The sequence below is a fragment of the Castor canadensis genome, chromosome 17, assembly GCF_047511655.1.
Source record: "Castor canadensis chromosome 17, mCasCan1.hap1v2, whole genome shotgun sequence".
In the NCBI taxonomy this organism is placed as follows: domain Eukaryota; kingdom Metazoa; phylum Chordata; class Mammalia; order Rodentia; family Castoridae; genus Castor; species Castor canadensis.
Window position 1 is genome coordinate 29,593,574 of NC_133402.1, and position 288,358 is coordinate 29,881,931.

Sequence of the window (288,358 nt, forward strand, 5' to 3'; positions counted from 1 at the left end):
GCCCTTTCAGCAGAGTTAAAGGAACTCATGTATCTCAAAAGAAACCACTTGAGTCAGAATCAGGAGCATATAGCACATTCTTTCCCTCAGAGAATTGAGTTTCATTTTAAAAGGAATACTTTGGGCAACTTACGTTTTTCAAAGGGAGATAGGCTCTCTATCTTCCACGTAGGCCTGTGAGCTAAGTTGTAAAAACATCAGTGTCTCTGCAAAGAAAACTATCTATGTTACAATCTTCAACATCTAGCACATTGCTTCCCTGTTAAAAATGAGTATTTTAAAAGAATTTCTTCCCACCATTCAGAATTTGCAAGGGGAACAAAGGGTTGTTTGTTCCAAATAGGCCTCCCCGGCTAATTTGAACAAACACATGTGTCTTTTGACAGAAAACATCTGTGTGAGAAGCAGGAGAATCCACCACATTGTATCCCAGTAAGAATTGAGAAGGCTTTGCATAGGAATACTTCCTACAGCTTAGGGTTTTCAAGGTTGGGATAGGCTCACTTTTTTCCAGATAGGCACAGGCAGGTGAGTTGAAGAAACACACGTACCTCTAAAAGGAAACCATCTATGTTAGAAGCTGTACCATGCAGCTCATTGTTTCCCTGTGACAGCTGAGTTAATATTTGAAAGGAGTACTTCAGGCAATTTAGCTTTTTCAATGTAGACATAGGCTCTCTTTGTTCCTAATAGGCCTGTTCAGCAGATTTGAAGAAACACATATATTTCTCCAAAAAAACCATCTCTGCTGGAAGCATGAGTAATAGCACATTGTCTCCCTGGGAGATTGTGTTTGTTTGTAAATGGAATACTTCCTGCAACAGGGTGCTTCATGGTGGAGAGAGGCTCCCTTATTTCCACATTGGCATTTTTCAGCTGCATTGAAGAAACACATGTATCTCTCCAAAGAAATCTTATATGTTACAGTCAGTAAGCAAATAGGCCTGTCCAGCTAACTTGAAGAAACACGTGTGTCTCTCAAAGAAAACATCTCTGTGGAAGAAGGAGCATCCCCCATATTGTTTCCAACTTCGAATTGAATAGGTTTTGCAAGGGAATACTTCCTGCAATTTACGTTTTCCAAGGTTGGGTTGACTCACTTTGTTCCCAATACACACCTTCATGTGAATTGAAGAAACACATGTATTTCTAAAAGGAAACCATCGGGATTAGAAGCTGCAGCATGTAGCACATGGTTTCTCTGTGAGATCTGAGTTAGTACTTGAAAGGAGTACTTCGGGCAACTGAGGATTTTCAATGTAGAGATAGGCACACTTTGTTCCAAGTAGGCCTATTCAGCACATTTGAAGAAACACATATATCTCTCCAAAGAAAGCCATCTCTGTTGGAAGCAGGAATATTCGGGCATTGTTTCCCTGTGAGAATTTAGTAAGTTTGTCAAAGAAAGACTTCCTGCAACTTACGTTTTCCAAGGGTGGGTTGGCTCACTTTGTTCCCAATACACACAATCAGGTGAATTGAAGAAACACATGTATCTCTAAAAGGAAACCATCTAGATTAGACGCTGCAGCATGTAGCACATTGATTCTGTGAGAGAGCTGAGTTACTATTTGAAAGGAGTACTTCAGGCAGTTTAGGTCTTTCAATGTAGACATAGGCTCACTTTGTTTCCAATAGGCCTATTCCGCAGATTTCAAGAAACACACATACCTCTCGAAAGAACACCATCTCTGTTGGAAGCAGGAATGGTAGCACATTGTTTCCCTGTGAGATAAGTTTGTTTTTGATTGGAATACTTCCTGCAGCATGGTTTCTCACGGTGGAGATAGGCTCCCTTTTTTCTACGTTGGCCTGTTCAGCTGAGTTGAAGACAAAGGGATCTCTCCCAAGAAACATTATATGTTACAAGCAGCAACATCTAGCACATTGCTTCCCTGTGAGAACCGAGATAGATTTGGAAAGGAATTCCTCCTGCAACATAGGTCATTCAATGTGGATATGGGCTCTTTGTTACAAAATAGGCCTTTCTATATGACTTAAAGGAACACATGTATCTCCTGAAAGAAAACCATCTCTGTTTGACCCTGGAGAATAAGAACATTGTCACCCTGGGAGACTTTTGCCAGTTTTTTCAAAGAAATACTTCCTGCAAGTTAGGATTTTCAAGGTGGAGGTAGACTCTCTTGGTTCCAAACAGGTCAATTCAGCTGAGGTGAAGAAACACATGTGTCTCTCCAAAGAAAACCGTCTAACTACAAGCTGCAGCATCTAGCATATTGTTCCCATGTGAGTAGTCAGTAGATTTAAAAGGAATACTTCTTGCAACTTCGGTTTTTCAGGATGGAGATAGGCTCCCTTTGTATCATGGAGGCCTTTTCAGCTGATTTGAACAAACACGTGTTTCTCTCCGAAGAAAACCATCTATGTTACCAGAAGGAATATCTAACACATTGTTTCCTTGTCAGATTGAGTGTAGTTTGTCAATGAAATACCTAGAGCAACTTCAGTTTCTCAATATGGAGATAAAATCTCTTTGTTCAAAATAGGCCTAGCCAGCTAATTTAAAGAAACACATGCATAACTTGAAAGAAAACCGTCTGTTTCAGAAATAGGAGCATCTAGCCCATTGTCTCCTGAGAAAATTGAGTACGGTTTTGCAAGGACTACTTCCCGCGACGGACGTTTTCCAAGGTTCACATGAGATCACATTGTTCCAAAGAGGCAAATTCAGCTGAGTTGAAGCAACACATTTATCTCTCCAAGAGAACCATGTATTGTAGAAGCTCAGCATCTCGTACATTGTTTTCTGATGAAAATGGATTTCGTTTTTCAAAGGAATACATATGGGAACGTAGGTTTTTCAATGTGGAGATTGGCTTTCTGTGTTCCAACTAGGCCTACGAACCTGAGTTGAAAGAGCAAAGAAATCTCTCCAAAGAAAAGAAAACTGTCTGTGTGACAAGCTTCAGTATCTTGCTGTTGTTTCTCTGATGGAGAGTAGTTAATTTTCCTAAGAAATACTCTCTGCCAGTGAGAATTTTGAAGGTGGAGAAATCTCGCTTTTTTCAATTAGGTCTTTTCAGCTAATTGGAAGAAACACATGTATCTCTAGAAAGGAAATCATCTGTAGTAGAAGCAGGAGCTTCTAGCACATTATTTCCCTGTGACAGTGGAGTATGTTCCTGAACGTCCTACTTTCCAGCAACGTATGTTTCAAGGTTGAGATAAGTTTACCTTTTTTCAAATAAGACCATTCAGCTGATGTGAAGAAACAGATTTATATCTCCAGAAAACCATCAAAGCTAGAAGCTGCAACATGTAGCACATTGTTTCCCTCTGAGTATTCAGTACATAGAAAATGAACACTTTGGCAACTTAGGTTTTTCAAGGTGGAGAGAGGCTCTCTTTGTAACAAATAGGTCTATTCAGCTGAGGTGAACAAAGACATGTATCTGTCCAAAGAAAACCATCTATGTTCAAAACTGCAGCATCTAGGAGCTTGTTTCACTGCGAGAATTGAGCTGGTTTTTGAAGGAATACTTCCTGTGACTTAGGTTTTTCAAAGGGAAAATCAGCTCTTTTTTTTGAAATAGGCCTATTCAGGCAAGTTGAAGAAACACATTTATCTCTTGACAGTAAACTATCTGTGATACAAGCTATAGAATCTAGGACCTAGTATACCTCTGAGAAGAGAGTTAATTATTGATAGGAGTACTTCCTATAAATTACATTTTTCAAAGTGAACGTAGGCTCTCTTTGTTCCAAATGGGCCTATTCAGATGAGTTCAAGAAACACATGGAGCACTAAACGAAAACCAACTAGATTACAAACTTCGCCATGTACTTCATTGTTTACCCGTGTAAAAACCAGTAAGTTTTTGAAAGCAGTACTTCCTGCATCTTTGAAATTCAAGGTGGAGATAGGCTGTTTGTTCCAAATAGGCCCTTTCAGCAGAGTTAAAGGAACTCATGTATCTCAAAAGAAACCACTTGAGTCAGAATCAGGAGCATATAGCACATTCTTTCCCTCAGAGAATTGAGTTTCATTTTAAAAGGAATACTTTGGGCAACTTACGTTTTTCAAAGGGAGATAGGCTCTCTATCTTCCACGTAGGCCTGTGAGCTAAGTTGTAAAAACATCAGTGTCTCTGCAAAGAAAACTATCTATGTTACAATCTTCAACATCTAGCACATTGCTTCCCTGTTAAAAATGAGTATTTTAAAAGAATTTCTTCCCACCATTCAGAATTTGCAAGGGGAACAAAGGGTTGTTTGTTCCAAATAGGCCTCCCCGGCTAATTTGAACAAACACATGTGTCTTTTGACAGAAAACATCTGTGTGAGAAGCAGGAGAATCCACCACATTGTATCCCAGTAAGAATTGAGAAGGCTTTGCATAGGAATACTTCCTACAGCTTAGGGTTTTCAAGGTTGGGATAGGCTCACTTTTTTCCAGATAGACACAGGCAGGTGAGTTGAAGAAACACACGTACCTCTAAAAGGAAACCATCTATGTTAGAAGCTGTACCGTGCAGCTCATTGTTTCCCTGTGACAGCTGAGTTAATATTTGAAAGGAGTACTTCAGGCAATTTAGCTTTTTCAATGTAGACATAGGCTCTCTTTGTTCCTAATAGGCCTGTTCAGCAGATTTGAAGAAACACATATATTTCTCCAAAAAAACCATCACTGCTGGAAGCATGAGTAATAGCACATTGTCTCCCTGGGAGATTGTGTTTGTTTGTAAATGGAATACTTCCTGCAACAGGGTGCTTCATGGTGGAGAGAGGCTCCCTTATTTCCACATTGGCATTTTTCAGCTGCATTGAAGAAACACATGTATCTCTCCAAAGAAATCTTATATGTTACAGTCAGTAAGCAAATAGACCTGTCCAGCTAACTTGAAGAAACACGTGTGTCTCTCAAAGAAAACATCTCTGTGGAAGAAGGAGCATCCCCCATATTGTTTCCAACTTCGAATTGAATAGGTTTTGCAAGGGAATACTTCCTGCAATTTACGTTTTCCAAGGTTGGGTTGACTCACTTTGTTCCCAATACACACCTTCATGTGAATTGAAGAAACACATGTATTTCTAAAAGGAAACCATCGGGATTAGAAGCTGCAGCATGTAGCACATGGTTTCTCTGTGAGATCTGAGTTAGTACTTGAAAGGAGTACTTCGGGCAACTGAGGATTTTCAATGTAGAGATAGGCACACTTTGTTCCAAGTAGGCCTATTCAGCACATTTGAAGAAACACATATATCTCTCCAAAGAAAGCCATCTCTGTTGGAAGCAGGAATATTCGGGCATTGTTTCCCTGTGAGAATTTAGTAAGTTTGTCAAAGAAAGACTTCCTGCAACTTACGTTTTCCAAGGGTGGGTTGGCTCACTTTGTTCCCAATACACACAATCAGGTGAATTGAAGAAACACATGTATCTCTAAAAGGAAACCATCTAGATTAGACGCTGCAGCATGTAGCACATTGATTCTGTGAGAGAGCTGAGTTACTATTTGAAAGGAGTACTTCAGGCAGTTTAGGTCTTTCAATGTAGACATAGGCTCACTTTGTTTCCAATAGGCCTATTCCGCAGATTTCAAGAAACACACATACCTCTCGAAAGAACACCATCTCTGTTGGAAGCAGGAATGGTAGCACATTGTTTCCCTGTGAGATAAGTTTGTTTTTGATTGGAATACTTCCTGCAGCATGGTTTCTCACGGTGGAGATAGGCTCCCTTTTTTCTACGTTGGCCTGTTCAGCTGAGTTGAAGACACAGGGATCTCTCCCAAGAAACATTATATGTTACAAGCAGCAACATCTAGCACATTGCTTCCCTGTGAGAACCGAGATAGATTTGGAAAGGAATTCCTCCTGCAACATAGGTCATTCAATGTGGATATGGGCTCTTTGTTACAAAATAGGCCTTTCTATATGACTTAAAGGAACACATGTATCTCCTGAAAGAAAACCATCTCTGTTTGACCCTGGAGAATAAGAACATTGTCACCCTGGGAGACTTTTGCCAGTTTTTTCAAAGAAATACTTCCTGCAAGTTAGGATTTTCAAGGTGGAGGTAGACTCTCTTGGTTCCAAACAGGTCAATTCAGCTGAGGTGAAGAAACACATGTGTCTCTCCAAAGAAAACCGTCTAACTACAAGCTGCAGCATCTAGCATATTGTTTCCATGTGAGTAGTCAGTAGATTTAAAAGGAATACTTCTTGCAACTTAGGTTTTTCAGGATGGAGATAGGCTCCCTTTGTATCATGGAGGCCTTTTCAGCTGATTTGAACAAACACGTGTTTCTCTCCGAAGAAAACCATCTATGTTACCAGAAGGAATATCTAACACATTGTTTCCTTGTCAGATTGAGTGTAGTTTGTCAATGAAATACCTAGAGCAACTTCAGTTTCTCAATATGGAGATAAAATCTCTTTGTTCAAAATAGGCCTAGCCAGCTAATTTAAAGAAACACATGCATAACTTGAAAGAAAACCGTCTGTTTCAGAAATAGGAGCATCTAGCCCATTGTCTCCTGAGAAAATTGAGTACGGTTTTGCAAGGACTACTTCCCGCGACGGACGTTTTCCAAGGTTCACATGAGATCACATTGTTCCAAAGAGGCAAATTCAGCTGAGTTGAAGCAACACATTTATCTCTCCAAGAGAACCATGTATTGTAGAAGCTCAGCATCTCGTACATTGTTTTCTGATGAAAATGGTTTTCGTTTTTCAAAGGAATACATATGGGAACGTAGGTTTTTCAATGTGGAGATTGGCTTTCTGTGTTCCAACTAGGCCTACAAACCTGAGTTGAAAGAGCAAAGAAATCTCTCCAAAGAAAAGAAAACTGTCTGTGTGACAAGCTTCAGTATCTTGCTGTTGTTTCTCTGATGGAGAGTAGTTAATTTTCCTAAGAAATACTCTCTGCCAGTGAGAATTTTGAAGGTGGAGAAATCTCGCTTTTTTCAATTAGGTCTTTTCAGCTAATTGGAAGAAACACATGTATCTCTAGAAAGGAAATCATCTGTAGTAGAAGCAGGAGCTTCTAGCACATTATTTCCCTGTGACAGTGGAGTATGTTCCTGAACGTCCTACTTTCCAGCAACGTATGTTTCAAGGTTGAGATAAGTTTACCTTTTTTCAAATAAGACCATTCAGCTGATGTGAAGGAACAGATTTATATCTCCAGAAAACCATCAATGCTAGAAGCTGCAACATGTAGCACATTGTTTCCCTCTGAGTATTCAGTACATAGAAAATGAACACTTTGGCAACTTAGGTTTTTCAAGGTGGAGAGAGGCTCTCTTTGTAACAAATAGGTCTATTCAGCTGAGGTGAACAAAGACATGTATCTGTCCAAAGAAAACCATCTATGTTCAAAACTGCAGCATCTAGGAGCTTGTTTCACTGCGAGAATTGAGCTGGTTTTTGAAGGAATACATCCTGTGACTTAGGTTTTTCAAAGGGAAAATCAGCTCTTTTTTTTGAAATAGGCCTATTCAGGCAAGTTGAAGAAACACATTTATCTCTTGACAGTAAACTATCTGTGATACAAGCTATAGAATCTAGGACCTAGTATACCTCTGAGAAGAGAGTTAATTATTGATAGGAGTACTTCCTATAAATTACATTTTTCAAAGTGAACGTAGGCTCTCTTTGTTCCAAATGGGCCTATTCAGATGAGTTCAAGAAACACATGGAGCACTAAACGAAAACCAACTAGATTACAAACTTCGCCATGTACTTCATTGTTTACCCGTGTAAAAACCAGTAAGTTTTTGAAAGCAGTACTTCCTGCATCTTTGAAATTCAAGGTGGAGATAGGCTGTTTGTTCCAAATAGGCCCTTTCAGCAGAGTTAAAGGAACTCATGTATCTCAAAAGAAACCACTTGAGTCAGAATCAGGAGCATATAGCACATTCTTTCCCTCAGAGAATTGAGTTTCATTTTAAAAGGAATACTTTGGGCAACTTACGTTTTTCAAAGGGAGATAGGCTCTCTATCTTCCACGTAGGCCTGTGAGCTAAGTTGTAAAAACATCAGTGTCTCTGCAAAGAAAACTATCTATGTTACAATCTTCAACATCTAGCACATTGCTTCCCTGTTAAAAATGAGTATTTTAAAAGAATTTCTTCCCACCATTCAGAATTTGCAAGGGGAACAAAGGGTTGTTTGTTCCAAATAGGCCTCCCCGGCTAATTTGAACAAACACATGTGTCTTTTGACAGAAAACATCTGTGTGAGAAGCAGGAGAATCCACCACATTGTATCCCAGTAAGAATTGAGAAGGCTTTGCATAGGAATACTTCCTACAGCTTAGGGTTTTCAAGGTTGGGATAGGCTCACTTTTTTCCAGATAGACACAGGCAGGTGAGTTGAAGAAACACACGTACCTCTAAAAGGAAACCATCTATGTTAGAAGCTGTACCGTGCAGCTCATTGTTTCCCTGTGACAGCTGAGTTAATATTTGAAAGGAGTACTTCAGGCAATTTAGCTTTTTCAATGTAGACATAGGCTCTCTTTGTTCCTAATAGGCCTGTTCAGCAGATTTGAAGAAACACATATATTTCTCCAAAAAAACCATCTCTGCTGGAAGCATGAGTAATAGCACATTGTCTCCCTGGGAGATTGTGTTTGTTTGTAAATGGAATACTTCCTGCAACAGGGTGCTTCATGGTGGAGAGAGGCTCCCTTATTTCCACATTGGCATTTTTCAGCTGCATTGAAGAAACACATGTATCTCTCCAAAGAAATCTTATATGTTACAGTCAGTAAGCAAATAGGCCTGTCCAGCTAACTTGAAGAAACACGTGTGTCTCTCAAAGAAAACATCTCTGTGGAAGAAGGAGCATCCCCCATATTGTTTCCAACTTCGAATTGAATAGGTTTTGCAAGGGAATACTTCCTGCAATTTACGTTTTCCAAGGTTGGGTTGACTCACTTTGTTCCCAATACACACCTTCATGTGAATTGAAGAAACACATGTATTTCTAAAAGGAAACCATCGGGATTAGAAGCTGCAGCATGTAGCACATGGTTTCTCTGTGAGATCTGAGTTAGTACTTGAAAGGAGTACTTCGGGCAACTGAGGATTTTCAATGTAGAGATAGGCACACTTTGTTCCAAGTAGGCCTATTCAGCACATTTGAAGAAACACATATATCTCTCCAAAGAAAGCCATCTCTGTTGGAAGCAGGAATATTCGGGCATTGTTTCCCTGTGAGAATTTAGTAAGTTTGTCAAAGAAAGACTTCCTGCAACTTACGTTTTCCAAGGGTGGGTTGGCTCACTTTGTTCCCAATACACACAATCAGGTGAATTGAAGAAACACATGTATCTCTAAAAGGAAACCATCTAGATTAGACGCTGCAGCATGTAGCACATTGATTCTGTGAGAGAGCTGAGTTACTATTTGAAAGGAGTACTTCAGGCAGTTTAGGTCTTTCAATGTAGACATAGGCTCACTTTGTTTCCAATAGGCCTATTCCGCAGATTTCAAGAAACACACATACCTCTCGAAAGAACACCATCTCTGTTGGAAGCAGGAATGGTAGCACATTGTTTCCCTGTGAGATAAGTTTGTTTTTGATTGGAATACTTCCTGCAGCATGGTTTCTCACGGTGGAGATAGGCTCCCTTTTTTCTACGTTGGCCTGTTCAGCTGAGTTGAAGACACAGGGATCTCTCCCAAGAAACATTATATGTTACAAGCAGCAACATCTAGCACATTGCTTCCCTGTGAGAACCGAGATAGATTTGGAAAGGAATTCCTCCTGCAACATAGGTCATTCAATGTGGATATGGGCTCTTTGTTACAAAATAGGCCTTTCTATATGACTTAAAGGAACACATGTATCTCCTGAAAGAAAACCATCTCTGTTTGACCCTGGAGAATAAGAACATTGTCACCCTGGGAGACTTTTGCCAGTTTTTTCAAAGAAATACTTCCTGCAAGTTAGGATTTTCAAGGTGGAGGTAGACTCTCTTGGTTCCAAACAGGTCAATTCAGCTGAGGTGAAGAAACACATGTGTCTCTCCAAAGAAAACCGTCTAACTACAAGCTGCAGCATCTAGCATATTGTTTCCATGTGAGTAGTCAGTAGATTTAAAAGGAATACTTCTTGCAACTTAGGTTTTTCAGGATGGAGATAGGCTCCCTTTGTATCATGGAGGCCTTTTCAGCTGATTTGAACAAACACGTGTTTCTCTCCGAAGAAAACCATCTATGTTACCAGAAGGAATATCTAACACATTGTTTCCTTGTCAGATTGAGTGTAGTTTGTCAATGAAATACCTAGAGCAACTTCAGTTTCTCAATATGGAGATAAAATCTCTTTGTTCAAAATAGGCCTAGCCAGCTAATTTAAAGAAACACATGCATAACTTGAAAGAAAACCGTCTGTTTCAGAAATAGGAGCATCTAGCCCATTGTCTCCTGAGAAAATTGAGTACGGTTTTGCAAGGACTACTTCCCGCGACGGACGTTTTCCAAGGTTCACATGAGATCACATTGTTCCAAAGAGGCAAATTCAGCTGAGTTGAAGCAACACATTTATCTCTCCAAGAGAACCATGTATTGTAGAAGCTCAGCATCTCGTACATTGTTTTCTGATGAAAATGGATTTCGTTTTTCAAAGGAATACATATGGGAACGTAGGTTTTTCAATGTGGAGATTGGCTTTCTGTGTTCCAACTAGGCCTACGAACCTGAGTTGAAAGAGCAAAGAAATCTCTCCAAAGAAAAGAAAACTGTCTGTGTGACAAGCTTCAGTATCTTGCTGTTGTTTCTCTGATGGAGAGTAGTTAATTTTCCTAAGAAATACTCTCTGCCAGTGAGAATTTTGAAGGTGGAGAAATCTCGCTTTTTTCAATTAGGTCTTTTCAGCTAATTGGAAGAAACACATGTATCTCTAGAAAGGAAATCATCTGTAGTAGAAGCAGGAGCTTCTAGCACATTATTTCCCTGTGACAGTGGAGTATGTTCCTGAACGTCCTACTTTCCAGCAACGTATGTTTCAAGGTTGAGATAAGTTTACCTTTTTTCAAATAAGACCATTCAGCTGATGTGAAGAAACAGATTTATATCTCCAGAAAACCATCAATGCTAGAAGCTGCAACATGTAGCACATTGTTTCCCTCTGAGTATTCAGTACATAGAAAATGAACACTTTGGCAACTTAGGTTTTTCAAGGTGGAGAGAGGCTCTCTTTGTAACAAATAGGTCTATTCAGCTGAGGTGAACAAAGACATGTATCTGTCCAAAGAAAACCATCTATGTTCAAAACTGCAGCATCTAGGAGCTTGTTTCACTGCGAGAATTGAGCTGGTTTTTGAAGGAATACATCCTGTGACTTAGGTTTTTCAAAGGGAAAATCAGCTCTTTTTTTTGAAATAGGCCTATTCAGGCAAGTTGAAGAAACACATTTATCTCTTGACAGTAAACTATCTGTGATACAAGCTATAGAATCTAGGACCTAGTATACCTCTGAGAAGAGAGTTAATTATTGATAGGAGTACTTCCTATAAATTACATTTTTCAAAGTGAACGTAGGCTCTCTTTGTTCCAAATGGGCCTATTCAGATGAGTTCAAGAAACACATGGAGCACTAAACGAAAACCAACTAGATTACAAACTTCGCCATGTACTTCATTGTTTACCCGTGTAAAAACCAGTAAGTTTTTGAAAGCAGTACTTCCTGCATCTTTGAAATTCAAGGTGGAGATAGGCTGTTTGTTCCAAATAGGCCCTTTCAGCAGAGTTAAAGGAACTCATGTATCTCAAAAGAAACCACTTGAGTCAGAATCAGGAGCATATAGCACATTCTTTCCCTCAGAGAATTGAGTTTCATTTTAAAAGGAATACTTTGGGCAACTTACGTTTTTCAAAGGGAGATAGGCTCTCTATCTTCCACGTAGGCCTGTGAGCTAAGTTGTAAAAACATCAGTGTCTCTGCAAAGAAAACTATCTATGTTACAATCTTCAACATCTAGCACATTGCTTCCCTGTTAAAAATGAGTATTTTAAAAGAATTTCTTCCCACCATTCAGAATTTGCAAGGGGAACAAAGGGTTGTTTGTTCCAAATAGGCCTCCCCGGCTAATTTGAACAAACACATGTGTCTTTTGACAGAAAACATCTGTGTGAGAAGCAGGAGAATCCACCACATTGTATCCCAGTAAGAATTGAGAAGGCTTTGCATAGGAATACTTCCTACAGCTTAGGGTTTTCAAGGTTGGGATAGGCTCACTTTTTTCCAGATAGACACAGGCAGGTGAGTTGAAGAAACACACGTACCTCTAAAAGGAAACCATCTATGTTAGAAGCTGTACCGTGCAGCTCATTGTTTCCCTGTGACAGCTGAGTTAATATTTGAAAGGAGTACTTCAGGCAATTTAGCTTTTTCAATGTAGACATAGGCTCTCTTTGTTCCTAATAGGCCTGTTCAGCAGATTTGAAGAAACACATATATTTCTCCAAAAAACCATCTCTGCTGGAAGCATGAGTAATAGCACATTGTCTCCCTGGGAGATTGTGTTTGTTTGTAAATGGAATACTTCCTGCAACAGGGTGCTTCATGGTGGAGAGAGGCTCCCTTATTTCCACATTGGCATTTTTCAGCTGCATTGAAGAAACACATGTATCTCTCCAAAGAAATCTTATATGTTACAGTCAGTAAGCAAATAGGCCTGTCCAGCTAACTTGAAGAAACACATGTGTCTCTCAAAGAAAACATCTCTGTGGAAGAAGGAGCATCCCCCATATTGTTTCCAACTTCGAATTGAATAGGTTTTGCAAGGGAATACTTCCTGCAATTTACGTTTTCCAAGGTTGGGTTGACTCACTTTGTTCCCAATACACACCTTCATGTGAATTGAAGAAACACACGTATTTCTAAAAGGAAACCATCGGGATTAGAAGCTGCAGCATGTAGCACATGGTTTCTCTGTGAGATCTGAGTTAGTACTTGAAAGGAGTACTTCGGGCAACTGAGGATTTTCAATGTAGAGATAGGCACACTTTGTTCCAAGTAGGCCTATTCAGCACATTTGAAGAAACACATATATCTCTCCAAAGAAAGCCATCTCTGTTGGAAGCAGGAATATTCGGGCAGTGTTTCCCTGTGAGAATTTAGTAAGTTTGTCAAAGAAAGACTTCCTGCAACTTACGTTTTCCAAGGGTGGGTTGGCTCACTTTGTTCCCAATACACACAATCAGGTGAATTGAAGAAACACATGTATCTCTAAAAGGAAACCATCTAGATTAGACGCTGCAGCATGTAGCACATTGATTCTGTGAGAGAGCTGAGTTACTATTTGAAAGGAGTACTTCAGGCAGTTTAGGTCTTTCAATGTAGACATAGGCTCACTTTGTTTCCAATAGGCCTATTCCGCAGATTTCAAGAAACACACATACCTCTCGAAAGAACACCATCCCTGTTGGAAGCAGGAATGGTAGCACATTGTTTCCCCGTGAGATAAGTTTGTTTTTGATTGGAATACTTCCTGCAGCATGGTTTCTCACGGTGGAGATAGGCTCCCTTTTTTCTACGTTGGCCTGTTCAGCTGAGTTGAAGACACAGGGATCTCTCCCAAGAAACATTATATGTTACAAGCAGCAACATCTAGCACATTGCTTCCCTGTGAGAACCGAGATAGATTTGGAAAGGAATTCCTCCTGCAACATAGGTCATTCAATGTGGATATGGGCTCTTTGTTACAAAATAGGCCTTTCTATATGACTTAAAGGAACACATGTATCTCCTGAAAGAAAACCATCTCTGTTTGACCCTGGAGAATAAGAACATTGTCACCCTGGGAGACTTTTGCCAGTTTTTTCAAAGAAATACTTCCTGCAAGTTAGGATTTTCAAGGTGGAGGTAGACTCTCTTGGTTCCAAACAGGTCAATTCAGCTGAGGTGAAGAAACACATGTGTCTCTCCAAAGAAAACCGTCTAACTACAAGCTGCAGCATCTAGCATATTGTTTCCATGTGAGTAGTCAGTAGATTTAAAAGGAATACTTCTTGCAACTTCGGTTTTTCAGGATGGAGATAGGCTCCCTTTGTATCATGGAGGCCTTTTCAGCTGATTTGAACAAACACGTGTTTCTCTCCGAAGAAAACCATCTATGTTACCAGAAGGAATATCTAACACATTGTTTCCTTGTCAGATTGAGTGTAGTTTGTCAATGAAATACCTAGAGCAACTTCAGTTTCTCAATATGGAGATAAGATCTCTTTGTTCAAAATAGGCCTAGCCAGCTAATTTAAAGAAACACATGCATAACTTGAAAGAAAACCGTCTGTTTCAGAAATAGGAGCATCTAGCCCATTGTCTCCTGAGAAAATTGAGTACGGTTTTGCAAGGACTACTTCCCGCGACGGACGTTTTCCAAGGTTCACATGAGATCACATTGTTCCAAAGAGGCAAATTCAGCTGAGTTGAAGCAACACATTTATCTCTCCAAGAGAACCATGTATTGTAGAAGCTCAGCATCTCGTACATTGTTTTCTGATGAAAATGGATTTCGTTTTTCAAAGGAATACATATGGGAACGTCGGTTTTTCAATGTGGAGATTGGCTTTCTGTGTTCCAACTAGGCCTACGAACCTGAGTTGAAAGAGCAAAGAAATCTCTCCAAAGAAAAGAAAACTGTCTGTGTGACAAGCTTCAGTATCTTGCTGTTGTTTCTCTGATGGAGAGTAGTTAATTTTCCTAAGAAATACTCTCTGCCAGTGAGAATTTTGAAGGTGGAGAAATCTCGCTTTTTTCAATTAGGTCTTTTCAGCTAATTGGAAGAAACACATGTATCTCTAGAAAGGAAATCATCTGTAGTAGAAGCAGGAGCTTCTAGCACATTATTTCCCTGTGACAGTGGAGTATGTTCCTGAACGTCCTACTTTCCAGCAACGTATGTTTCAAGGTTGAGATAAGTTTACCTTTTTTCAAATAAGACCATTCAGCTGATGTGAAGAAACAGATTTATATCTCCAGAAAACCATCAATGCTAGAAGCTGCAACATGTAGCACATTGTTTCCCTCTGAGTATTCAGTACATAGAAAATGAACACTTTGGCAACTTAGGTTTTTCAAGGTGGAGAGAGGCTCTCTTTGTAACAAATAGGTCTATTCAGCTGAGGTGAACAAAGACATGTATCTGTCCAAAGAAAACCATCTATGTTCAAAACTGCAGCATCTAGGAGCTTGTTTCACTGCGAGAATTGAGCTGGTTTTTGAAGGAATACTTCCTGTGACTTAGGTTTTTCAAAGGGAAAATCAGCTCTTTTTTTTGAAATAGGCCTATTCAGGCAAGTTGAAGAAACACATTTATCTCTTGACAGTAAACTATCTGTGATACAAGCTATAGAATCTAGGACCTAGTATACCTCTGAGAAGAGAGTTAATTATTGATAGGAGTACTTCCTATAAATTACATTTTTCAAAGTGAACGTAGGCTCTCTTTGTTCCAAATGGGCCTATTCAGATGAGTTCAAGAAACACATGGAGCACTAAACGAAAACCAACTAGATTACAAACTTCGCCATGTACTTCATTGTTTACCCGTGTAAAAACCAGTAAGTTTTTGAAAGCAGTACTTCCTGCATCTTTGAAATTCAAGGTGGAGATAGGCTGTTTGTTCCAAATAGGCCCTTTCAGCAGAGTTAAAGGAACTCATGTATCTCAAAAGAAACCACTTGAGTCAGAATCAGGAGCATATAGCACATTCTTTCCCTCAGAGAATTGAGTTTCATTTTAAAAGGAATACTTTGGGCAACTTACGTTTTTCAAAGGGAGATAGGCTCTCTATCTTCCACGTAGGCCTGTGAGCTAAGTTGTAAAAACATCAGTGTCTCTGCAAAGAAAACTATCTATGTTACAATCTTCAACATCTAGCACATTGCTTCCCTGTTAAAAATGAGTATTTTAAAAGAATTTCTTCCCACCATTCAGAATTTGCAAGGGGAACAAAGGGTTGTTTGTTCCAAATAGGCCTCCCCGGCTAATTTGAACAAACACATGTGTCTTTTGACAGAAAACATCTGTGTGAGAAGCAGGAGAATCCACCACATTGTATCCCAGTAAGAATTGAGAAGGCTTTGCATAGGAATACTTCCTACAGCTTAGGGTTTTCAAGGTTGGGATAGGCTCACTTTTTTCCAGATAGACACAGGCAGGTGAGTTGAAGAAACACACGTACCTCTAAAAGGAAACCATCTATGTTAGAAGCTGTACCGTGCAGCTCATTGTTTCCCTGTGACAGCTGAGTTAATATTTGAAAGGAGTACTTCAGGCAATTTAGCTTTTTCAATGTAGACATAGGCTCTCTTTGTTCCTAATAGGCCTGTTCAGCAGATTTGAAGAAACACATATATTTCTCCAAAAAAACCATCTCTGCTGGAAGCATGAGTAATAGCACATTGTCTCCCTGGGAGATTGTGTTTGTTTGTAAATGGAATACTTCCTGCAACAGGGTGCTTCATGGTGGAGAGAGGCTCCCTTATTTCCACATTGGCATTTTTCAGCTGCATTGAAGAAACACATGTATCTCTCCAAAGAAATCTTATATGTTACAGTCAGTAAGCAAATAGGCCTGTCCAGCTAACTTGAAGAAACACATGTGTCTCTCAAAGAAAACATCTCTGTGGAAGAAGGAGCATCCCCCATATTGTTTCCAACTTCGAATTGAATAGGTTTTGCAAGGGAATACTTCCTGCAATTTACGTTTTCCAAGGTTGGGTTGACTCACTTTGTTCCCAATACACACCTTCATGTGAATTGAAGAAACACACGTATTTCTAAAAGGAAACCATCGGGATTAGAAGCTGCAGCATGTAGCACATGGTTTCTCTGTGAGATCTGAGTTAGTACTTGAAAGGAGTACTTCGGGCAACTGAGGATTTTCAATGTAGAGATAGGCACACTTTGTTCCAAGTAGGCCTATTCAGCACATTTGAAGAAACACATATATCTCTCCAAAGAAAGCCATCTCTGTTGGAAGCAGGAATATTCGGGCAGTGTTTCCCTGTGAGAATTTAGTAAGTTTGTCAAAGAAAGACTTCCTGCAACTTACGTTTTCCAAGGGTGGGTTGGCTCACTTTGTTCCCAATACACACAATCAGGTGAATTGAAGAAACACATGTATCTCTAAAAGGAAACCATCTAGATTAGACGCTGCAGCATGTAGCACATTGATTCTGTGAGAGAGCTGAGTTACTATTTGAAAGGAGTACTTCAGGCAGTTTAGGTCTTTCAATGTAGACATAGGCTCACTTTGTTTCCAATAGGCCTATTCCGCAGATTTCAAGAAACACACATACCTCTCGAAAGAACACCATCCCTGTTGGAAGCAGGAATGGTAGCACATTGTTTCCCCGTGAGATAAGTTTGTTTTTGATTGGAATACTTCCTGCAGCATGGTTTCTCACGGTGGAGATAGGCTCCCTTTTTTCTACGTTGGCCTGTTCAGCTGAGTTGAAGACACAGGGATCTCTCCCAAGAAACATTATATGTTACAAGCAGCAACATCTAGCACATTGCTTCCCTGTGAGAACCGAGATAGATTTGGAAAGGAATTCCTCCTGCAACATAGGTCATTCAATGTGGATATGGGCTCTTTGTTACAAAATAGGCCTTTCTATATGACTTAAAGGAACACATGTATCTCCTGAAAGAAAACCATCTCTGTTTGACCCTGGAGAATAAGAACATTGTCACCCTGGGAGACTTTTGCCAGTTTTTTCAAAGAAATACTTCCTGCAAGTTAGGATTTTCAAGGTGGAGGTAGACTCTCTTGGTTCCAAACAGGTCAATTCAGCTGAGGTGAAGAAACACATGTGTCTCTCCAAAGAAAACCGTCTAACTACAAGCTGCAGCATCTAGCATATTGTTTCCATGTGAGTAGTCAGTAGATTTAAAAGGAATACTTCTTGCAACTTCGGTTTTTCAGGATGGAGATAGGCTCCCTTTGTATCATGGAGGCCTTTTCAGCTGATTTGAACAAACACGTGTTTCTCTCCGAAGAAAACCATCTATGTTACCAGAAGGAATATCTAACACATTGTTTCCTTGTCAGATTGAGTGTAGTTTGTCAATGAAATACCTAGAGCAACTTCAGTTTCTCAATATGGAGATAAGATCTCTTTGTTCAAAATAGGCCTAGCCAGCTAATTTAAAGAAACACATGCATAACTTGAAAGAAAACCGTCTGTTTCAGAAATAGGAGCATCTAGCCCATTGTCTCCTGAGAAAATTGAGTACGGTTTTGCAAGGACTACTTCCCGCGACGGACGTTTTCCAAGGTTCACATGAGATCACATTGTTCCAAAGAGGCAAATTCAGCTGAGTTGAAGCAACACATTTATCTCTCCAAGAGAACCATGTATTGTAGAAGCTCAGCATCTCGTACATTGTTTTCTGATGAAAATGGATTTCGTTTTTCAAAGGAATACATATGGGAACGTCGGTTTTTCAATGTGGAGATTGGCTTTCTGTGTTCCAACTAGGCCTACGAACCTGAGTTGAAAGAGCAAAGAAATCTCTCCAAAGAAAAGAAAACTGTCTGTGTGACAAGCTTCAGTATCTTGCTGTTGTTTCTCTGATGGAGAGTAGTTAATTTTCCTAAGAAATACTCTCTGCCAGTGAGAATTTTGAAGGTGGAGAAATCTCGCTTTTTTCAATTAGGTCTTTTCAGCTAATTGGAAGAAACACATGTATCTCTAGAAAGGAAATCATCTGTAGTAGAAGCAGGAGCTTCTAGCACATTATTTCCCTGTGACAGTGGAGTATGTTCCTGAACGTCCTACTTTCCAGCAACGTATGTTTCAAGGTTGAGATAAGTTTACCTTTTTTCAAATAAGACCATTCAGCTGATGTGAAGAAACAGATTTATATCTCCAGAAAACCATCAATGCTAGAAGCTGCAACATGTAGCACATTGTTTCCCTCTGAGTATTCAGTACATAGAAAATGAACACTTTGGCAACTTAGGTTTTTCAAGGTGGAGAGAGGCTCTCTTTGTAACAAATAGGTCTATTCAGCTGAGGTGAACAAAGACATGTATCTGTCCAAAGAAAACCATCTATGTTCAAAACTGCAGCATCTAGGAGCTTGTTTCACTGCGAGAATTGAGCTGGTTTTTGAAGGAATACTTCCTGTGACTTAGGTTTTTCAAAGGGAAAATCAGCTCTTTTTTTTGAAATAGGCCTATTCAGGCAAGTTGAAGAAACACATTTATCTCTTGACAGTAAACTATCTGTGATACAAGCTATAGAATCTAGGACCTAGTATACCTCTGAGAAGAGAGTTAATTATTGATAGGAGTACTTCCTATAAATTACATTTTTCAAAGTGAACGTAGGCTCTCTTTGTTCCAAATGGGCCTATTCAGATGAGTTCAAGAAACACATGGAGCACTAAACGAAAACCAACTAGATTACAAACTTCGCCATGTACTTCATTGTTTACGCGTGTAAAAACCAGTAAGTTTTTGAAAGCAGTACTTCCTGCATCTTTGAAATTCAAGGTGGAGATAGGCTGTTTGTTCCAAATAGGCCCTTTCAGCAGAGTTAAAGGAACTCATGTATCTCAAAAGAAACCACTTGAGTCAGAATCAGGAGCATATAGCACATTCTTTCCCTCAGAGAATTGAGTTTCATTTTAAAAGGAATACTTTGGGCAACTTACGTTTTTCAAAGGGAGATAGGCTCTCTATCTTCCACGTAGGCCTGTGAGCTAAGTTGTAAAAACATCAGTGTCTCTGCAAAGAAAACTATCTATGTTACAATCTTCAACATCTAGCACATTGCTTCCCTGTTAAAAATGAGTATTTTAAAAGAATTTCTTCCCACCATTCAGAATTTGCAAGGGGAACAAAGGGTTGTTTGTTCCAAATAGGCCTCCCCGGCTAATTTGAACAAACACATGTGTCTTTTGACAGAAAACATCTGTGTGAGAAGCAGGAGAATCCACCACATTGTATCCCAGTAAGAATTGAGAAGGCTTTGCATAGGAATACTTCCTACAGCTTAGGGTTTTCAAGGTTGGGATAGGCTCACTTTTTTCCAGATAGACACAGGCAGGTGAGTTGAAGAAACACACGTACCTCTAAAAGGAAACCATCTATGTTAGAAGCTGTACCGTGCAGCTCATTGTTTCCCTGTGACAGCTGAGTTAATATTTGAAAGGAGTACTTCAGGCAATTTAGCTTTTTCAATGTAGACATAGGCTCTCTTTGTTCCTAATAGGCCTGTTCAGCAGATTTGAAGAAACACATATATTTCTCCAAAAAAACCATCTCTGCTGGAAGCATGAGTAATAGCACATTGTCTCCCTGGGAGATTGTGTTTGTTTGTAAATGGAATACTTCCTGCAACAGGGTGCTTCATGGTGGAGAGAGGCTCCCTTATTTCCACATTGGCATTTTTCAGCTGCATTGAAGAAACACATGTATCTCTCCAAAGAAATCTTATATGTTACAGTCAGTAAGCAAATAGGCCTGTCCAGCTAACTTGAAGAAACACATGTGTCTCTCAAAGAAAACATCTCTGTGGAAGAAGGAGCATCCCCCATATTGTTTCCAACTTCGAATTGAATAGGTTTTGCAAGGGAATACTTCCTGCAATTTACGTTTTCCAAGGTTGGGTTGACTCACTTTGTTCCCAATACACACCTTCATGTGAATTGAAGAAACACACGTATTTCTAAAAGGAAACCATCGGGATTAGAAGCTGCAGCATGTAGCACATGGTTTCTCTGTGAGATCTGAGTTAGTACTTGAAAGGAGTACTTCGGGCAACTGAGGATTTTCAATGTAGAGATAGGCACACTTTGTTCCAAGTAGGCCTATTCAGCACATTTGAAGAAACACATATATCTCTCCAAAGAAAGCCATCTCTGTTGGAAGCAGGAATATTCGGGCAGTGTTTCCCTGTGAGAATTTAGTAAGTTTGTCAAAGAAAGACTTCCTGCAACTTACGTTTTCCAAGGGTGGGTTGGCTCACTTTGTTCCCAATACACACAATCAGGTGAATTGAAGAAACACATGTATCTCTAAAAGGAAACCATCTAGATTAGACGCTGCAGCATGTAGCACATTGATTCTGTGAGAGAGCTGAGTTACTATTTGAAAGGAGTACTTCAGGCAGTTTAGGTCTTTCAATGTAGACATAGGCTCACTTTGTTTCCAATAGGCCTATTCCGCAGATTTCAAGAAACACACATACCTCTCGAAAGAACACCATCCCTGTTGGAAGCAGGAATGGTAGCACATTGTTTCCCCGTGAGATAAGTTTGTTTTTGATTGGAATACTTCCTGCAGCATGGTTTCTCACGGTGGAGATAGGCTCCCTTTTTTCTACGTTGGCCTGTTCAGCTGAGTTGAAGACACAGGGATCTCTCCCAAGAAACATTATATGTTACAAGCAGCAACATCTAGCACATTGCTTCCCTGTGAGAACCGAGATAGATTTGGAAAGGAATTCCTCCTGCAACATAGGTCATTCAATGTGGATATGGGCTCTTTGTTACAAAATAGGCCTTTCTATATGACTTAAAGGAACACATGTATCTCCTGAAAGAAAACCATCTCTGTTTGACCCTGGAGAATAAGAACATTGTCACCCTGGGAGACTTTTGCCAGTTTTTTCAAAGAAATACTTCCTGCAAGTTAGGATTTTCAAGGTGGAGGTAGACTCTCTTGGTTCCAAACAGGTCAATTCAGCTGAGGTGAAGAAACACATGTGTCTCTCCAAAGAAAACCGTCTAACTACAAGCTGCAGCATCTAGCATATTGTTTCCATGTGAGTAGTCAGTAGATTTAAAAGGAATACTTCTTGCAACTTCGGTTTTTCAGGATGGAGATAGGCTCCCTTTGTATCATGGAGGCCTTTTCAGCTGATTTGAACAAACACGTGTTTCTCTCCGAAGAAAACCATCTATGTTACCAGAAGGAATATCTAACACATTGTTTCCTTGTCAGATTGAGTGTAGTTTGTCAATGAAATACCTAGAGCAACTTCAGTTTCTCAATATGGAGATAAGATCTCTTTGTTCAAAATAGGCCTAGCCAGCTAATTTAAAGAAACACATGCATAACTTGAAAGAAAACCGTCTGTTTCAGAAATAGGAGCATCTAGCCCATTGTCTCCTGAGAAAATTGAGTACGGTTTTGCAAGGACTACTTCCCGCGACGGACGTTTTCCAAGGTTCACATGAGATCACATTGTTCCAAAGAGGCAAATTCAGCTGAGTTGAAGCAACACATTTATCTCTCCAAGAGAACCATGTATTGTAGAAGCTCAGCATCTCGTACATTGTTTTCTGATGAAAATGGATTTCGTTTTTCAAAGGAATACATATGGGAACGTCGGTTTTTCAATGTGGAGATTGGCTTTCTGTGTTCCAACTAGGCCTACGAACCTGAGTTGAAAGAGCAAAGAAATCTCTCCAAAGAAAAGAAAACTGTCTGTGTGACAAGCTTCAGTATCTTGCTGTTGTTTCTCTGATGGAGAGTAGTTAATTTTCCTAAGAAATACTCTCTGCCAGTGAGAATTTTGAAGGTGGAGAAATCTCGCTTTTTTCAATTAGGTCTTTTCAGCTAATTGGAAGAAACACATGTATCTCTAGAAAGGAAATCATCTGTAGTAGAAGCAGGAGCTTCTAGCACATTATTTCCCTGTGACAGTGGAGTATGTTCCTGAACGTCCTACTTTCCAGCAACGTATGTTTCAAGGTTGAGATAAGTTTACCTTTTTTCAAATAAGACCATTCAGCTGATGTGAAGAAACAGATTTATATCTCCAGAAAACCATCAATGCTAGAAGCTGCAACATGTAGCACATTGTTTCCCTCTGAGTATTCAGTACATAGAAAATGAACACTTTGGCAACTTAGGTTTTTCAAGGTGGAGAGAGGCTCTCTTTGTAACAAATAGGTCTATTCAGCTGAGGTGAACAAAGACATGTATCTGTCCAAAGAAAACCATCTATGTTCAAAACTGCAGCATCTAGGAGCTTGTTTCACTGCGAGAATTGAGCTGGTTTTTGAAGGAATACTTCCTGTGACTTAGGTTTTTCAAAGGGAAAATCAGCTCTTTTTTTTGAAATAGGCCTATTCAGGCAAGTTGAAGAAACACATTTATCTCTTGACAGTAAACTATCTGTGATACAAGCTATAGAATCTAGGACCTAGTATACCTCTGAGAAGAGAGTTAATTATTGATAGGAGTACTTCCTATAAATTACATTTTTCAAAGTGAACGTAGGCTCTCTTTGTTCCAAATGGGCCTATTCAGATGAGTTCAAGAAACACATGGAGCACTAAACGAAAACCAACTAGATTACAAACTTCGCCATGTACTTCATTGTTTAAGCGTGTAAAAACCAGTAAGTTTTTGAAAGCAGTACTTCCTGCATCTTTGAAATTCAAGGTGGAGATAGGCTGTTTGTTCCAAATAGGCCCTTTCAGCAGAGTTAAAGGAACTCATGTATCTCAAAAGAAACCACTTGAGTCAGAATCAGGAGCATATAGCACATTCTTTCCCTCAGAGAATTGAGTTTCATTTTAAAAGGAATACTTTGGGCAACTTACGTTTTTCAAAGGGAGATAGGCTCTCTATCTTCCACGTAGGCCTGTGAGCTAAGTTGTAAAAACATCAGTGTCTCTGCAAAGAAAACTATCTATGTTACAATCTTCAACATCTAGCACATTGCTTCCCTGTTAAAAATGAGTATTTTAAAAGAATTTCTTCCCACCATTCAGAATTTGCAAGGGGAACAAAGGGTTGTTTGTTCCAAATAGGCCTCCCCGGCTAATTTGAACAAACACATGTGTCTTTTGACAGAAAACATCTGTGTGAGAAGCAGGAGAATCCACCACATTGTATCCCAGTAAGAATTGAGAAGGCTTTGCATAGGAATACTTCCTACAGCTTAGGGTTTTCAAGGTTGGGATAGGCTCACTTTTTTCCAGATAGACACAGGCAGGTGAGTTGAAGAAACACACGTACCTCTAAAAGGAAACCATCTATGTTAGAAGCTGTACCGTGCAGCTCATTGTTTCCCTGTGACAGCTGAGTTAATATTTGAAAGGAGTACTTCAGGCAATTTAGCTTTTTCAATGTAGACATAGGCTCTCTTTGTTCCTAATAGGCCTGTTCAGCAGATTTGAAGAAACACATATATTTCTCCAAAAAAACCATCTCTGCTGGAAGCATGAGTAATAGCACATTGTCTCCCTGGGAGATTGTGTTTGTTTGTAAATGGAATACTTCCTGCAACAGGGTGCTTCATGGTGGAGAGAGGCTCCCTTATTTCCACATTGGCATTTTTCAGCTGCATTGAAGAAACACATGTATCTCTCCAAAGAAATCTTATATGTTACAGTCAGTAAGCAAATAGGCCTGTCCAGCTAACTTGAAGAAACACATGTGTCTCTCAAAGAAAACATCTCTGTGGAAGAAGGAGCATCCCCCATATTGTTTCCAACTTCGAATTGAATAGGTTTTGCAAGGGAATACTTCCTGCAATTTACGTTTTCCAAGGTTGGGTTGACTCACTTTGTTCCCAATACACACCTTCATGTGAATTGAAGAAACACACGTATTTCTAAAAGGAAACCATCGGGATTAGAAGCTGCAGCATGTAGCACATGGTTTCTCTGTGAGATCTGAGTTAGTACTTGAAAGGAGTACTTCGGGCAACTGAGGATTTTCAATGTAGAGATAGGCACACTTTGTTCCAAGTAGGCCTATTCAGCACATTTGAAGAAACACATATATCTCTCCAAAGAAAGCCATCTCTGTTGGAAGCAGGAATATTCGGGCAGTGTTTCCCTGTGAGAATTTAGTAAGTTTGTCAAAGAAAGACTTCCTGCAACTTACGTTTTCCAAGGGTGGGTTGGCTCACTTTGTTCCCAATACACACAATCAGGTGAATTGAAGAAACACATGTATCTCTAAAAGGAAACCATCTAGATTAGACGCTGCAGCATGTAGCACATTGATTCTGTGAGAGAGCTGAGTTACTATTTGAAAGGAGTACTTCAGGCAGTTTAGGTCTTTCAATGTAGACATAGGCTCACTTTGTTTCCAATAGGCCTATTCCGCAGATTTCAAGAAACACACATACCTCTCGAAAGAACACCATCCCTGTTGGAAGCAGGAATGGTAGCACATTGTTTCCCCGTGAGATAAGTTTGTTTTTGATTGGAATACTTCCTGCAGCATGGTTTCTCACGGTGGAGATAGGCTCCCTTTTTTCTACGTTGGCCTGTTCAGCTGAGTTGAAGACACAGGGATCTCTCCCAAGAAACATTATATGTTACAAGCAGCAACATCTAGCACATTGCTTCCCTGTGAGAACCGAGATAGATTTGGAAAGGAATTCCTCCTGCAACATAGGTCATTCAATGTGGATATGGGCTCTTTGTTACAAAATAGGCCTTTCTATATGACTTAAAGGAACACATGTATCTCCTGAAAGAAAACCATCTCTGTTTGACCCTGGAGAATAAGAACATTGTCACCCTGGGAGACTTTTGCCAGTTTTTTCAAAGAAATACTTCCTGCAAGTTAGGATTTTCAAGGTGGAGGTAGACTCTCTTGGTTCCAAACAGGTCAATTCAGCTGAGGTGAAGAAACACATGTGTCTCTCCAAAGAAAACCGTCTAACTACAAGCTGCAGCATCTAGCATATTGTTTCCATGTGAGTAGTCAGTAGATTTAAAAGGAATACTTCTTGCAACTTAGGTTTTTCAGGATGGAGATAGGCTCCCTTTGTATCATGGAGGCCTTTTCAGCTGATTTGAACAAACACGTGTTTCTCTCCGAAGAAAACCATCTATGTTACCAGAAGGAATATCTAACACATTGTTTCCTTGTCAGATTGAGTGTAGTTTGTCAATGAAATACCTAGAGCAACTTCAGTTTCTCAATATGGAGATAAGATCTCTTTGTTCAAAATAGGCCTAGCCAGCTAATTTAAAGAAACACATGCATAACTTGAAAGAAAACCGTCTGTTTCAGAAATAGGAGCATCTAGCCCATTGTCTCCTGAGAAAATTGAGTACGGTTTTGCAAGGACTACTTCCCGCGACGGACGTTTTCCAAGGTTCACATGAGATCACATTGTTCCAAAGAGGCAAATTCAGCTGAGTTGAAGCAACACATTTATCTCTCCAAGAGAACCATGTATTGTAGAAGCTCAGCATCTCGTACATTGTTTTCTGATGAAAATGGATTTCGTTTTTCAAAGGAATACATATGGGAACGTAGGTTTTTCACTGTGGAGATTGGCTTTCTGTGTTCCAACTAGGCCTACGAACCTGAGTTGAAAGAGCAAAGAAATCTCTCCAAAGAAAAGAAAACTGTCTGTGTGACAAGCTTCAGTATCTTGCTGTTGTTTCTCTGATGGAGAGTAGTTAATTTTCCTAAGAAATACTCTCTGCCAGTGAGAATTTTGAAGGTGGAGAAATCTCGCTTTTTTCAATTAGGTCTTTTCAGCTAATTGGAAGAAACACATGTATCTCTAGAAAGGAAATCATCTGTAGTAGAAGCAGGAGCTTCTAGCACATTATTTCCCTGTGACAGTGGAGTATGTTCCTGAACGTCCTACTTTCCAGCAACGTATGTTTCAAGGTTGAGATAAGTTTACCTTTTTTCAAATAAGACCATTCAGCTGATGTGAAGAAACAGATTTATATCTCCAGAAAACCATCAATGCTAGAAGCTGCAACATGTAGCACATTGTTTCCCTCTGAGTATTCAGTACATAGAAAATGAACACTTTGGCAACTTAGGTTTTTCAAGGTGGAGAGAGGCTCTCTTTGTAACAAATAGGTCTATTCAGCTGAGGTGAACAAAGACATGTATCTGTCCAAAGAAAACCATCTATGTTCAAAACTGCAGCATCTAGGAGCTTGTTTCACTGCGAGAATTGAGCTGGTTTTTGAAGGAATACTTCCTGTGACTTAGGTTTTTCAAAGGGAAAATCAGCTCTTTTTTTTGAAATAGGCCTATTCAGGCAAGTTGAAGAAACACATTTATCTCTTGACAGTAAACTATCTGTGATACAAGCTATAGAATCTAGGACCTAGTATACCTCTGAGAAGAGAGTTAATTATTGATAGGAGTACTTCCTATAAATTACATTTTTCAAAGTGAACGTAGGCTCTCTTTGTTCCAAATGGGCCTATTCAGATGAGTTCAAGAAACACATGGAGCACTAAACGAAAACCAACTAGATTACAAACTTCGCCATGTACTTCATTGTTTACCCGTGTAAAAACCAGTAAGTTTTTGAAAGCAGTACTTCCTGCATCTTTGAAATTCAAGGTGGAGATAGGCTGTTTGTTCCAAATAGGCCCTTTCAGCAGAGTTAAAGGAACTCATGTATCTCAAAAGAAACCACTTGAGTCAGAATCAGGAGCATATAGCACATTCTTTCCCTCAGAGAATTGAGTTTCATTTTAAAAGGAATACTTTGGGCAACTTACGTTTTTCAAAGGGAGATAGGCTCTCTATCTTCCACGTAGGCCTGTGAGCTAAGTTGTAAAAACATCAGTGTCTCTGCAAAGAAAACTATCTATGTTACAATCTTCAACATCTAGCACATTGCTTCCCTGTTAAAAATGAGTATTTTAAAAGAATTTCTTCCCACCATTCAGAATTTGCAAGGGGAACAAAGGGTTGTTTGTTCCAAATAGGCCTCCCCGGCTAATTTGAACAAACACATGTGTCTTTTGACAGAAAACATCTGTGTGAGAAGCAGGAGAATCCACCACATTGTATCCCAGTAAGAATTGAGAAGGCTTTGCATAGGAATACTTCCTACAGCTTAGGGTTTTCAAGGTTGGGATAGGCTCACTTTTTTCCAGATAGACACAGGCAGGTGAGTTGAAGAAACACACGTACCTCTAAAAGGAAACCATCTATGTTAGAAGCTGTACCGTGCAGCTCATTGTTTCCCTGTGACAGCTGAGTTAATATTTGAAAGGAGTACTTCAGGCAATTTAGCTTTTTCAATGTAGACATAGGCTCTCTTTGTTCCTAATAGGCCTGTTCAGCAGATTTGAAGAAACACATATATTTCTCCAAAAAAACCATCTCTGCTGGAAGCATGAGTAATAGCACATTGTCTCCCTGGGAGATTGTGTTTGTTTGTAAATGGAATACTTCCTGCAACAGGGTGCTTCATGGTGGAGAGAGGCTCCCTTATTTCCACATTGGCATTTTTCAGCTGCATTGAAGAAACACATGTATCTCTCCAAAGAAATCTTATATGTTACAGTCAGTAAGCAAATAGGCCTGTCCAGCTAACTTGAAGAAACACGTGTGTCTCTCAAAGAAAACATCTCTGTGGAAGAAGGAGCATCCCCCATATTGTTTCCAACTTCGAATTGAATAGGTTTTGCAAGGGAATACTTCCTGCAATTTACGTTTTCCAAGGTTGGGTTGACTCACTTTGTTCCCAATACACACCTTCATGTGAATTGAAGAAACACATGTATTTCTAAAAGGAAACCATCGGGATTAGAAGCTGCAGCATGTAGCACATGGTTTCTCTGTGAGATCTGAGTTAGTACTTGAAAGGAGTACTTCGGGCAACTGAGGATTTTCAATGTAGAGATAGGCACACTTTGTTCCAAGTAGGCCTATTCAGCACATTTGAAGAAACACATATATCTCTCCAAAGAAAGCCATCTCTGTTGGAAGCAGGAATATTCGGGCATTGTTTCCCTGTGAGAATTTAGTAAGTTTGTCAAAGAAAGACTTCCTGCAACTTACGTTTTCCAAGGGTGGGTTGGCTCACTTTGTTCCCAATACACACAATCAGGTGAATTGAAGAAACACATGTATCTCTAAAAGGAAACCATCTAGATTAGACGCTGCAGCATGTAGCACATTGATTCTGTGAGAGAGCTGAGTTACTATTTGAAAGGAGTACTTCAGGCAGTTTAGGTCTTTCAATGTAGACATAGGCTCACTTTGTTTCCAATAGGCCTATTCCGCAGATTTCAAGAAACACACATACCTCTCGAAAGAACACCATCCCTGTTGGAAGCAGGAATGGTAGCACATTGTTTCCCTGTGAGATAAGTTTGTTTTTGATTGGAATACTTCCTGCAGCATGGTTTCTCACGGTGGAGATAGGCTCCCTTTTTTCTACGTTGGCCTGTTCACCTGAGTTGAAGACACAGGGATCTCTCCCAAGAAACATTATATGTTACAAGCAGCAACATCTAGCACATTGCTTCCCTGTGAGAACCGAGATAGATTTGGAAAGGAATTCCTCCTGCAACATAGGTCATTCAATGTGGATATGGGCTCTTTGTTACAAAATAGGCCTTTCTATATGACTTAAAGGAACACATGTATCTCCTGAAAGAAAACCATCTCTGTTTGACCCTGGAGAATAAGAACATTGTCACCCTGGGAGACTTTTGCCAGTTTTTTCAAAGAAATACTTCCTGCAAGTTAGGATTTTCAAGGTGGAGGTAGACTCTCTTGGTTCCAAACAGGTCAATTCAGCTGAGGTGAAGAAACACATGTGTCTCTCCAAAGAAAACCGTCTAACTACAAGCTGCAGCATCTAGCATATTGTTTCCATGTGAGTAGTCAGTAGATTTAAAAGGAATACTTCTTGCAACTTAGGTTTTTCAGGATGGAGATAGGCTCCCTTTGTATCATGGAGGCCTTTTCAGCTGATTTGAACAAACACGTGTTTCTCTCCGAAGAAAACCATCTATGTTACCAGAAGGAATATCTAACACATTGTTTCCTTGTCAGATTGAGTGTAGTTTGTCAATGAAATACCTAGAGCAACTTCAGTTTCTCAATATGGAGATAAAATCTCTTTGTTCAAAATAGGCCTAGCCAGCTAATTTAAAGAAACACATGCATAACTTGAAAGAAAACCGTCTGTTTCAGAAATAGGAGCATCTAGCCCATTGTCTCCTGAGAAAATTGAGTACGGTTTTGCAAGGACTACTTCCCGCGACGGACGTTTTCCAAGGTTCACATGAGATCACATTGTTCCAAAGAGGCAAATTCAGCTGAGTTGAAGCAACACATTTATCTCTCCAAGAGAACCATGTATTGTAGAAGCTCAGCATCTCGTACATTGTTTTCTGATGAAAATGGATTTCGTTTTTCAAAGGAATACATATGGGAACGTAGGTTTTTCAATGTGGAGATTGGCTTTCTGTGTTCCAACTAGGCCTACGAACCTGAGTTGAAAGAGCAAAGAAATCTCTCCAAAGAAAAGAAAACTGTCTGTGTGACAAGCTTCAGTATCTTGCTGTTGTTTCTCTGATGGAGAGTAGTTAATTTTCCTAAGAAATACTCTCTGCCAGTGAGAATTTTGAAGGTGGAGAAATCTCGCTTTTTTCAATTAGGTCTTTTCAGCTAATTGGAAGAAACACATGTATCTCTAGAAAGGAAATCATCTGTAGTAGAAGCAGGAGCTTCTAGCACATTATTTCCCTGTGACAGTGGAGTATGTTCCTGAACGTCCTACTTTCCAGCAACGTATGTTTCAAGGTTGAGATAAGTTTACCTTTTTTCAAATAAGACCATTCAGTTGATGTGAAGAAACAGATTTATATCTCCAGAAAACCATCAATGCTAGAAGCTGCAACATGTAGCACATTGTTTCCCTCTGAGTATTCAGTACATAGAAAATGAACACTTTGGCAACTTAGGTTTTTCAAGGTGGAGAGAGGCTCTCTTTGTAACAAATAGGTCTATTCAGCTGAGGTGAACAAAGACATGTATCTGTCCAAAGAAAACCATCTATGTTCAAAACTGCAGCATCTAGGAGCTTGTTTCACTGCGAGAATTGAGCTGGTTTTTGAAGGAATACTTCCTGTGACTTAGGTTTTTCAAAGGGAAAATCAGCTCTTTTTTTTGAAATAGGCCTATTCAGGCAAGTTGAAGAAACACATTTATCTCTTGACAGTAAACTATCTGTGATACAAGCTATAGAATCTAGGACCTAGTATACCTCTGAGAAGAGAGTTAATTATTGATAGGAGTACTTCCTATAAATTACATTTTTCAAAGTGAACGTAGGCTCTCTTTGTTCCAAATGGGCCTATTCAGATGAGTTCAAGAAACACATGGAGCACTAAACGAAAACCAACTAGATTACAAACTTCGCCATGTACTTCATTGTTTACCCGTGTAAAAACCAGTAAGTTTTTGAAAGCAGTACTTCCTGCATCTTTGAAATTCAAGGTGGAGATAGGCTGTTTGTTCCAAATAGGCCCTTTCAGCAGAGTTAAAGGAACTCATGTATCTCAAAAGAAACCACTTGAGTCAGAATCAGGAGCATATAGCACATTCTTTCCCTCAGAGAATTGAGTTTCATTTTAAAAGGAATACTTTGGGCAACTTACGTTTTTCAAAGGGAGATAGGCTCTCTATCTTCCACGTAGGCCTGTGAGCTAAGTTGTAAAAACATCAGTGTCTCTGCAAAGAAAACTATCTATGTTACAATCTTCAACATCTAGCACATTGCTTCCCTGTTAAAAATGAGTATTTTAAAAGAATTTCTTCCCACCATTCAGAATTTGCAAGGGGAACAAAGGGTTGTTTGTTCCAAATAGGCCTCCCCGGCTAATTTGAACAAACACATGTGTCTTTTGACAGAAAACATCTGTGTGAGAAGCAGGAGAATCCACCACATTGTATCCCAGTAAGAATTGAGAAGGCTTTGCATAGGAATACTTCCTACAGCTTAGGGTTTTCAAGGTTGGGATAGGCTCACTTTTTTCCAGATAGACACAGGCAGGTGAGTTGAAGAAACACACGTACCTCTAAAAGGAAACCATCTATGTTAGAAGCTGTACCGTGCAGCTCATTGTTTCCCTGTGACAGCTGAGTTAATATTTGAAAGGAGTACTTCAGGCAATTTAGCTTTTTCAATGTAGACATAGGCTCTCTTTGTTCCTAATAGGCCTGTTCAGCAGATTTGAAGAAACACATATATTTCTCCAAAAAAACCATCTCTGCTGGAAGCATGAGTAATAGCACATTGTCTCCCTGGGAGATTGTGTTTGTTTGTAAATGGAATACTTCCTGCAACAGGGTGCTTCATGGTGGAGAGAGGCTCCCTTATTTCCACATTGGCATTTTTCAGCTGCATTGAAGAAACACATGTATCTCTCCAAAGAAATCTTATATGTTACAGTCAGTAAGCAAATAGGCCTGTCCAGCTAACTTGAAGAAACACGTGTGTCTCTCAAAGAAAACATCTCTGTGGAAGAAGGAGCATCCCCCATATTGTTTCCAACTTCGAATTGAATAGGTTTTGCAAGGGAATACTTCCTGCAATTTACGTTTTCCAAGGTTGGGTTGACTCACTTTGTTCCCAATACACACCTTCATGTGAATTGAAGAAACACATGTATTTCTAAAAGGAAACCATCGGGATTAGAAGCTGCAGCATGTAGCACATGGTTTCTCTGTGAGATCTGAGTTAGTACTTGAAAGGAGTACTTCGGGCAACTGAGGATTTTCAATGTAGAGATAGGCACACTTTGTTCCAAGTAGGCCTATTCAGCACATTTGAAGAAACACATATATCTCTCCAAAGAAAGCCATCTCTGTTGGAAGCAGGAATATTCGGGCATTGTTTCCCTGTGAGAATTTAGTAAGTTTGTCAAAGAAAGACTTCCTGCAACTTACGTTTTCCAAGGGTGGGTTGGCTCACTTTGTTCCCAATACACACAATCAGGTGAATTGAAGAAACACATGTATCTCTAAAAGGAAACCATCTAGATTAGACGCTGCAGCATGTAGCACATTGATTCTGTGAGAGAGCTGAGTTACTATTTGAAAGGAGTACTTCAGGCAGTTTAGGTCTTTCAATGTAGACATAGGCTCACTTTGTTTCCAATAGGCCTATTCCGCAGATTTCAAGAAACACACATACCTCTCGAAAGAACACCATCTCTGTTGGAAGCAGGAATGGTAGCACATTGTTTCCCCGTGAGATAAGTTTGTTTTTGATTGGAATACTTCCTGCAGCATGGTTTCTCACGGTGGAGATAGGCTCCCTTTTTTCTACGTTGGCCTGTTCAGCTGAGTTGAAGACAAAGGGATCTCTCCCAAGAAACATTATATGTTACAAGCAGCAACATCTAGCACATTGCTTCCCTGTGAGAACCGAGATAGATTTGGAAAGGAATTCCTCCTGCAACATAGGTCATTCAATGTGGATATGGGCTCTTTGTTACAAAATAGGCCTTTCTATATGACTTAAAGGAACACATGTATCTCCTGAAAGAAAACCATCTCTGTTTGACCCTGGAGAATAAGAACATTGTCACCCTGGGAGACTTTTGCCAGTTTTTTCAAAGAAATACTTCCTGCAAGTTAGGATTTTCAAGGTGGAGGTAGACTCTCTTGGTTCCAAACAGGTCAATTCAGCTGAGGTGAAGAAACACATGTGTCTCTCCAAAGAAAACCGTCTAACTACAAGCTGCAGCATCTAGCATATTGTTTCCATGTGAGTAGTCAGTAGATTTAAAAGGAATACTTCTTGCAACTTCGGTTTTTCAGGATGGAGATAGGCTCCCTTTGTATCATGGAGGCCTTTTCAGCTGATTTGAACAAACACGTGTTTCTCTCCGAAGAAAACCATCTATGTTACCAGAAGGAATATCTAACACATTGTTTCCTTGTCAGATTGAGTGTAGTTTGTCAATGAAATACCTAGAGCAACTTCAGTTTCTCAATATGGAGATAAGATCTCTTTGTTCAAAATAGGCCTAGCCAGCTAATTTAAAGAAACACATGCATAACTTGAAAGAAAACCGTCTGTTTCAGAAATAGGAGCATCTAGCCCATTGTCTCCTGAGAAAATTGAGTACGGTTTTGCAAGGACTACTTCCCGCGACGGACGTTTTCCAAGGTTCACATGAGATCACATTGTTCCAAAGAGGCAAATTCAGCTGAGTTGAAGCAACACATTTATCTCTCCAAGAGAACCATGTATTGTAGAAGCTCAGCATCTCGTACATTGTTTTCTGATGAAAATGGATTTCGTTTTTCAAAGGAATACATATGGGAACGTAGGTTTTTCAATGTGGAGATTGGCTTTCTGTGTTCCAACTAGGCCTACGAACCTGAGTTGAAAGAGCAAAGAAATCTCTCCAAAGAAAAGAAAACTGTCTGTGTGACAAGCTTCAGTATCTTGCTGTTGTTTCTCTGATGGAGAGTAGTTAATTTTCCTAAGAAATACTCTCTGCCAGTGAGAATTTTGAAGGTGGAGAAATCTCGCTTTTTTCAATTAGGTCTTTTCAGCTAATTGGAAGAAACACATGTATCTCTAGAAAGGAAATCATCTGTAGTAGAAGCAGGAGCTTCTAGCACATTATTTCCCTGTGACAGTGGAGTATGTTCCTGAACGTCCTACTTTCCAGCAACGTATGTTTCAAGGTTGAGATAAGTTTACCTTTTTTCAAATAAGACCATTCAGCTGATGTGAAGAAACAGATTTATATCTCCAGAAAACCATCAATGCTAGAAGCTGCAACATGTAGCACATTGTTTCCCTCTGAGTATTCAGTACATAGAAAATGAACACTTTGGCAACTTAGGTTTTTCAAGGTGGAGAGAGGCTCTCTTTGTAACAAATAGGTCTATTCAGCTGAGGTGAACAAAGACATGTATCTGTGCAAAGAAAACCATCTATGTTCAAAACTGCAGCATCTAGGAGCTTGTTTCACTGCGAGAATTGAGCTGGTTTTTGAAGGAATACTTCCTGTGACTTAGGTTTTTCAAAGGGAAAATCAGCTCTTTTTTTTGAAATAGGCCTATTCAGGCAAGTTGAAGAAACACATTTATCTCTTGACAGTAAACTATCTGTGATACAAGCTATAGAATCTAGGACCTAGTATACCTCTGAGAAGAGAGTTAATTATTGATAGGAGTACTTCCTATAAATTACATTTTTCAAAGTGAACGTAGGCTCTCTTTGTTCCAAATGGGCCTATTCAGATGAGTTCAAGAAACACATGGAGCACTAAACGAAAACCAACTAGATTACAAACTTCGCCATGTACTTCATTGTTTACCCGTGTAAAAACCAGTAAGTTTTTGAAAGCAGTACTTCCTGCATCTTTGAAATTCAAGGTGGAGATAGGCTGTTTGTTCCAAATAGGCCCTTTCAGCAGAGTTAAAGGAACTCATGTATCTCAAAAGAAACCACTTGAGTCAGAATCAGGAGCATATAGCACATTCTTTCCCTCAGAGAATTGAGTTTCATTTTAAAAGGAATACTTTGGGCAACTTACGTTTTTCAAAGGGAGATAGGCTCTCTATCTTCCACGTAGGCCTGTGAGCTAAGTTGTGAAAACATCAGTGTCTCTGCAAAGAAAACTATCTATGTTACAATCTTCAACATCTAGCACATTGCTTCCCTGTTAAAAATGAGTATTTTAAAAGAATTTCTTCCCACCATTCAGAATTTGCAAGGGGAACAAAGGGTTGTTTGTTCCAAATAGGCCTCCCCGGCTAATTTGAACAAACACATGTGTCTTTTGACAGAAAACATCTGTGTGAGAAGCAGGAGAATCCACCACATTGTATCCCAGTAAGAATTGAGAAGGCTTTGCATAGGAATACTTCCTACAGCTTAGGGTTTTCAAGGTTGGGATAGGCTCACTTTTTTCCAGATAGACACAGGCAGGTGAGTTGAAGAAACACACGTACCTCTAAAAGGAAACCATCTATGTTAGAAGCTGTACCGTGCAGCTCATTGTTTCCCTGTGACAGCTGAGTTAATATTTGAAAGGAGTACTTCAGGCAATTTAGCTTTTTCAATGTAGACATAGGCTCTCTTTGTTCCTAATAGGCCTGTTCAGCAGATTTGAAGAAACACATATATTTCTCCAAAAAAACCATCTCTGCTGGAAGCATGAGTAATAGCACATTGTCTCCCTGGGAGATTGTGTTTGTTTGTAAATGGAATACTTCCTGCAACAGGGTGCTTCATGGTGGAGAGAGGCTCCCTTATTTCCACATTGGCATTTTTCAGCTGCATTGAAGAAACACATGTATCTCTCCAAAGAAATCTTATATGTTACAGTCAGTAAGCAAATAGGCCTGTCCAGCTAACTTGAAGAAACACGTGTGTCTCTCAAAGAAAACATCTCTGTGGAAGAAGGAGCATCCCCCATATTGTTTCCAACTTCGAATTGAATAGGTTTTGCAAGGGAATACTTCCTGCAATTTACGTTTTCCAAGGTTGGGTTGACTCACTTTGTTCCCAATACACACCTTCATGTGAATTGAAGAAACACATGTATTTCTAAAAGGAAACCATCGGGATTAGAAGCTGCAGCATGTAGCACATGGTTTCTCTGTGAGATCTGAGTTAGTACTTGAAAGGAGTACTTCGGGCAACTGAGGATTTTCAATGTAGAGATAGGCACACTTTGTTCCAAGTAGGCCTATTCAGCACATTTGAAGAAACACATATATCTCTCCAAAGAAAGCCATCTCTGTTGGAAGCAGGAATATTCGGGCATTGTTTCCCTGTGAGAATTTAGTAAGTTTGTCAAAGAAAGACTTCCTGCAACTTACGTTTTCCAAGGGTGGGTTGGCTCACTTTGTTCCCAATACACACAATCAGGTGAATTGAAGAAACACATGTATCTCTAAAAGGAAACCATCTAGATTAGACGCTGCAGCATGTAGCACATTGATTCTGTGAGAGAGCTGAGTTACTATTTGAAAGGAGTACTTCAGGCAGTTTAGGTCTTTCAATGTAGACATAGGCTCACTTTGTTTCCAATAGGCCTATTCCGCAGATTTCAAGAAACACACATACCTCTCGAAAGAACACCATCTCTGTTGGAAGCAGGAATGGTAGCACATTGTTTCCCCGTGAGATAAGTTTGTTTTTGATTGGAATACTTCCTGCAGCATGGTTTCTCACGGTGGAGATAGGCTCCCTTTTTTCTACGTTGGCCTGTTCAGCTGAGTTGAAGACAAAGGGATCTCTCCCAAGAAACATTATATGTTACAAGCAGCAACATCTAGCACATTGCTTCCCTGTGAGAACCGAGATAGATTTGGAAAGGAATTCCTCCTGCAACATAGGTCATTCAATGTGGATATGGGCTCTTTGTTACAAAATAGGCCTTTCTATATGACTTAAAGGAACACATGTATCTCCTGAAAGAAAACCATCTCTGTTTGACCCTGGAGAATAAGAACATTGTCACCCTGGGAGACTTTTGCCAGTTTTTTCAAAGAAATACTTCCTGCAAGTTAGGATTTTCAAGGTGGAGGTAGACTCTCTTGGTTCCAAACAGGTCAATTCAGCTGAGGTGAAGAAACACATGTGTCTCTCCAAAGAAAACCGTCTAACTACAAGCTGCAGCATCTAGCATATTGTTTCCATGTGAGTAGTCAGTAGATTTAAAAGGAATACTTCTTGCAACTTCGGTTTTTCAGGATGGAGATAGGCTCCCTTTGTATCATGGAGGCCTTTTCAGCTGATTTGAACAAACACGTGTTTCTCTCCAAAGAAAACCATCTATGTTACCAGAAGGAATATCTAACACATTGTTTCCTTGTCAGATTGAGTGTAGTTTGTCAATGAAATACCTAGAGCAACTTCAGTTTCTCAATATGGAGATAAGATCTCTTTGTTCAAAATAGGCCTAGCCAGCTAATTTAAAGAAACACATGCATAACTTGAAAGAAAACCGTCTGTTTCAGAAATAGGAGCATCTAGCCCATTGTCTCCTGAGAAAATTGAGTACGGTTTTGCAAGGACTACTTCCCGCGACGGACGTTTTCCAAGGTTCACATGACATCACATTGTTCCAAAGAGGCAAATTCAGCTGAGTTGAAGCAACACATTTATCTCTCCAAGAGAACCATGTATTGTAGAAGCTCAGCATCTCATACATTGTTTTCTGATGAAAATGGATTTCGTTTTTCAAAGGAATACATATGGGAACGTAGGTTTTTCACTGTGGAGATTGGCTTTCTGTGTTCCAACTAGGCCTACGAACCTGAGTTGAAAGAGCAAAGAAATCTCTCCAAAGAAAAGAAAACTGTCTGTGTGACAAGCTTCAGTATCTTGCTGTTGTTTCTCTGATGGAGAGTAGTTAATTTTCCTAAGAAATACTCTCTGCCAGTGAGAATTTTGAAGGTGGAGAAATCTCGCTTTTTTCAATTAAGTCTTTTCAGCTAATTGGAAGAAACACATGTATCTCTAGAAAGGAAATCATCTGTAGTAGAAGCAGGAGCTTCTAGCACATTATTTCCCTGTGACAGTGGAGTATGTTCCTGAACGTCCTACTTTCCAGCAACGTATGTTTCAAGGTTGAGATAAGTTTACCTTTTTTCAAATAAGACCATTCAGCTGATGTGAAGAAACAGATTTATATCTCCAGAAAACCATCAATGCTAGAAGCTGCAACATGTAGCACATTGTTTCCCTCTGAGTATTCAGTACATAGAAAATGAACACTTTGGCAACTTAGGTTTTTCAAGGTGGAGAGAGGCTCTCTTTGTAACAAATAGGTCTATTCAGCTGAGGTGAACAAAGACATGTATCTGTGCAAAGAAAACCATCTATGTTCAAAACTGCAGCATCTAGGAGCTTGTTTCACTGCGAGAATTGAGCTGGTTTTTGAAGGAATACTTCCTGTGACTTAGGTTTTTCAAAGGGAAAATCAGCTCTTTTTTTTGAAATAGGCCTATTCAGGCAAGTTGAAGAAACACATTTATCTCTTGACAGTAAACTATCTGTGATACAAGCTATAGAATCTAGGACCTAGTATACCTCTGAGAAGAGAGTTAATTATTGATAGGAGTACTTCCTATAAATTACATTTTTCAAAGTGAACGTAGGCTCTCTTTGTTCCAAATGGGCCTATTCAGATGAGTTCAAGAAACACATGGAGCACTAAACGAAAACCAACTAGATTACAAACTTCGCCATGTACTTCATTGTTTACCCGTGTAAAAACCAGTAAGTTTTTGAAAGCAGTACTTCCTGCATCTTTGAAATTCAAGGTGGAGATAGGCTGTTTGTTCCAAATAGGCCCTTTCAGCAGAGTTAAAGGAACTCATGTATCTCAAAAGAAACCACTTGAGTCAGAATCAGGAGCATATAGCACATTCTTTCCCTCAGAGAATTGAGTTTCATTTTAAAAGGAATACTTTGGGCAACTTACGTTTTTCAAAGGGAGATAGGCTCTCTATCTTCCACGTAGGCCTGTGAGCTAAGTTGTAAAAACATCAGTGTCTCTGCAAAGAAAACTATCTATGTTACAATCTTCAACATCTAGCACATTGCTTCCCTGTTAAAAATGAGTATTTTAAAAGAATTTCTTCCCACCATTCAGAATTTGCAAGGGGAACAAAGGGTTGTTTGTTCCAAATAGGCCTCCCCGGCTAATTTGAACAAACACATGTGTCTTTTGACAGAAAACATCTGTGTGAGAAGCAGGAGAATCCACCACATTGTATCCCAGTAAGAATTGAGAAGGCTTTGCATAGGAATACTTCCTACAGCTTAGGGTTTTCAAGGTTGGGATAGGCTCACTTTTTTCCAGATAGACACAGGCAGGTGAGTTGAAGAAACACACGTACCTCTAAAAGGAAACCATCTATGTTAGAAGCTGTACCGTGCAGCTCATTGTTTCCCTGTGACAGCTGAGTTAATATTTGAAAGGAGTACTTCAGGCAATTTAGCTTTTTCAATGTAGACATAGGCTCTCTTTGTTCCTAATAGGCCTGTTCAGCAGATTTGAAGAAACACATATATTTCTCCAAAAAAACCATCTCTGCTGGAAGCATGAGTAATAGCACATTGTCTCCCTGGGAGATTGTGTTTGTTTGTAAATGGAATACTTCCTGCAACAGGGTGCTTCATGGTGGAGAGAGGCTCCCTTATTTCCACATTGGCATTTTTCAGCTGCATTGAAGAAACACATGTATCTCTCCAAAGAAATCTTATATGTTACAGTCAGTAAGCAAATAGGCCTGTCCAGCTAACTTGAAGAAACACGTGTGTCTCTCAAAGAAAACATCTCTGTGGAAGAAGGAGCATCCCCCATATTGTTTCCAACTTCGAATTGAATAGGTTTTGCAAGGGAATACTTCCTGCAATTTACGTTTTCCAAGGTTGGGTTGACTCACTTTGTTCCCAATACACACCTTCATGTGAATTGAAGAAACACATGTATTTCTAAAAGGAAACCATCGGGATTAGAAGCTGCAGCATGTAGCACATGGTTTCTCTGTGAGATCTGAGTTAGTACTTGAAAGGAGTACTTCGGGCAACTGAGGATTTTCAATGTAGAGATAGGCACACTTTGTTCCAAGTAGGCCTATTCAGCACATTTGAAGAAACACATATATCTCTCCAAAGAAAGCCATCTCTGTTGGAAGCAGGAATATTCGGGCATTGTTTCCCTGTGAGAATTTAGTAAGTTTGTCAAAGAAAGACTTCCTGCAACTTACGTTTTCCAAGGGTGGGTTGGCTCACTTTGTTCCCAATACACACAATCAGGTGAGTTGAAGAAACACATGTATCTCTAAAAGGAAACCATCTAGATTAGACGCTGCAGCATGTAGCACATTGATTCTGTGAGAGAGCTGAGTTACTATTTGAAAGGAGTACTTCAGGCAGTTTAGGTCTTTCAATGTAGACATAGGCTCACTTTGTTTCCAATAGGCCTATTCCGCAGATTTCAAGAAACACACATACCTCTCGAAAGAACACCATCTCTGTTGGAAGCAGGAATGGTAGCACATTGTTTCCCCGTGAGATAAGTTTGTTTTTGATTGGAATACTTCCTGCAGCATGGTTTCTCACGGTGGAGATAGGCTCCCTTTTTTCTACGTTGGCCTGTTCAGCTGAGTTGAAGACAAAGGGATCTCTCCCAAGAAACATTATATGTTACAAGCAGCAACATCTAGCACATTGCTTCCCTGTGAGAACCGAGATAGATTTGGAAAGGAATTCCTCCTGCAACATAGGTCATTCAATGTGGATATGGGCTCTTTGTTACAAAATAGGCCTTTCTATATGACTTAAAGGAACACATGTATCTCCTGAAAGAAAACCATCTCTGTTTGACCCTGGAGAATAAGAACATTGTCACCCTGGGAGACTTTTGCCAGTTTTTTCAAAGAAATACTTCCTGCAAGTTAGGATTTTCAAGGTGGAGGTAGACTCTCTTGGTTCCAAACAGGTCAATTCAGCTGAGGTGAAGAAACACATGTGTCTCTCCAAAGAAAACCGTCTAACTACAAGCTGCAGCATCTAGCATATTGTTTCCATGTGAGTAGTCAGTAGATTTAAAAGGAATACTTCTTGCAACTTCGGTTTTTCAGGATGGAGATAGGCTCCCTTTGTATCATGGAGGCCTTTTCAGCTGATTTGAACAAACACGTGTTTCTCTCCAAAGAAAACCATCTATGTTACCAGAAGGAATATCTAACACATTGTTTCCTTGTCAGATTGAGTGTAGTTTGTCAATGAAATACCTAGAGCAACTTCAGTTTCTCAATATGGAGATAAGATCTCTTTGTTCAAAATAGGCCTAGCCAGCTAATTTAAAGAAACACATGCATAACTTGAAAGAAAACCGTCTGTTTCAGAAATAGGAGCATCTAGCCCATTGTCTCCTGAGAAAATTGAGTACGGTTTTGCAAGCACTACTTCCCGCGACGGACGTTTTCCAAGGTTCACATGAGATCACATTGTTCCAAAGAGGCAAATTCAGCTGAGTTGAAGCAACACATTTATCTCTCCAAGAGAACCATGTATTGTAGAAGCTCAGCATCTCATACATTGTTTTCTGATGAAAATGGATTTCGTTTTTCAAAGGAATACATATGGGAACGTAGGTTTTTCACTGTGGAGATTGGCTTTCTGTGTTCCAACTAGGCCTACGAACCTGAGTTGAAAGAGCAAAGAAATCTCTCCAAAGAAAAGAAAACTGTCTGTGTGACAAGCTTCAGTATCTTGCTGTTGTTTCTCTGATGGAGAGTAGTTAATTTTCCTAAGAAATACTCTCTGCCAGTGAGAATTTTGAAGGTGGAGAAATCTCGCTTTTTTCAATTAGGTCTTTTCAGCTAATTGGAAGAAACACATGTATCTCTAGAAAGGAAATCATCTGTAGTAGAAGCAGGAGCTTCTAGCACATTATTTCCCTGTGACAGTGGAGTATGTTCCTGAACGTCCTACTTTCCAGCAACGTATGTTTCAAGGTTGAGATAAGTTTACCTTTTTTCAAATAAGACCATTCAGCTGATGTGAAGAAACAGATTTATATCTCCAGAAAACCATCAATGCTAGAAGCTGCAACATGTAGCACATTGTTTCCCTCTGAGTATTCAGTACATAGAAAATGAACACTTTGGCAACTTAGGTTTTTCAAGGTGGAGAGAGGCTCTCTTTGTAACAAATAGGTCTATTCAGCTGAGGTGAACAAAGACATGTATCTGTGCAAAGAAAACCATCTATGTTCAAAACTGCAGCATCTAGGAGCTTGTTTCACTGCGAGAATTGAGCTGGTTTTTGAAGGAATACTTCCTGTGACTTAGGTTTTTCAAAGGGAAAATCAGCTCTTTTTTTTGAAATAGGCCTATTCAGGCAAGTTGAAGAAACACATTTATCTCTTGACAGTAAACTATCTGTGATACAAGCTATAGAATCTAGGACCTAGTATACCTCTGAGAAGAGAGTTAATTATTGATAGGAGTACTTCCTATAAATTACATTTTTCAAAGTGAACGTAGGCTCTCTTTGTTCCAAATGGGCCTATTCAGATGAGTTCAAGAAACACATGGAGCACTAAACGAAAACCAACTAGATTACAAACTTCGCCATGTACTTCATTGTTTACCCGTGTAAAAACCAGTAAGTTTTTGAAAGCAGTACTTCCTGCATCTTTGAAATTCAAGGTGGAGATAGGCTGTTTGTTCCAAATAGGCCCTTTCAGCAGAGTTAAAGGAACTCATGTATCTCAAAAGAAACCACTTGAGTCAGAATCAGGAGCATATAGCACATTCTTTCCCTCAGAGAATTGAGTTTCATTTTAAAAGGAATACTTTGGGCAACTTACGTTTTTCAAAGGGAGATAGGCTCTCTATCTTCCACGTAGGCCTGTGAGCTAAGTTGTAAAAACATCAGTGTCTCTGCAAAGAAAACTATCTATGTTACAATCTTCAACATCTAGCACATTGCTTCCCTGTTAAAAATGAGTATTTTAAAAGAATTTCTTCCCACCATTCAGAATTTGCAAGGGGAACAAAGGGTTGTTTGTTCCAAATAGGCCTCCCCGGCTAATTTGAACAAACACATGTGTCTTTTGACAGAAAACATCTGTGTGAGAAGCAGGAGAATCCACCACATTGTATCCCAGTAAGAATTGAGAAGGCTTTGCATAGGAATACTTCCTACAGCTTAGGGTTTTCAAGGTTGGGATAGGCTCACTTTTTTCCAGATAGACACAGGCAGGTGAGTTGAAGAAACACACGTACCTCTAAAAGGAAACCATCTATGTTAGAAGCTGTACCGTGCAGCTCATTGTTTCCCTGTGACAGCTGAGTTAATATTTGAAAGGAGTACTTCAGGCAATTTAGCTTTTTCAATGTAGACATAGGCTCTCTTTGTTCCTAATAGGCCTGTTCAGCAGATTTGAAGAAACACATATATTTCTCCAAAAAAACCATCTCTGCTGGAAGCATGAGTAATAGCACATTGTCTCCCTGGGAGATTGTGTTTGTTTGTAAATGGAATACTTCCTGCAACAGGGTGCTTCATGGTGGAGAGAGGCTCCCTTATTTCCACATTGGCATTTTTCAGCTGCATTGAAGAAACACATGTATCTCTCCAAAGAAATCTTATATGTTACAGTCAGTAAGCAAATAGGCCTGTCCAGCTAACTTGAAGAAACACGTGTGTCTCTCAAAGAAAACATCTCTGTGGAAGAAGGAGCATCCCCCATATTGTTTCCAACTTCGAATTGAATAGGTTTTGCAAGGGAATACTTCCTGCAATTTACGTTTTCCAAGGTTGGGTTGACTCACTTTGTTCCCAATACACACCTTCATGTGAATTGAAGAAACACATGTATTTCTAAAAGGAAACCATCGGGATTAGAAGCTGCAGCATGTAGCACATGGTTTCTCTGTGAGATCTGAGTTAGTACTTGAAAGGAGTACTTCGGGCAACTGAGGATTTTCAATGTAGAGATAGGCACACTTTGTTCCAAGTAGGCCTATTCAGCACATTTGAAGAAACACATATATCTCTCCAAAGAAAGCCATCTCTGTTGGAAGCAGGAATATTCGGGCATTGTTTCCCTGTGAGAATTTAGTAAGTTTGTCAAAGAAAGACTTCCTGCAACTTACGTTTTCCAAGGGTGGGTTGGCTCACTTTGTTCCCAATACACACAATCAGGTGAATTGAAGAAACACATGTATCTCTAAAAGGAAACCATCTAGATTAGACGCTGCAGCATGTAGCACATTGATTCTGTGAGAGAGCTGAGTTACTATTTGAAAGGAGTACTTCAGGCAGTTTAGGTCTTTCAATGTAGACATAGGCTCACTTTGTTTCCAATAGGCCTATTCCGCAGATTTCAAGAAACACACATACCTCTCGAAAGAACACCATCTCTGTTGGAAGCAGGAATGGTAGCACATTGTTTCCCCGTGAGATAAGTTTGTTTTTGATTGGAATACTTCCTGCAGCATGGTTTCTCACGGTGGAGATAGGCTCCCTTTTTTCTACGTTGGCCTGTTCAGCTGAGTTGAAGACAAAGGGATCTCTCCCAAGAAACATTATATGTTACAAGCAGCAACATCTAGCACATTGCTTCCCTGTGAGAACCGAGATAGATTTGGAAAGGAATTCCTCCTGCAACATAGGTCATTCAATGTGGATATGGGCTCTTTGTTACAAAATAGGCCTTTCTATATGACTTAAAGGAACACATGTATCTCCTGAAAGAAAACCATCTCTGTTTGACCCTGGAGAATAAGAACATTGTCACCCTGGGAGACTTTTGCCAGTTTTTTCAAAGAAATACTTCCTGCGAGTTAGGATTTTCAAGGTGGAGGTAGACTCTCTTGGTTCCAAACAGGTCAATTCAGCTGAGGTGAAGAAACACATGTGTCTCTCCAAAGAAAACCGTCTAACTACAAGCTGCAGCATCTAGCATATTGTTTCCATGTGAGTAGTCAGTAGATTTAAAAGGAATACTTCTTGCAACTTAGGTTTTTCAGGATGGAGATAGGCTCCCTTTGTATCATGGAGGCCTTTTCAGCTGATTTGAACAAACACGTGTTTCTCTCCGAAGAAAACCATCTATGTTACCAGAAGGAATATCTAACGCATTGTTTCCTTGTCAGATTGAGTGTAGTTTGTCAATGAAATACCTAGAGCAACTTCAGTTTCTCAATATGGAGATAAAATCTCTTTGTTCAAAATAGGCCGAGCCAGCTAATTTAAAGAAACACATGCATAACTTGAAAGAAAACCGTCTGTTTCAGAAATAGGAGCATCTAGCCCATTGTCTCCTGAGAAAATTGAGTACGGTTTTGCAAGGACTACTTCCCGCGACGGACGTTTTCCAAGGTTCACATGAGATCACATTGTTCCAAAGAGGCAAATTCAGCTGAGTTGAAGCAACACATTTATCTCTCCAAGAGAACCATGTATTGTAGAAGCTCAGCATCTCGTACATTGTTTTCTGATGAAAATGGATTTCGTTTTTCAAAGGAATACATATGGGAACGTAGGTTTTTCAATGTGGAGATTGGCTTTCTGTGTTCCAACTAGGCCTACGAACCTGAGTTGAAAGAGCAAAGAAATCTCTCCAAAGAAAAGAAAACTGTCTGTGTGACAAGCTTCAGTATCTTGCTGTTGTTTCTCTGATGGAGAGTAGTTAATTTTCCTAAGAAATACTCTCTGCCAGTGAGAATTTTGAAGGTGGAGAAATCTCGCTTTTTTCAATTAGGTCTTTTCAGCTAATTGGAAGAAACACATGTATCTCTAGAAAGGAAATCATCTGTAGTAGAAGCAGGAGCTTCTAGCACATTATTTCCCTGTGACAGTGGAGTATGTTCCTGAACGTCCTACTTTCCAGCAACGTATGTTTCAAGGTTGAGATAAGTTTACCTTTTTTCAAATAAGACCATTCAGCTGATGTGAAGAAACAGATTTATATCTCCAGAAAACCATCAATGCTAGAAGCTGCAACATGTAGCACATTGTTTCCCTCTGAGTATTCAGTACATAGAAAATGAACACTTTGGCAACTTAGGTTTTTCAAGGTGGAGAGAGGCTCTCTTTGTAACAAATAGGTCTATTCAGCTGAGGTGAACAAAGACATGTATCTGTCCAAAGAAAACCATCTATGTTCAAAACTGCAGCATCTAGGAGCTTGTTTCACTGCGAGAATTGAGCTGGTTTTTGAAGGAATACTTCCTGTGACTTAGGTTTTTCAAAGGGAAAATCAGCTCTTTTTTTTGAAATAGGCCTATTCAGGCAAGTTGAAGAAACACATTTATCTCTTGACAGTAAACTATCTGTGATACAAGCTATAGAATCTAGGACCTAGTATACCTCTGAGAAGAGAGTTAATTATTGATAGGAGTACTTCCTATAAATTACATTTTTCAAAGTGAACGTAGGCTCTCTTTGTTCCAAATGGGCCTATTCAGATGAGTTCAAGAAACACATGGAGCACTAAACGAAAACCAACTAGATTACAAACTTCGCCATGTACTTCATTGTTTACCCGTGTAAAAACCAGTAAGTTTTTGAAAGCAGTACTTCCTGCATCTTTGAAATTCAAGGTGGAGATAGGCTGTTTGTTCCAAATAGGCCCTTTCAGCAGAGTTAAAGGAACTCATGTATCTCAAAAGAAACCACTTGAGTCAGAATCAGGAGCATATAGCACATTCTTTCCCTCAGAGAATTGAGTTTCATTTTAAAAGGAATACTTTGGGCAACTTACGTTTTTCAAAGGGAGATAGGCTCTCTATCTTCCACGTAGGCCTGTGAGCTAAGTTGTAAAAACATCAGTGTCTCTGCAAAGAAAACTATCTATGTTACAATCTTCAACATCTAGCACATTGCTTCCCTGTTAAAAATGAGTATTTTAAAAGAATTTCTTCCCACCATTCAGAATTTGCAAGGGGAACAAAGGGTTGTTTGTTGCAAATAGGCCTCCCCGGCTAATTTGAACAAACACATGTGTCTTTTGACAGAAAACATCTGTGTGAGAAGCAGGAGAATCCACCACATTGTATCCCAGTAAGAATTGAGAAGGCTTTGCATAGGAATACTTCCTACAGCTTAGGGTTTTCAAGGTTGGGATAGGCTCACTTTTTTCCAGATAGACACAGGCAGGTGAGTTGAAGAAACACACGTACCTCTAAAAGGAAACCATCTATGTTAGAAGCTGTACCGTGCAGCTCATTGTTTCCCTGTGACAGCTGAGTTAATATTTGAAAGGAGTACTTCAGGCAATTTAGCTTTTTCAATGTAGACATAGGCTCTCTTTGTTCCTAATAGGCCTGTTCAGCAGATTTGAAGAAACACATATATTTCTCCAAAAAAACCATCTCTGCTGGAAGCATGAGTAATAGCACATTGTCTCCCTGGGAGATTGTGTTTGTTTGTAAATGGAATACTTCCTGCAACAGGGTGCTTCATGGTGGAGAGAGGCTCCCTTATTTCCACATTGGCATTTTTCAGCTGCATTGAAGAAACACATGTATCTCTCCAAAGAAATCTTATATGTTACAGTCAGTAAGCAAATAGGCCTGTCCAGCTAACTTGAAGAAACACGTGTGTCTCTCAAAGAAAACATCTCTGTGGAAGAAGGAGCATCCCCCATATTGTTTCCAACTTCGAATTGAATAGGTTTTGCAAGGGAATACTTCCTGCAATTTACGTTTTCCAAGGTTGGGTTGACTCACTTTGTTCCCAATACACACCTTCATGTGAATTGAAGAAACACATGTATTTCTAAAAGGAAACCATCGGGATTAGAAGCTGCAGCATGTAGCACATGGTTTCTCTGTGAGATCTGAGTTAGTACTTGAAAGGAGTACTTCGGGCAACTGAGGATTTTCAATGTAGAGATAGGCACACTTTGTTCCAAGTAGGCCTATTCAGCACATTTGAAGAAACACATATATCTCTCCAAAGAAAGCCATCTCTGTTGGAAGCAGGAATATTCGGGCATTGTTTCCCTGTGAGAATTTAGTAAGTTTGTCAAAGAAAGACTTCCTGCAACTTACGTTTTCCAAGGGTGGGTTGGCTCACTTTGTTCCCAATACACACAATCAGGTGAATTGAAGAAACACATGTATCTCTAAAAGGAAACCATCTAGATTAGACGCTGCAGCATGTAGCACATTGATTCTGTGAGAGAGCTGAGTTACTATTTGAAAGGAGTACTTCAGGCAGTTTAGGTCTTTCAATGTAGACATAGGCTCACTTTGTTTCCAATAGGCCTATTCCGCAGATTTCAAGAAACACACATACCTCTCGAAAGAACACCATCTCTGTTGGAAGCAGGAATGGTAGCACATTGTTTCCCCGTGAGATAAGTTTGTTTTTGATTGGAATACTTCCTGCAGCATGGTTTCTCACGGTGGAGATAGGCTCCCTTTTTTCTACGTTGGCCTGTTCAGCTGAGTTGAAGACAAAGGGATCTCTCCCAAGAAACATTATATGTTACAAGCAGCAACATCTAGCACATTGCTTCCCTGTGAGAACCGAGATAGATTTGGAAAGGAATTCCTCCTGCAACATAGGTCATTCAATGTGGATATGGGCTCTTTGTTACAAAATAGGCCTTTCTATATGACTTAAAGGAACACATGTATCTCCTGAAAGAAAACCATCTCTGTTTGACCCTGGAGAATAAGAACATTGTCACCCTGGGAGACTTTTGCCAGTTTTTTCAAAGAAATACTTCCTGCGAGTTAGGATTTTCAAGGTGGAGGTAGACTCTCTTGGTTCCAAACAGGTCAATTCAGCTGAGGTGAAGAAACACATGTGTCTCTCCAAAGAAAACCGTCTAACTACAAGCTGCAGCATCTAGCATATTGTTTCCATGTGAGTAGTCAGTAGATTTAAAAGGAATACTTCTTGCAACTTAGGTTTTTCAGGATGGAGATAGGCTCCCTTTGTATCATGGAGGCCTTTTCAGCTGATTTGAACAAACACGTGTTTCTCTCCGAAGAAAACCATCTATGTTACCAGAAGGAATATCTAACGCATTGTTTCCTTGTCAGATTGAGTGTAGTTTGTCAATGAAATACCTAGAGCAACTTCAGTTTCTCAATATGGAGATAAAATCTCTTTGTTCAAAATAGGCCGAGCCAGCTAATTTAAAGAAACACATGCATAACTTGAAAGAAAACCGTCTGTTTCAGAAATAGGAGCATCTAGCCCATTGTCTCCTGAGAAAATTGAGTACGGTTTTGCAAGGACTACTTCCCGCGACGGACGTTTTCCAAGGTTCACATGAGATCACATTGTTCCAAAGAGGCAAATTCAGCTGAGTTGAAGCAACACATTTATCTCTCCAAGAGAACCATGTATTGTAGAAGCTCAGCATCTCGTACATTGTTTTCTGATGAAAATGGATTTCGTTTTTCAAAGGAATACATATGGGAACGTAGGTTTTTCAATGTGGAGATTGGCTTTCTGTGTTCCAACTAGGCCTACGAACCTGAGTTGAAAGAGCAAAGAAATCTCTCCAAAGAAAAGAAAACTGTCTGTGTGACAAGCTTCAGTATCTTGCTGTTGTTTCTCTGATGGAGAGTAGTTAATTTTCCTAAGAAATACTCTCTGCCAGTGAGAATTTTGAAGGTGGAGAAATCTCGCTTTTTTCAATTAGGTCTTTTCAGCTAATTGGAAGAAACACATGTATCTCTAGAAAGGAAATCATCTGTAGTAGAAGCAGGAGCTTCTAGCACATTATTTCCCTGTGACAGTGGAGTATGTTCCTGAACGTCCTACTTTCCAGCAACGTATGTTTCAAGGTTGAGATAAGTTTACCTTTTTTCAAATAAGACCATTCAGCTGATGTGAAGAAACAGATTTATATCTCCAGAAAACCATCAATGCTAGAAGCTGCAACATGTAGCACATTGTTTCCCTCTGAGTATTCAGTACATAGAAAATGAACACTTTGGCAACTTAGGTTTTTCAAGGTGGAGAGAGGCTCTCTTTGTAACAAATAGGTCTATTCAGCTGAGGTGAACAAAGACATGTATCTGTCCAAAGAAAACCATCTATGTTCAAAACTGCAGCATCTAGGAGCTTGTTTCACTGCGAGAATTGAGCTGGTTTTTGAAGGAATACTTCCTGTGACTTAGGTTTTTCAAAGGGAAAATCAGCTCTTTTTTTTGAAATAGGCCTATTCAGGCAAGTTGAAGAAACACATTTATCTCTTGACAGTAAACTATCTGTGATACAAGCTATAGAATCTAGGACCTAGTATACCTCTGAGAAGAGAGTTAATTATTGATAGGAGTACTTCCTATAAATTACATTTTTCAAAGTGAACGTAGGCTCTCTTTGTTCCAAATGGGCCTATTCAGATGAGTTCAAGAAACACATGGAGCACTAAACGAAAACCAACTAGATTACAAACTTCGCCATGTACTTCATTGTTTACCCGTGTAAAAACCAGTAAGTTTTTGAAAGCAGTACTTCCTGCATCTTTGAAATTCAAGGTGGAGATAGGCTGTTTGTTCCAAATAGGCCCTTTCAGCAGAGTTAAAGGAACTCATGTATCTCAAAAGAAACCACTTGAGTCAGAATCAGGAGCATATAGCACATTCTTTCCCTCAGAGAATTGAGTTTCATTTTAAAAGGAATACTTTGGGCAACTTACGTTTTTCAAAGGGAGATAGGCTCTCTATCTTCCACGTAGGCCTGTGAGCTAAGTTGTAAAAACATCAGTGTCTCTGCAAAGAAAACTATCTATGTTACAATCTTCAACATCTAGCACATTGCTTCCCTGTTAAAAATGAGTATTTTAAAAGAATTTCTTCCCACCATTCAGAATTTGCAAAGGGAACAAAGGGTTGTTTGTTGCAAATAGGCCTCCCCGGCTAATTTGAACAAACACATGTGTCTTTTGACAGAAAACATCTGTGTGAGAAGCAGGAGAATCCACCACATTGTATCCCAGTAAGAATTGAGAAGGCTTTGCATAGGAATACTTCCTACAGCTTAGGGTTTTCAAGGTTGGGATAGGCTCACTTTTTTCCAGATAGACACAGGCAGGTGAGTTGAAGAAACACACGTACCTCTAAAAGGAAACCATCTATGTTAGAAGCTGTACCGTGCAGCTCATTGTTTCCCTGTGACAGCTGAGTTAATATTTGAAAGGAGTACTTCAGGCAATTTAGCTTTTTCAATGTAGACATAGGCTCTCTTTGTTCCTAATAGGCCTGTTCAGCAGATTTGAAGAAACACATATATTTCTCCAAAAAAACCATCTCTGCTGGAAGCATGAGTAATAGCACATTGTCTCCCTGGGAGATTGTGTTTGTTTGTAAATGGAATACTTCCTGCAACAGGGTGCTTCATGGTGGAGAGAGGCTCCCTTATTTCCACATTGGCATTTTTCAGCTGCATTGAAGAAACACATGTATCTCTCCAAAGAAATCTTATATGTTACAGTCAGTAAGCAAATAGGCCTGTCCAGCTAACTTGAAGAAACACGTGTGTCTCTCAAAGAAAACATCTCTGTGGAAGAAGGAGCATCCCCCATATTGTTTCCAACTTCGAATTGAATAGGTTTTGCAAGGGAATACTTCCTGCAATTTACGTTTTCCAAGGTTGGGTTGACTCACTTTGTTCCCAATACACACCTTCATGTGAATTGAAGAAACACATGTATTTCTAAAAGGAAACCATCGGGATTAGAAGCTGCAGCATGTAGCACATGGTTTCTCTGTGAGATCTGAGTTAGTACTTGAAAGGAGTACTTCGGGCAACTGAGGATTTTCAATGTAGAGATAGGCACACTTTGTTCCAAGTAGGCCTATTCAGCACATTTGAAGAAACACATATATCTCTCCAAAGAAAGCCATCTCTGTTGGAAGCAGGAATATTCGGGCATTGTTTCCCTGTGAGAATTTAGTAAGTTTGTCAAAGAAAGACTTCCTGCAACTTACGTTTTCCAAGGGTGGGTTGGCTCACTTTGTTCCCAATACACACAATCAGGTGAGTTGAAGAAACACATGTATCTCTAAAAGGAAACCATCTAGATTAGACGCTGCAGCATGTAGCACATTGATTCTGTGAGAGAGCTGAGTTACTATTTGAAAGGAGTACTTCAGGCAGTTTAGGTCTTTCAATGTAGACATAGGCTCACTTTGTTTCCAATAGGCCTATTCCGCAGATTTCAAGAAACACACATACCTCTCGAAAGAACACCATCTCTGTTGGAAGCAGGAATGGTAGCACATTGTTTCCCCGTGAGATAAGTTTGTTTTTGATTGGAATACTTCCTGCAGCATGGTTTCTCACGGTGGAGATAGGCTCCCTTTTTTCTACGTTGGCCTGTTCAGCTGAGTTGAAGACAAAGGGATCTCTCCCAAGAAACATTATATGTTACAAGCAGCAACATCTAGCACATTGCTTCCCTGTGAGAACCGAGATAGATTTGGAAAGGAATTCCTCCTGCAACATAGGTCATTCAATGTGGATATGGGCTCTTTGTTACAAAATAGGCCTTTCTATATGACTTAAAGGAACACATGTATCTCCTGAAAGAAAACCATCTCTGTTTGACCCTGGAGAATAAGAACATTGTCACCCTGGGAGACTTTTGCCAGTTTTTTCAAAGAAATACTTCCTGCAAGTTAGGATTTTCAAGGTGGAGGTAGACTCTCTTGGTTCCAAACAGGTCAATTCAGCTGAGGTGAAGAAACACATGTGTCTCTCCAAAGAAAACCGTCTAACTACAAGCTGCAGCATCTAGCATATTGTTTCCATGTGAGTAGTCAGTAGATTTAAAAGGAATACTTCTTGCAACTTCGGTTTTTCAGGATGGAGATAGGCTCCCTTTGTATCATGGAGGCCTTTTCAGCTGATTTGAACAAACACGTGTTTCTCTCCGAAGAAAACCATCTATGTTACCAGAAGGAATATCTAACACATTGTTTCCTTGTCAGATTGAGTGTAGTTTGTCAATGAAATACCTAGAGCAACTTCAGTTTCTCAATATGGAGATAAAATCTCTTTGTTCAAAATAGGCCTAGCCAGCTAATTTAAAGAAACACATGCATAACTTGAAAGAAAACCGTCTGTTTCAGAAATAGGAGCATCTAGCCCATTGTCTCCTGAGAAAATTGAGTACGGTTTTGCAAGGACTACTTCCCGCGACGGACGTTTTCCAAGGTTCACATGAGATCACATTGTTCCAAAGAGGCAAATTCAGCTGAGTTGAAGCAACACATTTATCTCTCCAAGAGAACCATGTATTGTAGAAGCTCAGCATCTCGTACATTGTTTTCTGATGAAAATGGATTTCGTTTTTCAAAGGAATACATATGGGAACGTAGGTTTTTCAATGTGGAGATTGGCTTTCTGTGTTCCAACTAGGCCTACGAACCTGAGTTGAAAGAGCAAAGAAATCTCTCCAAAGAAAAGAAAACTGTCTGTGTGACAAGCTTCAGTATCTTGCTGTTGTTTCTCTGATGGAGAGTAGTTAATTTTCCTAAGAAATACTCTCTGCCAGTGAGAATTTTGAAGGTGGAGAAATCTCGCTTTTTTCAATTAGGTCTTTTCAGCTAATTGGAAGAAACACATGTATCTCTAGAAAGGAAATCATCTGTAGTAGAAGCAGGAGCTTCTAGCACATTATTTCCCTGTGACAGTGGAGTATGTTCCTGAACGTCCTACTTTCCAGCAACGTATGTTTCAAGGTTGAGATAAGTTTACCTTTTTTCAAATAAGACCATTCAGCTGATGTGAAGAAACAGATTTATATCTCCAGAAAACCATCAATGCTAGAAGCTGCAACATGTAGCACATTGTTTCCCTCTGAGTATTCAGTACATAGAAAATGAACACTTTGGCAACTTAGGTTTTTCAAGGTGGAGAGAGGCTCTCTTTGTAACAAATAGGTCTATTCAGCTGAGGTGAACAAAGACATGTATCTGTGCAAAGAAAACCATCTATGTTCAAAACTGCAGCATCTAGGAGCTTGTTTCACTGCGAGAATTGAGCTGGTTTTTGAAGGAATACTTCCTGTGACTTAGGTTTTTCAAAGGGAAAATCAGCTCTTTTTTTTGAAATAGGCCTATTCAGGCAAGTTGAAGAAACACATTTATCTCTTGACAGTAAACTATCTGTGATACAAGCTATAGAATCTAGGACCTAGTATACCTCTGAGAAGAGAGTTAATTATTGATAGGAGTACTTCCTATAAATTACATTTTTCAAAGTGAACGTAGGCTCTCTTTGTTCCAAATGGGCCTATTCAGATGAGTTCAAGAAACACATGGAGCACTAAACGAAAACCAACTAGATTACAAACTTCGCCATGTACTTCATTGTTTACCCGTGTAAAAACCAGTAAGTTTTTGAAAGCAGTACTTCCTGCATCTTTGAAATTCAAGGTGGAGATAGGCTGTTTGTTCCAAATAGGCCCTTTCAGCAGAGTTAAAGGAACTCATGTATCTCAAAAGAAACCACTTGAGTCAGAATCAGGAGCATATAGCACATTCTTTCCCTCAGAGAATTGAGTTTCATTTTAAAAGGAATACTTTGGGCAACTTACGTTTTTCAAAGGGAGATAGGCTCTCTATCTTCCACGTAGGCCTGTGAGCTAAGTTGTAAAAACATCAGTGTCTCTGCAAAGAAAACTATCTATGTTACAATCTTCAACATCTAGCACATTGCTTCCCTGTTAAAAATGAGTATTTTAAAAGAATTTCTTCCCACCATTCAGAATTTGCAAGGGGAACAAAGGGTTGTTTGTTCCAAATAGGCCTCCCCGGCTAATTTGAACAAACACATGTGTCTTTTGACAGAAAACATCTGTGTGAGAAGCAGGAGAATCCACCACATTGTATCCCAGTAAGAATTGAGAAGGCTTTGCATAGGAATACTTCCTACAGCTTAGGGTTTTCAAGGTTGGGATAGGCTCACTTTTTTCCAGATAGACACAGGCAGGTGAGTTGAAGAAACACACGTACCTCTAAAAGGAAACCATCTATGTTAGAAGCTGTACCGTGCAGCTCATTGTTTCCCTGTGACAGCTGAGTTAATATTTGAAAGGAGTACTTCAGGCAATTTAGCTTTTTCAATGTAGACATAGGCTCTCTTTGTTCCTAATAGGCCTGTTCAGCAGATTTGAAGAAACACATATATTTCTCCAAAAAAACCATCTCTGCTGGAAGCATGAGTAATAGCACATTGTCTCCCTGGGAGATTGTGTTTGTTTGTAAATGGAATACTTCCTGCAACAGGGTGCTTCATGGTGGAGAGAGGCTCCCTTATTTCCACATTGGCATTTTTCAGCTGCATTGAAGAAACACATGTATCTCTCCAAAGAAATCTTATATGTTACAGTCAGTAAGCAAATAGGCCTGTCCAGCTAACTTGAAGAAACACGTGTGTCTCTCAAAGAAAACATCTCTGTGGAAGAAGGAGCATCCCCCATATTGTTTCCAACTTCGAATTGAATAGGTTTTGCAAGGGAATACTTCCTGCAATTTACGTTTTCCAAGGTTGGGTTGACTCACTTTGTTCCCAATACACACCTTCATGTGAATTGAAGAAACACATGTATTTCTAAAAGGAAACCATCGGGATTAGAAGCTGCAGCATGTAGCACATGGTTTCTCTGTGAGATCTGAGTTAGTACTTGAAAGGAGTACTTCGGGCAACTGAGGATTTTCAATGTAGAGATAGGCACACTTTGTTCCAAGTAGGCCTATTCAGCACATTTGAAGAAACACATATATCTCTCCAAAGAAAGCCATCTCTGTTGGAAGCAGGAATATTCGGGCATTGTTTCCCTGTGAGAATTTAGTAAGTTTGTCAAAGAAAGACTTCCTGCAACTTACGTTTTCCAAGGGTGGGTTGGCTCACTTTGTTCCCAATACACACAATCAGGTGAGTTGAAGAAACACATGTATCTCTAAAAGGAAACCATCTAGATTAGACGCTGCAGCATGTAGCACATTGATTCTGTGAGAGAGCTGAGTTACTATTTGAAAGGAGTACTTCAGGCAGTTTAGGTCTTTCAATGTAGACATAGGCTCACTTTGTTTCCAATAGGCCTATTCCGCAGATTTCAAGAAACACACATACCTCTCGAAAGAACACCATCTCTGTTGGAAGCAGGAATGGTAGCACATTGTTTCCCCGTGAGATAAGTTTGTTTTTGATTGGAATACTTCCTGCAGCATGGTTTCTCACGGTGGAGATAGGCTCCCTTTTTTCTACGTTGGCCTGTTCAGCTGAGTTGAAGACAAAGGGATCTCTCCCAAGAAACATTATATGTTACAAGCAGCAACATCTAGCACATTGCTTCCCTGTGAGAACCGAGATAGATTTGGAAAGGAATTCCTCCTGCAACATAGGTCATTCAATGTGGATATGGGCTCTTTGTTACAAAATAGGCCTTTCTATATGACTTAAAGGAACACATGTATCTCCTGAAAGAAAACCATCTCTGTTTGACCCTGGAGAATAAGAACATTGTCACCCTGGGAGACTTTTGCCAGTTTTTTCAAAGAAATACTTCCTGCAAGTTAGGATTTTCAAGGTGGAGGTAGACTCTCTTGGTTCCAAACAGGTCAATTCAGCTGAGGTGAAGAAACACATGTGTCTCTCCAAAGAAAACCGTCTAACTACAAGCTGCAGCATCTAGCATATTGTTTCCATGTGAGTAGTCAGTAGATTTAAAAGGAATACTTCTTGCAACTTCGGTTTTTCAGGATGGAGATAGGCTCCCTTTGTATCATGGAGGCCTTTTCAGCTGATTTGAACAAACACGTGTTTCTCTCCGAAGAAAACCATCTATGTTACCAGAAGGAATATCTAACACATTGTTTCCTTGTCAGATTGAGTGTAGTTTGTCAATGAAATACCTAGAGCAACTTCAGTTTCTCAATATGGAGATAAAATCTCTTTGTTCAAAATAGGCCTAGCCAGCTAATTTAAAGAAACACATGCATAACTTGAAAGAAAACCGTCTGTTTCAGAAATAGGAGCATCTAGCCCATTGTCTCCTGAGAAAATTGAGTACGGTTTTGCAAGGACTACTTCCCGCGACGGACGTTTTCCAAGGTTCACATGAGATCACATTGTTCCAAAGAGGCAAATTCAGCTGAGTTGAAGCAACACATTTATCTCTCCAAGAGAACCATGTATTGTAGAAGCTCAGCATCTCGTACATTGTTTTCTGATGAAAATGGATTTCGTTTTTCAAAGGAATACATATGGGAACGTAGGTTTTTCAATGTGGAGATTGGCTTTCTGTGTTCCAACTAGGCCTACGAACCTGAGTTGAAAGAGCAAAGAAATCTCTCCAAAGAAAAGAAAACTGTCTGTGTGACAAGCTTCAGTATCTTGCTGTTGTTTCTCTGATGGAGAGTAGTTAATTTTCCTAAGAAATACTCTCTGCCAGTGAGAATTTTGAAGGTGGAGAAATCTCGCTTTTTTCAATTAGGTCTTTTCAGCTAATTGGAAGAAACACATGTATCTCTAGAAAGGAAATCATCTGTAGTAGAAGCAGGAGCTTCTAGCACATTATTTCCCTGTGACAGTGGAGTATGTTCCTGAACGTCCTACTTTCCAGCAACGTATGTTTCAAGGTTGAGATAAGTTTACCTTTTTTCAAATAAGACCATTCAGCTGATGTGAAGAAACAGATTTATATCTCCAGAAAACCATCAATGCTAGAAGCTGCAACATGTAGCACATTGTTTCCCTCTGAGTATTCAGTACATAGAAAATGAACACTTTGGCAACTTAGGTTTTTCAAGGTGGAGAGAGGCTCTCTTTGTAACAAATAGGTCTATTCAGCTGAGGTGAACAAAGACATGTATCTGTGCAAAGAAAACCATCTATGTTCAAAACTGCAGCATCTAGGAGCTTGTTTCACTGCGAGAATTGAGCTGGTTTTTGAAGGAATACTTCCTGTGACTTAGGTTTTTCAAAGGGAAAATCAGCTCTTTTTTTTGAAATAGGCCTATTCAGGCAAGTTGAAGAAACACATTTATCTCTTGACAGTAAACTATCTGTGATACAAGCTATAGAATCTAGGACCTAGTATACCTCTGAGAAGAGAGTTAATTATTGATAGGAGTACTTCCTATAAATTACATTTTTCAAAGTGAACGTAGGCTCTCTTTGTTCCAAATGGGCCTATTCAGATGAGTTCAAGAAACACATGGAGCACTAAACGAAAACCAACTAGATTACAAACTTCGCCATGTACTTCATTGTTTACCCGTGTAAAAACCAGTAAGTTTTTGAAAGCAGTACTTCCTGCATCTTTGAAATTCAAGGTGGAGATAGGCTGTTTGTTCCAAATAGGCCCTTTCAGCAGAGTTAAAGGAACTCATGTATCTCAAAAGAAACCACTTGAGTCAGAATCAGGAGCATATAGCACATTCTTTCCCTCAGAGAATTGAGTTTCATTTTAAAAGGAATACTTTGGGCAACTTACGTTTTTCAAAGGGAGATAGGCTCTCTATCTTCCACGTAGGCCTGTGAGCTAAGTTGTAAAAACATCAGTGTCTCTGCAAAGAAAACTATCTATGTTACAATCTTCAACATCTAGCACATTGCTTCCCTGTTAAAAATGAGTATTTTAAAAGAATTTCTTCCCACCATTCAGAATTTGCAAGGGGAACAAAGGGTTGTTTGTTCCAAATAGGCCTCCCCGGCTAATTTGAACAAACACATGTGTCTTTTGACAGAAAACATCTGTGTGAGAAGCAGGAGAATCCACCACATTGTATCCCAGTAAGAATTGAGAAGGCTTTGCATAGGAATACTTCCTACAGCTTAGGGTTTTCAAGGTTGGGATAGGCTCACTTTTTTCCAGATAGACACAGGCAGGTGAGTTGAAGAAACACACGTACCTCTAAAAGGAAACCATCTATGTTAGAAGCTGTACCGTGCAGCTCATTGTTTCCCTGTGACAGCTGAGTTAATATTTGAAAGGAGTACTTCAGGCAATTTAGCTTTTTCAATGTAGACATAGGCTCTCTTTGTTCCTAATAGGCCTGTTCAGCAGATTTGAAGAAACACATATATTTCTCCAAAAAAACCATCTCTGCTGGAAGCATGAGTAATAGCACATTGTCTCCCTGGGAGATTGTGTTTGTTTGTAAATGGAATACTTCCTGCAACAGGGTGCTTCATGGTGGAGAGAGGCTCCCTTATTTCCACATTGGCATTTTTCAGCTGCATTGAAGAAACACATGTATCTCTCCAAAGAAATCTTATATGTTACAGTCAGTAAGCAAATAGGCCTGTCCAGCTAACTTGAAGAAACACGTGTGTCTCTCAAAGAAAACATCTCTGTGGAAGAAGGAGCATCCCCCATATTGTTTCCAACTTCGAATTGAATAGGTTTTGCAAGGGAATACTTCCTGCAATTTACGTTTTCCAAGGTTGGGTTGACTCACTTTGTTCCCAATACACACCTTCATGTGAATTGAAGAAACACATGTATTTCTAAAAGGAAACCATCGGGATTAGAAGCTGCAGCATGTAGCACATGGTTTCTCTGTGAGATCTGAGTTAGTACTTGAAAGGAGTACTTCGGGCAACTGAGGATTTTCAATGTAGAGATAGGCACACTTTGTTCCAAGTAGGCCTATTCAGCACATTTGAAGAAACACATATATCTCTCCAAAGAAAGCCATCTCTGTTGGAAGCAGGAATATTCGGGCATTGTTTCCCTGTGAGAATTTAGTAAGTTTGTCAAAGAAAGACTTCCTGCAACTTACGTTTTCCAAGGGTGGGTTGGCTCACTTTGTTCCCAATACACACAATCAGGTGAGTTGAAGAAACACATGTATCTCTAAAAGGAAACCATCTAGATTAGACGCTGCAGCATGTAGCACATTGATTCTGTGAGAGAGCTGAGTTACTATTTGAAAGGAGTACTTCAGGCAGTTTAGGTCTTTCAATGTAGACATAGGCTCACTTTGTTTCCAATAGGCCTATTCCGCAGATTTCAAGAAACACACATACCTCTCGAAAGAACACCATCTCTGTTGGAAGCAGGAATGGTAGCACATTGTTTCCCCGTGAGATAAGTTTGTTTTTGATTGGAATACTTCCTGCAGCATGGTTTCTCACGGTGGAGATAGGCTCCCTTTTTTCTACGTTGGCCTGTTCAGCTGAGTTGAAGACAAAGGGATCTCTCCCAAGAAACATTATATGTTACAAGCAGCAACATCTAGCACATTGCTTCCCTGTGAGAACCGAGATAGATTTGGAAAGGAATTCCTCCTGCAACATAGGTCATTCAATGTGGATATGGGCTCTTTGTTACAAAATAGGCCTTTCTATATGACTTAAAGGAACACATGTATCTCCTGAAAGAAAACCATCTCTGTTTGACCCTGGAGAATAAGAACATTGTCACCCTGGGAGACTTTTGCCAGTTTTTTCAAAGAAATACTTCCTGCAAGTTAGGATTTTCAAGGTGGAGGTAGACTCTCTTGGTTCCAAACAGGTCAATTCAGCTGAGGTGAAGAAACACATGTGTCTCTCCAAAGAAAACCGTCTAACTACAAGCTGCAGCATCTAGCATATTGTTTCCATGTGAGTAGTCAGTAGATTTAAAAGGAATACTTCTTGCAACTTCGGTTTTTCAGGATGGAGATAGGCTCCCTTTGTATCATGGAGGCCTTTTCAGCTGATTTGAACAAACACGTGTTTCTCTCCGAAGAAAACCATCTATGTTACCAGAAGGAATATCTAACACATTGTTTCCTTGTCAGATTGAGTGTAGTTTGTCAATGAAATACCTAGAGCAACTTCAGTTTCTCAATATGGAGATAAAATCTCTTTGTTCAAAATAGGCCTAGCCAGCTAATTTAAAGAAACACATGCATAACTTGAAAGAAAACCGTCTGTTTCAGAAATAGGAGCATCTAGCCCATTGTCTCCTGAGAAAATTGAGTACGGTTTTGCAAGGACTACTTCCCGCGACGGACGTTTTCCAAGGTTCACATGAGATCACATTGTTCCAAAGAGGCAAATTCAGCTGAGTTGAAGCAACACATTTATCTCTCCAAGAGAACCATGTATTGTAGAAGCTCAGCATCTCGTACATTGTTTTCTGATGAAAATGGATTTCGTTTTTCAAAGGAATACATATGGGAACGTAGGTTTTTCAATGTGGAGATTGGCTTTCTGTGTTCCAACTAGGCCTACGAACCTGAGTTGAAAGAGCAAAGAAATCTCTCCAAAGAAAAGAAAACTGTCTGTGTGACAAGCTTCAGTATCTTGCTGTTGTTTCTCTGATGGAGAGTAGTTAATTTTCCTAAGAAATACTCTCTGCCAGTGAGAATTTTGAAGGTGGAGAAATCTCGCTTTTTTCAATTAGGTCTTTTCAGCTAATTGGAAGAAACACATGTATCTCTAGAAAGGAAATCATCTGTAGTAGAAGCAGGAGCTTCTAGCACATTATTTCCCTGTGACAGTGGAGTATGTTCCTGAACGTCCTACTTTCCAGCAACGTATGTTTCAAGGTTGAGATAAGTTTACCTTTTTTCAAATAAGACCATTCAGCTGATGTGAAGAAACAGATTTATATCTCCAGAAAACCATCAATGCTAGAAGCTGCAACATGTAGCACATTGTTTCCCTCTGAGTATTCAGTACATAGAAAATGAACACTTTGGCAACTTAGGTTTTTCAAGGTGGAGAGAGGCTCTCTTTGTAACAAATAGGTCTATTCAGCTGAGGTGAACAAAGACATGTATCTGTGCAAAGAAAACCATCTATGTTCAAAACTGCAGCATCTAGGAGCTTGTTTCACTGCGAGAATTGAGCTGGTTTTTGAAGGAATACTTCCTGTGACTTAGGTTTTTCAAAGGGAAAATCAGCTCTTTTTTTTGAAATAGGCCTATTCAGGCAAGTTGAAGAAACACATTTATCTCTTGACAGTAAACTATCTGTGATACAAGCTATAGAATCTAGGACCTAGTATACCTCTGAGAAGAGAGTTAATTATTGATAGGAGTACTTCCTATAAATTACATTTTTCAAAGTGAACGTAGGCTCTCTTTGTTCCAAATGGGCCTATTCAGATGAGTTCAAGAAACACATGGAGCACTAAACGAAAACCAACTAGATTACAAACTTCGCCATGTACTTCATTGTTTACCCGTGTAAAAACCAGTAAGTTTTTGAAAGCAGTACTTCCTGCATCTTTGAAATTCAAGGTGGAGATAGGCTGTTTGTTCCAAATAGGCCCTTTCAGCAGAGTTAAAGGAACTCATGTATCTCAAAAGAAACCACTTGAGTCAGAATCAGGAGCATATAGCACATTCTTTCCCTCAGAGAATTGAGTTTCATTTTAAAAGGAATACTTTGGGCAACTTACGTTTTTCAAAGGGAGATAGGCTCTCTATCTTCCACGTAGGCCTGTGAGCTAAGTTGTAAAAACATCAGTGTCTCTGCAAAGAAAACTATCTATGTTACAATCTTCAACATCTAGCACATTGCTTCCCTGTTAAAAATGAGTATTTTAAAAGAATTTCTTCCCACCATTCAGAATTTGCAAGGGGAACAAAGGGTTGTTTGTTCCAAATAGGCCTCCCCGGCTAATTTGAACAAACACATGTGTCTTTTGACAGAAAACATCTGTGTGAGAAGCAGGAGAATCCACCACATTGTATCCCAGTAAGAATTGAGAAGGCTTTGCATAGGAATACTTCCTACAGCTTAGGGTTTTCAAGGTTGGGATAGGCTCACTTTTTTCCAGATAGACACAGGCAGGTGAGTTGAAGAAACACACGTACCTCTAAAAGGAAACCATCTATGTTAGAAGCTGTACCGTGCAGCTCATTGTTTCCCTGTGACAGCTGAGTTAATATTTGAAAGGAGTACTTCAGGCAATTTAGCTTTTTCAATGTAGACATAGGCTCTCTTTGTTCCTAATAGGCCTGTTCAGCAGATTTGAAGAAACACATATATTTCTCCAAAAAAACCATCTCTGCTGGAAGCATGAGTAATAGCACATTGTCTCCCTGGGAGATTGTGTTTGTTTGTAAATGGAATACTTCCTGCAACAGGGTGCTTCATGGTGGAGAGAGGCTCCCTTATTTCCACATTGGCATTTTTCAGCTGCATTGAAGAAACACATGTATCTCTCCAAAGAAATCTTATATGTTACAGTCAGTAAGCAAATAGGCCTGTCCAGCTAACTTGAAGAAACACGTGTGTCTCTCAAAGAAAACATCTCTGTGGAAGAAGGAGCATCCCCCATATTGTTTCCAACTTCGAATTGAATAGGTTTTGCAAGGGAATACTTCCTGCAATTTACGTTTTCCAAGGTTGGGTTGACTCACTTTGTTCCCAATACACACCTTCATGTGAATTGAAGAAACACATGTATTTCTAAAAGGAAACCATCGGGATTAGAAGCTGCAGCATGTAGCACATGGTTTCTCTGTGAGATCTGAGTTAGTACTTGAAAGGAGTACTTCGGGCAACTGAGGATTTTCAATGTAGAGATAGGCACACTTTGTTCCAAGTAGGCCTATTCAGCACATTTGAAGAAACACATATATCTCTCCAAAGAAAGCCATCTCTGTTGGAAGCAGGAATATTCGGGCATTGTTTCCCTGTGAGAATTTAGTAAGTTTGTCAAAGAAAGACTTCCTGCAACTTACGTTTTCCAAGGGTGGGTTGGCTCACTTTGTTCCCAATACACACAATCAGGTGAGTTGAAGAAACACATGTATCTCTAAAAGGAAACCATCTAGATTAGACGCTGCAGCATGTAGCACATTGATTCTGTGAGAGAGCTGAGTTACTATTTGAAAGGAGTACTTCAGGCAGTTTAGGTCTTTCAATGTAGACATAGGCTCACTTTGTTTCCAATAGGCCTATTCCGCAGATTTCAAGAAACACACATACCTCTCGAAAGAACACCATCTCTGTTGGAAGCAGGAATGGTAGCACATTGTTTCCCCGTGAGATAAGTTTGTTTTTGATTGGAATACTTCCTGCAGCATGGTTTCTCACGGTGGAGATAGGCTCCCTTTTTTCTACGTTGGCCTGTTCAGCTGAGTTGAAGACAAAGGGATCTCTCCCAAGAAACATTATATGTTACAAGCAGCAACATCTAGCACATTGCTTCCCTGTGAGAACCGAGATAGATTTGGAAAGGAATTCCTCCTGCAACATAGGTCATTCAATGTGGATATGGGCTCTTTGTTACAAAATAGGCCTTTCTATATGACTTAAAGGAACACATGTATCTCCTGAAAGAAAACCATCTCTGTTTGACCCTGGAGAATAAGAACATTGTCACCCTGGGAGACTTTTGCCAGTTTTTTCAAAGAAATACTTCCTGCAAGTTAGGATTTTCAAGGTGGAGGTAGACTCTCTTGGTTCCAAACAGGTCAATTCAGCTGAGGTGAAGAAACACATGTGTCTCTCCAAAGAAAACCGTCTAACTACAAGCTGCAGCATCTAGCATATTGTTTCCATGTGAGTAGTCAGTAGATTTAAAAGGAATACTTCTTGCAACTTAGGTTTTTCAGGATGGAGATAGGCTCCCTTTGTATCATGGAGGCCTTTTCAGCTGATTTGAACAAACACGTGTTTCTCTCCGAAGAAAACCATCTATGTTACCAGAAGGAATATCTAACACATTGTTTCCTTGTCAGATTGAGTGTAGTTTGTCAATGAAATACCTAGAGCAACTTCAGTTTCTCAATATGGAGATAAAATCTCTTTGTTCAAAATAGGCCTAGCCAGCTAATTTAAAGAAACACATGCATAACTTGAAAGAAAACCGTCTGTTTCAGAAATAGGAGCATCTAGCCCATTGTCTCCTGAGAAAATTGAGTACGGTTTTGCAAGGACTACTTCCCGCGACGGACGTTTTCCAAGGTTCACATGAGATCACATTGTTCCAAAGAGGCAAATTCAGCTGAGTTGAAGCAACACATTTATCTCTCCAAGAGAACCATGTATTGTAGAAGCTCAGCATCTCGTACATTGTTTTCTGATGAAAATGGATTTCGTTTTTCAAAGGAATACATATGGGAACGTAGGTTTTTCAATGTGGAGATTGGCTTTCTGTGTTCCAACTAGGCCTACGAACCTGAGTTGAAAGAGCAAAGAAATCTCTCCAAAGAAAAGAAAACTGTCTGTGTGACAAGCTTCAGTATCTTGCTGTTGTTTCTCTGATGGAGAGTAGTTAATTTTCCTAAGAAATACTCTCTGCCAGTGAGAATTTTGAAGGTGGAGAAATCTCGCTTTTTTCAATTAGGTCTTTTCAGCTAATTGGAAGAAACACATGTATCTCTAGAAAGGAAATCATCTGTAGTAGAAGCAGGAGCTTCTAGCACATTATTTCCCTGTGACAGTGGAGTATGTTCCTGAACGTCCTACTTTCCAGCAACGTATGTTTCAAGGTTGAGATAAGTTTACCTTTTTTCAAATAAGACCATTCAGCTGATGTGAAGAAACAGATTTATATCTCCAGAAAACCATCAATGCTAGAAGCTGCAACATGTAGCACATTGTTTCCCTCTGAGTATTCAGTACATAGAAAATGAACACTTTGGCAACTTAGGTTTTTCAAGGTGGAGAGAGGCTCTCTTTGTAACAAATAGGTCTATTCAGCTGAGGTGAACAAAGACATGTATCTGTCCAAAGAAAACCATCTATGTTCAAAACTGCAGCATCTAGGAGCTTGTTTCACTGCGAGAATTGAGCTGGTTTTTGAAGGAATACTTCCTGTGACTTAGGTTTTTCAAAGGGAAAATCAGCTCTTTTTTTTGAAATAGGCCTATTCAGGCAAGTTGAAGAAACACATTTATCTCTTGACAGTAAACTATCTGTGATACAAGCTATAGAATCTAGGACCTAGTATACCTCTGAGAAGAGAGTTAATTATTGATAGGAGTACTTCCTATAAATTACATTTTTCAAAGTGAACGTAGGCTCTCTTTGTTCCAAATGGGCCTATTCAGATGAGTTCAAGAAACACATGGAGCACTAAACGAAAACCAACTAGATTACAAACTTCGCCATGTACTTCATTGTTTACCCGTGTAAAAACCAGTAAGTTTTTGAAAGCAGTACTTCCTGCATCTTTGAAATTCAAGGTGGAGATAGGCTGTTTGTTCCAAATAGGCCCTTTCAGCAGAGTTAAAGGAACTCATGTATCTCAAAAGAAACCACTTGAGTCAGAATCAGGAGCATATAGCACATTCTTTCCCTCAGAGAATTGAGTTTCATTTTAAAAGGAATACTTTGGGCAACTTACGTTTTTCAAAGGGAGATAGGCTCTCTATCTTCCACGTAGGCCTGTGAGCTAAGTTGTAAAAACATCAGTGTCTCTGCAAAGAAAACTATCTATGTTACAATCTTCAACATCTAGCACATTGCTTCCCTGTTAAAAATGAGTATTTTAAAAGAATTTCTTCCCACCATTCAGAATTTGCAAGGGGAACAAAGGGTTGTTTGTTCCAAATAGGCCTCCCCGGCTAATTTGAACAAACACATGTGTCTTTTGACAGAAAACATCTGTGTGAGAAGCAGGAGAATCCACCACATTGTATCCCAGTAAGAATTGAGAAGGCTTTGCATAGGAATACTTCCTACAGCTTAGGGTTTTCAAGGTTGGGATAGGCTCACTTTTTTCCAGATAGACACAGGCAGGTGAGTTGAAGAAACACACGTACCTCTAAAAGGAAACCATCTATGTTAGAAGCTGTACCGTGCAGCTCATTGTTTCCCTGTGACAGCTGAGTTAATATTTGAAAGGAGTACTTCAGGCAATTTAGCTTTTTCAATGTAGACATAGGCTCTCTTTGTTCCTAATAGGCCTGTTCAGCAGATTTGAAGAAACACATATATTTCTCCAAAAAAACCATCTCTGCTGGAAGCATGAGTAATAGCACATTGTCTCCCTGGGAGATTGTGTTTGTTTGTAAATGGAATACTTCCTGCAACAGGGTGCTTCATGGTGGAGAGAGGCTCCCTTATTTCCACATTGGCATTTTTCAGCTGCATTGAAGAAACACATGTATCTCTCCAAAGAAATCTTATATGTTACAGTCAGTAAGCAAATAGGCCTGTCCAGCTAACTTGAAGAAACACGTGTGTCTCTCAAAGAAAACATCTCTGTGGAAGAAGGAGCATCCCCCATATTGTTTCCAACTTCGAATTGAATAGGTTTTGCAAGGGAATACTTCCTGCAATTTACGTTTTCCAAGGTTGGGTTGACTCACTTTGTTCCCAATACACACCTTCATGTGAATTGAAGAAACACATGTATTTCTAAAAGGAAACCATCGGGATTAGAAGCTGCAGCATGTAGCACATGGTTTCTCTGTGAGATCTGAGTTAGTACTTGAAAGGAGTACTTCGGGCAACTGAGGATTTTCAATGTAGAGATAGGCACACTTTGTTCCAAGTAGGCCTATTCAGCACATTTGAAGAAACACATATATCTCTCCAAAGAAAGCCATCTCTGTTGGAAGCAGGAATATTCGGGCATTGTTTCCCTGTGAGAATTTAGTAAGTTTGTCAAAGAAAGACTTCCTGCAACTTACGTTTTCCAAGGGTGGGTTGGCTCACTTTGTTCCCAATACACACAATCAGGTGAGTTGAAGAAACACATGTATCTCTAAAAGGAAACCATCTAGATTAGACGCTGCAGCATGTAGCACATTGATTCTGTGAGAGAGCTGAGTTACTATTTGAAAGGAGTACTTCAGGCAGTTTAGGTCTTTCAATGTAGACATAGGCTCACTTTGTTTCCAATAGGCCTATTCCGCAGATTTCAAGAAACACACATACCTCTCGAAAGAACACCATCTCTGTTGGAAGCAGGAATGGTAGCACATTGTTTCCCCGTGAGATAAGTTTGTTTTTGATTGGAATACTTCCTGCAGCATGGTTTCTCACGGTGGAGATAGGCTCCCTTTTTTCTACGTTGGCCTGTTCAGCTGAGTTGAAGACAAAGGGATCTCTCCCAAGAAACATTATATGTTACAAGCAGCAACATCTAGCACATTGCTTCCCTGTGAGAACCGAGATAGATTTGGAAAGGAATTCCTCCTGCAACATAGGTCATTCAATGTGGATATGGGCTCTTTGTTACAAAATAGGCCTTTCTATATGACTTAAAGGAACACATGTATCTCCTGAAAGAAAACCATCTCTGTTTGACCCTGGAGAATAAGAACATTGTCACCCTGGGAGACTTTTGCCAGTTTTTTCAAAGAAATACTTCCTGCAAGTTAGGATTTTCAAGGTGGAGGTAGACTCTCTTGGTTCCAAACAGGTCAATTCAGCTGAGGTGAAGAAACACATGTGTCTCTCCAAAGAAAACCGTCTAACTACAAGCTGCAGCATCTAGCATATTGTTTCCATGTGAGTAGTCAGTAGATTTAAAAGGAATACTTCTTGCAACTTAGGTTTTTCAGGATGGAGATAGGCTCCCTTTGTATCATGGAGGCCTTTTCAGCTGATTTGAACAAACACGTGTTTCTCTCCGAAGAAAACCATCTATGTTACCAGAAGGAATATCTAACACATTGTTTCCTTGTCAGATTGAGTGTAGTTTGTCAATGAAATACCTAGAGCAACTTCAGTTTCTCAATATGGAGATAAAATCTCTTTGTTCAAAATAGGCCTAGCCAGCTAATTTAAAGAAACACATGCATAACTTGAAAGAAAACCGTCTGTTTCAGAAATAGGAGCATCTAGCCCATTGTCTCCTGAGAAAATTGAGTACGGTTTTGCAAGGACTACTTCCCGCGACGGACGTTTTCCAAGGTTCACATGAGATCACATTGTTCCAAAGAGGCAAATTCAGCTGAGTTGAAGCAACACATTTATCTCTCCAAGAGAACCATGTATTGTAGAAGCTCAGCATCTCGTACATTGTTTTCTGATGAAAATGGATTTCGTTTTTCAAAGGAATACATATGGGAACGTAGGTTTTTCAATGTGGAGATTGGCTTTCTGTGTTCCAACTAGGCCTACGAACCTGAGTTGAAAGAGCAAAGAAATCTCTCCAAAGAAAAGAAAACTGTCTGTGTGACAAGCTTCAGTATCTTGCTGTTGTTTCTCTGATGGAGAGTAGTTAATTTTCCTAAGAAATACTCTCTGCCAGTGAGAATTTTGAAGGTGGAGAAATCTCGCTTTTTTCAATTAGGTCTTTTCAGCTAATTGGAAGAAACACATGTATCTCTAGAAAGGAAATCATCTGTAGTAGAAGCAGGAGCTTCTAGCACATTATTTCCCTGTGACAGTGGAGTATGTTCCTGAACGTCCTACTTTCCAGCAACGTATGTTTCAAGGTTGAGATAAGTTTACCTTTTTTCAAATAAGACCATTCAGCTGATGTGAAGAAACAGATTTATATCTCCAGAAAACCATCAATGCTAGAAGCTGCAACATGTAGCACATTGTTTCCCTCTGAGTATTCAGTACATAGAAAATGAACACTTTGGCAACTTAGGTTTTTCAAGGTGGAGAGAGGCTCTCTTTGTAACAAATAGGTCTATTCAGCTGAGGTGAACAAAGACATGTATCTGTCCAAAGAAAACCATCTATGTTCAAAACTGCAGCATCTAGGAGCTTGTTTCACTGCGAGAATTGAGCTGGTTTTTGAAGGAATACTTCCTGTGACTTAGGTTTTTCAAAGGGAAAATCAGCTCTTTTTTTTGAAATAGGCCTATTCAGGCAAGTTGAAGAAACACATTTATCTCTTGACAGTAAACTATCTGTGATACAAGCTATAGAATCTAGGACCTAGTATACCTCTGAGAAGAGAGTTAATTATTGATAGGAGTACTTCCTATAAATTACATTTTTCAAAGTGAACGTAGGCTCTCTTTGTTCCAAATGGGCCTATTCAGATGAGTTCAAGAAACACATGGAGCACTAAACGAAAACCAACTAGATTACAAACTTCGCCATGTACTTCATTGTTTACCCGTGTAAAAACCAGTAAGTTTTTGAAAGCAGTACTTCCTGCATCTTTGAAATTCAAGGTGGAGATAGGCTGTTTGTTCCAAATAGGCCCTTTCAGCAGAGTTAAAGGAACTCATGTATCTCAAAAGAAACCACTTGAGTCAGAATCAGGAGCATATAGCACATTCTTTCCCTCAGAGAATTGAGTTTCATTTTAAAAGGAATACTTTGGGCAACTTACGTTTTTCAAAGGGAGATAGGCTCTCTATCTTCCACGTAGGCCTGTGAGCTAAGTTGTAAAAACATCAGTGTCTCTGCAAAGAAAACTATCTATGTTACAATCTTCAACATCTAGCACATTGCTTCCCTGTTAAAAATGAGTATTTTAAAAGAATTTCTTCCCACCATTCAGAATTTGCAAGGGGAACAAAGGGTTGTTTGTTCCAAATAGGCCTCCCCGGCTAATTTGAACAAACACATGTGTCTTTTGACAGAAAACATCTGTGTGAGAAGCAGGAGAATCCACCACATTGTATCCCAGTAAGAATTGAGAAGGCTTTGCATAGGAATACTTCCTACAGCTTAGGGTTTTCAAGGTTGGGATAGGCTCACTTTTTTCCAGATAGACACAGGCAGGTGAGTTGAAGAAACACACGTACCTCTAAAAGGAAACCATCTATGTTAGAAGCTGTACCGTGCAGCTCATTGTTTCCCTGTGACAGCTGAGTTAATATTTGAAAGGAGTACTTCAGGCAATTTAGCTTTTTCAATGTAGACATAGGCTCTCTTTGTTCCTAATAGGCCTGTTCAGCAGATTTGAAGAAACACATATATTTCTCCAAAAAAACCATCTCTGCTGGAAGCATGAGTAATAGCACATTGTCTCCCTGGGAGATTGTGTTTGTTTGTAAATGGAATACTTCCTGCAACAGGGTGCTTCATGGTGGAGAGAGGCTCCCTTATTTCCACATTGGCATTTTTCAGCTGCATTGAAGAAACACATGTATCTCTCCAAAGAAATCTTATATGTTACAGTCAGTAAGCAAATAGGCCTGTCCAGCTAACTTGAAGAAACACGTGTGTCTCTCAAAGAAAACATCTCTGTGGAAGAAGGAGCATCCCCCATATTGTTTCCAACTTCGAATTGAATAGGTTTTGCAAGGGAATACTTCCTGCAATTTACGTTTTCCAAGGTTGGGTTGACTCACTTTGTTCCCAATACACACCTTCATGTGAATTGAAGAAACACATGTATTTCTAAAAGGAAACCATCGGGATTAGAAGCTGCAGCATGTAGCACATGGTTTCTCTGTGAGATCTGAGTTAGTACTTGAAAGGAGTACTTCGGGCAACTGAGGATTTTCAATGTAGAGATAGGCACACTTTGTTCCAAGTAGGCCTATTCAGCACATTTGAAGAAACACATATATCTCTCCAAAGAAAGCCATCTCTGTTGGAAGCAGGAATATTCGGGCATTGTTTCCCTGTGAGAATTTAGTAAGTTTGTCAAAGAAAGACTTCCTGCAACTTACGTTTTCCAAGGGTGGGTTGGCTCACTTTGTTCCCAATACACACAATCAGGTGAGTTGAAGAAACACATGTATCTCTAAAAGGAAACCATCTAGATTAGACGCTGCAGCATGTAGCACATTGATTCTGTGAGAGAGCTGAGTTACTATTTGAAAGGAGTACTTCAGGCAGTTTAGGTCTTTCAATGTAGACATAGGCTCACTTTGTTTCCAATAGGCCTATTCCGCAGATTTCAAGAAACACACATACCTCTCGAAAGAACACCATCTCTGTTGGAAGCAGGAATGGTAGCACATTGTTTCCCCGTGAGATAAGTTTGTTTTTGATTGGAATACTTCCTGCAGCATGGTTTCTCACGGTGGAGATAGGCTCCCTTTTTTCTACGTTGGCCTGTTCAGCTGAGTTGAAGACAAAGGGATCTCTCCCAAGAAACATTATATGTTACAAGCAGCAACATCTAGCACATTGCTTCCCTGTGAGAACCGAGATAGATTTGGAAAGGAATTCCTCCTGCAACATAGGTCATTCAATGTGGATATGGGCTCTTTGTTACAAAATAGGCCTTTCTATATGACTTAAAGGAACACATGTATCTCCTGAAAGAAAACCATCTCTGTTTGACCCTGGAGAATAAGAACATTGTCACCCTGGGAGACTTTTGCCAGTTTTTTCAAAGAAATACTTCCTGCAAGTTAGGATTTTCAAGGTGGAGGTAGACTCTCTTGGTTCCAAACAGGTCAATTCAGCTGAGGTGAAGAAACACATGTGTCTCTCCAAAGAAAACCGTCTAACTACAAGCTGCAGCATCTAGCATATTGTTTCCATGTGAGTAGTCAGTAGATTTAAAAGGAATACTTCTTGCAACTTAGGTTTTTCAGGATGGAGATAGGCTCCCTTTGTATCATGGAGGCCTTTTCAGCTGATTTGAACAAACACGTGTTTCTCTCCGAAGAAAACCATCTATGTTACCAGAAGGAATATCTAACACATTGTTTCCTTGTCAGATTGAGTGTAGTTTGTCAATGAAATACCTAGAGCAACTTCAGTTTCTCAATATGGAGATAAAATCTCTTTGTTCAAAATAGGCCTAGCCAGCTAATTTAAAGAAACACATGCATAACTTGAAAGAAAACCGTCTGTTTCAGAAATAGGAGCATCTAGCCCATTGTCTCCTGAGAAAATTGAGTACGGTTTTGCAAGGACTACTTCCCGCGACGGACGTTTTCCAAGGTTCACATGAGATCACATTGTTCCAAAGAGGCAAATTCAGCTGAGTTGAAGCAACACATTTATCTCTCCAAGAGAACCATGTATTGTAGAAGCTCAGCATCTCGTACATTGTTTTCTGATGAAAATGGATTTCGTTTTTCAAAGGAATACATATGGGAACGTAGGTTTTTCAATGTGGAGATTGGCTTTCTGTGTTCCAACTAGGCCTACGAACCTGAGTTGAAAGAGCAAAGAAATCTCTCCAAAGAAAAGAAAACTGTCTGTGTGACAAGCTTCAGTATCTTGCTGTTGTTTCTCTGATGGAGAGTAGTTAATTTTCCTAAGAAATACTCTCTGCCAGTGAGAATTTTGAAGGTGGAGAAATCTCGCTTTTTTCAATTAGGTCTTTTCAGCTAATTGGAAGAAACACATGTATCTCTAGAAAGGAAATCATCTGTAGTAGAAGCAGGAGCTTCTAGCACATTATTTCCCTGTGACAGTGGAGTATGTTCCTGAACGTCCTACTTTCCAGCAACGTATGTTTCAAGGTTGAGATAAGTTTACCTTTTTTCAAATAAGACCATTCAGCTGATGTGAAGAAACAGATTTATATCTCCAGAAAACCATCAATGCTAGAAGCTGCAACATGTAGCACATTGTTTCCCTCTGAGTATTCAGTACATAGAAAATGAACACTTTGGCAACTTAGGTTTTTCAAGGTGGAGAGAGGCTCTCTTTGTAACAAATAGGTCTATTCAGCTGAGGTGAACAAAGACATGTATCTGTCCAAAGAAAACCATCTATGTTCAAAACTGCAGCATCTAGGAGCTTGTTTCACTGCGAGAATTGAGCTGGTTTTTGAAGGAATACTTCCTGTGACTTAGGTTTTTCAAAGGGAAAATCAGCTCTTTTTTTTGAAATAGGCCTATTCAGGCAAGTTGAAGAAACACATTTATCTCTTGACAGTAAACTATCTGTGATACAAGCTATAGAATCTAGGACCTAGTATACCTCTGAGAAGAGAGTTAATTATTGATAGGAGTACTTCCTATAAATTACATTTTTCAAAGTGAACGTAGGCTCTCTTTGTTCCAAATGGGCCTATTCAGATGAGTTCAAGAAACACATGGAGCACTAAACGAAAACCAACTAGATTACAAACTTCGCCATGTACTTCATTGTTTACCCGTGTAAAAACCAGTAAGTTTTTGAAAGCAGTACTTCCTGCATCTTTGAAATTCAAGGTGGAGATAGGCTGTTTGTTCCAAATAGGCCCTTTCAGCAGAGTTAAAGGAACTCATGTATCTCAAAAGAAACCACTTGAGTCAGAATCAGGAGCATATAGCACATTCTTTCCCTCAGAGAATTGAGTTTCATTTTAAAAGGAATACTTTGGGCAACTTACGTTTTTCAAAGGGAGATAGGCTCTCTATCTTCCACGTAGGCCTGTGAGCTAAGTTGTAAAAACATCAGTGTCTCTGCAAAGAAAACTATCTATGTTACAATCTTCAACATCTAGCACATTGCTTCCCTGTTAAAAATGAGTATTTTAAAAGAATTTCTTCCCACCATTCAGAATTTGCAAGGGGAACAAAGGGTTGTTTGTTCCAAATAGGCCTCCCCGGCTAATTTGAACAAACACATGTGTCTTTTGACAGAAAACATCTGTGTGAGAAGCAGGAGAATCCACCACATTGTATCCCAGTAAGAATTGAGAAGGCTTTGCATAGGAATACTTCCTACAGCTTAGGGTTTTCAAGGTTGGGATAGGCTCACTTTTTTCCAGATAGACACAGGCAGGTGAGTTGAAGAAACACACGTACCTCTAAAAGGAAACCATCTATGTTAGAAGCTGTACCGTGCAGCTCATTGTTTCCCTGTGACAGCTGAGTTAATATTTGAAAGGAGTACTTCAGGCAATTTAGCTTTTTCAATGTAGACATAGGCTCTCTTTGTTCCTAATAGGCCTGTTCAGCAGATTTGAAGAAACACATATATTTCTCCAAAAAAACCATCTCTGCTGGAAGCATGAGTAATAGCACATTGTCTCCCTGGGAGATTGTGTTTGTTTGTAAATGGAATACTTCCTGCAACAGGGTGCTTCATGGTGGAGAGAGGCTCCCTTATTTCCACATTGGCATTTTTCAGCTGCATTGAAGAAACACATGTATCTCTCCAAAGAAATCTTATATGTTACAGTCAGTAAGCAAATAGGCCTGTCCAGCTAACTTGAAGAAACACGTGTGTCTCTCAAAGAAAACATCTCTGTGGAAGAAGGAGCATCCCCCATATTGTTTCCAACTTCGAATTGAATAGGTTTTGCAAGGGAATACTTCCTGCAATTTACGTTTTCCAAGGTTGGGTTGACTCACTTTGTTCCCAATACACACCTTCATGTGAATTGAAGAAACACATGTATTTCTAAAAGGAAACCATCGGGATTAGAAGCTGCAGCATGTAGCACATGGTTTCTCTGTGAGATCTGAGTTAGTACTTGAAAGGAGTACTTCGGGCAACTGAGGATTTTCAATGTAGAGATAGGCACACTTTGTTCCAAGTAGGCCTATTCAGCACATTTGAAGAAACACATATATCTCTCCAAAGAAAGCCATCTCTGTTGGAAGCAGGAATATTCGGGCATTGTTTCCCTGTGAGAATTTAGTAAGTTTGTCAAAGAAAGACTTCCTGCAACTTACGTTTTCCAAGGGTGGGTTGGCTCACTTTGTTCCCAATACACACAATCAGGTGAGTTGAAGAAACACATGTATCTCTAAAAGGAAACCATCTAGATTAGACGCTGCAGCATGTAGCACATTGATTCTGTGAGAGAGCTGAGTTACTATTTGAAAGGAGTACTTCAGGCAGTTTAGGTCTTTCAATGTAGACATAGGCTCACTTTGTTTCCAATAGGCCTATTCCGCAGATTTCAAGAAACACACATACCTCTCGAAAGAACACCATCTCTGTTGGAAGCAGGAATGGTAGCACATTGTTTCCCCGTGAGATAAGTTTGTTTTTGATTGGAATACTTCCTGCAGCATGGTTTCTCACGGTGGAGATAGGCTCCCTTTTTTCTACGTTGGCCTGTTCAGCTGAGTTGAAGACAAAGGGATCTCTCCCAAGAAACATTATATGTTACAAGCAGCAACATCTAGCACATTGCTTCCCTGTGAGAACCGAGATAGATTTGGAAAGGAATTCCTCCTGCAACATAGGTCATTCAATGTGGATATGGGCTCTTTGTTACAAAATAGGCCTTTCTATATGACTTAAAGGAACACATGTATCTCCTGAAAGAAAACCATCTCTGTTTGACCCTGGAGAATAAGAACATTGTCACCCTGGGAGACTTTTGCCAGTTTTTTCAAAGAAATACTTCCTGCAAGTTAGGATTTTCAAGGTGGAGGTAGACTCTCTTGGTTCCAAACAGGTCAATTCAGCTGAGGTGAAGAAACACATGTGTCTCTCCAAAGAAAACCGTCTAACTACAAGCTGCAGCATCTAGCATATTGTTTCCATGTGAGTAGTCAGTAGATTTAAAAGGAATACTTCTTGCAACTTAGGTTTTTCAGGATGGAGATAGGCTCCCTTTGTATCATGGAGGCCTTTTCAGCTGATTTGAACAAACACGTGTTTCTCTCCGAAGAAAACCATCTATGTTACCAGAAGGAATATCTAACACATTGTTTCCTTGTCAGATTGAGTGTAGTTTGTCAATGAAATACCTAGAGCAACTTCAGTTTCTCAATATGGAGATAAAATCTCTTTGTTCAAAATAGGCCTAGCCAGCTAATTTAAAGAAACACATGCATAACTTGAAAGAAAACCGTCTGTTTCAGAAATAGGAGCATCTAGCCCATTGTCTCCTGAGAAAATTGAGTACGGTTTTGCAAGGACTACTTCCCGCGACGGACGTTTTCCAAGGTTCACATGAGATCACATTGTTCCAAAGAGGCAAATTCAGCTGAGTTGAAGCAACACATTTATCTCTCCAAGAGAACCATGTATTGTAGAAGCTCAGCATCTCGTACATTGTTTTCTGATGAAAATGGATTTCGTTTTTCAAAGGAATACATATGGGAACGTAGGTTTTTCAATGTGGAGATTGGCTTTCTGTGTTCCAACTAGGCCTACGAACCTGAGTTGAAAGAGCAAAGAAATCTCTCCAAAGAAAAGAAAACTGTCTGTGTGACAAGCTTCAGTATCTTGCTGTTGTTTCTCTGATGGAGAGTAGTTAATTTTCCTAAGAAATACTCTCTGCCAGTGAGAATTTTGAAGGTGGAGAAATCTCGCTTTTTTCAATTAGGTCTTTTCAGCTAATTGGAAGAAACACATGTATCTCTAGAAAGGAAATCATCTGTAGTAGAAGCAGGAGCTTCTAGCACATTATTTCCCTGTGACAGTGGAGTATGTTCCTGAACGTCCTACTTTCCAGCAACGTATGTTTCAAGGTTGAGATAAGTTTACCTTTTTTCAAATAAGACCATTCAGCTGATGTGAAGAAACAGATTTATATCTCCAGAAAACCATCAATGCTAGAAGCTGCAACATGTAGCACATTGTTTCCCTCTGAGTATTCAGTACATAGAAAATGAACACTTTGGCAACTTAGGTTTTTCAAGGTGGAGAGAGGCTCTCTTTGTAACAAATAGGTCTATTCAGCTGAGGTGAACAAAGACATGTATCTGTCCAAAGAAAACCATCTATGTTCAAAACTGCAGCATCTAGGAGCTTGTTTCACTGCGAGAATTGAGCTGGTTTTTGAAGGAATACTTCCTGTGACTTAGGTTTTTCAAAGGGAAAATCAGCTCTTTTTTTTGAAATAGGCCTATTCAGGCAAGTTGAAGAAACACATTTATCTCTTGACTGTAAACTATCTGTGATACAAGCTATAGAATCTAGGACCTAGTATACCTCTGAGAAGAGAGTTAATTATTGATAGGAGTACTTCCTATAAATTACATTTTTCAATGTGAACGTAGGCTCTCTTTGTTCCAAATGGGCCTATTCAGATGAGTTCAAGAAACACATGGAGCACTAAACGAAAACCAACTAGATTACAAACTTCGCCATGTACTTCATTGTTTACCCGTGTAAAAACCAGTAAGTTTTTGAAAGCAGTACTTCCTGCATCTTTGAAATTCAAGGTGGAGATAGGCTGTTTGTTCCAAATAGGCCCTTTCAGCAGAGTTAAAGGAACTCATGTATCTCAAAAGAAACCACTTGAGTCAGAATCAGGAGCATATAGCACATTCTTTCCCTCAGAGAATTGAGTTTCATTTTAAAAGGAATACTTTGGGCAACTTACGTTTTTCAAAGGGAGATAGGCTCTCTATCTTCCACGTAGGCCTGTGAGCTAAGTTGTAAAAACATCACTGTCTCTGCAAAGAAAACTATCTATGTTACAATCTTCAACATCTAGCACATTGCTTCCCTGTTAAAAATGAGTATTTTAAAAGAATTTCTTCCCACCATTCAGAATTTGCAAGGGGAACAAAGGGTTGTTTGTTCCAAATAGGCCTCCCCGGTTAATTTGAACAAACACATGTGTCTTTTGACAGAAAACATCTGTGTGAGAAGCAGGAGAATCCACCACATTGTATCCCAGTAAGAATTGAGAAGGCTTTGCATAGGAATACTTCCTACAGCTTAGGGTTTTCAAGGTTGGGATAGGCTCACTTTTTTCCAGATAGACACAGGCAGGTGAGTTGAAGAAACACACGTACCTCTAAAAGGAAACCATCTATGTTAGAAGCTGTACCGTGCAGCTCATTGTTTCCCTGAGACAGCTGAGTTAATATTTGAAAGGAGTACTTCAGGCAATTTAGCTTTTTCAATGTAGACATAGGCTCTCTTTGTTCCTAATAGGCCTGTTCAGCAGATTTGAAGAAACACATATATTTCTCCAAAAAAACCATCTCTGCTGGAAGCATGAGTAATAGCACATTGTCTCCCTGGGAGATTGTGTTTGTTTGTAAATGGAATACTTCCTGCAACAGGGTGCTTCATGGTGGAGAGAGGCTCCCTTATTTCCACATTGGCATTTTTCAGCTGCATTGAAGAAACACATGTATCTCTCCAAAGAAATCTTATATGTTACAGTCAGTAAGCAAATAGGCCTGTCCAGCTAACTTGAAGAAACACGTGTGTCTCTCAAAGAAAACATCTCTGTGGAAGAAGGAGCATCCCCCATATTGTTTCCAACTTCGAATTGAATAGGTTTTGCAAGGGAATACTTCCTGCAATTTACGTTTTCCAAGGTTGGGTTGACTCACTTTGTTCCCAATACACACCTTCATGTGAATTGAAGAAACACATGTATTTCTAAAAGGAAACCATCGGGATTAGAAGCTGCAGCATGTAGCACATGGTTTCTCTGTGAGATCTGAGTTAGTACTTGAAAGGAGTACTTCGGGCAACTGAGGATTTTCAATGTAGAGATAGGCACACTTTGTTCCAAGTAGGCCTATTCAGCACATTTGAAGAAACACATATATCTCTCCAAAGAAAGCCATCTCTGTTGGAAGCAGGAATATTCGGGCATTGTTTCCCTGTGAGAATTTAGTAAGTTTGTCAAAGAAAGACTTCCTGCAACTTACGTTTTCCAAGGGTGGGTTGGCTCACTTTGTTCCCAATACACACAATCAGGTGAGTTGAAGAAACACATGTATCTCTAAAAGGAAACCATCTAGATTAGACGCTGCAGCATGTAGCACATTGATTCTGTGAGAGAGCTGAGTTACTATTTGAAAGGAGTACTTCAGGCAGTTTAGGTCTTTCAATGTAGACATAGGCTCACTTTGTTTCCAATAGGCCTATTCCGCAGATTTCAAGAAACACACATACCTCTCGAAAGAACACCATCTCTGTTGGAAGCAGGAATGGTAGCACATTGTTTCCCCGTGAGATAAGTTTGTTTTTGATTGGAATACTTCCTGCAGCATGGTTTCTCACGGTGGAGATAGGCTCCCTTTTTTCTACGTTGGCCTGTTCAGCTGAGTTGAAGACAAAGGGATCTCTCCCAAGAAACATTATATGTTACAAGCAGCAACATCTAGCACATTGCTTCCCTGTGAGAACCGAGATAGATTTGGAAAGGAATTCCTCCTGCAACATAGGTCATTCAATGTGGATATGGGCTCTTTGTTACAAAATAGGCCTTTCTATATGACTTAAAGGAACACATGTATCTCCTGAAAGAAAACCATCTCTGTTTGACCCTGGAGAATAAGAACATTGTCACCCTGGGAGACTTTTGCCAGTTTTTTCAAAGAAATACTTCCTGCAAGTTAGGATTTTCAAGGTGGAGGTAGACTCTCTTGGTTCCAAACAGGTCAATTCAGCTGAGGTGAAGAAACACATGTGTCTCTCCAAAGAAAACCGTCTAACTACAAGCTGCAGCATCTAGCATATTGTTTCCATGTGAGTAGTCAGTAGATTTAAAAGGAATACTTCTTGCAACTTCGGTTTTTCAGGATGGAGATAGGCTCCCTTTGTATCATGGAGGCCTTTTCAGCTGATTTGAACAAACACGTGTTTCTCTCCGAAGAAAACCATCTATGTTACCAGAAGGAATATCTAACACATTGTTTCCTTGTCAGATTGAGTGTAGTTTGTCAATGAAATACCTAGAGCAACTTCAGTTTCTCAATATGGAGATAAGATCTCTTTGTTCAAAATAGGCCTAGCCAGCTAATTTAAAGAAACACATGCATAACTTGAAAGAAAACCGTCTGTTTCAGAAATAGGAGCATCTAGCCCATTGTCTCCTGAGAAAATTGAGTACGGTTTTGCAAGGACTACTTCCCGCGACGGACGTTTTCCAAGGTTCACATGAGATCACATTGTTCCAAAGAGGCAAATTCAGCTGAGTTGAAGCAACACATTTATCTCTCCAAGAGAACCATGTATTGTAGAAGCTCAGCATCTCGTACATTGTTTTCTGATGAAAATGGATTTCGTTTTTCAAAGGAATACATATGGGAACGTAGGTTTTTCAATGTGGAGATTGGCTTTCTGTGTTCCAACTAGGCCTACGAACCTGAGTTGAAAGAGCAAAGAAATCTCTCCAAAGAAAAGAAAACTGTCTGTGTGACAAGCTTCAGTATCTTGCTGTTGTTTCTCTGATGGAGAGTAGTTAATTTTCCTAAGAAATACTCTCTGCCAGTGAGAATTTTGAAGGTGGAGAAATCTCGCTTTTTTCAATTAGGTCTTTTCAGCTAATTGGAAGAAACACATGTATCTCTAGAAAGGAAATCATCTGTAGTAGAAGCAGGAGCTTCTAGCACATTATTTCCCTGTGACAGTGGAGTATGTTCCTGAACGTCCTACTTTCCAGCAACGTATGTTTCAAGGTTGAGATAAGTTTACCTTTTTTCAAATAAGACCATTCAGCTGATGTGAAGAAACAGATTTATATCTCCAGAAAACCATCAATGCTAGAAGCTGCAACATGTAGCACATTGTTTCCCTCTGAGTATTCAGTACATAGAAAATGAACACTTTGGCAACTTAGGTTTTTCAAGGTGGAGAGAGGCTCTCTTTGTAACAAATAGGTCTATTCAGCTGAGGTGAACAAAGACATGTATCTGTCCAAAGAAAACCATCTATGTTCAAAACTGCAGCATCTAGGAGCTTGTTTCACTGCGAGAATTGAGCTGGTTTTTGAAGGAATACTTCCTGTGACTTAGGTTTTTCAAAGGGAAAATCAGCTCTTTTTTTTGAAATAGGCCTATTCAGGCAAGTTGAAGAAACACATTTATCTCTTGACAGTAAACTATCTGTGATACAAGCTATAGAATCTAGGACCTAGTATACCTCTGAGAAGAGAGTTAATTATTGATAGGAGTACTTCCTATAAATTACATTTTTCAAAGTGAACGTAGGCTCTCTTTGTTCCAAATGGGCCTATTCAGATGAGTTCAAGAAACACATGGAGCACTAAACGAAAACCAACTAGATTACAAACTTCGCCATGTACTTCATTGTTTACCCGTGTAAAAACCAGTAAGTTTTTGAAAGCAGTACTTCCTGCATCTTTGAAATTCAAGGTGGAGATAGGCTGTTTGTTCCAAATAGGCCCTTTCAGCAGAGTTAAAGGAACTCATGTATCTCAAAAGAAACCACTTGAGTCAGAATCAGGAGCATATAGCACATTCTTTCCCTCAGAGAATTGAGTTTCATTTTAAAAGGAATACTTTGGGCAACTTACGTTTTTCAAAGGGAGATAGGCTCTCTATCTTCCACGTAGGCCTGTGAGCTAAGTTGTAAAAACATCAGTGTCTCTGCAAAGAAAACTATCTATGTTACAATCTTCAACATCTAGCACATTGCTTCCCTGTTAAAAATGAGTATTTTAAAAGAATTTCTTCCCACCATTCAGAATTTGCAAGGGGAACAAAGGGTTGTTTGTTCCAAATAGGCCTCCCCGGCTAATTTGAACAAACACATGTGTCTTTTGACAGAAAACATCTGTGTGAGAAGCAGGAGAATCCACCACATTGTATCCCAGTAAGAATTGAGAAGGCTTTGCATAGGAATACTTCCTACAGCTTAGGGTTTTCAAGGTTGGGATAGGCTCACTTTTTTCCAGATAGACACAGGCAGGTGAGTTGAAGAAACACACGTACCTCTAAAAGGAAACCATCTATGTTAGAAGCTGTACCGTGCAGCTCATTGTTTCCCTGTGACAGCTGAGTTAATATTTGAAAGGAGTACTTCAGGCAATTTAGCTTTTTCAATGTAGACATAGGCTCTCTTTGTTCCTAATAGGCCTGTTCAGCAGATTTGAAGAAACACATATATTTCTCCAAAAAAACCATCTCTGCTGGAAGCATGAGTAATAGCACATTGTCTCCCTGGGAGATTGTGTTTGTTTGTAAATGGAATACTTCCTGCAACAGGGTGCTTCATGGTGGAGAGAGGCTCCCTTATTTCCACATTGGCATTTTTCAGCTGCATTGAAGAAACACATGTATCTCTCCAAAGAAATCTTATATGTTACAGTCAGTAAGCAAATAGGCCTGTCCAGCTAACTTGAAGAAACACGTGTGTCTCTCAAAGAAAACATCTCTGTGGAAGAAGGAGCATCCCCCATATTGTTTCCAACTTCGAATTGAATAGGTTTTGCAAGGGAATACTTCCTGCAATTTACGTTTTCCAAGGTTGGGTTGACTCACTTTGTTCCCAATACACACCTTCATGTGAATTGAAGAAACACATGTATTTCTAAAAGGAAACCATCGGGATTAGAAGCTGCAGCATGTAGCACATGGTTTCTCTGTGAGATCTGAGTTAGTACTTGAAAGGAGTACTTCGGGCAACTGAGGATTTTCAATGTAGAGATAGGCACACTTTGTTCCAAGTAGGCCTATTCAGCACATTTGAAGAAACACATATATCTCTCCAAAGAAAGCCATCTCTGTTGGAAGCAGGAATATTCGGGCATTGTTTCCCTGTGAGAATTTAGTAAGTTTGTCAAAGAAAGACTTCCTGCAACTTACGTTTTCCAAGGGTGGGTTGGCTCACTTTGTTCCCAATACACACAATCAGGTGAATTGAAGAAACACATGTATCTCTAAAAGGAAACCATCTAGATTAGACGCTGCAGCATGTAGCACATTGATTCTGTGAGAGAGCTGAGTTACTATTTGAAAGGAGTACTTCAGGCAGTTTAGGTCTTTCAATGTAGACATAGGCTCACTTTGTTTCCAATAGGCCTATTCCGCAGATTTCAAGAAACACACATACCTCTCGAAAGAACACCATCTCTGTTGGAAGCAGGAATGGTAGCACATTGTTTCCCCGTGAGATAAGTTTGTTTTTGATTGGAATACTTCCTGCAGCATGGTTTCTCACGGTGGAGATAGGCTCCCTTTTTTCTACGTTGGCCTGTTCAGCTGAGTTGAAGACAAAGGGATCTCTCCCAAGAAACATTATATGTTACAAGCAGCAACATCTAGCACATTGCTTCCCTGTGAGAACCGAGATAGATTTGGAAAGGAATTCCTCCTGCAACATAGGTCATTCAATGTGGATATGGGCTCTTTGTTACAAAATAGGCCTTTCTATATGACTTAAAGGAACACATGTATCTCCTGAAAGAAAACCATCTCTGTTTGACCCTGGAGAATAAGAACATTGTCACCCTGGGAGACTTTTGCCAGTTTTTTCAAAGAAATACTTCCTGCAAGTTAGGATTTTCAAGGTGGAGGTAGACTCTCTTGGTTCCAAACAGGTCAATTCAGCTGAGGTGAAGAAACACATGTGTCTCTCCAAAGAAAACCGTCTAACTACAAGCTGCAGCATCTAGCATATTGTTTCCATGTGAGTAGTCAGTAGATTTAAAAGGAATACTTCTTGCAACTTAGGTTTTTCAGGATGGAGATAGGCTCCCTTTGTATCATGGAGGCCTTTTCAGCTGATTTGAACAAACACGTGTTTCTCTCCGAAGAAAACCATCTATGTTACCAGAAGGAATATCTAACACATTGTTTCCTTGTCAGATTGAGTGTAGTTTGTCAATGAAATACCTAGAGCAACTTCAGTTTCTCAATATGGAGATAAAATCTCTTTGTTCAAAATAGGCCTAGCCAGCTAATTTAAAGAAACACATGCATAACTTGAAAGAAAACCGTCTGTTTCAGAAATAGGAGCATCTAGCCCATTGTCTCCTGAGAAAATTGAGTACGGTTTTGCAAGGACTACTTCCCGCGACGGACGTTTTCCAAGGTTCACATGAGATCACATTGTTCCAAAGAGGCAAATTCAGCTGAGTTGAAGCAACACATTTATCTCTCCAAGAGAACCATGTATTGTAGAAGCTCAGCATCTCGTACATTGTTTTCTGATGAAAATGGATTTCGTTTTTCAAAGGAATACATATGGGAACGTAGGTTTTTCAATGTGGAGATTGGCTTTCTGTGTTCCAACTAGGCCTACGAACCTGAGTTGAAAGAGCAAAGAAATCTCTCCAAAGAAAAGAAAACTGTCTGTGTGACAAGCTTCAGTATCTTGCTGTTGTTTCTCTGATGGAGAGTAGTTAATTTTCCTAAGAAATACTCTCTGCCAGTGAGAATTTTGAAGGTGGAGAAATCTCGCTTTTTTCAATTAGGTCTTTTCAGCTAATTGGAAGAAACACATGTATCTCTAGAAAGGAAATCATCTGTAGTAGAAGCAGGAGCTTCTAGCACATTATTTCCCTGTGACAGTGGAGTATGTTCCTGAACGTCCTACTTTCCAGCAACGTATGTTTCAAGGTTGAGATAAGTTTACCTTTTTTCAAATAAGACCATTCAGCTGATGTGAAGAAACAGATTTATATCTCCAGAAAACCATCAATGCTAGAAGCTGCAACATGTAGCACATTGTTTCCCTCTGAGTATTCAGTACATAGAAAATGAACACTTTGGCAACTTAGGTTTTTCAAGGTGGAGAGAGGCTCTCTTTGTAACAAATAGGTCTATTCAGCTGAGGTGAACAAAGACATGTATCTGTCCAAAGAAAACCATCTATGTTCAAAACTGCAGCATCTAGGAGCTTGTTTCACTGCGAGAATTGAGCTGGTTTTTGAAGGAATACTTCCTGTGACTTAGGTTTTTCAAAGGGAAAATCAGCTCTTTTTTTTGAAATAGGCCTATTCAGGCAAGTTGAAGAAACACATTTATCTCTTGACAGTAAACTATCTGTGATACAAGCTATAGAATCTAGGACCTAGTATACCTCTGAGAAGAGAGTTAATTATTGATAGGAGTACTTCCTATAAATTACATTTTTCAAAGTGAACGTAGGCTCTCTTTGTTCCAAATGGGCCTATTCAGATGAGTTCAAGAAACACATGGAGCACTAAACGAAAACCAACTAGATTACAAACTTCGCCATGTACTTCATTGTTTACCCGTGTAAAAACCAGTAAGTTTTTGAAAGCAGTACTTCCTGCATCTTTGAAATTCAAGGTGGAGATAGGCTGTTTGTTCCAAATAGGCCCTTTCAGCAGAGTTAAAGGAACTCATGTATCTCAAAAGAAACCACTTGAGTCAGAATCAGGAGCATATAGCACATTCTTTCCCTCAGAGAATTGAGTTTCATTTTAAAAGGAATACTTTGGGCAACTTACGTTTTTCAAAGGGAGATAGGCTCTCTATCTTCCACGTAGGCCTGTGAGCTAAGTTGTAAAAACATCAGTGTCTCTGCAAAGAAAACTATCTATGTTACAATCTTCAACATCTAGCACATTGCTTCCCTGTTAAAAATGAGTATTTTAAAAGAATTTCTTCCCACCATTCAGAATTTGCAAGGGGAACAAAGGGTTGTTTGTTCCAAATAGGCCTCCCCGGCTAATTTGAACAAACACATGTGTCTTTTGACAGAAAACATCTGTGTGAGAAGCAGGAGAATCCACCACATTGTATCCCAGTAAGAATTGAGAAGGCTTTGCATAGGAATACTTCCTACAGCTTAGGGTTTTCAAGGTTGGGATAGGCTCACTTTTTTCCAGATAGACACAGGCAGGTGAGTTGAAGAAACACACGTACCTCTAAAAGGAAACCATCTATGTTAGAAGCTGTACCGTGCAGCTCATTGTTTCCCTGTGACAGCTGAGTTAATATTTGAAAGGAGTACTTCAGGCAATTTAGCTTTTTCAATGTAGACATAGGCTCTCTTTGTTCCTAATAGGCCTGTTCAGCAGATTTGAAGAAACACATATATTTCTCCAAAAAAACCATCTCTGCTGGAAGCATGAGTAATAGCACATTGTCTCCCTGGGAGATTGTGTTTGTTTGTAAATGGAATACTTCCTGCAACAGGGTGCTTCATGGTGGAGAGAGGCTCCCTTATTTCCACATTGGCATTTTTCAGCTGCATTGAAGAAACACATGTATCTCTCCAAAGAAATCTTATATGTTACAGTCAGTAAGCAAATAGGCCTGTCCAGCTAACTTGAAGAAACACGTGTGTCTCTCAAAGAAAACATCTCTGTGGAAGAAGGAGCATCCCCCATATTGTTTCCAACTTCGAATTGAATAGGTTTTGCAAGGGAATACTTCCTGCAATTTACGTTTTCCAAGGTTGGGTTGACTCACTTTGTTCCCAATACACACCTTCATGTGAATTGAAGAAACACATGTATTTCTAAAAGGAAACCATCGGGATTAGAAGCTGCAGCATGTAGCACATGGTTTCTCTGTGAGATCTGAGTTAGTACTTGAAAGGAGTACTTCGGGCAACTGAGGATTTTCAATGTAGAGATAGGCACACTTTGTTCCAAGTAGGCCTATTCAGCACATTTGAAGAAACACATATATCTCTCCAAAGAAAGCCATCTCTGTTGGAAGCAGGAATATTCGGGCATTGTTTCCCTGTGAGAATTTAGTAAGTTTGTCAAAGAAAGACTTCCTGCAACTTACGTTTTCCAAGGGTGGGTTGGCTCACTTTGTTCCCAATACACACAATCAGGTGAATTGAAGAAACACATGTATCTCTAAAAGGAAACCATCTAGATTAGACGCTGCAGCATGTAGCACATTGATTCTGTGAGAGAGCTGAGTTACTATTTGAAAGGAGTACTTCAGGCAGTTTAGGTCTTTCAATGTAGACATAGGCTCACTTTGTTTCCAATAGGCCTATTCCGCAGATTTCAAGAAACACACATACCTCTCGAAAGAACACCATCTCTGTTGGAAGCAGGAATGGTAGCACATTCTTTCCCTGTGAGATAAGTTTGTTTTTGATTGGAATACTTCCTGCAGCATGGTTTCTCACGGTGGAGATAGGCTCCCTTTTTTCTACGTTGGCCTGTTCAGCTGAGTTGAAGACAAAGGGATCTCTCCCAAGAAACATTATATGTTACAAGCAGCAACATCTAGCACATTGCTTCCCTGTGAGAACCGAGATAGATTTGGAAAGGAATTCCTCCTGCAACATAGGTCATTCAATGTGGATATGGGCTCTTTGTTACAAAATAGGCCTTTCTATATGACTTAAAGGAACACATGTATCTCCTGAAAGAAAACCATCTCTGTTTGACCCTGGAGAATAAGAACATTGTCACCCTGGGAGACTTTTGCCAGTTTTTTCAAAGAAATACTTCCTGCAAGTTAGGATTTTCAAGGTGGAGGTAGACTCTCTTGGTTCCAAACAGGTCAATTCAGCTGAGGTGAAGAAACACATGTGTCTCTCCAAAGAAAACCGTCTAACTACAAGCTGCAGCATCTAGCATATTGTTTCCATGTGAGTAGTCAGTAGATTTAAAAGGAATACTTCTTGCAACTTCGGTTTTTCAGGATGGAGATAGGCTCCCTTTGTATCATGGAGGCCTTTTCAGCTGATTTGAACAAACACGTGTTTCTCTCCGAAGAAAACCATCTATGTTACCAGAAGGAATATCTAACACATTGTTTCCTTGTCAGATTGAGTGTAGTTTGTCAATGAAATACCTAGAGCAACTTCAGTTTCTCAATATGGAGATAAGATCTCTTTGTTCAAAATAGGCCTAGCCAGCTAATTTAAAGAAACACATGCATAACTTGAAAGAAAACCGTCTGTTTCAGAAATAGGAGCATCTAGCCCATTGTCTCCTGAGAAAATTGAGTACGGTTTTGCAAGGACTACTTCCCGCGACGGACGTTTTCCAAGGTTCACATGACATCACATTGTTCCAAAGAGGCAAATTCAGCTGAGTTGAAGCAACACATTTATCTCTCCAAGAGAACCATGTATTGTAGAAGCTCAGCATCTCGTACATTGTTTTCTGATGAAAATGGATTTCGTTTTTCAAAGGAATACATATGGGAACGTCGGTTTTTCAATGTGGAGATTGGCTTTCTGTGTTCCAACTAGGCCTACGAACCTGAGTTGAAAGAGCAAAGAAATCTCTCCAAAGAAAAGAAAACTGTCTGTGTGACAAGCTTCAGTATCTTGCTGTTGTTTCTCTGATGGAGAGTAGTTAATTTTCCTAAGAAATACTCTCTGCCAGTGAGAATTTTGAAGGTGGAGAAATCTCGCTTTTTTCAATTAGGTCTTTTCAGCTAATTGGAAGAAACACATGTATCTCTAGAAAGGAAATCATCTGTAGTAGAAGCAGGAGCTTCTAGCACATTATTTCCCTGTGACAGTGGAGTATGTTCCTGAACGTCCTACTTTCCAGCAACGTATGTTTCAAGGTTGAGATAAGTTTACCTTTTTTCAAATAAGACCATTCAGCTGATGTGAAGAAACAGATTTATATCTCCAGAAAACCATCAATGCTAGAAGCTGCAACATGTAGCACATTGTTTCCCTCTGAGTATTCAGTACATAGAAAATGAACACTTTGGCAACTTAGGTTTTTCAAGGTGGAGAGAGGCTCTCTTTGTAACAAATAGGTCTATTCAGCTGAGGTGAACAAAGACATGTATCTGTCCAAAGAAAACCATCTATGTTCAAAACTGCAGCATCTAGGAGCTTGTTTCACTGCGAGAATTGAGCTGGTTTTTGAAGGAATACTTCCTGTGACTTAGGTTTTTCAAAGGGAAAATCAGCTCTTTTTTTTGAAATAGGCCTATTCAGGCAAGTTGAAGAAACACATTTATCTCTTGACTGTAAACTATCTGTGATACAAGCTATAGAATCTAGGACCTAGTATACCTCTGAGAAGAGAGTTAATTATTGATAGGAGTACTTCCTATAAATTACATTTTTCAATGTGAACGTAGGCTCTCTTTGTTCCAAATGGGCCTATTCAGATGAGTTCAAGAAACACATGGAGCACTAAACGAAAACCAACTAGATTACAAACTTCGCCATGTACTTCATTGTTTACCCGTGTAAAAACCAGTAAGTTTTTGAAAGCAGTACTTCCTGCATCTTTGAAATTCAAGGTGGAGATAGGCTGTTTGTTCCAAATAGGCCCTTTCAGCAGAGTTAAAGGAACTCATGTATCTCAAAAGAAACCACTTGAGTCAGAATCAGGAGCATATAGCACATTCTTTCCCTCAGAGAATTGAGTTTCATTTTAAAAGGAATACTTTGGGCAACTTACGTTTTTCAAAGGGAGATAGGCTCTCTATCTTCCACGTAGGCCTGTGAGCTAAGTTGTAAAAACATCAGTGTCTCTGCAAAGAAAACTATCTATGTTACAATCTTCAACATCTAGCACATTGCTTCCCTGTTAAAAATGAGTATTTTAAAAGAATTTCTTCCCACCATTCAGAATTTGCAAGGGGAACAAAGGGTTGTTTGTTCCAAATAGGCCTCCCCGGCTAATTTGAACAAACACATGTGTCTTTTGACAGAAAACATCTGTGTGAGAAGCAGGAGAATCCACCACATTGTATCCCAGTAAGAATTGAGAAGGCTTTGCATAGGAATACTTCCTACAGCTTAGGGTTTTCAAGGTTGGGATAGGCTCACTTTTTTCCAGATAGACACAGGCAGGTGAGTTGAAGAAACACACGTACCTCTAAAAGGAAACCATCTATGTTAGAAGCTGTACCGTGCAGCTCATTGTTTCCCTGAGACAGCTGAGTTAATATTTGAAAGGAGTACTTCAGGCAATTTAGCTTTTTCAATGTAGACATAGGCTCTCTTTGTTCCTAATAGGCCTGTTCAGCAGATTTGAAGAAACACATATATTTCTCCAAAAAAACCATCTCTGCTGGAAGCATGAGTAATAGCACATTGTCTCCCTGGGAGATTGTGTTTGTTTGTAAATGGAATACTTCCTGCAACAGGGTGCTTCATGGTGGAGAGAGGCTCCCTTATTTCCACATTGGCATTTTTCAGCTGCATTGAAGAAACACATGTATCTCTCCAAAGAAATCTTATATGTTACAGTCAGTAAGCAAATAGGCCTGTCCAGCTAACTTGAAGAAACACGTGTGTCTCTCAAAGAAAACATCTCTGTGGAAGAAGGAGCATCCCCCATATTGTTTCCAACTTCGAATTGAATAGGTTTTGCAAGGGAATACTTCCTGCAATTTACGTTTTCCAAGGTTGGGTTGACTCACTTTGTTCCCAATACACACCTTCATGTGAATTGAAGAAACACATGTATTTCTAAAAGGAAACCATCGGGATTAGAAGCTGCAGCATGTAGCACATGGTTTCTCTGTGAGATCTGAGTTAGTACTTGAAAGGAGTACTTCGGGCAACTGAGGATTTTCAATGTAGAGATAGGCACACTTTGTTCCAAGTAGGCCTATTCAGCACATTTGAAGAAACACATATATCTCTCCAAAGAAAGCCATCTCTGTTGGAAGCAGGAATATTCGGGCATTGTTTCCCTGTGAGAATTTAGTAAGTTTGTCAAAGAAAGACTTCCTGCAACTTACGTTTTCCAAGGGTGGGTTGGCTCACTTTGTTCCCAATACACACAATCAGGTGAGTTGAAGAAACACATGTATCTCTAAAAGGAAACCATCTAGATTAGACGCTGCAGCATGTAGCACATTGATTCTGTGAGAGAGCTGAGTTACTATTTGAAAGGAGTACTTCAGGCAGTTTAGGTCTTTCAATGTAGACATAGGCTCACTTTGTTTCCAATAGGCCTATTCCGCAGATTTCAAGAAACACACATACCTCTCGAAAGAACACCATCTCTGTTGGAAGCAGGAATGGTAGCACATTGTTTCCCCGTGAGATAAATTTGTTTTTGATTGGAATACTTCCTGCAGCATGGTTTCTCACGGTGGAGATAGGCTCCCTTTTTTCTACGTTGGCCTGTTCAGCTGAGTTGAAGACAAAGGGATCTCTCCCAAGAAACATTATATGTTACAAGCAGCAACATCTAGCACATTGCTTCCCTGTGAGAACCGAGATAGATTTGGAAAGGAATTCCTCCTGCAACATAGGTCATTCAATGTGGATATGGGCTCTTTGTTACAAAATAGGCCTTTCTATATGACTTAAAGGAACACATGTATCTCCTGAAAGAAAACCATCTCTGTTTGACCCTGGAGAATAAGAACATTGTCACCCTGGGAGACTTTTGCCAGTTTTTTCAAAGAAATACTTCCTGCAAGTTAGGATTTTCAAGGTGGAGGTAGACTCTCTTGGTTCCAAACAGGTCAATTCAGCTGAGGTGAAGAAACACATGTGTCTCTCCAAAGAAAACCGTCTAACTACAAGCTGCAGCATCTAGCATATTGTTTCCATGTGAGTAGTCAGTAGATTTAAAAGGAATACTTCTTGCAACTTAGGTTTTTCAGGATGGAGATAGGCTCCCTTTGTATCATGGAGGCCTTTTCAGCTGATTTGAACAAACACGTGTTTCTCTCCGAAGAAAACCATCTATGTTACCAGAAGGAATATCTAACACATTGTTTCCTTGTCAGATTGAGTGTAGTTTGTCAATGAAATACCTAGAGCAACTTCAGTTTCTCAATATGGAGATAAGATCTCTTTGTTCAAAATAGGCCTAGCCAGCTAATTTAAAGAAACACATGCATAACTTGAAAGAAAACCGTCTGTTTCAGAAATAGGAGCATCTAGCCCATTGTCTCCTGAGAAAATTGAGTACGGTTTTGCAAGGACTACTTCCCGCGACGGACGTTTTCCAAGGTTCACATGAGATCACATTGTTCCAAAGAGGCAAATTCAGCTGAGTTGAAGCAACACATTTATCTCTCCAAGAGAACCATGTATTGTAGAAGCTCAGCATCTCGTACATTGTTTTCTGATGAAAATGGATTTCGTTTTTCAAAGGAATACATATGGGAACGTAGGTTTTTCAATGTGGAGATTGGCTTTCTGTGTTCCAACTAGGCCTACGAACCTGAGTTGAAAGAGCAAAGAAATCTCTCCAAAGAAAAGAAAACTGTCTGTGTGACAAGCTTCAGTATCTTGCTGTTGTTTCTCTGATGGAGAGTAGTTAATTTTCCTAAGAAATACTCTCTGCCAGTGAGAATTTTGAAGGTGGAGAAATCTCGCTTTTTTCAATTAGGTCTTTTCAGCTAATTGGAAGAAACACATGTATCTCTAGAAAGGAAATCATCTGTAGTAGAAGCAGGAGCTTCTAGCACATTATTTCCCTGTGACAGTGGAGTATGTTCCTGAACGTCCTACTTTCCAGCAACGTATGTTTCAAGGTTGAGATAAGTTTACCTTTTTTCAAATAAGACCATTCAGCTGATGTGAAGAAACAGATTTATATCTCCAGAAAACCATCAATGCTAGAAGCTGCAACATGTAGCACATTGTTTCCCTCTGAGTATTCAGTACATAGAAAATGAACACTTTGGCAACTTAGGTTTTTCAAGGTGGAGAGAGGCTCTCTTTGTAACAAATAGGTCTATTCAGCTGAGGTGAACAAAGACATGTATCTGTCCAAAGAAAACCATCTATGTTCAAAACTGCAGCATCTAGGAGCTTGTTTCACTGCGAGAATTGAGCTGGTTTTTGAAGGAATACTTCCTGTGACTTAGGTTTTTCAAAGGGAAAATCAGCTCTTTTTTTTGAAATAGGCCTATTCAGGCAAGTTGAAGAAACACATTTATCTCTTGACAGTAAACTATCTGTGATACAAGCTATAGAATCTAGGACCTAGTATACCTCTGAGAAGAGAGTTAATTATTGATAGGAGTACTTCCTATAAATTACATTTTTCAAAGTGAACGTAGGCTCTCTTTGTTCCAAATGGGCCTATTCAGATGAGTTCAAGAAACACATGGAGCACTAAACGAAAACCAACTAGATTACAAACTTCGCCATGTACTTCATTGTTTACGCGTGTAAAAACCAGTAAGTTTTTGAAAGCAGTACTTCCTGCATCTTTGAAATTCAAGGTGGAGATAGGTTGTTTGTTCCAAATAGGCCCTTTCAGCAGAGTTAAAGGAACTCATGTATCTCAAAAGAAACCACTTGAGTCAGAATCAGGAGCATATAGCACATTCTTTCCCTCAGAGAATTGAGTTTCATTTTAAAAGGAATACTTTGGGCAACTTACGTTTTTCAAAGGGAGATAGGCTCTCTATCTTCCACGTAGGCCTGTGAGCTAAGTTGTAAAAACATCAGTGTCTCTGCAAAGAAAACTATCTATGTTACAATCTTCAACATCTAGCACATTGCTTCCCTGTTAAAAATGAGTATTTTAAAAGAATTTCTTCCCACCATTCAGAATTTGCAAGGGGAACAAAGGGTTGTTTGTTCCAAATAGGCCTCCCCGGCTAATTTGAACAAACACATGTGTCTTTTGACAGAAAACATCTGTGTGAGAAGCAGGAGAATCCACCACATTGTATCCCAGTAAGAATTGAGAAGGCTTTGCATAGGAATACTTCCTACAGCTTAGGGTTTTCAAGGTTGGGATAGGCTCACTTTTTTCCAGATAGGCACAGGCAGGTGAGTTGAAGAAACACACGTACCTCTAAAAGGAAACCATCTATGTTAGAAGCTGTACCGTGCAGCTCATTGTTTCCCTGTGACAGCTGAGTTAATATTTCAAAGGAGTACTTCAGGCAATTTAGCTTTTTCAATGTAGACATAGGCTCTCTTTGTTCCTAATAGGCCTGTTCAGCAGATTTGAAGAAACACATATATTTCTCCAAAAAAACCATCTCTGCTGGAAGCATGAGTAATAGCACATTGTCTCCCTGGGAGATTGTGTTTGTTTGTAAATGGAATACTTCCTGCAACAGGGTGCTTCATGGTGGAGAGAGGCTCCCTTATTTCCACATTGGCATTTTTCAGCTGCATTGAAGAAACACATGTATCTCTCCAAAGAAATCTTATATGTTACAGTAAGTAAGCAAATAGGCCTGTCCAGCTAACTTGAAGAAACACGTGTGTCTCTCAAAGAAAACATCTCTGTGGAAGAAGGAGCATCCCCCATATTGTTTCCAACTTCGAATTGAATAGGTTTTGCAAGGGAATACTTCCTGCAATTTACGTTTTCCAAGGTTGGGTTGACTCACTTTGTTCCCAATACACACCTTCATGTGAATTGAAGAAACACACGTATTTCTAAAAGGAAACCATCGGGATTAGAAGCTGCAGCATGTAGCACATGGTTTCTCTGTGAGATCTGAGTTAGTACTTGAAAGGAGTACTTCGGGCATCTGAGGATTTTCAATGTAGAGATAGGCACACTTTGTTCCAAGTAGGCCTATTCAGCACATTTGAAGAAACACATATATCTCTCCAAAGAAAGCCATCTCTGTTGGAAGCAGGAATATTCGGGCATTGTTTCCCTGTGAGAATTTAGTAAGTTTGTCAAAGAAAGACTTCCTGCAACTTACGTTTTCCAAGGGTGGGTTGGCTCACTTTGTTCCCAATACACACAATCAGGTGAATTGAAGAAACACATGTATCTCTAAAAGGAAACCATCTAGATTAGACGCTGCAGCATGTAGCACATTGATTCTGTGAGAGAGCTGAGTTACTATTTGAAAGGAGTACTTCAGGCAGTTTAGGTCTTTCAATGTAGACATAGGCTCACTTTGTTTCCAATAGGCCTATTCCGCAGATTTCAAGAAACACACATACCTCTCGAAAGAACACCATCTCTGTTGGAAGCAGGAATGGTAGCACATTGTTTCCCCGTGAGATAAATTTGTTTTTGATTGGAATACTTCCTGCAGCATGGTTTCTCACGGTGGAGATAGGCTCCCTTTTTTCTACGTTGGCCTGTTCAGCTGAGTTGAAGACAAAGGGATCTCTCCCAAGAAACATTATATGTTACAAGCAGCAACATCTAGCACATTGCTTCCCTGTGAGAACCGAGATAGATTTGGAAAGGAATTCCTCCTGCAACATAGGTCATTCAATGTGGATATGGGCTCTTTGTTACAAAATAGGCCTTTCTATATGACTTAAAGGAACACATGTATCTCCTGAAAGAAAACCATCTCTGTTTGACCCTGGAGAATAAGAACATTGTCACCCTGGGAGACTTTTGCCAGTTTTTACAAAGAAATAATTCCTGCAAGTTAGGATTTTCAAGGTGGAGGTAGACTCTCTTGGTTCCAAACAGGTCAATTCAGCTGAGGTGAAGAAACACATGTGTCTCTCCAAAGAAAACCGTCTAACTACAAGCTGCAGCATCTAGCATATTGTTTCCATGTGAGTAGTCAGTAGATTTAAAAGGAATACTTCTTGCAACTTAGGTTTTTCAGGATGGAGATAGGCTCCCTTTGTATCATGGAGGCCTTTTCAGCTGATTTGAACAAACACGTGTTTCTCTCCGAAGAAAACCATCTATGTTACCAGAGGAATATCTAACACATTGTTTCCTTGTCAGATTGAGTGTAGTTTGTCAATGAAATACCTAGAGCAACTTCAGTTTCTCAATATGGAGATAAAATCTCTTTGTTCAAAATAGGCCTAGCCAGCTAATTTAAAGAAACACATGCATAACTTGAAAGAAAACCGTCTGTTTCAGAAATAGGAGCATCTAGCCCATTGTTTCCTGAGAAAATTGAGTACGGTTTTGCAAGGACTACTTCCCGCGACGGACGTTTTCCAAGGTTCACATGACATCACATTGTTCCAAAGAGGCAAATTCAGCTGAGTTGAAGCAACACATTTATCTCTCCAAGAGAACCATGTATTGTAGAAGCTCAGCATCTCGTACATTGTTTTCTGATGAAAATGGATTTCGTTTTTCAAAGGAATACATATGGGAACATAGGTTTTTCAATGTGGAGATTGGCTTTCTGTGTTCCAACTAGGCCTACGAACCTGAGTTGAAAGAGCAAAGAAATCTCTCCAAAGAAAAGAAAACTGTCTGTGTGACAAGCTTCAGTATCTTGCTGTTGTTTCTCTGATGGAGAGTAGTTAATTTTCCTAAGAAATACTCTCTGCCAGTGAGAATTTTGAAGGTGGAGAAATCTCGCTTTTTTCAATTAGGTCTTTTCAGCTAATTGGAAGAAACACATGTATCTCTAGAAAGGAAATCATCTGTAGTAGAAGCAGGAGCTTCTAGCACATTATTTCCCTGTGACAGTGGAGTATGTTCCTGAACGTCCTACTTTCCAGCAACGTATGTTTCAAGGTTGAGATAAGTTTACCTTTTTTCAAATAAGACCATTCAGCTGATGTGAAGAAACAGATTTATATCTCCAGAAAACCATCAATGCTAGAAGCTGCAACATGTAGCACATTGTTTCCCTCTGAGTATTCAGTACATAGAAAATGAACACTTTGGCAACTTAGGTTTTTCAAGGTGGAGAGAGGCTCTCTTTGTAACAAATAGGTCTATTCAGCTGAGGTGAACAAAGACATGTATCTGTCCAAAGAAAACCATCTATGTTCAAAACTGCAGCATCTAGGAGCTTGTTTCACTGCGAGAATTGAGCTGGTTTTTGAAGGAATACTTCCTGTGACTTAGGTTTTTCAAAGGGAAAATCAGCTCTTTTTTTTGAAATAGGCCTATTCAGGCAAGTTGAAGAAACACATTTATCTCTTGACAGTAAACTATCTGTGATACAAGCTATAGAATCTAGGACCTAGTATACCTCTGAGAAGAGAGTTAATTATTGATAGGAGTACTTCCTATAAATTACATTTTTCAAAGTGAACGTAGGCTCTCTTTGTTCCAAATGGGCCTATTCAGATGAGTTCAAGAAACACATGGAGCACTAAACGAAAACCAACTAGATTACAAACTTCGCCATGTACTTCATTGTTTACCCGTGTAAAAACCAGTAAGTTTTTGAAAGCAGTACTTCCTGCATCTTTGAAATTCAAGGTGGAGATAGGCTGTTTGTTCCAAATAGGCCCTTTCAGCAGAGTTAAAGGAACTCATGTATCTCAAAAGAAACCACTTGAGTCAGAATCAGGAGCATATAGCACATTCTTTCCCTCAGAGAATTGAGTTTCATTTTAAAAGGAATACTTTGGGCAACTTACGTTTTTCAAAGGGAGATAGGCTCTCTATCTTCCACGTAGGCCTGTGAGCTAAGTTGTAAAAACATCAGTGTCTCTGCAAAGAAAACTATCTATGTTACAATCTTCAACATCTAGCACATTGCTTCCCTGTTAAAAATGAGTATTTTAAAAGAATTTCTTCCCACCATTCAGAATTTGCAAGGGGAACAAAGGGTTGTTTGTTCCAAATAGGCCTCCCCGGCTAATTTGAACAAACACATGTGTCTTTTGACAGAAAACATCTGTGTGAGAAGCAGGAGAATCCACCACATTGTATCCCAGTAAGAATTGAGAAGGCTTTGCATAGGAATACTTCCTACAGCTTAGGGTTTTCAAGGTTGGGATAGGCTCCCTTTTTTCCAGATAGACACAGGCAGGTGAGTTGAAGAAACACACGTACCTCTAAAAGGAAACCATCTATGTTAGAAGCTGTACCGTGCAGCTCATTGTTTCCCTGTGACAGCTGAGTTAATATTTGAAAGGAGTACTTCAGGCAATTTAGCTTTTTCAATGTAGACATAGGCTCTCTTTGTTCCTAATAGGCCTGTTCAGCAGATTTGAAGAAACACATATATTTCTCCAAAAAAACCATCTCTGCTGGAAGCATGAGTAATAGCACATTGTCTCCCTGGGAGATTGTGTTTGTTTGTAAATGGAATACTTCCTGCAACAGGGTGCTTCATGGTGGAGAGAGGCTCCCTTATTTCCACATTGGCATTTTTCAGCTGCATTGAAGAAACACATGTATCTCTCCAAAGAAATCTTATATGTTACAGTCAGTAAGCAAATAGGCCTGTCCAGCTAACTTGAAGAAACACGTGTGTCTCTCAAAGAAAACATCTCTGTGGAAGAAGGAGCATCCCCCATATTGTTTCCAACTTCGAATTGAATAGGTTTTGCAAGGGAATACTTCCTGCAATTTACGTTTTCCAAGGTTGGGTTGACTCACTTTGTTCCCAATACACACCTTCATGTGAATTGAAGAAACACATATATTTCTAAAAGGAAACCATCGGGATTAGAAGCTGCAGCATGTAGCACATGGTTTCTCTGTGAGATCTGAGTTAGTACTTGAAAGGAGTACTTCGGGCAACTGAGGATTTTCAATGTAGAGATAGGCACACTTTGTTCCAAGTAGGCCTATTCAGCACATTTGAAGAAACACATATATCTCTCCAAAGAAAGCCATCTCTGTTGGAAGCAGGAATATTCGGGCATTGTTTCCCTGTGAGAATTTAGTAAGTTTGTCAAAGAAAGACTTCCTGCAACTTACGTTTTCCAAGGGTGGGTTGGCTCACTTTGTTCCCAATACACACAATCAGGTGAATTGAAGAAACACATGTATCTCTAAAAGGAAACCATCTAGATTAGACGCTGCAGCATGTAGCACATTGATTCTGTGAGAGAGCTGAGTTACTATTTGAAAGGAGTACTTCAGGCAGTTTAGGTCTTTCAATGTAGACATAGGCTCACTTTGTTTCCAATAGGCCTATTCCGCAGATTTCAAGAAACACACATACCTCTCGAAAGAACACCATCTCTGTTGGAAGCAGGAATGGTAGCACATTGTTTCCCCGTGAAATAAGTTTGTTTTTGATTGGAATACTTCCTGCAGCATGGTTTCTCACGGTGGAGATAGGCTCCCTTTTTTCTACGTTGGCCTGTTCAGCTGAGTTGAAGACAAAGGGATCTCTCCCAAGAAACATTATATGTTACAAGCAGCAACATCTAGCACATTGCTTCCCTGTGAGAACCGAGATAGATTTGGAAAGGAATTCCTCCTGCAACATAGGTCATTCAATGTGGATATGGGCTCTTTGTTACAAAATAGGCCTTTCTATATGACTTAAAGGAACACATGTATCTCCTGAAAGAAAACCATCTCTGTTTGACCCTGGAGAATAAGAACATTGTCACCCTGGGAGACTTTTGCCAGTTTTTTCAAAGAAATAATTCCTGCAAGTTAGGATTTTCAAGGTGGAGGTAGACTCTCTTGGTTCCAAACAGGTCAATTCAGCTGAGGTGAAGAAACACATGTGTCTCTCCAAAGAAAACCGTCTAACTACAAGCTGCAGCATCTAGCATATTGTTTCCATGTGAGTAGTCAGTAGATTTAAAAGGAATACTTCTTGCAACTTAGGTTTTTCAGGATGGAGATAGGCTCCCTTTGTATCATGGAGGCCTTTTCAGCTGATTTGAACAAACACGTGTTTCTCTCCGAAGAAAACCATCTATGTTACCAGAAGGAATATCTAACACATTGTTTCCTTGTCAGATTGAGTGTAGTTTGTCAATGAAATACCTAGAGCAACTTCAGTTTCTCAATATGGAGATAAGATCTCTTTGTTCAAAATAGGCCTAGCCAGCTAATTTAAAGAAACACATGCATAACTTGAAAGAAAACCGTCTGTTTCAGAAATAGGAGCATCTAGCCCATTGTCTCCTGAGAAAATTGAGTACGGTTTTGCAAGGACTACTTCCCGCGACGGACGTTTTCCAAGGTTCACATGAGATCACATTGTTCCAAAGAGGCAAATTCAGCTGAGTTGAAGCAACACATTTATCTCTCCAAGAGAACCATGTATTGTAGAAGCTCAGCATCTCGTACATTGTTTTCTGATGAAAATGGATTTCGTTTTTCAAAGGAATACATATGGGAACGTAGGTTTTTCAATGTGGAGATTGGCTTTCTGTGTTCCAACTAGGCCTACGAACCTGAGTTGAAAGAGCAAAGAAATCTCTCCAAAGAAAAGAAAACTGTCTGTGTGACAAGCTTCAGTATCTTGCTGTTGTTTCTCTGATGGAGAGTAGTTAATTTTCCTAAGAAATACTCTCTGCCAGTGAGAATTTTGAAGGTGGAGAAATCTCGCTTTTTTCAATTAGGTCTTTTCAGCTAATTGGAAGAAACACATGTATCTCTAGAAAGGAAATCATCTGTAGTAGAAGCAGGAGCTTCTAGCACATTATTTCCCTGTGACAGTGGAGTATGTTCCTGAACGTCCTACTTTCCAGCAACGTATGTTTCAAGGTTGAGATAAGTTTACCTTTTTTCAAATAAGACCATTCAGCTGATGTGAAGAAACAGATTTATATCTCCAGAAAACCATCAATGCTAGAAGCTGCAACATGTAGCACATTGTTTCCCTCTGAGTATTCAGTACATAGAAAATGAACACTTTGGCAACTTAGGTTTTTCAAGGTGGAGAGAGGCTCTCTTTGTAACAAATAGGTCTATTCAGCTGAGGTGAACAAAGACATGTATCTGTCCAAAGAAAACCATCTATGTTCAAAACTGCAGCATCTAGGAGCTTGTTTCACTGCGAGAATTGAGCTGGTTTTTGAAGGAATACTTCCTGTGACTTAGGTTTTTCAAAGGGAAAATCAGCTCTTTTTTTTGAAATAGGCCTATTCAGGCAAGTTGAAGAAACACATTTATCTCTTGACAGTAAACTATCTGTGATACAAGCTATAGAATCTAGGACCTAGTATACCTCTGAGAAGAGAGTTAATTATTGATAGGAGTACTTCCTATAAATTACATTTTTCAAAGTGAACGTAGGCTCTCTTTGTTCCAAATGGGCCTATTCAGATGAGTTCAAGAAACACATGGAGCACTAAACGAAAACCAACTAGATTACAAACTTCGCCATGTACTTCATTGTTTACCCGTGTAAAAACCAGTAAGTTTTTGAAAGCAGTACTTCCTGCATCTTTGAAATTCAAGGTGGAGATAGGCTGTTTGTTCCAAATAGGCCCTTTCAGCAGAGTTAAAGGAACTCATGTATCTCAAAAGAAACCACTTGAGTCAGAATCAGGAGCATATAGCACATTCTTTCCCTCAGAGAATTGAGTTTCATTTTAAAAGGAATACTTTGGGCAACTTACGTTTTTCAAAGGGAGATAGGCTCTCTATCTTCCACGTAGGCCTGTGAGCTAAGTTGTAAAAACATCAGTGTCTCTGCAAAGAAAACTATCTATGTTACAATCTTCAACATCTAGCACATTGCTTCCCTGTTAAAAATGAGTATTTTAAAAGAATTTCTTCCCACCATTCAGAATTTGCAAGGGGAACAAAGGGTTGTTTGTTCCAAATAGGCCTCCCCGGCTAATTTGAACAAACACATGTGTCTTTTGACAGAAAACATCTGTGTGAGAAGCAGGAGAATCCACCACATTGTATCCCAGTAAGAATTGAGAAGGCTTTGCATAGGAATACTTCCTACAGCTTAGGGTTTTCAAGGTTGGGATAGGCTCCCTTTTTTCCAGATAGACACAGGCAGGTGAGTTGAAGAAACACACGTACCTCTAAAAGGAAACCATCTATGTTAGAAGCTGTACCGTGCAGCTCATTGTTTCCCTGTGACAGCTGAGTTAATATTTGAAAGGAGTACTTCAGGCAATTTAGCTTTTTCAATGTAGACATAGGCTCTCTTTGTTCCTAATAGGCCTGTTCAGCAGATTTGAAGAAACACATATATTTCTCCAAAAAAACCATCTCTGCTGGAAGCATGAGTAATAGCACATTGTCTCCCTGGGAGATTGTGTTTGTTTGTAAATGGAATACTTCCTGCAACAGGGTGCTTCATGGTGGAGAGAGGCTCCCTTATTTCCACATTGGCATTTTTCAGCTGCATTGAAGAAACACATGTATCTCTCCAAAGAAATCTTATATGTTACAGTCAGTAAGCAAATAGGCCTGTCCAGCTAACTTGAAGAAACACGTGTGTCTCTCAAAGAAAACATCTCTGTGGAAGAAGGAGCATCCCCCATATTGTTTCCAACTTCGAATTGAATAGGTTTTGCAAGGGAATACTTCCTGCAATTTACGTTTTCCAAGGTTGGGTTGACTCACTTTGTTCCCAATACACACCTTCATGTGAATTGAAGAAACACATGTATTTCTAAAAGGAAACCATCGGGATTAGAAGCTGCAGCATGTAGCACATGGTTTCTCTGTGAGATCTGAGTTAGTACTTGAAAGGAGTACTTCGGGCAACTGAGGATTTTCAATGTAGAGATAGGCACACTTTGTTCCAAGTAGGCCTATTCAGCACATTTGAAGAAACACATATATCTCTCCAAAGAAAGCCATCTCTGTTGGAAGCAGGAATATTCGGGCATTGTTTCCCTGTGAGAATTTAGTAAGTTTGTCAAAGAAAGACTTCCTGCAACTTACGTTTTCCAAGGGTGGGTTGGCTCACTTTGTTCCCAATACACACAATCAGGTGAATTGAAGAAACACATGTATCTCTAAAAGGAAACCATCTAGATTAGACGCTGCAGCATGTAGCACATTGATTCTGTGAGAGAGCTGAGTTACTATTTGAAAGGAGTACTTCAGGCAGTTTAGGTCTTTCAATGTAGACATAGGCTCACTTTGTTTCCAATAGGCCTATTCCGCAGATTTCAAGAAACACACATACCTCTCGAAAGAACACCATCTCTGTTGGAAGCAGGAATGGTAGCACATTGTTTCCCCGTGAAATAAGTTTGTTTTTGATTGGAATACTTCCTGCAGCATGGTTTCTCACGGTGGAGATAGGCTCCCTTTTTTCTACGTTGGCCTGTTCAGCTGAGTTGAAGACAAAGGGATCTCTCCCAAGAAACATTATATGTTACAAGCAGCAACATCTAGCACATTGCTTCCCTGTGAGAACCGAGATAGATTTGGAAAGGAATTCCTCCTGCAACATAGGTCATTCAATGTGGATATGGGCTCTTTGTTACAAAATAGGCCTTTCTATATGACTTAAAGGAACACATGTATCTCCTGAAAGAAAACCATCTCTGTTTGACCCTGGAGAATAAGAACATTGTCACCCTGGGAGACTTTTGCCAGTTTTTTCAAAGAAATAATTCCTGCAAGTTAGGATTTTCAAGGTGGAGGTAGACTCTCTTGGTTCCAAACAGGTCAATTCAGCTGAGGTGAAGAAACACATGTGTCTCTCCAAAGAAAACCGTCTAACTACAAGCTGCAGCATCTAGCATATTGTTTCCATGTGAGTAGTCAGTAGATTTAAAAGGAATACTTCTTGCAACTTAGGTTTTTCAGGATGGAGATAGGCTCCCTTTGTATCATGGAGGCCTTTTCAGCTGATTTGAACAAACACGTGTTTCTCTCCGAAGAAAACCATCTATGTTACCAGAAGGAATATCTAACACATTGTTTCCTTGTCAGATTGAGTGTAGTTTGTCAATGAAATACCTAGAGCAACTTCAGTTTCTCAATATGGAGATAAGATCTCTTTGTTCAAAATAGGCCTAGCCAGCTAATTTAAAGAAACACATGCATAACTTGAAAGAAAACCGTCTGTTTCAGAAATAGGAGCATCTAGCCCATTGTCTCCTGAGAAAATTGAGTACGGTTTTGCAAGGACTACTTCCCGCGACGGACGTTTTCCAAGGTTCACATGAGATCACATTGTTCCAAAGAGGCAAATTCAGCTGAGTTGAAGCAACACATTTATCTCTCCAAGAGAACCATGTATTGTAGAAGCTCAGCATCTCGTACATTGTTTTCTGATGAAAATGGATTTCGTTTTTCAAAGGAATACATATGGGAACGTAGGTTTTTCAATGTGGAGATTGGCTTTCTGTGTTCCAACTAGGCCTACGAACCTGAGTTGAAAGAGCAAAGAAATCTCTCCAAAGAAAAGAAAACTGTCTGTGTGACAAGCTTCAGTATCTTGCTGTTGTTTCTCTGATGGAGAGTAGTTAATTTTCCTAAGAAATACTCTCTGCCAGTGAGAATTTTGAAGGTGGAGAAATCTCGCTTTTTTCAATTAGGTCTTTTCAGCTAATTGGAAGAAACACATGTATCTCTAGAAAGGAAATCATCTGTAGTAGAAGCAGGAGCTTCTAGCACATTATTTCCCTGTGACAGTGGAGTATGTTCCTGAACGTCCTACTTTCCAGCAACGTATGTTTCAAGGTTGAGATAAGTTTACCTTTTTTCAAATAAGACCATTCAGCTGATGTGAAGAAACAGATTTATATCTCCAGAAAACCATCAATGCTAGAAGCTGCAACATGTAGCACATTGTTTCCCTCTGAGTATTCAGTACATAGAAAATGAACACTTTGGCAACTTAGGTTTTTCAAGGTGGAGAGAGGCTCTCTTTGTAACAAATAGGTCTATTCAGCTGAGGTGAACAAAGACATGTATCTGTCCAAAGAAAACCATCTATGTTCAAAACTGCAGCATCTAGGAGCTTGTTTCACTGCGAGAATTGAGCTGGTTTTTGAAGGAATACTTCCTGTGACTTAGGTTTTTCAAAGGGAAAATCAGCTCTTTTTTTTGAAATAGGCCTATTCAGGCAAGTTGAAGAAACACATTTATCTCTTGACAGTAAACTATCTGTGATACAAGCTATAGAATCTAGGACCTAGTATACCTCTGAGAAGAGAGTTAATTATTGATAGGAGTACTTCCTATAAATTACATTTTTCAAAGTGAACGTAGGCTCTCTTTGTTCCAAATGGGCCTATTCAGATGAGTTCAAGAAACACATGGAGCACTAAACGAAAACCAACTAGATTACAAACTTCGCCATGTACTTCATTGTTTACGCGTGTAAAAACCAGTAAGTTTTTGAAAGCAGTACTTCCTGCATCTTTGAAATTCAAGGTGGAGATAGGCTGTTTGTTCCAAATAGGCCCTTTCAGCAGAGTTAAAGGAACTCATGTATCTCAAAAGAAACCACTTGAGTCAGAATCAGGAGCATATAGCACATTCTTTCCCTCAGAGAATTGAGTTTCATTTTAAAAGGAATACTTTGGGCAACTTACGTTTTTCAAAGGGAGATAGGCTCTCTATCTTCCACGTAGGCCTGTGAGCTAAGTTGTAAAAACATCAGTGTCTCTGCAAAGAAAACTATCTATGTTACAATCTTCAACATCTAGCACATTGCTTCCCTGTTAAAAATGAGTATTTTAAAAGAATTTCTTCCCACCATTCAGAATTTGCAAGGGGAACAAAGGGTTGTTTGTTCCAAATAGGCCTCCCCGGCTAATTTGAACAAACACATGTGTCTTTTGACAGAAAACATCTGTGTGAGAAGCAGGAGAATCCACCACATTGTATCCCAGTAAGAATTGAGAAGGCTTTGCATAGGAATACTTCCTACAGCTTAGGGTTTTCAAGGTTGGGATAGGCTCACTTTTTTCCAGATAGACACAGGCAGGTGAGTTGAAGAAACACACGTACCTCTAAAAGGAAACCATCTATGTTAGAAGCTGTACCGTGCAGCTCATTGTTTCCCTGTGACAGCTGAGTTAATATTTGAAAGGAGTACTTCAGGCAATTTAGCTTTTTCAATGTAGACATAGGCTCTCTTTGTTCCTAATAGGCCTGTTCAGCAGATTTGAAGAAACACATATATTTCTCCAAAAAAACCATCTCTGCTGGAAGCATGAGTAATAGCACATTGTCTCCCTGGGAGATTGTGTTTGTTTGTAAATGGAATACTTCCTGCAACAGGGTGCTTCATGGTGGAGAGAGGCTCCCTTATTTCCACATTGGCATTTTTCAGCTGCATTGAAGAAACACATGTATCTCTCCAAAGAAATCTTATATGTTACAGTCAGTAAGCAAATAGGCCTGTCCAGCTAACTTGAAGAAACACGTGTGTCTCTCAAAGAAAACATCTCTGTGGAAGAAGGAGCATCCCCCATATTGTTTCCAACTTCGAATTGAATAGGTTTTGCAAGGGAATACTTCCTGCAATTTACGTTTTCCAAGGTTGGGTTGACTCACTTTGTTCCCAATACACACCTTCATGTGAATTGAAGAAACACACGTATTTCTAAAAGGAAACCATCGGGATTAGAAGCTGCAGCATGTAGCACATGGTTTCTCTGTGAGATCTGAGTTAGTACTTGAAAGGAGTACTTCGGGCAACTGAGGATTTTCAATGTAGAGATAGGCACACTTTGTTCCAAGTAGGCCTATTCAGCACATTTGAAGAAACACATATATCTCTCCAAAGAAAGCCATCTCTGTTGGAAGCAGGAATATTCGGGCATTGTTTCCCTGTGAGAATTTAGTAAGTTTGTCAAAGAAAGACTTCCTGCAACTTACGTTTTCCAAGGGTGGGTTGGCTCACTTTGTTCCCAATACACACAATCAGGTGAATTGAAGAAACACATGTATCTCTAAAAGGAAACCATCTAGATTAGACGCTGCAGCATGTAGCACATTGATTCTGTGAGAGAGCTGAGTTACTATTTGAAAGGAGTACTTCAGGCAGTTTAGGTCTTTCAATGTAGACATAGGCTCACTTTGTTTCCAATAGGCCTATTCCGCAGATTTCAAGAAACACACATACCTCTCGAAAGAACACCATCTCTGTTGGAAGCAGGAATGGTAGCACATTGTTTCCCCGTGAGATAAATTTGTTTTTGATTGGAATACTTCCTGCAGCATGGTTTCTCACGGTGGAGATAGGCTCCCTTTTTTCTACGTTGGCCTGTTCAGCTGAGTTGAAGACAAAGGGATCTCTCCCAAGAAACATTATATGTTACAAGCAGCAACATCTAGCACATTGCTTCCCTGTGAGAACCGAGATAGATTTGGAAAGGAATTCCTCCTGCAACATAGGTCATTCAATGTGGATATGGGCTCTTTGTTACAAAATAGGCCTTTCTATATGACTTAAAGGAACACATGTATCTCCTGAAAGAAAACCATCTCTGTTTGACCCTGGAGAATAAGAACATTGTCACCCTGGGAGACTTTTGCCAGTTTTTTCAAAGAAATAATTCCTGCAAGTTAGGATTTTCAAGGTGGAGGTAGACTCTCTTGGTTCCAAACAGGTCAATTCAGCTGAGGTGAAGAAACACATGTGTCTCTCCAAAGAAAACCGTCTAACTACAAGCTGCAGCATCTAGCATATTGTTTCCATGTGAGTAGTCAGTAGATTTAAAAGGAATACTTCTTGCAACTTAGGTTTTTCAGGATGGAGATAGGCTCCCTTTGTATCATGGAGGCCTTTTCAGCTGATTTGAACAAACACGTGTTTCTCTCCGAAGAAAACCATCTATGTTACCAGAAGGAATATCTAACACATTGTTTCCTTGTCAGATTGAGTGTAGTTTGTCAATGAAATACCTAGAGCAACTTCAGTTTCTCAATATGGAGATAAAATCTCTTTGTTCAAAATAGGCCTAGCCAGCTAATTTAAAGAAACACATGCATAACTTGAAAGAAAACCGTCTGTTTCAGAAATAGGAGCATCTAGCCCATTGTCTCCTGAGAAAATTGAGTACGGTTTTGCAAGGACTACTTCCCGCGACGGACGTTTTCCAAGGTTCACATGACATCACATTGTTCCAAAGAGGCAAATTCAGCTGAGTTGAAGCAACACATTTATCTCTCCAAGAGAACCATGTATTGTAGAAGCTCAGCATCTCGTACATTGTTTTCTGATGAAAATGGATTTCGTTTTTCAAAGGAATACATATGGGAACATAGGTTTTTCAATGTGGAGATTGGCTTTCTGTGTTCCAACTAGGCCTACGAACCTGAGTTGAAAGAGCAAAGAAATCTCTCCAAAGAAAAGAAAACTGTCTGTGTGACAAGCTTCAGTATCTTGCTGTTGTTTCTCTGATGGAGAGTAGTTAATTTTCCTAAGAAATACTCTCTGCCAGTGAGAATTTTGAAGGTGGAGAAATCTCGCTTTTTTCAATTAGGTCTTTTCAGCTAATTGGAAGAAACACATGTATCTCTAGAAAGGAAATCATCTGTAGTAGAAGCAGGAGCTTCTAGCACATTATTTCCCTGTGACAGTGGAGTATGTTCCTGAACGTCCTACTTTCCAGCAACGTATGTTTCAAGGTTGAGATAAGTTTACCTTTTTTCAAATAAGACCATTCAGCTGATGTGAAGAAACAGATTTATATCTCCAGAAAACCATCAATGCTAGAAGCTGCAACATGTAGCACATTGTTTCCCTCTGAGTATTCAGTACATAGAAAATGAACACTTTGGCAACTTAGGTTTTTCAAGGTGGAGAGAGGCTCTCTTTGTAACAAATAGGTCTATTCAGCTGAGGTGAACAAAGACATGTATCTGTCCAAAGAAAACCATCTATGTTCAAAACTGCAGCATCTAGGAGCTTGTTTCACTGCGAGAATTGAGCTGGTTTTTGAAGGAATACTTCCTGTGACTTAGGTTTTTCAAAGGGAAAATCAGCTCTTTTTTTTGAAATAGGCCTATTCAGGCAAGTTGAAGAAACACATTTATCTCTTGACAGTAAACTATCTGTGATACAAGCTATAGAATCTAGGACCTAGTATACCTCTGAGAAGAGAGTTAATTATTGATAGGAGTACTTCCTATAAATTACATTTTTCAAAGTGAACGTAGGCTCTCTTTGTTCCAAATGGGCCTATTCAGATGAGTTCAAGAAACACATGGAGCACTAAACGAAAACCAACTAGATTACAAACTTCGCCATGTACTTCATTGTTTACCCGTGTAAAAACCAGTAAGTTTTTGAAAGCAGTACTTCCTGCATCTTTGAAATTCAAGGTGGAGATAGGCTGTTTGTTCCAAATAGGCCCTTTCAGCAGAGTTAAAGGAACTCATGTATCTCAAAAGAAACCACTTGAGTCAGAATCAGGAGCATATAGCACATTCTTTCCCTCAGAGAATTGAGTTTCATTTTAAAAGGAATACTTTGGGCAACTTACGTTTTTCAAAGGGAGATAGGCTCTCTATCTTCCACGTAGGCCTGTGAGCTAAGTTGTAAAAACATCAGTGTCTCTGCAAAGAAAACTATCTATGTTACAATCTTCAACATCTAGCACATTGCTTCCCTGTTAAAAATGAGTATTTTAAAAGAATTTCTTCCCACCATTCAGAATTTGCAAGGGGAACAAAGGGTTGTTTGTTCCAAATAGGCCTCCCCGGCTAATTTGAACAAACACATGTGTCTTTTGACAGAAAACATCTGTGTGAGAAGCAGGAGAATCCACCACATTGTATCCCAGTAAGAATTGAGAAGGCTTTGCATAGGAATACTTCCTACAGCTTAGGGTTTTCAAGGTTGGGATAGGCTCACTTTTCTCCAGATAGACACAGGCAGGTGAGTTGAAGAAACACACGTACCTCTAAAAGGAAACCATCTATGTTAGAAGCTGTACCGTGCAGCTCATTGTTTCCCTGTGACAGCTGAGTTAATATTTGAAAGGAGTACTTCAGGCAATTTAGCTTTTTCAATGTAGACATAGGCTCTCTTTGTTCCTAATAGGCCTGTTCAGCAGATTTGAAGAAACACATATATTTCTCCAAAAAAACCATCTCTGCTGGAAGCATGAGTAATAGCACATTGTCTCCCTGGGAGATTGTGTTTGTTTGTAAATGGAATACTTCCTGCAACAGGGTGCTTCATGGTGGAGAGAGGCTCCCTTATTTCCACATTGGCATTTTTCAGCTGCATTGAAGAAACACATGTATCTCTCCAAAGAAATCTTATATGTTACAGTCAGTAAGCAAATAGGCCTGTCCAGCTAACTTGAAGAAACACGTGTGTCTCTCAAAGAAAACATCTCTGTGGAAGAAGGAGCATCCCCCATATTGTTTCCAACTTCGAATTGAATAGGTTTTGCAAGGGAATACTTCCTGCAATTTACGTTTTCCAAGGTTGGGTTGACTCACTTTGTTCCCAATACACACCTTCATGTGAATTGAAGAAACACATGTATTTCTAAAAGGAAACCATCGGGATTAGAAGCTGCAGCATGTAGCACATGGTTTCTCTGTGAGATCTGAGTTAGTACTTGAAAGGAGTACTTCGGGCAACTGAGGATTTTCAATGTAGAGATAGGCACACTTTGTTCCAAGTAGGCCTATTCAGCACATTTGAAGAAACACATATATCTCTCCAAAGAAAGCCATCTCTGTTGGAAGCAGGAATATTCGGGCATTGTTTCCCTGTGAGAATTTAGTAAGTTTGTCAAAGAAAGACTTCCTGCAACTTACGTTTTCCAAGGGTGGGTTGGCTCACTTTGTTCCCAATACACACAATCAGGTGAGTTGAAGAAACACATGTATCTCTAAAAGGAACCATCTAGATTAGACGCTGCAGCATGTAGCACATTGATTCTGTGAGAGAGCTGAGTTACTATTTGAAAGGAGTACTTCAGGCAGTTTAGGTCTTTCAATGTAGACATAGGCTCACTTTGTTTCCAATAGGCCTATTCCGCAGATTTCAAGAAACACACATACCTCTCGAAAGAACACCATCTCTGTTGGAAGCAGGAATGGTAGCACATTGTTTCCCCGTGAGATAAATTTGTTTTTGATTGGAATACTTCCTGCAGCATGGTTTCTCACGGTGGAGATAGGCTCCCTTTTTTCTACGTTGGCCTGTTCAGCTGAGTTGAAGACAAAGGGATCTCTCCCAAGAAACATTATATGTTACAAGCAGCAACATCTAGCACATTGCTTCCCTGTGAGAACCGAGATAGATTTGGAAAGGAATTCCTCCTGCAACATAGGTCATTCAATGTGGATATGGGCTCTTTGTTACAAAATAGGCCTTTCTATATGACTTAAAGGAACACATGTATCTCCTGAAAGAAAACCATCTCTGTTTGACCCTGGAGAATAAGAACATTGTCACCCTGGGAGACTTTTGCCAGTTTTTTCAAAGAAATACTTCCTGCAAGTTAGGATTTTCAAGGTGGAGGTAGACTCTCTTGGTTCCAAACAGGTCAATTCAGCTGAGGTGAAGAAACACATGTGTCTCTCCAAAGAAAACCGTCTAACTACAAGCTGCAGCATCTAGCATATTGTTTCCATGTGAGTAGTCAGTAGATTTAAAAGGAATACTTCTTGCAACTTAGGTTTTTCAGGATGGAGATAGGCTCCCTTTGTATCATGGAGGCCTTTTCAGCTGATTTGAACAAACACGTGTTTCTCTCCGAAGAAAACCATCTATGTTACCAGAAGGAATATCTAACACATTGTTTCCTTGTCAGATTGAGTGTAGTTTGTCAATGAAATACCTAGAGCAACTTCAGTTTCTCAATATGGAGATAAGATCTCTTTGTTCAAAATAGGCCTAGCCAGCTAATTTAAAGAAACACATGCATAACTTGAAAGAAAACCGTCTGTTTCAGAAATAGGAGCATCTAGCCCATTGTCTCCTGAGAAAATTGAGTACGGTTTTGCAAGGACTACTTCCCGCGACGGACGTTTTCCAAGGTTCACATGAGATCACATTGTTCCAAAGAGGCAAATTCAGCTGAGTTGAAGCAACACATTTATCTCTCCAAGAGAACCATGTATTGTAGAAGCTCAGCATCTCGTACATTGTTTTCTGATGAAAATGGATTTCGTTTTTCAAAGGAATACATATGGGAACGTAGGTTTTTCAATGTGGAGATTGGCTTTCTGTGTTCCAACTAGGCCTACGAACCTGAGTTGAAAGAGCAAAGAAATCTCTCCAAAGAAAAGAAAACTGTCTGTGTGACAAGCTTCAGTATCTTGCTGTTGTTTCTCTGATGGAGAGTAGTTAATTTTCCTAAGAAATACTCTCTGCCAGTGAGAATTTTGAAGGTGGAGAAATCTCGCTTTTTTCAATTAGGTCTTTTCAGCTAATTGGAAGAAACACATGTATCTCTAGAAAGGAAATCATCTGTAGTAGAAGCAGGAGCTTCTAGCACATTATTTCCCTGTGACAGTGGAGTATGTTCCTGAACGTCCTACTTTCCAGCAACGTATGTTTCAAGGTTGAGATAAGTTTACCTTTTTTCAAATAAGACCATTCAGCTGATGTGAAGAAACAGATTTATATCTCCAGAAAACCATCAATGCTAGAAGCTGCAACATGTAGCACATTGTTTCCCTCTGAGTATTCAGTACATAGAAAATGAACACTTTGGCAACTTAGGTTTTTCAAGGTGGAGAGAGGCTCTCTTTGTAACAAATAGGTCTATTCAGCTGAGGTGAACAAAGACGTGTATCTGTCCAAAGAAAACCATCTATGTTCAAAACTGCAGCATCTAGGAGCTTGTTTCACTGCGAGAATTGAGCTGGTTTTTGAAGGAATACTTCCTGTGACTTAGGTTTTTCAAAGGGAAAATCAGCTCTTTTTTTTGAAATAGGCCTATTCAGGCAAGTTGAAGAAACACATTTATCTCTTGACAGTAAACTATCTGTGATACAAGCTATAGAATCTAGGACCTAGTATACCTCTGAGAAGAGAGTTAATTATTGATAGGAGTACTTCCTATAAATTACATTTTTCAAAGTGAACGTAGGCTCTCTTTGTTCCAAATGGGCCTATTCAGATGAGTTCAAGAAACACATGGAGCACTAAACGAAAACCAACTAGATTACAAACTTCGCCATGTACTTCATTGTTTACGCGTGTAAAAACCAGTAAGTTTTTGAAAGCAGTACTTCCTGCATCTTTGAAATTCAAGGTGGAGATAGGCTGTTTGTTCCAAATAGGCCCTTTCAGCAGAGTTAAAGGAACTCATGTATCTCAAAAGAAACCACTTGAGTCAGAATCAGGAGCATATAGCACATTCTTTCCCTCAGAGAATTGAGTTTCATTTTAAAAGGAATACTTTGGGCAACTTACGTTTTTCAAAGGGAGATAGGCTCTCTATCTTCCACGTAGGCCTGTGAGCTAAGTTGTAAAAACATCAGTGTCTCTGCAAAGAAAACTATCTATGTTACAATCTTCAACATCTAGCACATTGCTTCCCTGTTAAAAATGAGTATTTTAAAAGAATTTCTTCCCACCATTCAGAATTTGCAAGGGGAACAAAGGGTTGTTTGTTCCAAATAGGCCTCCCCGGCTAATTTGAACAAACACATGTGTCTTTTGACAGAAAACATCTGTGTGAGAAGCAGGAGAATCCACCACATTGTATCCCAGTAAGAATTGAGAAGGCTTTGCATAGGAATACTTCCTACAGCTTAGGGTTTTCAAGGTTGGGATAGGCTCACTTTTTTCCAGATAGACACAGGCAGGTGAGTTGAAGAAACACACGTACCTCTAAAAGGAAACCATCTATGTTAGAAGCTGTACCGTGCAGCTCATTGTTTCCCTGTGACAGCTGAGTTAATATTTGAAAGGAGTACTTCAGGCAATTTAGCTTTTTCAATGTAGACATAGGCTCTCTTTGTTCCTAATAGGCCTGTTCAGCAGATTTGAAGAAACACATATATTTCTCCAAAAAAACCATCTCTGCTGGAAGCATGAGTAATAGCACATTGTCTCCCTGGGAGATTGTGTTTGTTTGTAAATGGAATACTTCCTGCAACAGGGTGCTTCATGGTGGAGAGAGGCTCCCTTATTTCCACATTGGCATTTTTCAGCTGCATTGAAGAAACACATGTATCTCTCCAAAGAAATCTTATATGTTACAGTCAGTAAGCAAATAGGCCTGTCCAGCTAACTTGAAGAAACACGTGTGTCTCTCAAAGAAAACATCTCTGTGGAAGAAGGAGCATCCCCCATATTGTTTCCAACTTCGAATTGAATAGGTTTTGCAAGGGAATACTTCCTGCAATTTACGTTTTCCAAGGTTGGGTTGACTCACTTTGTTCCCAATACACACCTTCATGTGAATTGAAGAAACACACGTATTTCTAAAAGGAAACCATCGGGATTAGAAGCTGCAGCATGTAGCACATGGTTTCTCTGTGAGATCTGAGTTAGTACTTGAAAGGAGTACTTCGGGCAACTGAGGATTTTCAATGTAGAGATAGGCACACTTTGTTCCAAGTAGGCCTATTCAGCACATTTGAAGAAACACATATATCTCTCCAAAGAAAGCCATCTCTGTTGGAAGCAGGAATATTCGGGCATTGTTTCCCTGTGAGAATTTAGTAAGTTTGTCAAAGAAAGACTTCCTGCAACTTACGTTTTCCAAGGGTGGGTTGGCTCACTTTGTTCCCAATACACACAATCAGGTGAATTGAAGAAACACATGTATCTCTAAAAGGAAACCATCTAGATTAGACGCTGCAGCATGTAGCACATTGATTCTGTGAGAGAGCTGAGTTACTATTTGAAAGGAGTACTTCAGGCAGTTTAGGTCTTTCAATGTAGACATAGGCTCACTTTGTTTCCAATAGGCCTATTCCGCAGATTTCAAGAAACACACATACCTCTCGAAAGAACACCATCTCTGTTGGAAGCAGGAATGGTAGCACATTGTTTCCCCGTGAGATAAATTTGTTTTTGATTGGAATACTTCCTGCAGCATGGTTTCTCACGGTGGAGATAGGCTCCCTTTTTTCTACGTTGGCCTGTTCAGCTGAGTTGAAGACAAAGGGATCTCTCCCAAGAAACATTATATGTTACAAGCAGCAACATCTAGCACATTGCTTCCCTGTGAGAACCGAGATAGATTTGGAAAGGAATTCCTCCTGCAACATAGGTCATTCAATGTGGATATGGGCTCTTTGTTACAAAATAGGCCTTTCTATATGACTTAAAGGAACACATGTATCTCCTGAAAGAAAACCATCTCTGTTTGACCCTGGAGAATAAGAACATTGTCACCCTGGGAGACTTTTGCCAGTTTTTTCAAAGAAATAATTCCTGCAAGTTAGGATTTTCAAGGTGGAGGTAGACTCTCTTGGTTCCAAACAGGTCAATTCAGCTGAGGTGAAGAAACACATGTGTCTCTCCAAAGAAAACCGTCTAACTACAAGCTGCAGCATCTAGCATATTGTTTCCATGTGAGTAGTCAGTAGATTTAAAAGGAATACTTCTTGCAACTTAGGTTTTTCAGGATGGAGATAGGCTCCCTTTGTATCATGGAGGCCTTTTCAGCTGATTTGAACAAACACGTGTTTCTCTCCGAAGAAAACCATCTATGTTACCAGAAGGAATATCTAACACATTGTTTCCTTGTCAGATTGAGTGTAGTTTGTCAATGAAATACCTAGAGCAACTTCAGTTTCTCAATATGGAGATAAAATCTCTTTGTTCAAAATAGGCCTAGCCAGCTAATTTAAAGAAACACATGCATAACTTGAAAGAAAACCGTCTGTTTCAGAAATAGGAGCATCTAGCCCATTGTCTCCTGAGAAAATTGAGTACGGTTTTGCAAGGACTACTTCCCGCGACGGACGTTTTCCAAGGTTCACATGAGATCACATTGTTCCAAAGAGGCAAATTCAGCTGAGTTGAAGCAACACATTTATCTCTCCAAGAGAACCATGTATTGTAGAAGCTCAGCATCTCGTACATTGTTTTCTGATGAAAATGGATTTCGTTTTTCAAAGGAATACATATGGGAACGTAGGTTTTTCAATGTGGAGATTGGCTTTCTGTGTTCCAACTAGGCCTACGAACCTGAGTTGAAAGAGCAAAGAAATCTCTCCAAAGAAAAGAAAACTGTCTGTGTGACAAGCTTCAGTATCTTGCTGTTGTTTCTCTGATGGAGAGTAGTTAATTTTCCTAAGAAATACTCTCTGCCAGTGAGAATTTTGAAGGTGGAGAAATCTCGCTTTTTTCAATTAGGTCTTTTCAGCTAATTGGAAGAAACACATGTATCTCTAGAAAGGAAATCATCTGTAGTAGAAGCAGGAGCTTCTAGCACATTATTTCCCTGTGACAGTGGAGTATGTTCCTGAACGTCCTACTTTCCAGCAACGTATGTTTCAAGGTTGAGATAAGTTTACCTTTTTTCAAATAAGACCATTCAGCTGATGTGAAGAAACAGATTTATATCTCCAGAAAACCATCAATGCTAGAAGCTGCAACATGTAGCACATTGTTTCCCTCTGAGTATTCAGTACATAGAAAATGAACACTTTGGCAACTTAGGTTTTTCAAGGTGGAGAGAGGCTCTCTTTGTAACAAATAGGTCTATTCAGCTGAGGTGAACAAAGACGTGTATCTGTCCAAAGAAAACCATCTATGTTCAAAACTGCAGCATCTAGGAGCTTGTTTCACTGCGAGAATTGAGCTGGTTTTTGAAGGAATACTTCCTGTGACTTAGGTTTTTCAAAGGGAAAATCAGCTCTTTTTTTTGAAATAGGCCTATTCAGGCAAGTTGAAGAAACACATTTATCTCTTGACAGTAAACTATCTGTGATACAAGCTATAGAATCTAGGACCTAGTATACCTCTGAGAAGAGAGTTAATTATTGATAGGAGTACTTCCTATAAATTACATTTTTCAAAGTGAACGTAGGCTCTCTTTGTTCCAAATGGGCCTATTCAGATGAGTTCAAGAAACACATGGAGCACTAAACGAAAACCAACTAGATTACAAACTTCGCCATGTACTTCATTGTTTACGCGTGTAAAAACCAGTAAGTTTTTGAAAGCAGTACTTCCTGCATCTTTGAAATTCAAGGTGGAGATAGGCTGTTTGTTCCAAATAGGCCCTTTCAGCAGAGTTAAAGGAACTCATGTATCTCAAAAGAAACCACTTGAGTCAGAATCAGGAGCATATAGCACATTCTTTCCCTCAGAGAATTGAGTTTCATTTTAAAAGGAATACTTTGGGCAACTTACGTTTTTCAAAGGGAGATAGGCTCTCTATCTTCCACGTAGGCCTGTGAGCTAAGTTGTAAAAACATCAGTGTCTCTGCAAAGAAAACTATCTATGTTACAATCTTCAACATCTAGCACATTGCTTCCCTGTTAAAAATGAGTATTTTAAAAGAATTTCTTCCCACCATTCAGAATTTGCAAGGGGAACAAAGGGTTGTTTGTTCCAAATAGGCCTCCCCGGCTAATTTGAACAAACACATGTGTCTTTTGACAGAAAACATCTGTGTGAGAAGCAGGAGAATCCACCACATTGTATCCCAGTAAGAATTGAGAAGGCTTTGCATAGGAATACTTCCTACAGCTTAGGGTTTTCAAGGTTGGGATAGGCTCACTTTTTTCCAGATAGACACAGGCAGGTGAGTTGAAGAAACACACGTACCTCTAAAAGGAAACCATCTATGTTAGAAGCTGTACCGTGCAGCTCATTGTTTCCCTGTGACAGCTGAGTTAATATTTGAAAGGAGTACTTCAGGCAATTTAGCTTTTTCAATGTAGACATAGGCTCTCTTTGTTCCTAATAGGCCTGTTCAGCAGATTTGAAGAAACACATATATTTCTCCAAAAAAACCATCTCTGCTGGAAGCATGAGTAATAGCACATTGTCTCCCTGGGAGATTGTGTTTGTTTGTAAATGGAATACTTCCTGCAACAGGGTGCTTCATGGTGGAGAGAGGCTCCCTTATTTCCACATTGGCATTTTTCAGCTGCATTGAAGAAACACATGTATCTCTCCAAAGAAATCTTATATGTTACAGTCAGTAAGCAAATAGGCCTGTCCAGCTAACTTGAAGAAACACGTGTGTCTCTCAAAGAAAACATCTCTGTGGAAGAAGGAGCATCCCCCATATTGTTTCCAACTTCGAATTGAATAGGTTTTGCAAGGGAATACTTCCTGCAATTTACGTTTTCCAAGGTTGGGTTGACTCACTTTGTTCCCAATACACACCTTCATGTGAATTGAAGAAACACACGTATTTCTAAAAGGAAACCATCGGGATTAGAAGCTGCAGCATGTAGCACATGGTTTCTCTGTGAGATCTGAGTTAGTACTTGAAAGGAGTACTTCGGGCAACTGAGGATTTTCAATGTAGAGATAGGCACACTTTGTTCCAAGTAGGCCTATTCAGCACATTTGAAGAAACACATATATCTCTCCAAAGAAAGCCATCTCTGTTGGAAGCAGGAATATTCGGGCATTGTTTCCCTGTGAGAATTTAGTAAGTTTGTCAAAGAAAGACTTCCTGCAACTTACGTTTTCCAAGGGTGGGTTGGCTCACTTTGTTCCCAATACACACAATCAGGTGAATTGAAGAAACACATGTATCTCTAAAAGGAAACCATCTAGATTAGACGCTGCAGCATGTAGCACATTGATTCTGTGAGAGAGCTGAGTTACTATTTGAAAGGAGTACTTCAGGCAGTTTAGGTCTTTCAATGTAGACATAGGCTCACTTTGTTTCCAATAGGCCTATTCCGCAGATTTCAAGAAACACACATACCTCTCGAAAGAACACCATCTCTGTTGGAAGCAGGAATGGTAGCACATTGTTTCCCCGTGAGATAAATTTGTTTTTGATTGGAATACTTCCTGCAGCATGGTTTCTCACGGTGGAGATAGGCTCCCTTTTTTCTACGTTGGCCTGTTCAGCTGAGTTGAAGACAAAGGGATCTCTCCCAAGAAACATTATATGTTACAAGCAGCAACATCTAGCACATTGCTTCCCTGTGAGAACCGAGATAGATTTGGAAAGGAATTCCTCCTGCAACATAGGTCATTCAATGTGGATATGGGCTCTTTGTTACAAAATAGGCCTTTCTATATGACTTAAAGGAACACATGTATCTCCTGAAAGAAAACCATCTCTGTTTGACCCTGGAGAATAAGAACATTGTCACCCTGGGAGACTTTTGCCAGTTTTTTCAAAGAAATAATTCCTGCAAGTTAGGATTTTCAAGGTGGAGGTAGACTCTCTTGGTTCCAAACAGGTCAATTCAGCTGAGGTGAAGAAACACATGTGTCTCTCCAAAGAAAACCGTCTAACTACAAGCTGCAGCATCTAGCATATTGTTTCCATGTGAGTAGTCAGTAGATTTAAAAGGAATACTTCTTGCAACTTAGGTTTTTCAGGATGGAGATAGGCTCCCTTTGTATCATGGAGGCCTTTTCAGCTGATTTGAACAAACACGTGTTTCTCTCCGAAGAAAACCATCTATGTTACCAGAAGGAATATCTAACACATTGTTTCCTTGTCAGATTGAGTGTAGTTTGTCAATGAAATACCTAGAGCAACTTCAGTTTCTCAATATGGAGATAAAATCTCTTTGTTCAAAATAGGCCTAGCCAGCTAATTTAAAGAAACACATGCATAACTTGAAAGAAAACCGTCTGTTTCAGAAATAGGAGCATCTAGCCCATTGTCTCCTGAGAAAATTGAGTACGGTTTTGCAAGGACTACTTCCCGCGACGGACGTTTTCCAAGGTTCACATGACATCACATTGTTCCAAAGAGGCAAATTCAGCTGAGTTGAAGCAACACATTTATCTCTCCAAGAGAACCATGTATTGTAGAAGCTCAGCATCTCGTACATTGTTTTCTGATGAAAATGGATTTCGTTTTTCAAAGGAATACATATGGGAACATAGGTTTTTCAATGTGGAGATTGGCTTTCTGTGTTCCAACTAGGCCTACGAACCTGAGTTGAAAGAGCAAAGAAATCTCTCCAAAGAAAAGAAAACTGTCTGTGTGACAAGCTTCAGTATCTTGCTGTTGTTTCTCTGATGGAGAGTAGTTAATTTTCCTAAGAAATACTCTCTGCCAGTGAGAATTTTGAAGGTGGAGAAATCTCGCTTTTTTCAATTAGGTCTTTTCAGCTAATTGGAAGAAACACATGTATCTCTAGAAAGGAAATCATCTGTAGTAGAAGCAGGAGCTTCTAGCACATTATTTCCCTGTGACAGTGGAGTATGTTCCTGAACGTCCTACTTTCCAGCAACGTATGTTTCAAGGTTGAGATAAGTTTACCTTTTTTCAAATAAGACCATTCAGCTGATGTGAAGAAACAGATTTATATCTCCAGAAAACCATCAATGCTAGAAGCTGCAACATGTAGCACATTGTTTCCCTCTGAGTATTCAGTACATAGAAAATGAACACTTTGGCAACTTAGGTTTTTCAAGGTGGAGAGAGGCTCTCTTTGTAACAAATAGGTCTATTCAGCTGAGGTGAACAAAGACATGTATCTGTCCAAAGAAAACCATCTATGTTCAAAACTGCAGCATCTAGGAGCTTGTTTCACTGCGAGAATTGAGCTGGTTTTTGAAGGAATACTTCCTGTGACTTAGGTTTTTCAAAGGGAAAATCAGCTCTTTTTTTTGAAATAGGCCTATTCAGGCAAGTTGAAGAAACACATTTATCTCTTGACAGTAAACTATCTGTGATACAAGCTATAGAATCTAGGACCTAGTATACCTCTGAGAAGAGAGTTAATTATTGATAGGAGTACTTCCTATAAATTACATTTTTCAAAGTGAACGTAGGCTCTCTTTGTTCCAAATGGGCCTATTCAGATGAGTTCAAGAAACACATGGAGCACTAAACGAAAACCAACTAGATTACAAACTTCGCCATGTACTTCATTGTTTACCCGTGTAAAAACCAGTAAGTTTTTGAAAGCAGTACTTCCTGCATCTTTGAAATTCAAGGTGGAGATAGGCTGTTTGTTCCAAATAGGCCCTTTCAGCAGAGTTAAAGGAACTCATGTATCTCAAAAGAAACCACTTGAGTCAGAATCAGGAGCATATAGCACATTCTTTCCCTCAGAGAATTGAGTTTCATTTTAAAAGGAATACTTTGGGCAACTTACGTTTTTCAAAGGGAGATAGGCTCTCTATCTTCCACGTAGGCCTGTGAGCTAAGTTGTAAAAACATCAGTGTCTCTGCAAAGAAAACTATCTATGTTACAATCTTCAACATCTAGCACATTGCTTCCCTGTTAAAAATGAGTATTTTAAAAGAATTTCTTCCCACCATTCAGAATTTGCAAGGGGAACAAAGGGTTGTTTGTTCCAAATAGGCCTCCCCGGCTAATTTGAACAAACACATGTGTCTTTTGACAGAAAACATCTGTGTGAGAAGCAGGAGAATCCACCACATTGTATCCCAGTAAGAATTGAGAAGGCTTTGCATAGGAATACTTCCTACAGCTTAGGGTTTTCAAGGTTGGGATAGGCTCACTTTTCTCCAGATAGACACAGGCAGGTGAGTTGAAGAAACACACGTACCTCTAAAAGGAAACCATCTATGTTAGAAGCTGTACCGTGCAGCTCATTGTTTCCCTGTGACAGCTGAGTTAATATTTGAAAGGAGTACTTCAGGCAATTTAGCTTTTTCAATGTAGACATAGGCTCTCTTTGTTCCTAATAGGCCTGTTCAGCAGATTTGAAGAAACACATATATTTCTCCAAAAAAACCATCTCTGCTGGAAGCATGAGTAATAGCACATTGTCTCCCTGGGAGATTGTGTTTGTTTGTAAATGGAATACTTCCTGCAACAGGGTGCTTCATGGTGGAGAGAGGCTCCCTTATTTCCACATTGGCATTTTTCAGCTGCATTGAAGAAACACATGTATCTCTCCAAAGAAATCTTATATGTTACAGTCAGTAAGCAAATAGGCCTGTCCAGCTAACTTGAAGAAACACGTGTGTCTCTCAAAGAAAACATCTCTGTGGAAGAAGGAGCATCCCCCATATTGTTTCCAACTTCGAATTGAATAGGTTTTGCAAGGGAATACTTCCTGCAATTTACGTTTTCCAAGGTTGGGTTGACTCACTTTGTTCCCAATACACACCTTCATGTGAATTGAAGAAACACATGTATTTCTAAAAGGAAACCATCGGGATTAGAAGCTGCAGCATGTAGCACATGGTTTCTCTGTGAGATCTGAGTTAGTACTTGAAAGGAGTACTTCGGGCAACTGAGGATTTTCAATGTAGAGATAGGCACACTTTGTTCCAAGTAGGCCTATTCAGCACATTTGAAGAAACACATATATCTCTCCAAAGAAAGCCATCTCTGTTGGAAGCAGGAATATTCGGGCATTGTTTCCCTGTGAGAATTTAGTAAGTTTGTCAAAGAAAGACTTCCTGCAACTTACGTTTTCCAAGGGTGGGTTGGCTCACTTTGTTCCCAATACACACAATCAGGTGAGTTGAAGAAACACATGTATCTCTAAAAGGAACCATCTAGATTAGACGCTGCAGCATGTAGCACATTGATTCTGTGAGAGAGCTGAGTTACTATTTGAAAGGAGTACTTCAGGCAGTTTAGGTCTTTCAATGTAGACATAGGCTCACTTTGTTTCCAATAGGCCTATTCCGCAGATTTCAAGAAACACACATACCTCTCGAAAGAACACCATCTCTGTTGGAAGCAGGAATGGTAGCACATTGTTTCCCCGTGAGATAAATTTGTTTTTGATTGGAATACTTCCTGCAGCATGGTTTCTCACGGTGGAGATAGGCTCCCTTTTTTCTACGTTGGCCTGTTCAGCTGAGTTGAAGACAAAGGGATCTCTCCCAAGAAACATTATATGTTACAAGCAGCAACATCTAGCACATTGCTTCCCTGTGAGAACCGAGATAGATTTGGAAAGGAATTCCTCCTGCAACATAGGTCATTCAATGTGGATATGGGCTCTTTGTTACAAAATAGGCCTTTCTATATGACTTAAAGGAACACATGTATCTCCTGAAAGAAAACCATCTCTGTTTGACCCTGGAGAATAAGAACATTGTCACCCTGGGAGACTTTTGCCAGTTTTTTCAAAGAAATACTTCCTGCAAGTTAGGATTTTCAAGGTGGAGGTAGACTCTCTTGGTTCCAAACAGGTCAATTCAGCTGAGGTGAAGAAACACATGTGTCTCTCCAAAGAAAACCGTCTAACTACAAGCTGCAGCATCTAGCATATTGTTTCCATGTGAGTAGTCAGTAGATTTAAAAGGAATACTTCTTGCAACTTAGGTTTTTCAGGATGGAGATAGGCTCCCTTTGTATCATGGAGGCCTTTTCAGCTGATTTGAACAAACACGTGTTTCTCTCCGAAGAAAACCATCTATGTTACCAGAAGGAATATCTAACACATTGTTTCCTTGTCAGATTGAGTGTAGTTTGTCAATGAAATACCTAGAGCAACTTCAGTTTCTCAATATGGAGATAAGATCTCTTTGTTCAAAATAGGCCTAGCCAGCTAATTTAAAGAAACACATGCATAACTTGAAAGAAAACCGTCTGTTTCAGAAATAGGAGCATCTAGCCCATTGTCTCCTGAGAAAATTGAGTACGGTTTTGCAAGGACTACTTCCCGCGACGGACGTTTTCCAAGGTTCACATGAGATCACATTGTTCCAAAGAGGCAAATTCAGCTGAGTTGAAGCAACACATTTATCTCTCCAAGAGAACCATGTATTGTAGAAGCTCAGCATCTCGTACATTGTTTTCTGATGAAAATGGATTTCGTTTTTCAAAGGAATACATATGGGAACGTAGGTTTTTCAATGTGGAGATTGGCTTTCTGTGTTCCAACTAGGCCTACGAACCTGAGTTGAAAGAGCAAAGAAATCTCTCCAAAGAAAAGAAAACTGTCTGTGTGACAAGCTTCAGTATCTTGCTGTTGTTTCTCTGATGGAGAGTAGTTAATTTTCCTAAGAAATACTCTCTGCCAGTGAGAATTTTGAAGGTGGAGAAATCTCGCTTTTTTCAATTAGGTCTTTTCAGCTAATTGGAAGAAACACATGTATCTCTAGAAAGGAAATCATCTGTAGTAGAAGCAGGAGCTTCTAGCACATTATTTCCCTGTGACAGTGGAGTATGTTCCTGAACGTCCTACTTTCCAGCAACGTATGTTTCAAGGTTGAGATAAGTTTACCTTTTTTCAAATAAGACCATTCAGCTGATGTGAAGAAACAGATTTATATCTCCAGAAAACCATCAATGCTAGAAGCTGCAACATGTAGCACATTGTTTCCCTCTGAGTATTCAGTACATAGAAAATGAACACTTTGGCAACTTAGGTTTTTCAAGGTGGAGAGAGGCTCTCTTTGTAACAAATAGGTCTATTCAGCTGAGGTGAACAAAGACGTGTATCTGTCCAAAGAAAACCATCTATGTTCAAAACTGCAGCATCTAGGAGCTTGTTTCACTGCGAGAATTGAGCTGGTTTTTGAAGGAATACTTCCTGTGACTTAGGTTTTTCAAAGGGAAAATCAGCTCTTTTTTTTGAAATAGGCCTATTCAGGCAAGTTGAAGAAACACATTTATCTCTTGACAGTAAACTATCTGTGATACAAGCTATAGAATCTAGGACCTAGTATACCTCTGAGAAGAGAGTTAATTATTGATAGGAGTACTTCCTATAAATTACATTTTTCAAAGTGAACGTAGGCTCTCTTTGTTCCAAATGGGCCTATTCAGATGAGTTCAAGAAACACATGGAGCACTAAACGAAAACCAACTAGATTACAAACTTCGCCATGTACTTCATTGTTTACCCGTGTAAAAACCAGTAAGTTTTTGAAAGCAGTACTTCCTGCATCTTTGAAATTCAAGGTGGAGATAGGCTGTTTGTTCCAAATAGGCCCTTTCAGCAGAGTTAAAGGAACTCATGTATCTCAAAAGAAACCACTTGAGTCAGAATCAGGAGCATATAGCACATTCTTTCCCTCAGAGAATTGAGTTTCATTTTAAAAGGAATACTTTGGGCAACTTACGTTTTTCAAAGGGAGATAGGCTCTCTATCTTCCACGTAGGCCTGTGAGCTAAGTTGTAAAAACATCAGTGTCTCTGCAAAGAAAACTATCTATGTTACAATCTTCAACATCTAGCACATTGCTTCCCTGTTAAAAATGAGTATTTTAAAAGAATTTCTTCCCACCATTCAGAATTTGCAAGGGGAACAAAGGGTTGTTTGTTCCAAATAGGCCTCCCCGGCTAATTTGAACAAACACATGTGTCTTTTGACAGAAAACATCTGTGTGAGAAGCAGGAGAATCCACCACATTGTATCCCAGTAAGAATTGAGAAGGCTTTGCATAGGAATACTTCCTACAGCTTAGGGTTTTCAAGGTTGGGATAGGCTCACTTTTTTCCAGATAGACACAGGCAGGTGAGTTGAAGAAACACACGTACCTCTAAAAGGAAACCATCTATGTTAGAAGCTGTACCGTGCAGCTCATTGTTTCCCTGTGACAGCTGAGTTAATATTTGAAAGGAGTACTTCAGGCAATTTAGCTTTTTCAATGTAGACATAGGCTCTCTTTGTTCCTAATAGGCCTGTTCAGCAGATTTGAAGAAACACATATATTTCTCCAAAAAAACCATCTCTGCTGGAAGCATGAGTAATAGCACATTGTCTCCCTGGGAGATTGTGTTTGTTTGTAAATGGAATACTTCCTGCAACAGGGTGCTTCATGGTGGAGAGAGGCTCCCTTATTTCCACATTGGCATTTTTCAGCTGCATTGAAGAAACACATGTATCTCTCCAAAGAAATCTTATATGTTACAGTCAGTAAGCAAATAGGCCTGTCCAGCTAACTTGAAGAAACACGTGTGTCTCTCAAAGAAAACCTCTCTGTGGAAGAAGGAGCATCCCCCATATTGTTTCCAACTTCGAATTGAATAGGTTTTGCAAGGGAATACTTCCTGCAATTTACGTTTTCCAAGGTTGGGTTGACTCACTTTGTTCCCAATACACACCTTCATGTGAATTGAAGAAACACATGTATTTCTAAAAGGAAACCATCGGGATTAGAAGCTGCAGCATGTAGCACATGGTTTCTCTGTGAGATCTGAGTTAGTACTTGAAAGGAGTACTTCGGGCAACTGAGGATTTTCAATGTAGAGATAGGCACACTTTGTTCCAAGTAGGCCTATTCAGCACATTTGAAGAAACACATATATCTCTCCAAAGAAAGCCATCTCTGTTGGAAGCAGGAATATTCGGGCATTGTTTCCCTGTGAGAATTTAGTAAGTTTGTCAAAGAAAGACTTCCTGCAACTTACGTTTTCCAAGGGTGGGTTGGCTCACTTTGTTCCCAATACACACAATCAGGTGAGTTGAAGAAACACATGTATCTCTAAAAGGAAACCATCTAGATTAGACGCTGCAGCATGTAGCACATTGATTCTGTGAGAGAGCTGAGTTACTATTTGAAAGGAGTACTTCAGGCAGTTTAGGTCTTTCAATGTAGACATAGGCTCACTTTGTTTCCAATAGGCCTATTCCGCAGATTTCAAGAAACACACATACCTCTCGAAAGAACACCATCTCTGTTGGAAGCAGGAATGGTAGCACATTGTTTCCCCGTGAGATAAATTTGTTTTTGATTGGAATACTTCCTGCAGCATGGTTTCTCACGGTGGAGATAGGCTCCCTTTTTTCTACGTTGGCCTGTTCAGCTGAGTTGAAGACAAAGGGATCTCTCCCAAGAAACATTATATGTTACAAGCAGCAACATCTAGCACATTGCTTCCCTGTGAGAACCGAGATAGATTTGGAAAGGAATTCCTCCTGCAACATAGGTCATTCAATGTGGATATGGGCTCTTTGTTACAAAATAGGCCTTTCTATATGACTTAAAGGAACACATGTATCTCCTGAAAGAAAACCATCTCTGTTTGACCCTGGAGAATAAGAACATTGTCACCCTGGGAGACTTTTGCCAGTTTTTTCAAAGAAATACTTCCTGCAAGTTAGGATTTTCAAGGTGGAGGTAGACTCTCTTGGTTCCAAACAGGTCAATTCAGCTGAGGTGAAGAAACACATGTGTCTCTCCAAAGAAAACCGTCTAACTACAAGCTGCAGCATCTAGCATATTGTTTCCATGTGAGTAGTCAGTAGATTTAAAAGGAATACTTCTTGCAACTTAGGTTTTTCAGGATGGAGATAGGCTCCCTTTGTATCATGGAGGCCTTTTCAGCTGATTTGAACAAACACGTGTTTCTCTCCGAAGAAAACCATCTATGTTACCAGAAGGAATATCTAACACATTGTTTCCTTGTCAGATTGAGTGTAGTTTGTCAATGAAATACCTAGAGCAACTTCAGTTTCTCAATATGGAGATAAGATCTCTTTGTTCAAAATAGGCCTAGCCAGCTAATTTAAAGAAACACATGCATAACTTGAAAGAAAACCGTCTGTTTCAGAAATAGGAGCATCTAGCCCATTGTCTCCTGAGAAAATTGAGTACGGTTTTGCAAGGACTACTTCCCGCGACGGACGTTTTCCAAGGTTCACATGACATCACATTGTTCCAAAGAGGCAAATTCAGCTGAGTTGAAGCAACACATTTATCTCTCCAAGAGAACCATGTATTGTAGAAGCTCAGCATCTCGTACATTGTTTTCTGATGAAAATGGATTTCGTTTTTCAAAGGAATACATATGGGAACGTAGGTTTTTCAATGTGGAGATTGGCTTTCTGTGTTCCAACTAGGCCTACGAACCTGAGTTGAAAGAGCAAAGAAATCTCTCCAAAGAAAAGAAAACTGTCTGTGTGACAAGCTTCAGTATCTTGCTGTTGTTTCTCTGATGGAGAGTAGTTAATTTTCCTAAGAAATACTCTCTGCCAGTGAGAATTTTGAAGGTGGAGAAATCTCGCTTTTTTCAATTAGGTCTTTTCAGCTAATTGGAAGAAACACATGTATCTCTAGAAAGGAAATCATCTGTAGTAGAAGCAGGAGCTTCTAGCACATTATTTCCCTGTGACAGTGGAGTATGTTCCTGAACGTCCTACTTTCCAGCAACGTATGTTTCAAGGTTGAGATAAGTTTACCTTTTTTCAAATAAGACCATTCAGCTGATGTGAAGAAACAGATTTATATCTCCAGAAAACCATCAATGCTAGAAGCTGCAACATGTAGCACATTGTTTCCCTCTGAGTATTCAGTACATAGAAAATGAACACTTTGGCAACTTAGGTTTTTCAAGGTGGAGAGAGGCTCTCTTTGTAACAAATAGGTCTATTCAGCTGAGGTGAACAAAGACGTGTATCTGTCCAAAGAAAACCATCTATGTTCAAAACTGCAGCATCTAGGAGCTTGTTTCACTGCGAGAATTGAGCTGGTTTTTGAAGGAATACTTCCTGTGACTTAGGTTTTTCAAAGGGAAAATCAGCTCTTTTTTTTGAAATAGGCCTATTCAGGCAAGTTGAAGAAACACATTTATCTCTTGACAGTAAACTATCTGTGATACAAGCTATAGAATCTAGGACCTAGTATACCTCTGAGAAGAGAGTTAATTATTGATAGGAGTACTTCCTATAAATTACATTTTTCAAAGTGAACGTAGGCTCTCTTTGTTCCAAATGGGCCTATTCAGATGAGTTCAAGAAACACATGGAGCACTAAACGAAAACCAACTAGATTACAAACTTCGCCATGTACTTCATTGTTTACCCGTGTAAAAACCAGTAAGTTTTTGAAAGCAGTACTTCCTGCATCTTTGAAATTCAAGGTGGAGATAGGCTGTTTGTTCCAAATAGGCCCTTTCAGCAGAGTTAAAGGAACTCATGTATCTCAAAAGAAACCACTTGAGTCAGAATCAGGAGCATATAGCACATTCTTTCCCTCAGAGAATTGAGTTTCATTTTAAAAGGAATACTTTGGGCAACTTACGTTTTTCAAAGGGAGATAGGCTCTCTATCTTCCACGTAGGCCTGTGAGCTAAGTTGTAAAAACATCAGTGTCTCTGCAAAGAAAACTATCTATGTTACAATCTTCAACATCTAGCACATTGCTTCCCTGTTAAAAATGAGTATTTTAAAAGAATTTCTTCCCACCATTCAGAATTTGCAAGGGGAACAAAGGGTTGTTTGTTCCAAATAGGCCTCCCCGGCTAATTTGAACAAACACATGTGTCTTTTGACAGAAAACATCTGTGTGAGAAGCAGGAGAATCCACCACATTGTATCCCAGTAAGAATTGAGAAGGCTTTGCATAGGAATACTTCCTACAGCTTAGGGTTTTCAAGGTTGGGATAGGCTCACTTTTTTCCAGATAGACACAGGCAGGTGAGTTGAAGAAACACACGTACCTCTAAAAGGAAACCATCTATGTTAGAAGCTGTACCGTGCAGCTCATTGTTTCCCTGAGACAGCTGAGTTAATATTTGAAAGGAGTACTTCAGGCAATTTAGCTTTTTCAATGTAGACATAGGCTCTCTTTGTTCCTAATAGGCCTGTTCAGCAGATTTGAAGAAACACATATATTTCTCCAAAAAAACCATCTCTGCTGGAAGCATGAGTAATAGCACATTGTCTCCCTGGGAGATTGTGTTTGTTTGTAAATGGAATACTTCCTGCAACAGGGTGCTTCATGGTGGAGAGAGGCTCCCTTATTTCCACATTGGCATTTTTCAGCTGCATTGAAGAAACACATGTATCTCTCCAAAGAAATCTTATATGTTACAGTCAGTAAGCAAATAGGCCTGTCCAGCTAACTTGAAGAAACACGTGTGTCTCTCAAAGAAAACATCTCTGTGGAAGAAGGAGCATCCCCCATATTGTTTCCAACTTCGAATTGAATAGGTTTTGCAAGGGAATACTTCCTGCAATTTACGTTTTCCAAGGTTGGGTTGACTCACTTTGTTCCCAATACACACCTTCATGTGAATTGAAGAAACACATGTATTTCTAAAAGGAAACCATCGGGATTAGAAGCTGCAGCATGTAGCACATGGTTTCTCTGTGAGATCTGAGTTAGTACTTGAAAGGAGTACTTCGGGCAACTGAGGATTTTCAATGTAGAGATAGGCACACTTTGTTCCAAGTAGGCCTATTCAGCACATTTGAAGAAACACATATATCTCTCCAAAGAAAGCCATCTCTGTTGGAAGCAGGAATATTCGGGCATTGTTTCCCTGTGAGAATTTAGTAAGTTTGTCAAAGAAAGACTTCCTGCAACTTACGTTTTCCAAGGGTGGGTTGGCTCACTTTGTTCCCAATACACACAATCAGGTGAGTTGAAGAAACACATGTATCTCTAAAAGGAAACCATCTAGATTAGACGCTGCAGCATGTAGCACATTGATTCTGTGAGAGAGCTGAGTTACTATTTGAAAGGAGTACTTCAGGCAGTTTAGGTCTTTCAATGTAGACATAGGCTCACTTTGTTTCCAATAGGCCTATTCCGCAGATTTCAAGAAACACACATACCTCTCGAAAGAACACCATCTCTGTTGGAAGCAGGAATGGTAGCACATTGTTTCCCCGTGAGATAAATTTGTTTTTGATTGGAATACTTCCTGCAGCATGGTTTCTCACGGTGGAGATAGGCTCCCTTTTTTCTACGTTGGCCTGTTCAGCTGAGTTGAAGACAAAGGGATCTCTCCCAAGAAACATTATATGTTACAAGCAGCAACATCTAGCACATTGCTTCCCTGTGAGAACCGAGATAGATTTGGAAAGGAATTCCTCCTGCAACATAGGTCATTCAATGTGGATATGGGCTCTTTGTTACAAAATAGGCCTTTCTATATGACTTAAAGGAACACATGTATCTCCTGAAAGAAAACCATCTCTGTTTGACCCTGGAGAATAAGAACATTGTCACCCTGGGAGACTTTTGCCAGTTTTTTCAAAGAAATACTTCCTGCAAGTTAGGATTTTCAAGGTGGAGGTAGACTCTCTTGGTTCCAAACAGGTCAATTCAGCTGAGGTGAAGAAACACATGTGTCTCTCCAAAGAAAACCGTCTAACTACAAGCTGCAGCATCTAGCATATTGTTTCCATGTGAGTAGTCAGTAGATTTAAAAGGAATACTTCTTGCAACTTAGGTTTTTCAGGATGGAGATAGGCTCCCTTTGTATCATGGAGGCCTTTTCAGCTGATTTGAACAAACACGTGTTTCTCTCCGAAGAAAACCATCTATGTTACCAGAAGGAATATCTAACACATTGTTTCCTTGTCAGATTGAGTGTAGTTTGTCAATGAAATACCTAGAGCAACTTCAGTTTCTCAATATGGAGATAAGATCTCTTTGTTCAAAATAGGCCTAGCCAGCTAATTTAAAGAAACACATGCATAACTTGAAAGAAAACCGTCTGTTTCAGAAATAGGAGCATCTAGCCCATTGTCTCCTGAGAAAATTGAGTACGGTTTTGCAAGGACTACTTCCCGCGACGGACGTTTTCCAAGGTTCACATGACATCACATTGTTCCAAAGAGGCAAATTCAGCTGAGTTGAAGCAACACATTTATCTCTCCAAGAGAACCATGTATTGTAGAAGCTCAGCATCTCGTACATTGTTTTCTGATGAAAATGGATTTCGTTTTTCAAAGGAATACATATGGGAACGTAGGTTTTTCAATGTGGAGATTGGCTTTCTGTGTTCCAACTAGGCCTACGAACCTGAGTTGAAAGAGCAAAGAAATCTCTCCAAAGAAAAGAAAACTGTCTGTGTGACAAGCTTCAGTATCTTGCTGTTGTTTCTCTGATGGAGAGTAGTTAATTTTCCTAAGAAATACTCTCTGCCAGTGAGAATTTTGAAGGTGGAGAAATCTCGCTTTTTTCAATTAGGTCTTTTCAGCTAATTGGAAGAAACACATGTATCTCTAGAAAGGAAATCATCTGTAGTAGAAGCAGGAGCTTCTAGCACATTATTTCCCTGTGACAGTGGAGTATGTTCCTGAACGTCCTACTTTCCAGCAACGTATGTTTCAAGGTTGAGATAAGTTTACCTTTTTTCAAATAAGACCATTCAGCTGATGTGAAGAAACAGATTTATATCTCCAGAAAACCATCAATGCTAGAAGCTGCAACATGTAGCACATTGTTTCCCTCTGAGTATTCAGTACATAGAAAATGAACACTTTGGCAACTTAGGTTTTTCAAGGTGGAGAGAGGCTCTCTTTGTAACAAATAGGTCTATTCAGCTGAGGTGAACAAAGACATGTATCTGTCCAAAGAAAACCATCTATGTTCAAAACTGCAGCATCTAGGAGCTTGTTTCACTGCGAGAATTGAGCTGGTTTTTGAAGGAATACTTCCTGTGACTTAGGTTTTTCAAAGGGAAAATCAGCTCTTTTTTTTGAAATAGGCCTATTCAGGCAAGTTGAAGAAACACATTTATCTCTTGACAGTAAACTATCTGTGATACAAGCTATAGAATCTAGGACCTAGTATACCTCTGAGAAGAGAGTTAATTATTGATAGGAGTACTTCCTATAAATTACATTTTTCAAAGTGAACGTAGGCTCTCTTTGTTCCAAATGGGCCTATTCAGATGAGTTCAAGAAACACATGGAGCACTAAACGAAAACCAACTAGATTACAAACTTCGCCATGTACTTCATTGTTTACCCGTGTAAAAACCAGTAAGTTTTTGAAAGCAGTACTTCCTGCATCTTTGAAATTCAAGGTGGAGATAGGCTGTTTGTTCCAAATAGGCCCTTTCAGCAGAGTTAAAGGAACTCATGTATCTCAAAAGAAACCACTTGAGTCAGAATCAGGAGCATATAGCACATTCTTTCCCTCAGAGAATTGAGTTTCATTTTAAAAGGAATACTTTGGGCAACTTACGTTTTTCAAAGGGAGATAGGCTCTCTATCTTCCACGTAGGCCTGTGAGCTAAGTTGTAAAAACATCAGTGTCTCTGCAAAGAAAACTATCTATGTTACAATCTTCAACATCTAGCACATTGCTTCCCTGTTAAAAATGAGTATTTTAAAAGAATTTCTTCCCACCATTCAGAATTTGCAAGGGGAACAAAGGGTTGTTTGTTCCAAATAGGCCTCCCCGGCTAATTTGAACAAACACATGTGTCTTTTGACAGAAAACATCTGTGTGAGAAGCAGGAGAATCCACCACATTGTATCCCAGTAAGAATTGAGAAGGCTTTGCATAGGAATACTTCCTACAGCTTAGGGTTTTCAAGGTTGGGATAGGCTCACTTTTCTCCAGATAGACACAGGCAGGTGAGTTGAAGAAACACACGTACCTCTAAAAGGAAACCATCTATGTTAGAAGCTGTACCGTGCAGCTCATTGTTTCCCTGAGACAGCTGAGTTAATATTTGAAAGGAGTACTTCAGGCAATTTAGCTTTTTCAATGTAGACATAGGCTCTCTTTGTTCCTAATAGGCCTGTTCAGCAGATTTGAAGAAACACATATATTTCTCCAAAAAAACCATCTCTGCTGGAAGCATGAGTAATAGCACATTGTCTCCCTGGGAGATTGTGTTTGTTTGTAAATGGAATACTTCCTGCAACAGGGTGCTTCATGGTGGAGAGAGGCTCCCTTATTTCCACATTGGCATTTTTCAGCTGCATTGAAGAAACACATGTATCTCTCCAAAGAAATCTTATATGTTACAGTCAGTAAGCAAATAGGCCTGTCCAGCTAACTTGAAGAAACACGTGTGTCTCTCAAAGAAAACATCTCTGTGGAAGAAGGAGCATCCCCCATATTGTTTCCAACTTCGAATTGAATAGGTTTTGCAAGGGAATACTTCCTGCAATTTACGTTTTCCAAGGTTGGGTTGACTCACTTTGTTCCCAATACACACCTTCATGTGAATTGAAGAAACACATGTATTTCTAAAAGGAAACCATCGGGATTAGAAGCTGCAGCATGTAGCACATGGTTTCTCTGTGAGATCTGAGTTAGTACTTGAAAGGAGTACTTCGGGCAACTGAGGATTTTCAATGTAGAGATAGGCACACTTTGTTCCAAGTAGGCCTATTCAGCACATTTGAAGAAACACATATATCTCTCCAAAGAAAGCCATCTCTGTTGGAAGCAGGAATATTCGGGCATTGTTTCCCTGTGAGAATTTAGTAAGTTTGTCAAAGAAAGACTTCCTGCAACTTACGTTTTCCAAGGGTGGGTTGGCTCACTTTGTTCCCAATACACACAATCAGGTGAGTTGAAGAAACACATGTATCTCTAAAAGGAAACCATCTAGATTAGACGCTGCAGCATGTAGCACATTGATTCTGTGAGAGAGCTGAGTTACTATTTGAAAGGAGTACTTCAGGCAGTTTAGGTCTTTCAATGTAGACATAGGCTCACTTTGTTTCCAATAGGCCTATTCCGCAGATTTCAAGAAACACACATACCTCTCGAAAGAACACCATCTCTGTTGGAAGCAGGAATGGTAGCACATTGTTTCCCCGTGAGATAAATTTGTTTTTGATTGGAATACTTCCTGCAGCATGGTTTCTCACGGTGGAGATAGGCTCCCTTTTTTCTACGTTGGCCTGTTCAGCTGAGTTGAAGACAAAGGGATCTCTCCCAAGAAACATTATATGTTACAAGCAGCAACATCTAGCACATTGCTTCCCTGTGAGAACCGAGATAGATTTGGAAAGGAATTCCTCCTGCAACATAGGTCATTCAATGTGGATATGGGCTCTTTGTTACAAAATAGGCCTTTCTATATGACTTAAAGGAACACATGTATCTCCTGAAAGAAAACCATCTCTGTTTGACCCTGGAGAATAAGAACATTGTCACCCTGGGAGACTTTTGCCAGTTTTTTCAAAGAAATACTTCCTGCAAGTTAGGATTTTCAAGGTGGAGGTAGACTCTCTTGGTTCCAAACAGGTCAATTCAGCTGAGGTGAAGAAACACATGTGTCTCTCCAAAGAAAACCGTCTAACTACAAGCTGCAGCATCTAGCATATTGTTTCCATGTGAGTAGTCAGTAGATTTAAAAGGAATACTTCTTGCAACTTAGGTTTTTCAGGATGGAGATAGGCTCCCTTTGTATCATGGAGGCCTTTTCAGCTGATTTGAACAAACACGTGTTTCTCTCCGAAGAAAACCATCTATGTTACCAGAAGGAATATCTAACACATTGTTTCCTTGTCAGATTGAGTGTAGTTTGTCAATGAAATACCTAGAGCAACTTCAGTTTCTCAATATGGAGATAAGATCTCTTTGTTCAAAATAGGCCTAGCCAGCTAATTTAAAGAAACACATGCATAACTTGAAAGAAAACCGTCTGTTTCAGAAATAGGAGCATCTAGCCCATTGTCTCCTGAGAAAATTGAGTACGGTTTTGCAAGGACTACTTCCCGCGACGGACGTTTTCCAAGGTTCACATGACATCACATTGTTCCAAAGAGGCAAATTCAGCTGAGTTGAAGCAACACATTTATCTCTCCAAGAGAACCATGTATTGTAGAAGCTCAGCATCTCGTACATTGTTTTCTGATGAAAATGGATTTCGTTTTTCAAAGGAATACATATGGGAACGTAGGTTTTTCAATGTGGAGATTGGCTTTCTGTGTTCCAACTAGGCCTACGAACCTGAGTTGAAAGAGCAAAGAAATCTCTCCAAAGAAAAGAAAACTGTCTGTGTGACAAGCTTCAGTATCTTGCTGTTGTTTCTCTGATGGAGAGTAGTTAATTTTCCTAAGAAATACTCTCTGCCAGTGAGAATTTTGAAGGTGGAGAAATCTCGCTTTTTTCAATTAGGTCTTTTCAGCTAATTGGAAGAAACACATGTATCTCTAGAAAGGAAATCATCTGTAGTAGAAGCAGGAGCTTCTAGCACATTATTTCCCTGTGACAGTGGAGTATGTTCCTGAACGTCCTACTTTCCAGCAACGTATGTTTCAAGGTTGAGATAAGTTTACCTTTTTTCAAATAAGACCATTCAGCTGATGTGAAGAAACAGATTTATATCTCCAGAAAACCATCAATGCTAGAAGCTGCAACATGTAGCACATTGTTTCCCTCTGAGTATTCAGTACATAGAAAATGAACACTTTGGCAACTTAGGTTTTTCAAGGTGGAGAGAGGCTCTCTTTGTAACAAATAGGTCTATTCAGCTGAGGTGAACAAAGACATGTATCTGTCCAAAGAAAACCATCTATGTTCAAAACTGCAGCATCTAGGAGCTTGTTTCACTGCGAGAATTGAGCTGGTTTTTGAAGGAATACTTCCTGTGACTTAGGTTTTTCAAAGGGAAAATCAGCTCTTTTTTTTGAAATAGGCCTATTCAGGCAAGTTGAAGAAACACATTTATCTCTTGACAGTAAACTATCTGTGATACAAGCTATAGAATCTAGGACCTAGTATACCTCTGAGAAGAGAGTTAATTATTGATAGGAGTACTTCCTATAAATTACATTTTTCAAAGTGAACGTAGGCTCTCTTTGTTCCAAATGGGCCTATTCAGATGAGTTCAAGAAACACATGGAGCACTAAACGAAAACCAACTAGATTACAAACTTCGCCATGTACTTCATTGTTTACCCGTGTAAAAACCAGTAAGTTTTTGAAAGCAGTACTTCCTGCATCTTTGAAATTCAAGGTGGAGATAGGCTGTTTGTTCCAAATAGGCCCTTTCAGCAGAGTTAAAGGAACTCATGTATCTCAAAAGAAACCACTTGAGTCAGAATCAGGAGCATATAGCACATTCTTTCCCTCAGAGAATTGAGTTTCATTTTAAAAGGAATACTTTGGGCAACTTACGTTTTTCAAAGGGAGATAGGCTCTCTATCTTCCACGTAGGCCTGTGAGCTAAGTTGTAAAAACATCAGTGTCTCTGCAAAGAAAACTATCTATGTTACAATCTTCAACATCTAGCACATTGCTTCCCTGTTAAAAATGAGTATTTTAAAAGAATTTCTTCCCACCATTCAGAATTTGCAAGGGGAACAAAGGGTTGTTTGTTCCAAATAGGCCTCCCCGGCTAATTTGAACAAACACATGTGTCTTTTGACAGAAAACATCTGTGTGAGAAGCAGGAGAATCCACCACATTGTATCCCAGTAAGAATTGAGAAGGGTTTGCATAGGAATACTTCCTACAGCTTAGGGTTTTCAAGGTTGGGATAGGCTCACTTTTTTCCAGATAGACACAGGCAGGTGAGTTGAAGAAACACACGTACCTCTAAAAGGAAACCATCTATGTTAGAAGCTGTACCGTGCAGCTCATTGTTTCCCTGAGACAGCTGAGTTAATATTTGAAAGGAGTACTTCAGGCAATTTAGCTTTTTCAATGTAGACATAGGCTCTCTTTGTTCCTAATAGGCCTGTTCAGCAGATTTGAAGAAACACATATATTTCTCCAAAAAAACCATCTCTGCTGGAAGCATGAGTAATAGCACATTGTCTCCCTGGGAGATTGTGTTTGTTTGTAAATGGAATACTTCCTGCAACAGGGTGCTTCATGGTGGAGAGAGGCTCCCTTATTTCCACATTGGCATTTTTCAGCTGCATTGAAGAAACACATGTATCTCTCCAAAGAAATCTTATATGTTACAGTCAGTAAGCAAATAGGCCTGTCCAGCTAACTTGAAGAAACACGTGTGTCTCTCAAAGAAAACATCTCTGTGGAAGAAGGAGCATCCCCCATATTGTTTCCAACTTCGAATTGAATAGGTTTTGCAAGGGAATACTTCCTGCAATTTACGTTTTCCAAGGTTGGGTTGACTCACTTTGTTCCCAATACACACCTTCATGTGAATTGAAGAAACACATGTATTTCTAAAAGGAAACCATCGGGATGAGAAGCTGCAGCATGTAGCACATGGTTTCTCTGTGAGATCTGAGTTAGTACTTGAAAGGAGTACTTCGGGCAACTGAGGATTTTCAATGTAGAGATAGGCACACTTTGTTCCAAGTAGGCCTATTCAGCACATTTGAAGAAACACATATATCTCTCCAAAGAAAGCCATCTCTGTTGGAAGCAGGAATATTCGGGCATTGTTTCCCTGTGAGAATTTAGTAAGTTTGTCAAAGAAAGACTTCCTGCAACTTACGTTTTCCAAGGGTGGGTTGGCTCACTTTGTTCCCAATACACACAATCAGGTGAATTGAAGAAACACATGTATCTCTAAAAGGAAACCATCTAGATTAGACGCTGCAGCATGTAGCACATTGATTCTGTGAGAGAGCTGAGTTACTATTTGAAAGGAGTACTTCAGGCAGTTTAGGTCTTTCAATGTAGACATAGGCTCACTTTGTTTCCAATAGGCCTATTCCGCAGATTTCAAGAAACACACATACCTCTCGAAAGAACACCATCTCTGTTGGAAGCAGGAATGGTAGCACATTGTTTCCCCGTGAGATAAATTTGTTTTTGATTGGAATACTTCCTGCAGCATGGTTTCTCACGGTGGAGATAGGCTCCCTTTTTTCTACGTTGGCCTGTTCAGCTGAGTTGAAGACAAAGGGATCTCTCCCAAGAAACATTATATGTTACAAGCAGCAACATCTAGCACATTGCTTCCCTGTGAGAACCGAGATAGATTTGGAAAGGAATTCCTCCTGCAACATAGGTCATTCAATGTGGATATGGGCTCTTTGTTACAAAATAGGCCTTTCTATATGACTTAAAGGAACACATGTATCTCCTGAAAGAAAACCATCTCTGTTTGACCCTGGAGAATAAGAACATTGTCACCCTGGGAGACTTTTGCCAGTTTTTTCAAAGAAATACTTCCTGCAAGTTAGGATTTTCAAGGTGGAGGTAGACTCTCTTGGTTCCAAACAGGTCAATTCAGCTGAGGTGAAGAAACACATGTGTCTCTCCAAAGAAAACCGTCTAACTACAACCTGCAGCATCTAGCATATTGTTTCCATGTGAGTAGTCAGTAGATTTAAAAGGAATACTTCTTGCAACTTAGGTTTTTCAGGATGGAGATAGGCTCCCTTTGTATCATGGAGGCCTTTTCAGCTGATTTGAACAAACACGTGTTTCTCTCCGAAGAAAAACATCTATGTTACCAGAAGGAACATCTAACACATTGTTTCCTTGTCAGATTGAGTGTAGTTTGTCAATGAAATACCTAGAGCAACTTCAGTTTCTCAATATGGAGATAAAATCTCTTTGTTCAAAATAGGCCTAGCCAGCTAATTTAAAGAAACACATGCATAACTTGAAAGAAAACCGTCTGTTTCAGAAATAGGAGCATCTAGCCCATTGTCTCCTGAGAAAATTGAGTACGGTTTTGCAAGGACTACTTCCCGCGACGGACGTTTTCCAAGGTTCACATGAGATCACATTGTTCCAAAGAGGCAAATTCAGCTGAGTTGAAGCAACACATTTATCTCTCCAAGAGAACCATGTATTGTAGAAGCTCAGCATCTCGTACATTGTTTTCTGATGAAAATGGATTTCGTTTTTCAAAGGAATACATATGGGAACGTAGGTTTTTCAATGTGGAGATTGGCTTTCTGTGTTCCAACTAGGCCTACGAACCTGAGTTGAAAGAGCAAAGAAATCTCTCCAAAGAAAAGAAAACTGTCTGTGTGACAAGCTTCAGTATCTTGCTGTTGTTTCTCTGATGGAGAGTAGTTAATTTTCCTAAGAAATACTCTCTGCCAGTGAGAATTTTGAAGGTGGAGAAATCTCGCTTTTTTCAATTAGGTCTTTTCAGCTAATTGGAAGAAACACATGTATCTCTAGACAGGAAATCATCTGTAGTAGAAGCAGGAGCTTCTAGCACATCATTTCCCTGTGACAGTGGAGTATGTTCCTGAACGTCCTACTTTCCAGCAACGTATGTTTCAAGGTTGAGATAAGTTTACCTTTTTTCAAATAAGACCATTCAGCTGATGTGAAGAAACAGATTTATATCTCCAGAAAACCATCAATGCTAGAAGCTGCAACATGTAGCACATTGTTTCCCTCTGAGTATTCAGTACATAGAAAATGAACACTTTGGCAACTTAGGTTTTTCAAGGTGGAGAGAGGCTCTCTTTGTAACAAATAGGTCTATTCAGCTGAGGTGAACAAAGACATGTATCTGTCCAAAGAAAACCATCTATGTTCAAAACTGCAGCATCTAGGAGCTTGTTTCACTGCGAGAATTGAGCTGGTTTTTGAAGGAATACTTCCTGTGACTTAGGTTTTTCAAAGGGAAAATCAGCTCTTTTTTTTGAAATAGGCCTATTCAGGCAAGTTGAAGAAACACATTTATCTCTTGACTGTAAACTATCTGTGATACAAGCTATAGAATCTAGGACCTAGTATACCTCTGAGAAGAGAGTTAATTATTGATAGGAGTACTTCCTATAAATTACATTTTTCAAAGTGAACGTAGGCTCTCTTTGTTCCAAATGGGCCTATTCAGATGAGTTCAAGAAACACATGGAGCACTAAACGAAAACCAACTAGATTACAAACTTCGCCATATACTTCATTGTTTACCCGTGTAAAAACCAGTAAGTTTTTGAAAGCAGTACTTCCTGCATCTTTGAAATTCAAGGTGGAGATAGGCTGTTTGTTCCAAATAGGCCCTTTCAGCAGAGTTAAAGGAACTCATGTATCTCAAAAGAAACCACTTGATCAGAATCAGGAGCATATAGCACATTCTTTCCCTCAGAGAATTGAGTTTCATTTTAAAAGGAATACTTTGGGCAACTTACGTTTTTCAAAGGGAGATAGGCTCTCTATCTTCCACGTAGGCCTGTGAGCTAAGTTGTAAAAACATCAGTGTCTCTGCAAAGAAAACTATCTATGTTACAATCTTCAACATCTAGCACATTGCTTCCCTGTTAAAAATGAGTATTTTAAAAGAATTTCTTCCCACCATTCAGAATTTGCAAGGGGAACAAAGGGTTGTTTGTTCCAAATAGGCCTCCCCGGCTAATTTGAACAAACACATGTGTCTTTTGACAGAAAACATCTGTGTGAGAAGCAGGAGAATCCACCACATTGTATCCCAGTAAGAATTGAGAAGGCTTTGCATAGGAATACTTCCTACAGCTTAGGGTTTTCAAGGTTGGGATAGGCTCACTTTTTTCCAGATAGACACAGGCAGGTGAGTTGAAGAAACACACGTACCTCTAAAAGGAAACCATCTATGTTAGAAGCTGTACCGTGCAGCTCATTGTTTCCCTGTGACAGCTGAGTTAATATTTGAAAGGAGTACTTCAGGCAATTTAGCTTTTTCAATGTAGACATAGGCTCTCTTTGTTCCTAATAGGCCTGTTCAGCAGATTTGAAGAAACACATATATTTCTCCAAAAAAACCATCTCTGCTGGAAGCATGAGTAATAGCACATTGTCTCCCTGGGAGATTGTGTTTGTTTGTAAATGGAATACTTCCTGCAACAGGGTGCTTCATGGTGGAGAGAGGCTCCCTTATTTCCACATTGGCATTTTTCAGCTGCATTGAAGAAACACATGTATCTCTCCAAAGAAATCTTATATGTTACAGTCAGTAAGCAAATAGGCCTGTCCAGCTAACTTGAAGAAACACGTGTGTCTCTCAAAGAAAACCTCTCTGTGGAAGAAGGAGCATCCCCCATATTGTTTCCAACTTCGAATTGAATAGGTTTTGCAAGGGAATACTTCCTGCAATTTACGTTTTCCAAGGTTGGGTTTACTCACTTTGTTCCCAATACACACCTTCATGTGAATTGAAGAAACACATGTATTTCTAAAAGGAAACCATCGGGATTAGAAGCTGCAGCATGTAGCACATGGTTTCTCTGTGAGATCTGAGTTAGTACTTGAAAGGAGTACTTCGGGCAACTGAGGATTTTCAATGTAGAGATAGGCACACTTTGTTCCAAGTAGGCCTATTCAGCACATTTGAAGAAACACATATATCTCTCCAAAGAAAGCCATCTCTGTTGGAAGCAGGAATATTCGGGCATTGTTTCCCTGTGAGAATTTAGTAAGTTTGTCAAAGAAAGACTTCCTGCAACTTACGTTTTCCAAGGGTGGGTTGGCTCACTTTGTTCCCAATACACACAATCAGGTGAGTTGAAGAAACACATGTATCTCTAAAAGGAAACCATCTAGATTAGACGCTGCAGCATGTAGCACATTGATTCTGTGAGAGAGCTGAGTTACTATTTGAAAGGAGTACTTCAGGCAGTTTAGGTCTTTCAATGTAGACATAGGCTCACTTTGTTTCCAATAGGCCTATTCCGCAGATTTCAAGAAACACACATACCTCTCGAAAGAACACCATCTCTGTTGGAAGCAGGAATGGTAGCACATTGTTTCCCCGTGAGATAAATTTGTTTTTGATTGGAATACTTCCTGCAGCATGGTTTCTCACGGTGGAGATAGGCTCCCTTTTTTCTACGTTGGCCTGTTCAGCTGAGTTGAAGACAAAGGGATCTCTCCCAAGAAACATTATATGTTACAAGCAGCAACATCTAGCACATTGCTTCCCTGTGAGAACCAAGATAGATTTGGAAAGGAATTCCTCCTGCAACATAGGTCATTCAATGTGGATATGGGCTCTTTGTTACAAAATAGGCCTTTCTATATGACTTAAAGGAACACATGTATCTCCTGAAAGAAAACCATCTCTGTTTGACCCTGGAGAATAAGAACATTGTCACCCTGGGAGACTTTTGCCAGTTTTTTCAAAGAAATACTTCCTGCAAGTTAGGATTTTCAAGGTGGAGGTAGACTCTCTTGGTTCCAAACAGGTCAATTCAGCTGAGGTGAAGAAACACATGTGTCTCTCCAAAGAAAACCGTCTAACTACAAGCTGCAGCATCTAGCATATTGTTTCCATGTGAGTAGTCAGTAGATTTAAAAGGAATACTTCTTGCAACTTAGGTTTTTCAGGATGGAGATAGGCTCCCTTTGTATCATGGAGGCCTTTTCAGCTGATTTGAACAAACACGTGTTTCTCTCCGAAGAAAACCATCTATGTTACCAGAAGGAATATCTAACACATTGTTTCCTTGTCAGATTGAGTGTAGTTTGTCAATGAAATACCTAGAGCAACTTCAGTTTCTCAATATGGAGATAAAATCTCTTTGTTCAAAATAGGCCTAGCCAGCTAATTTAAAGAAACACATGCATAACTTGAAAGAAAACCGTCTGTTTCAGAAATAGGAGCATCTAGCCCATTGTCTCCTGAGAAAATTGAGTACGGTTTTGCAAGGACTACTTCCCGCGACGGACGTTTTCCAAGGTTCACATGAGATCACATTGTTCCAAAGAGGCAAATTCAGCTGAGTTGAAGCAACACATTTATCTCTCCAAGAGAACCATGTATTGTAGAAGCTCAGCATCTCGTACATTGTTTTCTGATGAAAATGGATTTCGTTTTTCAAAGGAATACATATGGGAACGTAGGTTTTTCAATGTGGAGATTGGCTTTCTGTGTTCCAACTAGGCCTACGAACCTGAGTTGAAAGAGCAAAGAAATCTCTCCAAAGAAAAGAAAACTGTCTGTGTGACAAGCTTCAGTATCTTGCTGTTGTTTCTCTGATGGAGAGTAGTTAATTTTCCTAAGAAATACTCTCTGCCAGTGAGAATTTTGAAGGTGGAGAAATCTCGCTTTTTTCAATTAGGTCTTTTCAGCTAATTGGAAGAAACACATGTATCTCTAGAAAGGAAATCATCTGTAGTAGAAGCAGGAGCTTCTAGCACATCATTTCCCTGTGACAGTGGAGTATGTTCCTGAACGTCCTACTTTCCAGCAACGTATGTTTCAAGGTTGAGATAAGTTTACCTTTTTTCAAATAAGACCATTCAGCTGATGTGAAGAAACAGATTTATATCTCCAGAAAACCATCAATGCTAGAAGCTGCAACATGTAGCACATTGTTTCCCTCTGAGTATTCAGTACATAGAAAATGAACACTTTGGCAACTTAGGTTTTTCAAGGTGGAGAGAGGCTCTCTTTGTAACAAATAGGTCTATTCAGCTGAGGTGAACAAAGACATGTATCTGTCCAAAGAAAACCATCTATGTTCAAAACTGCAGCATCTAGGAGCTTGTTTCACTGCGAGAATTGAGCTGGTTTTTGAAGGAATACTTCCTGTGACTTAGGTTTTTCAAAGGGAAAATCAGCTCTTTTTTTTGAAATAGGCCTATTCAGGCAAGTTGAAGAAACACATTTATCTCTTGACTGTAAACTATCTGTGATACAAGCTATAGAATCTAGGACCTAGTATACCTCTGAGAAGAGAGTTAATTATTGATAGGAGTACTTCCTATAAATTACATTTTTCAAAGTGAACGTAGGCTCTCTTTGTTCCAAATGGGCCTATTCAGATGAGTTCAAGAAACACATGGAGCACTAAACGAAAACCAACTAGATTACAAACTTCGCCATGTACTTCATTGTTTACCCGTGTAAAAACCAGTAAGTTTTTGAAAGCAGTACTTCCTGCATCTTTGAAATTCAAGGTGGAGATAGGCTGTTTGTTCCAAATAGGCCCTTTCAGCAGAGTTAAAGGAACTCATGTATCTCAAAAGAAACCACTTGAGTCAGAATCAGGAGCATATAGCACATTCTTTCCCTCAGAGAATTGAGTTTCATTTTAAAAGGAATACTTTGGGCAACTTACGTTTTTCAAAGGGAGATAGGCTCTCTATCTTCCACGTAGGCCTGTGAGCTAAGTTGTAAAAACATCAGTGTCTCTGCAAAGAAAACTATCTATGTTACAATCTTCAACATCTAGCACATTGCTTCCCTGTTAAAAATGAGTATTTTAAAAGAATTTCTTCCCACCATTCAGAATTTGCAAGGGGAACAAAGGGTTGTTTGTTCCAAATAGGCCTCCCCGGCTAATTTGAACAAACACATGTGTCTTTTGACAGAAAACATCTGTGTGAGAAGCAGGAGAATCCACCACATTGTATCCCAGTAAGAATTGAGAAGGCTTTGCATAGGAATACTTCCTACAGCTTAGGGTTTTCAAGGTTGGGATAGGCTCACTTTTTTCCAGATAGACACAGGCAGGTGAGTTGAAGAAACACACGTACCTCTAAAAGGAAACCATCTATGTTAGAAGCTGTACCGTGCAGCTCATTGTTTCCCTGTGACAGCTGAGTTAATATTTGAAAGGAGTACTTCAGGCAATTTAGCTTTTTCAATGTAGACATAGGCTCTCTTTGTTCCTAATAGGCCTGTTCAGCAGATTTGAAGAAACACATATATTTCTCCAAAAAAACCATCTCTGCTGGAAGCATGAGTAATAGCACATTGTCTCCCTGGGAGATTGTGTTTGTTTGTAAATGGAATACTTCCTGCAACAGGGTGCTTCATGGTGGAGAGAGGCTCCCTTATTTCCACATTGGCATTTTTCAGCTGCATTGAAGAAACACATGTATCTCTCCAAAGAAATCTTATATGTTACAGTCAGTAAGCAAATAGGCCTGTCCAGCTAACTTGAAGAAACACGTGTGTCTCTCAAAGAAAACATCTCTGTGGAAGAAGGAGCATCCCCCATATTGTTTCCAACTTCGAATTGAATAGGTTTTGCAAGGGAATACTTCCTGCAATTTACGTTTTCCAAGGTTGGGTTGACTCACTTTGTTCCCAATACACACCTTCATGTGAATTGAAGAAACACATGTATTTCTAAAAGGAAACCATCGGGATGAGAAGCTGCAGCATGTAGCACATGGTTTCTCTGTGAGATCTGAGTTAGTACTTGAAAGGAGTACTTCGGGCAACTGAGGATTTTCAATGTAGAGATAGGCACACTTTGTTCCAAGTAGGCCTATTCAGCACATTTGAAGAAACACATATATCTCTCCAAAGAAAGCCATCTCTGTTGGAAGCAGGAATATTCGGGCATTGTTTCCCTGTGAGAATTTAGTAAGTTTGTCAAAGAAAGACTTCCTGCAACTTACGTTTTCCAAGGGTGGGTTGGCTCACTTTGTTCCCAATACACACAATCAGGTGAATTGAAGAAACACATGTATCTCTAAAAGGAAACCATCTAGATTAGACGCTGCAGCATGTAGCACATTGATTCTGTGAGAGAGCTGAGTTACTATTTGAAAGGAGTACTTCAGGCAGTTTAGGTCTTTCAATGTAGACATAGGCTCACTTTGTTTCCAATAGGCCTATTCCGCAGATTTCAAGAAACACACATACCTCTCGAAAGAACACCATCTCTGTTGGAAGCAGGAATGGTAGCACATTGTTTCCCCGTGAGATAAATTTGTTTTTGATTGGAATACTTCCTGCAGCATGGTTTCTCACGGTGGAGATAGGCTCCCTTTTTTCTACGTTGGCCTGTTCAGCTGAGTTGAAGACAAAGGGATCTCTCCCAAGAAACATTATATGTTACAAGCAGCAACATCTAGCACATTGCTTCCCTGTGAGAACCGAGATAGATTTGGAAAGGAATTCCTCCTGCAACATAGGTCATTCAATGTGGATATGGGCTCTTTGTTACAAAATAGGCCTTTCTATATGACTTAAAGGAACACATGTATCTCCTGAAAGAAAACCATCTCTGTTTGACCCTGGAGAATAAGAACATTGTCACCCTGGGAGACTTTTGCCAGTTTTTTCAAAGAAATACTTCCTGCAAGTTAGGATTTTCAAGGTGGAGGTAGACTCTCTTGGTTCCAAACAGGTCAATTCAGCTGAGGTGAAGAAACACATGTGTCTCTCCAAAGAAAACCGTCTAACTACAAGCTGCAGCATCTAGCATATTGTTTCCATGTGAGTAGTCAGTAGATTTAAAAGGAATACTTCTTGCAACTTAGGTTTTTCAGGATGGAGATAGGCTCCCTTTGTATCATGGAGGCCTTTTCAGCTGATTTGAACAAACACGTGTTTCTCTCCGAAGAAAAACATCTATGTTACCAGAAGGAATATCTAACACATTGTTTCCTTGTCAGATTGAGTGTAGTTTGTCAATGAAATACCTAGAGCAACTTCAGTTTCTCAATATGGAGATATAATCTCTTTGTTCAAAATAGGCCTAGCCAGCTAATTTAAAGAAACACATGCATAACTTGAAAGAAAACCGTCTGTTTCAGAAATAGGAGCATCTAGCCCATTGTCTCCTGAGAAAATTGAGTACGGTTTTGCAAGGACTACTTCCCGCGACGGACGTTTTCCAAGGTTCACATGAGATCACATTGTTCCAAAGAGGCAAATTCAGCTGAGTTGAAGCAACACATTTATCTCTCCAAGAGAACCATGTATTGTAGAAGCTCAGCATCTCGTACATTGTTTTCTGATGAAAATGGATTTCGTTTTTCAAAGGAATACATATGGGAACGTAGGTTTTTCAATGTGGAGATTGGCTTTCTGTGTTCCAACTAGGCCTACGAACCTGAGTTGAAAGAGCAAAGAAATCTCTCCAAAGAAAAGAAAACTGTCTGTGTGACAAGCTTCAGTATCTTGCTGTTGTTTCTCTGATGGAGAGTAGTTAATTTTCCTAAGAAATACTCTCTGCCAGTGAGAATTTTGAAGGTGGAGAAATCTCGCTTTTTTCAATTAGGTCTTTTCAGCTAATTGGAAGAAACACATGTATCTCTAGACAGGAAATCATCTGTAGTAGAAGCAGGAGCTTCTAGCACATCATTTCCCTGTGACAGTGGAGTATGTTCCTGAACGTCCTACTTTCCAGCAACGTATGTTTCAAGGTTGAGATAAGTTTACCTTTTTTCAAATAAGACCATTCAGCTGATGTGAAGAAACAGATTTATATCTCCAGAAAACCATCAATGCTAGAAGCTGCAACATGTAGCACATTGTTTCCCTCTGAGTATTCAGTACATAGAAAATGAACACTTTGGCAACTTAGGTTTTTCAAGGTGGAGAGAGGCTCTCTTTGTAACAAATAGGTCTATTCAGCTGAGGTGAACAAAGACATGTATCTGTCCAAAGAAAACCATCTATGTTCAAAACTGCAGCATCTAGGAGCTTGTTTCACTGCGAGAATTGAGCTGGTTTTTGAAGGAATACTTCCTGTGACTTAGGTTTTTCAAAGGGAAAATCAGCTCTTTTTTTTGAAATAGGCCTATTCAGGCAAGTTGAAGAAACACATTTATCTCTTGACTGTAAACTATCTGTGATACAAGCTATAGAATCTAGGACCTAGTATACCTCTGAGAAGAGAGTTAATTATTGATAGGAGTACTTCCTATAAATTACATTTTTCAAAGTGAACGTAGGCTCTCTTTGTTCCAAATGGGCCTATTCAGATGAGTTCAAGAAACACATGGAGCACTAAACGAAAACCAACTAGATTACAAACTTCGCCATGTACTTCATTGTTTACCCGTGTAAAAACCAGTAAGTTTTTGAAAGCAGTACTTCCTGCATCTTTGAAATTCAAGGTGGAGATAGGCTGTTTGTTCCAAATAGGCCCTTTCAGCAGAGTTAAAGGAACTCATGTATCTCAAAAGAAACCACTTGATCAGAATCAGGAGCATATAGCACATTCTTTCCCTCAGAGAATTGAGTTTCATTTTAAAAGGAATACTTTGGGCAACTTACGTTTTTCAAAGGGAGATAGGCTCTCTATCTTCCACGTAGGCCTGTGAGCTAAGTTGTAAAAACATCAGTGTCTCTGCAAAGAAAACTATCTATGTTACAATCTTCAACATCTAGCACATTGCTTCCCTGTTAAAAATGAGTATTTTAAAAGAATTTCTTCCCACCATTCAGAATTTGCAAGGGGAACAAAGGGTTGTTTGTTCCAAATAGGCCTCCCCGGCTAATTTGAACAAACACATGTGTCTTTTGACAGAAAACATCTGTGTGAGAAGCAGGAGAATCCACCACATTGTATCCCAGTAAGAATTGAGAAGGCTTTGCATAGGAATACTTCCTACAGCTTAGGGTTTTCAAGGTTGGGATAGGCTCACTTTTTTCCAGATAGACACAGGCAGGTGAGTTGAAGAAACACACGTACCTCTAAAAGGAAACCATCTATGTTAGAAGCTGTACCGTGCAGCTCATTGTTTCCCTGTGACAGCTGAGTTAATATTTGAAAGGAGTACTTCAGGCAATTTAGCTTTTTCAATGTAGACATAGGCTCTCTTTGTTCCTAATAGGCCTGTTCAGCAGATTTGAAGAAACACATATATTTCTCCAAAAAAACCATCTCTGCTGGAAGCATGAGTAATAGCACATTGTCTCCCTGGGAGATTGTGTTTGTTTGTAAATGGAATACTTCCTGCAACAGGGTGCTTCATGGTGGAGAGAGGCTCCCTTATTTCCACATTGGCATTTTTCAGCTGCATTGAAGAAACACATGTATCTCTCCAAAGAAATCTTATATGTTACAGTCAGTAAGCAAATAGGCCTGTCCAGCTAACTTGAAGAAACACGTGTGTCTCTCAAAGAAAACCTCTCTGTGGAAGAAGGAGCATCCCCCATATTGTTTCCAACTTCGAATTGAATAGGTTTTGCAAGGGAATACTTCCTGCAATTTACGTTTTCCAAGGTTGGGTTTACTCACTTTGTTCCCAATACACACCTTCATGTGAATTGAAGAAACACATGTATTTCTAAAAGGAAACCATCGGGATGAGAAGCTGCAGCATGTAGCACATGGTTTCTCTGTGAGATCTGAGTTAGTACTTGAAAGGAGTACTTCGGGCAACTGAGGATTTTCAATGTAGAGATAGGCACACTTTGTTCCAAGTAGGCCTATTCAGCACATTTGAAGAAACACATATATCTCTCCAAAGAAAGCCATCTCTGTTGGAAGCAGGAATATTCGGGCATTGTTTCCCTGTGAGAATTTAGTAAGTTTGTCAAAGAAAGACTTCCTGCAACTTACGTTTTCCAAGGGTGGGTTGGCTCACTTTGTTCCCAATACACACAATCAGGTGAGTTGAAGAAACACATGTATCTCTAAAAGGAAACCATCTAGATTAGACGCTGCAGCATGTAGCACATTGATTCTGTGAGAGAGCTGAGTTACTATTTGAAAGGAGTACTTCAGGCAGTTTAGGTCTTTCAATGTAGACATAGGCTCACTTTGTTTCCAATAGGCCTATTCCGCAGATTTCAAGAAACACACATACCTCTCGAAAGAACACCATCTCTGTTGGAAGCAGGAATGGTAGCACATTGTTTCCCCGTGAGATAAATTTGTTTTTGATTGGAATACTTCCTGCAGCATGGTTTCTCACGGTGGAGATAGGCTCCCTTTTTTCTACGTTGGCCTGTTCAGCTGAGTTGAAGACAAAGGGATCTCTCCCAAGAAACATTATATGTTACAAGCAGCAACATCTAGCACATTGCTTCCCTGTGAGAACCAAGATAGATTTGGAAAGGAATTCCTCCTGCAACATAGGTCATTCAATGTGGATATGGGCTCTTTGTTACAAAATAGGCCTTTCTATATGACTTAAAGGAACACATGTATCTCCTGAAAGAAAACCATCTCTGTTTGACCCTGGAGAATAAGAACATTGTCACCCTGGGAGACTTTTGCCAGTTTTTTCAAAGAAATACTTCCTGCAAGTTAGGATTTTCAAGGTGGAGGTAGACTCTCTTGGTTCCAAACAGGTCAATTCAGCTGAGGTGAAGAAACACATGTGTCTCTCCAAAGAAAACCGTCTAACTACAAGCTGCAGCATCTAGCATATTGTTTCCATGTGAGTAGTCAGTAGATTTAAAAGGAATACTTCTTGCAACTTAGGTTTTTCAGGATGGAGATAGGCTCCCTTTGTATCATGGAGGCCTTTTCAGCTGATTTGAACAAACACGTGTTTCTCTCCGAAGAAAACCATCTATGTTACCAGAAGGAATATCTAACACATTGTTTCCTTGTCAGATTGAGTGTAGTTTGTCAATGAAATACCTAGAGCAACTTCAGTTTCTCAATATGGAGATAAAATCTCTTTGTTCAAAATAGGCCTAGCCAGCTAATTTAAAGAAACACATGCATAACTTGAAAGAAAACCGTCTGTTTCAGAAATAGGAGCATCTAGCCCATTGTCTCCTGAGAAAATTGAGTACGGTTTTGCAAGGACTACTTCCCGCGATGGACGTTTTCCAAGGTTCACATGAGATCACATTGTTCCAAAGAGGCAAATTCAGCTGAGTTGAAGCAACACATTTATCTCTCCAAGAGAACCATGTATTGTAGAAGCTCAGCATCTCGTACATTGTTTTCTGATGAAAATGGATTTCGTTTTTCAAAGGAATACATATGGGAACGTAGGTTTTTCAATGTGGAGATTGGCTTTCTGTGTTCCAACTAGGCCTACGAACCTGAGTTGAAAGAGCAAAGAAATCTCTCCAAAGAAAAGAAAACTGTCTGTGTGACAAGCTTCAGTATCTTGCTGTTGTTTCTCTGATGGAGAGTAGTTAATTTTCCTAAGAAATACTCTCTGCCAGTGAGAATTTTGAAGGTGGAGAAATCTCGCTTTTTTCAATTAGGTCTTTTCAGCTAATTGGAAGAAACACATGTATCTCTAGAAAGGAAATCATCTGTAGTAGAAGCAGGAGCTTCTAGCACATCATTTCCCTGTGACAGTGGAGTATGTTCCTGAACGTCCTACTTTCCAGCAACGTATGTTTCAAGGTTGAGATAAGTTTACCTTTTTTCAAATAAGACCATTCAGCTGATGTGAAGAAACAGATTTATATCTCCAGAAAACCATCAATGCTAGAAGCTGCAACATGTAGCACATTGTTTCCCTCTGAGTATTCAGTACATAGAAAATGAACACTTTGGCAACTTAGGTTTTTCAAGGTGGAGAGAGGCTCTCTTTGTAACAAATAGGTCTATTCAGCTGAGGTGAACAAAGACATGTATCTGTCCAAAGAAAACCATCTATGTTCAAAACTGCAGCATCTAGGAGCTTGTTTCACTGCGAGAATTGAGCTGGTTTTTGAAGGAATACTTCCTGTGACTTAGGTTTTTCAAAGGGAAAATCAGCTCTTTTTTTTGAAATAGGCCTATTCAGGCAAGTTGAAGAAACACATTTATCTCTTGACTGTAAACTATCTGTGATACAAGCTATAGAATCTAGGACCTAGTATACCTCTGAGAAGAGAGTTAATTATTGATAGGAGTACTTCCTATAAATTACATTTTTCAAAGTGAACGTAGGCTCTCTTTGTTCCAAATGGGCCTATTCAGATGAGTTCAAGAAACACATGGAGCACTAAACGAAAACCAACTAGATTACAAACTTCGCCATGTACTTCATTGTTTACCCGTGTAAAAACCAGTAAGTTTTTGAAAGCAGTACTTCCTGCATCTTTGAAATTCAAGGTGGAGATAGGCTGTTTGTTCCAAATAGGCCCTTTCAGCAGAGTTAAAGGAACTCATGTATCTCAAAAGAAACCACTTGAGTCAGAATCAGGAGCATATAGCACATTCTTTCCCTCAGAGAATTGAGTTTCATTTTAAAAGGAATACTTTGGGCAACTTACGTTTTTCAAAGGGAGATAGGCTCTCTATCTTCCACGTAGGCCTGTGAGCTAAGTTGTAAAAACATCAGTGTCTCTGCAAAGAAAACTATCTATGTTACAATCTTCAACATCTAGCACATTGCTTCCCTGTTAAAAATGAGTATTTTAAAAGAATTTCTTCCCACCATTCAGAATTTGCAAGGGGAACAAAGGGTTGTTTGTTCCAAATAGGCCTCCCCGGCTAATTTGAACAAACACATGTGTCTTTTGACAGAAAACATCTGTGTGAGAAGCAGGAGAATCCACCACATTGTATCCCAGTAAGAATTGAGAAGGCTTTGCATAGGAATACTTCCTACAGCTTAGGGTTTTCAAGGTTGGGATAGGCTCACTTTTTTCCAGATAGACACAGGCAGGTGAGTTGAAGAAACACACGTACCTCTAAAAGGAAACCATCTATGTTAGAAGCTGTACCGTGCAGCTCATTGTTTCCCTGTGACAGCTGAGTTAATATTTGAAAGGAGTACTTCAGGCAATTTAGCTTTTTCAATGTAGACATAGGCTCTCTTTGTTCCTAATAGGCCTGTTCAGCAGATTTGAAGAAACACATATATTTCTCCAAAAAAACCATCTCTGCTGGAAGCATGAGTAATAGCACATTGTCTCCCTGGGAGATTGTGTTTGTTTGTAAATGGAATACTTCCTGCAACAGGGTGCTTCATGGTGGAGAGAGGCTCCCTTATTTCCACATTGGCATTTTTCAGCTGCATTGAAGAAACACATGTATCTCTCCAAAGAAATCTTATATGTTACAGTCAGTAAGCAAATAGGCCTGTCCAGCTAACTTGAAGAAACACGTGTGTCTCTCAAAGAAAACATCTCTGTGGAAGAAGGAGCATCCCCCATATTGTTTCCAACTTCGAATTGAATAGGTTTTGCAAGGGAATACTTCCTGCAATTTACGTTTTCCAAGGTTGGGTTGACTCACTTTGTTCCCAATACACACCTTCATGTGAATTGAAGAAACACATGTATTTCTAAAAGGAAACCATCGGGATTAGAAGCTGCAGCATGTAGCACATGGTTTCTCTGTGAGATCTGAGTTAGTACTTGAAAGGAGTACTTCGGGCAACTGAGGATTTTCAATGTAGAGATAGGCACACTTTGTTCCAAGTAGGCCTATTCAGCACATTTGAAGAAACACATATATCTCTCCAAAGAAAGCCATCTCTGTTGGAAGCAGGAATATTCGGGCATTGTTTCCCTGTGAGAATTTAGTAAGTTTGTCAAAGAAAGACTTCCTGCAACTTACGTTTTCCAAGGGTGGGTTGGCTCACTTTGTTCCCAATACACACAATCAGGTGAGTTGAAGAAACACATGTATCTCTAAAAGGAAACCATCTAGATTAGACGCTGCAGCATGTAGCACATTGATTCTGTGAGAGAGCTGAGTTACTATTTGAAAGGAGTACTTCAGGCAGTTTAGGTCTTTCAATGTAGACATAGGCTCACTTTGTTTCCAATAGGCCTATTCCGCAGATTTCAAGAAACACACATACCTCTCGAAAGAACACCATCTCTGTTGGAAGCAGGAATGGTAGCACATTGTTTCCCCGTGAGATAAGTTTGTTTTTGATTGGAATACTTCCTGCAGCATGGTTTCTCACGGTGGAGATAGGCTCCCTTTTTTCTACGTTGGCCTGTTCAGCTGAGTTGAAGACAAAGGGATCTCTCCCAAGAAACATTATATGTTACAAGCAGCAACATCTAGCACATTGCTTCCCTGTGAGAACCGAGATAGATTTGGAAAGGAATTCCTCCTGCAACATAGGTCATTCAATGTGGATATGGGCTCTTTGTTACAAAATAGGCCTTTCTATATGACTTAAAGGAACACATGTATCTCCTGAAAGAAAACCATCTCTGTTTGACCCTGGAGAATAAGAACATTGTCACCCTGGGAGACTTTTGCCAGTTTTTTCAAAGAAATACTTCCTGCAAGTTAGGATTTTCAAGGTGGAGGTAGACTCTCTTGGTTCAAAACAGGTCAATTCAGCTGAGGTGAAGAAACACATGTGTCTCTCCAAAGAAAACCGTCTAACTACAAGCTGCAGCATCTAGCATATTGTTTCCATGTGAGTAGTCAGTAGATTTAAAAGGAATACTTCTTGCAACTTAGGTTTCAGGATGGAGATAGGCTCCCTTTGTATCATGGAGGCCTTTTCAGCTGATTTGAACAAACACGTGTTTCTCTCCGAAGAAAACCATCTATGTTACCAGAAGGAATATCTAACACATTGTTTCCTTGTCAGATTGAGTGTTGTTTGTCAATGAAATACCTAGAGCAACTTCAGTTTCTCAATATGGAGATAAAATCTCTTTGTTCAAAATAGGCCTAGCCAGCTAATTTAAAGAAACACATGCATAACTTGAAAGAAAACCGTCTGTTTCAGAAATAGGAGCATCTAGCCCATTGTCTCCTGAGAAAATTGAGTACGGTTTTGCAAGGACTACTTCCCGCGACGGACATTTTCCAAGGTTCACATGACATCACATTGTTCCAAAGAGGCAAATTCAGCTGAGTTGAAGCAACACATTTATCTCTCCAAGAGAACCATGTATTGTAGAAGCTCAGCATCTCGTACATTGTTTTCTGATGAAAATGGATTTCGTTTTTCAAAGGAATACATATGGGAACGTAGGTTTTTCAATGTGGAGATTGGCTTTCTGTGTTCCAACTAGGCCTACGAACCTGAGTTGAAAGAGCAAAGAAATCTCTCCAAAGAAAAGAAAACTGTCTGTGTGACAAGCTTCAGTATCTTGCTGTTGTTTCTCTGATGGAGAGTAGTTAATTTTCCTAAGAAATACTCTCTGCCAGTGAGAATTTTGAAGGTGGAGAAATCTCGCTTTTTTCAATTAGGTCTTTTCAGCTAATTGGAAGAAACACATGTATCTCTAGAAAGGAAATCATCTGTAGTAGAAGCATTAGCTTCTAGCACATTATTTCCCTGTGACAGTGGAGTATGTTCCTGAACGTCCTACTTTCCAGCAACGTATGTTTCAAGGTTGAGATAAGTTTACCTTTTTTCAAATAAGACCATTCAGCTGATGTGAAGAAACAGATTTATATCTCCAGAAAACCATCAATGCTAGAAGCTGCAACATGTAGCACATTGTTTCCCTCTGAGTATTCAGTACATAGAAAATGAACACTTTGGCAACTTAGGTTTTTCAAGGTGGAGAGAGGCTCTCTTTGTAACAAATAGGTCTATTCAGCTGAGGTGAACAAAGACATGTATCTGTCCAAAGAAAACCATCTATGTTCAAAACTGCAGCATCTAGGAGCTTGTTTCACTGCGAGAATTGAGCTGGTTTTTGAAGGAATACTTCCTGTGACTTAGGTTTTTCAAAGGGAAAATCAGCTCTTTTTTTTGAAATAGGCCTATTCAGGCAAGTTGAAGAAACACATTTATCTCTTGACTGTAAACTATCTGTGATACAAGCTATAGAATCTAGGACCTAGTATACCTCTGAGAAGAGAGTTAATTATTGATAGGAGTACTTCCTATAAATTACATTTTTCAAAGTGAACGTAGGCTCTCTTTGTTCCAAATGGGCCTATTCAGATGAGTTCAAGAAACACATGGAGCACTAAACGAAAACCAACTAGATTACAAACTTCGCCATGTACTTCATTGTTTACCCGTGTAAAAACCAGTAAGTTTTTGAAAGCAGTACTTCCTGCATCTTTGAAATTCAAGGTGGAGATAGGCTGTTTGTTCCAAATAGGCCCTTTCAGCAGAGTTAAAGGAACTCATGTATCTCAAAAGAAACCACTTGAGTCAGAATCAGGAGCATATAGCACATTCTTTCCCTCAGAGAATTGAGTTTCATTTTAAAAGGAATACTTTGGGCAACTTACGTTTTTCAAAGGGAGATAGGCTCTCTATCTTCCACGTAGGCCTGTGAGCTAAGTTGTAAAAACATCAGTGTCTCTGCAAAGAAAACTATCTATGTTACAATCTTCAACATCTAGCACATTGCTTCCCTGTTAAAAATGAGTATTTTAAAAGAATTTCTTCCCACCATTCAGAATTTGCAAGGGGAACAAAGGGTTGTTTGTTCCAAATAGGCCTCCCCGGCTAATTTGAACAAACACATGTGTCTTTTGACAGAAAACATCTGTGTGAGAAGCAGGAGAATCCACCACATTGTATCCCAGTAAGAATTGAGAAGGCTTTGCATAGGAATACTTCCTACAGCTTAGGGTTTTCAAGGTTGGGATAGGCTCACTTTTTTCCAGATAGACACAGGCAGGTGAGTTGAAGAAACACACGTACCTCTAAAAGGAAACCATCTATGTTAGAAGCTGTACCGTGCAGCTCATTGTTTCCCTGTGACAGCTGAGTTAATATTTGAAAGGAGTACTTCAGGCAATTTAGCTTTTTCAATGTAGACATAGGCTCTCTTTGTTCCTAATAGGCCTGTTCAGCAGATTTGAAGAAACACATATATTTCTCCAAAAAAACCATCTCTGCTGGAAGCATGAGTAATAGCACATTGTCTCCCTGGGAGATTGTGTTTGTTTGTAAATGGAATACTTCCTGCAACAGGGTGCTTCATGGTGGAGAGAGGCTCCCTTATTTCCACATTGGCATTTTTCAGCTGCATTGAAGAAACACATGTATCTCTCCAAAGAAATCTTATATGTTACAGTCAGTAAGCAAATAGGCCTGTCCAGCTAACTTGAAGAAACACGTGTGTCTCTCAAAGAAAACATCTCTGTGGAAGAAGGAGCATCCCCCATATTGTTTCCAACTTCGAATTGAATAGGTTTTGCAAGGGAATACTTCCTGCAATTTACGTTTTCCAAGGTTGGGTTGACTCACTTTGTTCCCAATACACACCTTCATGTGAATTGAAGAAACACATGTATTTCTAAAAGGAAACCATCGGGATTAGAAGCTGCAGCATGTAGCACATGGTTTCTCTGTGAGATCTGAGTTAGTACTTGAAAGGAGTACTTCGGGCAACTGAGGATTTTCAATGTAGAGATAGGCACACTTTGTTCCAAGTAGGCCTATTCAGCACATTTGAAGAAACACATATATCTCTCCAAAGAAAGCCATCTCTGTTGGAAGCAGGAATATTCGGGCATTGTTTCCCTGTGAGAATTTAGTAAGTTTGTCAAAGAAAGACTTCCTGCAACTTACGTTTTCCAAGGGTGGGTTGGCTCACTTTGTTCCCAATACACACAATCAGGTGAATTGAAGAAACACATGTATCTCTAAAAGGAAACCATCTAGATTAGACGCTGCAGCATGTAGCACATTGATTCTGTGAGAGAGCTGAGTTACTATTTGAAAGGAGTACTTCAGGCAGTTTAGGTCTTTCAATGTAGACATAGGCTCACTTTGTTTCCAATAGGCCTATTCCGCAGATTTCAAGAAACACACATACCTCTCGAAAGAACACCATCTCTGTTGGAAGCAGGAATGGTAGCACATTGTTTCCCCGTGAGATAAGTTTGTTTTTGATTGGAATACTTCCTGCAGTATGGTTTCTCACGGTGGAGATAGGCTCCCTTTTTTCTACGTTGGCCTGTTCAGCTGAGTTGAAGACAAAGGGATCTCTCCCAAGAAACATTATATGTTACAAGCAGCAACATCCAGCACATTGCTTCCCTGTGAGAACCGAGATAGATTTGGACAGGAATTCCTCCTGCAACATAGGTCATTCAATGTGGATATGGGCTCTTTGTTACAAAATAGGCCTTTCTATATGACTTAAAGGAACACATGTATCTCCTGAAAGAAAACCATCTCTGTTTGACCCTGGAGAATAAGAACATTGTCACCCTGGGAGACTTTTGCCAGTTTTTTCAAAGAAATACTTCCTGCAAGTTAGGATTTTCAAGGTGGAGGTAGACTCTCTTGGTTCAAAACAGGTCAATTCAGCTGAGGTGAAGAAACACATGTGTCTCTCCAAAGAAAACCGTCTAACTACAAGCTGCAGCATCTAGCATATTGTTTCCATGTGAGTAGTCAGTAGATTTAAAAGGAATACTTCTTGCAACTTAGGTTTTTCAGGATGGAGATAGGCTCCCTTTGTATCATGGAGGCCTTTTCAGCTGATTTGAACAAACACGTGTTTCTCTCCGAAGAAAACCATCTATGTTACCAGAAGGAATATCTAACACATTGTTTCCTTGTCAGATTGAGTGTAGTTTGTCAATGAAATACCTAGAGCAACTTCAGTTTCTCAATATGGAGATAAGATCTCTTTGTTCAAAATAGGCCTAGCCAGCTAATTTAAAGAAACACATGCATAACTTGAAAGAAAACCGTCTGTTTCAGAAATAGGAGCATCTAGCCCATTGTCTCCTGAGAAAATTGAGTACGGTTTTGCAAGGACTACTTCCCGCGACGGACGTTTTCCAAGGTTCACATGACATCACATTGTTCCAAAGAGGCAAATTCAGCTGAGTTGAAGCAACACATTTATCTCTCCAAGAGAACCATGTATTGTAGAAGCTCAGCATCTCGTACATTGTTTTCTGATGAAAATGGATTTCGTTTTTCAAAGGAATACATATGGGAACGTAGGTTTTTCAATGTGGAGATTGGCTTTCTGTGTTCCAACTAGGCCTACGAACCTGAGTTGAAAGAGCAAAGAAATCTCTCCAAAGAAAAGAAAACTGTCTGTGTGACAAGCTTCAGTATCTTGCTGTTGTTTCTCTGATGGAGAGTAGTTAATTTTCCTAAGAAATACTCTCTGCCAGTGAGAATTTTGAAGGTGGAGAAATCTCGCTTTTTTCAATTAGGTCTTTTCAGCTAATTGGAAGAAACACATGTATCTCTAGAAAGGAAATCATCTGTAGTAGAAGCAGGAGCTTCTAGCACATCATTTCCCTGTGACAGTGGAGTATGTTCCTGAACGTCCTACTTTCCAGCAACGTATGTTTCAAGGTTGAGATAAGTTTACCTTTTTTCAAATAAGACCATTCAGCTGATGTGAAGAAACAGATTTATATCTCCAGAAAACCATCAATGCTAGAAGCTGCAACATGTAGCACATTGTTTCCCTCTGAGTATTCAGTACATAGAAAATGAACACTTTGGCAACTTAGGTTTTTCAAGGTGGAGAGAGGCTCTCTTTGTAACAAATAGGTCTATTCAGCTGAGGTGAACAAAGACATGTATCTGTCCAAAGAAAACCATCTATGTTCAAAACTGCAGCATCTAGGAGCTTGTTTCACTGCGAGAATTGAGCTGGTTTTTGAAGGAATACTTCCTGTGACTTAGGTTTTTCAAAGGGAAAATCAGCTCTTTTTTTTTGAAATAGGCCTATTCAGGCAAGTTGAAGAAACACATTTATCTCTTGACAGAAAACTATCTGTGATACAAGCTATAGAATCTAGGACCTAGTATACCTCTGAGAAGAGAGTTAATTATTGATAGGAGTACTTCCTATAAATTACATTTTTCAAAGTGAACGTAGGCTCTCTTTGTTCCAAATGGGCCTATTCAGATGAGTTCAAGAAACACATGGAGCACTAAACGAAAACCAACTAGATTACAAACTTCGCCATGTACTTCATTGTTTACCCGTGTAAAAACCAGTAAGTTTTTGAAAGCAGTACTTCCTGCATCTTTGAAATTCAAGGTGGAGATAGGCTGTTTGTTCCAAATAGGCCCTTTCAGCAGAGTTAAAGGAACTCATGTATCTCAAAAGAAACCACTTGAGTCAGAATCAGGAGCATATAGCACATTCTTTCCCTCAGAGAATTGAGTTTCATTTTAAAAGGAATACTTTGGGCAACTTACGTTTTCCAAAGGGAGATAGGCTCTCTATCTTCCACGTAGGCCTGTGAGCTAAGTTGTAAAAACATCAGTGTCTCTGCAAAGAAAACTATCTATGTTACAATCTTCAACATCTAGCACATTGCTTCCCTGTTAAAAATGAGTATTTTAAAAGAATTTCTTCCCACCATTCAGAATTTGCAAGGGGAACAAAGGGTTGTTTGTTCCAAATAGGCCTCCCCGGCTAATTTGAACAAACACATGTGTCTTTTGACAGAAAACATCTGTGTGAGAAGCAGGAGAATCCACCACATTGTATCCCAGTAAGAATTGAGAAGGCTTTGCATAGGAATACTTCCTACAGCTTAGGGTTTTCAAGGTTGGGATAGGCTCACTTTTTTCCAGATAGACACAGGCAGGTGAGTTGAAGAAACACACGTACCTCTAAAAGGAAACCATCTATGTTAGAAGCTGTACCATGCAGCTCATTGTTTCCCTGTGACAGCTGAGTTAATATTTGAAAGGAGTACTTCAGGCAATTTAGCTTTTTCAATGTAGACATAGGCTCTCTTTGTTCCTAATAGGCCTGTTCAGCAGATTTGAAGAAACACATATATTTCTCCAAAAAAACCATCTCTGCTGGAAGCATGAGTAATAGCACATTGTCTCCCTGGGAGATTGTGTTTGTTTGTAAATGGAATACTTCCTGCAACAGGGTGCTTCATGGTGGAGAGAGGCTCCCTTATTTCCACATTGGCATTTTTCAGCTGCATTGAAGAAACACATGTATCTCTCCAAAGAAATCTTATATGTTACAGTCAGTAAGCAAATAGGCCTGTCCAGCTAACTTGAAGAAACACGTGTGTCTCTCAAAGAAAACATCTCTGTGGAAGAAGGAGCATCCCCCATATTGTTTCCAACTTCGAATTGAATAGGTTTTGCAAGGGAATACTTCCTGCAATTTACGTTTTCCAAGGTTGGGTTGACTCACTTTGTTCCCAATACACACCTTCATGTGAATTGAAGAAACACATGTATTTCTAAAAGGAAACCATCGGGATTAGAAGCTGCAGCATGTAGCACATGGTTTCTCTGTGAGATCTGAGTTAGTACTTGAAAGGAGTACTTCGGGCAACTGAGGATTTTCAATGTAGAGATAGGCACACTTTGTTCCAAGTAGGCCTATTCAGCACATTTGAAGAAACACATATATCTCTCCAAAGAAAGCCATCTCTGTTGGAAGCAGGAATATTCGGGCATTGTTTCCCTGTGAGAATTTAGTAAGTTTGTCAAAGAAAGACTTCCTGCAACTTACGTTTTCCAAGGGTGGGTTGGCTCACTTTGTTCCCAATACACACAATCAGGTGAATTGAAGAAACACATGTATCTCTAAAAGGAAACCATCTAGATTAGACGCTGCAGCATGTAGCACATTGATTATGTGAGAGAGCTGAGTTACTATTTGAAAGGAGTACTTCAGGCAGTTTAGGTCTTTCAATGTAGACATAGGCTCACTTTGTTTCCAATAGGCCTATTCCGCAGATTTCAAGAAACACACATACCTCTCGAAAGAACACCATCTCTGTTGGAAGCAGGAATGGTAGCACATTGTTTCCCCGTGAGATAAGTTTGTTTTTGATTGGAATACTTCCTGCAGCATGGTTTCTCACGGTGGAGATAGGCTCCCTTTTTTCTACGTTGGCCTGTTCAGCTGAGTTGAAGACAAAGGGATCTCTCCCAAGAAACATTATATGTTACAAGCAGCAACATCTAGCACATTGCTTCCCTGTGAGAACCGAGATAGATTTGGAAAGGAATTCCTCCTGCAACATAGGTCATTCAATGTGGATATGGGCTCTTTGTTACAAAATAGGCCTTTCTATATGACTTAAAGGAACACATGTATCTCCTGAAAGAAAACCATCTCTGTTTGACCCTGGAGAATAAGAACATTGTCACCCTGGGAGACTTTTGCCAGTTTTTTCAAAGAAATACTTCCTGCAAGTTAGGATTTTCAAGGTGGAGGTAGACTCTCTTGGTTCCAAACAGGTCAATTCAGCTGAGGTGAAGAAACACATGTGTCTCTCCAAAGAAAACCGTCTAACTACAAGCTGCAGCATCTAGCATATTGTTTCCATGTGAGTAGTCAGTAGATTTAAAAGGAATACTTCTTGCAACTTAGGTTTTTCAGGATGGAGATAGGCTCCCTTTGTATCATGGAGGCCTTTTCAGCTGATTTGAACAAACACGTGTTTCTCTCCGAAGAAAACCATCTATGTTACCAGAAGGAATATCTAACACATTGTTTCCTTGTCAGATTGAGTGTAGTTTGTCAATGAAATACCTAGAGCAACTTCAGTTTCTCAATATGGAGATAAGATCTCTTTGTTCAAAATAGGCCTAGCCAGCTAATTTAAAGAAACACATGCATAACTTGAAAGAAAACCGTCTGTTTCAGAAATAGGAGCATCTAGCCCATTGTCTCCTGAGAAAATTGAGTACGGTTTTGCAAGGACTACTTCCCGCGACGGACGTTTTCCAAGGTTCACATGAGATCACATTGTTCCAAAGAGGAAAATTCAGCTGAGTTGAAGCAACACATTTATCTCTCCAAGAGAACCATGTATTGTAGAAGCTCAGCATCTCGTACATTGTTTTCTGATGAAAATGGATTTCGTTTTTCAAAGGAATACATATGGGAACGTAGGTTTTTCAATGTGGAGATTGGCTTTCTGTGTTCCAACTAGGCCTACAAACCTGAGTTGAAAGAGCAAAGAAATCTCTCCAAAGAAAAGAAAACTGTCTGTGTGACAAGCTTCAGTATCTTGCTGTTGTTTCTCTGATGGAGAGTAGTTAATTTTCCTAAGAAATACTCTCTGCCAGTGAGAATTTTGAAGGTGGAGAAATCTCGCTTTTTTCAATTAGGTCTTTTCAGCTAATTGGAAGAAACACATGTATCTCTAGAAAGGAAATCATCTGTAGTAGAAGCAGGAGCTTCTAGCACATCATTTCCCTGTGACAGTGGAGTATGTTCCTGAACGTCCTACTTTCCAGCAACGTATGTTTCAAGGTTGAGATAAGTTTACCTTTTTTCAAATAAGACCATTCAGCTGATGTGAAGAAACAGATTTATATCTCCAGAAAACCATCAATGCTAGAAGCTGCAACATGTAGCACATTGTTTCCCTCTGAGTATTCAGTACATAGAAAATGAACACTTTGGCAACTTAGGTTTTTCAAGGTGGAGAGAGGCTCTCTTTGTAACAAATAGGTCTATTCAGCTGAGGTGAACAAAGACATGTATCTGTCCAAAGAAAACCATCTATGTTCAAAACTGCAGCATCTAGGAGCTTGTTTCACTGCGAGAATTGAGCTGGTTTTTGAAGGAATACTTCCTGTGACTTAGGTTTTTCAAAGGGAAAATCAGCTCTTTTTTTTTGAAATAGGCCTATTCAGGCAAGTTGAAGAAACACATTTATCTCTTGACAGAAAACTATCTGTGATACAAGCTATAGAATCTAGGACCTAGTATACCTCTGAGAAGAGAGTTAATTATTGATAGGAGTACTTCCTATAAATTACATTTTTCAAAGTGAACGTAGGCTCTCTTTGTTCCAAATGGGCCTATTCAGATGAGTTCAAGAAACACATGGAGCACTAAACGAAAACCAACTAGATTACAAACTTCGCCATGTACTTCATTGTTTACCCGTGTAAAAACCAGTAAGTTTTTGAAAGCAGTACTTCCTGCATCTTTGAAATTCAAGGTGGAGATAGGCTGTTTGTTCCAAATAGGCCCTTTCAGCAGAGTTAAAGGAACTCATGTATCTCAAAAGAAACCACTTGAGTCAGAATCAGGAGCATATAGCACATTCTTTCCCTCAGAGAATTGAGTTTCATTTTAAAAGGAATACTTTGGGCAACTTACGTTTTTCAAAGGGAGATAGGCTCTCTATCTTCCACGTAGGCCTGTGAGCTAAGTTGTAAAAACATCAGTGTCTCTGCAAAGAAAACTATCTATGTTACAATCTTCAACATCTAGCACATTGCTTCCCTGTTAAAAATGAGTATTTTAAAAGAATTTCTTCCCACCATTCAGAATTTGCAAGGGGAACAAAGGGTTGTTTGTTCCAAATAGGCCTCCCCGGCTAATTTGAACAAACACATGTGTCTTTTGACAGAAAACATCTGTGTGAGAAGCAGGAGAATCCACCACATTGTATCCCAGTAAGAATTGAGAAGGCTTTGCATAGGAATACTTCCTACAGCTTAGGGTTTTCAAGGTTGGGATAGGCTCACTTTTTTCCAGATAGACACAGGCAGGTGAGTTGAAGAAACACACGTACCTCTAAAAGGAAACCATCTATGTTAGAAGCTGTACCGTGCAGCTCATTGTTTCCCTGTGACAGCTGAGTTAATATTTGAAAGGAGTACTTCAGGCAATTTAGCTTTTTCAATGTAGACATAGGCTCTCTTTGTTCCTAATAGGCCTGTTCAGCAGATTTGAAGAAACACATATATTTCTCCAAAAAAACCATCTCTGCTGGAAGCATGAGTAATAGCACATTGTCTCCCTGGGAGATTGTGTTTGTTTGTAAATGGAATACTTCCTGCAACAGGGTGCTTCATGGTGGAGAGAGGCTCCCTTATTTCCACATTGGCATTTTTCAGCTGCATTGAAGAAACACATGTATCTCTCCAAAGAAATCTTATATGTTACAGTCAGTAAGCAAATAGGCCTGTCCAGCTAACTTGAAGAAACACGTGTGTCTCTCAAAGAAAACATCTCTGTGGAAGAAGGAGCATCCCCCATATTGTTTCCAACTTCGAATTGAATAGGTTTTGCAAGGGAATACTTCCTGCAATTTACGTTTTCCAAGGTTGGGTTGACTCACTTTGTTCCCAATACACACCTTCATGTGAATTGAAGAAACACATGTATTTCTAAAAGGAAACCATCGGGATTAGAAGCTGCAGCATGTAGCACATGGTTTCTCTGTGAGATCTGAGTTAGTACTTGAAAGGAGTACTTCGGGCAACTGAGGATTTTCAATGTAGAGATAGGCACACTTTGTTCCAAGTAGGCCTATTCAGCACATTTGAAGAAACACATATATCTCTCCAAAGAAAGCCATCTCTGTTGGAAGCAGGAATATTCGGGCATTGTTTCCCTGTGAGAATTTAGTAAGTTTGTCAAAGAAAGACTTCCTGCAACTTACGTTTTCCAAGGGTGGGTTGGCTCACTTTGTTCCCAATACACACAATCAGGTGAATTGAAGAAACACATGTATCTCTAAAAGGAAACCATCTAGATTAGACGCTGCAGCATGTAGCACATTGATTATGTGAGAGAGCTGAGTTACTATTTGAAAGGAGTACTTCAGGCAGTTTAGGTCTTTCAATGTAGACATAGGCTCACTTTGTTTCCAATAGGCCTATTCCGCAGATTTCAAGAAACACACATACCTCTCGAAAGAACACCATCTCTGTTGGAAGCAGGAATGGTAGCACATTGTTTCCCCGTGAGATAAGTTTGTTTTTGATTGGAATACTTCCTGCAGCATGGTTTCTCACGGTGGAGATAGGCTCCCTTTTTTCTACGTTGGCCTGTTCAGCTGAGTTGAAGACAAAGGGATCTCTCCCAAGAAACATTATATGTTACAAGCAGCAACATCTAGCACATTGCTTCCCTGTGAGAACCGAGATAGATTTGGAAAGGAATTCCTCCTGCAACATAGGTCATTCAATGTGGATATGGGCTCTTTGTTACAAAATAGGCCTTTCTATATGACTTAAAGGAACACATGTATCTCCTGAAAGAAAACCATCTCTGTTTGACCCTGGAGAATAAGAACATTGTCACCCTGGGAGACTTTTGCCAGTTTTTTCAAAGAAATACTTCCTGCAAGTTAGGATTTTCAAGGTGGAGGTAGACTCTCTTGGTTCCAAACAGGTCAATTCAGCTGAGGTGAAGAAACACATGTGTCTCTCCAAAGAAAACCGTCTAACTACAAGCTGCAGCATCTAGCATATTGTTTCCATGTGAGTAGTCAGTAGATTTAAAAGGAATACTTCTTGCAACTTAGGTTTTTCAGGATGGAGATAGGCTCCCTTTGTATCATGGAGGCCTTTTCAGCTGATTTGAACAAACACGTGTTTCTCTCCGAAGAAAACCATCTATGTTACCAGAAGGAATATCTAACACATTGTTTCCTTGTCAGATTGAGTGTAGTTTGTCAATGAAATACCTAGAGCAACTTCAGTTTCTCAATATGGAGATAAGATCTCTTTGTTCAAAATAGGCCTAGCCAGCTAATTTAAAGAAACACATGCATAACTTGAAAGAAAACCGTCTGTTTCAGAAATAGGAGCATCTAGCCCATTGTCTCCTGAGAAAATTGAGTACGGTTTTGCAAGGACTACTTCCCGCGACGGACGTTTTCCAAGGTTCACATGAGATCACATTGTTCCAAAGAGGAAAATTCAGCTGAGTTGAAGCAACACATTTATCTCTCCAAGAGAACCATGTATTGTAGAAGCTCAGCATCTCGTACATTGTTTTCTGATGAAAATGGATTTCGTTTTTCAAAGGAATACATATGGGAACGTAGGTTTTTCAATGTGGAGATTGGCTTTCTGTGTTCCAACTAGGCCTACAAACCTGAGTTGAAAGAGCAAAGAAATCTCTCCAAAGAAAAGAAAACTGTCTGTGTGACAAGCTTCAGTATCTTGCTGTTGTTTCTCTGATGGAGAGTAGTTAATTTTCCTAAGAAATACTCTCTGCCAGTGAGAATTTTGAAGGTGGAGAAATCTCGCTTTTTTCAATTAGGTCTTTTCAGCTAATTGGAAGAAACACATGTATCTCTAGAAAGGAAATCATCTGTAGTAGAAGCAGGAGCTTCTAGCACATCATTTCCCTGTGACAGTGGAGTATGTTCCTGAACGTCCTACTTTCCAGCAACGTATGTTTCAAGGTTGAGATAAGTTTACCTTTTTTCAAATAAGACCATTCAGCTGATGTGAAGAAACAGATTTATATCTCCAGAAAACCATCAATGCTAGAAGCTGCAACATGTAGCACATTGTTTCCCTCTGAGTATTCAGTACATAGAAAATGAACACTTTGGCAACTTAGGTTTTTCAAGGTGGAGAGAGGCTCTCTTTGTAACAAATAGGTCTATTCAGCTGAGGTGAACAAAGACATGTATCTGTCCAAAGAAAACCATCTATGTTCAAAACTGCAGCATCTAGGAGCTTGTTTCACTGCGAGAATTGAGCTGGTTTTTGAAGGAATACTTCCTGTGACTTAGGTTTTTCAAAGGGAAAATCAGCTCTTTTTTTTTGAAATAGGCCTATTCAGGCAAGTTGAAGAAACACATTTATCTCTTGACAGAAAACTATCTGTGATACAAGCTATAGAATCTAGGACCTAGTATACCTCTGAGAAGAGAGTTAATTATTGATAGGAGTACTTCCTATAAATTACATTTTTCAAAGTGAACGTAGGCTCTCTTTGTTCCAAATGGGCCTATTCAGATGAGTTCAAGAAACACATGGAGCACTAAACGAAAACCAACTAGATTACAAACTTCGCCATGTACTTCATTGTTTACCCGTGTAAAAACCAGTAAGTTTTTGAAAGCAGTACTTCCTGCATCTTTGAAATTCAAGGTGGAGATAGGCTGTTTGTTCCAAATAGGCCCTTTCAGCAGAGTTAAAGGAACTCATGTATCTCAAAAGAAACCACTTGAGTCAGAATCAGGAGCATATAGCACATTCTTTCCCTCAGAGAATTGAGTTTCATTTTAAAAGGAATACTTTGGGCAACTTACGTTTTTCAAAGGGAGATAGGCTCTCTATCTTCCACGTAGGCCTGTGAGCTAAGTTGTAAAAACATCAGTGTCTCTGCAAAGAAAACTATCTATGTTACAATCTTCAACATCTAGCACATTGCTTCCCTGTTAAAAATGAGTATTTTAAAAGAATTTCTTCCCACCATTCAGAATTTGCAAGGGGAACAAAGGGTTGTTTGTTCCAAATAGGCCTCCCCGGCTAATTTGAACAAACACATGTGTCTTTTGACAGAAAACATCTGTGTGAGAAGCAGGAGAATCCACCACATTGTATCCCAGTAAGAATTGAGAAGGCTTTGCATAGGAATACTTCCTACAGCTTAGGGTTTTCAAGGTTGGGATAGGCTCACTTTTTTCCAGATAGACACAGGCAGGTGAGTTGAAGAAACACACGTACCTCTAAAAGGAAACCATCTATGTTAGAAGCTGTACCGTGCAGCTCATTGTTTCCCTGTGACAGCTGAGTTAATATTTGAAAGGAGTACTTCAGGCAATTTAGCTTTTTCAATGTAGACATAGGCTCTCTTTGTTCCTAATAGGCCTGTTCAGCAGATTTGAAGAAACACATATATTTCTCCAAAAAAACCATCTCTGCTGGAAGCATGAGTAATAGCACATTGTCTCCCTGGGAGATTGTGTTTGTTTGTAAATGGAATACTTCCTGCAACAGGGTGCTTCATGGTGGAGAGAGGCTCCCTTATTTCCACATTGGCATTTTTCAGCTGCATTGAAGAAACACATGTATCTCTCCAAAGAAATCTTATATGTTACAGTCAGTAAGCAAATAGGCCTGTCCAGCTAACTTGAAGAAACACGTGTGTCTCTCAAAGAAAACATCTCTGTGGAAGAAGGAGCATCCCCCATATTGTTTCCAACTTCGAATTGAATAGGTTTTGCAAGGGAATACTTCCTGCAATTTACGTTTTCCAAGGTTGGGTTGACTCACTTTGTTCCCAATACACACCTTCATGTGAATTGAAGAAACACATGTATTTCTAAAAGGAAACCATCGGGATTAGAAGCTGCAGCATGTAGCACATGGTTTCTCTGTGAGATCTGAGTTAGTACTTGAAAGGAGTACTTCGGGCAACTGAGGATTTTCAATGTAGAGATAGGCACACTTTGTTCCAAGTAGGCCTATTCAGCACATTTGAAGAAACACATATATCTCTCCAAAGAAAGCCATCTCTGTTGGAAGCAGGAATATTCGGGCATTGTTTCCCTGTGAGAATTTAGTAAGTTTGTCAAAGAAAGACTTCCTGCAACTTACGTTTTCCAAGGGTGGGTTGGCTCACTTTGTTCCCAATACACACAATCAGGTGAATTGAAGAAACACATGTATCTCTAAAAGGAAACCATCTAGATTAGACGCTGCAGCATGTAGCACATTGATTCTGTGAGAGAGCTGAGTTACTATTTGAAAGGAGTACTTCAGGCAGTTTAGGTCTTTCAATGTAGACATAGGCTCACTTTGTTTCCAATAGGCCTATTCCGCAGATTTCAAGAAACACACATACCTCTCGAAAGAACACCATCTCTGTTGGAAGCAGGAATGGTAGCACATTGTTTCCCCGTGAGATAAGTTTGTTTTTGATTGGAATACTTCCTGCAGCATGGTTTCTCACGGTGGAGATAGGCTCCCTTTTTTCTACGTTGGCCTGTTCAGCTGAGTTGAAGACAAAGGGATCTCTCCCAAGAAACATTATATGTTACAAGCAGCAACATCTAGCACATTGCTTCCCTGTGAGAACCGAGATAGATTTGGAAAGGAATTCCTCCTGCAACATAGGTCATTCAATGTGGATATGGGCTCTTTGTTACAAAATAGGCCTTTCTATATGACTTAAAGGAACACATGTATCTCCTGAAAGAAAACCATCTCTGTTTGACCCTGGAGAATAAGAACATTGTCACCCTGGGAGACTTTTGCCAGTTTTTTCAAAGAAATACTTCCTGCAAGTTAGGATTTTCAAGGTGGAGGTAGACTCTCTTGGTTCCAAACAGGTCAATTCAGCTGAGGTGAAGAAACACATGTGTCTCTCCAAAGAAAACCGTCTAACTACAAGCTGCAGCATCTAGCATATTGTTTCCATGTGAGTAGTCAGTAGATTTAAAAGGAATACTTCTTGCAACTTAGGTTTTTCAGGATGGAGATAGGCTCCCTTTGTATCATGGAGGCCTTTTCAGCTGATTTGAACAAACACGTGTTTCTCTCCGAAGAAAACCATCTATGTTACCAGAAGGAATATCTAACACATTGTTTCCTTGTCAGATTGAGTGTAGTTTGTCAATGAAATACCTAGAGCAACTTCAGTTTCTCAATATGGAGATAAGATCTCTTTGTTCAAAATAGGCCTAGCCAGCTAATTTAAAGAAACACATGCATAACTTGAAAGAAAACCGTCTGTTTCAGAAATAGGAGCATCTAGCCCATTGTCTCCTGAGAAAATTGAGTACGGTTTTGCAAGGACTACTTCCCGCGACGGACGTTTTCCAAGGTTCACATGACATCACATTGTTCCAAAGAGGCAAATTCAGCTGAGTTGAAGCAACACATTTATCTCTCCAAGAGAACCATGTATTGTGGAAGCTCAGCATCTCGTACATTGTTTTCTGATGAAAATGGATTTCGTTTTTCAAAGGAATACATATGGGAACGTAGGTTTTTCAATGTGGAGATTGGCTTTCTGTGTTCCAACTAGGCCTACGAACCTGAGTTGAAAGAGCAAAGAAATCTCTCCAAAGAAAAGAAAACTGTCTGTGTGACAAGCTTCAGTATCTTGCTGTTGTTTCTCTGATGGAGAGTAGTTAATTTTCCTAAGAAATACTCTCTGCCAGTGAGAATTTTGAAGGTGGAGAAATCTCGCTTTTTTCAATTAGGTCTTTTCAGCTAATTGGAAGAAACACATGTATCTCTAGAAAGGAAATCATCTGTAGTAGAAGCAGGAGCTTCTAGCACATCATTTCCCTGTGACAGTGGAGTATGTTCCTGAACGTCCTACTTTCCAGCAACGTATGTTTCAAGGTTGAGATAAGTTTACCTTTTTTCAAATAAGACCATTCAGCTGATGTGAAGAAACAGATTTATATCTCCAGAAAACCATCAATGCTAGAAGCTGCAACATGTAGCACATTGTTTCCCTCTGAGTATTCAGTACATAGAAAATGAACACTTTGGCAACTTAGGTTTTTCAAGGTGGAGAGAGGCTCTCTTTGTAACAAATAGGTCTATTCAGCTGAGGTGAACAAAGACATGTATCTGTCCAAAGAAAACCATCTATGTTCAAAACTGCAGCATCTAGGAGCTTGTTTCACTGCGAGAATTGAGCTGGTTTTTGAAGGAATACTTCCTGTGACTTAGGTTTTTCAAAGGGAAAATCAGCTCTTTTTTTTTGAAATAGGCCTATTCAGGCAAGTTGAAGAAACACATTTATCTCTTGACAGAAAACTATCTGTGATACAAGCTATAGAATCTAGGACCTAGTATACCTCTGAGAAGAGAGTTAATTATTGATAGGAGTACTTCCTATAAATTACATTTTTCAAAGTGAACGTAGGCTCTCTTTGTTCCAAATGGGCCTATTCAGATGAGTTCAAGAAACACATGGAGCACTAAACGAAAACCAACTAGATTACAAACTTCGCCATGTACTTCATTGTTTACCCGTGTAAAAACCAGTAAGTTTTTGAAAGCAGTACTTCCTGCATCTTTGAAATTCAAGGTGGAGATAGGCTGTTTGTTCCAAATAGGCCCTTTCAGCAGAGTTAAAGGAACTCATGTATCTCAAAAGAAACCACTTGAGTCAGAATCAGGAGCATATAGCACATTCTTTCCCTCAGAGAATTGAGTTTCATTTTAAAAGGAATACTTTGGGCAACTTACGTTTTTCAAAGGGAGATAGGCTCTCTATCTTCCACGTAGGCCTGTGAGCTAAGTTGTAAAAACATCAGTGTCTCTGCAAAGAAAACTATCTATGTTACAATCTTCAACATCTAGCACATTGCTTCCCTGTTAAAAATGAGTATTTTAAAAGAATTTCTTCCCACCATTCAGAATTTGCAAGGGGAACAAAGGGTTGTTTGTTCCAAATAGGCCTCCCCGGCTAATTTGAACAAACACATGTGTCTTTTGACAGAAAACATCTGTGTGAGAAGCAGGAGAATCCACCACATTGTATCCCAGTAAGAATTGAGAAGGCTTTGCATAGGAATACTTCCTACAGCTTAGGGTTTTCAAGGTTGGGATAGGCTCACTTTTTTCCAGATAGACACAGGCAGGTGAGTTGAAGAAACACACGTACCTCTAAAAGGAAACCATCTATGTTAGAAGCTGTACCGTGCAGCTCATTGTTTCCCTGTGACAGCTGAGTTAATATTTGAAAGGAGTACTTCAGGCAATTTAGCTTTTTCAATGTAGACATAGGCTCTCTTTGTTCCTAATAGGCCTGTTCAGCAGATTTGAAGAAACACATATATTTCTCCAAAAAAACCATCTCTGCTGGAAGCATGAGTAATAGCACATTGTCTCCCTGGGAGATTGTGTTTGTTTGTAAATGGAATACTTCCTGCAACAGGGTGCTTCATGGTGGAGAGAGGCTCCCTTATTTCCACATTGGCATTTTTCAGCTGCATTGAAGAAACACATGTATCTCTCCAAAGAAATCTTATATGTTACAGTCAGTAAGCAAATAGGCCTGTCCAGCTAACTTGAAGAAACACGTGTGTCTCTCAAAGAAAACATCTCTGTGGAAGAAGGAGCATCCCCCATATTGTTTCCAACTTCGAATTGAATAGGTTTTGCAAGGGAATACTTCCTGCAATTTACGTTTTCCAAGGTTGGGTTGACTCACTTTGTTCCCAATACACACCTTCATGTGAATTGAAGAAACACATGTATTTCTAAAAGGAAACCATCGGGATTAGAAGCTGCAGCATGTAACACATGGTTTCTCTGTGAGATCTGAGTTTGTACTTGAAAGGAGTACTTCGGGCAACTGAGGATTTTCAATGTAGAGATAGGCACACTTTGTTCCAAGTAGGCCTATTCAGCACATTTGAAGAAACACATATATCTCTCCAAAGAAAGCCATCTGTGTTGGAAGCAGGAATATTCGGGCATTGTTTCCCTGTGAGAATTTAGTAAGTTTGTCAAAGAAAGACTTCCTGCAACTTACGTTTTCCAAGGGTGGGTTGGCTCACTTTGTTCCCAATACACACAATCAGGTGAATTGAAGAAACACATGTATCTCTAAAAGGAAACCATCTAGATTAGACGCTGCAGCATGTAGCACATTGATTCTGTGAGAGAGCTGAGTTACTATTTGAAAGGAGTACTTCAGGCAGTTTAGGTCTTTCAATGTAGACATAGGCTCACTTTGTTTCCAATAGGCCTATTCCGCAGATTTCAAGAAACACACATACCTCTCGAAAGAACACCATCTCTGTTGGAAGCAGGAATGGTAGCACATTGTTTCCCCGTGAGATAAGTTTGTTTTTGATTGGAATACTTCCTGCAGCATGGTTTCTCACGGTGGAGATAGGCTCCCTTTTTTCTACGTTGGCCTGTTCAGCTGAGTTGAAGACAAAGGGATCTCTCCCAAGAAACATTATATGTTACAAGCAGCAACATCTAGCACATTGCTTCCCTGTGAGAACCGAGATAGATTTGGAAAGGAATTCCTCCTGCAACATAGGTCATTCAATGTGGATATGGGCTCTTTGTTACAAAATAGGCCTTTCTATATGACTTAAAGGAACACATGTATCTCCTGAAAGAAAACCATCTCTGTTTGACCCTGGAGAATAAGAACATTGTCACCCTGGGAGACTTTTGCCAGTTTTTTCAAAGAAATACTTCCTGCAAGTTAGGATTTTCAAGGTGGAGGTAGACTCTCTTGGTTCCAAACAGGTCAATTCAGCTGAGGTGAAGAAACACATGTGTCTCTCCAAAGAAAACCGTCTAACTACAAGCTGCAGCATCTAGCATATTGTTTCCATGTGAGTAGTCAGTAGATTTAAAAGGAATACTTCTTGCAACTTAGGTTTTTCAGGATGGAGATAGGCTCCCTTTGTATCATGGAGGCCTTTTCAGCTGATTTGAACAAACACGTGTTTCTCTCCGAAGAAAACCATCTATGTTACCAGAAGGAATATCTAACACATTGTTTCCTTGTCAGATTGAGTGTAGTTTGTCAATGAAATACCTAGAGCAACTTCAGTTTCTCAATATGGAGATAAGATCTCTTTGTTCAAAATAGGCCTAGCCAGCTAATTTAAAGAAACACATGCATAACTTGAAAGAAAACCGTCTGTTTCAGAAATAGGAGCATCTAGCCCATTGTCTCCTGAGAAAATTGAGTACGGTTTTGCAAGGACTACTTCCCGCGACGGACGTTTTCCAAGGTTCACATGACATCACATTGTTCCAAAGAGGCAAATTCAGCTGAGTTGAAGCAACACATTTATCTCTCCAAGAGAACCATGTATTGTAGAAGCTCAGCATCTCGTACATTGTTTTCTGATGAAAATGGATTTCGTTTTTCAAAGGAATACATATGGGAACGTAGGTTTTTCAATGTGGAGATTGGCTTTCTGTGTTCCAACTAGGCCTACGAACCTGAGTTGAAAGAGCAAAGAAATCTCTCCAAAGAAAAGAAAACTGTCTGTGTGACAAGCTTCAGTATCTTGCTGTTGTTTCTTTGATGGAGAGTAGTTAATTTTCCTAAGAAATACTCTCTGCCAGTGAGAATTTTGAAGGTGGAGAAATCTCGCTTTTTTCAATTAGGTCTTTTCAGCTAATTGGAAGAAACACATGTATCTCTAGAAAGGAAATCATCTGTAGTAGAAGCACGAGCTTCTAGCACATTATTTCCCTGTGACAGTGGAGTATGTTCCTGAACGTCCTACTTTCCAGCAACGTATGTTTCAAGGTTGAGATAAGTTTACCTTTTTTCAAATAAGACCATTCAGCTGATGTGAAGAAACAGATTTATATCTCCAGAAAACCATCAATGCTAGAAGCTGCAACATGTAGCACATTGTTTCCCTCTGAGTATTCAGTACATAGAAAATGAACACTTTGGCAACTTAGGTTTTTCAAGGTGGAGAGAGGCTCTCTTTGTAACAAATAGGTCTATTCAGCTGAGGTGAACAAAGACATGTATCTGTCCAAAGAAAACCATCTATGTTCAAAACTGCAGCATCTAGGAGCTTGTTTCACTGCGAGAATTGAGCTGGTTTTTGAAGGAATACTTCCTGTGACTTAGGTTTTTCAAAGGGAAAATCAGCTCTTTTTTTTGAAATAGGCCTATTCAGGCAAGTTGAAGAAACACATTTATCTCTTGACAGTAAACTATCTGTGATACAAGCTATAGAATCTAGGACCTAGTATACCTCTGAGAAGAGAGTTAATTATTGATAGGAGTACTTCCTATAAATTACATTTTTCAAAGTGAACGTAGGCTCTCTTTGTTCCAAATGGGCCTATTCAGATGAGTTCAAGAAACACATGGAGCACTAAACGAAAACCAACTAGATTACAAACTTCGCCATGTACTTCATTGTTTACCCGTGTAAAAACCAGTAAGTTTTTGAAAGCAGTACTTCCTGCATCTTTGAAATTCAAGGTGGAGATAGGCTGTTTGTTCCAAATAGGCCCCTTCAGCAGAGTTAAAGGAACTCATGTATCTCAAAAGAAACCACTTGAGTCAGAATCAGGAGCATATAGCACATTCTTTCCCTCAGAGAATTGAGTTTCATTTTAAAAGGAATACTTTGGGCAACTTACGTTTTTCAAAGGGAGATAGGCTCTCTATCTTCCACGTAGGCCTGTGAGCTAAGTTGTAAAAACATCAGTGTCTCTGCAAAGAAAACTATCTATGTTACAATCTTCAACATCTAGCACATTGCTTCCCTGTTAAAAATGAGTATTTTAAAAGAATTTCTTCCCACCATTCAGAATTTGCAAGGGGAACAAAGGGTTGTTTGTTCCAAATAGGCCTCCCCGGCTAATTTGAACAAACACATGTGTCTTTTGACAGAAAACATCTGTGTGAGAAGCAGGAGAATCCACCACATTGTATCCCAGTAAGAATTGAGAAGGCTTTGCATAGGAATACTTCCTACAGCTTAGGGTTTTCAAGGTTGGGATAGGCTCACTTTTTTCCAGATAGACACAGGCAGGTGAGTTGAAGAAACACACGTACCTCTAAAAGGAAACCATCTATGTTAGAAGCTGTACCGTGCAGCTCATTGTTTCCCTGTGACAGCTGAGTTAATATTTGAAAGGAGTACTTCAGGCAATTTAGCTTTTTCAATGTAGACATAGGCTCTCTTTGTTCCTAATAGGCCTGTTCAGCAGATTTGAAGAAACACATATATTTCTCCAAAAAAACCATCTCTGCTGGAAGCATGAGTAATAGCACATTGTCTCCCTGGGAGATTGTGTTTGTTTGTAAATGGAATACTTCCTGCAACAGGGTGCTTCATGGTGGAGAGAGGCTCCCTTATTTCCACATTGGCATTTTTCAGCTGCATTGAAGAAACACATGTATCTCTCCAAAGAAATCTTATATGTTACAGTCAGTAAGCAAATAGGCCTGTCCAGCTAACTTGAAGAAACACGTGTGTCTCTCAAAGAAAACATCTCTGTGGAAGAAGGAGCATCCCCCATATTGTTTCCAACTTCGAATTGAATAGGTTTTGCAAGGGAATACTTCCTGCAATTTACGTTTTCCAAGGTTGGGTTGACTCACTTTGTTCCCAATACACACCTTCATGTGAATTGAAGAAACACATGTATTTCTAAAAGGAAACCATCGGGATTAGAAGCTGCAGCATGTAGCACATGGTTTCTCTGTGAGATCTGAGTTAGTACTTGAAAGGAGTACTTCGGGCAACTGAGGATTTTCAATGTAGAGATAGGCACACTTTGTTCCAAGTAGGCCTATTCAGCACATTTGAAGAAACACATATATCTCTCCAAAGAAAGCCATCTCTGTTGGAAGCAGGAATATTCGGGCATTGTTTCCCTGTGAGAATTTAGTAAGTTTGTCAAAGAAAGACTTCCTGCAACTTACGTTTTCCAAGGGTGGGTTGGCTCACTTTGTTCCCAATACACACAATCAGGTGAATTGAAGAAACACATGTATCTCTAAAAGGAAACCATCTAGATTAGACGCTGCAGCATGTAGCACATTGATTCTGTGAGAGAGCTGAGTTACTATTTGAAAGGAGTACTTCAGGCAGTTTAGGTCTTTCAATGTAGACATAGGCTCACTTTGTTTCCAATAGGCCTATTCCGCAGATTTCAAGAAACACACATACCTCTCGAAAGAACACCATCTCTGTTGGAAGCAGGAATGGTAGCACATTGTTTCCCCGTGAGATAAGTTTGTTTTTGATTGGAATACTTCCTGCAGCATGGTTTCTCACGGTGGAGATAGGCTCCCTTTTTTCTACGTTGGCCTGTTCAGCTGAGTTGAAGACAAAGGGATCTCTCCCAAGAAACATTATATGTTACAAGCAGCAACATCTAGCACATTGCTTCCCTGTGAGAACCGAGATAGATTTGGAAAGGAATTCCTCCTGCAACATAGGTCATTCAATGTGGATATGGGCTCTTTGTTACAAAATAGGCCTTTCTATATGACTTAAAGGAACACATGTATCTCCTGAAAGAAAACCATCTCTGTTTGACCCTGGAGAATAAGAACATTGTCACCCTGGGAGACTTTTGCCAGTTTTTTCAAAGAAATACTTCCTGCAAGTTAGGATTTTCAAGGTGGAGGTAGACTCTCTTGGTTCCAAACAGGTCAATTCAGCTGAGGTGAAGAAACACATGTGTCTCTCCAAAGAAAACCGTCTAACTACAAGCTGCAGCATCTAGCATATTGTTTCCATGTGAGTAGTCAGTAGATTTAAAAGGAATACTTCTTGCAACTTAGGTTTTTCAGGATGGAGATAGGCTCCCTTTGTATCATGGAGGCCTTTTCAGCTGATTTGAACAAACACGTGTTTCTCTCCGAAGAAAACCATCTATGTTACCAGAAGGAATATCTAACACATTGTTTCCTTGTCAGATTGAGTGTAGTTTGTCAATGAAATACCTAGAGCAACTTCAGTTTCTCAATATGGAGATAAGATCTCTTTGTTCAAAATAGGCCTAGCCAGCTAATTTAAAGAAACACATGCATAACTTGAAAGAAAACCGTCTGTTTCAGAAATAGGAGCATCTAGCCCATTGTCTCCTGAGAAAATTGAGTACGGTTTTGCAAGGACTACTTCCCGCGACGGACGTTTTCCAAGGTTCACATGAGATCACATTGTTCCAAAGAGGCAAATTCAGCTGAGTTGAAGCAACACATTTATCTCTCCAAGAGAACCATGTATTGTAGAAGCTCAGCATCTCGTACATTGTTTTCTGATGAAAATGGATTTCGTTTTTCAAAGGAATACATATGGGAACGTAGGTTTTTCAATGTGGAGATTGGCTTTCTGTGTTCCAACTAGGCCTACGAACCTGAGTTGAAAGAGCAAAGAAATCTCTCCAAAGAAAAGAAAACTGTCTGTGTGACAAGCTTCAGTATCTTGCTGTTGTTTCTCTGATGGAGAGTAGTTAATTTTCCTAAGAAATACTCTCTGCCAGTGAGAATTTTGAAGGTGGAGAAATCTCGCTTTTTTCAATTAGGTCTTTTCAGCTAATTGGAAGAAACACATGTATCTCTAGAAAGGAAATCATCTGTAGTAGAAGCAGGAGCTTCTAGCACATCATTTCCCTGTGACAGTGGAGTATGTTCCTGAACGTCCTGCTTTCCAGCAACGTATGTTTCAAGGTTGAGATAAGTTTACCTTTTTTCAAATAAGACCATTCAGCTGATGTGAAGAAACAGATTTATATCTCCAGAAAACCATCAATGCTAGAAGCTGCAACATGTAGCACATTGTTTCCCTCTGAGTATTCAGTACATAGAAAATGAACACTTTGGCAACTTAGGTTTTTCAAGGTGGAGAGAGGCTCTCTTTGTAACAAATAGGTCTATTCAGCTGAGGTGAACAAAGACATGTATCTGTCCAAAGAAAACCATCTATGTTCAAAACTGCAGCATCTAGGAGCTTGTTTCACTGCGAGAATTGAGCTGGTTTTTGAAGGAATACTTCCTGTGACTTAGGTTTTTCAAAGGGAAAATCAGCTCTTTTTTTTGAAATAGGCCTATTCAGGCAAGTTGAAGAAACACATTTATCTCTTGACAGTAAACTATCTGTGATACAAGCTATAGAATCTAGGACCTAGTATACCTCTGAGAAGAGAGTTAATTATTGATAGGAGTACTTCCTATAAATTACATTTTTCAAAGTGAACGTAGGCTCTCTTTGTTCCAAATGGGCCTATTCAGATGAGTTCAAGAAACACATGGAGCACTAAACGAAAACCAACTAGATTACAAACTTCGCCATGTACTTCATTGTTTACCCGTGTAAAAACCAGTAAGTTTTTGAAAGCAGTACTTCCTGCATCTTTGAAATTCAAGGTGGAGATAGGCTGTTTGTTCCAAATAGGCCCTTTCAGCAGAGTTAAAGGAACTCATGTATCTCAAAAGAAACCACTTGAGTCAGAATCAGGAGCATATAGCACATTCTTTCCCTCAGAGAATTGAGTTTCATTTTAAAAGGAATACTTTGGGCAACTTACGTTTTTCAAAGGGAGATAGGCTCTCTATCTTCCACGTAGGCCTGTGAGCTAAGTTGTAAAAACATCAGTGTCTCTGCAAAGAAAACTATCTATGTTACAATCTTCAACATCTAGCACATTGCTTCCCTGTTAAAAATGAGTATTTTAAAAGAATTTCTTCCCACCATTCAGAATTTGCAAGGGGAACAAAGGGTTGTTTGTTCCAAATAGGCCTCCCCGGCTAATTTGAACAAACACATGTGTCTTTTGACAGAAAACATCTGTGTGAGAAGCAGGAGAATCCACCACATTGTATCCCAGTAAGAATTGAGAAGGCTTTGCATAGGAATACTTCCTACAGCTTAGGGTTTTCAAGGTTGGGATAGGCTCACTTTTTTCCAGATAGACACAGGCAGGTGAGTTGAAGAAACACACGTACCTCTAAAAGGAAACCATCTATGTTAGAAGCTGTACCGTGCAGCTCATTGTTTCCCTGAGACAGCTGAGTTAATATTTGAAAGGAGTACTTCAGGCAATTTAGCTTTTTCAATGTAGACATAGGCTCTCTTTGTTCCTAATAGGCCTGTTCAGCAGATTTGAAGAAACACATATATTTCTCCAAAAAAACCATCTCTGCTGGAAGCATGAGTAATAGCACATTGTCTCCCTGGGAGATTGTGTTTGTTTGTAAATGGAATACTTCCTGCAACAGGGTGCTTCATGGTGGAGAGAGGCTCCCTTATTTCCACATTGGCATTTTTCAGCTGCATTGAAGAAACACATGTATCTCTCCAAAGAAATCTTATATGTTACAGTCAGTAAGCAAATAGGCCTGTCCAGCTAACTTGAAGAAACACGTGTGTCTCTCAAAGAAAACATCTCTGTGGAAGAAGGAGCATCCCCCATATTGTTTCCAACTTCGAATTGAATAGGTTTTGCAAGGGAATACTTCCTGCAATTTACGTTTTCCAAGGTTGGGTTGACTCACTTTGTTCCCAATACACACCTTCATGTGAATTGAAGAAACACATGTATTTCTAAAAGGAAACCATCGGGATTAGAAGCTGCAGCATGTAGCACATGGTTTCTCTGTGAGATCTGAGTTAGTACTTGAAAGGAGTACTTCGGGCAACTGAGGATTTTCAATGTAGAGATAGGCACACTTTGTTCCAAGTAGGCCTATTCAGCACATTTGAAGAAACACATATATCTCTCCAAAGAAAGCCATCTCTGTTGGAAGCAGGAATATTCGGGCATTGTTTCCCTGTGAGAATTTAGTAAGTTTGTCAAAGAAAGACTTCCTGCAACTTACGTTTTCCAAGGGTGGGTTGGCTCACTTTGTTCCCAATACACACAATCAGGTGAATTGAAGAAACACATGTATCTCTAAAAGGAAACCATCTAGATTAGACGCTGCAGCATGTAGCACATTGATTCTGTGAGAGAGCTGAGTTACTATTTGAAAGGAGTACTTCAGGCAGTTTAGGTCTTTCAATGTAGACATAGGCTCACTTTGTTTCCAATAGGCCTATTCCGCAGATTTCAAGAAACACACATACCTCTCGAAAGAACACCATCTCTGTTGGAAGCAGGAATGGTAGCACATTGTTTCCCTGTGAGATAAGTTTGTTTTTGATTGGAATACTTCCTGCAGCATGGTTTCTCACGGTGGAGATAGGCTCCCTTTTTTCTACGTTGGCCTGTTCAGCTGAGTTGAAGACAAAGGGATCTCTCCCAAGAAACATTATATGTTACAAGCAGCAACATCTAGCACATTGCTTCCCTGTGAGAACCGAGATAGATTTGGAAAGGAATTCCTCCTGCAACATAGGTCATTCAATGTGGATATGGGCTCTTTGTTACAAAATAGGCCTTTCTATATGACTTAAAGGAACACATGTATCTCCTGAAAGAAAACCATCTCTGTTTGACCCTGGAGAATAAGAACATTGTCACCCTGGGAGACTTTTGCCAGTTTTTTCAAAGAAATACTTCCTGCAAGTTAGGATTTTCAAGGTGGAGGTAGACTCTCTTGGTTCCAAACAGGTCAATTCAGCTGAGGTGAAGAAACACATGTGTCTCTCCAAAGAAAACCGTCTAACTACAAGCTGCAGCATCTAGCATATTGTTTCCATGTGAGTAGTCAGTAGATTTAAAAGGAATACTTCTTGCAACTTAGGTTTTTCAGGATGGAGATAGGCTCCCTTTGTATCATGGAGGCCTTTTCAGCTGATTTGAACAAACACGTGTTTCTCTCCGAAGAAAACCATCTATGTTACCAGAAGGAATATCTAACACATTGTTTCCTTGTCAGATTGAGTGTAGTTTGTCAATGAAATACCTAGAGCAACTTCAGTTTCTCAATATGGAGATAAGATCTCTTTGTTCAAAATAGGCCTAGCCAGCTAATTTAAAGAAACACATGCATAACTTGAAAGAAAACCGTCTGTTTCAGAAATAGGAGCATCTAGCCCATTGTCTCCTGAGAAAATTGAGTACGGTTTTGCAAGGACTACTTCCCGCGACGGACGTTTTCCAAGGTTCACATGAGATCACATTGTTCCAAAGAGGCAAATTCAGCTGAGTTGAAGCAACACATTTATCTCTCCAAGAGAACCATGTATTGTAGAAGCTCAGCATCTCGTACATTGTTTTCTGATGAAAATGGATTTCGTTTTTCAAAGGAATACATATGGGAACGTAGGTTTTTCAATGTGGAGATTGGCTTTCTGTGTTCCAACTAGGCCTACGAACCTGAGTTGAAAGAGCAAAGAAATCTCTAAAAAAGAAAAGAAAACTGTCTGTGTGACAAGCTTCAGTATCTTGCTGTTGTTTCTCTGATGGAGAGTAGTTAATTTTCCTAAGAAATACTCTCTGCCAGTGAGAATTTTGAAGGTGGAGAAATCTCGCTTTTTTCAATTAGGTCTTTTCAGCTAATTGGAAGAAACACATGTATCTCTAGAAAGGAAATCATCTGTAGTAGAAGCAGGAGCTTCTAGCACATCATTTCCCTGTGACAGTGGAGTATGTTCCTGAACGTCCTGCTTTCCAGCAACGTATGTTTCAAGGTTGAGATAAGTTTACCTTTTTTCAAATAAGACCATTCAGCTGATGTGAAGAAACAGATTTATATCTCCAGAAAACCATCAATGCTAGAAGCTGCAACATGTAGCACATTGTTTCCCTCTGAGTATTCAGTACATAGAAAATGAACACTTTGGCAACTTAGGTTTTTCAAGGTGGAGAGAGGCTCTCTTTGTAACAAATAGGTCTATTCAGCTGAGGTGAACAAAGACATGTATCTGTCCAAAGAAAACCATCTATGTTCAAAACTGCAGCATCTAGGAGCTTGTTTCACTGCGAGAATTGAGCTGGTTTTTGAAGGAATACTTCCTGTGACTTAGGTTTTTCAAAGGGAAAATCAGCTCTTTTTTTTGAAATAGGCCTATTCAGGCAAGTTGAAGAAACACATTTATCTCTTGACTGTAAACTATCTGTGATACAAGCTATAGAATCTAGGACCTAGTATACCTCTGAGAAGAGAGTTAATTATTGATAGGAGTACTTCCTATAAATTACATTTTTCAAAGTGAACGTAGGCTCTCTTTGTTCCAAATGGGCCTATTCAGATGAGTTCAAGAAACACATGGAGCACTAAACGAAAACCAACTAGATTACAAACTTCGCCATGTACTTCATTGTTTACCCGTGTAAAAACCAGTAAGTTTTTGAAAGCAGTACTTCCTGCATCTTTGAAATTCAAGGTGGAGATAGGCTGTTTGTTCCAAATAGGCCCTTTCAGCAGAGTTAAAGGAACTCATGTATCTCAAAAGAAACCACTTGAGTCAGAATCAGGAGCATATAGCACATTCTTTCCCTCAGAGAATTGAGTTTCATTTTAAAAGGAATACTTTGGGCAACTTACGTTTTTCAAAGGGAGATAGGCTCTCTATCTTCCACGTAGGCCTGTGAGCTAAGTTGTAAAAACATCAGTGTCTCTGCAAAGAAAACTATCTATGTTACAATCTTCAACATCTAGCACATTGCTTCCCTGTTAAAAATGAGTATTTTAAAAGAATTTCTTCCCACCATTCAGAATTTGCAAGGGGAACAAAGGGTTGTTTGTTCCAAATAGGCCTCCCCGGCTTATTTGAACAAACACATGTGTCTTTTGACAGAAAACATCTGTGTGAGAAGCAGGAGAATCCACCACATTGTATCCCAGTAAGAATTGAGAAGGCTTTGCATAGGAATACTTCCTACAGCTTAGGGTTTTCAAGGTTGGGATAGGCTCACTTTTTTCCAGATAGACACAGGCAGGTGAGTTGAAGAAACACACGTACCTCTAAAAGGAAACCATCTATGTTAGAAGCTGTACCGTGCAGCTCATTGTTTCCCTGTGACAGCTGAGTTAATATTTGAAAGGAGTACTTCAGGCAATTTAGCTTTTTCAATGTAGACATAGGCTCTCTTTGTTCCTAATAGGCCTGTTCAGCAGATTTGAAGAAACACATATATTTCTCCAAAAAAACCATCTCTGCTGGAAGCATGAGTAATAGCACATTGTCTCCCTGGGAGATTGTGTTTGTTTGTAAATGGAATACTTCCTGCAACAGGGTGCTTCATGGTGGAGAGAGGCTCCCTTATTTCCACATTGGCATTTTTCAGCTGCATTGAAGAAACACATGTATCTCTCCAAAGAAATCTTATATGTTACAGTCAGTAAGCAAATAGGCCTGTCCAGCTAACTTGAAGAAACACGTGTGTCTCTCAAAGAAAACATCTCTGTGGAAGAAGGAGCATCCCCCATATTGTTTCCAACTTCGAATTGAATAGGTTTTGCAAGGGAATACTTCCTGCAATTTACGTTTTCCAAGGTTGGGTTGACTCACTTTGTTCCCAATACACACCTTCATGTGAATTGAAGAAACACATGTATTTCTAAAAGGAAACCATCGGGATTAGAAGCTGCAGCATGTAGCACATGGTTTCTCTGTGAGATCTGAGTTAGTACTTGAAAGGAGTACTTCGGGCAACTGAGGATTTTCAATGTAGAGATAGGCACACTTTGTTCCAAGTAGGCCTATTCAGCACATTTGAAGAAACACATATATCTCTCCAAAGAAAGCCATCTCTGTTGGAAGCAGGAATATTCGGGCATTGTTTCCCTGTGAGAATTTAGTAAGTTTGTCAAAGAAAGACTTCCTGCAACTTACGTTTTCCAAGGGTGGGTTGGCTCACTTTGTTCCCAATACACACAATCAGGTGAATTGAAGAAACACATGTATCTCTAAAAGGAAACCATCTAGATTAGACGCTGCAGCATGTAGCACATTGATTCTGTGAGAGAGCTGAGTTACTATTTGAAAGGAGTACTTCAGGCAGTTTAGGTCTTTCAATGTAGACATAGGCTCACTTTGTTTCCAATAGGCCTATTCCGCAGATTTCAAGAAACACACATACCTCTCGAAAGAACACCATCTCTGTTGGAAGCAGGAATGGTAGCACATTGTTTCCCCGTGAGATAAGTTTGTTTTTGATTGGAATACTTCCTGCAGCATGGTTTCTCACGGTGGAGATAGGCTCCCTTTTTTCTACGTTGGCCTGTTCAGCTGAGTTGAAGACAAAGGGATCTCTCCCAAGAAACATTATATGTTACAAGCAGCAACATCTAGCACATTGCTTCCCTGTGAGAACCGAGATAGATTTGGAAAGGAATTCCTCCTGCAACATAGGTCATTCAATGTGGATATGGGCTCTTTGTTACAAAATAGGCCTTTCTATATGACTTAAAGGAACACATGTATCTCCTGAAAGAAAACCATCTCTGTTTGACCCTGGAGAATAAGAACATTGTCACCCTGGGAGACTTTTGCCAGTTTTTTCAAAGAAATACTTCCTGCAAGTTAGGATTTTCAAGGTGGAGGTAGACTCTCTTGGTTCCAAACAGGTCAATTCAGCTGAGGTGAAGAAACACATGTGTCTCTCCAAAGAAAACCGTCTAACTACAAGCTGCAGCATCTAGCATATTGTTTCCATGTGAGTAGTCAGTAGATTTAAAAGGAATACTTCTTGCAACTTAGGTTTTTCAGGATGGAGATAGGCTCCCTTTGTATCATGGAGGCCTTTTCAGCTGATTTGAACAAACACGTGTTTCTCTCCGAAGAAAACCATCTATGTTACCAGAAGGAATATCTAACACATTGTTTCCTTGTCAGATTGAGTGTTGTTTGTCAATGAAATACCTAGAGCAACTTCAGTTTCTCAATATGGAGATAAAATCTCTTTGTTCAAAATAGGCCTAGCCAGCTAATTTAAAGAAACACATGCATAACTTGAAAGAAAACCGTCTGTTTCAGAAATAGGAGCATCTAGCCCATTGTCTCCTGAGAAAATTGAGTACGGTTTTGCAAGGACTACTTCCCGCGACGGACGTTTTCCAAGGTTCACATGAGATCACATTGTTCCAAAGAGGCAAATTCAGCTGAGTTGAAGCAACACATTTATCTCTCCAAGAGAACCATGTATTGTAGAAGCTCAGCATCTCGTACATTGTTTTCTGATGAAAATGGATTTCGTTTTTCAAAGGAATACATATGGGAACGTAGGTTTTTCAATGTGGAGATTGGCTTTCTGTGTTCCAACTAGGCCTACGAACCTGAGTTGAAAGAGCAAAGAAATCTCTCCAAAGAAAAGAAAACTGTCTGTGTGACAAGCTTCAGTATCTTGCTGTTGTTTCTCTGATGGAGAGTAGTTAATTTTCCTAAGAAATACTCTCTGCCAGTGAGAATTTTGAAGGTGGAGAAATCTCGCTTTTTTCAATTAGGTCTTTTCAGCTAATTGGAAGAAACACATGTATCTCTAGAAAGGAAATCATCTGTAGTAGAAGCAGGAGCTTCTAGCACATCATTTCCCTGTGACAGTGGAGTATGTTCCTGAACGTCCTACTTTCCAGCAACGTATGTTTCAAGGTTGAGATAAGTTTACCTTTTTTCAAATAAGACCATTCAGCTGATGTGAAGAAACAGATTTATATCTCCAGAAAACCATCAATGCTAGAAGCTGCAACATGTAGCACATTGTTTCCCTCTGAGTATTCAGTACATAGAAAATGAACACTTTGGCAACTTAGGTTTTTCAAGGTGGAGAGAGGCTCTCTTTGTAACAAATAGGTCTATTCAGCTGAGGTGAACAAAGACATGTATCTGTCCAAAGAAAACCATCTATGTTCAAAACTGCAGCATCTAGGAGCTTGTTTCACTGCGAGAATTGAGCTGGTTTTTGAAGGAATACTTCCTGTGACTTAGGTTTTTCAAAGGGAAAATCAGCTCTTTTTTTTTGAAATAGGCCTATTCAGGCAAGTTGAAGAAACACATTTATCTCTTGACAGAAAACTATCTGTGATACAAGCTATAGAATCTAGGACCTAGTATACCTCTGAGAAGAGAGTTAATTATTGATAGGAGTACTTCCTATAAATTACATTTTTCAAAGTGAACGTAGGCTCTCTTTGTTCCAAATGGGCCTATTCAGATGAGTTCAAGAAACACATGGAGCACTAAACGAAAACCAACTAGATTACAAACTTCGCCATGTACTTCATTGTTTACCCGTGTAAAAACCAGTAAGTTTTTGAAAGCAGTACTTCCTGCATCTTTGAAATTCAAGGTGGAGATAGGCTGTTTGTTCCAAATAGGCCCTTTCAGCAGAGTTAAAGGAACTCATGTATCTCAAAAGAAACCACTTGAGTCAGAATCAGGAGCATATAGCACATTCTTTCCCTCAGAGAATTGAGTTTCATTTTAAAAGGAATACTTTGGGCAACTTACGTTTTTCAAAGGGAGATAGGCTCTCTATCTTCCACGTAGGCCTGTGAGCTAAGTTGTAAAAACATCAGTGTCTCTGCAAAGAAAACTATCTATGTTACAATCTTCAACATCTAGCACATTGCTTCCCTGTTAAAAATGAGTATTTTAAAAGAATTTCTTCCCACCATTCAGAATTTGCAAGGGGAACAAAGGGTTGTTTGTTCCAAATAGGCCTCCCCGGCTAATTTGAACAAACACATGTGTCTTTTGACAGAAAACATCTGTGTGAGAAGCAGGAGAATCCACCACATTGTATCCCAGTAAGAATTGAGAAGGCTTTGCATAGGAATACTTCCTACAGCTTAGGGTTTTCAAGGTTGGGATAGGCTCACTTTTTTCCAGATAGACACAGGCAGGTGAGTTGAAGAAACACACGTACCTCTAAAAGGAAACCATCTATGTTAGAAGCTGTACCGTGCAGCTCATTGTTTCCCTGTGACAGCTGAGTTAATATTTGAAAGGAGTACTTCAGGCAATTTAGCTTTTTCAATGTAGACATAGGCTCTCTTTGTTCCTAATAGGCCTGTTCAGCAGATTTGAAGAAACACATATATTTCTCCAAAAAAACCATCTCTGCTGGAAGCATGAGTAATAGCACATTGTCTCCCTGGGAGATTGTGTTTGTTTGTAAATGGAATACTTCCTGCAACAGGGTGCTTCATGGTGGAGAGAGGCTCCCTTATTTCCACATTGGCATTTTTCAGCTGCATTGAAGAAACACATGTATCTCTCCAAAGAAATCTTATATGTTACAGTCAGTAAGCAAATAGGCCTGTCCAGCTAACTTGAAGAAACACGTGTGTCTCTCAAAGAAAACATCTCTGTGGAAGAAGGAGCATCCCCCATATTGTTTCCAACTTCGAATTGAATAGGTTTTGCAAGGGAATACTTCCTGCAATTTACGTTTTCCAAGGTTGGGTTGACTCACTTTGTTCCCAATACACACCTTCATGTGAATTGAAGAAACACATGTATTTCTAAAAGGAAACCATCGGGATTAGAAGCTGCAGCATGTAGCACATGGTTTCTCTGTGAGATCTGAGTTAGTACTTGAAAGGAGTACTTCGGGCAACTGAGGATTTTCAATGTAGAGATAGGCACACTTTGTTCCAAGTAGGCCTATTCAGCACATTTGAAGAAACACATATATCTCTCCAAAGAAAGCCATCTCTGTTGGAAGCAGGAATATTCGGGCATTGTTTCCCTGTGAGAATTTAGTAAGTTTGTCAAAGAAAGACTTCCTGCAACTTACGTTTTCCAAGGGTGGGTTGGCTCACTTTGTTCCCAATACACACAATCAGGTGAATTGAAGAAACACATGTATCTCTAAAAGGAAACCATCTAGATTAGACGCTGCAGCATGTAGCACATTGATTCTGTGAGAGAGCTGAGTTACTATTTGAAAGGAGTACTTCAGGCAGTTTAGGTCTTTCAATGTAGACATAGGCTCACTTTGTTTCCAATAGGCCTATTCCGCAGATTTCAAGAAACACACATACCTCTCGAAAGAACACCATCTCTGTTGGAAGCAGGAATGGTAGCACATTGTTTCCCCGTGAGATAAGTTTGTTTTTGATTGGAATACTTCCTGCAGCATGGTTTCTCACGGTGGAGATAGGCTCCCTTTTTTCTACGTTGGCCTGTTCAGCTGAGTTGAAGACAAAGAGATCTCTCCCAAGAAACATTATATGTTACAAGCAGCAACATCTAGCACATTGCTTCCCTGTGAGAACCGAGATAGATTTGGAAAGGAATTCCTCCTGCAACATAGGTCATTCAATGTGGATATGGGCTCTTTGTTACAAAATAGGCCTTTCTATATGACTTAAAGGAACACATGTATCTCCTGAAAGAAAACCATTTCTGTTTGACCCTGGAGAATAAGAACATTGTCACCCTGGGAGACTTTTGCCAGTTTTTTCAAAGAAATACTTCCTGCAAGTTAGGATTTTCAAGGTGGAGGTAGACTCTCTTGGTTCAAAACAGGTCAATTCAGCTGAGGTGAAGAAACACATGTGTCTCTCCAAAGAAAACCGTCTAACTACAAGCTGCAGCATCTAGCATATTGTTTCCATGTGAGTAGTCAGTAGATTTAAAAGGAATACTTCTTGCAACTTAGGTTTTTCAGGATGGAGATAGGCTCCCTTTGTATCATGGAGGCCTTTTCAGCTGATTTGAACAAACACGTGTTTCTCTCCGAAGAAAACCATCTATGTTACCAGAAGGAATATCTAACACATTGTTTCCTTGTCAGATTGAGTGTAGTTTGTCAATGAAATACCTAGAGCAACTTCAGTTTCTCAATATGGAGATAAGATCTCTTTGTTCAAAATAGGCCTAGCCAGCTAATTTAAAGAAACACATGCATAACTTGAAAGAAAACCGTCTGTTTCAGAAATAGGAGCATCTAGCCCATTGTCTCCTGAGAAAATTGAGTACGGTTTTGCAAGGACTACTTCCCGCGACGGACGTTTTCCAAGGTTCACATGAGATCACATTGTTCCAAAGAGGCAAATTCAGCTGAGTTGAAGCAACACATTTATCTCTCCAAGAGAACCATGTATTGTGGAAGCTCAGCATCTCGTACATTGTTTTCTGATGAAAATGGATTTCGTTTTTCAAAGGAACACATATGGGAACGTAGGTTTTTCAATGTGGAGATTGGCTTTCTGTGTTCCAACTAGGCCTACGAACCTGAGTTGAAAGAGCAAAGAAATCTCTCCAAAGAAAAGAAAACTGTCTGTGTGACAAGCTTCAGTATCTTGCTGTTGTTTCTCTGATGGAGAGTAGTTAATTTTCCTAAGAAATACTCTCTGCCAGTGAGAATTTTGAAGGTGGAGAAATCTCGCTTTTTTCAATTAGGTCTTTTCAGCTAATTGGAAGAAACACATGTATCTCTAGAAAGGAAATCATCTGTAGTAGAAGCAGGAGCTTCTAGCACATCATTTCCTTGTGACAGTGGAGTATGTTCCTGAACGTCCTACTTTCCAGCAACGTATGTTTCAAGGTTGAGATAAGTTTACCTTTTTTCAAATAAGACCATTCAGCTGATGTGAAGAAACAGATTTATATCTCCAGAAAACCATCAATGCTAGAAGCTGCAACATGTAGCACATTGTTTCCCTCTGAGTATTCAGTACATAGAAAATGAACACTTTGGCAACTTAGGTTTTTCAAGGTGGAGAGAGGCTCTCTTTGTAACAAATAGGTCTATTCAGCTGAGGTGAACAAAGACATGTATCTGTCCAAAGAAAACCATCTATGTTCAAAACTGCAGCATCTAGGAGCTTGTTTCACTGCGAGAATTGAGCTGGTTTTTGAAGGAATACTTCCTGTGACTTAGGTTTTTCAAAGGGAAAATCAGCTCTTTTTTTTTGAAATAGGCCTATTCAGGCAAGTTGAAGAAACACATTTATCTCTTGACAGAAAACTATCTGTGATACAAGCTATAGAATCTAGGACCTAGTATACCTCTGAGAAGAGAGTTAATTATTGATAGGAGTACTTCCTATAAATTACATTTTTCAAAGTGAACGTAGGCTCTCTTTGTTCCAAATGGGCCTATTCAGATGAGTTCAAGAAACACATGGAGCACTAAACGAAAACGAACTAGATTACAAACTTCGCCATGTACTTCATTGTTTACCCGTGTAAAAACCAGTAAGTTTTTGAAAGCAGTACTTCCTGCATCTTTGAAATTCAAGGTGGAGATAGGCTGTTTGTTCCAAATAGGCCCTTTCAGCAGAGTTAAAGGAACTCATGTATCTCAAAAGAAACCACTTGAGTCAGAATCAGGAGCATATAGCACATTCTTTCCCTCAGAGAATTGAGTTTCATTTTAAAAGGAATACTTTGGGCAACTTACGTTTTTCAAAGGGAGATAGGCTCTCTATCTTCCACGTAGGCCTGTGAGCTAAGTTGTAAAAACATCAGTGTCTCTGCAAAGAAAACTATCTATGTTACAATCTTCAACATCTAGCACATTGCTTCCCTGTTAAAAATGAGTATTTTAAAAGAATTTCTTCCCACCATTCAGAATTTGCAAGGGGAACAAAGGGTTGTTTGTTCCAAATAGGCCTCCCCGGCTAATTTGAACAAACACATGTGTCTTTTGACAGAAAACATCTGTGTGAGAAGCAGGAGAATCCACCACATTGTATCCCAGTAAGAATTGAGAAGGCTTTGCATAGGAATACTTCCTACAGCTTAGGGTTTTCAAGGTTGGGATAGGCTCCCTTTTTTCCAGATAGACACAGGCAGGTGAGTTGAAGAAACACACGTACCTCTAAAAGGAAACCATCTATGTTAGAAGCTGTACCGTGCAGCTCATTGTTTCCCTGTGACAGCTGAGTTAATATTTGAAAGGAGTACTTCAGGCAATTTAGCTTTTTCAATGTAGACATAGGCTCTCTTTGTTCCTAATAGGCCTGTTCAGCAGATTTGAAGAAACACATATATTTCTCCAAAAAAACCATCTCTGCTGGAAGCATGAGTAATAGCACATTGTCTCCCTGGGAGATTGTGTTTGTTTGTAAATGGAATACTTCCTGCAACAGGGTGCTTCATGGTGGAGAGAGGCTCCCTTATTTCCACATTGGCATTTTTCAGCTGCATTGAAGAAACACATGTATCTCTCCAAAGAAATCTTATATGTTACAGTCAGTAAGCAAATAGGCCTGTCCAGCTAACTTGAAGAAACACGTGTGTCTCTCAAAGAAAACATCTCTGTGGAAGAAGGAGCATCCCCCATATTGTTTCCAACTTCGAATTGAATAGGTTTTGCAAGGGAATACTTCCTGCAATTTACGTTTTCCAAGGTTGGGTTGACTCACTTTGTTCCCAATACACACCTTCATGTGAATTGAAGAAACACATGTATTTCTAAAAGGAAACCATCGGGATTAGAAGCTGCAGTATGTAACACATGGTTTCTCTGTGAGATCTGAGTTTGTACTTGAAAGGAGTACTTCGGGCAACTGAGGATTTTCAATGTAGAGATAGGCACACTTTGTTCCAAGTAGGCCTATTCAGCACATTTGAAGAAACACATATATCTCTCCAAAGAAAGCCATCTCTGTTGGAAGCAGGAATATTCGGGCATTGTTTCCCTGTGAGAATTTAGTAAGTTTGTCAAAGAAAGACTTCCTGCAACTTACGTTTTCCAAGGGTGGGTTGGCTCACTTTGTTCCCAATACACACAATCAGGTGAATTGAAGAAACACATGTATCTCTAAAAGGAAACCATCTAGATTAGACGCTGCAGCATGTAGCACATTGATTCTGTGAGAGAGCTGAGTTACTATTTGAAAGGAGTACTTCAGGCAGTTTAGGTCTTTCAATGTAGACATAGGCTCACTTTGTTTCCAATAGGCCTATTCCGCAGATTTCAAGAAACACACATACCTCTCGAAAGAACACCATCTCTGTTGGAAGCAGGAATGGTAGCACATTGTTTCCCCGTGAGATAAGTTTGTTTTTGATTGGAATACTTCCTGCAGCATGGTTTCTCACGGTGGAGATAGGCTCCCTTTTTTCTACGTTGGCCTGTTCAGCTGAGTTGAAGACAAAGGGATCTCTCCCAAGAAACATTATATGTTACAAGCAGCAACATCTAGCACATTGCTTCCCTGTGAGAACCGAGATAGATTTGGAAAGGAATTCCTCCTGCAACATAGGTCATTCAATGTGGATATGGGCTCTTTGTTACAAAATAGGCCTTTCTATATGACTTAAAGGAACACATGTATCTCCTGAAAGAAAACCATCTCTGTTTGACCCTGGAGAATAAGAACATTGTCACCCTGGGAGACTTTTGCCAGTTTTTTCAAAGAAATACTTCCTGCAAGTTAGGATTTTCAAGGTGGAGGTAGACTCTCTTGGTTCCAAACAGGTCAATTCAGCTGAGGTGAAGAAACACATGTGTCTCTCCAAAGAAAACCGTCTAACTACAAGCTGCAGCATCTAGCATATTGTTTCCATGTGAGTAGTCAGTAGATTTAAAAGGAATACTTCTTGCAACTTAGGTTTTTCAGGATGGAGATAGGCTCCCTTTGTATCATGGAGGCCTTTTCAGCTGATTTGAACAAACACGTGTTTCTCTCCGAAGAAAACCATCTATGTTACCAGAAGGAATATCTAACACATTGTTTCCTTGTCAGATTGAGTGTAGTTTGTCAATGAAATACCTAGAGCAACTTCAGTTTCTCAATATGGAGATAAAATCTCTTTGTTCAAAATAGGCCTAGCCAGCTAATTTAAAGAAACACATGCATAACTTGAAAGAAAACCGTCTGTTTCAGAAATAGGAGCATCTAGCCCATTGTCTCCTGAGAAAATTGAGTACGGTTTTGCAAGGACTACTTCCCGCGACGGACGTTTTCCAAGGTTCACATGAGATCACATTGTTCCAAAGAGGCAAATTCAGCTGAGTTGAAGCAACACATTTATCTCTCCAAGAGAACCATGTATTGTGGAAGCTCAGCATCTCGTACATTGTTTTCTGATGAAAATGGATTTCGTTTTTCAAAGGAATACATATGGGAACGTAGGTTTTTCAATGTGGAGATTGGCTTTCTGTGTTCCAACTAGGCCTACGAACCTGAGTTGAAAGAGCAAAGAAATCTCTCCAAAGAAAAGAAAACTGTCTGTGTGACAAGCTTCAGTATCTTGCTGTTGTTTCTCTGATGGAGAGTAGTTAATTTTCCTAAGAAATACTCTCTGCCAGTGAGAATTTTGAAGGTGGAGAAATCTCGCTTTTTTCAATTAGGTCTTTTCAGCTAATTGGAAGAAACACATGTATCTCTAGAAAGGAAATCATCTGTAGTAGAAGCAGGAGCTTCTAGCACATCATTTCCCTGTGACAGTGGAGTATGTTCCTGAACGTCCTGCTTTCCAGCAACGTATGTTTCAAGGTTGAGATAAGTTTACCTTTTTTCAAATAAGACCATTCAGCTGATGTGAAGAAACAGATTTATATCTCCAGAAAACCATCAATGCTAGAAGCTGCAACATGTAGCACATTGTTTCCCTCTGAGTATTCAGTACATAGAAAATGAACACTTTGGCAACTTAGGTTTTTCAAGGTGGAGAGAGGCTCTCTTTGTAACAAATAGGTCTATTCAGCTGAGGTGAACAAAGACATGTATCTGTCCAAAGAAAACCATCTATGTTCAAAACTGCAGCATCTAGGAGCTTGTTTCACTGCGAGAATTGAGCTGGTTTTTGAAGGAATACTTCCTGTGACTTAGGTTTTTCAAAGGGAAAATCAGCTCTTTTTTTTGAAATAGGCCTATTCAGGCAAGTTGAAGAAACACATTTATCTCTTGACTGTAAACTATCTGTGATACAAGCTATAGAATCTAGGACCTAGTATACCTCTGAGAAGAGAGTTAATTATTGATAGGAGTACTTCCTATAAATTACATTTTTCAAAGTGAACGTAGGCTCTCTTTGTTCCAAATGGGCCTATTCAGATGAGTTCAAGAAACACATGGAGCACTAAACGAAAACCAACTAGATTACAAACTTCGCCATGTACTTCATTGTTTACCCGTGTAAAAACCAGTAAGTTTTTGAAAGCAGTACTTCCTGCATCTTTGAAATTCAAGGTGGAGATAGGCTGTTTGTTCCAAATAGGCCCTTTCAGCAGAGTTAAAGGAACTCATGTATCTCAAAAGAAACCACTTGAGTCAGAATCAGGAGCATATAGCACATTCTTTCCCTCAGAGAATTGAGTTTCATTTTAAAAGGAATACTTTGGGCAACTTACGTTTTTCAAAGGGAGATAGGCTCTCTATCTTCCACGTAGGCCTGTGAGCTAAGTTGTAAAAACATCAGTGTCTCTGCAAAGAAAACTATCTATGTTACAATCTTCAACATCTAGCACATTGCTTCCCTGTTAAAAATGAGTATTTTAAAAGAATTTCTTCCCACCATTCAGAATTTGCAAGGGGAACAAAGGGTTGTTTGTTCCAAATAGGCCTCCCCGGCTAATTTGAACAAACACATGTGTCTTTTGACAGAAAACATCTGTGTGAGAAGCAGGAGAATCCACCACATTGTATCCCAGTAAGAATTGAGAAGGCTTTGCATAGGAATACTTCCTACAGCTTAGGGTTTTCAAGGTTGGGATAGGCTCCCTTTTTTCCAGATAGACACAGGCAGGTGAGTTGAAGAAACACACGTACCTCTAAAAGGAAACCATCTATGTTAGAAGCTGTACCGTGCAGCTCATTGTTTCCCTGTGACAGCTGAGTTAATATTTGAAAGGAGTACTTCAGGCAATTTAGCTTTTTCAATGTAGACATAGGCTCTCTTTGTTCCTAATAGGCCTGTTCAGCAGATTTGAAGAAACACATATATTTCTCCAAAAAAACCATCTCTGCTGGAAGCATGAGTAATAGCACATTGTCTCCCTGGGAGATTGTGTTTGTTTGTAAATGGAATACTTCCTGCAACAGGGTGCTTCATGGTGGAGAGAGGCTCCCTTATTTCCACATTGGCATTTTTCAGCTGCATTGAAGAAACACATGTATCTCTCCAAAGAAATCTTATATGTTACAGTCAGTAAGCAAATAGGCCTGTCCAGCTAACTTGAAGAAACACGTGTGTCTCTCAAAGAAAACATCTCTGTGGAAGAAGGAGCATCCCCCATATTGTTTCCAACTTCGAATTGAATAGGTTTTGCAAGGGAATACTTCCTGCAATTTACGTTTTCCAAGGTTGGGTTGACTCACTTTGTTCCCAATACACACCTTCATGTGAATTGAAGAAACACATGTATTTCTAAAAGGAAACCATCGGGATTAGAAGCTGCAGCATGTAGCACATGGTTTCTCTGTGAGATCTGAGTTAGTACTTGAAAGGAGTACTTCGGGCAACTGAGGATTTTCAATGTAGAGATAGGCACACTTTGTTCCAAGTAGGCCTATTCAGCACATTTGAAGAAACACATATATCTCTCCAAAGAAAGCCATCTCTGTTGGAAGCAGGAATATTCGGGCATTGTTTCCCTGTGAGAATTTAGTAAGTTTGTCAAAGAAAGACTTCCTGCAACTTACGTTTTCCAAGGGTGGGTTGGCTCACTTTGTTCCCAATACACACAATCAGGTGAATTGAAGAAACACATGTATCTCTAAAAGGAAACCATCTAGATTAGACGCTGCAGCATGTAGCACATTGATTCTGTGAGAGAGCTGAGTTACTATTTGAAAGGAGTACTTCAGGCACTTTAGGTCTTTCAATGTAGACATAGGCTCACTTTGTTTCCAATAGGCCTATTCCGCAGATTTCAAGAAACACACATACCTCTCGAAAGAACACCATCTCTGTTGGAAGCAGGAATGGTAGCACATTGTTTCCCCGTGAGATAAGTTTGTTTTTGATTGGAATACTTCCTGCAGCATGGTTTCTCACGGTGGAGATAGGCTCCCTTTTTTCTACGTTGGCCTGTTCAGCTGAGTTGAAGACAAAGGGATCTCTCCCAAGAAACATTATATGTTACAAGCAGCAACATCTAGCACATTGCTTCCCTGTGAGAACCGAGATAGATTTGGAAAGGAATTCCTCCTGCAACATAGGTCATTCAATGTGGATATGGGCTCTTTGTTACAAAATAGGCCTTTCTATATGACTTAAAGGAACACATGTATCTCCTGAAAGAAAACCATCTCTGTTTGACCCTGGAGAATAAGAACATTGTCACCCTGGGAGACTTTTGCCAGTTTTTTCAAAGAAATACTTCCTGCAAGTTAGGATTTTCAAGGTGGAGGTAGACTCTCTTGGTTCAAAACAGGTCAATTCAGCTGAGGTGAAGAAACACATGTGTCTCTCCAAAGAAAACCGTCTAACTACAAGCTGCAGCATCTAGCATATTGTTTCCATGTGAGTAGTCAGTAGATTTAAAAGGAATACTTCTTGCAACTTAGGTTTTTCAGGATGGAGATAGGCTCCCTTTGTATCATGGAGGCCTTTTCAGCTGATTTGAACAAACACGTGTTTCTCTCCGAAGAAAACCATCTATGTTACCAGAAGGAATATCTAACACATTGTTTCCTTGTCAGATTGAGTGTAGTTTGTCAATGAAATACCTAGAGCAACTTCAGTTTCTCAATATGGAGATAAGATCTCTTTGTTCAAAATAGGCCTAGCCAGCTAATTTAAAGAAACACATGCATAACTTGAAAGAAAACCGTCTGTTTCAGAAATAGGAGCATCTAGCCCATTGTCTCCTGAGAAAATTGAGTACGGTTTTGCAAGGACTACTTCCCGCGACGGACGTTTTCCAAGGTTCACATGACATCACATTGTTCCAAAGAGGCAAATTCAGCTGAGTTGAAGCAACACATTTATCTCTCCAAGAGAACCATGTATTGTAGAAGCTCAGCATCTTGTACATTGTTTTCTGATGAAAATGGATTTCGTTTTTCAAAGGAATACATATGGGAACGTAGGTTTTTCAATGTGGAGATTGGCTTTCTGTGTTCCAACTAGGCCTACGAACCTGAGTTGAAAGAGCAAAGAAATCTCTCCAAAGAAAAGAAAACTGTCTGTGTGACAAGCTTCAGTATCTTGCTGTTGTTTCTCTGATGGAGAGTAGTTAATTTTCCTAAGAAATACTCTCTGCCAGTGAGAATTTTGAAGGTGGAGAAATCTCGCTTTTTTCAATTAGGTCTTTTCAGCTAATTGGAAGAAACACATGTATCTCTAGAAAGGAAATCATCTGTAGTAGAAGCAGGAGCTTCTAGCACATTATTTCCCTGTGACAGTGGAGTATGTTCCTGAACGTCCTACTTTCCAGCAACGTATGTTTCAAGGTTGAGATAAGTTTACCTTTTTTCAAATAAGACCATTCAGCTGATGTGAAGAAACAGATTTATATCTCCAGAAAACCATCAATGCTAGAAGCTGCAACATGTAGCACATTGTTTCCCTCTGAGTATTCAGTACATAGAAAATGAACACTTTGGCAACTTAGGTTTTTCAAGGTGGAGAGAGGCTCTCTTTGTAACAAATAGGTCTATTCAGCTGAGGTGAACAAAGACATGTATCTGTCCAAAGAAAACCATCTATGTTCAAAACTGCAGCATCTAGGAGCTTGTTTCACTGCGAGAATTGAGCTGGTTTTTGAAGGAATACTTCCTGTGACTTAGGTTTTTCAAAGGGAAAATCAGCTCTTTTTTTTGAAATAGGCCTATTCAGGCAAGTTGAAGAAACACATTTATCTCTTGACAGTAAACTATCTGTGATACAAGCTATAGAATCTAGGACCTAGTATACCTCTGAGAAGAGAGTTAATTATTGATAGGAGTACTTCCTATAAATTACATTTTTCAAAGTGAACGTAGGCTCTCTTTGTTCCAAATGGGCCTATTCAGATGAGTTCAAGAAACACATGGAGCACTAAACGAAAACCAACTAGATTACAAACTTCGCCATGTACTTCATTGTTTACCCGTGTAAAAACCAGTAAGTTTTTGAAAGCAGTACTTCCTGCATCTTTGAAATTCAAGGTGGAGATAGGCTGTTTGTTCCAAATAGGCCCTTTCAGCAGAGTTAAAGGAACTCATGTATCTCAAAAGAAACCACTTGAGTCAGAATCAGGAGCATATAGCACATTCTTTCCCTCAGAGAATTGAGTTTCATTTTAAAAGGAATACTTTGGGCAACTTACGTTTTTCAAAGGGAGATAGGCTCTCTATCTTCCACGTAGGCCTGTGAGCTAAGTTGTAAAAACATCAGTGTCTCTGCAAAGAAAACTATCTATGTTACAATCTTCAACATCTAGCACATTGCTTCCCTGTTAAAAATGAGTATTTTAAAAGAATTTCTTCCCACCATTCAGAATTTGCAAGGGGAACAAAGGGTTGTTTGTTCCAAATAGGCCTCCCCGGCTAATTTGAACAAACACATGTGTCTTTTGACAGAAAACATCTGTGTGAGAAGCAGGAGAATCCACCACATTGTATCCCAGTAAGAATTGAGAAGGCTTTGCATAGGAATACTTCCTACAGCTTAGGGTTTTCAAGGTTGGGATAGGCTCACTTTTTTCCAGATAGACACAGGCAGGTGAGTTGAAGAAACACACGTACCTCTAAAAGGAAACCATCTATGTTAGAAGCTGTACCGTGCAGCTCATTGTTTCCCTGAGACAGCTGAGTTAATATTTGAAAGGAGTACTTCAGGCAATTTAGCTTTTTCAATGTAGACATAGGCTCTCTTTGTTCCTAATAGGCCTGTTCAGCAGATTTGAAGAAACACATATATTTCTCCAAAAAAACCATCTCTGCTGGAAGCATGAGTAATAGCACATTGTCTCCCTGGGAGATTGTGTTTGTTTGTAAATGGAATACTTCCTGCAACAGGGTGCTTCATGGTGGAGAGAGGCTCCCTTATTTCCACATTGGCATTTTTCAGCTGCATTGAAGAAACACATGTATCTCTCCAAAGAAATCTTATATGTTACAGTCAGTAAGCAAATAGGCCTGTCCAGCTAACTTGAAGAAACACGTGTGTCTCTCAAAGAAAACATCTCTGTGGAAGAAGGAGCATCCCCCATATTGTTTCCAACTTCGAATTGAATAGGTTTTGCAAGGGAATACTTCCTGCAATTTACGTTTTCCAAGGTTGGGTTGACTCACTTTGTTCCCAATACACACCTTCATGTGAATTGAAGAAACACATGTATTTCTAAAAGGAAACCATCGGGATTAGAAGCTGCAGCATGTAGCACATGGTTTCTCTGTGAGATCTGAGTTAGTACTTGAAAGGAGTACTTCGGGCAACTGAGGATTTTCAATGTAGAGATAGGCACACTTTGTTCCAAGTAGGCCTATTCAGCACATTTGAAGAAACACATATATCTCTCCAAAGAAAGCCATCTCTGTTGGAAGCAGGAATATTCGGGCATTGTTTCCCTGTGAGAATTTAGTAAGTTTGTCAAAGAAAGACTTCCTGCAACTTACGTTTTCCAAGGGTGGGTTGGCTCACTTTGTTCCCAATACACACAATCAGGTGAATTGAAGAAACACATGTATCTCTAAAAGGAAACCATCTAGATTAGACGCTGCAGCATGTAGCACATTGATTCTGTGAGAGAGCTGAGTTACTATTTGAAAGGAGTACTTCAGGCAGTTTAGGTCTTTCAATGTAGACATAGGCTCACTTTGTTTCCAATAGGCCTATTCCGCAGATTTCAAGAAACACACATACCTCTCGAAAGAACACCATCTCTGTTGGAAGCAGGAATGGTAGCACATTGTTTCCCCGTGAAATAAGTTTGTTTTTGATTGGAATACTTCCTGCAGCATGGTTTCTCACGGTGGAGATAGGCTCCCTTTTTTCTACGTTGGCCTGTTCAGCTGAGTTGAAGACAAAGGGATCTCTCCCAAGAAACATTATATGTTACAAGCAGCAACATCTAGCACATTGCTTCCCTGTGAGAACCGAGATAGATTTGGAAAGGAATTCCTCCTGCAACATAGGTCATTCAATGTGGATATGGGCTCTTTGTTACAAAATAGGCCTTTCTATATGACTTAAAGGAACACATGTATCTCCTGAAAGAAAACCATCTCTGTTTGACCCTGGAGAATAAGAACATTGTCACCCTGGGAGACTTTTGCCAGTTTTTTCAAAGAAATACTTCCTGCAACTTAGGATTTTCAAGGTGGAGGTAGACTCTCTTGGTTCCAAACAGGTCAATTCATCTGAGGTGAAGAAACACATGTGTCTCTCCAAAGAAAACCGTCTAACTACAAGCTGCAGCATCTAGCATATTGTTTCCATGTGAGTAGTCAGTAGATTTAAAAGGAATACTTCTTGCAACTTAGGTTTTTCAGGATGGAGATAGGCTCCCTTTGTATCATGGAGGCCTTTTCAGCTGATTTGAACAAACACGTGTTTCTCTCCGAAGAAAACCATCTATGTTACCAGAAGGAATATCTAACACATTGTTTCCTTGTCAGATTGAGTGTAGTTTGTCAATGAAATACCTAGAGCAACTTCAGTTTCTCAATATGGAGATAAAATCTCTTTGTTCAAAATAGGCCTAGCCAGCTAATTTAAAGAAACACATGCATAACTTGAAAGAAAACCGTCTGTTTCAGAAATAGGAGCATCTAGCCCATTGTCTCCTGAGAAAATTGAGTACGGTTTTGCAAGGACTACTTCCCGCGACGGACGTTTTCCAAGGTTCACATGACATCACATTGTTCCAAAGAGGCAAATTCAGCTGAGTTGAAGCAACACATTTATCTCTCCAAGAGAACCATGTATTGTAGAAGCTCAGCATCTCGTACATTGTTTTCTGATGAAAATGGATTTCGTTTTTCAAAGGAATACATATGGGAACGTAGGTTTTTCAATGTGGAGATTGGCTTTCTGTGTTCCAACTAGGCCTACGAACCTGAGTTGAAAGAGCAAAGAAATCTCTCCAAAGAAAAGAAAACTGTCTGTGTGACAAGCTTCAGTATCTTGCTGTTGTTTCTCTGATGGAGAGTAGTTAATTTTCCTAAGAAATACTCTCTGCCAGTGAGAATTTTGAAGGTGGAGAAATCTCGCTTTTTTCAATTAGGTCTTTTCAGCTAATTGGAAGAAACACATGTATCTCTAGAAAGGAAATCATCTGTAGTAGAAGCAGGAGCTTCTAGCACATCATTTCCCTGTGACAGTGGAGTATGTTCCTGAACGTCCTACTTTCCAGCAACGTATGTTTCAAGGTTGAGATAAGTTTACCTTTTTTCAAATAAGACCATTCAGCTGATGTGAAGAAACAGATTTATATCTCCAGAAAACCATCAATGCTAGAAGCTGCAACATGTAGCACATTGTTTCCCTCTGAGTATTCAGTACATAGAAAATGAACACTTTGGCAACTTAGGTTTTTCAAGGTGGAGAGAGGCTCTCTTTGTAACAAATAGGTCTATTCAGCTGAGGTGAACAAAGACATGTATCTGTCCAAAGAAAACCATCTATGTTCAAAACTGCAGCATCTAGGAGCTTGTTTCACTGCGAGAATTGAGCTGGTTTTTGAAGGAATACTTCCTGTGACTTAGGTTTTTCAAAGGGAAAATCAGCTCTTTTTTTTGAAATAGGCCTATTCAGGCAAGTTGAAGAAACACATTTATCTCTTGACAGTAAACTATCTGTGATACAAGCTATAGAATCTAGGACCTAGTATACCTCTGAGAAGAGAGTTAATTATTGATAGGAGTACTTCCTATAAATTACATTTTTCAAAGTGAACGTAGGCTCTCTTTGTTCCAAATGGGCCTATTCAGATGAGTTCAAGAAACACATGGAGCACTAAACGAAAACCAACTAGATTACAAACTTCGCCATGTACTTCATTGTTTACCCGTGTAAAAACCAGTAAGTTTTTGAAAGCAGTACTTCCTGCATCTTTGAAATTCAAGGTGGAGATAGGCTGTTTGTTCCAAATAGGCCCTTTCAGCAGAGTTAAAGGAACTCATGTATCTCAAAAGAAACCACTTGAGTCAGAATCAGGAGCATATAGCACATTCTTTCCCTCAGAGAATTGAGTTTCATTTTAAAAGGAATACTTTGGGCAACTTACGTTTTTCAAAGGGAGATAGGCTCTCTATCTTCCACGTAGGCCTGTGAGCTAAGTTGTAAAAACATCAGTGTCTCTGCAAAGAAAACTATCTATGTTACAATCTTCAACATCTAGCACATTGCTTCCCTGTTAAAAATGAGTATTTTAAAAGAATTTCTTCCCACCATTCAGAATTTGCAAGGGGAACAAAGGGTTGTTTGTTCCAAATAGGCCTCCCCGGCTAATTTGAACAAACACATGTGTCTTTTGACAGAAAACATCTGTGTGAGAAGCAGGAGAATCCACCACATTGTATCCCAGTAAGAATTGAGAAGGCTTTGCATAGGAATACTTCCTACAGCTTAGGGTTTTCAAGGTTGGGATAGGCTCACTTTTTTCCAGATAGACACAGGCAGGTGAGTTGAAGAAACACACGTACCTCTAAAAGGAAACCATCTATGTTAGAAGCTGTACCGTGCAGCTCATTGTTTCCCTGAGACAGCTGAGTTAATATTTGAAAGGAGTACTTCAGGCAATTTAGCTTTTTCAATGTAGACATAGGCTCTCTTTGTTCCTAATAGGCCTGTTCAGCAGATTTGAAGAAACACATATATTTCTCCAAAAAAACCATCTCTGCTGGAAGCATGAGTAATAGCACATTGTCTCCCTGGGAGATTGTGTTTGTTTGTAAATGGAATACTTCCTGCAACAGGGTGCTTCATGGTGGAGAGAGGCTCCCTTATTTCCACATTGGCATTTTTCAGCTGCATTGAAGAAACACATGTATCTCTCCAAAGAAATCTTATATGTTACAGTCAGTAAGCAAATAGGCCTGTCCAGCTAACTTGAAGAAACACGTGTGTCTCTCAAAGAAAACATCTCTGTGGAAGAAGGAGCATCCCCCATATTGTTTCCAACTTCGAATTGAATAGGTTTTGCAAGGGAATACTTCCTGCAATTTACGTTTTCCAAGGTTGGGTTGACTCACTTTGTTCCCAATACACACCTTCATGTGAATTGAAGAAACACATGTATTTCTAAAAGGAAACCATCGGGATTAGAAGCTGCAGCATGTAGCACATGGTTTCTCTGTGAGATCTGAGTTAGTACTTGAAAGGAGTACTTCGGGCAACTGAGGATTTTCAATGTAGAGATAGGCACACTTTGTTCCAAGTAGGCCTATTCAGCACATTTGAAGAAACACATATATCTCTCCAAAGAAAGCCATCTCTGTTGGAAGCAGGAATATTCGGGCATTGTTTCCCTGTGAGAATTTAGTAAGTTTGTCAAAGAAAGACTTCCTGCAACTTACGTTTTCCAAGGGTGGGTTGGCTCACTTTGTTCCCAATACACACAATCAGGTGAATTGAAGAAACACATGTATCTCTAAAAGGAAACCATCTAGATTAGACGCTGCAGCATGTAGCACATTGATTCTGTGAGAGAGCTGAGTTACTATTTGAAAGGAGTACTTCAGGCAGTTTAGGTCTTTCAATGTAGACATAGGCTCACTTTGTTTCCAATAGGCCTATTCCGCAGATTTCAAGAAACACACATACCTCTCGAAAGAACACCATCTCTGTTGGAAGCAGGAATGGTAGCACATTGTTTCCCCGTGAGATAAGTTTGTTTTTGATTGGAATACTTCCTGCAGCATGGTTTCTCACGGTGGAGATAGGCTCCCTTTTTTCTACGTTGGCCTGTTCAGCTGAGTTGAAGACAAAGGGATCTCTCCCAAGAAACATTATATGTTACAAGCAGCAACATCTAGCACATTGCTTCCCTGTGAGAACCGAGATAGATTTGGAAAGGAATTCCTCCTGCAACATAGGTCATTCAATGTGGATATGGGCTCTTTGTTACAAAATAGGCCTTTCTATATGACTTAAAGGAACACATGTATCTCCTGAAAGAAAACCATCTCTGTTTGACCCTGGAGAATAAGAACATTGTCACCCTGGGAGACTTTTGCCAGTTTTTTCAAAGAAATACTTCCTGCAAGTTAGGATTTTCAAGGTGGAGGTAGACTCTCTTGGTTCAAAACAGGTCAATTCAGCTGAGGTGAAGAAACACATGTGTCTCTCCAAAGAAAACCGTCTAACTACAAGCTGCAGCATCTAGCATATTGTTTCCATGTGAGTAGTCAGTAGATTTAAAAGGAATACTTCTTGCAACTTAGGTTTTTCAGGATGGAGATAGGCTCCCTTTGTATCATGGAGGCCTTTTCAGCTGATTTGAACAAACACGTGTTTCTCTCCGAAGAAAACCATCTATGTTACCAGAAGGAATATCTAACACATTGTTTCCTTGTCAGATTGAGTGTAGTTTGTCAATGAAATACCTAGAGCAACTTCAGTTTCTCAATATGGAGATAAGATCTCTTTGTTCAAAATAGGCCTAGCCAGCTAATTTAAAGAAACACATGCATAACTTGAAAGAAAACCGTCTGTTTCAGAAATAGGAGCATCTAGCCCATTGTCTCCTGAGAAAATTGAGTACGGTTTTGCAAGGACTACTTCCCGCGACGGACGTTTTCCAAGGTTCACATGAGATCACATTGTTCCAAAGAGGCAAATTCAGCTGAGTTGAAGCAACACATTTATCTCTCCAAGAGAACCATGTATTGTAGAAGCTCAGCATCTTGTACATTGTTTTCTGATGAAAATGGATTTCGTTTTTCAAAGGAATACATATGGGAACGTAGGTTTTTCAATGTGGAGATTGGCTTTCTGTGTTCCAACTAGGCCTACGAACCTGAGTTGAAAGAGCAAAGAAATCTCTCCAAAGAAAAGAAAACTGTCTGTGTGACAAGCTTCAGTATCTTGCTGTTGTTTCTCTGATGGAGAGTAGTTAATTTTCCTAAGAAATACTCTCTGCCAGTGAGAATTTTGAAGGTGGAGAAATCTCGCTTTTTTCAATTAGGTCTTTTCAGCTAATTGGAAGAAACACATGTATCTCTAGAAAGGAAATCATCTGTAGTAGAAGCAGGAGCTTCTAGCACATTATTTCCCTGTGACAGTGGAGTATGTTCCTGAACGTCCTACTTTCCAGCAACGTATGTTTCAAGGTTGAGATAAGTTTACCTTTTTTCAAATAAGACCATTCAGCTGATGTGAAGAAACAGATTTATATCTCCAGAAAACCATCAATGCTAGAAGCTGCAACATGTAGCACATTGTTTCCCTCTGAGTATTCAGTACATAGAAAATGAACACTTTGGCAACTTAGGTTTTTCAAGGTGGAGAGAGGCTCTCTTTGTAACAAATAGGTCTATTCAGCTGAGGTGAACAAAGACATGTATCTGTCCAAAGAAAACCATCTATGTTCAAAACTGCAGCATCTAGGAGCTTGTTTCACTGCGAGAATTGAGCTGGTTTTTGAAGGAATACTTCCTGTGACTTAGGTTTTTCAAAGGGAAAATCAGCTCTTTTTTTTGAAATAGGCCTATTCAGGCAAGTTGAAGAAACACATTTATCTCTTGACAGTAAACTATCTGTGATACAAGCTATAGAATCTAGGACCTAGTATACCTCTGAGAAGAGAGTTAATTATTGATAGGAGTACTTCCTATAAATTACATTTTTCAAAGTGAACGTAGGCTCTCTTTGTTCCAAATGGGCCTATTCAGATGAGTTCAAGAAACACATGGAGCACTAAACGAAAACCAACTAGATTACAAACTTCGCCATGTACTTCATTGTTTACCCGTGTAAAAACCAGTAAGTTTTTGAAAGCAGTACTTCCTGCATCTTTGAAATTCAAGGTGGAGATAGGCTGTTTGTTCCAAATAGGCCCTTTCAGCAGAGTTAAAGGAACTCATGTATCTCAAAAGAAACCACTTGAGTCAGAATCAGGAGCATATAGCACATTCTTTCCCTCAGAGAATTGAGTTTCATTTTAAAAGGAATACTTTGGGCAACTTACGTTTTTCAAAGGGAGATAGGCTCTCTATCTTCCACGTAGGCCTGTGAGCTAAGTTGTAAAAACATCAGTGTCTCTGCAAAGAAAACTATCTATGTTACAATCTTCAACATCTAGCACATTGCTTCCCTGTTAAAAATGAGTATTTTAAAAGAATTTCTTCCCACCATTCAGAATTTGCAAGGGGAACAAAGGGTTGTTTGTTCCAAATAGGCCTCCCCGGCTAATTTGAACAAACACATGTGTCTTTTGACAGAAAACATCTGTGTGAGAAGCAGGAGAATCCACCACATTGTATCCCAGTAAGAATTGAGAAGGCTTTGCATAGGAATACTTCCTACAGCTTAGGGTTTTCAAGGTTGGGATAGGCTCACTTTTTTCCAGATAGACACAGGCAGGTGAGTTGAAGAAACACACGTACCTCTAAAAGGAAACCATCTATGTTAGAAGCTGTACCGTGCAGCTCATTGTTTCCCTGAGACAGCTGAGTTAATATTTGAAAGGAGTACTTCAGGCAATTTAGCTTTTTCAATGTAGACATAGGCTCTCTTTGTTCCTAATAGGCCTGTTCAGCAGATTTGAAGAAACACATATATTTCTCCAAAAAAACCATCTCTGCTGGAAGCATGAGTAATAGCACATTGTCTCCCTGGGAGATTGTGTTTGTTTGTAAATGGAATACTTCCTGCAACAGGGTGCTTCATGGTGGAGAGAGGCTCCCTTATTTCCACATTGGCATTTTTCAGCTGCATTGAAGAAACACATGTATCTCTCCAAAGAAATCTTATATGTTACAGTCAGTAAGCAAATAGGCCTGTCCAGCTAACTTGAAGAAACACGTGTGTCTCTCAAAGAAAACATCTCTGTGGAAGAAGGAGCATCCCCCATATTGTTTCCAACTTCGAATTGAATAGGTTTTGCAAGGGAATACTTCCTGCAATTTACGTTTTCCAAGGTTGGGTTGACTCACTTTGTTCCCAATACACACCTTCATGTGAATTGAAGAAACACATGTATTTCTAAAAGGAAACCATCGGGATTAGAAGCTGCAGCATGTAGCACATGGTTTCTCTGTGAGATCTGAGTTAGTACTTGAAAGGAGTACTTCGGGCAACTGAGGATTTTCAATGTAGAGATAGGCACACTTTGTTCCAAGTAGGCCTATTCAGCACATTTGAAGAAACACATATATCTCTCCAAAGAAAGCCATCTCTGTTGGAAGCAGGAATATTCGGGCATTGTTTCCCTGTGAGAATTTAGTAAGTTTGTCAAAGAAAGACTTCCTGCAACTTACGTTTTCCAAGGGTGGGTTGGCTCACTTTGTTCCCAATACACACAATCAGGTGAATTGAAGAAACACATGTATCTCTAAAAGGAAACCATCTAGATTAGACGCTGCAGCATGTAGCACATTGATTCTGTGAGAGAGCTGAGTTACTATTTGAAAGGAGTACTTCAGGCAGTTTAGGTCTTTCAATGTAGACATAGGCTCACTTTGTTTCCAATAGGCCTATTCCGCAGATTTCAAGAAACACACATACCTCTCGAAAGAACACCATCTCTGTTGGAAGCAGGAATGGTAGCACATTGTTTCCCCGTGAGATAAGTTTGTTTTTGATTGGAATACTTCCTGCAGCATGGTTTCTCACGGTGGAGATAGGCTCCCTTTTTTCTACGTTGGCCTGTTCAGCTGAGTTGAAGACAAAGGGATCTCTCCCAAGAAACATTATATGTTACAAGCAGCAACATCTAGCACATTGCTTCCCTGTGAGAACCGAGATAGATTTGGAAAGGAATTCCTCCTGCAACATAGGTCATTCAATGTGGATATGGGCTCTTTGTTACAAAATAGGCCTTTCTATATGACTTAAAGGAACACATGTATCTCCTGAAAGAAAACCATCTCTGTTTGACCCTGGAGAATAAGAACATTGTCACCCTGGGAGACTTTTGCCAGTTTTTTCAAAGAAATACTTCCTGCAAGTTAGGATTTTCAAGGTGGAGGTAGACTCTCTTGGTTCAAAACAGGTCAATTCAGCTGAGGTGAAGAAACACATGTGTCTCTCCAAAGAAAACCGTCTAACTACAAGCTGCAGCATCTAGCATATTGTTTCCATGTGAGTAGTCAGTAGATTTAAAAGGAATACTTCTTGCAACTTAGGTTTTTCAGGATGGAGATAGGCTCCCTTTGTATCATGGAGGCCTTTTCAGCTGATTTGAACAAACACGTGTTTCTCTCCGAAGAAAACCATCTATGTTACCAGAAGGAATATCTAACACATTGTTTCCTTGTCAGATTGAGTGTAGTTTGTCAATGAAATACCTAGAGCAACTTCAGTTTCTCAATATGGAGATAAAATCTCTTTGTTCAAAATAGGCCTAGCCAGCTAATTTAAAGAAACACATGCATAACTTGAAAGAAAACCGTCTGTTTCAGAAATAGGAGCATCTAGCCCATTGTCTCCTGAGAAAATTGAGTACGGTTTTGCAAGGACTACTTCCCGCGATGGACGTTTTCCAAGGTTCACATGAGATCACATTGTTCCAAAGAGGCAAATTCAGCTGAGTTGAAGCAACACATTTATCTCTCCAAGAGAACCATGTATTGTAGAAGCTCAGCATCTCGTACATTGTTTTCTGATGAAAATGGATTTCGTTTTTCAAAGGAATACATATGGGAACGTAGGTTTTTCAATGTGGAGATTGGCTTTCTGTGTTCCAACTAGGCCTACGAACCTGAGTTGAAAGAGCAAAGAAATCTCTCCAAAGAAAAGAAAACTGTCTGTGTGACAAGCTTCAGTATCTTGCTGTTGTTTCTCTGATGGAGAGTAGTTAATTTTCCTAAGAAATACTCTCTGCCAGTGAGAATTTTGAAGGTGGAGAAATCTCGCTTTTTTCAATTAGGTCTTTTCAGCTAATTGGAAGAAACACATGTATCTCTAGAAAGGAAATCATCTGTAGTAGAAGCAGGAGCCTCTAGCACATTATTTCCCTGTGACAGTGGAGTATGTTCCTGAACGTCCTACTTTCCAGCAACGTATGTTTCAAGGTTGAGATAAGTTTACCTTTTTTCAAATAAGACCATTCAGCTGATGTGAAGAAACAGATTTATATCTCCAGAAAACCATCAATGCTAGAAGCTGCAACATGTAGCACATTGTTTCCCTCTGAGTATTCAGTACATAGAAAATGAACACTTTGGCAACTTAGGTTTTTCAAGGTGGAGAGAGGCTCTCTTTGTAACAAATAGGTCTATTCAGCTGAGGTGAACAAAGACATGTATCTGTCCAAAGAAAACCATCTATGTTCAAAACTGCAGCATCTAGGAGCTTGTTTCACTGCGAGAATTGAGCTGGTTTTTGAAGGAATACTTCCTGTGACTTAGGTTTTTCAAAGGGAAAATCAGCTCTTTTTTTTGAAATAGGCCTATTCAGGCAAGTTGAAGAAACACATTTATCTCTTGACAGTAAACTATCTGTGATACAAGCTATAGAATCTAGGACCTAGTATACCTCTGAGAAGAGAGTTAATTATTGATAGGAGTACTTCCTATAAATTACATTTTTCAAAGTGAACGTAGGCTCTCTTTGTTCCAAATGGGCCTATTCAGATGAGTTCAAGAAACACATGGAGCACTAAACGAAAACCAACTAGATTACAAACTTCGCCATGTACTTCATTGTTTACCCGTGTAAAAACCAGTAAGTTTTTGAAAGCAGTACTTCCTGCATCTTTGAAATTCAAGGTGGAGATAGGCTGTTTGTTCCAAATAGGCCCTTTCAGCAGAGTTAAAGGAACTCATGTATGTCAAAAGAAACCACTTGAGTCAGAATCAGGAGCATATAGCACATTCTTTCCCTCAGAGAATTGAGTTTCATTTTAAAAGGAATACTTTGGGCAACTTACGTTTTTCAAAGGGAGATAGGCTCTCTATCTTCCACGTAGGCCTGTGAGCTAAGTTGTAAAAACATCAGTGTCTCTGCAAAGAAAACTATCTATGTTACAATCTTCAACATCTAGCACATTGCTTCCCTGTTAAAAATGAGTATTTTAAAAGAATTTCTTCCCACCATTCAGAATTTGCAAGGGGAACAAAGGGTTGTTTGTTCCAAATAGGCCTCCCCGGCTAATTTGAACAAACACATGTGTCTTTTGACAGAAAACATCTGTGTGAGAAGCAGGAGAATCCACCACATTGTATCCCAGTAAGAATTGAGAAGGCTTTGCATAGGAATACTTCCTACAGCTTAGGGTTTTCAAGGTTGGGATAGGCTCACTTTTTTCCAGATAGACACAGGCAGGTGAGTTGAAGAAACACACGTACCTCTAAAAGGAAACCATCTATGTTAGAAGCTGTACCGTGCAGCTCATTGTTTCCCTGAGACAGCTGAGTTAATATTTGAAAGGAGTACTTCAGGCAATTTAGCTTTTTCAATGTAGACATAGGCTCTCTTTGTTCCTAATAGGCCTGTTCAGCAGATTTGAAGAAACACATATATTTCTCCAAAAAAACCATCTCTGCTGGAAGCATGAGTAATAGCACATTGTCTCCCTGGGAGATTGTGTTTGTTTGTAAATGGAATACTTCCTGCAACAGGGTGCTTCATGGTGGAGAGAGGCTCCCTTATTTCCACATTGGCATTTTTCAGCTGCATTGAAGAAACACATGTATCTCTCCAAAGAAATCTTATATGTTACAGTCAGTAAGCAAATAGGCCTGTCCAGCTAACTTGAAGAAACACGTGTGTCTCTCAAAGAAAACATCTCTGTGGAAGAAGGAGCATCCCCCATATTGTTTCCAACTTCGAATTGAATAGGTTTTGCAAGGGAATACTTCCTGCAATTTACGTTTTCCAAGGTTGGGTTGACTCACTTTGTTCCCAATACACACCTTCATGTGAATTGAAGAAACACATGTATTTCTAAAAGGAAACCATCGGGATTAGAAGCTGCAGCATGTAGCACATGGTTTCTCTGTGAGATCTGAGTTAGTACTTGAAAGGAGTACTTCGGGCAACTGAGGATTTTCAATGTAGAGATAGGCACACTTTGTTCCAAGTAGGCCTATTCAGCACATTTGAAGAAACACATATATCTCTCCAAAGAAAGCCATCTCTGTTGGAAGCAGGAATATTCGGGCATTGTTTCCCTGTGAGAATTTAGTAAGTTTGTCAAAGAAAGACTTCCTGCAACTTACGTTTTCCAAGGGTGGGTTGGCTCACTTTGTTCCCAATACACACAATCAGGTGAATTGAAGAAACACATGTATCTCTAAAAGGAAACCATCTAGATTAGACGCTGCAGCATGTAGCACATTGATTCTGTGAGAGAGCTGAGTTACTATTTGAAAGGAGTACTTCAGGCAGTTTAGGTCTTTCAATGTAGACATAGGCTCACTTTGTTTCCAATAGGCCTATTCCGCAGATTTCAAGAAACACACATACCTCTCGAAAGAACACCATCTCTGTTGGAAGCAGGAATGGTAGCACATTGTTTCCCCGTGAGATAAGTTTGTTTTTGATTGGAATACTTCCTGCAGCATGGTTTCTCACGGTGGAGATAGGCTCCCTTTTTTCTACGTTGGCCTGTTCAGCTGAGTTGAAGACAAAGGGATCTCTCCCAAGAAACATTATATGTTACAAGCAGCAACATCTAGCACATTGCTTCCCTGTGAGAACCGAGATAGATTTGGAAAGGAATTCCTCCTGCAACATAGGTCATTCAATGTGGATATGGGCTCTTTGTTACAAAATAGGCCTTTCTATATGACTTAAAGGAACACATGTATCTCCTGAAAGAAAACCATCTCTGTTTGACCCTGGAGAATAAGAACATTGTCACCCTGGGAGACTTTTGCCAGTTTTTTCAAAGAAATACTTCCTGCAAGTTAGGATTTTCAAGGTGGAGGTAGACTCTCTTGGTTCAAAACAGGTCAATTCAGCTGAGGTGAAGAAACACATGTGTCTCTCCAAAGAAAACCGTCTAACTACAAGCTGCAGCATCTAGCATATTGTTTCCATGTGAGTAGTCAGTAGATTTAAAAGGAATACTTCTTGCAACTTAGGTTTTTCAGGATGGAGATAGGCTCCCTTTGTATCATGGAGGCCTTTTCAGCTGATTTGAACAAACACGTGTTTCTCTCCGAAGAAAACCATCTATGTTACCAGAAGGAATATCTAACACATTGTTTCCTTGTCAGATTGAGTGTAGTTTGTCAATGAAATACCTAGAGCAACTTCAGTTTCTCAATATGGAGATAAGATCTCTTTGTTCAAAATAGGCCTAGCCAGCTAATTTAAAGAAACACATGCATAACTTGAAAGAAAACCGTCTGTTTCAGAAATAGGAGCATCTAGCCCATTGTCTCCTGAGAAAATTGAGTACGGTTTTGCAAGGACTACTTCCCGCGACGGACGTTTTCCAAGGTTCACATGAGATCACATTGTTCCAAAGAGGCAAATTCAGCTGAGTTGAAGCAACACATTTATCTCTCCAAGAGAACCATGTATTGTAGAAGCTCAGCATCTCGTACATTGTTTTCTGATGAAAATGGATTTCGTTTTTCAAAGGAATACATATGGGAACGTAGGTTTTTCAATGTGGAGATTGGCTTTCTGTGTTCCAACTAGGCCTACGAACCTGAGTTGAAAGAGCAAAGAAATCTCTCCAAAGAAAAGAAAACTGTCTGTGTGACAAGCTTCAGTATCTTGCTGTTGTTTCTCTGATGGAGAGTAGTTAATTTTCCTAAGAAATACTCTCTGCCAGTGAGAATTTTGAAGGTGGAGAAATCTCGCTTTTTTCAATTAGGTCTTTTCAGCTAATTGGAAGAAACACATGTATCTCTAGAAAGGAAATCATCTGTAGTAGAAGCAGGAGCTTCTAGCACATTATTTCCCTGTGACAGTGGAGTATGTTCCTGAACGTCCTACTTTCCAGCAACGTATGTTTCAAGGTTGAGATAAGTTTACCTTTTTTCAAATAAGACCATTCAGCTGATGTGAAGAAACAGATTTATATCTCCAGAAAACCATCAATGCTAGAAGCTGCAACATGTAGCACATTGTTTCCCTCTGAGTATTCAGTACATAGAAAATGAACACTTTGGCAACTTAGGTTTTTCAAGGTGGAGAGAGGCTCTCTTTGTAACAAATAGGTCTATTCAGCTGAGGTGAACAAAGACATGTATCTGTCCAAAGAAAACCATCTATGTTCAAAACTGCAGCATCTAGGAGCTTGTTTCACTGCGGTAATTGAGCTGGTTTTTGAAGGAATACTTCCTGTGACTTAGGTTTTTCAAAGGGAAAATCAGCTCTTTTTTTTGAAATAGGCCTATTCAGGCAAGTTGAAGAAACACATTTATCTCTTGACAGTAAACTATCTGTGATACAAGCTATAGAATCTAGGACCTAGTATACCTCTGAGAAGAGAGTTAATTATTGATAGGAGTACTTCCTATAAATTACATTTTTCAAAGTGAACGTAGGCTCTCTTTGTTCCAAATGGGCCTATTCAGATGAGTTCAAGAAACACATGGAGCACTAAACGAAAACCAACTAGATTACAAACTTCGCCATGTACTTCATTGTTTACCCGTGTAAAAACCAGTAAGTTTTTGAAAGCAGTACTTCCTGCATCTTTGAAATTCAAGGTGGAGATAGGCTGTTTGTTCCAAATAGGCCCTTTCAGCAGAGTTAAAGGAACTCATGTATCTCAAAAGAAACCACTTGAGTCAGAATCAGGAGCATATAGCACATTCTTTCCCTCAGAGAATTGAGTTTCATTTTAAAAGGAATACTTTGGGCAACTTACGTTTTTCAAAGGGAGATAGGCTCTCTATCTTCCACGTAGGCCTGTGAGCTAAGTTGTAAAAACATCAGTGTCTCTGCAAAGAAAACTATCTATGTTACAATCTTCAACATCTAGCACATTGCTTCCCTGTTAAAAATGAGTATTTTAAAAGAATTTCTTCCCACCATTCAGAATTTGCAAGGGGAACAAAGGGTTGTTTGTTCCAAATAGGCCTCCCCGGCTAATTTGAACAAACACATGTGTCTTTTGACAGAAAACATCTGTGTGAGAAGCAGGAGAATCCACCACATTGTATCCCAGTAAGAATTGAGAAGGCTTTGCATAGGAATACTTCCTACAGCTTAGGGTTTTCAAGGTTGGGATAGGCTCACTTTTTTCCAGATAGACACAGGCAGGTGAGTTGAAGAAACACACGTACCTCTAAAAGGAAACCATCTATGTTAGAAGCTGTACCGTGCAGCTCATTGTTTCCCTGAGACAGCTGAGTTAATATTTGAAAGGAGTACTTCAGGCAATTTAGCTTTTTCAATGTAGACATAGGCTCTCTTTGTTCCTAATAGGCCTGTTCAGCAGATTTGAAGAAACACATATATTTCTCCAAAAAAACCATCTCTGCTGGAAGCATGAGTAATAGCACATTGTCTCCCTGGGAGATTGTGTTTGTTTGTAAATGGAATACTTCCTGCAACAGGGTGCTTCATGGTGGAGAGAGGCTCCCTTATTTCCACATTGGCATTTTTCAGCTGCATTGAAGAAACACATGTATCTCTCCAAAGAAATCTTATATGTTACAGTCAGTAAGCAAATAGGCCTGTCCAGCTAACTTGAAGAAACACGTGTGTCTCTCAAAGAAAACATCTCTGTGGAAGAAGGAGCATCCCCCATATTGTTTCCAACTTCGAATTGAATAGGTTTTGCAAGGGAATACTTCCTGCAATTTACGTTTTCCAAGGTTGGGTTGACTCACTTTGTTCCCAATACACACCTTCATGTGAATTGAAGAAACACATGTATTTCTAAAAGGAAACCATCGGGATTAGAAGCTGCAGCATGTAGCACATGGTTTCTCTGTGAGATCTGAGTTAGTACTTGAAAGGAGTACTTCGGGCAACTGAGGATTTTCAATGTAGAGATAGGCACACTTTGTTCCAAGTAGGCCTATTCAGCACATTTGAAGAAACACATATATCTCTCCAAAGAAAGCCATCTCTGTTGGAAGCAGGAATATTCGGGCATTGTTTCCCTGTGAGAATTTAGTAAGTTTGTCAAAGAAAGACTTCCTGCAACTTACGTTTTCCAAGGGTGGGTTGGCTCACTTTGTTCCCAATACACACAATCAGGTGAATTGAAGAAACACATGTATCTCTAAAAGGAAACCATCTAGATTAGACGCTGCAGCATGTAGCACATTGATTCTGTGAGAGAGCTGAGTTACTATTTGAAAGGAGTACTTCAGGCAGTTTAGGTCTTTCAATGTAGACATAGGCTCACTTTGTTTCCAATAGGCCTATTCCGCAGATTTCAAGAAACACACATACCTCTCGAAAGAACACCATCTCTGTTGGAAGCAGGAATGGTAGCACATTGTTTCCCCGTGAGATAAGTTTGTTTTTGATTGGAATACTTCCTGCAGCATGGTTTCTCACGGTGGAGATAGGCTCCCTTTTTTCTACGTTGGCCTGTTCAGCTGAGTTGAAGACAAAGGGATCTCTCCCAAGAAACATTATATGTTACAAGCAGCAACATCTAGCACATTGCTTCCCTGTGAGAACCGAGATAGATTTGGAAAGGAATTCCTCCTGCAACATAGGTCATTCAATGTGGATATGGGCTCTTTGTTACAAAATAGGCCTTTCTATATGACTTAAAGGAACACATGTATCTCCTGAAAGAAAACCATCTCTGTTTGACCCTGGAGAATAAGAACATTGTCACCCTGGGAGACTTTTGCCAGTTTTTTCAAAGAAATACTTCCTGCAAGTTAGGATTTTCAAGGTGGAGGTAGACTCTCTTGGTTCAAAACAGGTCAATTCAGCTGAGGTGAAGAAACACATGTGTCTCTCCAAAGAAAACCGTCTAACTACAAGCTGCAGCATCTAGCATATTGTTTCCATGTGAGTAGTCAGTAGATTTAAAAGGAATACTTCTTGCAACTTAGGTTTTTCAGGATGGAGATAGGCTCCCTTTGTATCATGGAGGCCTTTTCAGCTGATTTGAACAAACACGTGTTTCTCTCCGAAGAAAACCATCTATGTTACCAGAAGGAATATCTAACACATTGTTTCCTTGTCAGATTGAGTGTAGTTTGTCAATGAAATACCTAGAGCAACTTCAGTTTCTCAATATGGAGATAAGATCTCTTTGTTCAAAATAGGCCTAGCCAGCTAATTTAAAGAAACACATGCATAACTTGAAAGAAAACCGTCTGTTTCAGAAATAGGAGCATCTAGCCCATTGTCTCCTGAGAAAATTGAGTACGGTTTTGCAAGGACTACTTCCCGCGACGGACGTTTTCCAAGGTTCACATGAGATCACATTGTTCCAAAGAGGCAAATTCAGCTGAGTTGAAGCAACACATTTATCTCTCCAAGAGAACCATGTATTGTAGAAGCTCAGCATCTCGTACATTGTTTTCTGATGAAAATGGATTTCGTTTTTCAAAGGAATACATATGGGAACGTAGGTTTTTCAATGTGGAGATTGGCTTTCTGTGTTCCAACTAGGCCTACGAACCTGAGTTGAAAGAGCAAAGAAATCTCTCCAAAGAAAAGAAAACTGTCTGTGTGACAAGCTTCAGTATCTTGCTGTTGTTTCTCTGATGGAGAGTAGTTAATTTTCCTAAGAAATACTCTCTGCCAGTGAGAATTTTGAAGGTGGAGAAATCTCGCTTTTTTCAATTAGGTCTTTTCAGCTAATTGGAAGAAACACATGTATCTCTAGAAAGGAAATCATCTGTAGTAGAAGCAGGAGCTTCTAGCACATTATTTCCCTGTGACAGTGGAGTATGTTCCTGAACGTCCTACTTTCCAGCAACGTATGTTTCAAGGTTGAGATAAGTTTACCTTTTTTCAAATAAGACCATTCAGCTGATGTGAAGAAACAGATTTATATCTCCAGAAAACCATCAATGCTAGAAGCTGCAACATGTAGCACATTGTTTCCCTCTGAGTATTCAGTACATAGAAAATGAACACTTTGGCAACTTAGGTTTTTCAAGGTGGAGAGAGGCTCTCTTTGTAACAAATAGGTCTATTCAGCTGAGGTGAACAAAGACATGTATCTGTCCAAAGAAAACCATCTATGTTCAAAACTGCAGCATCTAGGAGCTTGTTTCACTGCGAGAATTGAGCTGGTTTTTGAAGGAATACTTCCTGTGACTTAGGTTTTTCAAAGGGAAAATCAGCTCTTTTTTTTGAAATAGGCCTATTCAGGCAAGTTGAAGAAACACATTTATCTCTTGACAGTAAACTATCTGTGATACAAGCTATAGAATCTAGGACCTAGTATACCTCTGAGAAGAGAGTTAATTATTGATAGGAGTACTTCCTATAAATTACATTTTTCAAAGTGAACGTAGGCTCTCTTTGTTCCAAATGGGCCTATTCAGATGAGTTCAAGAAACACATGGAGCACTAAACGAAAACCAACTAGATTACAAACTTCGCCATGTACTTCATTGTTTACCCGTGTAAAAACCAGTAAGTTTTTGAAAGCAGTACTTCCTGCATCTTTGAAATTCAAGGTGGAGATAGGCTGTTTGTTCCAAATAGGCCCTTTCAGCAGAGTTAAAGGAACTCATGTATCTCAAAAGAAACCACTTGAGTCAGAATCAGGAGCATATAGCACATTCTTTCCCTCAGAGAATTGAGTTTCATTTTAAAAGGAATACTTTGGGCAACTTACGTTTTTCAAAGGGAGATAGGCTCTCTATCTTCCACGTAGGCCTGTGAGCTAAGTTGTAAAAACATCAGTGTCTCTGCAAAGAAAACTATCTATGTTACAATCTTCAACATCTAGCACATTGCTTCCCTGTTAAAAATGAGTATTTTAAAAGAATTTCTTCCCACCATTCAGAATTTGCAAGGGGAACAAAGGGTTGTTTGTTCCAAATAGGCCTCCCCGGCTAATTTGAACAAACACATGTGTCTTTTGACAGAAAACATCTGTGTGAGAAGCAGGAGAATCCACCACATTGTATCCCAGTAAGAATTGAGAAGGCTTTGCATAGGAATACTTCCTACAGCTTAGGGTTTTCAAGGTTGGGATAGGCTCACTTTTTTCCAGATAGACACAGGCAGGTGAGTTGAAGAAACACACGTACCTCTAAAAGGAAACCATCTATGTTAGAAGCTGTACCGTGCAGCTCATTGTTTCCCTGAGACAGCTGAGTTAATATTTGAAAGGAGTACTTCAGGCAATTTAGCTTTTTCAATGTAGACATAGGCTCTCTTTGTTCCTAATAGGCCTGTTCAGCAGATTTGAAGAAACACATATATTTCTCCAAAAAAACCATCTCTGCTGGAAGCATGAGTAATAGCACATTGTCTCCCTGGGAGATTGTGTTTGTTTGTAAATGGAATACTTCCTGCAACAGGGTGCTTCATGGTGGAGAGAGGCTCCCTTATTTCCACATTGGCATTTTTCAGCTGCATTGAAGAAACACATGTATCTCTCCAAAGAAATCTTATATGTTACAGTCAGTAAGCAAATAGGCCTGTCCAGCTAACTTGAAGAAACACGTGTGTCTCTCAAAGAAAACATCTCTGTGGAAGAAGGAGCATCCCCCATATTGTTTCCAACTTCGAATTGAATAGGTTTTGCAAGGGAATACTTCCTGCAATTTACGTTTTCCAAGGTTGGGTTGACTCACTTTGTTCCCAATACACACCTTCATGTGAATTGAAGAAACACATGTATTTCTAAAAGGAAACCATCGGGATTAGAAGCTGCAGCATGTAGCACATGGTTTCTCTGTGAGATCTGAGTTAGTACTTGAAAGGAGTACTTCGGGCAACTGAGGATTTTCAATGTAGAGATAGGCACACTTTGTTCCAAGTAGGCCTATTCAGCACATTTGAAGAAACACATATATCTCTCCAAAGAAAGCCATCTCTGTTGGAAGCAGGAATATTCGGGCATTGTTTCCCTGTGAGAATTTAGTAAGTTTGTCAAAGAAAGACTTCCTGCAACTTACGTTTTCCAAGGGTGGGTTGGCTCACTTTGTTCCCAATACACACAATCAGGTGAATTGAAGAAACACATGTATCTCTAAAAGGAAACCATCTAGATTAGACGCTGCAGCATGTAGCACATTGATTCTGTGAGAGAGCTGAGTTACTATTTGAAAGGAGTACTTCAGGCAGTTTAGGTCTTTCAATGTAGACATAGGCTCACTTTGTTTCCAATAGGCCTATTCCGCAGATTTCAAGAAACACACATACCTCTCGAAAGAACACCATCTCTGTTGGAAGCAGGAATGGTAGCACATTGTTTCCCCGTGAGATAAGTTTGTTTTTGATTGGAATACTTCCTGCAGCATGGTTTCTCACGGTGGAGATAGGCTCCCTTTTTTCTACGTTGGCCTGTTCAGCTGAGTTGAAGACAAAGGGATCTCTCCCAAGAAACATTATATGTTACAAGCAGCAACATCTAGCACATTGCTTCCCTGTGAGAACCGAGATAGATTTGGAAAGGAATTCCTCCTGCAACATAGGTCATTCAATGTGGATATGGGCTCTTTGTTACAAAATAGGCCTTTCTATATGACTTAAAGGAACACATGTATCTCCTGAAAGAAAACCATCTCTGTTTGACCCTGGAGAATAAGAACATTGTCACCCTGGGAGACTTTTGCCAGTTTTTTCAAAGAAATACTTCCTGCAAGTTAGGATTTTCAAGGTGGAGGTAGACTCTCTTGGTTCAAAACAGGTCAATTCAGCTGAGGTGAAGAAACACATGTGTCTCTCCAAAGAAAACCGTCTAACTACAAGCTGCAGCATCTAGCATATTGTTTCCATGTGAGTAGTCAGTAGATTTAAAAGGAATACTTCTTGCAACTTAGGTTTTTCAGGATGGAGATAGGCTCCCTTTGTATCATGGAGGCCTTTTCAGCTGATTTGAACAAACACGTGTTTCTCTCCGAAGAAAACCATCTATGTTACCAGAAGGAATATCTAACACATTGTTTCCTTGTCAGATTGAGTGTAGTTTGTCAATGAAATACCTAGAGCAACTTCAGTTTCTCAATATGGAGATAAAATCTCTTTGTTCAAAATAGGCCTAGCCAGCTAATTTAAAGAAACACATGCATAACTTGAAAGAAAACCGTCTGTTTCAGAAATAGGAGCATCTAGCCCATTGTCTCCTGAGAAAATTGAGTACGGTTTTGCAAGGACTACTTCCCGCGACGGACGTTTTCCAAGGTTCACATGACATCACATTGTTCCAAAGAGGCAAATTCAGCTGAGTTGAAGCAACACATTTATCTCTCCAAGAGAACCATGTATTGTAGAAGCTCAGCATCTCGTACATTGTTTTCTGATGAAAATGGATTTCGTTTTTCAAAGGAATACATATGGGAACGTAGGTTTTTCAATGTGGAGATTGGCTTTCTGTGTTCCAACTAGGCCTACGAACCTGAGTTGAAAGAGCAAAGAAATCTCTCCAAAGAAAAGAAAACTGTCTGTGTGACAAGCTTCAGTATCTTGCTGTTGTTTCTCTGATGGAGAGTAGTTAATTTTCCTAAGAAATACTCTCTGCCAGTGAGAATTTTGAAGGTGGAGAAATCTCGCTTTTTTCAATTAGGTCTTTTCAGCTAATTGGAAGAAACACATGTATCTCTAGAAAGGAAATCATCTGTAGTAGAAGCAGGAGCTTCTAGCACATTATTTCCCTGTGACAGTGGAGTATGTTCCTGAACGTCCTACTTTCCAGCAACGTATGTTTCAAGGTTGAGATAAGTTTACCTTTTTTCAAATAAGACCATTCAGCTGATGTGAAGAAACAGATTTATATCTCCAGAAAACCATCAATGCTAGAAGCTGCAACATGTAGCACATTGTTTCCCTCTGAGTATTCAGTACATAGAAAATGAACACTTTGGCAACTTAGGTTTTTCAAGGTGGAGAGAGGCTCTCTTTGTAACAAATAGGTCTATTCAGCTGAGGTGAACAAAGACATGTATCTGTCCAAAGAAAACCATCTATGTTCAAAACTGCAGCATCTAGGAGCTTGTTTCACTGCGAGAATTGAGCTGGTTTTTGAAGGAATACTTCCTGTGACTTAGGTTTTTCAAAGGGAAAATCAGCTCTTTTTTTTGAAATAGGCCTATTCAGGCAAGTTGAAGAAACACATTTATCTCTTGACAGTAAACTATCTGTGATACAAGCTATAGAATCTAGGACCTAGTATACCTCTGAGAAGAGAGTTAATTATTGATAGGAGTACTTCCTATAAATTACATTTTTCAAAGTGAACGTAGGCTCTCTTTGTTCCAAATGGGCCTATTCAGATGAGTTCAAGAAACACATGGAGCACTAAACGAAAACCAACTAGATTACAAACTTCGCCATGTACTTCATTGTTTACCCGTGTAAAAACCAGTAAGTTTTTGAAAGCAGTACTTCCTGCATCTTTGAAATTCAAGGTGGAGATAGGCTGTTTGTTCCAAATAGGCCCTTTCAGCAGAGTTAAAGGAACTCATGTATCTCAAAAGAAACCACTTGAGTCAGAATCAGGAGCATATAGCACATTCTTTCCCTCAGAGAATTGAGTTTCATTTTAAAAGGAATACTTTGGGCAACTTACGTTTTTCAAAGGGAGATAGGCTCTCTATCTTCCACGTAGGCCTGTGAGCTAAGTTGTAAAAACATCAGTGTCTCTGCAAAGAAAACTATCTATGTTACAATCTTCAACATCTAGCACATTGCTTCCCTGTTAAAAATGAGTATTTTAAAAGAATTTCTTCCCACCATTCAGAATTTGCAAGGGGAACAAAGGGTTGTTTGTTCCAAATAGGCCTCCCCGGCTAATTTGAACAAACACATGTGTCTTTTGACAGAAAACATCTGTGTGAGAAGCAGGAGAATCCACCACATTGTATCCCAGTAAGAATTGAGAAGGCTTTGCATAGGAATACTTCCTACAGCTTAGGGTTTTCAAGGTTGGGATAGGCTCACTTTTTTCCAGATAGACACAGGCAGGTGAGTTGAAGAAACACACGTACCTCTAAAAGGAAACCATCTATGTTAGAAGCTGTACCGTGCAGCTCATTGTTTCCCTGAGACAGCTGAGTTAATATTTGAAAGGAGTACTTCAGGCAATTTAGCTTTTTCAATGTAGACATAGGCTCTCTTTGTTCCTAATAGGCCTGTTCAGCAGATTTGAAGAAACACATATATTTCTCCAAAAAAACCATCTCTGCTGGAAGCATGAGTAATAGCACATTGTCTCCCTGGGAGATTGTGTTTGTTTGTAAATGGAATACTTCCTGCAACAGGGTGCTTCATGGTGGAGAGAGGCTCCCTTATTTCCACATTGGCATTTTTCAGCTGCATTGAAGAAACACATGTATCTCTCCAAAGAAATCTTATATGTTACAGTCAGTAAGCAAATAGGCCTGTCCAGCTAACTTGAAGAAACACGTGTGTCTCTCAAAGAAAACATCTCTGTGGAAGAAGGAGCATCCCCCATATTGTTTCCAACTTCGAATTGAATAGGTTTTGCAAGGGAATACTTCCTGCAATTTACGTTTTCCAAGGTTGGGTTGACTCACTTTGTTCCCAATACACACCTTCATGTGAATTGAAGAAACACATGTATTTCTAAAAGGAAACCATCGGGATTAGAAGCTGCAGCATGTAGCACATGGTTTCTCTGTGAGATCTGAGTTAGTACTTGAAAGGAGTACTTCGGGCAACTGAGGATTTTCAATGTAGAGATAGGCACACTTTGTTCCAAGTAGGCCTATTCAGCACATTTGAAGAAACACATATATCTCTCCAAAGAAAGCCATCTCTGTTGGAAGCAGGAATATTCGGGCATTGTTTCCCTGTGAGAATTTAGTAAGTTTGTCAAAGAAAGACTTCCTGCAACTTACGTTTTCCAAGGGTGGGTTGGCTCACTTTGTTCCCAATACACACAATCAGGTGAATTGAAGAAACACATGTATCTCTAAAAGGAAACCATCTAGATTAGACGCTGCAGCATGTAGCACATTGATTCTGTGAGAGAGCTGAGTTACTATTTGAAAGGAGTACTTCAGGCAGTTTAGGTCTTTCAATGTAGACATAGGCTCACTTTGTTTCCAATAGGCCTATTCCGCAGATTTCAAGAAACACACATACCTCTCGAAAGAACACCATCTCTGTTGGAAGCAGGAATGGTAGCACATTGTTTCCCCGTGAGATAAGTTTGTTTTTGATTGGAATACTTCCTGCAGCATGGTTTCTCACGGTGGAGATAGGCTCCCTTTTTTCTACGTTGGCCTGTTCAGCTGAGTTGAAGACAAAGGGATCTCTCCCAAGAAACATTATATGTTACAAGCAGCAACATCTAGCACATTGCTTCCCTGTGAGAATCGAGATAGATTTGGAAAGGAATTCCTCCTGCAACATAGGTCATTCAATGTGGATATGGGCTCTTTGTTACAAAATAGGCCTTTCTATATGACTTAAAGGAACACATGTATCTCCTGAAAGAAAACCATCTCTGTTTGACCCTGGAGAATAAGAACATTGTCACCCTGGGAGACTTTTGCCAGTTTTTTCAAAGAAATACTTCCTGCAAGTTAGGATTTTCAAGGTGGAGGTAGACTCTCTTGGTTCAAAACAGGTCAATTCAGCTGAGGTGAAGAAACACATGTGTCTCTCCAAAGAAAACCGTCTAACTACAAGCTGCAGCATCTAGCATATTGTTTCCATGTGAGTAGTCAGTAGATTTAAAAGGAATACTTCTTGCAACTTAGGTTTTTCAGGATGGAGATAGGCTCCCTTTGTATCATGGAGGCCTTTTCAGCTGATTTGAACAAACACGTGTTTCTCTCCGAAGAAAACCATCTATGTTACCAGAAGGAATATCTAACACATTGTTTCCTTGTCAGATTGAGTGTAGTTTGTCAATGAAATACCTAGAGCAACTTCAGTTTCTCAATATGGAGATAAAATCTCTTTGTTCAAAATAGGCCTAGCCAGCTAATTTAAAGAAACACATGCATAACTTGAAAGAAAACCGTCTGTTTCAGAAATAGGAGCATCTAGCCCATTGTCTCCTGAGAAAATTGAGTACGGTTTTGCAAGGACTACTTCCCGCGACGGACGTTTTCCAAGGTTCACATGAGATCACATTGTTCCAAAGAGGCAAATTCAGCTGAGTTGAAGCAACACATTTATCTCTCCAAGAGAACCATGTATTGTAGAAGCTCAGCATCTCGTACATTGTTTTCTGATGAAAATGGATTTCGTTTTTCAAAGGAATACATATGGGAACGTAGGTTTTTCAATGTGGAGATTGGCTTTCTGTGTTCCAACTAGGCCTACGAACCTGAGTTGAAAGAGCAAAGAAATCTCTCCAAAGAAAAGAAAACTGTCTGTGTGACAAGCTTCAGTATCTTGCTGTTGTTTCTCTGATGGAGAGTAGTTAATTTTCCTAAGAAATACTCTCTGCCAGTGAGAATTTTGAAGGTGGAGAAATCTCGCTTTTTTCAATTAGGTCTTTTCAGCTAATTGGAAGAAACACATGTATCTCTAGAAAGGAAATCATCTGTAGTAGAAGCAGGAGCTTCTAGCACATTATTTCCCTGTGACAGTGGAGTATGTTCCTGAACGTCCTACTTTCCAGCAACGTATGTTTCAAGGTTGAGATAAGTTTACCTTTTTTCAAATAAGACCATTCAGCTGATGTGAAGAAACAGATTTATATCTCCAGAAAACCATCAATGCTAGAAGCTGCAACATGTAGCACATTGTTTCCCTCTGAGTATTCAGTACATAGAAAATGAACACTTTGGCAACTTAGGTTTTTCAAGGTGGAGAGAGGCTCTCTTTGTAACAAATAGGTCTATTCAGCTGAGGTGAACAAAGACATGTATCTGTCCAAAGAAAACCATCTATGTTCAAAACTGCAGCATCTAGGAGCTTGTTTCACTGCGAGAATTGAGCTGGTTTTTGAAGGAATACTTCCTGTGACTTAGGTTTTTCAAAGGGAAAATCAGCTCTTTTTTTTGAAATAGGCCTATTCAGGCAAGTTGAAGAAACACATTTATCTCTTGACAGTAAACTATCTGTGATACAAGCTATAGAATCTAGGACCTAGTATACCTCTGAGAAGAGAGTTAATTATTGATAGGAGTACTTCCTATAAATTACATTTTTCAAAGTGAACGTAGGCTCTCTTTGTTCCAAATGGGCCTATTCAGATGAGTTCAAGAAACACATGGAGCACTAAACGAAAACCAACTAGATTACAAACTTCGCCATGTACTTCATTGTTTACCCGTGTAAAAACCAGTAAGTTTTTGAAAGCAGTACTTCCTGCATCTTTGAAATTCAAGGTGGAGATAGGCTGTTTGTTCCAAATAGGCCCTTTCAGCAGAGTTAAAGGAACTCATGTATCTCAAAAGAAACCACTTGAGTCAGAATCAGGAGCATATAGCACATTCTTTCCCTCAGAGAATTGAGTTTCATTTTAAAAGGAATACTTTGGGCAACTTACGTTTTTCAAAGGGAGATAGGCTCTCTATCTTCCACGTAGGCCTGTGAGCTAAGTTGTAAAAACATCAGTGTCTCTGCAAAGAAAACTATCTATGTTACAATCTTCAACATCTAGCACATTGCTTCCCTGTTAAAAATGAGTATTTTAAAAGAATTTCTTCCCACCATTCAGAATTTGCAAGGGGAACAAAGGGTTGTTTGTTCCAAATAGGCCTCCCCGGCTAATTTGAACAAACACATGTGTCTTTTGACAGAAAACATCTGTGTGAGAAGCAGGAGAATCCACCACATTGTATCCCAGTAAGAATTGAGAAGGCTTTGCATAGGAATACTTCCTACAGCTTAGGGTTTTCAAGGTTGGGATAGGCTCACTTTTTTCCAGATAGACACAGGCAGGTGAGTTGAAGAAACACACGTACCTCTAAAAGGAAACCATCTATGTTAGAAGCTGTACCGTGCAGCTCATTGTTTCCCTGTGACAGCTGAGTTAATATTTGAAAGGAGTACTTCAGGCAATTTAGCTTTTTCAATGTAGACATAGGCTCTCTTTGTTCCTAATAGGCCTGTTCAGCAGATTTGAAGAAACACATATATTTCTCCAAAAAAACCATCTCTGCTGGAAGCATGAGTAATAGCACATTGTCTCCCTGGGAGATTGTGTTTGTTTGTAAATGGAATACTTCCTGCAACAGGGTGCTTCATGGTGGAGAGAGGCTCCCTTATTTCCACATTGGCATTTTTCAGCTGCATTGAAGAAACACATGTATCTCTCCAAAGAAATCTTATATGTTACAGTCAGTAAGCAAATAGGCCTGTCCAGCTAACTTGAAGAAACACGTGTGTCTCTCAAAGAAAACATCTCTGTGGAAGAAGGAGCATCCCCCATATTGTTTCCAACTTCGAATTGAATAGGTTTTGCAAGGGAATACTTCCTGCAATTTACGTTTTCCAAGGTTGGGTTGACTCACTTTGTTCCCAATACACACCTTCATGTGAATTGAAGAAACACATGTATTTCTAAAAGGAAACCATCGGGATTAGAAGCTGCAGCATGTAGCACATGGTTTCTCTGTGAGATCTGAGTTAGTACTTGAAAGGAGTACTTCGGGCAACTGAGGATTTTCAATGTAGAGATAGGCACACTTTGTTCCAAGTAGGCCTATTCAGCACATTTGAAGAAACACATATATCTCTCCAAAGAAAGCCATCTCTGTTGGAAGCAGGAATATTCGGGCATTGTTTCCCTGTGAGAATTTAGTAAGTTTGTCAAAGAAAGACTTCCTGCAACTTACGTTTTCCAAGGGTGGGTTGGCTCACTTTGTTCCCAATACACACAATCAGGTGAATTGAAGAAACACATGTATCTCTAAAAGGAAACCATCTAGATTAGACGCTGCAGCATGTAGCACATTGATTCTGTGAGAGAGCTGAGTTACTATTTGAAAGGAGTACTTCAGGCAGTTTAGGTCTTTCAATGTAGACATAGGCTCACTTTGTTTCCAATAGGCCTATTCCGCAGATTTCAAGAAACACACATACCTCTCGAAAGAACACCATCTCTGTTGGAAGCAGGAATGGTAGCACATTGTTTCCCCGTGAGATAAGTTTGTTTTTGATTGGAATACTTCCTGCAGCATGGTTTCTCACGGTGGAGATAGGCTCCCTTTTTTCTACGTTGGCCTGTTCAGCTGAGTTGAAGACAAAGGGATCTCTCCCAAGAAACATTATATGTTACAAGCAGCAACATCTAGCACATTGCTTCCCTGTGAGAACCGAGATAGATTTGGAAAGGAATTCCTCCTGCAACATAGGTCATTCAATGTGGATATGGGCTCTTTGTTACAAAATAGGCCTTTCTATATGACTTAAAGGAACACATGTATCTCCTGAAAGAAAACCATCTCTGTTTGACCCTGGAGAATAAGAACATTGTCACCCTGGGAGACTTTTGCCAGTTTTTTCAAAGAAATACTTCCTGCAAGTTAGGATTTTCAAGGTGGAGGTAGACTCTCTTGGTTCCAAACAGGTCAATTCAGCTGAGGTGAAGAAACACATGTGTCTCTCCAAAGAAAACCGTCTAACTACAAGCTGCAGCATCTAGCATATTGTTTCCATGTGAGTAGTCAGTAGATTTAAAAGGAATACTTCTTGCAACTTAGGTTTTTCAGGATGGAGATAGGCTCCCTTTGTATCATGGAGGCCTTTTCAGCTGATTTGAACAAACACGTGTTTCTCTCCGAAGAAAACCATCTATGTTACCAGAAGGAATATCTAACACATTGTTTCCTTGTCAGATTGAGTGTAGTTTGTCAATGAAATACCTAGAGCAACTTCAGTTTCTCAATATGGAGATAAAATCTCTTTGTTCAAAATAGGCCTAGCCAGCTAATTTAAAGAAACACATGCATAACTTGAAAGAAAACCGTCTGTTTCAGAAATAGGAGCATCTAGCCCATTGTCTCCTGAGAAAATTGAGTACGGTTTTGCAAGGACTACTTCCCGCGACGGACGTTTTCCAAGGTTCACATGACATCACATTGTTCCAAAGAGGCAAATTCAGCTGAGTTGAAGCAACACATTTATCTCTCCAAGAGAACCATGTATTGTAGAAGCTCAGCATCTCGTACATTGTTTTCTGATGAAAATGGATTTCCTTTTTCAAAGGAATACATATGGGAACGTAGGTTTTTCAATGTGGAGATTGGCTTTCTGTGTTCCAACTAGGCCTACGAACCTGAGTTGAAAGAGCAAAGAAATCTCTCCAAAGAAAAGAAAACTGTCTGTGTGACAAGCTTCAGTATCTTGCTGTTGTTTCTCTGATGGAGAGTAGTTAATTTTCCTAAGAAATACTCTCTGCCAGTGAGAATTTTGAAGGTGGAGAAATCTCGCTTTTTTCAATTAGGTCTTTTCAGCTAATTGGAAGAAACACATGTATCTCTAGAAAGGAAATCATCTGTAGTAGAAGCAGGAGCTTCTAGCACATTATTTCCCTGTGACAGTGGAGTATGTTCCTGAACGTCCTACTTTCCAGCAACGTATGTTTCAAGGTTGAGATAAGTTTACCTTTTTTCAAATAAGACCATTCAGCTGATGTGAAGAAACAGATTTATATCTCCAGAAAACCATCAATGCTAGAAGCTGCAACATGTAGCACATTGTTTCCCTCTGAGTATTCAGTACATAGAAAATGAACACTTTGGCAACTTAGGTTTTTCAAGGTGGAGAGAGGCTCTCTTTGTAACAAATAGGTCTATTCAGCTGAGGTGAACAAAGACATGTATCTGTCCAAAGAAAACCATCTATGTTCAAAACTGCAGCATCTAGGAGCTTGTTTCACTGCGAGAATTGAGCTGGTTTTTGAAGGAATACTTCCTGTGACTTAGGTTTTTCAAAGGGAAAATCAGCTCTTTTTTTTGAAATAGGCCTATTCAGGCAAGTTGAAGAAACACATTTATCTCTTGACTGTAAACTATCTGTGATACAAGCTATAGAATCTAGGACCTAGTATACCTCTGAGAAGAGAGTTAATTATTGATAGGAGTACTTCCTATAAATTACATTTTTCAAAGTGAACGTAGGCTCTCTTTGTTCCAAATGGGCCTATTCAGATGAGTTCAAGAAACACATGGAGCACTAAACGAAAACCAACTAGATTACAAACTTCGCCATGTACTTCATTGTTTACCCGTGTAAAAACCAGTAAGTTTTTGAAAGCAGTACTTCCTGCATCTTTGAAATTCAAGGTGGAGATAGGCTGTTTGTTCCAAATAGGCCCTTTCAGCAGAGTTAAAGGAACTCATGTATCTCAAAAGAAACCACTTGAGTCAGAATCAGGAGCATATAGCACATTCTTTCCCTCAGAGAATTGAGTTTCATTTTAAAAGGAATACTTTGGGCAACTTACGTTTTTCAAAGGGAGATAGGCTCTCTATCTTCCACGTAGGCCTGTGAGCTAAGTTGTAAAAACATCAGTGTCTCTGCAAAGAAAACTATCTATGTTACAATCTTCAACATCTAGCACATTGCTTCCCTGTTAAAAATGAGTATTTTAAAAGAATTTCTTCCCACCATTCAGAATTTGCAAGGGGAACAAAGGGTTGTTTGTTCCAAATAGGCCTCCCCGGCTAATTTGAACAAACACATGTGTCTTTTGACAGAAAACATCTGTGTGAGAAGCAGGAGAATCCACCACATTGTATCCCAGTAAGAATTGAGAAGGCTTTGCATAGGAATACTTCCTACAGCTTAGGGTTTTCAAGGTTGGGATAGGCTCACTTTTTTCCAGATAGACACAGGCAGGTGAGTTGAAGAAACACACGTACCTCTAAAAGGAAACCATCTATGTTAGAAGCTGTACCGTGCAGCTCATTGTTTCCCTGAGACAGCTGAGTTAATATTTGAAAGGAGTACTTCAGGCAATTTAGCTTTTTCAATGTAGACATAGGCTCTCTTTGTTCCTAATAGGCCTGTTCAGCAGATTTGAAGAAACACATATATTTCTCCAAAAAAACCATCTCTGCTGGAAGCATGAGTAATAGCACATTGTCTCCCTGGGAGATTGTGTTTGTTTGTAAATGGAATACTTCCTGCAACAGGGTGCTTCATGGTGGAGAGAGGCTCCCTTATTTCCACATTGGCATTTTTCAGCTGCATTGAAGAAACACATGTATCTCTCCAAAGAAATCTTATATGTTACAGTCAGTAAGCAAATAGGCCTGTCCAGCTAACTTGAAGAAACACGTGTGTCTCTCAAAGAAAACATCTCTGTGGAAGAAGGAGCATCCCCCATATTGTTTCCAACTTCGAATTGAATAGGTTTTGCAAGGGAATACTTCCTGCAATTTACGTTTTCCAAGGTTGGGTTGACTCACTTTGTTCCCAATACACACCTTCATGTGAATTGAAGAAACACATGTATTTCTAAAAGGAAACCATCGGGATTAGAAGCTGCAGCATGTAGCACATGGTTTCTCTGTGAGATCTGAGTTAGTACTTGAAAGGAGTACTTCGGGCAACTGAGGATTTTCAATGTAGAGATAGGCACACTTTGTTCCAAGTAGGCCTATTCAGCACATTTGAAGAAACACATATATCTCTCCAAAGAAAGCCATCTCTGTTGGAAGCAGGAATATTCGGGCATTGTTTCCCTGTGAGAATTTAGTAAGTTTGTCAAAGAAAGACTTCCTGCAACTTACGTTTTCCAAGGGTGGGTTGGCTCACTTTGTTCCCAATACACACAATCAGGTGAATTGAAGAAACACATGTATCTCTAAAAGGAAACCATCTAGATTAGACGCTGCAGCATGTAGCACATTGATTCTGTGAGAGAGCTGAGTTACTATTTGAAAGGAGTACTTCAGGCAGTTTAGGTCTTTCAATGTAGACATAGGCTCACTTTGTTTCCAATAGGCCTATTCCGCAGATTTCAAGAAACACACATACCTCTCGAAAGAACACCATCTCTGTTGGAAGCAGGAATGGTAGCACATTGTTTCCCCGTGAGATAAGTTTGTTTTTGATTGGAATACTTCCTGCAGCATGGTTTCTCACGGTGGAGATAGGCTCCCTTTTTTCTACGTTGGCCTGTTCAGCTGAGTTGAAGACAAAGGGATCTCTCCCAAGAAACATTATATGTTACAAGCAGCAACATCTAGCACATTGCTTCCCTGTGAGAACCGAGATAGATTTGGAAAGGAATTCCTCCTGCAACATAGGTCATTCAATGTGGATATGGGCTCTTTGTTACAAAATAGGCCTTTCTATATGACTTAAAGGAACACATGTATCTCCTGAAAGAAAACCATCTCTGTTTGACCCTGGAGAATAAGAACATTGTCACCCTGGGAGACTTTTGCCAGTTTTTTCAAAGAAATACTTCCTGCAAGTTAGGATTTTCAAGGTGGAGGTAGACTCTCTTGGTTCCAAACAGGTCAATTCAGCTGAGGTGAAGAAACACATGTGTCTCTCCAAAGAAAACCGTCTAACTACAAGCTGCAGCATCTAGCATATTGTTTCCATGTGAGTAGTCAGTAGATTTAAAAGGAATACTTCTTGCAACTTCGGTTTTTCAGGATGGAGATAGGCTCCCTTTGTATCATGGAGGCCTTTTCAGCTGATTTGAACAAACACGTGTTTCTCTCCGAAGAAAACCATCTATGTTACCAGAAGGAATATCTAACACATTGTTTCCTTGTCAGATTGAGTGTAGTTTGTCAATGAAATACCTAGAGCAACTTCAGTTTCTCAATATGGAGATAAGATCTCTTTGTTCAAAATAGGCCTAGCCAGCTAATTTAAAGAAACACATGCATAACTTGAAAGAAAACCGTCTGTTTCAGAAATAGGAGCATCTAGCCCATTGTCTCCTGAGAAAATTGAGTACGGTTTTGCAAGGACTACTTCCCGCGACGGACGTTTTCCAAGGTTCACATGACATCACATTGTTCCAAAGAGGCAAATTCAGCTGAGTTGAAGCAACACATTTATCTCTCCAAGAGAACCATGTATTGTAGAAGCTCAGCATCTCGTACATTGTTTTCTGATGAAAATGGATTTCGTTTTTCAAAGGAATACATATGGGAACGTAGGTTTTTCAATGTGGAGATTGGCTTTCTGTGTTCCAACTAGGCCTACGAACCTGAGTTGAAAGAACAAAGAAATCTCTCCAAAGAAAAGACAACCGTCTATGTGACAAGCTTCAGTATCTTGCTGTTGTTTCTCTGATGGAGAGTAGTTAATTTTCCTAAGAAATACTCTCTGCCAGTGAGAATTTTGAAGGTGGAGAAATCTCGCTTTTTTCAATTAGGTCTTTTCAGCTAATTGGAAGAAACACATGTATCTCTAGAAAGGAAATCATCTGTAGTAGAAGCAGGAGCTTCTAGCACATTATTTCCCTGTGACAGTGGAGTATGTTCCTGAACGTCCTACTTTCCAGCAACGTATGTTTCAAGGTTGAGATAAGTTTACCTTTTTTCAAATAAGACCATTCAGCTGATGTGAAGAAACAGATTTATATCTCCAGAAAACCATCAATGCTAGAAGCTGCAACATGTAGCACATTGTTTCCCTCTGAGTATTCAGTACATAGAAAATGAACACTTTGGCAACTTAGGTTTTTCAAGGTGGAGAGAGGCTCTCTTTGTAACAAATAGGTCTATTCAGCTGAGGTGAACAAAGACATGTATCTGTCCAAAGAAAACCATCTATGTTCAAAACTGCAGCATCTAGGAGCTTGTTTCACTGCGAGAATTGAGCTGGTTTTTGAAGGAATACTTCCTGTGACTTAGGTTTTTCAAAGGGAAAATCAGCTCTTTTTTTTTGAAATAGGCCTATTCAGGCAAGTTGAAGAAACACATTTATCTCTTGACAGTAAACTATCTGTGATACAAGCTATAGAATCTAGGACCTAGTATACCTCTGAGAAGAGAGTTAATTATTGATAGGAGTACTTCCTACAAATTACATTTTTCAAAGTGAACGTAGGCTCTCTTTGTTCCAAATGGGCCTATTCAGATGAGTTCAAGAAACACATGGAGCACTAAACGAAAACCAACTAGATTACAAACTTCGCCATGTACTTCATTGTTTAAGCGTGTAAAAACCAGTAAGTTTTTGAAAGCAGTACTTCCTGCATCTTTGAAATTCAAGGTGGAGATAGGCTGTTTCTTCCAAATAGGCCCTTTCAGCAGAGTTAAAGGAACTCATGTATCTCAAAAGAAACCACTTGAGTCAGAATCAGGAGCATATAGCACATTCTTTCCCTCAGAGAATTGAGTTTCATTTTAAAAGGAATACTTTGGGCAACTTACGTTTTTCAAAGGGAGATAGGCTCTCTATCTTCCACGTAGGCCTGTGAGCTAAGTTGTAAAAACATCAGTGTCTCTGCAAAGAAAACTATCTATGTTACAATCTTCAACATCTAGCACATTGCTTCCCTGTTAAAAATGAGTATTTTAAAAGAATTTCTTCCCACCATTCAGAATTTGCAAGGGGAACAAAGGGTTGTTTGTTCCAAATAGGCCTCCCCGGCTAATTTGAACAAACACATGTGTCTTTTGACAGAAAACATCTGTGTGAGAAGCAGGAGAATCCACCACATTGTATCCCAGTAAGAATTGAGAAGGCTTTGCATAGGAATACTTCCTACAGCTTAGGGTTTTCAAGGTTGGGATAGGCTCACTTTTTTCCAGATAGACACAGGCAGGTGAGTTGAAGAAACACACGTACCTCTAAAAGGAAACCATCTATGTTAGAAGCTGTACCGTGCAGCTCATTGTTTCCCTGTGACAGCTGAGTTAATATTTGAAAGGAGTACTTCAGGCAATTTAGCTTTTTCAATGTAGACATAGGCTCTCTTTGTTCCTAATAGGCCTGTTCAGCAGATTTGAAGAAACACATATATTTCTCCAAAAAAACCATCTCTGCTGGAAGCATGAGTAATAGCACATTGTCTCCCTGGGAGATTGTGTTTGTTTGTAAATGGAATACTTCCTGCAACAGGGTGCTTCATGGTGGAGAGAGGCTCCCTTATTTCCACATTGGCATTTTTCAGCTGCATTGAAGAAACACATGTATCTCTCCAAAGAAATCTTATATGTTACAGTCAGTAAGCAAATAGGCCTGTCCAGCTAACTTGAAGAAACACGTGTGTCTCTCAAAGAAAACATCTCTGTGGAAGAAGGAGCATCCCCCATATTGTTTCCAACTTCGAATTGAATAGGTTTTGCAAGGGAATACTTCCTGCAATTTACGTTTTCCAAGGTTGGGTTGACTCACTTTGTTCCCAATACACACCTTCATGTGAATTGAAGAAACACATGTATTTCTAAAAGGAAACCATCGGGATTAGAAGCTGCAGCATGTAGCACATGGTTTCTCTGTGAGATCTGAGTTAGTACTTGAAAGGAGTACTTCGGGCAACTGAGGATTTTCAATGTAGAGATAGGCACACTTTGTTCCAAGTAGGCCTATTCAGCACATTTGAAGAAACACATATATCTCTCCAAAGAAAGCCATCTCTGTTGGAAGCAGGAATATTCGGGCATTGTTTCCCTGTGAGAATTTAGTAAGTTTGTCAAAGAAAGACTTCCTGCAACTTACGTTTTCCAAGGGTGGGTTGGCTCACTTTGTTCCCAATACACACAATCAGGTGAATTGAAGAAACACATGTATCTCTAAAAGGAAACCATCTAGATTAGACGCTGCAGCATGTAGCACATTGATTCTGTGAGAGAGCTGAGTTACTATTTGAAAGGAGTACTTCAGGCAGTTTAGGTCTTTCAATGTAGACATAGGCTCACTTTGTTTCCAATAGGCCTATTCCGCAGATTTCAAGAAACACACATACCTCTCGAAAGAACACCATCTCTGTTGGAAGCAGGAATGGTAGCACATTGTTTCCCCGTGAGATAAGTTTGTTTTTGATTGGAATACTTCCTGCAGCATGGTTTCTCACGGTGGAGATAGGCTCCCTTTTTTCTACGTTGGCCTGTTCAGCTGAGTTGAAGACAAAGGGATCTCTCCCAAGAAACATTATATGTTACAAGCAGCAACATCTAGCACATTGCTTCCCTGTGAGAATCGAGATAGATTTGGAAAGGAATTCCTCCTGCAACATAGGTCATTCAATGTGGATATGGGCTCTTTGTTACAAAATAGGCCTTTCTATATGACTTAAAGGAACACATGTATCTCCTGAAAGAAAACCATCTCTGTTTGACCCTGGAGAATAAGAACATTGTCACCCTGGGAGACTTTTGCCAGTTTTTTCAAAGAAATACTTCCTGCAAGTTAGGATTTTCAAGGTGGAGGTAGACTCTCTTGGTTCAAAACAGGTCAATTCAGCTGAGGTGAAGAAACACATGTGTCTCTCCAAAGAAAACCGTCTAACTACAAGCTGCAGCATCTAGCATATTGTTTCCATGTGAGTAGTCAGTAGATTTAAAAGGAATACTTCTTGCAACTTAGGTTTTTCAGGATGGAGATAGGCTCCCTTTGTATCATGGAGGCCTTTTCAGCTGATTTGAACAAACACGTGTTTCTCTCCGAAGAAAACCATCTATGTTACCAGAAGGAATATCTAACACATTGTTTCCTTGTCAGATTGAGTGTAGTTTGTCAATGAAATACCTAGAGCAACTTCAGTTTCTCAATATGGAGATAAGATCTCTTTGTTCAAAATAGGCCTAGCCAGCTAATTTAAAGAAACACATGCATAACTTGAAAGAAAACCGTCTGTTTCAGAAATAGGAGCATCTAGCCCATTGTCTCCTGAGAAAATTGAGTACGGTTTTGCAAGGACTACTTCCCGCGACGGACGTTTTCCAAGGTTCACATGACATCACATTGTTCCAAAGAGGCAAATTCAGCTGAGTTGAAGCAACACATTTATCTCTCCAAGAGAACCATGTATTGTAGAAGCTCAGCATCTCGTACATTGTTTTCTGATGAAAATGGATTTCGTTTTTCAAAGGAATACATATGGGAACGTAGGTTTTTCAATGTGGAGATTGGCTTTCTGTGTTCCAACTAGGCCTACGAAACTGAGTTGAAAGAGCAAAGAAATCTCTCCAAAGAAAAGAAAACTGTCTGTGTGACAAGCTTCAGTATCTTGCTGTTGTTTCTCTGATGGAGAGTAGTTAATTTTCCTAAGAAATACTCTCTGCCAGTGAGAATTTTGAAGGTGGAGAAATCTCGCTTTTTTCAATTAGGTCTTTTCAGCTAATTGGAAGAAACACATGTATCTCTAGAAAGGAAATCATCTGTAGTAGAAGCAGGAGCTTCTAGCACATTATTTCCCTGTGACAGTGGAGTATGTTCCTGAACGTCCTACTTTCCAGCAACGTATGTTTCAAGGTTGAGATAAGTTTACCTTTTTTCAAATAAGACCATTCAGCTGATGTGAAGAAACAGATTTATATCTCCAGAAAACCATCAATGCTAGAAGCTGCAACATGTAGCACATTGTTTCCCTCTGAGTATTCAGTACATAGAAAATGAACACTTTGGCAACTTAGGTTTTTCAAGGTGGAGAGAGGCTCTCTTTGTAACAAATAGGTCTATTCAGCTGAGGTGAACAAAGACATGTATCTGTCCAAAGAAAACCATCTATGTTCAAAACTGCAGCATCTAGGAGCTTGTTTCACTGCGAGAATTGAGCTGGTTTTTGAAGGAATACTTCCTGTGACTTAGGTTTTTCAAAGGGAAAATCAGCTCTTTTTTTTGAAATAGGCCTATTCAGGCAAGTTGAAGAAACACATTTATCTCTTGACTGTAAACTATCTGTGATACAAGCTATAGAATCTAGGACCTAGTATACCTCTGAGAAGAGAGTTAATTATTGATAGGAGTACTTCCTATAAATTACATTTTTCAAAGTGAACGTAGGCTCTCTTTGTTCCAAATGGGCCTATTCAGATGAGTTCAAGAAACACATGGAGCACTAAACGAAAACCAACTAGATTACAAACTTCGCCATGTACTTCATTGTTTACCCGTGTAAAAACCAGTAAGTTTTTGAAAGCAGTACTTCCTGCATCTTTGAAATTCAAGGTGGAGATAGGCTGTTTGTTCCAAATAGGCCCTTTCAGCAGAGTTAAAGGAACTCATGTATCTCAAAAGAAACCACTTGAGTCAGAATCAGGAGCATATAGCACATTCTTTCCCTCAGAGAATTGAGTTTCATTTTAAAAGGAATACTTTGGGCAACTTACGTTTTTCAAAGGGAGATAGGCTCTCTATCTTCCACGTAGGCCTGTGAGCTAAGTTGTAAAAACATCAGTGTCTCTGCAAAGAAAACTATCTATGTTACAATCTTCAACATCTAGCACATTGCTTCCCTGTTAAAAATGAGTATTTTAAAAGAATTTCTTCCCACCATTCAGAATTTGCAAGGGGAACAAAGGGTTGTTTGTTCCAAATAGGCCTCCCCGGCTAATTTGAACAAACACATGTGTCTTTTGACAGAAAACATCTGTGTGAGAAGCAGGAGAATCCACCACATTGTATCCCAGTAAGAATTGAGAAGGCTTTGCATAGGAATACTTCCTACAGCTTAGGGTTTTCAAGGTTGGGATAGGCTCACTTTTTTCCAGATAGACACAGGCAGGTGAGTTGAAGAAACACACGTACCTCTAAAAGGAAACCATCTATGTTAGAAGCTGTACCGTGCAGCTCATTGTTTCCCTGTGACAGCTGAGTTAATATTTGAAAGGAGTACTTCAGGCAATTTAGCTTTTTCAATGTAGACATAGGCTCTCTTTGTTCCTAATAGGCCTGTTCAGCAGATTTGAAGAAACACATATATTTCTCCAAAAAAACCATCTCTGCTGGAAGCATGAGTAATAGCACATTGTCTCCCTGGGAGATTGTGTTTGTTTGTAAATGGAATACTTCCTGCAACAGGGTGCTTCATGGTGGAGAGAGGCTCCCTTATTTCCACATTGGCATTTTTCAGCTGCATTGAAGAAACACATGTATCTCTCCAAAGAAATCTTATATGTTACAGTCAGTAAGCAAATAGGCCTGTCCAGCTAACTTGAAGAAACACGTGTGTCTCTCAAAGAAAACATCTCTGTGGAAGAAGGAGCATCCCCCATATTGTTTCCAACTTCGAATTGAATAGGTTTTGCAAGGGAATACTTCCTGCAATTTACGTTTTCCAAGGTTGGGTTGACTCACTTTGTTCCCAATACACACCTTCATGTGAATTGAAGAAACACATGTATTTCTAAAAGGAAACCATCGGGATTAGAAGCTGCAGCATGTAGCACATGGTTTCTCTGTGAGATCTGAGTTAGTACTTGAAAGGAGTACTTCGGGCAACTGAGGATTTTCAATGTAGAGATAGGCACACTTTGTTCCAAGTAGGCCTATTCAGCACATTTGAAGAAACACATATATCTCTCCAAAGAAAGCCATCTCTGTTGGAAGCAGGAATATTCGGGCATTGTTTCCCTGTGAGAATTTAGTAAGTTTGTCAAAGAAAGACTTCCTGCAACTTACGTTTTCCAAGGGTGGGTTGGCTCACTTTGTTCCCAATACACACAATCAGGTGAATTGAAGAAACACATGTATCTCTAAAAGGAAACCATCTAGATTAGACGCTGCAGCATGTAGCACATTGATTCTGTGAGAGAGCTGAGTTACTATTTGAAAGGAGTACTTCAGGCAGTTTAGGTCTTTCAATGTAGACATAGGCTCACTTTGTTTCCAATAGGCCTATTCCGCAGATTTCAAGAAACACACATACCTCTCGAAAGAACACCATCTCTGTTGGAAGCAGGAATGGTAGCACATTGTTTCCCCGTGAGATAAGTTTGTTTTTGATTGGAATACTTCCTGCAGCATGGTTTCTCACGGTGGAGATAGGCTCCCTTTTTTCTACGTTGGCCTGTTCAGCTGAGTTGAAGACAAAGGGATCTCTCCCAAGAAACATTATATGTTACAAGCAGCAACATCTAGCACATTGCTTCCCTGTGAGAACCGAGATAGATTTGGAAAGGAATTCCTCCTGCAACATAGGTCATTCAATGTGGATATGGGCTCTTTGTTACAAAATAGGCCTTTCTATATGACTTAAAGGAACACATGTATCTCCTGAAAGAAAACCATCTCTGTTTGACCCTGGAGAATAAGAACATTGTCACCCTGGGAGACTTTTGCCAGTTTTTTCAAAGAAATACTTCCTGCAAGTTAGGATTTTCAAGGTGGAGGTAGACTCTCTTGGTTCAAAACAGGTCAATTCAGCTGAGGTGAAGAAACACATGTGTCTCTCCAAAGAAAACCGTCTAACTACAAGCTGCAGCATCTAGCATATTGTTTCCATGTGAGTAGTCAGTAGATTTAAAAGGAATACTTCTTGCAACTTAGGTTTTTCAGGATGGAGATAGGCTCCCTTTGTATCATGGAGGCCTTTTCAGCTGATTTGAACAAACACGTGTTTCTCTCCGAAGAAAACCATCTATGTTACCAGAAGGAATATCTAACACATTGTTTCCTTGTCAGATTGAGTGTAGTTTGTCAATGAAATACCTAGAGCAACTTCAGTTTCTCAATATGGAGATAAGATCTCTTTGTTCAAAATAGGCCTAGCCAGCTAATTTAAAGAAACACATGCATAACTTGAAAGAAAACCGTCTGTTTCAGAAATAGGAGCATCTAGCCCATTGTCTCCTGAGAAAATTGAGTACGGTTTTGCAAGGACTACTTCCCGCGACGGACGTTTTCCAAGGTTCACATGAGATCACATTGTTCCAAAGAGGCAAATTCAGCTGAGTTGAAGCAACACATTTATCTCTCCAAGAGAACCATGTATTGTAGAAGCTCAGCATCTCGTACATTGTTTTCTGATGAAAATGGATTTCGTTTTTCAAAGGAATACATATGGGAACGTAGGTTTTTCAATGTGGAGATTGGCTTTCTGTGTTCCAACTAGGCCTACGAACCTGAGTTGAAAGAGCAAAGAAATCTCTCCAAAGAAAAGAAAACTGTCTGTGTGACAAGCTTCAGTATCTTGCTGTTGTTTCTCTGATGGAGAGTAGTTAATTTTCCTAAGAAATACTCTCTGCCAGTGAGAATTTTGAAGGTGGAGAAATCTCGCTTTTTTCAATTAGGTCTTTTCAGCTAATTGGAAGAAACACATGTATCTCTAGAAAGGAAATCATCTGTAGTAGAAGCAGGAGCTTCTAGCACATTATTTCCCTGTGACAGTGGAGTATGTTCCTGAACGTCCTACTTTCCAGCAACGTATGTTTCAAGGTTGAGATAAGTTTACCTTTTTTCAAATAAGACCATTCAGCTGATGTGAAGAAACAGATTTATATCTCCAGAAAACCATCAATGCTAGAAGCTGCAACATGTAGCACATTGTTTCCCTCTGAGTATTCAGTACATAGAAAATGAACACTTTGGCAACTTAGGTTTTTCAAGGTGGAGAGAGGCTCTCTTTGTAACAAATAGGTCTATTCAGCTGAGGTGAACAAAGACATGTATCTGTCCAAAGAAAACCATCTATGTTCAAAACTGCAGCATCTAGGAGCTTGTTTCACTGCGAGAATTGAGCTGGTTTTTGAAGGAATACTTCCTGTGACTTAGGTTTTTCAAAGGGAAAATCAGCTCTTTTTTTTGAAATAGGCCTATTCAGGCAAGTTGAAGAAACACATTTATCTCTTGACAGTAAACTATCTGTGATACAAGCTATAGAATCTAGGACCTAGTATACCTCTGAGAAGAGAGTTAATTATTGATAGGAGTACTTCCTATAAATTACATTTTTCAAAGTGAACGTAGGCTCTCTTTGTTCCAAATGGGCCTATTCAGATGAGTTCAAGAAACACATGGAGCACTAAACGAAAACCAACTAGATTACAAACTTCGCCATGTACTTCATTGTTTACCCGTGTAAAAACCAGTAAGTTTTTGAAAGCAGTACTTCCTGCATCTTTGAAATTCAAGGTGGAGATAGGCTGTTTGTTCCAAATAGGCCCTTTCAGCAGAGTTAAAGGAACTCATGTATCTCAAAAGAAACCACTTGAGTCAGAATCAGGAGCATATAGCACATTCTTTCCCTCAGAGAATTGAGTTTCATTTTAAAAGGAATACTTTGGGCAACTTACGTTTTTCAAAGGGAGATAGGCTCTCTATCTTCCACGTAGGCCTGTGAGCTAAGTTGTAAAAACATCAGTGTCTCTGCAAAGAAAACTATCTATGTTACAATCTTCAACATCTAGCACATTGCTTCCCTGTTAAAAATGAGTATTTTAAAAGAATTTCTTCCCACCATTCAGAATTTGCAAGGGGAACAAAGGGTTGTTTGTTCCAAATAGGCCTCCCCGGCTAATTTGAACAAACACATGTGTCTTTTGACAGAAAACATCTGTGTGAGAAGCAGGAGAATCCAACACATTGTATCCCAGTAAGAATTGAGAAGGCTTTGCATAGGAATACTTCCTACAGCTTAGGGTTTTCAAGGTTGGGATAGGCTCACTTTTTTCCAGATAGACACAGGCAGGTGAGTTGAAGAAACACACGTACCTCTAAAAGGAAACCATCTATGTTAGAAGCTGTACCGTGCAGCTCATTGTTTCCCTGTGACAGCTGAGTTAATATTTGAAAGGAGTACTTCAGGCAATTTAGCTTTTTCAATGTAGACATAGGCTCTCTTTGTTCCTAATAGGCCTGTTCAGCAGATTTGAAGAAACACATATATTTCTCCAAAAAAACCATCTCTGCTGGAAGCATGAGTAATAGCACATTGTCTCCCTGGGAGATTGTGTTTGTTTGTAAATGGAATACTTCCTGCAACAGGGTGCTTCATGGTGGAGAGAGGCTCCCTTATTTCCACATTGGCATTTTTCAGCTGCATTGAAGAAACACATGTATCTCTCCAAAGAAATCTTATATGTTACAGTCAGTAAGCAAATAGGCCTGTCCAGCTAACTTGAAGAAACACGTGTGTCTCTCAAAGAAAACATCTCTGTGGAAGAAGGAGCATCCCCCATATTGTTTCCAACTTCGAATTGAATAGGTTTTGCAAGGGAATACTTCCTGCAATTTACGTTTTCCAAGGTTGGGTTGACTCACTTTGTTCCCAATACACACCTTCATGTGAATTGAAGAAACACATGTATTTCTAAAAGGAAACCATCGGGATTAGAAGCTGCAGCATGTAGCACATGGTTTCTCTGTGAGATCTGAGTTAGTACTTGAAAGGAGTACTTCGGGCAACTGAGGATTTTCAATGTAGAGATAGGCACACTTTGTTCCAAGTAGGCCTATTCAGCACATTTGAAGAAACACATATATCTCTCCAAAGAAAGCCATCTCTGTTGGAAGCAGGAATATTCGGGCATTGTTTCCCTGTGAGAATTTAGTAAGTTTGTCAAAGAAAGACTTCCTGCAACTTACGTTTTCCAAGGGTGGGTTGGCTCACTTTGTTCCCAATACACACAATCAGGTGAATTGAAGAAACACATGTATCTCTAAAAGGAAACCATCTAGATTAGACGCTGCAGCATGTAGCACATTGATTCTGTGAGAGAGCTGAGTTACTATTTGAAAGGAGTACTTCAGGCAGTTTAGGTCTTTCAATGTAGACATAGGCTCACTTTGTTTCCAATAGGCCTATTCCGCAGATTTCAAGAAACACACATACCTCTCGAAAGAACACCATCTCTGTTGGAAGCAGGAATGGTAGCACATTGTTTCCCCGTGAGATAAGTTTGTTTTTGATTGGAATACTTCCTGCAGCATGGTTTCTCACGGTGGAGATAGGCTCCCTTTTTTCTACGTTGGCCTGTTCAGCTGAGTTGAAGACAAAGGGATCTCTCCCAAGAAACATTATATGTTACAAGCAGCAACATCTAGCACATTGCTTCCCTGTGAGAACCGAGATAGATTTGGAAAGGAATTCCTCCTGCAACATAGGTCATTCAATGTGGATATGGGCTCTTTGTTACAAAATAGGCCTTTCTATATGACTTAAAGGAACACATGTATCTCCTGAAAGAAAACCATCTCTGTTTGACCCTGGAGAATAAGAACATTGTCACCCTGGGAGACTTTTGCCAGTTTTTTCAAAGAAATACTTCCTGCAAGTTAGGATTTTCAAGGTGGAGGTAGACTCTCTTGGTTCAAAACAGGTCAATTCAGCTGAGGTGAAGAAACACATGTGTCTCTCCAAAGAAAACCGTCTAACTACAAGCTGCAGCATCTAGCATATTGTTTCCATGTGAGTAGTCAGTAGATTTAAAAGGAATACTTCTTGCAACTTAGGTTTTTCAGGATGGAGATAGGCTCCCTTTGTATCATGGAGGCCTTTTCAGCTGATTTGAACAAACACGTGTTTCTCTCCGAAGAAAACCATCTATGTTACCAGAAGGAATATCTAACACATTGTTTCCTTGTCAGATTGAGTGTAGTTTGTCAATGAAATACCTAGAGCAACTTCAGTTTCTCAATATGGAGATAAGATCTCTTTGTTCAAAATAGGCCTAGCCAGCTAATTTAAAGAAACACATGCATAACTTGAAAGAAAACCGTCTGTTTCAGAAATAGGAGCATCTAGCCCATTGTCTCCTGAGAAAATTGAGTACGGTTTTGCAAGGACTACTTCCCGCGACGGACGTTTTCCAAGGTTCACATGACATCACATTGTTCCAAAGAGGCAAATTCAGCTGAGTTGAAGCAACACATTTATCTCTCCAAGAGAACCATGTATTGTAGAAGCTCAGCATCTCGTACATTGTTTTCTGATGAAAATGGATTTCCTTTTTCAAAGGAATACATATGGGAACGTAGGTTTTTCAATGTGGAGATTGGCTTTCTGTGTTCCAACTAGGCCTACGAACCTGAGTTGAAAGAGCAAAGAAATCTCTCCAAAGAAAAGAAAACTGTCTGTGTGACAAGCTTCAGTATCTTGCTGTTGTTTCTCTGATGGAGAGTAGTTAATTTTCCTAAGAAATACTCTCTGCCAGTGAGAATTTTGAAGGTGGAGAAATCTCGCTTTTTTCAATTAGGTCTTTTCAGCTAATTGGAAGAAACACATGTATCTCTAGAAAGGAAATCATCTGTAGTAGAAGCAGGAGCTTCTAGCACATTATTTCCCTGTGACAGTGGAGTATGTTCCTGAACGTCCTACTTTCCAGCAACGTATGTTTCAAGGTTGAGATAAGTTTACCTTTTTTCAAATAAGACCATTCAGCTGATGTGAAGAAACAGATTTATATCTCCAGAAAACCATCAATGCTAGAAGCTGCAACATGTAGCACATTGTTTCCCTCTGAGTATTCAGTACATAGAAAATGAACACTTTGGCAACTTAGGTTTTTCAAGGTGGAGAGAGGCTCTCTTTGTAACAAATAGGTCTATTCAGCTGAGGTGAACAAAGACATGTATCTGTCCAAAGAAAACCATCTATGTTCAAAACTGCAGCATCTAGGAGCTTGTTTCACTGCGAGAATTGAGCTGGTTTTTGAAGGAATACTTCCTGTGACTTAGGTTTTTCAAAGGGAAAATCAGCTCTTTTTTTTGAAATAGGCCTATTCAGGCAAGTTGAAGAAACACATTTATCTCTTGACAGTAAACTATCTGTGATACAAGCTATAGAATCTAGGACCTAGTATACCTCTGAGAAGAGAGTTAATTATTGATAGGAGTACTTCCTATAAATTACATTTTTCAAAGTGAACGTAGGCTCTCTTTGTTCCAAATGGGCCTATTCAGATGAGTTCAAGAAACACATGGAGCACTAAACGAAAACCAACTAGATTACAAACTTCGCCATGTACTTCATTGTTTACCCGTGTAAAAACCAGTAAGTTTTTGAAAGCAGTACTTCCTGCATCTTTGAAATTCAAGGTGGAGATAGGCTGTTTGTTCCAAATAGGCCCTTTCAGCAGAGTTAAAGGAACTCATGTATCTCAAAAGAAACCACTTGAGTCAGAATCAGGAGCATATAGCACATTCTTTCCCTCAGAGAATTGAGTTTCATTTTAAAAGGAATACTTTGGGCAACTTACGTTTTTCAAAGGGAGATAGGCTCTCTATCTTCCACGTAGGCCTGTGAGCTAAGTTGTAAAAACATCAGTGTCTCTGCAAAGAAAACTATCTATGTTACAATCTTCAACATCTAGCACATTGCTTCCCTGTTAAAAATGAGTATTTTAAAAGAATTTCTTCCCACCATTCAGAATTTGCAAGGGGAACAAAGGGTTGTTTGTTCCAAATAGGCCTCCCCGGCTAATTTGAACAAACACATGTGTCTTTTGACAGAAAACATCTGTGTGAGAAGCAGGAGAATCCACCACATTGTATCCCAGTAAGAATTGAGAAGGCTTTGCATAGGAATACTTCCTACAGCTTAGGGTTTTCAAGGTTGGGATAGGCTCACTTTTTTCCAGATAGACACAGGCAGGTGAGTTGAAGAAACACACGTACCTCTAAAAGGAAACCATCTATGTTAGAAGCTGTACCGTGCAGCTCATTGTTTCCCTGAGACAGCTGAGTTAATATTTGAAAGGAGTACTTCAGGCAATTTAGCTTTTTCAATGTAGACATAGGCTCTCTTTGTTCCTAATAGGCCTGTTCAGCAGATTTGAAGAAACACATATATTTCTCCAAAAAAACCATCTCTGCTGGAAGCATGAGTAATAGCACATTGTCTCCCTGGGAGATTGTGTTTGTTTGTAAATGGAATACTTCCTGCAACAGGGTGCTTCATGGTGGAGAGAGGCTCCCTTATTTCCACATTGGCATTTTTCAGCTGCATTGAAGAAACACATGTATCTCTCCAAAGAAATCTTATATGTTACAGTCAGTAAGCAAATAGGCCTGTCCAGCTAACTTGAAGAAACACGTGTGTCTCTCAAAGAAAACATCTCTGTGGAAGAAGGAGCATCCCCCATATTGTTTCCAACTTCGAATTGAATAGGTTTTGCAAGGGAATACTTCCTGCAATTTACGTTTTCCAAGGTTGGGTTGACTCACTTTGTTCCCAATACACACCTTCATGTGAATTGAAGAAACACATGTATTTCTAAAAGGAAACCATCGGGATTAGAAGCTGCAGCATGTAGCACATGGTTTCTCTGTGAGATCTGAGTTAGTACTTGAAAGGAGTACTTCGGGCAACTGAGGATTTTCAATGTAGAGATAGGCACACTTTGTTCCAAGTAGGCCTATTCAGCACATTTGAAGAAACACATATATCTCTCCAAAGAAAGCCATCTCTGTTGGAAGCAGGAATATTCGGGCATTGTTTCCCTGTGAGAATTTAGTAAGTTTGTCAAAGAAAGACTTCCTGCAACTTACGTTTTCCAAGGGTGGGTTGGCTCACTTTGTTCCCAATACACACAATCAGGTGAATTGAAGAAACACATGTATCTCTAAAAGGAAACCATCTAGATTAGACGCTGCAGCATGTAGCACATTGATTCTGTGAGAGAGCTGAGTTACTATTTGAAAGGAGTACTTCAGGCAGTTTAGGTCTTTCAATGTAGACATAGGCTCACTTTGTTTCCAATAGGCCTATTCCGCAGATTTCAAGAAACACACATACCTCTCGAAAGAACACCATCTCTGTTGGAAGCAGGAATGGTAGCACATTGTTTCCCCGTGAGATAAGTTTGTTTTTGATTGGAATACTTCCTGCAGCATGGTTTCTCACGGTGGAGATAGGCTCCCTTTTTTCTACGTTGGCCTGTTCAGCTGAGTTGAAGACAAAGGGATCTCTCCCAAGAAACATTATATGTTACAAGCAGCAACATCTAGCACATTGCTTCCCTGTGAGAACCGAGATAGATTTGGAAAGGAATTCCTCCTGCAACATAGGTCATTCAATGTGGATATGGGCTCTTTGTTACAAAATAGGCCTTTCTATATGACTTAAAGGAACACATGTATCTCCTGAAAGAAAACCATCTCTGTTTGACCCTGGAGAATAAGAACATTGTCACCCTGGGAGACTTTTGCCAGTTTTTTCAAAGAAATACTTCCTGCAAGTTAGGATTTTCAAGGTGGAGGTAGACTCTCTTGGTTCAAAACAGGTCAATTCAGCTGAGGTGAAGAAACACATGTGTCTCTCCAAAGAAAACCGTCTAACTACAAGCTGCAGCATCTAGCATATTGTTTCCATGTGAGTAGTCAGTAGATTTAAAAGGAATACTTCTTGCAACTTAGGTTTTTCAGGATGGAGATAGGCTCCCTTTGTATCATGGAGGCCTTTTCAGCTGATTTGAACAAACACGTGTTTCTCTCCGAAGAAAACCATCTATGTTACCAGAAGGAATATCTAACACATTGTTTCCTTGTCAGATTGAGTGTAGTTTGTCAATGAAATACCTAGAGCAACTTCAGTTTCTCAATATGGAGATAAAATCTCTTTGTTCAAAATAGGCCTAGCCAGCTAATTTAAAGAAACACATGCATAACTTGAAAGAAAACCGTCTGTTTCAGAAATAGGAGCATCTAGCCCATTGTCTCCTGAGAAAATTGAGTACGGTTTTGCAAGGACTACTTCCCGCGACGGACGTTTTCCAAGGTTCACATGAGATCACATTGTTCCAAAGAGGCAAATTCAGCTGAGTTGAAGCAACATATTTATCTCTCCAAGAGAACCATGTATTGTAGAAGCTCAGCATCTCGTACATTGTTTTCTGATGAAAATGGATTTCCTTTTTCAAAGGAATACATATGGGAACGTAGGTTTTTCAATGTGGAGATTGGCTTTCTGTGTTCCAACTAGGCCTACGAACCTGAGTTGAAAGAGCAAAGAAATCTCTCCAAAGAAAAGAAAACTGTCTGTGTGACAAGCTTCAGTATCTTGCTGTTGTTTCTCTGATGGAGAGTAGTTAATTTTCCTAAGAAATACTCTCTGCCAGTGAGAATTTTGAAGGTGGAGAAATCTCGCTTTTTTCAATTAGGTCTTTTCAGCTAATTGGAAGAAACACATGTATCTCTAGAAAGGAAATCATCTGTAGTAGAAGCAGGAGCTTCTAGCACATTATTTCCCTGTGACAGTGGAGTATGTTCCTGAACGTCCTACTTTCCAGCAACGTATGTTTCAAGGTTGAGATAAGTTTACCTTTTTTCAAATAAGACCATTCAGCTGATGTGAAGAAACAGATTTATATCTCCAGAAAACCATCAATGCTAGAAGCTGCAACATGTAGCACATTGTTTCCCTCTGAGTATTCAGTACATAGAAAATGAACACTTTGGCAACTTAGGTTTTTCAAGGTGGAGAGAGGCTCTCTTTGTAACAAATAGGTCTATTCAGCTGAGGTGAACAAAGACATGTATCTGTCCAAAGAAAACCATCTATGTTCAAAACTGCAGCATCTAGGAGCTTGTTTCACTGCGAGAATTGAGCTGGTTTTTGAAGGAATACTTCCTGTGACTTAGGTTTTTCAAAGGGAAAATCAGCTCTTTTTTTTGAAATAGGCCTATTCAGGCAAGTTGAAGAAACACATTTATCTCTTGACAGTAAACTATCTGTGATACAAGCTATAGAATCTAGGACCTAGTATACCTCTGAGAAGAGAGTTAATTATTGATAGGAGTACTTCCTATAAATTACATTTTTCAAAGTGAACGTAGGCTCTCTTTGTTCCAAATGGGCCTATTCAGATGAGTTCAAGAAACACATGGAGCACTAAACGAAAACCAACTAGATTACAAACTTCGCCATGTACTTCATTGTTTACCCGTGTAAAAACCAGTAAGTTTTTGAAAGCAGTACTTCCTGCATCTTTGAAATTCAAGGTGGAGATAGGCTGTTTGTTCCAAATAGGCCCTTTCAGCAGAGTTAAAGGAACTCATGTATCTCAAAAGAAACCACTTGAGTCAGAATCAGGAGCATATAGCACATTCTTTCCCTCAGAGAATTGAGTTTCATTTTAAAAGGAATACTTTGGGCAACTTACGTTTTTCAAAGGGAGATAGGCTCTCTATCTTCCACGTAGGCCTGTGAGCTAAGTTGTAAAAACATCAGTGTCTCTGCAAAGAAAACTATCTATGTTACAATCTTCAACATCTAGCACATTGCTTCCCTGTTAAAAATGAGTATTTTAAAAGAATTTCTTCCCACCATTCAGAATTTGCAAGGGGAACAAAGGGTTGTTTGTTCCAAATAGGCCTCCCCGGCTAATTTGAACAAACACATGTGTCTTTTGACAGAAAACATCTGTGTGAGAAGCAGGAGAATCCACCACATTGTATCCCAGTAAGAATTGAGAAGGCTTTGCATAGGAATACTTCCTACAGCTTAGGGTTTTCAAGGTTGGGATAGGCTCACTTTTTTCCAGATAGACACAGGCAGGTGAGTTGAAGAAACACACGTACCTCTAAAAGGAAACCATCTATGTTAGAAGCTGTACCGTGCAGCTCATTGTTTCCCTGAGACAGCTGAGTTAATATTTGAAAGGAGTACTTCAGGCAATTTAGCTTTTTCAATGTAGACATAGGCTCTCTTTGTTCCTAATAGGCCTGTTCAGCAGATTTGAAGAAACACATATATTTCTCCAAAAAAACCATCTCTGCTGGAAGCATGAGTAATAGCACATTGTCTCCCTGGGAGATTGTGTTTGTTTGTAAATGGAATACTTCCTGCAACAGGGTGCTTCATGGTGGAGAGAGGCTCCCTTATTTCCACATTGGCATTTTTCAGCTGCATTGAAGAAACACATGTATCTCTCCAAAGAAATCTTATATGTTACAGTCAGTAAGCAAATAGGCCTGTCCAGCTAACTTGAAGAAACACGTGTGTCTCTCAAAGAAAACATCTCTGTGGAAGAAGGAGCATCCCCCATATTGTTTCCAACTTCGAATTGAATAGGTTTTGCAAGGGAATACTTCCTGCAATTTACGTTTTCCAAGGTTGGGTTGACTCACTTTGTTCCCAATACACACCTTCATGTGAATTGAAGAAACACATGTATTTCTAAAAGGAAACCATCGGGATTAGAAGCTGCAGCATGTAGCACATGGTTTCTCTGTGAGATCTGAGTTAGTACTTGAAAGGAGTACTTCGGGCAACTGAGGATTTTCAATGTAGAGATAGGCACACTTTGTTCCAAGTAGGCCTATTCAGCACATTTGAAGAAACACATATATCTCTCCAAAGAAAGCCATCTCTGTTGGAAGCAGGAATATTCGGGCATTGTTTCCCTGTGAGAATTTAGTAAGTTTGTCAAAGAAAGACTTCCTGCAACTTACGTTTTCCAAGGGTGGGTTGGCTCACTTTGTTCCCAATACACACAATCAGGTGAATTGAAGAAACACATGTATCTCTAAAAGGAAACCATCTAGATTAGACGCTGCAGCATGTAGCACATTGATTCTGTGAGAGAGCTGAGTTACTATTTGAAAGGAGTACTTCAGGCAGTTTAGGTCTTTCAATGTAGACATAGGCTCACTTTGTTTCCAATAGGCCTATTCCGCAGATTTCAAGAAACACACATACCTCTCGAAAGAACACCATCTCTGTTGGAAGCAGGAATGGTAGCACATTGTTTCCCCGTGAGATAAGTTTGTTTTTGATTGGAATACTTCCTGCAGCATGGTTTCTCACGGTGGAGATAGGCTCCCTTTTTTCTACGTTGGCCTGTTCAGCTGAGTTGAAGACAAAGGGATCTCTCCCAAGAAACATTATATGTTACAAGCAGCAACATCTAGCACATTGCTTCCCTGTGAGAACCGAGATAGATTTGGAAAGGAATTCCTCCTGCAACATAGGTCATTCAATGTGGATATGGGCTCTTTGTTACAAAATAGGCCTTTCTATATGACTTAAAGGAACACATGTATCTCCTGAAAGAAAACCATCTCTGTTTGACCCTGGAGAATAAGAACATTGTCACCCTGGGAGACTTTTGCCAGTTTTTTCAAAGAAATACTTCCTGCAAGTTAGGATTTTCAAGGTGGAGGTAGACTCTCTTGGTTCAAAACAGGTCAATTCAGCTGAGGTGAAGAAACACATGTGTCTCTCCAAAGAAAACCGTCTAACTACAAGCTGCAGCATCTAGCATATTGTTTCCATGTGAGTAGTCAGTAGATTTAAAAGGAATACTTCTTGCAACTTAGGTTTTTCAGGATGGAGATAGGCTCCCTTTGTATCATGGAGGCCTTTTCAGCTGATTTGAACAAACACGTGTTTCTCTCCGAAGAAAACCATCTATGTTACCAGAAGGAATATCTAACACATTGTTTCCTTGTCAGATTGAGTGTAGTTTGTCAATGAAATACCTAGAGCAACTTCAGTTTCTCAATATGGAGATAAGATCTCTTTGTTCAAAATAGGCCTAGCCAGCTAATTTAAAGAAACACATGCATAACTTGAAAGAAAACCGTCTGTTTCAGAAATAGGAGCATCTAGCCCATTGTCTCCTGAGAAAATTGAGTACGGTTTTGCAAGGACTACTTCCCGCGACGGACGTTTTCCAAGGTTCACATGACATCACATTGTTCCAAAGAGGCAAATTCAGCTGAGTTGAAGCAACACATTTATCTCTCCAAGAGAACCATGTATTGTAGAAGCTCAGCATCTCGTACATTGTTTTCTGATGAAAATGGATTTCGTTTTTCAAAGGAATACATATGGGAACGTAGGTTTTTCAATGTGGAGATTGGCTTTCTGTGTTCCAACTAGGCCTACGAACCTGAGTTGAAAGAGCAAAGAAATCTCTCCAAAGAAAAGAAAACTGTCTGTGTGACAAGCTTCAGTATCTTGCTGTTGTTTCTCTGATGGAGAGTAGTTAATTTTCCTAAGAAATACTCTCTGCCAGTGAGAATTTTGAAGGTGGAGAAATCTCGCTTTTTTCAATTAGGTCTTTTCAGCTAATTGGAAGAAACACATGTATCTCTAGAAAGGAAATCATCTGTAGTAGAAGCAGGAGCTTCTAGCACATTATTTCCCTGTGACAGTGGAGTATGTTCCTGAACGTCCTACTTTCCAGCAACGTATGTTTCAAGGTTGAGATAAGTTTACCTTTTTTCAAATAAGACCATTCAGCTGATGTGAAGAAACAGATTTATATCTCCAGAAAACCATCAATGCTAGAAGCTGCAACATGTAGCACATTGTTTCCCTCTGAGTATTCAGTACATAGAAAATGAACACTTTGGCAACTTAGGTTTTTCAAGGTGGAGAGAGGCTCTCTTTGTAACAAATCGGTCTATTCAGCTGAGGTGAACAAAGACATGTATCTGTCCAAAGAAAACCATCTATGTTCAAAACTGCAGCATCTAGGAGCTTGTTTCACTGCGAGAATTGAGCTGGTTTTTGAAGGAATACTTCCTGTGACTTAGGTTTTTCAAAGGGAAAATCAGCTCTTTTTTTTTGAAATAGGCCTATTCAGGCAAGTTGAAGAAACACATTTATCTCTTGACAGTAAACTATCTGTGATACAAGCTATAGAATCTAGGACCTAGTATACCTCTGAGAAGAGAGTTAATTATTGATAGGAGTACTTCCTATAAATTACATTTTTCAAAGTGAACGTAGGCTCTCTTTGTTCCAAATGGGCCTATTCAGATGAGTTCAAGAAACACATGGAGCACTAAACGAAAACCAACTAGATTACAAACTTCGCCATGTACTTCATTGTTTACCCGTGTAAAAACCAGTAAGTTTTTGAAAGCAGTACTTCCTGCATCTTTGAAATTCAAGGTGGAGATAGGCTGTTTGTTCCAAATAGGCCCTTTCAGCAGAGTTAAAGGAACTCATGTATCTCAAAAGAAACCACTTGAGTCAGAATCAGGAGCATATAGCACATTCTTTCCCTCAGAGAATTGAGTTTCATTTTAAAAGGAATACTTTGGGCAACTTACGTTTTTCAAAGGGAGATAGGCTCTCTATCTTCCACGTAGGCCTGTGAGCTAAGTTGTAAAAACATCAGTGTCTCTGCAAAGAAAACTATCTATGTTACAATCTTCAACATCTAGCACATTGCTTCCCTGTTAAAAATGAGTATTTTAAAAGAATTTCTTCCCACCATTCAGAATTTGCAAGGGGAACAAAGGGTTGTTTGTTCCAAATAGGCCTCCCCGGCTAATTTGAACAAACACATGTGTCTTTTGACAGAAAACATCTGTGTGAGAAGCAGGAGAATCCACCACATTGTATCCCAGTAAGAATTGAGAAGGCTTTGCATAGGAATACTTCCTACAGCTTAGGGTTTTCAAGGTTGGGATAGGCTCACTTTTTTCCAGATAGACACAGGCAGGTGAGTTGAAGAAACACACGTACCTCTAAAAGGAAACCATCTATGTTAGAAGCTGTACCGTGCAGCTCATTGTTTCCCTGTGACAGCTGAGTTAATATTTGAAAGGAGTACTTCAGGCAATTTAGCTTTTTCAATGTAGACATAGGCTCTCTTTGTTCCTAATAGGCCTGTTCAGCAGATTTGAAGAAACACATATATTTCTCCAAAAAAACCATCTCTGCTGGAAGCATGAGTAATAGCACATTGTCTCCCTGGGAGATTGTGTTTGTTTGTAAATGGAATACTTCCTGCAACAGGGTGCTTCATGGTGGAGAGAGGCTCCCTTATTTCCACATTGGCATTTTTCAGCTGCATTGAAGAAACACATGTATCTCTCCAAAGAAATCTTATATGTTACAGTCAGTAAGCAAATAGGCCTGTCCAGCTAACTTGAAGAAACACGTGTGTCTCTCAAAGAAAACATCTCTGTGGAAGAAGGAGCATCCCCCATATTGTTTCCAACTTCGAATTGAATAGGTTTTGCAAGGGAATACTTCCTGCAATTTACGTTTTCCAAGGTTGGGTTGACTCACTTTGTTCCCAATACACACCTTCATGTGAATTGAAGAAACACATGTATTTCTAAAAGGAAACCATCGGGATTAGAAGCTGCAGCATGTAGCACATGGTTTCTCTGTGAGATCTGAGTTAGTACTTGAAAGGAGTACTTCGGGCAACTGAGGATTTTCAATGTAGAGATAGGCACACTTTGTTCCAAGTAGGCCTATTCAGCACATTTGAAGAAACACATATATCTCTCCAAAGAAAGCCATCTCTGTTGGAAGCAGGAATATTCGGGCATTGTTTCCCTGTGAGAATTTAGTAAGTTTGTCAAAGAAAGACTTCCTGCAACTTACGTTTTCCAAGGGTGGGTTGGCTCACTTTGTTCCCAATACACACAATCAGGTGAATTGAAGAAACACATGTATCTCTAAAAGGAAACCATCTAGATTAGACGCTGCAGCATGTAGCACATTGATTCTGTGAGAGAGCTGAGTTACTATTTGAAAGGAGTACTTCAGGCAGTTTAGGTCTTTCAATGTAGACATAGGCTCACTTTGTTTCCAATAGGCCTATTCCGCAGATTTCAAGAAACACACATACCTCTCGAAAGAACACCATCTCTGTTGGAAGCAGGAATGGTAGCACATTGTTTCCCCGTGAGATAAGTTTGTTTTTGATTGGAATACTTCCTGCAGCATGGTTTCTCACGGTGGAGATAGGCTCCCTTTTTTCTACGTTGGCCTGTTCAGCTGAGTTGAAGACAAAGGGATCTCTCCCAAGAAACATTATATGTTACAAGCAGCAACATCTAGCACATTGCTTCCCTGTGAGAACCGAGATAGATTTGGAAAGGAATTCCTCCTGCAACATAGGTCATTCAATGTGGATATGGGCTCTTTGTTACAAAATAGGCCTTTCTATATGACTTAAAGGAACACATGTATCTCCTGAAAGAAAACCATCTCTGTTTGACCCTGGAGAATAAGAACATTGTCACCCTGGGAGACTTTTGCCAGTTTTTTCAAAGAAATACTTCCTGCAAGTTAGGATTTTCAAGGTGGAGGTAGACTCTCTTGGTTCAAAACAGGTCAATTCAGCTGAGGTGAAGAAACACATGTGTCTCTCCAAAGAAAACCGTCTAACTACAAGCTGCAGCATCTAGCATATTGTTTCCATGTGAGTAGTCAGTAGATTTAAAAGGAATACTTCTTGCAACTTAGGTTTTTCAGGATGGAGATAGGCTCCCTTTGTATCATGGAGGCCTTTTCAGCTGATTTGAACAAACACGTGTTTCTCTCCGAAGAAAACCATCTATGTTACCAGAAGGAATATCTAACACATTGTTTCCTTGTCAGATTGAGTGTAGTTTGTCAATGAAATACCTAGAGCAACTTCAGTTTCTCAATATGGAGATAAGATCTCTTTGTTCAAAATAGGCCTAGCCAGCTAATTTAAAGAAACACATGCATAACTTGAAAGAAAACCGTCTGTTTCAGAAATAGGAGCATCTAGCCCATTGTCTCCTGAGAAAATTGAGTACGGTTTTGCAAGGACTACTTCCCGCGACGGACGTTTTCCAAGGTTCACATGAGATCACATTGTTCCAAAGAGGCAAATTCAGCTGAGTTGAAGCAACACATTTATCTCTCCAAGAGAACCATGTATTGTAGAAGCTCAGCATCTCGTACATTGTTTTCTGATGAAAATGGATTTCGTTTTTCAAAGGAATACATATGGGAACGTAGGTTTTTCAATGTGGAGATTGGCTTTCTGTGTTCCAACTAGGCCTACGAACCTGAGTTGAAAGAGCAAAGAAATCTCTCCAAAGAAAAGAAAACTGTCTGTGTGACAAGCTTCAGTATCTTGCTGTTGTTTCTCTGATGGAGAGTAGTTAATTTTCCTAAGAAATACTCTCTGCCAGTGAGAATTTTGAAGGTGGAGAAATCTCGCTTTTTTCAATTAGGTCTTTTCAGCTAATTGGAAGAAACACATGTATCTCTAGAAAGGAAATCATCTGTAGTAGAAGCAGGAGCTTCTAGCACATTATTTCCCTGTGACAGTGGAGTATGTTCCTGAACGTCCTACTTTCCAGCAACGTATGTTTCAAGGTTGAGATAAGTTTACCTTTTTTCAAATAAGACCATTCAGCTGATGTGAAGAAACAGATTTATATCTCCAGAAAACCATCAATGCTAGAAGCTGCAACATGTAGCACATTGTTTCCCTCTGAGTATTCAGTACATAGAAAATGAACACTTTGGCAACTTAGGTTTTTCAAGGTGGAGAGAGGCTCTCTTTGTAACAAATCGGTCTATTCAGCTGAGGTGAACAAAGACATGTATCTGTCCAAAGAAAACCATCTATGTTCAAAACTGCAGCATCTAGGAGCTTGTTTCACTGCGAGAATTGAGCTGGTTTTTGAAGGAATACTTCCTGTGACTTAGGTTTTTCAAAGGGAAAATCAGCTCTTTTTTTTGAAATAGGCCTATTCAGGCAAGTTGAAGAAACACATTTATCTCTTGACAGTAAACTATCTGTGATACAAGCTATAGAATCTAGGACCTAGTATACCTCTGAGAAGAGAGTTAATTATTGATAGGAGTACTTCCTATAAATTACATTTTTCAAAGTGAACGTAGGCTCTCTTTGTTCCAAATGGGCCTATTCAGATGAGTTCAAGAAACACATGGAGCACTAAACGAAAACCAACTAGATTACAAACTTCGCCATGTACTTCATTGTTTACCCGTGTAAAAACCAGTAAGTTTTTGAAAGCAGTACTTCCTGCATCTTTGAAATTCAAGGTGGAGATAGGCTGTTTGTTCCAAATAGGCCCTTTCAGCAGAGTTAAAGGAACTCATGTATCTCAAAAGAAACCACTTGAGTCAGAATCAGGAGCATATAGCACATTCTTTCCCTCAGAGAATTGAGTTTCATTTTAAAAGGAATACTTTGGGCAACTTACGTTTTTCAAAGGGAGATAGGCTCTCTATCTTCCACGTAGGCCTGTGAGCTAAGTTGTAAAAACATCAGTGTCTCTGCAAAGAAAACTATCTATGTTACAATCTTCAACATCTAGCACATTGCTTCCCTGTTAAAAATGAGTATTTTAAAAGAATTTCTTCCCACCATTCAGAATTTGCAAGGGGAACAAAGGGTTGTTTGTTCCAAATAGGCCTCCCCGGCTAATTTGAACAAACACATGTGTCTTTTGACAGAAAACATCTGTGTGAGAAGCAGGAGAATCCAACACATTGTATCCCAGTAAGAATTGAGAAGGCTTTGCATAGGAATACTTCCTACAGCTTAGGGTTTTCAAGGTTGGGATAGGCTCACTTTTTTCCAGATAGACACAGGCAGGTGAGTTGAAGAAACACACGTACCTCTAAAAGGAAACCATCTATGTTAGAAGCTGTACCGTGCAGCTCATTGTTTCCCTGTGACAGCTGAGTTAATATTTGAAAGGAGTACTTCAGGCAATTTAGCTTTTTCAATGTAGACATAGGCTCTCTTTGTTCCTAATAGGCCTGTTCAGCAGATTTGAAGAAACACATATATTTCTCCAAAAAAACCATCTCTGCTGGAAGCATGAGTAATAGCACATTGTCTCCCTGGGAGATTGTGTTTGTTTGTAAATGGAATACTTCCTGCAACAGGGTGCTTCATGGTGGAGAGAGGCTCCCTTATTTCCACATTGGCATTTTTCAGCTGCATTGAAGAAACACATGTATCTCTCCAAAGAAATCTTATATGTTACAGTCAGTAAGCAAATAGGCCTGTCCAGCTAACTTGAAGAAACACGTGTGTCTCTCAAAGAAAACATCTCTGTGGAAGAAGGAGCATCCCCCATATTGTTTCCAACTTCGAATTGAATAGGTTTTGCAAGGGAATACTTCCTGCAATTTACGTTTTCCAAGGTTGGGTTGACTCACTTTGTTCCCAATACACACCTTCATGTGAATTGAAGAAACACATGTATTTCTAAAAGGAAACCATCGGGATTAGAAGCTGCAGCATGTAGCACATGGTTTCTCTGTGAGATCTGAGTTAGTACTTGAAAGGAGTACTTCGGGCAACTGAGGATTTTCAATGTAGAGATAGGCACACTTTGTTCCAAGTAGGCCTATTCAGCACATTTGAAGAAACACATATATCTCTCCAAAGAAAGCCATCTCTGTTGGAAGCAGGAATATTCGGGCATTGTTTCCCTGTGAGAATTTAGTAAGTTTGTCAAAGAAAGACTTCCTGCAACTTACGTTTTCCAAGGGTGGGTTGGCTCACTTTGTTCCCAATACACACAATCAGGTGAATTGAAGAAACACATGTATCTCTAAAAGGAAACCATCTAGATTAGACGCTGCAGCATGTAGCACATTGATTCTGTGAGAGAGCTGAGTTACTATTTGAAAGGAGTACTTCAGGCAGTTTAGGTCTTTCAATGTAGACATAGGCTCACTTTGTTTCCAATAGGCCTATTCCGCAGATTTCAAGAAACACACATACCTCTCGAAAGAACACCATCTCTGTTGGAAGCAGGAATGGTAGCACATTGTTTCCCCGTGAGATAAGTTTGTTTTTGATTGGAATACTTCCTGCAGCATGGTTTCTCACGGTGGAGATAGGCTCCCTTTTTTCTACGTTGGCCTGTTCAGCTGAGTTGAAGACAAAGGGATCTCTCCCAAGAAACATTATATGTTACAAGCAGCAACATCTAGCACATTGCTTCCCTGTGAGAACCGAGATAGATTTGGAAAGGAATTCCTCCTGCAACATAGGTCATTCAATGTGGATATGGGCTCTTTGTTACAAAATAGGCCTTTCTATATGACTTAAAGGAACACATGTATCTCCTGAAAGAAAACCATCTCTGTTTGACCCTGGAGAATAAGAACATTGTCACCCTGGGAGACTTTTGCCAGTTTTTTCAAAGAAATACTTCCTGCAAGTTAGGATTTTCAAGGTGGAGGTAGACTCTCTTGGTTCCAAACAGGTCAATTCAGCTGAGGTGAAGAAACACATGTGTCTCTCCAAAGAAAACCGTCTAACTACAAGCTGCAGCATCTAGCATATTGTTTCCATGTGAGTAGTCAGTAGATTTAAAAGGAATACTTCTTGCAACTTCGGTTTTTCAGGATGGAGATAGGCTCCCTTTGTATCATGGAGGCCTTTTCAGCTGATTTGAACAAACACGTGTTTCTCTCCGAAGAAAACCATCTATGTTACCAGAAGGAATATCTAACACATTGTTTCCTTGTCAGATTGAGTGTAGTTTGTCAATGAAATACCTAGAGCAACTTCAGTTTCTCAATATGGAGATAAGATCTCTTCGTTCAAAATAGGCCTAGCCAGCTAATTTAAAGAAACACATGCATAACTTGAAAGAAAACCGTCTGTTTCAGAAATAGGAGCATCTAGCCCATTGTCTCCTGAGAAAATTGAGTACGGTTTTGCAAGGACTACTTCCCGCGACGGACGTTTTCCAAGGTTCACATGACATCACATTGTTCCAAAGAGGCAAATTCAGCTGAGTTGAAGCAACACATTTATCTCTCCAAGAGAACCATGTATTGTAGAAGCTCAGCATCTCGTACATTGTTTTCTGATGAAAATGGATTTCCTTTTTCAAAGGAATACATATGGGAACGTAGGTTTTTCAATGTGGAGATTGGCTTTCTGTGTTCCAACTAGGCCTACGAACCTGAGTTGAAAGAGCAAAGAAATCTCTCCAAAGAAAAGAAAACTGTCTGTGTGACAAGCTTCAGTATCTTGCTGTTGTTTCTCTGATGGAGAGTAGTTAATTTTCCTAAGAAATACTCTCTGCCAGTGAGAATTTTGAAGGTGGAGAAATCTCGCTTTTTTCAATTAGGTCTTTTCAGCTAATTGGAAGAAACACATGTATCTCTAGAAAGGAAATCATCTGTAGTAGAAGCAGGAGCTTCTAGCACATTATTTCCCTGTGACAGTGGAGTATGTTCCTGAACGTCCTACTTTCCAGCAACGTATGTTTCAAGGTTGAGATAAGTTTACCTTTTTTCAAATAAGACCATTCAGCTGATGTGAAGAAACAGATTTATATCTCCAGAAAACCATCAATGCTAGAAGCTGCAACATGTAGCACATTGTTTCCCTCTGAGTATTCAGTACATAGAAAATGAACACTTTGGCAACTTAGGTTTTTCAAGGTGGAGAGAGGCTCTCTTTGTAACAAATAGGTCTATTCAGCTGAGGTGAACAAAGACATGTATCTGTCCAAAGAAAACCATCTATGTTCAAAACTGCAGCATCTAGGAGCTTGTTTCACTGCGAGAATTGAGCTGGTTTTTGAAGGAATACTTCCTGTGACTTAGGTTTTTCAAAGGGAAAATCAGCTCTTTTTTTTGAAATAGGCCTATTCAGGCAAGTTGAAGAAACACATTTATCTCTTGACAGTAAACTATCTGTGATACAAGCTATAGAATCTAGGACCTAGTATACCTCTGAGAAGAGAGTTAATTATTGATAGGAGTACTTCCTATAAATTACATTTTTCAAAGTGAACGTAGGCTCTCTTTGTTCCAAATGGGCCTATTCAGATGAGTTCAAGAAACACATGGAGCACTAAACGAAAACCAACTAGATTACAAACTTCGCCATGTACTTCATTGTTTACCCGTGTAAAAACCAGTAAGTTTTTGAAAGCAGTACTTCCTGCATCTTTGAAATTCAAGGTGGAGATAGGCTGTTTGTTCCAAATAGGCCCTTTCAGCAGAGTTAAAGGAACTCATGTATCTCAAAAGAAACCACTTGAGTCAGAATCAGGAGCATATAGCACATTCTTTCCCTCAGAGAATTGAGTTTCATTTTAAAAGGAATACTTTGGGCAACTTACGTTTTTCAAAGGGAGATAGGCTCTCTATCTTCCACGTAGGCCTGTGAGCTAAGTTGTAAAAACATCAGTGTCTCTGCAAAGAAAACTATCTATGTTACAATCTTCAACATCTAGCACATTGCTTCCCTGTTAAAAATGAGTATTTTAAAAGAATTTCTTCCCACCATTCAGAATTTGCAAGGGGAACAAAGGGTTGTTTGTTCCAAATAGGCCTCCCCGGCTAATTTGAACAAACACATGTGTCTTTTGACAGAAAACATCTGTGTGAGAAGCAGGAGAATCCACCACATTGTATCCCAGTAAGAATTGAGAAGGCTTTGCATAGGAATACTTCCTACAGTTTAGGGTTTTCAAGGTTGGGATAGGCTCACTTTTTTCCAGATAGACACAGGCAGGTGAGTTGAAGAAACACACGTACCTCTAAAAGGAAACCATCTATGTTAGAAGCTGTACCGTGCAGCTCATTGTTTCCCTGTGACAGCTGAGTTAATATTTGAAAGGAGTACTTCAGGCAATTTAGCTTTTTCAATGTAGACATAGGCTCTCTTTGTTCCTAATAGGCCTGTTCAGCAGATTTGAAGAAACACATATATTTCTCCAAAAAAACCATCTCTGCTGGAAGCATGAGTAATAGCACATTGTCTCCCTGGGAGATTGTGTTTGTTTGTAAATGGAATACTTCCTGCAACAGGGTGCTTCATGGTGGAGAGAGGCTCCCTTATTTCCACATTGGCATTTTTCAGCTGCATTGAAGAAACACATGTATCTCTCCAAAGAAATCTTATATGTTACAGTCAGTAAGCAAATAGGCCTGTCCAGCTAACTTGAAGAAACACGTGTGTCTCTCAAAGAAAACATCTCTGTGGAAGAAGGAGCATCCCCCATATTGTTTCCAACTTCGAATTGAATAGGTTTTGCAAGGGAATACTTCCTGCAATTTACGTTTTCCAAGGTTGGGTTGACTCACTTTGTTCCCAATACACACCTTCATGTGAATTGAAGAAACACATGTATTTCTAAAAGGAAACCATCGGGATTAGAAGCTGCAGCATGTAGCACATGGTTTCTCTGTGAGATCTGAGTTAGTACTTGAAAGGAGTACTTCGGGCAACTGAGGATTTTCAATGTAGAGATAGGCACACTTTGTTCCAAGTAGGCCTATTCAGCACATTTGAAGAAACACATATATCTCTCCAAAGAAAGCCATCTCTGTTGGAAGCAGGAATATTCGGGCATTGTTTCCCTGTGAGAATTTAGTAAGTTTGTCAAAGAAAGACTTCCTGCAACTTACGTTTTCCAAGGGTGGGTTGGCTCACTTTGTTCCCAATACACACAATCAGGTGAATTGAAGAAACACATGTATCTCTAAAAGGAAACCATCTAGATTAGACGCTGCAGCATGTAGCACATTGATTCTGTGAGAGAGCTGAGTTACTATTTGAAAGGAGTACTTCAGGCAGTTTAGGTCTTTCAATGTAGACATAGGCTCACTTTGTTTCCAATAGGCCTATTCCGCAGATTTCAAGAAACACACATACCTCTCGAAAGAACACCATCTCTGTTGGAAGCAGGAATGGTAGCACATTGTTTCCCCGTGAGATAAGTTTGTTTTTGATTGGAATACTTCCTGCAGCATGGTTTCTCACGGTGGAGATAGGCTCCCTTTTTTCTACGTTGGCCTGTTCAGCTGAGTTGAAGACAAAGGGATCTCTCCCAAGAAACATTATATGTTACAAGCAGCAACATCTAGCACATTGCTTCCCTGTGAGAACCGAGATAGATTTGGAAAGGAATTCCTCCTGCAACATAGGTCATTCAATGTGGATATGGGCTCTTTGTTACAAAATAGGCCTTTCTATATGACTTAAAGGAACACATGTATCTCCTGAAAGAAAACCATCTCTGTTTGACCCTGGAGAATAAGAACATTGTCACCCTGGGAGACTTTTGCCAGTTTTTTCAAAGAAATACTTCCTGCAAGTTAGGATTTTCAAGGTGGAGGTAGACTCTCTTGGTTCAAAACAGGTCAATTCAGCTGAGGTGAAGAAACACATGTGTCTCTCCAAAGAAAACCGTCTAACTACAAGCTGCAGCATCTAGCATATTGTTTCCATGTGAGTAGTCAGTAGATTTAAAAGGAATACTTCTTGCAACTTCGGTTTTTCAGGATGGAGATAGGCTCCCTTTGTATCATGGAGGCCTTTTCAGCTGATTTGAACAAACACGTGTTTCTCTCCGAAGAAAACCATCTATGTTACCAGAAGGAATATCTAACACATTGTTTCCTTGTCAGATTGAGTGTAGTTTGTCAATGAAATACCTAGAGCAACTTCAGTTTCTCAATATGGAGATAAGATCTCTTTGTTCAAAATAGGCCTAGCCAGCTAATTTAAAGAAACACATGCATAACTTGAAAGAAAACCGTCTGTTTCAGAAATAGGAGCATCTAGCCCATTGTCTCCTGAGAAAATTGAGTACGGTTTTGCAAGGACTACTTCCCGCGACGGACGTTTTCCAAGGTTCACATGAGATCACATTGTTCCAAAGAGGCAAATTCAGCTGAGTTGAAGCAACACATTTATCTCTCCAAGAGAACCATGTATTGTAGAAGCTCAGCATCTCGTACATTGTTTTCTGATGAAAATGGATTTCGTTTTTCAAAGGAATACATATGGGAACGTAGGTTTTTCAATGTGGAGATTGGCTTTCTGTGTTCCAACTAGGCCTACGAACCTGAGTTGAAAGAGCAAAGAAATCTCTCCAAAGAAAAGAAAACTGTCTGTGTGACAAGCTTCAGTATCTTGCTGTTGTTTCTCTGATGGAGAGTAGTTAATTTTCCTAAGAAATACTCTCTGCCAGTGAGAATTTTGAAGGTGGAGAAATTTCGCTTTTTTCAATTAGGTCTTTTCAGCTAATTGGAAGAAACACATGTATCTCTAGAAAGGAAATCATCTGTAGTAGAAGCAGGAGCTTCTAGCACATTATTTCCCTGTGACAGTGGAGTATGTTCCTGAACGTCCTACTTTCCAGCAACGTATGTTTCAAGGTTGAGATAAGTTTACCTTTTTTCAAATAAGACCATTCAGCTGATGTGAAGAAACAGATTTATATCTCCAGAAAACCATCAATGCTAGAAGCTGCAACATGTAGCACATTGTTTCCCTCTGAGTATTCAGTACATAGAAAATGAACACTTTGGCAACTTAGGTTTTTCAAGGTGGAGAGAGGCTCTCTTTGTAACAAATAGGTCTATTCAGCTGAGGTGAACAAAGACATGTATCTGTCCAAAGAAAACCATCTATGTTCAAAACTGCAGCATCTAGGAGCTTGTTTCACTGCGAGAATTGAGCTGGTTTTTGAAGGAATACTTCCTGTGACTTAGGTTTTTCAAAGGGAAAATCAGCTCTTTTTTTTGAAATAGGCCTATTCAGGCAAGTTGAAGAAACACATTTATCTCTTGACAGTAAACTATCTGTGATACAAGCTATAGAATCTAGGACCTAGTATACCTCTGAGAAGAGAGTTAATTATTGATAGGAGTACTTCCTATAAATTACATTTTTCAAAGTGAACGTAGGCTCTCTTTGTTCCAAATGGGCCTATTCAGATGAGTTCAAGAAACACATGGAGCACTAAACGAAAACCAACTAGATTACAAACTTCACCATGTACTTCATTGTTTACCCGTGTAAAAACCAGTAAGTTTTTGAAAGCAGTACTTCCTGCATCTTTGAAATTCAAGGTGGAGATAGGCTGTTTGTTCCAAATAGGCCCTTTAAGCAGAGTTAAAGGAACTCATGTATCTCAAAAGAAACCACTTGAGTCAGAATCAGGAGCATATAGCACATTCTTTCCCTCAGAGAATTGAGTTTCATTTTAAAAGGAATACTTTGGGCAACTTACGTTTTTCAAAGGGAGATAGGCTCTCTATCTTCCACGTAGGCCTGTGAGCTAAGTTGTAAAAACATCAGTGTCTCTGCAAAGAAAACTATCTATGTTACAATCTTCAACATCTAGCACATTGCTTCCCTGTTAAAAATGAGTATTTTAAAAGAATTTCTTCCCACCATTCAGAATTTGCAAGGGGAACAAAGGGTTGTTTGTTCCAAATAGGCCTCCCCGGCTAATTTGAACAAACACATGTGTCTTTTGACAGAAAACATCTGTGTGAGAAGCAGGAGAATCCACCACATTGTATCCCAGTAAGAATTGAGAAGGCTTTGCATAGGAATACTTCCTACAGCTTAGGGTTTTCAAGGTTGGGATAGGCTCACTTTTTTCCAGATAGGCACAGGCAGGTGAGTTGAAGAAACACACGTACCTCTAAAAGGAAACCATCTATGTTAGAAGCTGTACCGTGCAGCTCATTGTTTCCCTGAGACAGCTGAGTTAATATTTGAAAGGAGTACTTCAGGTAATTTAGCTTTTTCAATGTAGACATAGGCTCTCTTTGTTCCTAATAGGCCTGTTCAGCAGATTTGAAGAAACACATATATTTCTCCAAAAAAACCATCTCTGCTGGAAGCATGAGTAATAGCACATTGTCTCCCTGGGAGATTGTGTTTGTTTGTAAATGGAATACTTCCTGCAACAGGGTGCTTCATGGTGGAGAGAGGCTCCCTTATTTCCACATTGGCATTTTTCAGCTGCATTGAAGAAACACATGTATCTCTCCAAAGAAATCTTATATGTTACAGTCAGTAAGCAAATAGGCCTGTCCAGCTAACTTGAAGAAACACGTGTGTCTCTCAAAGAAAACATCTCTGTGGAAGAAGGAGCATCCCCCATATTGTTTCCAACTTCGAATTGAATAGGTTTTGCAAGGGAATACTTCCTGCAATTTACGTTTTCCAAGGTTGGGTTGACTCACTTTGTTCCCAATACACACCTTCATGTGAATTGAAGAAACACATGTATTTCTAAAAGGAAACCATCGGGATTAGAAGCTGCAGCATGTAGCAAATGGTTTCTCTGTGAGATCTGAGTTAGTACTTGAAAGGAGTACTTCGGGCAACTGAGGATTTTCAATGTAGAGATAGGCACACTTTGTTCCAAGTAGGCCTATTCAGCACATTTGAAGAAACACATATATCTCTCCAAAGAAAGCCATCTCTGTTGGAAGCAGGAATATTCGGGCATTGTTTCCCTGTGAGAATTTAGTAAGTTTGTCAAAGAAAGACTTCCTGCAACTTACGTTTTCCAAGGGTGGGTTGGCTCACTTTGTTCCCAATACACACAATCAGGTGAATTGAAGAAACACATGTATCTCTAAAAGGAAACCATCTAGATTAGACGCTGCAGCATGTAGCACATTGATTCTGTGAGAGAGCTGAGTTACTATTTGAAAGGAGTACTTCAGGCAGTTTAGGTCTTTCAATGTAGACATAGGATCACTTTGTTTCCAATAGGCCTATTCCGCAGATTTCAAGAAACACACATACCTCTCGAAAGAACACCATCTCTGTTGGAAGCAGGAATGGTAGCACATTGTTTCCCCGTGAGATAAGTTTGTTTTTGATTGGAATACTTCCTGCAGCATGGTTTCTCACGGTGGAGATAGGCTCCCTTTTTTCTACATTGGCCTGTTCAGCTGAGTTGAAGACAAAGGGATCTCTCCCAAGAAACATTATATGTTACAAGCAGCAACATCTAGCACATTGCTTCCCTGTGAGAACCGAGATAGATTTGGAAAGGAATTCCTCCTGCAACATAGGTCATTCAATGTGGATATGGGCTCTTTGTTACAAAATAGGCCTTTCTATATGACTTAAAGGAACACATGTATCTCCTGAAAGAAAACCATCTCTGTTTGACCCTGGAGAATAAGAACATTGTCACCCTGGGAGACTTTTGCCAGTTTTTTCAAAGAAATACTTCCTGCAAGTTAGGATTTTCAAGGTGGAGGTAGACTCTCTTGGTTCAAAACAGGTCAATTCAGCTGAGGTGAAGAAACACATGTGTCTCTCCAAAGAAAACCGTCTAACTACAAGCTGCAGCATCTAGCATATTGTTTCCATGTGAGTAGTCAGTAGATTTAAAAGGAATACTTCTTGCAACTTAGGTTTTTCAGGATGGAGATAGGCTCCCTTTGTATCATGGAGGCCTTTTCAGCTGATTTGAACAAACACGTGTTTCTCTCCGAAGAAAACCATCTATGTTACCAGAAGGAATATCTAACACATTGTTTCCTTGTCAGATTGAGTGTAGTTTGTCAATGAAATACCTAGAGCAACTTCAGTTTCTCAATATGGAGATAAAATCTCTTTGTTCAAAATAGGCCTAGCCAGCTAATTTAAAGAAACACATGCATAACTTGAAAGAAAACCGTCTGTTTCAGAAATAGGAGCATCTAGCCCATTGTCTCCTGAGAAAATTGAGTACGGTTTTGCAAGGACTACTTCCCGCGACGGACGTTTTCCAAGGTTCACATGACATCACATTGTTCCAAAGAGGCAAATTCAGCTGAGTTGAAGCAACACATTTATCTCTCCAAGAGAACCATGTATTGTAGAAGCTCAGCATCTCGTACATTGTTTTCTGATGAAAATGGATTTCGTTTTTCAAAGGAATACATATGGGAACGTAGGTTTTTCAATGTGGAGATTGGCTTTCTGTGTTCCAACTAGGCCTACGAACCTGAGTTGAAAGAGCAAAGAAATCTCTCCAAAGAAAAGAAAACTGTCTGTGTGACAAGCTTCAGTATCTTGCTGTTGTTTCTCTGATGGAGAGTAGTTAATTTTCCTAAGAAATACTCTCTGCCAGTGAGAATTTTGAAGGTGGAGAAATCTCGCTTTTTTCAATTAGGTCTTTTCAGCTAATTGGAAGAAACACATGTATCTCTAGAAAGGAAATCATCTGTAGTAGAAGCAGGAGCTTCTAGCACATTATTTCCCTGTGACAGTGGAGTATGTTCCTGAACGTCCTACTTTCCAGCAACGTATGTTTCAAGGTTGAGATAAGTTTACCTTTTTTCAAATAAGACCATTCAGCTGATGTGAAGAAACAGATTTATATCTCCAGAAAACCATCAATGCTAGAAGCTGCAACATGTAGCACATTGTTTCCCTCTGAGTATTCAGTACATAGAAAATGAACACTTTGGCAACTTAGGTTTTTCAAGGTGGAGAGAGGCTCTCTTTGTAACAAATAGGTCTATTCAGCTGAGGTGAACAAAGACATGTATCTGTCCAAAGAAAACCATCTATGTTCAAAACTGCAGCATCTAGGAGCTTGTTTCACTGCGAGAATTGAGCTGGTTTTTGAAGGAATACTTCCTGTGACTTAGGTTTTTCAAAGGGAAAATCAGCTCTTTTTTTTGAAATAGGCCTATTCAGGCAAGTTGAAGAAACACATTTATCTCTTGACAGTAAACTATCTGTGATACAAGCTATAGAATCTAGGACCTAGTATACCTCTGAGAAGAGAGTTAATTATTGATAGGAGTACTTCCTATAAATTACATTTTTCAAAGTGAACGTAGGCTCTCTTTGTTCCAAATGGGCCTATTCAGATGAGTTCAAGAAACACATGGAGCACTAAACGAAAACCAACTAGATTACAAACTTCGCCATGTACTTCATTGTTTACCCGTGTAAAAACCAGTAAGTTTTTGAAAGCAGTACTTCCTGCATCTTTGAAATTCAAGGTGGAGATAGGCTGTTTGTTCCAAATAGGCCCTTTCAGCAGAGTTAAAGGAACTCATGTATCTCAAAAGAAACCACTTGAGTCAGAATCAGGAGCATATAGCACATTCTTTCCCTCAGAGAATTGAGTTTCATTTTAAAAGGAATACTTTGGGCAACTTACGTTTTTCAAAGGGAGATAGGCTCTCTATCTTCCACGTAGGCCTGTGAGCTAAGTTGTAAAAACATCAGTGTCTCTGCAAAGAAAACTATCTATGTTACAATCTTCAACATCTAGCACATTGCTTCCCTGTTAAAAATGAGTATTTTAAAAGAATTTCTTCCCACCATTCAGAATTTGCAAGGGGAACAAAGGGTTGTTTGTTCCAAATAGGCCTCCCCGGCTAATTTGAACAAACACATGTGTCTTTTGACAGAAAACATCTGTGTGAGAAGCAGGAGAATCCACCACATTGTATCCCAGTAAGAATTGAGAAGGCTTTGCATAGGAATACTTCCTACAGCTTAGGGTTTTCAAGGTTGGGATAGGCTCACTTTTTTCCAGATAGACACAGGCAGGTGAGTTGAAGAAACACACGTACCTCTAAAAGGAAACCATCTATGTTAGAAGCTGTACCGTGCAGCTCATTGTTTCCCTGTGACAGCTGAGTTAATATTTGAAAGGAGTACTTCAGGCAATTTAGCTTTTTCAATGTAGACATAGGCTCTCTTTGTTCCTAATAGGCCTGTTCAGCAGATTTGAAGAAACACATATATTTCTCCAAAAAAACCATCTCTGCTGGAAGCATGAGTAATAGCACATTGTCTCCCTGGGAGATTGTGTTTGTTTGTAAATGGAATACTTCCTGCAACAGGGTGCTTCATGGTGGAGAGAGGCTCCCTTATTTCCACATTGGCATTTTTCAGCTGCATTGAAGAAACACATGTATCTCTCCAAAGAAATCTTATATGTTACAGTCAGTAAGCAAATAGGCCTGTCCAGCTAACTTGAAGAAACACGTGTGTCTCTCAAAGAAAACATCTCTGTGGAAGAAGGAGCATCCCCCATATTGTTTCCAACTTCGAATTGAATAGGTTTTGCAAGGGAATACTTCCTGCAATTTACGTTTTCCAAGGTTGGGTTGACTCACTTTGTTCCCAATACACACCTTCATGTGAATTGAAGAAACACATGTATTTCTAAAAGGAAACCATCGGGATTAGAAGCTGCAGCATGTAGCACATGGTTTCTCTGTGAGATCTGAGTTAGTACTTGAAAGGAGTACTTCGGGCAACTGAGGATTTTCAATGTAGAGATAGGCACACTTTGTTCCAAGTAGGCCTATTCAGCACATTTGAAGAAACACATATATCTCTCCAAAGAAAGCCATCTCTGTTGGAAGCAGGAATATTCGGGCATTGTTTCCCTGTGAGAATTTAGTAAGTTTGTCAAAGAAAGACTTCCTGCAACTTACGTTTTCCAAGGGTGGGTTGGCTCACTTTGTTCCCAATACACACAATCAGGTGAATTGAAGAAACACATGTATCTCTAAAAGGAAACCATCTAGATTAGACGCTGCAGCATGTAGCACATTGATTCTGTGAGAGAGCTGAGTTACTATTTGAAAGGAGTACTTCAGGCAGTTTAGGTCTTTCAATGTAGACATAGGCTCACTTTGTTTCCAATAGGCCTATTCCGCAGATTTCAAGAAACACACATACCTCTCGAAAGAACACCATCTCTGTTGGAAGCAGGAATGGTAGCACATTGTTTCCCCGTGAGATAAGTTTGTTTTTGATTGGAATACTTCCTGCAGCATGGTTTCTCACGGTGGAGATAGGCTCCCTTTTTTCTACGTTGGCCTGTTCAGCTGAGTTGAAGACAAAGGGATCTCTCCCAAGAAACATTATATGTTACAAGCAGCAACATCTAGCACATTGCTTCCCTGTGAGAACCGAGATAGATTTGGAAAGGAATTCCTCCTGCAACATAGGTCATTCAATGTGGATATGGGCTCTTTGTTACAAAATAGGCCTTTCTATATGACTTAAAGGAACACATGTATCTCCTGAAAGAAAACCATCTCTGTTTGACCCTGGAGAATAAGAACATTGTCACCCTGGGAGACTTTTGCCAGTTTTTTCAAAGAAATACTTCCTGCAAGTTAGGATTTTCAAGGTGGAGGTAGACTCTCTTGGTTCCAAACAGGTCAATTCAGCTGAGGTGAAGAAACACATGTGTCTCTCCAAAGAAAACCGTCTAACTACAAGCTGCAGCATCTAGCATATTGTTTCCATGTGAGTAGTCAGTAGATTTAAAAGGAATACTTCTTGCAACTTAGGTTTTTCAGGATGGAGATAGGCTCCCTTTGTATCATGGAGGCCTTTTCAGCTGATTTGAACAAACACGTGTTTCTCTCCGAAGAAAACCATCTATGTTACCAGAAGGAATATCTAACACATTGTTTCCTTGTCAGATTGAGTGTAGTTTGTCAATGAAATACCTAGAGCAACTTCAGTTTCTCAATATGGAGATAAAATCTCTTTGTTCAAAATAGGCCTAGCCAGCTAATTTAAAGAAACACATGCATAACTTGAAAGAAAACCGTCTGTTTCAGAAATAGGAGCATCTAGCCCATTGTCTCCTGAGAAAATTGAGTACGGTTTTGCAAGGACTACTTCCCGCGACGGACGTTTTCCAAGGTTCACATGAGATCACATTGTTCCAAAGAGGCAAATTCAGCTGAGTTGAAGCAACACATTTATCTCTCCAAGAGAACCATGTATTGTAGAAGCTCAGCATCTCGTACATTGTTTTCTGATGAAAATGGATTTCCTTTTTCAAAGGAATACATATGGGAACGTAGGTTTTTCAATGTGGAGATTGGCTTTCTGTGTTCCAACTAGGCCTACGAACCTGAGTTGAAAGAGCAAAGAAATCTCTCCAAAGAAAAGAAAACTGTCTGTGTGACAAGCTTCAGTATCTTGCTGTTGTTTCTCTGATGGAGAGTAGTTAATTTTCCTAAGAAATACTCTCTGCCAGTGAGAATTTTGAAGGTGGAGAAATCTCGCTTTTTTCAATTAGGTCTTTTCAGCTAATTGGAAGAAACACATGTATCTCTAGAAAGGAAATCATCTGTAGTAGAAGCAGGAGCTTCTAGCACATTATTTCCCTGTGACAGTGGAGTATGTTCCTGAACGTCCTACTTTCCAGCAACGTATGTTTCAAGGTTGAGATAAGTTTACCTTTTTTCAAATAAGACCATTCAGCTGATGTGAAGAAACAGATTTATATCTCCAGAAAACCATCAATGCTAGAAGCTGCAACATGTAGCACATTGTTTCCCTCTGAGTATTCAGTACATAGAAAATGAACACTTTGGCAACTTAGGTTTTTCAAGGTGGAGAGAGGCTCTCTTTGTAACAAATAGGTCTATTCAGCTGAGGTGAACAAAGACATGTATCTGTCCAAAGAAAACCATCTATGTTCAAAACTGCAGCATCTAGGAGCTTGTTTCACTGCGAGAATTGAGCTGGTTTTTGAAGGAATACTTCCTGTGACTTAGGTTTTTCAAAGGGAAAATCAGCTCTTTTTTTTGAAATAGGCCTATTCAGGCAAGTTGAAGAAACACATTTATCTCTTGACAGTAAACTATCTGTGATACAAGCTATAGAATCTAGGACCTAGTATACCTCTGAGAAGAGAGTTAATTATTGATAGGAGTACTTCCTATAAATTACATTTTTCAAAGTGAACGTAGGCTCTCTTTGTTCCAAATGGGCCTATTCAGATGAGTTCAAGAAACACATGGAGCACTAAACGAAAACCAACTAGATTACAAACTTCGCCATGTACTTCATTGTTTACCCGTGTAAAAACCAGTAAGTTTTTGAAAGCAGTACTTCCTGCATCTTTGAAATTCAAGGTGGAGATAGGCTGTTTGTTCCAAATAGGCCCTTTCAGCAGAGTTAAAGGAACTCATGTATCTCAAAAGAAACCACTTGAGTCAGAATCAGGAGCATATAGCACATTCTTTCCCTCAGAGAATTGAGTTTCATTTTAAAAGGAATACTTTGGGCAACTTACGTTTTTCAAAGGGAGATAGGCTCTCTATCTTCCACGTAGGCCTGTGAGCTAAGTTGTAAAAACATCAGTGTCTCTGCAAAGAAAACTATCTATGTTACAATCTTCAACATCTAGCACATTGCTTCCCTGTTAAAAATGAGTATTTTAAAAGAATTTCTTCCCACCATTCAGAATTTGCAAGGGGAACAAAGGGTTGTTTGTTCCAAATAGGCCTCCCCGGCTAATTTGAACAAACACATGTGTCTTTTGACAGAAAACATCTGTGTGAGAAGCAGGAGAATCCACCACATTGTATCCCAGTAAGAATTGAGAAGGCTTTGCATAGGAATACTTCCTACAGCTTAGGGTTTTCAAGGTTGGGATAGGCTCACTTTTTTCCAGATAGACACAGGCAGGTGAGTTGAAGAAACACACGTACCTCTAAAAGGAAACCATCTATGTTAGAAGCTGTACCGTGCAGCTCATTGTTTCCCTGTGACAGCTGAGTTAATATTTGAAAGGAGTACTTCAGGCAATTTAGCTTTTTCAATGTAGACATAGGCTCTCTTTGTTCCTAATAGGCCTGTTCAGCAGATTTGAAGAAACACATATATTTCTCCAAAAAAACCATCTCTGCTGGAAGCATGAGTAATAGCACATTGTCTCCCTGGGAGATTGTGTTTGTTTGTAAATGGAATACTTCCTGCAACAGGGTGCTTCATGGTGGAGAGAGGCTCCCTTATTTCCACATTGGCATTTTTCAGCTGCATTGAAGAAACACATGTATCTCTCCAAAGAAATCTTATATGTTACAGTCAGTAAGCAAATAGGCCTGTCCAGCTAACTTGAAGAAACACGTGTGTCTCTCAAAGAAAACATCTCTGTGGAAGAAGGAGCATCCCCCATATTGTTTCCAACTTCGAATTGAATAGGTTTTGCAAGGGAATACTTCCTGCAATTTACGTTTTCCAAGGTTGGGTTGACTCACTTTGTTCCCAATACACACCTTCATGTGAATTGAAGAAACACATGTATTTCTAAAAGGAAACCATCGGGATTAGAAGCTGCAGCATGTAGCACATGGTTTCTCTGTGAGATCTGAGTTAGTACTTGAAAGGAGTACTTCGGGCAACTGAGGATTTTCAATGTAGAGATAGGCACACTTTGTTCCAAGTAGGCCTATTCAGCACATTTGAAGAAACACATATATCTCTCCAAAGAAAGCCATCTCTGTTGGAAGCAGGAATATTCGGGCATTGTTTCCCTGTGAGAATTTAGTAAGTTTGTCAAAGAAAGACTTCCTGCAACTTACGTTTTCCAAGGGTGGGTTGGCTCACTTTGTTCCCAATACACACAATCAGGTGAATTGAAGAAACACATGTATCTCTAAAAGGAAACCATCTAGATTAGACGCTGCAGCATGTAGCACATTGATTCTGTGAGAGAGCTGAGTTACTATTTGAAAGGAGTACTTCAGGCAGTTTAGGTCTTTCAATGTAGACATAGGCTCACTTTGTTTCCAATAGGCCTATTCCGCAGATTTCAAGAAACACACATACCTCTCGAAAGAACACCATCTCTGTTGGAAGCAGGAATGGTAGCACATTGTTTCCCCGTGAGATAAGTTTGTTTTTGATTGGAATACTTCCTGCAGCATGGTTTCTCACGGTGGAGATAGGCTCCCTTTTTTCTACGTTGGCCTGTTCAGCTGAGTTGAAGACAAAGGGATCTCTCCCAAGAAACATTATATGTTACAAGCAGCAACATCTAGCACATTGCTTCCCTGTGAGAACCGAGATAGATTTGGAAAGGAATTCCTCCTGCAACATAGGTCATTCAATGTGGATATGGGCTCTTTGTTACAAAATAGGCCTTTCTATATGACTTAAAGGAACACATGTATCTCCTGAAAGAAAACCATCTCTGTTTGACCCTGGAGAATAAGAACATTGTCACCCTGGGAGACTTTTGCCAGTTTTTTCAAAGAAATACTTCCTGCAAGTTAGGATTTTCAAGGTGGAGGTAGACTCTCTTGGTTCCAAACAGGTCAATTCAGCTGAGGTGAAGAAACACATGTGTCTCTCCAAAGAAAACCGTCTAACTACAAGCTGCAGCATCTAGCATATTGTTTCCATGTGAGTAGTCAGTAGATTTAAAAGGAATACTTCTTGCAACTTAGGTTTTTCAGGATGGAGATAGGCTCCCTTTGTATCATGGAGGCCTTTTCAGCTGATTTGAACAAACACGTGTTTCTCTCCGAAGAAAACCATCTATGTTACCAGAAGGAATATCTAATACATTGTTTCCTTGTCAGATTGAGTGTAGTTTGTCAATGAAATACCTAGAGCAACTTCAGTTTCTCAATATGGAGATAAAATCTCTTTGTTCAAAATAGGCCTAGCCAGCTAATTTAAAGAAACACATGCATAACTTGAAAGAAAACCGTCTGTTTCAGAAATAGGAGCATCTAGCCCATTGTCTCCTGAGAAAATTGAGTACGGTTTTGCAAGGACTACTTCCCGCGACGGACGTTTTCCAAGGTTCACATGACATCACATTGTTCCAAAGAGGCAAATTCAGCTGAGTTGAAGCAACACATTTATCTCTCCAAGAGAACCATGTATTGTAGAAGCTCAGCATCTCGTACATTGTTTTCTGATGAAAATGGATTTCGTTTTTCAAAGGAATACATATGGGAACGTAGGTTTTTCAATGTGGAGATTGGCTTTCTGTGTTCCAACTAGGCCTACGAACCTGAGTTGAAAGAGCAAAGAAATCTCTCCAAAGAAAAGAAAACTGTCTGTGTGACAAGCTTCAGTATCTTGCTGTTGTTTCTCTGATGGAGAGTAGTTAATTTTCCTAAGAAATACTCTCTGCCAGTGAGAATTTTGAAGGTGGAGAAATCTCGCTTTTTTCAATTAGGTCTTTTCAGCTAATTGGAAGAAACACATGTATCTCTAGAAAGGAAATCATCTGTAGTAGAAGCAGGAGCTTCTAGCACATTATTTCCCTGTGACAGTGGAGTATGTTCCTGAACGTCCTACTTTCCAGCAACGTATGTTTCAAGGTTGAGATAAGTTTACCTTTTTTCAAATAAGACCATTCAGCTGATGTGAAGAAACAGATTTATATCTCCAGAAAACCATCAATGCTAGAAGCTGCAACATGTAGCACATTGTTTCCCTCTGAGTATTCAGTACATAGAAAATGAACACTTTGGCAACTTAGGTTTTTCAAGGTGGAGAGAGGCTCTCTTTGTAACAAATAGGTCTATTCAGCTGAGGTGAACAAAGACATGTATCTGTCCAAAGAAAACCATCTATGTTCAAAACTGCAGCATCTAGGAGCTTGTTTCACTGCGAGAATTGAGCTGGTTTTTGAAGGAATACTTCCTGTGACTTAGGTTTTTCAAAGGGAAAATCAGCTCTTTTTTTTGAAATAGGCCTATTCAGGCAAGTTGAAGAAACACATTTATCTCTTGACTGTAAACTATCTGTGATACAAGCTATAGAATCTAGGACCTAGTATACCTCTGAGAAGAGAGTTAATTATTGATAGGAGTACTTCCTATAAATTACATTTTTCAAAGTGAACGTAGGCTCTCTTTGTTCCAAATGGGCCTATTCAGATGAGTTCAAGAAACACATGGAGCACTAAACGAAAACCAACTAGATTACAAACTTCGCCATGTACTTCATTGTTTACCCGTGTAAAAACCAGTAAGTTTTTGAAAGCAGTACTTCCTGCATCTTTGAAATTCAAGGTGGAGATAGGCTGTTTGTTCCAAATAGGCCCTTTCAGCAGAGTTAAAGGAACTCATGTATCTCAAAAGAAACCACTTGAGTCAGAATCAGGAGCATATAGCACATTCTTTCCCTCAGAGAATTGAGTTTCATTTTAAAAGGAATACTTTGGGCAACTTACGTTTTTCAAAGGGAGATAGGCTCTCTATCTTCCACGTAGGCCTGTGAGCTAAGTTGTAAAAACATCAGTGTCTCTGCAAAGAAAACTATCTATGTTACAATCTTCAACATCTAGCACATTGCTTCCCTGTTAAAAATGAGTATTTTAAAAGAATTTCTTCCCACCATTCAGAATTTGCAAGGGGAACAAAGGGTTGTTTGTTCCAAATAGGCCTCCCCGGCTAATTTGAACAAACACATGTGTCTTTTGACAGAAAACATCTGTGTGAGAAGCAGGAGAATCCACCACATTGTATCCCAGTAAGAATTGAGAAGGCTTTGCATAGGAATACTTCCTACAGCTTAGGGTTTTCAAGGTTGGGATAGGCTCACTTTTTTCCAGATAGACACAGGCAGGTGAGTTGAAGAAACACACGTACCTCTAAAAGGAAACCATCTATGTTAGAAGCTGTACCGTGCAGCTCATTGTTTCCCTGAGACAGCTGAGTTAATATTTGAAAGGAGTACTTCAGGCAATTTAGCTTTTTCAATGTAGACATAGGCTCTCTTTGTTCCTAATAGGCCTGTTCAGCAGATTTGAAGAAACACATATATTTCTCCAAAAAAACCATCTCTGCTGGAAGCATGAGTAATAGCACATTGTCTCCCTGGGAGATTGTGTTTGTTTGTAAATGGAATACTTCCTGCAACAGGGTGCTTCATGGTGGAGAGAGGCTCCCTTATTTCCACATTGGCATTTTTCAGCTGCATTGAAGAAACACATGTATCTCTCCAAAGAAATCTTATATGTTACAGTCAGTAAGCAAATAGGCCTGTCCAGCTAACTTGAAGAAACACGTGTGTCTCTCAAAGAAAACATCTCTGTGGAAGAAGGAGCATCCCCCATATTGTTTCCAACTTCGAATTGAATAGGTTTTGCAAGGGAATACTTCCTGCAATTTACGTTTTCCAAGGTTGGGTTGACTCACTTTGTTCCCAATACACACCTTCATGTGAATTGAAGAAACACATGTATTTCTAAAAGGAAACCATCGGGATTAGAAGCTGCAGCATGTAGCACATGGTTTCTCTGTGAGATCTGAGTTAGTACTTGAAAGGAGTACTTCGGGCAACTGAGGATTTTCAATGTAGAGATAGGCACACTTTGTTCCAAGTAGGCCTATTCAGCACATTTGAAGAAACACATATATCTCTCCAAAGAAAGCCATCTCTGTTGGAAGCAGGAATATTCGGGCATTGTTTCCCTGTGAGAATTTAGTAAGTTTGTCAAAGAAAGACTTCCTGCAACTTACGTTTTCCAAGGGTGGGTTGGCTCACTTTGTTCCCAATACACACAATCAGGTGAATTGAAGAAACACATGTATCTCTAAAAGGAAACCATCTAGATTAGACGCTGCAGCATGTAGCACATTGATTCTGTGAGAGAGCTGAGTTACTATTTGAAAGGAGTACTTCAGGCAGTTTAGGTCTTTCAATGTAGACATAGGCTCACTTTGTTTCCAATAGGCCTATTCCGCAGATTTCAAGAAACACACATACCTCTCGAAAGAACACCATCTCTGTTGGAAGCAGGAATGGTAGCACATTGTTTCCCCGTGAGATAAGTTTGTTTTTGATTGGAATACTTCCTGCAGCATGGTTTCTCACGGTGGAGATAGGCTCCCTTTTTTCTACGTTGGCCTGTTCAGCTGAGTTGAAGACAAAGGGATCTCTCCCAAGAAACATTATATGTTACAAGCAGCAACATCTAGCACATTGCTTCCCTGTGAGAACCGAGATAGATTTGGAAAGGAATTCCTCCTGCAACATAGGTCATTCAATGTGGATATGGGCTCTTTGTTACAAAATAGGCCTTTCTATATGACTTAAAGGAACACATGTATCTCCTGAAAGAAAACCATCTCTGTTTGACCCTGGAGAATAAGAACATTGTCACCCTGGGAGACTTTTGCCAGTTTTTTCAAAGAAATACTTCCTGCAAGTTAGGATTTTCAAGGTGGAGGTAGACTCTCTTGGTTCCAAACAGGTCAATTCAGCTGAGGTGAAGAAACACATGTGTCTCTCCAAAGAAAACCGTCTAACTACAACCTGCAGCATCTAGCATATTGTTTCCATGTGAGTAGTCAGTAGATTTAAAAGGAATACTTCTTGCAACTTCGGTTTTTCAGGATGGAGATAGGCTCCCTTTGTATCATGGAGGCCTTTTCAGCTGATTTGAACAAACACGTGTTTCTCTCCGAAGAAAACCATCTATGTTACCAGAAGGAATATCTAACACATTGTTTCCTTGTCAGATTGAGTGTAGTTTGTCAATGAAATACCTAGAGCAACTTCAGTTTCTCAATATGGAGATAAGATCTCTTCGTTCAAAATAGGCCTAGCCAGCTAATTTAAAGAAACACATGCATAACTTGAAAGAAAACCGTCTGTTTCAGAAATAGGAGCATCTAGCCCATTGTCTCCTGAGAAAATTGAGTACGGTTTTGCAAGGACTACTTCCCGCGACGGACGTTTTCCAAGGTTCACATGACATCACATTGTTCCAAAGAGGCAAATTCAGCTGAGTTGAAGCAACACATTTATCTCTCCAAGAGAACCATGTATTGTAGAAGCTCAGCATCTCGTACATTGTTTTCTGATGAAAATGGATTTCGTTTTTCAAAGGAATACATATGGGAACGTAGGTTTTTCAATGTGGAGATTGGCTTTCTGTGTTCCAACTAGGCCTACGAACCTGAGTTGAAAGAACAAAGAAATCTCTCCAAAGAAAAGACAACCGTCTATGTGACAAGCTTCAGTATCTTGCTGTTGTTTCTCTGATGGAGAGTAGTTAATTTTCCTAAGAAATACTCTCTGCCAGTGAGAATTTTGAAGGTGGAGAAATCTCGCTTTTTTCAATTAGGTCTTTTCAGCTAATTGGAAGAAACACATGTATCTCTAGAAAGGAAATCATCTGTAGTAGAAGCAGGAGCTTCTAGCACATTATTTCCCTGTGACAGTGGAGTATGTTCCTGAACGTCCTACTTTCCAGCAACGTATGTTTCAAGGTTGAGATAAGTTTACCTTTTTTCAAATAAGACCATTCAGCTGATGTGAAGAAACAGATTTATATCTCCAGAAAACCATCAATGCTAGAAGCTGCAACATGTAGCACATTGTTTCCCTCTGAGTATTCAGTACATAGAAAATGAACACTTTGGCAACTTAGGTTTTTCAAGGTGGAGAGAGGCTCTCTTTGTAACAAATAGGTCTATTCAGCTGAGGTGAACAAAGACATGTATCTGTCCAAAGAAAACCATCTATGTTCAAAACTGCAGCATCTAGGAGCTTGTTTCACTGCGAGAATTGAGCTGGTTTTTGAAGGAATACTTCCTGTGACTTAGGTTTTTCAAAGGGAAAATCAGCTCTTTTTTTTTGAAATAGGCCTATTCAGGCAAGTTGAAGAAACACATTTATCTCTTGACAGTAAACTATCTGTGATACAAGCTATAGAATCTAGGACCTAGTATACCTCTGAGAAGAGAGTTAATTATTGATAGGAGTACTTCCTATAAATTACATTTTTCAAAGTGAACGTAGGCTCTCTTTGTTCCAAATGGGCCTATTCAGATGAGTTCAAGAAACACATGGAGCACTAAACGAAAACCAACTAGATTACAAACTTCGCCATGTACTTCATTGTTTAAGCGTGTAAAAACCAGTAAGTTTTTGAAAGCAGTACTTCCTGCATCTTTGAAATTCAAGGTGGAGATAGGCTGTTTGTTCCAAATAGGCCCTTTCAGCAGAGTTAAAGGAACTCATGTATCTCAAAAGAAACCACTTGAGTCAGAATCAGGAGCATATAGCACATTCTTTCCCTCAGAGAATTGAGTTTCATTTTAAAAGGAATACTTTGGGCAACTTACGTTTTTCAAAGGGAGATAGGCTCTCTATCTTCCACGTAGGCCTGTGAGCTAAGTTGTAAAAACATCAGTGTCTCTGCAAAGAAAACTATCTATGTTACAATCTTCAACATCTAGCACATTGCTTCCCTGTTAAAAATGAGTATTTTAAAAGAATTTCTTCCCACCATTCAGAATTTGCAAGGGGAACAAAGGGTTGTTTGTTCCAAATAGGCCTCCCCGGCTAATTTGAACAAACACATGTGTCTTTTGACAGAAAACATCTGTGTGAGAAGCAGGAGAATCCAACACATTGTATCCCAGTAAGAATTGAGAAGGCTTTGCATAGGAATACTTCCTACAGCTTAGGGTTTTCAAGGTTGGGATAGGCTCACTTTTTTCCAGATAGACACAGGCAGGTGAGTTGAAGAAACACACGTACCTCTAAAAGGAAACCATCTATGTTAGAAGCTGTACCGTGCAGCTCATTGTTTCCCTGTGACAGCTGAGTTAATATTTGAAAGGAGTACTTCAGGCAATTTAGCTTTTTCAATGTAGACATAGGCTCTCTTTGTTCCTAATAGGCCTGTTCAGCAGATTTGAAGAAACACATATATTTCTCCAAAAAAACCATCTCTGCTGGAAGCATGAGTAATAGCACATTGTCTCCCTGGGAGATTGTGTTTGTTTGTAAATGGAATACTTCCTGCAACAGGGTGCTTCATGGTGGAGAGAGGCTCCCTTATTTCCACATTGGCATTTTTCAGCTGCATTGAAGAAACACATGTATCTCTCCAAAGAAATCTTATATGTTACAGTCAGTAAGCAAATAGGCCTGTCCAGCTAACTTGAAGAAACACGTGTGTCTCTCAAAGAAAACATCTCTGTGGAAGAAGGAGCATCCCCCATATTGTTTCCAACTTCGAATTGAATAGGTTTTGCAAGGGAATACTTCCTGCAATTTACGTTTTCCAAGGTTGGGTTGACTCACTTTGTTCCCAATACACACCTTCATGTGAATTGAAGAAACACATGTATTTCTAAAAGGAAACCATCGGGATTAGAAGCTGCAGCATGTAGCACATGGTTTCTCTGTGAGATCTGAGTTAGTACTTGAAAGGAGTACTTCGGGCAACTGAGGATTTTCAATGTAGAGATAGGCACACTTTGTTCCAAGTAGGCCTATTCAGCACATTTGAAGAAACACATATATCTCTCCAAAGAAAGCCATCTCTGTTGGAAGCAGGAATATTCGGGCATTGTTTCCCTGTGAGAATTTAGTAAGTTTGTCAAAGAAAGACTTCCTGCAACTTACGTTTTCCAAGGGTGGGTTGGCTCACTTTGTTCCCAATACACACAATCAGGTGAATTGAAGAAACACATGTATCTCTAAAAGGAAACCATCTAGATTAGACGCTGCAGCATGTAGCACATTGATTCTGTGAGAGAGCTGAGTTACTATTTGAAAGGAGTACTTCAGGCAGTTTAGGTCTTTCAATGTAGACATAGGCTCACTTTGTTTCCAATAGGCCTATTCCGCAGATTTCAAGAAACACACATACCTCTCGAAAGAACACCATCTCTGTTGGAAGCAGGAATGGTAGCACATTGTTTCCCCGTGAGATAAGTTTGTTTTTGATTGGAATACTTCCTGCAGCATGGTTTCTCACGGTGGAGATAGGCTCCCTTTTTTCTACGTTGGCCTGTTCAGCTGAGTTGAAGACAAAGGGATCTCTCCCAAGAAACATTATATGTTACAAGCAGCAACATCTAGCACATTGCTTCCCTGTGAGAATCGAGATAGATTTGGAAAGGAATTCCTCCTGCAACATAGGTCATTCAATGTGGATATGGGCTCTTTGTTACAAAATAGGCCTTTCTATATGACTTAAAGGAACACATGTATCTCCTGAAAGAAAACCATCTCTGTTTGACCCTGGAGAATAAGAACATTGTCACCCTGGGAGACTTTTGCCAGTTTTTTCAAAGAAATACTTCCTGCAAGTTAGGATTTTCAAGGTGGAGGTAGACTCTCTTGGTTCAAAACAGGTCAATTCAGCTGAGGTGAAGAAACACATGTGTCTCTCCAAAGAAAACCGTCTAACTACAAGCTGCAGCATCTAGCATATTGTTTCCATGTGAGTAGTCAGTAGATTTAAAAGGAATACTTCTTGCAACTTAGGTTTTTCAGGATGGAGATAGGCTCCCTTTGTATCATGGAGGCCTTTTCAGCTGATTTGAACAAACACGTGTTTCTCTCCGAAGAAAACCATCTATGTTACCAGAAGGAATATCTAACACATTGTTTCCTTGTCAGATTGAGTGTAGTTTGTCAATGAACTACCTAGAGCAACTTCAGTTTCACAATATGGAGATAAAATCTCTTTGTTCAAAATAGGCCTAGCCAGCTAATTTAAAGAAACACATGCATAACTTGAAAGAAAACCGTCTGTTTCAGAAATAGGAGCATCTAGCACATTGTCTCCTGTGAAAATTGAGTACGGTTTTGCAAGGACTACTTCCCGCGACGGACGTTTTCCAAGGTTCAGATGAGATCACATTGTTCCAAAGAGGCAAATTCAGCTGAGTTGAAGCAACACATTTATCTCTCCAAGAGAACCACGTATTGTAGAAGCTCAGCATCTCGTACATTGTTTTCTGATGAAAATGGATTTCGTTTTTCAAAGGAATACATATGGGAACGTAGGTTTTTCAATGTGGAGATTGGCTTTCTGTGTTCCAACTAGGCCTACGAACCTGAGTTGAAAGAGCAAAGAAATCTCTCCAAAGAAAAGAAAACTGTCTATGTGACAAGCTTCAGTATCTTGCTGTTGTTTCTCTGATGGAGAGTAGTTAATTTTCCTAAGAAATACTTTCTGCCAATGAGAATTTTGAAGGTGGAGAAATCTCGCTTTTTTCAATTAGGTCTTTTCAGCTAATTGGAAGAAACACATGTATCTCTAGAAAGGAAATCATCTGTAGTAGAAGCAGGAGCTTCTAGCACATTATTTCCCTGTGACAGTGGAGTATGTCTCTGAACGTCCTACTTTCCTGCAACGTATGTTTCAAGGTTGAGATAAGTTTATCTTTTTTCAAATAAGACCATTCAGCTGATGTGAAGAAACAGATTTATATCTCCAGAAAACCATCAATGCTAGAAGCTGCAACATGTAGCACATTGTTTCCCTCTGAGTATTCAGTACATAGAAAATGAACACTTTGGCAACTTAGGTTTTTCAAGGTGGAGAGAGGCTCTCTTTGTAACAAATAGGTCTATTCAGCTGAGGTGAACAAAGACATGTATCTGTCCAAAGAAAACCATCTATGTTCAAAACTGCAGCATCTAGGAGCTTGTTTCACTGCGAGAATTGAGCTGGTTTTTGAAGGAATACTTCCTGTGACTTAGGTTTTTCAAAGGGAAAATCAGCTCTTTTTTTTGAAATAGGCCTATTCAGGCAAGTTGAAGAAACACATTTATCTCTTGACAGTAAACTATCTGTGATACAAGCTATAGAATCTAGGACCGAGTATAACTCTGAGAAGAGAGTTAATTATTGATAGGAGTACTTCCTATAAATTACATTTTTCAAAGTGAACGTAGGCTCTCTTTGTTCCAAATGGGCCTATTCAGATGAGTTCAAGAAACACATGGAGCACTAAAAGAAAACCAACTAGATTACAAACTTCGCCATGTACTTCATTGTTTACCCGTGAAAAAACCAGTAAGTTTTTGAAAGCAGTACTTCCTGCATCTTTGAAATTCAAGGTGGAGATAGGCTGTTTGTTCCAAATAGGCCCTTGCAGCAGAGTTAAAGGAACTCATGTATCTCAAAAGAAACCACTTGAGTCAGAATCAGGAGCATATAGCACACTCTTTCCCTCAGAGAATTGAGTTTCATTTTAAAAGGAATACTTTGGGCAACTTACGTTTTTCAAAGGGAGATAGGCTCTCTATCTTCCACGTAGGCCTATGAGCTAAGTTGTAAAAACATCAGTGTCTCTGCAAAGAAAACTATCTATGTTACAATCTTCAACATCTAGCACATTGCTTCCCTGTTAAAAATGAGTATTTTAAAAGAATCTCTTCCCACCATTCAGAATTTGCAAGGGGAACAAAGGGTTGTTTGTTCCAAATAGGCCTCTCCGGCTAATTTGACCAAACACATGTGTCTTTTGACAGAAAACATCTGTGTGAGAAGCAGGAGAATCCACCACATTGTATCCCAGTAAGAATTGAGAAGGCTTTGCATAGGAATACTTCCGACAGCTTAGGGTTTTCAAGGTTGGGATAGGCTCACTTTTTTCCAGATAGACACAGGCAGGTGAGTTGAAGAAACACACGTACCTCTAAAAGGAAACCATCTATGTTAGAAGCTGTACCGTGAAGCTCATTGTTTCCCTGTGACAGCTGAGTTAATATTTGAAAGGAGTACTTCAGGCAATTTAGCTTTTTCAATGTAGACATAGGCTCTCTTTGTTCCTAATAGGCCTGTTCAGCAGATTTGAAGAAACACATATATTTCTCCAAAAAAACCATCTCTGCTGGAAGCATGAGTAATAGCACATTGTCTCCCTGGGAGATTGTGTTTGTTTGTAAATGGAATACTTCCTGCAACAGGGTGCTTCATGGTGGAGAGAGGCTCCCTTATTTCCACATTGGCATTTTTCAGCTGCATTGAAGAAACACATGTATCTCTCCAAAGAAATCTTATATGTTACAGTCAGTAAGCAAATAGGCCTGTCCAGCTAACTTGAAGAAACACGTGTGTCTCTCAAAGAAAACATCTCTGTGGAAGAAGGATCATCCCCCATATTGTTTCTAACTTCGAATTGAATAGGTTTTGCAAGGGAATACTTCCTGCAACTTACGTTTTCCAAGGTTGGGTTGGCTCACTTTGTTCCCAATACACACCTTCATGTGAATTGAAGAAACACATGTATTTCTAAAAGGAAACCATCGGGACTAGAAGCTGCAGCATGTAGCACATTGTTTCTCTGTGAGATCTGAGTTAGTACTTGAAAGGAGTATTTCGGGCAACTGAGGATTTTCAATGTAGAGATAGGCACACTTTGTTCCAAGTAGGCCTATTCAGCACATTTGAAGAAACACATATATCTCTCCAAAGAAAACCATCTCTGTTGGAAGCAGGAATATTCGGGCATTGTTTCCCTGTGAGAATTTAGTAAGTTTGTCAAAGAAAGACTTCCTGCAACTTACGTTTTCCAAGGGTGGGTTGGCTCACTTTGTTCCCAATACACACAATCAGGTGAATTGAAGAAACACATGTATCTCTAAAAGGAAACCATCTAGATTAGACGCTGCAGCATGTAGCACATTGATTCTGTGAGAGAGCTGAGTTAATATTTGGAAGGAGTACTTCAGGCAGTTTAGGGCTTTCCATGTAGACATAGGCTCTCTTTGTTTCCAATAGGCCTATTCAGCAGATTTGAAGAAACACACATACCTCTCGAAAGAACACCATCTCTGTTGGAAGCAGGAATGGTAGCACATTGTTTCCCTGTGAGATAAGTTTGTTTTTGATTGGAATACTTCCTGCAGCATGGTTTTTCACGGTGGAGATAGGCTCCCTTTTTTCTACGTTGGCCTTTTCAGCTGAGTTGAAGACAAAGGGATCTCTCCCAAGAAACATTATATGTTACAAGCAGCAACATCTAGCACATTGCTTCCCTATGAGAACCGAGATAGTTTTGGAAAGGAATACCTCCTGCAACATAGGTCATTCAATGTGGATATGGGCTCTTTGTTACAAAACAGGCCTTTCTCTATGACTTAAAGGAACACGTGTATCTCCTGAAAGCAAACCATCTCTGTTTGACCCTGGAGAATAAGAACATTGTCACCCTGGGAGACTTTTGCCAGTTTTTTCAAAGAAATACTTCCTGCAAGTTAGGATTTTCAAGGTGGAGGTAGACTCTCTTGGTTCAACACAGGTCAATTCAGCTGAGGTGAAGAAACACATGTGTCTCTCCAAAGAAAACCATCTAACTACAAGCTGCAGCATCTAGCATATTGTTTCCATGTGAGTAGTCAGTAGATTTAAAAGGAATACTTCTTGCAACTTAGGTTTTTCAGGATGGAGATAGGCTCCCTTTGTATCATGGAGGCCTTTTCAGCTGATTTGAACAAACACGTGTTTCTCTCCGAAGAAAACCATCTATGTTACCAGAAGGAATATCTAACACATTGTTTCCTTGTCAGATTGAGTGTAGTTTGTCAATGAAATACCTAGAGTAACTTCAGTTTCTCAATATGGAGATAAAATCTCTTTGTTCAAAATAGGCCTAGCCAGCTAATTTAAAGAAACACATGCATAACTTGAAAGAAAACCGTCTGTTTGAAAAATAGGAGCATCTAGCCCATTGTCTCCTGAGAAAATTGAGTACGGTTTTGCAAGGACTACTTCCCGCGACGGACGTTTTCCAAGGTTCACATGAGATCACATTGTTCCAAAGAGGCAAATTCAGCTGAGTTGAAGCAACACATTTATCTCTCCAAGAGAACCATGTATTGTAGAAGCTCAGCATCTCGTATATTGTTTTCTGATGAAAATGGATTTCCTTTTTCAAAGGAATACATATGGGAACGTAGGTTTTTCAATGTGGAGATTGGCTTTCTGTGTTCCAACTAGGCCTACGAACCTGAGTTGAAAGAGGAAAGAAATCTCTCCAAAGAAAAGAAAACTGTCTATGTGACAAGCTTCAGTATCTTGCTGTTGTTTCTTTGATGGAGAGTAGATAATTTCCCTAAGAAATACTTTCTGCCAATGAGAATTTTGAAGGTGGAGAAATCTCACTTTTTTCAATTAGGTCTTTTCAGCTAATTGGAAGAAACACATGTATCTCTAGAAAGGAAATCATCTGTAGTAGAAGCAGGAGCTTCTGGCACATTATTTCCCTGTGACAGTGTAGTATGTTTCTGAACGTTCTACTTTCCTGCAATGTATGTTTCAAGGTTGAGATAAGTTTACCTTTTTTCAAATGAGACCATTCAGCTGATGTGAAGAAACAGATTTATATCTCCAGAAAACCATCAATGCTAGAAGCTGCAACATGTAGCACATTGTTTCCCTCTGAGTATTCAGTACATAGAAAATGAACACTTTGGCAACTTAGGTTTTTCAAGGTGGAGAGAGGCTCTCTTTGTAACAAATAGGTCTATTCAGCTGAGGTGAACAAAGACATGTATCTGTCCAAAGAAAACCATCTATGT